General features: G+C 45.6%; 1 protein-coding gene across 2 annotated transcripts; it reads left to right on the top strand.

Annotated features, from left to right (window-relative positions):
• The first annotated feature begins 73,862 nt into the window (after nucleotides 1–73,862).
• LOC144818148 (uncharacterized) lies at nucleotides 73,863–212,523 on the top strand. 2 transcript variants are annotated; one of them, XM_078675261.1, is made up of 5 exons: nucleotides 73,863–73,981; nucleotides 131,493–131,605; nucleotides 170,062–170,187; nucleotides 207,291–207,348; nucleotides 210,012–212,523. In XM_078675261.1, the coding sequence occupies exons 1-5, from the start codon at nucleotides 73,919–73,921 to the stop codon at nucleotides 210,273–210,275; spliced, it is 624 nt and encodes a 207-aa protein (XP_078531387.1). In that variant the 5' UTR covers nucleotides 73,863–73,918; the 3' UTR covers nucleotides 210,276–212,523. The 2 variants fall into 2 exon arrangements, 1 of the variants encoding a protein (XP_078531387.1); XR_013607053.1 differs by lacking the exon at nucleotides 170,062–170,187 and having other exon boundaries at nucleotides 73,881–73,981.
• Nucleotides 212,524–288,358: the final 75,835 nt, after the last annotated feature.

Genomic DNA, 288,358 nt, shown 5'->3' on the forward strand with positions numbered 1-288,358 from the left:
ATTGGCTGAATGTTTTAATTGTTCTCGAACATGACCAAATCTGATTTTGTGGAACCACGCTTTGAGATAGAAGCCACCGGTAAACAACCTTTACAACGAAACTTTTACAACGCACTACCATTACAACACAGTCATTACAACGCAAACTATTACAACGCATTGCACTGGGGGGCGCTCTAGGATGAGGAATAGGTTAATTTACTATCCAATAACCTTCCCTAGTGTCCACGGGGACTGGAGTTGGAATAGTAAATTAAACTATTCACTATCCAGCACCCAAAAGCACTATACGTTGTAATGGATTGCGATGTAAAAACCGTGTTGTAAAGGCAGGCGTTGTAATAGCCTGCGTTGTAACGTCATACAGCCGAAGCCACCATGTTTCACATTCGACCACAAACTTCAACATGCATCCTGATCAAAAAAGGAAAAATAGCAGAAAAGTTTAACCCTCAAAAACATGCTACATGGATTAAGGATGCTACACATAATGTTGAGTAAATTTGTAGAGGGAAAAGCATACTTTTTTTCCAAAGCATCCCAATGTTTGCGAACAGCAATAGAAATAAAGACGAGAAAGGAGCAAATTGACAGATCCGTTACTGCTTTATGCATAATTGGGTCACAATCTCTCCCCAGCCTGTCATACATCCAGGGAAGTATCAAAAACATAAGGGTCCTAGTTGTCGCTTGTCCTGCCTAGGACTATAAATGATAAATTGATACATGGCTGTGTTATAATGCATACTTCTTTGCAGCCTTGCCAACTGAGCTGGTAGTGTTCTTTTGCCACCCCCACACACAACTCCCTACATCTTGTCCAACAAAGGGGGATAATGGACAATTTGTATGTAGGAGCAGGAATAAATATTGTGTGCATAATTTTGTATCGTTCTGTGTATGAAAAGGTGAAAAGGATCATCTAGTGTGAAATTCTGGCTTCTCCATTTGACCTTACTGATTGAGCCAGGTCTCATCACTTTCATCTTGATTCAAAAGTAAAGTTGAAATTTGGGACCAGGATTACAAAGACATTTTGCTATTACGGCCCTGGTGAGTCTCAAAATCACCGGATTTGAGATCTCAAAATTTATTTTAGGTATGTATTAAACCCATTTTCTGAGTCAGAAAAGCATTTCTAACTCGCAATATGGATTTAACGACCCTAAATGAATCGCGGTTAGGAGGGCCGTGAAAGAGGCATCCCCTTCTATGGCATATATCAATGGAGCTGCACCATTGATCAGTTACTGACATCTCAAGGGAGGTGGCAACCGGTTGGCAAAGGGGAAGGCGTCCCGTTGGGGCAACTTTCCATTATTTGTAAATGGTGTTGTGTGACCTGTTCCCTAAAGTTTTCCTATGCTAGAAACTTTTTTTTTTTAAAGTAGCACTAGTACCTTTATACAACACAGGCTAATTTTAAAAAGGTTTCCTGTTTGGAAATGCAAACACAAGGATGGTGTTCTCCTGTTCCTTGGAGACCACCATCACTGCGTCTAAAGACAACCACAGGGTGTTTTAAATCATGACCTGCCAAATTAATATTCAATATGCAGTTTATTCTCTGACCCTCTGTGACTGGACATTTGTTGACATGAGCTCTTAGTGCCTGGGTAGCATCTCAAAATTAGAGGTTGGGAAAGTTGGTTTGCAATTTCTGACCACTTTTTCAACCATTTGTTTAGTATGCCTGGCCCTTCTGTCTATGGGACTGCTCCTGTTGTTGTGTAGCAATTTAGGATCCAAGAGTAATTTACCGATTCATGCCCTTATATAGGTACAATTCACATTGCCTTTATATAGGCATAGATATCATAACCATATTTAGACATAGCCCATGCAGTCCAAATACAGGCTTGGCTGCTTCCACTCATTCCAAAAAGCCACAGCGATTTCTTGGAAAACTCGGCTTCAGCAGTCAGGGACATCCCCTTGCTTGAATATTGATTTGTCCAAGAATACATGGAGTTTTCAAAGAACTACCATTCCCTTGGGGTTCTTTGATGATGTTACTATGTCCGACTTTACGTCAAACTAGGCACCTTCAAGGTATAAATATGCCTACACTTGCCCTAGCAAACACACGGTGGTTTGGAGCAGCTCGACTATCTACTTGCCCAACGCAGCTCGCTACAGCAACTGCCGAAGGAAGCCGACCCTCCAGGTGATGAACTGATCGATATGCTGCATTTCTCCCGGCGAGAATCCAGCTCCAGTGTTTCCAAGCTCCCCTCGCGAGGTGTTGGGAAATAAAGTCCCGAGACAAAGATACCAGACCGCTTTCATTCTAAAACCAAGGTACGGAGCTGATTAGACCCTAAGAGAAATCTTGGATAGATTCTTGGCAAAGAAAACTAAACCTATGCTACACCTCACTTACTTCTTTCCTCGTACTAGACTTAGGTTAGGTACATTGGGGTAGGCGTATTTTAGAAGCACCAGTTGAGTACTTTTTAGCCTTTGTTATTTATGTATGTATTTATCTACGGTTTAAGAAACCATACAATGCTTTTACAGTATTATTTCATAATACTCTTACTTACTGTACACATTATACTTTGCAACCAGTATTACGATTGAAGCAGTTCACTTTACTTGCATGAGATAGCAGAATGTTCAATAAACCCTTTTTTTGAAAACGCCCGTCTCTCTATTTCTCTGCATCTCTGATGAAACGAAGCATGCACGATTGACTGAGTAAAATATCTATCTATTGTTTCCACGACTCTGAAGATACGTTTATTCTTGGGGAAACAAAGTTGTCATGTTTATGCGGTTGTCAGAAACTAATCCCTTCTTGTGAATTCGAGAAAGTTTCTAGTGACCTCTGAGCTAGCTGGCACTCACAATTAAGTCTAATATATTCGATAGAGACCTAGTTGACCTAAGTCCTACGTCAAATCTATAGGATATATTATTGCAATGCACAGAGCCTATTGGGAATATAGGACCTACACTACACTGTGTTTGGAGCAAATCTCTACATTTGTGTAGCATGCTTTCGGAGTTGCTGCTCTACAAGCCTTCCAGGAGCTACTCACACTTGAAACCTTTTCCACATTGTGAAATTGTAATGCATCATATTCTTTGCACTTGCTATCTTGTTTTTCCTATAGGAAAACCTTTTTCCACTTTAGAAACACTTAACAGAGTCACACCTTTCATGTGGCACTATAGCTTTTTCTACCTGAGGGTTTTGCACTGCAGCAGGGGGTGCCACAGGGCTCAGCATTGATCCCTACCTTATTCAATCTTTACGAGTGCTACAGCTTTAAATTGTGCGGTACACCAGTGATACACAGCTTATCATCACCCTGTCCCAGGCTGAAGGAGACACTTCAGCTCTGTTAAGATCCTGTCTGTCTATACTGGATGAGTGGATGGACCATAGTGTCTCAAGCTTAATCCTGGGAAAACAAAGGTTCTCATCTTGGGGAAGCAGCTATCTATCTGGGCCTCTGTTCAGTGGCCGGATTGACTAGGGCTACAAACTGACCCTAAGATGAAAGTTAAGAACCTTGACAGCTGGTATGATGCTGGACTCCTGTTTGACAGTCAGATTACCAGGCCAGCGAGGAAATGTCTTGGAAGACCCTGAAAAAGATCCTGGGAGTTTTTCCAGAGGTCACAAGAAAGTCAGTGATCCAGGCTTTGGTAAGGTTCAGACTGGATTTCTATGATTTCCTTTACCTGCAAGTCACACAATCTAGACAGGTAAGACTGCAGAGGGTACAGAATGTGGCAGCTCGTTGCTGCTTAACCTCCTGAGGGGGGGGGGGCAGCTATGGCTCCAGCTCCTGTCAAACTGCATTGGTTGCCTCTGTGTAACAGAGTGTCCTTAAAAGCGATGTGCTTCTGCCACCGCATTCTGAATAGAAAGGACTTGTTTATCTGCACCCTCTTGTCAAACCGTAACTTCCCGGCAGAAGACTAGGTCATGATCCCTACTGTAAATAAAACATGCATGGAAGGCTGCTCTTTTAGTCTGTTAGCCTGCAAGATTTGGAACATCATTCCTCTGGCACTTAGACAGGAAAAGTCTTAACTGACTTTCCGCAAGAAACTCAAAACCTGGTTATTCAGACAGCCAGAATGGCTAGGTGTCTTGGGCGTCTGCATGGGTTTGTACCTCAGAATGAATTCTTAGTGCGGGAACACTTCAGTCTGAAGGAACCAGGGGGCAGATGTATCAAAATACCTATTTGCGATTCTCAAATAGCGATTTTTTGAGAATCGCTATTTGAGAATTTCAAATGGTATGTATCTACAAAATCGCAATTTTTTAGCGATTTCCTAAAATTCCTTATTTGCGAATAGCAAATTGCGAATTCGCAAATAAGGAAAAATTTCCCATTCATTTCTATGGGCCAGGAGGCCCATAGGAATGAATGTGAAGTTATTCTCAATTTGTGATTCGCAATTTGATAATCGCAAATTGAGAATAATTTCAAGGGTGCAAGGGTTTCTTAAGGACACCCTGCTGCACCCCTGAAATTTACATGTGTGCGCATATGGCGCACATACATGCCCTTAAAGCATGTATGAGCGCCACATGGCACCTTTACAAATGCCTAAAAGTGCATTTGTAAAAGAAATCGCAAATTACCACCAACTACAAGTTGGTGGTAATTTGCAATTTCTTAGTGTAAATTCGCAAAACCTGAATACATAGCATTTAATGAATCACATGTTGCTATTCCTTAAATGCTGACGCAAAATTAAGGAATCGCAAAATTTATGATTCCTTAAGTTTGCGATGCGATTTCAATGATACATCGCATTTTCTGATTTTTGTCGCAAACGCTGCTATTTTGCGAATCGCAGCATTTGCGACAAAAAAAAGTTTGATACATCTGCCCCCAGGTGCTTTATAAATTACTTTACATACCATAACAACAAAAAACACTTCTTCTGCAACCCCACCAATATTAGGCCCCTCCTCCCCGAAAGTGGGTTTAATTTTGTCTTTAACAGGAGTTAAAGGTAGGAAACTACTTGCAAAGGTATATCTGTAAACTTGGGAGTTTGTGAATGTTCTTCAATGATAGGTGTTCCACTATAGATTGTCCAAAAACAGCTTCTGTGACCCTTACTCAAATGCAGTGGTGGTTTCTTATTTGGTAAGGAGGGGCCACACCTCTCCCTATTTCTGCCTCATTTTTATATTATGCATTGCAAGGCCATCATCGTGCATCATCGTGCCCTTTATACTGCTCACTGTGAACGAGGGTTAGGCAATAAGGACATTTTTAAAAGGCCCCTGAGGTTGTGTGCATGTGCCTCTTGTCACAGGATTGACCAGACCTGTCATATTTCAGCCCTGACCCTGCGTGGCCTTAGACCATGTTGGGCCACACCTCCCTGTGACAAAGATCTGGGCACTGATGGAGTGCAGCCTGGGTGCTTTAAGCTTAAGCCCATTGCTGCCCAAAACTAAGGGGCAGATTTACAAGCCTCTTGCGTGACTTTTGCGCCATTATTGCGTCACTTCTGTGACGCAGCTGTGGTATAAATGTTGCGGCCCATATACAACGAGATGCGTCGCGTTGTAAAGCCCTGCGTCACATTATATCTGCATCAGGTATAATGTATGCAGGGTGGGCGTTCCCACGTAGAAAGCCATGTAGAACTGACACAGTGCAAACTACACGATTTCACTGCGTCACTCTACGCCTTCACTGCGTCAAAATACCTATGCCTGCTCAGACCAGGTGTAAGGAATGACGCAGGTTTTGTATGGGGCTCAGCAATCTGTTGGGGCGCAGTGCTGGAGTTGCGTCACTTTCATGAGCAACTCCAGCAATCCATCACTTTTGGGTCAACAGATGCGTCAGAATTTCGGATGCATCTGTTAATCCTTGCACCATGGAGCATTGTATTGTAAATACAGCACATGCATAGTAGCGCAAGTACATTCGGCGCTGACGCAAGGAAACTGACACATCTACGCCTAAATGTCAGTCAGCCAGGGACCCTTTTCTTTACTTGTCACAACGTGGAATGGTATCAGCAAGTTTCACTGATCCCCACCTCACTCTGTCATGAATTCTAGAAGGGGTGGGCTTCACCTGAGGAGAGCAGCCCTGAGGTTAAACCTAAAGCGACTGATGTATCGACTCCATCATTTAGCAGCACCGATTGAATTCGCCTTAGCAAGCACAAATAACCTACTCTGCCCTACACTCCCAAACAGCTCCCGGACCTGTTTTCAGCAAGTTCCTGATCCCAAAGTGGTGCCTTTGCGGTCCTGGGCCCTTTGTGGGGCTCTTGAGATCAAGATTTTGGGCTCTTTGCAACAGCAAAAGGCCCCATTCACACTGGAACAGCACTTTCCGCCCCGAAAAGCAGGGTGACCTACCGTCTGCCCGTCTCTTTGCACAGCAGCATCAACTGCCCACAGGGGACTGCCAATGCAATTCTCCAGTCCACCTGTCCATGACGCCTAGCCTGCTCTTTGCACCATATCGACTACAGCCCGCAACTCTTCCCTTGCTCTCGGCGACTCTCTTCAACTCAAATGGGAAACTTGTGAAGGTAAAACTTAAACAAGACTAATATTGGACTGTTTCCGACCTGCACTCCATTGCGGTTGGTCTGAACTTTTGACTTTGACCTGGTCCAACGCAACCAGATAACTGCGGCTGGCGCTGTATGCTTTGAGGTTGTATATTACAGTTTATTCTTTGAAAATTCATAACTCCCGTTCTATTTATTGAACTTTTGTCGTTTTAGTCTTATTTTTTTAATTAAATTAAGCTCTGTTGTTCTAACCTGGTGTGGAATCTTCCTGTGAGGTGTTTTTACGGCATTACTGTTTGATGTATTCCACAAATACTTTACACACTATGCTAAGCCTTTCTGCTCTGTGCCAAGCTACCAGGGGTGAGCACAGGTTAATTTGAGGTTTGCCTGTGCCTTGCCCTGATTAGCACTATGGTTGCTCCTTGACCAGGGCTCACACCCCAGTCAACCAGTAACCCAGTTTCTAACAAGGTCACAACTGGGACCTTCCCGAGCTACCACAATGACCTACCCACACTATGTCTATCTGACTTGTTGCCTGAGAGTGTATAGTCCTTTGAGAACTGCAAATGAAAGGGCTGCCTGTGCCTTTGACTGAGTGCCTGCTTGTATAGAAATACATTTTAAATCAGTTTTGAATTATGCTGTTGATTAAATGTAGATGAAATATTTAGCAAATGCCACGCCTCTATTCATTATGCATTTCACATAACATTCTTGGGTGGAGGGGCATGCATCATTTAAAGTCTATATAACGCTCCTAAAATATTAGATATAATCTGCTTATTATTTTTTCGCCACTAACTTTCCCCTAATGTCTCTAATGGTTTCTGTGCAAAAGCCCCATAAAGTTATTTTCACATTCAGTCGCATTGTGCACACAGTTAATTATTAAATGCGTATTACAAAGAACCAATACAACTCCTCACACATTCTGCACACGTTAATGACACCAAGATTTAAAAAGCACACCCAGATCATTTTACCATAGCATTTCCTTAATATTATGGGGAGGGTTCCTCCCACTTCATCCCGCCCCCTATGCTGTCTTTGCTCGAGGCTCAACGCTTCCTAGCCACAGAGAGAGAGACAGAGAGAGAGAGAGAGAGACAGAGAGAGATGTCCTCTGTGAGTGGATCTCTGTCAGAGGACTCAGAGCTGGAAGTCTGCATGTAACACTAATAGAAACATGTTGAAAGCTCTGTATTCACTCTGCAGCTGTCGTGAATACTGTTGTTAAATGAAATTACTTTCTGTCAGCAAAGCTGTCCGTAGTGCATTTCAAACAAGCACATTAGCATCCAGTCGACAGGCATCAGGCACCGGAGAAAAGATCAATAGGTGCCTTTCGCCAAGTAGAAGAAAAGCTGAGCAATCGATGCTAATGAAAAAGCAATGCATTGAATCACTTTGCAATTGAATGTGGACGAAAGCTCACAATTGATAATGTATCACTACTAATTAAGGTACATGGCTGATGAGTTTTGTGCAGGGGCGTAGCAAAGGGTGAGGAGGGCAGTCCGCACCATGCGGCATGAGTTTTGGGGGCTGTGCCCCCCCCCACTAATATGCGTTTGCTGCGGGGAGGCAAACGCAGGAATCGCCAGCACCCTACTCTTACATGTGTTTGCCACAGGGCAGCAAAAGCAGTAACTGCCACGGGAAGCACAGTGGCTAGCTAGACCACTGGTTTTGGGGGCGGCAGCCTCCCCCTAGCTCTTACATGCGTTTGCTGCGGGGAGGCAAATGCAGGAATCACCAGCACCCCCCACTCTTATATGTGTTTGCCACTGGGCAGAAAAAGCAGTAACTGCCACGGGAAGCACAGTGGATAGCTACACCACTGGTTTTGGGGGTGGCAGCCTCCCCCTAGCTCTTACATGTGTTTGCTGCAGGGAGGCAAATGCAGGGACCGCCACGGGCAGCACAGTGGCAAGCTACACCACTGGTTTTGGGGGTGGCGGCCTCCCCCTAGCTCTTACATGAGTTTGCTGTTGGGAGGCAAACGCAGGAATAGCCAGCACCCCCCACTCTTACATGTGTTTGCCACAGGGCAGCAAAAGCAGTGACTGCCACGGGAAGCACAGTGGCTAGCTACACCACTGGTTTTGGGGGTGGCGGCCTCCCCCTAGCTCTTACATGCGTTTGCTGCTGGGAGGCAAACGCAGGAATCGCCAGCACCCCCCACTCTTACATGTGTTTGCCAGAGGGCAGAAAAAGCAGTGACTGCCACGGGAAGCACAGTGGATAGCTACACCACTGGTTTTGGGGGTGGCGGCCTCCCCCGACCTCTTACATGCGGCCGTCGCTGAGGAGACAAATGCAGGAACCGCCACGGGCAGCACAGTGGCTAGCTACACCACTGGTTTTGGGGGTGGCGGCCTCCCCCTAGCTCTCACATGTGTTTGCTGCAGGGAGGCAAACGCAGGAATCGCGGGCACCCCTGCACTCTTACATGTGTTTGCCACAGGGCAGCAAAAGCAGTAACCCCCACCGGCTGCACAGTGGCTAGCTACACCACTGGTTTGGGGGTGGCGGCCTCCCCCTAGCTCTTACATGCGTTTGCTGCGGGGAGGCAAATGCAGGGACCGCCACGGGCAGCACAGTGGCTAGCTACACCACTGGTTTTGGGGGTGGCAGCCTCCCCCTAGCTCTTACATGTGTTTGCTGCGGGGAGGCAAATGCAGGGACCGGCACGGGAAGCACAATGGCTAGCTACACCACTGGTTTTGGGGGTGGCGGCCTCCCCCTAGCTCTTACATGAGTTTGCTGTTGGGAGGCAAATGCAGGAATCGCCAGCACCCCCCATTCTTATATGTGTTTTCCAGAGGGCAGAAAAAAGCAGTGACTGCCACAGGAAGCACAGTGGATAGCTACACCACTGGTTTTGGGGATGGCGGCCTCCCCTTACCTCTTACATGCGGCCGTCGCTGAGGAGACAAATGCAGGGACCGCCACGGGCAGCACAGTGGCTAGCTACACCAATGGTTTTGGGGGTGGCGGCCTCCCCCTAGCTCTTACATGTGTTTGCTGCAGGGAGGCAAACGTGGGAATCGCCAGCACCCCTGCACTCTTACATGTGTTTGCCACAGGGCAGCAAAAGCAGTAACCCCCACCGGCTGCACAGTGGCTAGCTACACCACTGGTTTTGGGGGTGGCGGCCTCCCCCTAGCTCTTACATGCTTTTGCTGCGGGAGACGAACGCAGGAATCACCAGCACCCACCACTTTTACCTGTGTTTGCCACAGCGCAGCAAAAGCAGTGACCGCCACAGGCAGCACAGTAGCTAGCTACACCACTGGTTTTGGGGGTGGCGGCCCTCCCTAGCTCTTACCTGAGGCCGTCGCTGGGGAGGCAAATGCAGGGACTGCCACGGGCAGCCAAAAGGCTAGGTACGCCGCTGGTGGCTCACAAGGACAAGCTGTTTATCACAACAAATAAAGTGGCTTCAGCAAATGATATTGTGATGTAATGTCCTTTTAACAAGCACCTGTTCCTTTAAGGTTCTTGCTTTCCTTCTCGTAGAATGTGAATTCTGTATAGTTCTTAGAATAAATCTTACTGAAGAACTACACATCGTTTTCTCTTAACTTATTTGATAAGACACCACAGATATTACTTCAAAACTGGAAAGTAACAGAGGCCTGGGGCTGTATCCCATAAAGAGACCACAAGGGCGCTACTCTAAGAGAGACTTAAACAGTTGAAGAGTTGGATGAGCCATATTTTTCACCTTAGAGAGTGGTAAATGCTTTTTTGTCACATGAACTTTAAAGTTATGTGCTGCTTTTGCCAGCAAATGTGCCGCATTTCTTGACATATTTAAAGTAAACAACCAGAGATAACAAAATAACACAAGACAAGCAAAATAACAACACAAAGTAAACATAAGAAAACACAACACAAACAGTCAAAATAGAAAGTAATGCACCCACTTTACAACTCATAACACATATAATATTACAGCACGAAAATAAAGAACTCTTCTCCAGCCCAACAAAAAGCTGCACAACCAATATGCATAAATGTTATTGTTCCACATTACGAATTTCCAAAAATGTTCGTTCATAATACTGTGGCAAATGGTGTTTATACCAAGCACTAACTTAGCTAACCAACAAGAACATGAACTAGCACCAGCTAAAAAAAAAATGTGATCGGGTCTCTTGTTTGCCAAAATGATAATTCTCTAACTCTTTCACAACCCCTGACTCTGCTTTCTTTTTTCTCAACTGGTTTTTATTGGCATATGTTGTGATGAGTACATATTCAATATAGGATAGAAAACATATCACAATATTGTTTGCGTTCAAAACAATGGCATGCAAAGTAAAAAACAAAATGAAATTTCTAGGGCTACTGGATTATTGTCGCATGCAATAGATGTTTCACTACGCAACATCTGTGGTGTAGAAAGTCCAACAATATCAACATTAGGGTGAACAGTTGCCTTCTGTACAAACCATTTCCAAGATACATTAGCACAGCCGAAGATCAAGGATGTAATCAAGCAGATAGGGGGATAAAAGCTTTTAAGAAACATTGCTATAACAACCTTAGTAATAAAAGTGAAAAAAGAAGCTACGGAGTCCACTCCTTCACAGTGGAGGATGCTGCAACACACGTACCACTGAGGCAGGGGGAGTCAGTCAATAGGTATTAGTGGAACAAACATCAGGCAGTATGGAGGTCAGTGGAAGGAGAGGGTGCTACCTATACAGGTAAACAAGCAGTGTGTTGAGTACCTAGAGGTCCTGCCAGCCGCGGTCGGTAGTGGGTGTAACTGCAGGGCGGTGACGTTGGGAGGGGGAGGGGCAGGGTAGGGGATAGTAATCTATTGATTACGGATCTTCACAGGTAAGTACAGGGCTTTAAGTGGGCTGGGTCTCAAGGGGTCTGAGCACCGGCAGTTTTTTCAAGGGGGCCTCGAAACGGGTCTCTATCGGGCTCTGTTTCGAGCCCTGGCACGGGCGGTCTGTTTTTTCTGGACTGCAGTGACAGCAGTTTGCTGTCACTGCAGTCCTGAAAAAAGTGCCAGGGTGCAAAACAGCCCGATAGAGACTCGTTTCGAGACAGCAGGCACATTGATGTGTGCTGATTACACTGCTCACTTCTCACTAGTGGAGAAGTTACAGCATGACGTCATGCCAGGTGAGCGTTGTAGGAGAAGGGAAATCCTTAAAGAGTCATTTTCTTTCTGGATTTCCCTTCTTTTTCTGAAATGCAAGAGCAGCAACATTATCACGGTGTCACCAGGGCTTTAATTGGAAGCTTTTTCAATATTTTATGTAACAAGCCATAGTTGCAGCTTATTTATCTTACGTAACTAATAACCATTGACAAAGCCAATAGTCCTTACTTGTTTTAGGTATGATGTTACTTGTTGTATCACATATCTGGATGCAATGACAGAAACAGCAAAATACAAGTCTGGGGCACACTATGCTACACACAGATTTTTATCGTAAGTGTTTTAAAGCAACGCCCTTAATTACATCAGCCACGCCCCTTCAAGAGACCCCCTAGTTTTTTCATCCCACCTAAAGCCCTGGGTAAGTAAACATATAAATAAATAAAACGAATTTCGGTGCATGCACTGCATCCCCAAATGTGATGCAGTGAGCGCAACAAAATTAGTTTTATTTATTTATATGTTTAGTTACCTGTAAAGCTCCGTAATCCATAGATTACTACCCCCATCCTGCCCCTCCCACATCACCGCCCGGCAGGTACACCCATTACCAGCCGCGGCTGAAGAGAGGATAGTGCCTGTGCAGTGTTCAAGGCGTGCTGTAATATTCCTTGCCTATACTGCCAGCAAAGGGCAGGACCAGAGCATATATATTATGTCTACATCTGGAGTCAGGCAGCGAGGACAGGCAGCATCCGTGTGGTGAAAATAATGGTTGATAATAATAGGAGTTAAGTAAGCTCTGTGTAAAACGTATAATTGGTAATGTGCTCCTAATAATACATTAGTCGCATCCTTATAGGCACACTCTGAATTCCTCTGTTGAAAAATGAGGATTCCACACTTGATCAGAATATAACTTGTTTCATTTTATTTCAATTTTTCTTATGAATTTCATTTTTTCATTCAAAATCTTTAAACGTTATGCACAGTGGCATTACTGAAGCAATATCCAATGCATTTCGGGCATATGAAATACCCTTCGTCAGGGAACAGAACTGTTGAAAGAATAATAACAATAATCTGTACTGTGTACTGGTATTGATAAAGAATTCTGGCTGTTTAGTCTAAGTGTATAGTGAGTGTTTTAGTGCATAGTTTGAACACCTGAACTAGTGGTGTGTCGAGTGATGGTTGATTAGTGAAATTGTCGGGTCACCTTATAACCTTAATGCCCACAGGTTCATTGTGCAAAACATTAGATTGACGAGCTTAAAAGATCACTTACATGCCGTCTTTAAATCTCAAACCGACAGTCTGCAAGAAAAATGCGCCATAAATGGGTAGTTCCATATGATATCACGAGTAACACATCATGTATTAGCAACCCCTAGTATGCTAAATCTAGTTGATAACTAACCTCGTAATTCCCATGCTTGACCTTCCGGCTCGACGGCCTTTCCCGAACTGCTTCAAACAACCCGGCACGCGAAACGCGTTTCCTGGTTTATCGAATGTCGTGTTGCTATTGGTTAGTCTTGCGGTCATGTGACTCAAGAACATGAAAGATATACTTCCCGTCGCCTGACATTCGGCTATCTACTCTTTAGCTTCCTAAAGAAAGAACGTAGAATTCTCCGATCTTAAAAAAACTGTAAGTGGAGGTCTGCGTAACTGCAAAAAAAAGTGGTGATGAAAAATGTTAAACCCGGTTTTGAACCTACACTCAATAAGTGAATGTGATATGTGGAGTGTGCTAACAGCCAAGGTTTAGTGACCATACATGAATTCAGGTACCAAAAAACAGTATAAGAACACTTGTAATTTACACAAATCATAGGAGTCATCCTAGTGACCAAGGAACATTTTGCAAAAGTATTTACAGGTAACAAGACAGTTCAATACGGTCATTAAGACCATTAGGCTTGTGGGAGGACAATCTTTGTATCCATGAGTTTTCCCTCTGTAATAGTAAAAAACATGACAACCTACATCAGCGATACAACCGACTTTTTACTAAAACTGGAAAATGTCACAATAGAACCTGGAGAGAACTTGATTTTGTGCACAGCTGACATCCGTTCACTATACACTTCGATTCCCCATTCACAGGGAATAGAGGCCGTGGAGAAAGCTTTAATGAACATCGAGTTACAATTCTCATTTAAGACATTTCTTATGGAACTAATGTTATTTACTCTATATCAGAGCTACTTCTGTTACAAAGACGAATGGTACCAACAACTAGTGGGAAAAGCAATGGGAAATTCGGCGGCTCCGGTATACGCTAACATCTTTATGAAAGAGTACGAGGAATCAAACATATTAACGAAGACTGAATGGTGTAACAATTTGAAATTATTTGTGAGATACATCGATGATGTATTCATCATTTGGAAGAACACAAGAGAGAAATTGGAAACAGCATTAACAGAGTTGAACCACATGGATGAACGTATACAATTTACCTGGGAGATATCAAACACACATGTGACGTTTTTAGATGTAAAAGTTTCCCTCACAGACATAGGGATTGAAACAGACATATTCAGAAAGCCTACCGACAGGAATAACATGCTGCATTATACAAGTTTCCACCAAGCAAGTCTAAAACATCACTTGCCATTTTCCCAAATGACCAGAGTCAAAAGAATCATATCCAATGATGCAATATTGACAAACAGGATTAAAGAGATGGGATCAAGATTCCTTGAGAGAGGATATCCAGAACACATCATTGAGGAATCTATAAAACGCGTGGAGAAAATAAACAGAAAGGATTTATTGAAATGCAAGACATCAAAGGAAGAGACCAAGATTGTGACCGTCTCAAAGTATTCAACCATGAGTGCCAAATTCAAACAGTCTATAACAAAACATTGGCAGATACTCAATTTGGAACCTGATTTCAATATGATTGTCTCGCAACCACCTCTATTTGCATATACCAGAGGTCAAAACATAGGGGAGATGTTGAAACAAAAACCACAAGAAATCAAATCCTACAAAGGAACAAGAGCATGCCTAAACTGCGGAAGTTGTAATAACATCATCAAAGGCAATAAGATTAACCACCCAATGAAGGGCCATGACATAAAACTTAAGGTGACGGCTACATGTGACACTGCCAATGTGATATACCTACTGAAATGCCCCAGTGGTAAAGTATACGTGGGAAAAACGGAAAGGAAAATGAAAGTAAGTATGACAGAACATAAGTCGAATATTCGCACCAAGAACATTAAGTCTTCCATTGCCACACATTTCAACGAAGCACAACATAACATATCGCAATTAAAGTTTTTGATCTTAGAATGTGTGGACAAAAAGGAAGGAAGAGACAACACGAAACATCTATTACAGAGGGAAAACGCATGGATACAAAGATTGTCCTCCCACAAGCCTAATGGTCTTAATGACCGTATTGAACTGTCTTGTTACCTTTAAATACTTTTGCAAAATGTTCCTTGGTCACTAGGATGACCCCTATGATTTGTGTAAATTACAAGTGTTCTTATACTGTTTTTTGGTACCTGAATTCATCTATGGTCACTAAACCTTGGCTGTTAGCACACTCCACATATCACATTCACTTATTGAGTGTAGGTTCAAAACCGGGTTTAACATTTTTCATCACCACTTTTTTTTGCAGTTACGCAGACCTCCACTTACAGTGTTTTTAAGATCGGAGAATTCTACGTTCTTTCTTTGGTAAGCTAAAGAGTAGATAGCCGAATGTCAGGCGACGGGAAGTATATCTTTCATGTTCTTGAGTCACATGACCGCAAGACTAACCAATAGCAACACGACATTCGATAAACCAGGAAACGCGTTTCGCGTGCCGGGTTGTTTGAAGCAGTTCGGGAAAGGCCGTCGAGCCGGAAGGTCAAGCGCGGGAATTACGAGGTTAGTTATCAACTGGATTTAGCATACTAGGGGTTGCTAATACATGATGTGTTACTCGTGATATCATTTGGAACTACCCGTTTAGGGCGCATTTGTCTTGCAGATTGTCGGTTTGAGATTTAAAGACGGCATGTAAGTGATCTTTTAAGCTCGTCAATCTAATGTTTTGCACAATGAACCAGTGGGCATTAAGGTTATAAGGTGACCCGACAATTTCACTAATCAACCATCACTCGACACACCACTAGTTCAGGTGTTCAAACTATGCACTAAAACACTCACTATACACTTAGACTAAACAGCCAGAATTCTTTATCAATACCAGTACACAGTATAGATTATTGTTATTATTCTTTCAACAGTATAGTTCCCTGACGAAGGGTATTTCATATGCCCGATATGCATTGGATTTTGCTTCAGTAATGCCACTGTGAATAACGTTTAAATATTTTGAATGAAAAAATGAAATTCAAAAGAAAAATTGAAATAAAATGAAACAAGTTATATTCTGATCAAGTGTGGAATCCTCATTTTTCAACAGAGGAATTCAGAGTGTGCCTATAGGGATGCGACTAATGTATTATTAGGAGCACATTATCGAGTATATTTTCAGACGCCCATGGACGGAGGACGCCACCTATAGAGCACCTAATAAATGTGAAGACACAAATAAATGGACAAACATAGTTCATAAACCAGAGGCTGTGCACCCAACTCAATCAGATTTAAACGTATAATTGGAACATTTTGAAGTGGGCGTTGTGGGACAAGAGGGAAGGACATTGCTGCATAGTCTACCATTCCCTAACTATACAGGCGTTGCCAAAGTCTGTGGCCCAACACCCTCGAATTGTGATGAGAACAAGTGCAGTTTGCGTGTGCAGGGTGCTGGCTAACCAACGGATCTGATGCCTGTCTGTACCTCCTGTGTGTAGATATGTAAGACCAGGTGTTGAGTGGGTTCTTGCAGTACCTCCCCCAAAGTACAGCAATAAAATAGGCATATAGTAAGACTTGGCCAGGTAGGAGCTCAGCGCTAACAATTAAGTCATCCAACGGAAACTACCCAAAGTGTTCAGTCCTGCCGCATGCCATGTAATCAGCTCTAGGAGAGAAGTGGACTCACATTCCCATAGCATGCCAAGTAGTGGCAGTGCTGGAGCATATGGTATAGTTGACTGAGTGATGAAAAGGGTTCTGCGGAAACAAGAATAAGCCACTTGGACAAAGGGGATATCTGGTGGTGAAGGTCTAGCAAGGGGGTGAAACATGGCCAGAGTGGATTCCTGTATCCAAGAAGGAAGCAATGTTGCAGTGTCAATGAGGTTCTGGCCAGCAAACCAATGTGAGACTCATTGTAACTGTGATGCCAGATAATAATGCTCAAAACTGTGGACTTTGATTCCACCACCCTCTTTGAGGAGATAGAGCTTCTAAAAAGCTTGAATGTGCCAAATGAATGCCTGTATCATACGGTCTAACGAGTAAAAAATGGTTGGTGTATAAAAAGCTGGAGGTTAGTGAAATAGTAGAGCAGTCATGGCAGAATTACCATTTTTGTCAGGGTCATCCAGCCAGCAACCGACAATGCCGCCAGTGTCTGCCAAAAGGATATTTGCACATGTACCACCAAAACCTCTCAATCCAAATTGAATTTTCCGAAGGTCCTCCACTGTGCAATACATATGGATTCCAAAGTAGCTAAATGGGTCAGACTACCATTTAAGTGCTATGCCATTCGCTGTGTACGCGGGATTTGGAGTATGGGTGTGGAAAGGAAATAAGCATGAATTTGACCATTTAAATCTAAGTCTAGAATTAGCTGTAACTCTGTGATCAGGCTTGCTAAAGTGGGGCGTATTGACATAATATCTTTAAGGTAAAGGAACATGTCATCGGCATATAGCAAAACAGCATGCATACGGTCTCCCAGTGGGATCTCCAAGTCTTGGCCTTGTGCCGTAGATGGTGAGCTAAGGTTTCAAGTGTCAGCAATAACAGAGGGTATAGTGGACAACCCTGGTGGGTCCCTCGCTGTATTGTGATGGTGTTAGAGATGCAACAGCTGATACATACCCTGGCCTTTCGGTTAGTATAGAATAATCAAGCAGAGGAATCGGGTCCCAAGGCCTCAGCGTCGCAGCACATCGAGTAGGAATGGTCACTCCAGGATCCAAAGGCCTTATGAAGGTCTTGAACCATGCATCCCAAGTAGGGGTGTCGAGACGAGGCATACTTAAGCTCTCAGAAGAAGCGACTGATGTTCAATGACATGTTTCTAATGGGCACAAAACCATTTTGGTCCGAGTGAACTAGCTTTAGCACCAGTGGGGCTAGGCAATCTGCCAGTATCTTCACCAGTATTTTATAATCTGTGTTCAATAATGTCAATGGGCCATAAGAGCCCAATTCAAGGGGATTTCGTCCCATCTTCGGCAGTGAGATAAGAAGGGTGTCGTTCAGTGTGAGTGGTATAGACATTGCAGTAAGGGCAGCATTTTATAGGGCTTTCAGGCAGGGTGTGAATTGCGAGACATAAACTTTATAGAATTTGTCTGGCAGGCCTTTGGGCGGCCAGTGCACGGATCGATTTCCCTATTTCGAAAAAGGTAATCTCCCCACTGAGTTCTCCTCTAGAATCTAGGGAAATCTAAGGGAGTGGGACGGTGAATAAGAAATCGCTCAAGGCGCCTGGGGACACCATGAGTGTAGAGGTATAGAACTGTGTGTAGTGCTGAGTAAAGGCAGAGCGCAGTGAATGAGTTGCATGACCTGTGTCTGAGCGGATAGCCAGGATGGAATGGCTGTCTGTTTTATGCCATTTCAGCCACGCTAATAGGGTACCCCTGTGGTGAGCGTCTGCATGTGTGTAACTAGTATGTTCTGCATAGTTTAAACAGCAGAGGCATTCCAATAGTGCAAGATGACCATGCTGAGAGAGGAGCAATTGTTCCCAAGCAGCATTGGAGTTGAGGGCTAGATCTTCAAAGCTCAATAATTGACCCTCTAGTTGCATTATTGTAGTAGTGAGGTGGCGGTGCATGTTGAGTGTGTTACCCATGCAGTGTCCCTGGATTGATACCTTGAATATGTCCCATTCCACTCAGACTGAAAAAGCAAAGCCCGCATTAAAGTCAAAATATTCTTCTATGTTGGTAGCAATGGATTCTCAAAAATGGAGGGTATTCTACTTTTGAGGCCTTTAGCCACCAGGTGTGTATGGGTGGAGGCGAATTCTCCCAACATATCTGTAACTGGACAGGATTATGATCTGAATGCATGCAACCAACATAATCTGTATCGATAATCAGTGGGATAACATCTCGAGTGAAAAAAATCTATAAAGATGAACATGGAGGTTGTGTGTATGGGAATGAGAGCAAAACTTAGTAAAATAGCATACTGTGGTTAAATATAGAAAAGCTTCAGTGCTGACCAGTGCCATCAGATTGAGTCTGTGGACTGAATACATGTGTACATGTAACTGTACAACACATAGAGGAATTAGTGCTGAACAGAAGCTGTGCTATGACTGTACAGTGAGTAAATGTGCCTGCAATGGTACGTTGTATGGAGGACCCGGCTTCCATTTTAGGAAGATCAGGCCTGCGTGATAAAAACAATGAGGAGGAGTGGAATCCCCCCAGTCAGATTTTTGTACAACGGCATTCCTGTGAGCTGGGTGAGAACACACTGGACAGAAGGCTCCCTTTACATTTCATCGTAAAGAGTAAGGTTGAGGGTTTGGGATTAACCCTTTTATGCACATATCACTGTGACAGACATCCAGGTGTAAACTCTGATCACTCACATAAACTATGTTGTGGACAATCAGTTTTGCAGTCATGCCTGCTGTGACAGTCCTCCTTCATGAAGGAAGATGAAAAGGGAGACCTGCCCACTTCAAAAAAAGCAGAACCCTAACATAAAGCTTTAATGACCCAGACCCTAAATACATTTGGTGTCTGGAAAAAGACTATAAGGGAAGGATGAGTCCCAAAAAAGTTTTAATCCGGCAAGCAGTCAGACGGGCTGTCTGAGAAGGGAAAGCCCTGCACAACTTCTGCCTGTGAACAGGACTGTCTCCTGTTAATCTCCTTTCTATTTGAGAGGACCTCAGCCAGGACTTTAAAATCACCTGCATTGCAACCTGGAGCATCTTTGTGTGCCTACTTGCCAAGAGGGGGTCACCGATGTACTGAGTTTGGCCAGGTGCGCAGGACCTGAGACTGCCAAGATCAGCACCCTGTATGTCAGGAGGGGCCACCGTAGTGAGTGCAAACAAATAAGGGGAGTCTGCGCATTACCGAGGCAACCCATATACCAGGATGGGCTGCCGGTACCACTTTGGTCTAGAGTTCGGGCCATCACTTGGACAGAAGGAAAGCTGCTGTGACCAATGAGTAGCTTGCATGCTGTGATCTGCACCTGAAGAAGTCTCTGAAGTTCAGTGAGATGCCGCTGCGCACATCATATCCTCACTGGAGCTCCAGTCGGAAGCCAGAGGATCACACCAGTTCCACTCCTCCCACCACTAGGAGGAAAAGGAGTGGGCACTCGCTGCACCGTTGAACACTGCCATACCGCTGGAGTGGGTAAGTCTTAAACCAAGCCTTTGGGGCCCCAGGGGACTTTGCTGCTAATTGTGCTGCGGCACCATAAACACTTCTCACTAAGTTCCTAAAACGTCAGAAAGGAGACCCCTTTACTACGGCTTAATGGTTTGCATTCCCTGATACCGCTCAAGTGAATGGGAAATATCTCTGAACACGTTACATGAAGGAGTGTGGGACAGGGATTCGCCTGACAACTACTATAGTCACAACCTCAAGGGAGTTTGTGTCATTATATTGGATTGTTGCATCTCATTGCATGTATAGAATTAAAAATAAAATACTACTTTTTCTTATAAACCCAAGTATATGGCTGGACATTGATTTATTGTCCATACTGTTTGCATTTTGAGTTATGAGTTAAGTTCACTGGCCTGTATCTACATCCCCCTTGAGGGTGAGGGAGCCTTCACTGCTCGATCACAGCTATCACTGAGGGTCAAGTGCAGAAGGGGTACGTGGATCAGTTGAGCAGGATCCATAGTAGTACGGGCCCCAAGACAGCAGGAGTAAAAGGCCTCAGCCACCACAGTTGTACTCAGTAGCCTGTGCATGCCCCATGGCCCTCTGAAAGGGGTTCTGACACCCCTGTAAAGTTTGAAGTATCTCCTCAGGAGGACAAAGCAACAAAGGTCAGAAAAAAATCCTTAGTAATGAAATACCAGCATTTGTAAAGCACACAGCCACCTCCAAAGAGGTGTCCCGGCGCTGGGGGCTGTCAGGAAGATTAAGCAAGCTATTGCCCAGAGTCACATGGTACTGGGCTAACCTGCTGCCAGCCCCAGGGATCGAACCGTGAATCCCATGGTCAGGAGTTAGGCACCCTGGGCGCTGCGCCACATATCTTCCACAATTAGTAACAAAGCTAGTTCTTGATTGAAGATGAATAGCATTAGAAGAGTTGGGAAGGCTGAATAATCCAATAGGAAATACAATTACAGAGTAAATTATCAAATACAAATGATATCTAATGTGGGCAAGCAACTCAATGAAAAAATGAGCAATTAAAAACATGGCAACACATCCATCTCAGCTCCAAACCCCCAATTATGTGAATAGAACAGGAAATTCACTAGTAGGAAAATAGTCGGAGACTATGTTGGACAGGAAAGTTATGGAAGCACAAACCTGGAAGACAACCGTCTTAGTTAGGAAATGACATATCACCATCCACACCAACCCATCACAGAAAAATGGTGTTGCCCTTGTATGGTAAGGGTGAGAAGGGAATAGGTTGCTGCCATCAGCAGAAACACTTCAGTGCTCCCATGGCTGTTCACATGCAAACAGATTACCTGGGCAAAGGAGGAAGGGAATACTTCCTACTCGCCAACCCTATGGCTTTCTTCTGTTTATGCAAAATAAGATGACCACGACACAGCCTACGCGGAACCAAGGCCACTCTCTGCTGAATTCTCACTGCAGTGAAAACAAATTGAAAAAACTGAAAAATCACCTCTTCAAAGAATACACAAGCACAATATGGTAACAGTCCACTTCTGGTCCCAGAACCCAGCCAGCCCAATCACTCACTGGCTGCATCTTCATCCTCGACTCTATGCAGTGCTATACAGTGCTTTTCTGCTTTTTGCCTAGGCTCACACTGCACAAACACAACATACATACACGAATTCGCATAAACGAAGCCAGAGAAGTTGAAGTTCTGTTTACAGAAGTTGAGGACGTGAGTGTAGTGATCTAGCTGCTAACATTGGATTCTACAGTCTATTCGTTAATCTTTTTGGAGTACATAAAAACATACTCCTGTGAAACATTTTAAGATATTCTTACACGTTTGTATTTGAAATGTTCAACTCTGTATTAGTAAAAGTGGAAAGAGGGCACAGTGCTTTCCTTTTCTACTAGTTGTAGATGTTTTGGGGCAAACTCACAAAGGCATGTAAGAGTGGTGAAACGTTGGCTAGTCAACAATCATCTCTATGTGAGGTGTACCTTTTTGAGATGAAAAAGCAGTTGACCGGAAACACGTTTAGGCACATATATACTTGCACGCCAGCCACCACCTAAGCTCTTGTTTCCAAGCACAGTTGAAAGGCAGGTACCCTAGGAGTCACCCAGACCCGACCAATTATCAACGAATCATTGTTTTTCAAGTGAGGAAACTAAGATGAATTACACACACACGCCTGCCTGCGATGTCAGCTCTCCAATTCACTGGATACTGACAAAGGATTTCATATAATTACAACAAAGGCCATATGTGCAAACATTGGTTCACAATAGACCCGGGTAATTAATGAAGCCACCCACAGGCTCACTATTGCACGAATACTGAATAGGGAAGTAAACACAGGCTCTCCATGAACAGTAAACAGAGCATGTGGGAGGTGGATATTCAAGCTTAGTGTGGGCTACTCTTGAATGAGTGACATAGAAAGCCTCACTTGATAAGGCTGCTTGGCATAGTTTAGGCATTACAAGTACAGTTTATTATTAGTTGAGCATTGTTAACCGTCTGTAGCTACAGCAGTTAAAGTGCATTTCTTTATGATGTAGTTTCCCTAGGACGAAGTTTCTCCAGGAGAAATTATTCCCTCCTGAATGGTGTCCCAGGTACCCTTCCCTAGCTCCTATTTACTAATTTCTTGTACATTTTATAAAGCGCTATGCTTCACCTTTCAATTACTTCAGAGCTCAATGGGTAAAAACAAGTGTACGGTTTGATGAACAAAGGAGGAAATATACTTTAAGATCTATAAGATCCTTGAATGTCAATATACGATCACAGAGTGCAAGTTGCACAGTCACAGCAGAATATGATGGCCCTCCAGACATACACATGGACCTCCAGGAAATACCAAAAATATAAGGCCAATTACTGGCATAAGAGAGCTAAGCATGCAACAAAATGTCATACCCAGGAGGGAAGCATGACACCCTTATTCTATTGAATGTGGCATTTGTAGAGCGTGTTACTGCCCTGGGGCATACCAGCACTGTTAGTGAGACATAGGCTAGAACAAGTGCTCTACAGGGGTATATTTTTAAAAAGACAGCTTTTTAGGAGTTTCGGGAAAGTCAATTCATTGTCTGTTGCCTGCACAGGGAGGGAGTTCTATAACTTGGCTACATCATAGCCAAAGGACCTTCCCTGCATTCTCACCTTTTTGATGATGGGGACCACTGTTTGTCGGGTGTTAGAGGATCGAAGGGTTCTTCTGGGAGTGTAATAAGAAATAAAAAAAGTCATAAAATAGAGGGGCCATTGTCTGACAGGGCACTGTGGGCTATGCAGAGTGCTTTGAATTTGATCCTCTTATCAACCAAGAGCCACTGCCAATGAAGGGAGGCCAGGGCCTGTCAGGCTGAGGTATGCCTGGGGATGTTCAAAAGGATATGGGCCGCAGAATTCTGTACCACTTGAAGTTTCCTGGTGACCGGTTTTGGGGCTCCTAGGTAGAGTGAATTTCCATAGTCTAGACGAGAATGTATCAACGCCTGGACTATAAGCCTTCTGGATTGCAGGGGGAGTAGATACAGGATTTTTCAGAGCATTCTAAGAATGCCATGACAGCTGGCTGAGCGCTTAGAGTCCTGGGCTTCCATAGACAGACATTTATCGAGCCATACTCCAAGATTTTCTATAGCCATCTTGGGGACGGACGGCAAGCCCAGTCATTCTGACCAGCCAGTTTCAAGTGGAGGTTGAAGCAGTTTCCTAATAACATCAGCTCAGTCTTGTCCCCATTTAGCTTGAGACAAGATTTGTTGATCCAACTGCACATTTTTTCCAAACAGGGGCCCAAAGTGAGGGATTAAGGATCCTTTTCAGGAGTGAGATTGAAAACCTGTTCAGTATCATTGGCATAAGAGAATATGGAGATCCCAAATGGCAACACAATGTCTGCCAAAGGGTGCATATATAAGTTGAAAAGCTTAGAGACGAGCCTTGTGGTACTCCACAGCACAGAGGGAGTATGTCGGAGATAAATAATCGTTCAAAAACCTGGAAAATCCTGTCTCTCAGGAAGGACTCAAGCCGTTTCGGGGCTGATCCTGAGATTCCTGCACTGGAAACTCTTTAGATAAGGATGTCATAATTTACAGTATCAAAGGCTCCACTTAGATCAAGGAGGATGATAGCTGCAGGGCCTCCCTGATCCAGCAGCCCCTTTGATTCCTCCACTACCGCTAAAGGGTGTTTTCCGTGCTGTGCCTAGGTCAAAATCCTGTTTGGGTTATGTGAAGCAAGTTGTATAGCTCTAGGAATTCTGACAGGGTCTGATTAACATGTTCTTCAAGTTTTTTTCTCAGACCAGTAAGCAGCGCGATGGGTCTGTAATTATTAGGACAGAGGGGTTGTAGCGTGGGTTTTTATGGTAAGGCATTTACCATGGCATGTTTCTATGCCCATGGTATGATTCCCTTTGTTAATAAAACATTTAGCACTTCTGTTAGGGTAGGGAAGATGTGTCCTGCTGCTTTGGCAAGCATACATGGAGGGGTAGAGGCAGGGTCTAGTAGGGAACCTGCTTTCACTTTGCCAAAAATAGCTGCAAAACATTGTAGTGTCATGTTAGGAATTACTGAGAGGCCAGTCTTCTTTTCTCCCTGCTTGCTTCTCTTAGGGGAGGGGCTTTTGTCCCTGGCAAATTCTTGTAAGGTTTGATAGCTGTCAAGATCATTACATCTAGATACTGATGGTTCAGGGGTGGGTCCGCTAGAGGAGGACTCCAATAGTGCCTCGACAACCTGAAATATTTCACTGGGGAGTTGGAAGCTTAGTTGATTTGAGCATCATAGTAGGCAATTTGAGCGGTTCTGATTTCATAATGATACTTCCTTATTGATATACAATAGTCTGATTTATTAGTTTCCCTCTAAACCTTCCTCCATTTTCTCTCTGCCTTTTCACATTCTTGTTTTAGCATCCTTAGGTGGGAGTTGTACCAGTCAGCAGATTTATCTTTGGTGCATAAAGTTGGGGTTTTTATGGGGATATTCAAGAGGAGTGGATCTCGCACAGCTAAGGTGATCTCAAAATGAGGGTTTGTAATGAGCTTTCGTGTGCCGCAGGGTGATGAACACTGTCTAGCCCAACAGTGTGTAAAGAAGAATCCAAAAGAAGGTCTCCCGCCTAGGGAGAGGAAAACCCAGCGCACTACTTTACAAAGACCAGTGGTCTAGTCCATATTCCATTTAAACAATGAATGGTAGTCTGTTATAAGTTTATCGATTATCCAGATTTATTCAAATAGATGTGACGATGCTGAAGCAGGTATAGCACATCAGTAAATAACATTCCACATATATGTAATTTCGGGTGTGTTAACCCATCACACGACCCAATGCATTTCGGGCATAGCCCGTCGTCAGGGGAATTACTCTACAAACAAAAGACAAAAGTCAGCTATAGTATCCAGATTAAATGTAAGATCAAACAGAACCAATAATAACTGGATAAGGTGCCACGTTATAACCCCATAAAAGAAAAAGCCGAGATGCAAAAGAACAACGTGAGCCAGGTGCATAGAAATGGAAACTAACATGCAAACATAGTGACAGGAACAAAAAGTCGTGAGCTAGAAGTGCCCAGTGACCACGATCGATATACCGTAATTAACTCAAATACTGTAGCGAAAATAGGAAGCATGCCAAGGGACAGCGTAGTTCGTAACCGCCACCAATGTAGAGGAATAAGCAACGAGCTCAAGACAAGCGTACTCACCGGTGTGAAGCTAACACGGACTCCGTGGAGTTCCGAGAAGGTGAACGCTCCGAAAATGTGCGCGGAAGTAAATAGTGATAAGGGTAAACATAGAGGTGGGACTGTGTGGAGCAGAAAGGATGGGCGCCATCTTAGAGTGTGTGAAAGTAGTCAAGTGCAGGACATGTAAAAGGGAGCCGTCTGTGTATGTGCACAGAAGTAAACAAAAGAAAAACATGGCAATATAGACAGGAGAAACAAGAATGATAATATAAAATGCAACCAGAAATTATAAATAACATAAGAATTCCATTCGATCGTTAAGACCCGAGGGGGCCATCGTGGTTAAGTAACGAATCCAAAAGTTCTCTCTTTTAAGGAGGTGGTTCTTGTTGTTCACTGTGATGGGAACTTGTTCAAGTACTTGGAATTTAAGTTGAACAACTGAATGTCTATTCTCCATGAAATGGATGGCCACACTAGATTTCTGATTTCCAGTCCGAATATTACTCTTGTGTTCCAAGATTCTCGTGCGGATCTTCCTCTCTGTGTGGCCCACGTAGCACTTGCCACATGGGCATTTAAGAGCATAAATTACATTCTTGCTGTTGCATGTAGCGTTCACTTTCAATTTGATGGGAAATCCTTTCATGGGATGATTTACTATATTGCCCTGTATACCATTATTGCAATTGCTGCAATTATAACAAGGTTTAAAACCATTGTATGATGTTTTTGATTTGGGACCACTGGTATCACTCAAAATCTCTTTCAGATTCTTGCCTCTGGAAAAAGCAAAAATAGGAGGTTCAGTAAATAGACCGTTGAAATCTGGTTCCTGTGTCAAAATGGACCAGTGTCTCCGAATTATTTTTTGGAACTGTGAAGAAACACTTGAGAACTTGGAGACAACCACAAGACGATCCGTGGGTGTCTTAGGTCTGAATTGTAGCAAGGAAGCTCTGCTTCGTTTCTCACTTCTCTGGACAGCCAAGTCCAGAATAGGCGTGGGATATCCCCGTGCTCGTAGACGGTCTAATACAGTTTTTATCTGTGTCTTGCTCTCCTCTGGTTTCGAGACGATCCTTTTTACTCTCAGAATCTGTGCGTATGGTAAGTTGTTTTTAAGTCCCATACGATGAAAGCTGGAATAGTGAAGGGTTGAGTTCCTGTCGGTGGGCTTTCGAAAGATGGTAGTAGACCAATCTCCCAGTTCTCTCAATATTTTTACATCCAAAAAATGTATGCAAGAGGTGTTGATTTCCCAAGTGAATTGAATTCTTTTAGTGATTTGATTCCAGGTGTCAAGGAAATTGATAAGAGTGTCTTTGTCGCCTGCCCAAAGCACAAAAATGTCATCTATATATCGCAGATATAATCTGCCGTGTTCTTGCCAGATTTTTTGTGAGAGGATGTGGTTTTCTTCAAAGATTCGCATATAGATGTTGGCATAGCAAGGAGCAGCCGAATTTCCCATGGCCGTACCATTGAGCTGTAATAACCATTTGTCAAGGACTGTGAAATAGCTATGATATAGCGTAAATATGGTGAGTTCCATGAGAAATATTTTCAAGTCGTGGTCAATATCAGATTGTGCCAAGGTTCTTTCAATGGCGTCTATACCCCCATCGTGGGGGATGGAGGTATAAAGGGAACTCACGTCCACAGTGCACATGATGAGATTGGTGTCTTTTAGAGTGTTCATTTGGAAAATTCTTGGACAAATATCTACAACCATTTGTCATCACAGCTGAATCTTATGTCAAAGATACCACGGATTTTTTATTGAAAGTGGAACCAGTCATGAACACTCTAAAAGACACCAATCTCATCATGTGCACTGTGGACGTGAGTTCCCTTTATACCTCCATCCCCCACGATGGGGGTATAGACGCCATTGAAAGAACCTTGGCACAATCTGATATTGACCACGACTTGAAAATATTTCTCATGGAACTCACCATATTTACGCTATATCATAGCTATTTCACAGTCCTTGACAAATGGTTATTACAGCTCAATGGTACGGCCATGGGAAATTCGGCTGCTCCTTGCTATGCCAACATCTATATGCGAATCTTTGAAGAAAACCACATCCTCTCACAAAAAATCTGGCAAGAACACGGCAGATTATATCTGCGATATATAGATGACATTTTTGTGCTTTGGGCAGGCGACAAAGACACTCTTATCAATTTCCTTGACACCTGGAATCAAATCACTAAAAGAATTCAATTCACTTGGGAAATCAACACCTCTTGCATACATTTTTTGGATGTAAAAATATTGAGAGAACTGGGAGATTGGTCTACTACCATCTTTCGAAAGCCCACCGACAGGAACTCAACCCTTCACTATTCCAGCTTTCATCGTATGGGACTTAAAAACAACTTACCATACGCACAGATTCTGAGAGTAAAAAGGATCGTCTCGAAACCAGAGGAGAGCAAGACACAGATAAAAACTGTATTAGACCGTCTACGAGCACGGGGATATCCCACGCCTATTCTGGACTTGGCTGTCCAGAGAAGTGAGAAACGAAGCAGAGCTTCCTTGCTACAATTCAGACCTAAGACACCCACGGATCGTCTTGTGGTTGTCTCCAAGTTCTCAAGTGTTTCTTCACAGTTCCAAAAAATAATTCGGAGACACTGGTCCATTTTGACACAGGAACCAGATTTCAACGGTCTATTTACTGAACCTCCTATTTTTGCTTTTTCCAGAGGCAAGAATCTGAAAGAGATTTTGAGTGATACCAGTGGTCCCAAATCAAAAACATCATACAATGGTTTTAAACCTTGTTATAATTGCAGCAATTGCAATAATGGTATACAGGGCAATATAGTAAATCATCCCATGAAAGGATTTCCCATCAAATTGAAAGTGAACGCTACATGCAACAGCAAGAATGTAATTTATGCTCTTAAATGCCCATGTGGCAAGTGCTACGTGGGCCACACAGAGAGGAAGATCCGCACGAGAATCTTGGAACACAAGAGTAATATTCGGACTGGAAATCAGAAATCTAGTGTGGCCATCCATTTCATGGAGAATAGACATTCAGTTGTTCAACTTAAATTCCAAGTACTTGAACAAGTTCCCATCACAGTGAACAACAAGAACCACCTCCTTAAAAGAGAGAACTTTTGGATTCGTTACTTAACCACGATGGCCCCCTCGGGTCTTAACGATCGAATGGAATTCTTATGTTATTTATAATTTCTGGTTGCATTTTATATTATCATTCTTGTTTCTCCTGTCTATATTGCCATGTTTTTCTTTTGTTTACTTCTGTGCACATACACAGACGGCTCCCTTTTACATGTCCTGCACTTGACTACTTTCACACACTCTAAGATGGCGCCCATCCTTTCTGCTCCACACAGTCCCACCTCTATGTTTACCCTTATCACTATTTACTTCCGCGCACATTTTCGGAGCGTTCACCTTCTCGGAACTCCACGGAGTCCGTGTTAGCTTCACACCGGTGAGTACGCTTGTCTTGAGCTCGTTGCTTATTCCTCTACATTGGTGGCGGTTACGAACTACGCTGTCCCTTGGCATGCTTCCTATTTTCGCTACAGTATTTGAGTTAATTACGGTATATCGATCGTGGTCACTGGGCACTTCTAGCTCACGACTTTTTGTTCCTGTCACTATGTTTGCATGTTAGTTTCCATTTCTATGCACCTGGCTCACGTTGTTCTTTTGCATCTCGGCTTTTTCTTTTATGGGGTTATAACGTGGCACCTTATCCAGTTATTATTGGTTCTGTTTGATCTTACATTTAATCTGGATACTATAGCTGACTTTTGTCTTTTGTTTGTAGAGTAATTCCCCTGACGACGGGCTATGCCCGAAATGCATTGGGTCGTGTGATGGGTTAACACACCCGAAATTACATATATGTGGAATGTTATTTACTGATGTGCTATACCTGCTTCAGCATCGTCACATCTATTTGAATAAATCTGGATAATCGATAAACTTATAACAGACTACCATTCATTGTTTAAATGGAATATGGACTAGACCACTGGTCTTTGTAAAGTAGTGCGCTGGGTTTTCCTCTCCCTAGGCGGGAGACCTTCTTTTGGTTTTTATGGGGATACAATGATCGAATGATTATGTGATCCACTGTAAGATTTTTGTGTTGGCAATTGATGGGTCAGTTATGGTTATAATGGATACTCTTTAGGACAGCTACTTACTAGGGGCCACTCAGGAGACTTTAATAGATGTACCTGCTTGACAGCTTTGTAAAGCTGGGATTCTTAAACTGTGGTCTGCAGACCCTTGGGGCAGATGGAAGTCTATTGAGATGGTCCGCAACTATCTAGAAAAAATGAAAGTATATTAGTAGATTGATAAAGTATACACATATAACAATGCAAATTGAAAAATAAAACTTTGTAAATGGTCTGTAACGTTTAGGGATTTGAAACTGGAGGCTAAACATTAAGTTGGTATCCTTTCCTTGATTCATGTGAACAGCACAAGTACAGCAAATAGGAGTTGGACAATCAGTAGCATCAGTTGGAGCACTGTGTGCTCTGACAAAAAGTTAGGATGAATTAAGAGCAAATACAGATAAGAGATATGGAGAAGCCTACATATTTCTTTACCTTTTAGAAATAAACCTACATACTGAAAAGCTCCAACCTTCGCATTAAAATTTCGAGTTGTATTTGTGAATTAAAGAAAATATTTGAGAACGTGTGGATTTGTTTAATGTAAACTTGTTTTTGAAGTTTTGGCTATTTCTTTTTGCTGTTGCATCATAGGAACTGTGTGGGCATGGGTCTCTGGCTTCCTGTTGTTTTTGATTGGGGGTCCTTGGAGGTCTAAATGTTATGGTCCGCTGTTCTTGGGGATTCAATAGAGACACTCTTGAATGACATGAAAAAAGCCCGTCAGGACAATTCCAGGCAGATGGTCAAGTTCTAAGACACAGAACTAGTTGTTCACAGAACCATGTGTTGGTGGCGAGATGGAGATGAAACCCCCTTGATTGAAGTAGCAAGATGATCTCATCTCCCTTCCTATGCAAAGCAGTGCATTGTTGGAAGCAAGGAGAAACTGGCAGAGTGGTGCAAATGAAGGATTCACTCCAGGGTTGTATGTCAAAATATCAAGATCAATAATTTCGACCTGAACATGTGTGTACCCCAGAATGTCGACTTGCAACGAGTTTTAAAGGTCAGCAATCATAGGACAGTATACATTAAATATTATTAACACCACATCTACTTACCTTGAAAATAGATCAGTAGTCGATATTGTGGAGTCCATGTAAGTTCAGGTCCATATAAATTTGTCATTTTCGCAGAACACCACTGCCCATGTTGGTGAAGGAGCAGAGGCTATCACTCTCTTCATCATGGCTTTCTCTGCGTGAGACAGCACTGTGCCAGAAGTACTACTGGTAATCAGACAGTTTCACCCCAACATCTGTCTTGCAGTCATCATTTATCGTAGCCAAACGTTAGGTCACTCCTCCCACCCGCTTGGCACTCCCAGGCTTTACCCTCTCCCCTGTTTGTGTCTAGTTCACTTCTCCTACACTTCTCCTCTCCCACTCAGGCAACTGTTCACCCTGTTTACTGTTCATCTCTCTTTCCTGCCGTCCAGTACACTTGAGGGCAGATTTACAAGCCCCTTGCATCATCTATATAAAACTGTTGCGTCACTACTGTGAGGGGACGGCGTCGTAAACCATGCACCACTATGGAACAGATTTACAACGTGACACATCTGGGGCTAGATGTAGGTAATTCTATTTTACCGACTCACATGTCAGAACCCCTAACCAAAAGACAACGGAAACGGGCAAGGAAGGCGAGAAAAAAAGCTATCAAAAGTAAGCAGGTAAAACAATTCTTCGCCATTTTCGAACAAAAGACAAAAGAGGCCCCAACTAATCAGATTATAGACATCCCTACCAGAGAGGATGGAAATAAAGAAAAAAACACAGATGAGGCAGAAGAACTAACAAGATCTCTAGATCAGATCAAAATACCATCAATTATAGAAGGGAAATCAACAGATGAGGAAAAGTCAATTTTAAACAAAAACATCGACACAAATGAAAATCTAAAGCCAATTCATAGAGAGGCCACAGATCAACAAAAAACACAGGAAAACATGTAAGAAAGGGTTTGTGAAACTCTGGTGCAAAAAAGATTAAGTTGGCACACTGGGGGAAACCCATCATTCAATCAGAAAAAAATGGAATACGAGAACAGACAAAAAATACAGGCAGACCAAGTGAATGAACCGAACATTCGTCTAACTATCACGGCAGGAAATAAAGGAAGAACTTGCAGAGACTTTCTCAAAAATGAGTCAAATGATAAAATAGGGCAAAACGTAAACAATATACTAATAGGTCGAGAAGAAAAACGCCTTACAAAAGACGCATATATGGTAGATTACATTCAATCGGATCCAACAACCACGGTCTGCCAGAATGATAACATATCTCATATTCGATTTGATCCTAGTGAGGGAAATAGGAGAGTCTATCAAACCCGACATCCCGAATCGGATAGTATGGAAACAGAATGTATATTACTGTTCAAGCCGGAATATCAAACAAAAGGAAATACAGATACACTGAACAGAGGAAATATCCTGCGATTATTTGAAGTGATACCAAAATTAAGGGGAATAACAACAAGCGACCTAAAAGCCCTAGAATTCATCCAAGGAAACAAAGACACAAAAATGGAAATAAGTAGTACCACCTGGGTATCAAAAGAAATAGCAGATCTTATTTTCTCAGCCAAAAATCATTTTTCAGATTGGGGAATAACTCTAGAGAGTCACACCCCAATAAAATATCCATTTCCACTACTAAGTAATACATTTCCCCAACCTAACAACGTAAAGGAAAAAACCCAATCAATCTTGAAGGGAGCAAGAAACACATCAATTTCTGAACAAGATCGGAGCAGTTCCAAAACAAAGCAGCAATTCCAGGGTCAGAAGGAATACAAAGACTGGTCTTGGGTGGCACAGGCATTAAACTCTCACCGATCCTGATGTAGGTAAACCAATACAAAAAAAACAAAGACAAAACATCAATCTACTCTCAAAACCAGAAACAAAAATAAGGATTTGCTCATGGAACGTACACGGTTTTAAAGAAATGTCCCAAGATCAAGAGACAATAGACTACCTGAGCAAATTCGAAATAATACTACTTCAGGAAACATGGAATTTAACCCCGAAGCAAATTATGGGATACGAGGAACATCACATACTGGCAGAAAAATTGGCAAAGTATGGACACCCAAGGGGAGGCCTGTCCATCTTTATTACGAACAATCTAGACTGGAAAACTGAACTGCTCGACGCAGGGGAAAACTGGTTACAAGTGATCAAAATAGAGTCGAAAGCAGGTAAAAAAAAGTCCAGGATGGAATTTAATAATTATAAACATATATATACACCCAGACAGGACTACAAAAAAGAGTAAAGCTCTTATTTTAACAAATTTGATAAAATCCTTATGCAGAACTTATCAATCACACGAGATATTCATCTCCGGCGATTTTAACTGTAACCTAATAAAAGCTAAATGGACCAAGGATAAAACACATAATTTTTGGGGTGACCTGGAACCTCTAGGTTTAATTATCCTAAACGGAAATATGGAGGGAGATATACCTGCCAAAATCACTTTTTCCAGCGGCAAAAGGAATTCCACAATTGATTTCACCTTAGTAAGCAACGAACTAAAAAAAGAGTTTTGATTATTTTGGAATACAAATTCGTCCAGAGAGCGACCATTACCCACAAGAGACAATAATGAGGAAAATCATTGAAGAGAAAACGCAATTAGATTTTCTAACCGCGATTCCGGAGACATACAAATTGAAGAAAATCAAAAGCAAGGGCCCAATAAAAAAGGAAATAATGGACTCAGTATTGGAACAAGTAAATCTCATGAATGTCATAAAAAACCAATCACCCATAACTAAGTGGAAGAACTTACATAAATTCGTATTAGGAAAATTTGCGGTAAAAACACCGGTAATTCATGGACACAAAGCATGTAAAGATCTGTGGTATAACTTCAATCTAAGAGACAAGAAAAGAGAAATTGCGAAAAAATTAAGAACAATGGCCGCAGAAAAAAGGTTAGGAAAAGAAGTAGATAATATCGCTGTACAAAAAATGAGGAAAGAATACAAAGAAGATTGCAGAAAAGCAAAAAAATCTTACACAGAGGAAATCTGGGAAGAACTGTTAAGAACAAGCAAACTACCAAACAGCGGAGAATTTTGGAAAATAATAAACAAACTATCGAAAGGAGCAGGTGATCAACCTAACATAGGAATAAGTGAAAAAACATGGGCCGCATATATCAACAACTTGTATAACATCCACAGCTACCCAATTAATACAGTAACATCCAATAACCCAAAAAAAGACAAAGAACAAAAAGAAAAAGTTTTCGGACAGTGGAAAAACAACCAGCCTGAAGGCACGGTACAAGAGGAACAAATGCCCTTGACAACCACCAAACAACTAACCAGCCTAATATGGAAACTAAAAGCGGAGGGAGCGGCCGGCCCAAATGGAATGCCAAATGCCCTATTCAGACAAGACATCGACTTCTGGGCAAATTACTTGACACCATTGTTTAACTACATTTACAAAGAAAAAAAGATCCCACTGTCTTGGCAAGGAAACATCTTCCACCCTCTCCATAAACGTGGATGTAGAATGGAACCCGGCAACTATAGACTAATAGCTCTAATCGATGTGGAGGCAAAGCTTTTTTCATCTTGTATACTGTCTCTACTACGACAATGGATTAAGGACTACAAAATAATACCCAATTTCCAAACCGGTTTAAGGGAAGGCATGGGCTGCTTAACCAACTTGTCAGCCCTGTCACTACTAATCGAAGGAGCAAGGAAAAGGAAGATCGGATTAATAGCCTGCTACATAGATCTGAAATCCGCCTTCGACCGAGTTCCCAGAAAACGCCTTTGGGAAAAACTGAACCACTGGGGTCTCCCGCCTGCACTGACGGAAACAATAATGGCATTATACAGTGGAACATGGGCAAAAGTAAAACTGGGTGATGGAAGAAGAATTTCTGCAGAACAAGAAATACCTAATGGCCTTAAACAGGGCTGCGTGCTCTCCCCAAGCCTTTTCAATATATATCTGGCCGATTTGAAAGATCAACTCAAGAATGTTAACGGACATCCGCCTAAATTGGCTAATGAAAACATCCAGTTCCTCCAATATGCGGACGATATTGTAGTTTTAAGCCAAACACCAACAGGCTTACAAAGAGCAATATCGGAGCTAACAGACTATTTCGAGAGAGAAGGTCTGGAATTAAATATCAAAAAAACAAAGGTGGTGAGATTGACAGGCACCAGTGGAAAATCTTTCAAATGGCATACTAAAGGCAAACTCATTGAGGAAACAACTGCTTATAAATATCTGGGGGTTACAATAAGTAAAAACATGTCCCTCTCAGATCATAAAAAAATTATCGCCACAAAAGCACAATCACTGAGTTTTGCTTATAGAGTCTTCAAAAGAATTTGCAATGTCCATCATACGACCACCTGTTAAAAGTAATGGCAGCCCAAGCCCTACCATCCCTCTCATGCGGCCTGGAAATATGGCATGGGAAAGAAGCAGCTATTCTAAACGTACTTCAGACAAAAATATACAAAGCTGTTTTCCACTTATACAAAGGAGCAGCCCCTGCCCAAATAAGGCTGGAATTTGGTTTGCAAAATCAAATATACCAAAGGAAAGCAGCCCTAGTGAAATGGTGCTGGAAATTGAGATTATCGGAAATAGGATCTTTAAACAACTTATGTTGGCAAGAAACTAAAAAACAATACGACCAACAGGAACCCAACTCATGGGGCAACGATCTGCGTGCATCATTAGACACCCTCAAATTAGTGGAGATCTGGAACAATCCACCGGAAACAACATCCTTTAAAAAGATTTGCAAGCTAAGTGCAAAAGCCTTATCTTTGGTAGAAGATAAAAAGACCTTGGCCAAACGTCGTCATGCATGGACTATCCTAAACTCGTACAAACGATTAAAACCTCAGCCCTATCTTACTGCGCACTTCCGGTTATCATTAAAAATAAAATGTATGGCCTTTAGAATGGGCAACCATTTCTCAAAAGACTTGATCCCGTCATGGAAGGTCACACATCAGGAACAAAGATGCAGATTATGTGATTATCACAGTGAGACCTTGTGCCACCTCCTGTGCACGTGTGAGTCTTCTAAAGAAAAGAGGAACATTTTACTGAAACCGATTTTTAACATACTACAGATCCGTACCTGCAGGCAAGCTGTGACCAGATGGATGGGAGCAGGTTCAAATATTTTAATATGCCGCGGGGTAAAGTTCATGAACTTTGTAGAGACCCAGCTTCATAAAGTAGAAACAGACCACCGACAATGTCTGGGTTAATTTGTAAATTAAAGAACGAGAAAATGCATTTTTAACTAAAGGAACTTTTAAGTGTTTGCTATTTTAAATTGTTTTTGTACACATATGCTTTATGGTTGTGAAATACCAAATAAAGTAAATTTTTGACTGACTGACTATTTTACCGACTCATAAATACCGAATTTTACCGATTCGGTATTTATGAATCGGTAAAATAGAAGGAGGGAGATGTAGGTAAAATCTTAATTTGATTTACCGAATCTGTAAAAATCGGTATTTACCGAATCGGTAAATACCGATTCGGTAATGCCCATTGATTCCCATGCGGTACAAAAGGGGGTAGTGATGGACGGAGCATCTGAACCAATCAAACACTCACACCCAGTCAAAAGATCTGGGTTTGCTCCATCACCGTTCTTTAGCCCACTATGCCACCCCAGTTCAGACATGGCTATATGCAAATCAGTCTGACCCTGTGCCTCATGGGAACAGTCCTGCCCGAACTGCCAAGTCATGCCTTCCCTGGACCGGAAACAAGCTTCCGAGGACCGGTTTCTGGCATTCCAGCCGTCTTCAGCCCGGCTTGCTTGAATCCAGTGGCAAAGTGAGCAAGGGACTCACTGAACTGGGGTGGCAGAGTGGGCAAAAGAACGGTGATGGATTAAACCAAGATCTTTTGACTGGGTGTGAGTGTTTGATTGATTCAGATGCTCCGTCCATCACCACCCCCTTTTGTACCGCTTTTGGCCGTCATAAGTGTGGCAGGGTATGCTCAGACGTGAGTCCCTTGCTCACTTTGCCACTGGATTCAAGCAAGCCGGGCTGAAGACGGCTGGAATGCGAGAAACCAGTCCCCAGAAGCTTGTTTCCGGTCCAGGGAAGACATGGCTTGGCAGTTCGGGCTGGACTGTTCCCATGAGGCACAGGGTCAGACTGATTTGCATATGGCCATGTCTGAACTGGGGTGGCAGAGTGGGCTAAAGAACGGTGATGGATTAAACCCAGGTCTTTTGACTGGGTGTGAGTGTTTGATTGATTCAGATGCTCCGTCCATCACCACCCCTTTTGTACCGCTTTTGGCCGCCATAAGTGTGGCAGGGTATGCTCAGACAAGAGTCCCTTGCTCACTTTGCCACTGGATTCAAGCAAGCCGGGCTGAAGACGGCTGGAATGCCAGAAACCGGTCCTCGGAAGCTAGTTTCCGGTCCAGGGAAGACATGGCTTGGCAGTTAGGGCTGGACTGTTCCCATGAGGCACAGGGTCAGACTGATTTACATATGGCCATGTCTGAACTGGGGTGGCCGAGTGGGCTAAAGAACGGTGATGGATTAAACCCAGATCTTTTGACTGGGTGTGAGTGTTTGATTGATTCAGATGCTCCGTCCATCACCACCTCCTTTTGTACCGCTTTTGGCCGCCATAAGTGTGGCAGGGTATGCTCAGACGTGAGTCCCTTGCTCACTTTGCCACTGGATTCAAGCAAGCCGGGCTGAAGACAGCTGGAATGCCAGAAACCGGTCCTCGGAAGCTTGTTTCCGGTGCAGGGAAGACATGGCTTGGCAGTTCGGGCTGGACTGTTCCCATGAGGCACAGGGTCAGACTGATTTGCATATGGCCATGTCTGAACTGGGGTGGCAGAGTGTGCTAAAGAACGGTGATGGATTAAACCCAGATCTTTTGACTGGGTGTGAGTGTTTGATTGATTCAGATGCTCTGTTCAATACCACCCCCTTTTGTACCGCTTTTTGCCGCCATAAGTGTGGCAGGGTATGCTCAGATGTGAGTCCCTTTCTCACTTTGCCACTGGATTCAAGCAAGCCGGGCTGAAGACGGCTGGAATGCCAGAAACCGGTCCTCGGAAGCTTGTTTCCGGTCCAGGGAAGACATGGCTTGGCAGTTCGGGCTGGACTGTTCCCATGAGGCACAAGGTCAGACTGATTTGCATATGGCCATGTCTGAACTGGGGTGGCAGAGTGGGCTAAAGAACGGTGATGGATTAAACCCAGATCTTTTGACTGGGTGTGAGTGTTTGATTGATTCAGATGCTCCGTCCATCACCACCCCCTTTTGTACCGCCATTGATTCCTATGGGCATTGAAGCCCATAGGAATCAATGGGCATTACCGAATCGGTATTTACCGATTCGGTAAATTCCGATTCCAGCAAGGGTGCAGGGGGTGTCACTTTGACACCCTCTAGCACCCCAAATACAGGCATGTGTGCCATGTGGCACACAGACATGCCCTATGGGCATGTCTGTCTGTCACATGCCTAGGTGTGCATGCACACATGTGCATGCACACCTTGATTCGGTATTTTACCACCCAATTGGATTGGGTGGTAAAATACCGAATCTGAAAGGCCTTTGGGACTCAGAAGAGTCCCACCTACATCTAGAAGTTACCGAATTGGTAAAATTACCGATTCGGTATTTTACAGAATCGGTAAATTTACCGAATCTGTAAATTTACCGATTCTGTAAAACCAAGGCCCCTTCATGCCAATTCCTAAATACCGGTCGGTAATGGGCGAAATCGGCCGTTACCGACCGGTATTTTGTCTCCTACATCTTGCCCCTAGTGAGCTGTGTCACGTTGTAAAGCCCTGCCCTACAATATACTTGCGTCAGGTATAATGTATGCAGGGTGGGTGCTCTGTCGCAAGGAAGCCCCGTAAAAGTGACGCCGTGACGTCGTGCACACGCTCCTGCCCCACCACCCTAAAATATGCTGGCCACCACTGAAGGACACCACTGTACTTTGTGCTGCCTGAAGCACTGCGTCTCCTCAGGACTGTGCATTGAAGAGCAATCTACTAGAAAGGTCAAGCAGACAATGAGCACAAGGCAAGGTGCTCATCAGGGTTCTTTGTGTGTGGGTGTATCTGTGTCAGTCCTTAATTTGAGCCAGTACCACCTAATTGTCAACACCAGCATTTGTGACAGTTTGCTACAAGGTAGTCTGTCTGGCTAATTTAGAGATGACCACACAACAGGTAATTAATAATTCAATATACATTTGAAATGACTATTACCTGTCGCCCAAGCCATTCTTAAAGCTTTGGGGGCCTGAAATAGTCCGAATTGCCACACTTGTAGGAGTGTGATGGTTAATAATTGTGTTGGTACCGTCAATGGAAGCACTGGCAGGGACAATGGATCATGCAAGCTGCAGTGGCTTCCTTATGAGAGCCCTGGCACTTATTCTTTTTACAACTTTTAAACACTGGTTTGATAAGCCTTCGCTGGGTCTGTTTGTGCCATGCATGAGTGTACCTACTCTGCGTGTGTATTTCTGTCTAAACTAGCTTGCCGTTGCCCCTGTTGTGTGCTTGGTTTGTCTATAAAGGATGTTTGCATGGCTGTTGCCCTCGATACCCTTCTCCTTATGTATAACGAAACCTGCTCTGCTGTTGCCAAGGCTGTATCTGTTCTCGGCATGAGGAAAGCTTGTGGTGCTGATGATGATTTTATGTTTGTTTTATAGGTGTTTGACAAGTGCTTATAATTGTGTCCACTGTACAGTAACTGTTCTTTCCTTCTGTCTGTCTCTCCCTCTCTCTCTTTCTTTCTATTTCTCTCACTCTTTTGCTCTGACACTCTTTTCTCAGTCTCTGTCTCTTACTCTTTCTCTCTCAATCTCATTCCCTCTCTTTCTCTTTGTGTGCAAGTGTGCGAGGGAATCAGTTGCAGTTTGCGCTGTAACTATTCTGTATGTGTAAGTAATCTTTACAGAAGGTATAGTACCAGAATCCTGAAACTAAAATATCGCCTGACAAAAATATTGTGTCTTAAATAAAGATTACAAAAATATTGTTCCATTGAAGTAATTTTTAGAAAGCTTACACCCAATACAACAATATCTTTGAAAGTGATATCTGAAGCATTACATTTCTGATAGACAATATTTTTACTACCAATAAGCTGACATACAGCCTTATGTTTAAGACCACTGGAATTATTTGATTTTGAGAATGCAGCATTTTCTGCATAATTATGAATTTGCCGCATTTGTCACATAACCCATCACATGCTGCATATTCTTTGTTTCTACCTCAAAAGGATCAAAGCTTACCAAAAATGCAGCAACGCGTGGTACTGAGCAGTGGAAGGCCCTTTGAAGAAGTTGCCTCATCCCTTTTCTGTTGCATATTGTGAGCTTGGTTCTTCAACTGGTATTAATGAAGTGAAACCTTTGCCCAGACAGTATTAACCTGTCTAAAAATGAAAAATAAGGAAGGTATACTATCACAAAATGTGCTTCCCTATGCTACGTGATTTACCTTTTGATGCCGCATAATTTAGTCAACACTGCCGTGTAATTTGGTCCTTCCCTCTTGCATAATTCCAATGGCCCTGCTTGTTTTGCTTCTGTATGGCCTGCATCTATTCTGTGAGCCTGTTGCAATAACTAGTGTGTGTGTGTGTGCGTGTGTGTGGATGTGTGTGTGTGTGGGAGGGGGGGGTTGGGGTGAGGTGGTACCTTGTCCTGCTGCTGTGTGTTTGTGGTGGTATTTCACTATCACTGGTAATCATGGACTTCATTTAGGGTATTGACTGGGATCGCAGTTGCGACCCCAGACTTTCCCCTTGCGACCCCTGGCACAGGCTTTACAGCCCCAAAGAAGTTGTTAAAGGAAAACCAGGACTAAAATTTAATCAGAGCTCTTGTTATACTTTCTAATCCTGCAGCAGAAAATGGATACATGTCTGTTGCATAAATAAACACAGCATAGCAGTGAAACTCACTCCAATGTTGCAAAATGTTACCACCACCTATGAATGGGGACCCTATCATGAGCTACCTGTGCAGCCTGTTGTGAATGAAGTGTGCTCAGACCAAAAGTAACAATCACACAATAATTAAATTATGGTCGTTAGTTGAGAGTTCCTCGTAAAAAACAGAAGTCTTAGGTCCAGATGTACAACCGTTTTGCGACTCGCAAAAGTAATAGCGCATGCAAAATGGGTGTTAACGCGGGATTTTCTGGTCTATTGTTATAGATCTAGATCCCAACTCAGGTCGACTGAACCGTTGGTACCTGTCATAGAGTAAAAGGCAATCCACTACTAGGTCAATCAATTAATGACTTACACCACTCTAAAGAACCACTAACTCTTAATAAGTTTAAAAGTTTATTACAAACTTAACTGAAGATACAAACATCTCAATATAAGGTTCAAAAGATATACGGGTATCAATACAAACATAAATTTTCTAAATGCTCTTAGTCGGCAGAAGAATATTACCAAAACCAATTCAAAAATCATCAAAGTTACAAGAATAGACACAAGCTGTAGCTTATGAATCATTTACAGAAAGGAAGAAAATCAGATTAGACTGTCCCTACACTAGACTAAGTGACATCCCTATTTAGCAAGATCTTAACCTAAAAAGGTGTCAGCAGTGGTGACTTCCAAAAAAGATCACACACTTCTCTAAGTCTTTGTTGCAAAAACGATGTCTCACAGTTCCCTAACTGCCTACCCATCCGCTCTCTTAGGTTCCTCAGACCATCTGCCTTAACTCCACCCAGGGGTGCTGTCCCTAATACAAAATCACATTTACAATAGAAACGCCCTTTAGAGACGCCCCTCACGTGGTGTTGGTTCTGGCATTTTCCATGCTGATACTCCTCTGGGCCCATCGTTAGCGTTGACCTTGCTTCTCAGGCTCTTCTCCGGCAGGACGGTACCCCCCAGGAAATTCCTGAAGCCTCCTCCAGGCCTGTGCCTGGCGCCCTGAACAAAACCCTGTTCATCACTCTCTTGATTGGAACCTCCTCGCACCTGCAAACAGACACTTGTACTGTGGGCCCCAAATTCCGGCCTCCACCGTATCTTCTAAGTCGTAAACCATCGAACAAGCTCCACAAATTGTGCCTAGCACGACCTTTCTCTAACGAGCACATACAGATCAAAAGAAACGACTTTGTCTATTCAGGCCTATTAGAATTACATGAACGGGCCTGTGCACTCTGCAAACCTTTAATTTCTTAGTTTAAACAGTATTCTAACTTATTACACACAATGATTATATGAAACATTTATAAAACATATATATCAGTTCTATGATCAAAAATACCTTGAATTATAACACATCAAAATCCATCATCGTATAAGAGTGTAACAGCATCTTGTACTCTATGTGAACTGCCATGTGACCCTACACATTTCTACATTAGCAGAATTACATTTTCCCCTACCACCGCCACATAACATGGGATTTCAACATCATTCTAACATCTCTACAAACATCTACATTAGTTCTTCACACTTGATATAAGTATTCTATTTTAATTAAACATTCTTATGTATTTTCACTCTATAAATTCGACACTCTTATATAATGTTTACTAAACTAATACAACGTGCTTGTAAATATGGTGCACTTCTATATTTTCTTGATTTGTGCTCTCTCAATCCCCCCTTTGATGACTTTTAGTAGTCATCACCATTACAACACCATCCCTGAGGTATGGACTGAGTTTAAACTGAAGTCGTTGCAGTACCCCCTCGTTTCATCATCTCTAGAGCCTTCAGACTCCTGTACTGATTATCCTGCATCGCAGTCAATCTCCTCTCCTGCTCTCTCATGGTTCTTTGCAACCTGTTTGATCTATACCATTGGTACAGCCGCACCAATCCCCACAAGGTGATTACATAAATCACTATTATGATGATAGGTTTCAGTATGTACCAAATGAAACTCTTTCCTAGGTTGGCAAACCAACCTCCAACTTTACCCATTCCTTGACCTACTTTCTCCCACACTGTTACCTTTTTCAAATCCTCAATCTCATGATGTAATTCAGTAATGTTCCGAATATACTTTTCTAAAGGTTTTGAATTGTCTGGAATGTAAGTGCAACATTCAAAGCCTTACAGACTCCTCCCTCTTTGGCTAACAGAACGTCTAGAGCAAGTCGGTTCTGAAGAACCATTGCCCTTATCGATTGCATCTCTCCCTCCACCAGCATTAATGATCTAGCAGTACTGGCGGACAACCTATCTACAACTGTTGCCAATCTTCTAATCTTGACATCATTTAGTGCTATCCCTAAAATAGGAAACATAGCACCAAATACGTCTCCAACTACCTCCTCAGCGCTTACATCCCTTCTTCCTCTAGCTTGAGTTCCTCCCTCTATGAGTTCCAAATCCTTAGCATGGTATATTTTGGGGAAGACAATTGCCAAATAACATGATCCATACCAATTATCTGGTAGTTTCACGTATGCATTTCATCCACAGACAAAATATACATTTGGGATCACCTGCATTTCCTTCAAGAAGTCTTTCGAATAATATTCTAATTGGAAAGCATGTTCACAACTTACTTTTCCCACAAACACATTCTCGTAATAGGTTTCACCCCTATGTATACACAGTTTCCCCTTTTTCTCTCGGTCTAAAGCTATTGGACCATTGCTACCCTTTCTTTGGTGTGCCCTTTCTTCCTCAGTCCAATCTGTTTTCCATTGACCTGAAGCTTTTAAGATCTTCTGTCTCCGGTATCGATCATCCACTTGTCCTACAAACTTTTTCTCAATTTCTGACACTTTGCAAGTCAAATTATTTCTTCGGGCGTGTGAGGTATCTAATGTTTTCCAAGGAAGGAAAAATTTCTGTAATCTGTCTTCACTCTTATAATAATCCCACTTATTTAAATGCTTGTAGTTCGGCACTTCTGGTAAAACAGCATCGAAGTTTGAAAAATAGTATTCAAACCCATCACGTTCATAGAATATACTAAGCAACAAACTACATGTGATTCCATAAGTCAATGGAAGATGATGATATCTGATACCTTCGTCTACAGAGGCTGGCAATTTCATGCAAACATAACAATTCTTGGCCTCCATAGCATCAATGTATTCATAAAGCAATTTAGCATATGCATTTGATTTAAAATTTCCCTGTGATTCATCTACATGTAACCTACGAGCCTCAACTGCTAGTAAAGCTTTGTCTTTCTCTGTATTGTTCCCCTTTTGTCCAGCAGTAGTAGGTTTCTGTATCGATGAAATCTTCGCTTCCTTTGATGTTTTCCCTTCATTTTCATGTCCCACTACATAAGATATAGTAACTACTAAAACTATAAGAAAAATCACTCCCACTAAAAGTGTGCCTACTATACATTTGGCCCTGCGGTTCGGGTTGTCAGCCTCCATGATCTCAAGTCAGTATAGCTCTGGTTTTCTTTCACAGCACACTGTCTCTTTCCTTTGTTATTGTTATTGTTATTGTTAAGTGGTATTTGTTAAGCGCACTGTCACCATGAGTTTCCTGGCGCTGCAAAGGATCCTGAAGTTAAACAGAGAGGATTTAGTGGCAATGGGAAAAGAGCAAAGAGGATTTCCTAAAAGCAAGGAGGGAACAAGAGGTCTTAAGAGGGAGTGGGAGGGAGTTCCACAGCTTAGGGGCCAGGTGAGAAAAACTGCGACCGCCAGATCTGGTGAGTTTAACGCGGGGAACAACTAAGAGATTAAGATGGGTAGACCTTAGGGCTCGAGAAGGACAATATGGAGTAATCAGGGACTTAAGGAAGGCAGGAGATGAACCAGTAAGAGCTTTGAAGACCAGGCAATGGATTTTAAAAGCTATTCTTTCACTGACTGGAAGCCACTGAAGTTGATACAATAGAGGTCGGGCCGACTTCCATCTGGAAAGTTTGAGTGCGAGTCTGGCAGCCTGGTTCTGGATGATTTGTAGCCTGGACAAGAGGGATTTGGGAAGACCGTGATAGATCGAGTTTGAGAAGTCCAGCCGGGACATCACTAAGGCTATGATAACTTGTAGCAGGGCATCGGGAGTCAGGAAGTGGGCAACCTTCCGTATCCTATATAGCTGGAACATACAGGAAGATGTTACTGCACTCACCTGGGCCTTAAGAATGAGGCCGGAGTCGATAATGACCCCGAGGCTCTTTACACAGTCAGCAGGGGAAGGAGGTGTGCCAAGCTCAATAGGCCAGAACTGAGGGCCCCAATAGGAGGAACTTCTACCAGGAAGGAGGAGCTCAGTCTTGCCCGGATTGAGCTTTAGTTGGTTTTGGTACATCCAGTGCTGAATGTGTATCATGGCCGACTGGAAGTTGGAAACAGCATCAGGGGAAGTGAGGGGGAAATGTCTCTTTTCGAACCACACCTGGAAGCTGATAATCTTTTCCGCAAGATCAGTCTTTGTGTTCTATAGCAACAGACAACCCTAGCCCTTCTCCGTCCACTAAATGGAAGTCCCTAGTTTCTTCTTCTTCCACTTGGCGCTAGGTTATCTCTCAATTTGTTTATTTACAAAGTCTTTTAGCAATCCGAAATATACGTGTTCCAGCGACTCTAATCACGGCTTCTAATATTTCCAAACGAAGAAGGACCTCCTCAAGTATTGACCTTCTTGAACAACAAATCGGAAATTCTATTCTGTTTAAAACCAGGTCTCTTATTCCGCTCAGATAAGGAGGATAGGGGATATTGAGTGTCAGCAACCCTTCGACCTCCACTCCCGGTATCAGAAACACTATTTCCACTGTTATGATGGAGTCAGTACTGGTCAGGGTCACTTCCCTCACCCTCCCGGATCTCTGTACACTGGACATCTGCAGCGAGGTAGGTCCACTCAGGAGTAGCGTATCTTCTGCAAGGCACTCGCACCCTCCTCGATCTTCTCGGACCTTCCTGTTCCTGTCCTTGTGCACTTTCGTCCAAATCCGAGTCTTCAGATATAGGGGCAAAAGTTTTCTCTGGAGCTGGCTTCAAGCTCGGCCTCTTTCTCCTTTCACTTGGCCAACTAGCTTCTCCACGCCTCTCTCTCCTATATCTTGTCCTCACACTCGGTTCTTGATCACTCTGGACTTGATCTCTGTCTGAGCCGCATTCACAGCAACTTTCTCCTTCTGTGGCAACTTCAGTTTCACTGCCGTCCTGTCCTTCTTCTTCTTGTTCTGTAGCGCTCCCAACTTCTTCCGACACCCCCACAGCTTGACTTATCCCCTCTAGTGGTTCACCGTCTACAGCTGGATTTTCATCTGCGAGGGGAGCTGTTTCTTCCAGGGGTGCTGGAACTCTTCGAGTATGGGAAGCGTGAATCCAGTTTGGCAGCCCTCCACACTTCACAGCGGTATTCGTTGTCAGGATAACTTGATAGGGGCCCTTCCAACGCACATCTAGGCAGTTCTTCCGGACTTGCTTCTTCAGCAGAATCCAGTCACCTGGGCACAAGTCGTGACATAGATCTCTTGAAGATGGAACTTCAGCAGCCTGCACCTGAAGAGACACAGAATGAATGGCGTCAGACAGACCCTTGCAGTAATCCAGGATCAGGTCATCTGTAATATTCAACAAAGCTGTAGTTGGTACAGACGGAAGTCTCATTGCCCTCCCCATTAAAACTTCATGTGGAGAGAGACCTGTCCTCCTGTCTGGTGTACTACGCATACTCATGAGTACCAAAGGCAGAGCATCAGGCCAGCTTAAGGACGTCGATGAACATACTTTGGCTATTCGGGACTTGAGTGTGCCATTTATTTGCTCCACAATACCTGAAGCCTCTGGTCGATAGCTACAGTGCAACTTCTGATCAATGTTCAATGCAGAGCAAAGCATCTTCACAACTTCACTGTTGAAATGAGTTCCTCGATCTGATTCCAGGGAGGTCGGCACCCCGAAGCGCGGGATCAACTCTCTAAGCAACAACTTTGCTACTGTGAGTGTATCGCACCTGCGTGTAGGGTAGGCTTCGACCCATCTGGAAAATATGCATACAACCACCAGAACATACCTGAGGCGGTTGCTTTTTGGCATCTCAATAAAATCTAATTGCATTCTGTTGAAAGGCCCCCCAGACCTCCCAATGTGACTCATTGTAACTGGTGTTCTTTTCCCTACATTCAATTGCTGACATGTAACACATCTCTTACACACTGCTTCTACTGCAATCCTGAATTTAGGACAATACCAGGTCTGCCTGAATACCCTCAGCATAGCATCTCTTCCTAAATGTACTGGACCATGTATCTGTCGTGCCATTGGACTCACCAATTCCTCAGGTAACACTGCCCTTCCATCTGCTGAAACCCAAAAATCCATTTCACTTTTCACGCAACCTGCTGTTTCCCATGCCTTTTTCTCAGAATCATGTGCGTTCTCTTGCATGTTTTTTAAATCCTCCCAAGTATCGACTGTTTCTAGCATCATGTTTAACTCGGTCCTTTCCTGAGCCCCACCCACTTCCACCTCCGTGAAAGAGTATCCTTGCTCCGCACAGTAACGGGCAACTTCGTCTGCATATCTATTACCTTGTGACACAAAATCTGTATTTTTGGTGTGGGCTACGCATTTGACAATTGCAATTACTGCTGGACCTTGTAATGCTTCTAACAACAGTCGCACAAATTCCCCATTTCGAATAGGCGAACCAGAGGAGGTCATGTAACCTCTCTAAGACCACAACTGCCCAAAATCATGAACTACACCGAAACCATATTGGCTATCGGTATAAATGGTGACTCTAATTTTGTTTCCTGCTAAACAAGCACATGTCAATGCAATGATCTCTGCCACCTGAGCGGAGTGTACTCCTTCCAGGCAAGCGGCTTCTACAACTCCAGTAATGGTGCAAACAGCATAAGCTGCTCTCAACCGACCAGTATCGTCTCTTAAACATGAGCCATCAACAAAGAAAATTTCATCAGGGTCGATCAACGGCTCATCCACAATACCTGGTCTTGGCTTCGTGCATAGTTCAGTCACATCAAGGCAGTCGTGATCTTCACATTCCTCGCCTTCTATATCATTAGGAAGTGGCATCAATGTAGCAGGATTCAAAACAGAGCACCTCTTAAGGGTCACGTTCTCCGCAGCAAGAATAACTTGCTCGTAGCGCGTGAGCCTACTACTGGTCAAGTGCTGTGTCTTGGTCCTGGTCATTAACAATTCTACAGAATGAGGTACATACACCACTAACTGGTGTCCCATGACAATATTTTCACACTGTTCAATGCTGACACCTGTTGCAGCAACGGATTTGAGACATCCGGGCAACGCTGCGGCTACCGGATCTAAAGTAGCCGAAAAGTATGCAACTGGTCTACGGGCATTCCCATGAATCTGTACCAAAACTGACAAAGCACAACCCTCTCTCTCGCAGCAGAAAAGTGAAAATGGTTTTTCATAGTCAGGCATCCCCAAAGCCAGAGCACGACACAAGTCCTCTCTCAGCTGTAAAAATGCCATCAAACAATCCTTGTCCCATGGTACCGGATCACTCACCTCCTTGTGCGTCAGTTTTTGTAAAGGTTTTGCTTTCAGTGAAAAGTTAGCTATCCACTGTCGGCAATAACCAACCATTCCTAGGAACATCCTGACTTCTCTCTGTGTCGTAGGCGCGTTCATCTTCATTATCGCCTCTATCCTATCTGGTGACACTTTGCGCTTTCCTTTTTCTATCCGGTGACCCAAGTACTGTACTTCTGTCAAACAGTACTGCAATTTGTTCGGAGATACCTTGTGTCCATTTTCAGCTAAATGGTTCAGCAAGGCAATGGTATCTATCTTACAAGCCTCTTCCATTTCTGACGCAACAAGTAGGTCGTCTATGTACTGGACCAGAACCGAGTTCTGCGGCAGTACCAGACTTTCAAGATTTTTCTTCAACAGCTGGTTGAAAATTTATGGGCTTTCTGTATACCCCTGTGGGATATGACACCATGTTAAAACGCGATTTTCCAGCTTAAAAGCAAAAAGGTACTGGCTCTCCTCATCTAATGGGATTGAAAAGAACGCCTGACAAAGGTCTATCACTGTGAACCACTCAGCTTGGAATGGTATCTGAAACAATATCACTGATGGATTCGGTACCACTGGACAACATGAAACAACTATGTTATTAATCTTTCGAAGATCTTGTACTATTCTGAATTTCCCACTAGGTTTCTGCAAACCCATAATCGGGGAGTTGCATTGACTTCCCACAATTTCCTTCAGTATTCCCTGTTTTATCATCGAGTCGATTACAGGTTTTATTCCTGCAATCGTCTCCGGGGACTGTTCCCATGAGGCACAGGGTCAGACTGATTGCATATGGCCATGTCTGAACTGGGGTGGCAGAGTGTGCTAAAGAACGGTGATGGATTAAACCCAGATCTTTTGACTGGGTGTGAGTGTATGATTGATTCAGATGCTCTGTCCATTACCACCCCCTTTTGTACCGCTTTTTGCCACCATAAGTGTGGCAGGGTATGCTCAGATGTGAGTCCCTTGCTCACTTTGCCACTGGATTCAAGCAAGCCGGGCTGAAGACGGCTGGAATGCCAGAAACCGGTCCTTGGAAGCTTGTTTCCGGTCCAGGGAAGACATGGCTTGGCAGTTCGGGCTGGACTGTTCCCATGAGGCACAAGGTCAGACTGATTTGCATATGGCCATGTCTGAACTGGGGTGGCAGAGTGGGCTAAAGAACGGTGATGGATTAAACCCAGATCTTTTGACTGGGTGTGAGTGTTTGATTGATTCAGATGCTCCGTCCATCACCACCCCCTTTTGTACCGCCATTGATTCCTATGGGCATTGAAGCCCATAGGAATCAATGGGCATTACCGAATCGGTATTTACCGATTCGGTAAATTCCGATTCCAGCAAGGGTGCAGGGGGTGTCACTTTGACACCCTCTAGCACCCCAAATACAGGCATGTGTGCCATGTGGCACACAGACATGCCCTATGGGCATGTCTGTCTGTCACATGCCTAGGTGTGCATGCACACATGTGCATGCACACCTGGATTCGGTATTTTACCACCCAATTGGATTGGGTGGTAAAATACCGAATCTGAAAGGCCTTTGGGACTCAGAAGAGTCCCACCTACATCTAGAAGTTACCGAATTGGTAAAATTACCGATTCGGTATTTTACAGAATCGGTAAATTTACCGAATCTGTAAATTTACCGATTCTGTAAAATCAAGGCCCCTTCATGCCAATTCCTAAATACCGGTCGGTAATGGGCGAAATCGGCCGTTACCGACCGGTATTTTGTCTCCTACATCTTGCCCCTAGTGAGCTGTGTCACGTTGTAAAGCCCTGCACTACAATATGCTTGCGTCAGGTATAATGTATGCAGGGTGGGTGCTCTGTCGCAAGGAAGCCCCGTAAAAGTGAAGCCGTCACTTTTACGTCCATGCTGCGTCAAAACCTTACACCTGCTTGTGGCAGATGTAAGGAGTGACGCAGCATTGCAAGTATAGGATGGCCCTGAGCAGTACTGGAGTTGCGTCATGCTTGCGACACATACTCCAGCACTGCGTCACCTATACGCTGACAGATGCGGCACGCATCTGTCTCTCCTTGCGCAACGGTGCGCTGCATTGTAAATGCAGCACATCCATGGTAGCACAAGGGGTTCCTAACGCCACGCAAAATAACTGGCACATCCGTGCTGAGCTGCAGGGATGCGCCAGTTATTGTAAATCTGCCCCTAGGTCCTTTCCTGCTGTCTATTCAAGTCAATGTGAATGGAAACTGGGAGGTGCCCCATACCAAGGGTTAAATGGTACAGAAAGTCCAGAGGCTTCTGTACATGCAAGAGACCCTGGATAACGCACTGAAGGTTTGTGACTCAAACCTCGTATGGTTTCCAGATTAGAATTGTGTACATTTGGAGTTCATGCATTGTTTGCTTCACTACTAGGAAGTGCCCCGTTGTTACCATATTAACACGCAAATAATGCAATCAGTATCTGTAATCAGCCCCTGCCCTTTTATCACACACTTGGTTTAATGCAAAGTTCCCATGCCAGCATCTGACTTTGCAGACATGCGAAGTAAGGAAACCTGCTAGATCCATAACAAGCATCGACTGTTGACTATTCTTTTTTCCTTATTAAAACTATGGGGTCTCCAGATTGGTGTTACTTTAGAGACCATGCGATGTTTGTGTCGTGAGCGGGTGGGTCAAATGTATTGTGTTTCCTGTAGCCTCCTTGGTTCTCAGTACACCATGACCACTGGTGCAGCACCAGGGGCGGCTCCTCCGCTATGGCGGAGGAGCATTGCCCTACTGCTTTTGAGAAGTGAAGTAAAGGAAATATAAAATGAAAATAAAAAAGTTATTAGCATTTTATGTTTCCTTTGTGGGCAGGGCTGCTCTGCTCTTAGAGCAGGGCAAGGGAGGAGTAGTTTGCCCACTCCTATGTGCGCATTGACTGTTTGGTCGGCCCTCTCGGGCCGCCCAAACCAGTCATGCGCAATTTTTCCCGTTCTCCATGCTGGCTGCATTACAGCCTGCATGGAGAACAAACCCAGGCCACCATTCCCTGGTTGAGCGTCAAATATGGACTCTCAAAACCAATCACAACGCTGCATTGCAGCATTGTGATTGGTCAGGGGAGCCTGAACGCTTACCAATCACAACACTGCATTGCAGCATTGTGATTGGTCAGAGAAGCCTTAACTGTGCTTCCTGTGCCTCGGTCTGACGAGGACAGCAGAAGCAGAGATGCTGGACCGGCGCATAATGTGAGTTTTCCATTTCTTTTTACCATTTCCCTCCACCCCCTTGCCCCTTCCCTTGCGCCCCGTGCACACGCTCCTGCCCCACCACCCTAAAATATGCTGGCCACCACTGAAGGACACCACTGTACTTTGTGCTGCCTGAAGCACTGCGTCTCCTCAGGACTGTGCATTGAAGAGCAATCTACTAGAAAGGTCAAGCAGACAATGAGCACAAGGCAAGGTGCTCATCAGGGTTCTTTGTGTGTGGGTGTATCTGTGTCAGTCCTTAATTTGAGCCAGTACCACCTAATTGTCAACACCAGCATTTGTGACAGTTTGCTACAAGGTAGTCTGTCTGGCTAATTTAGAGATGACCACACAACAGGTAATTAATAATTCAATATACATTTGAAATGACTATTACCTGTCGCCCAAGCCATTCTTAAAGCTTTGGGGGCCTGAAATAGTCCGAATTGCCACACTTGTAGGAGTGTGATGGTTAATAATTGTGTTGGTACCGTCAATGGAAGCACTGGCAGGGACAATGGATCATGCAAGCTGCAATGGCTTCCTTATGAGAGCCCTGGCACTTATTTTTTTTACAACTTTTAAACACTGGTTTGATAAGCCTTCGCTGAGTCTGTTTGTGCCATGCATGAGTGTACCTACTCTGCGTGTGTATTTCTGTCTAAACTAGCTTGCCGTTGCCCCTGTCGTGTGCTTGGTTTGTCTATAAAGGATGTTTGCATGGCTGTTGCCCTTGATACCCTTCTCCTTATGTACAACGAAACCTGCTCTGCTGTTGCCAAGGCTGTATCTGTTCTCGGCATGAGGAAAGCTTGTGGTGCTGATGATGATTTTATGTTTGTTTTATAGGTGTTTGACAAGTGCTTATAATTGTGTCCACTGTACAGTAACTGTTCTTTCTTTCTGTCTGTCTCTCCCTCTCTCTCTTTCTTTCTATTTCTCTCACTCTTTTGCTCTGACACTCTTTTCTCAGTCTCTGTCTCTTACTCTTTCTCTCTCAATCTCATTCCCTCTCTTTCTCTTTGTGTGCAAGTGTGCGAGGGAATCAGTTGCAGTTTGCGCTGTAACTATTCTGTATGTGTAAGTAATCTTTACAGAAGGTATAGTACCAGAATTCTGAAACTAAAATATCGCCTGACAAAAATATTGTGTCTTAAATAAAGATTACAAAAATATTGTTCCATTGAAGTAATTTTTAGAAAGCTTACACCCAATACAACAATATCTTTGAAAGTGATATCTGAAGAATTACATTTCTGATAGACAATATTTTTACTACCAATAGGCTGACATACAGCCTTATGTTTAAGACCACTGGAATTATTTGATTTTGAGAATGCAGCATTTTCTGCATAATTATGAATTTGCCGCATTTGTCACATAATCCATCACATGCTGCATATTCTTTGTTTCTACCTCAAACGGATCAAAGCTTACCAAAAATGCAGCAACGCGTGGTACTGAGCAGTGGAAGGCCCTTTGAAGAAGTTGACTCATCCCTTTTCTGTTGCATATTGTGAGCTTGGTTCTTCAACTGGTATTAATGAAGTGAAACCTTTGCCCAGACAGTATTAACCTGTCTAAAAATGAATAATAAGGAAGGTATACTATCACAAAATGTGCTTCCCTATGCTACGTGATTTACCTTTTGATGCCGCATAATTTAGTCAACACTGCCTTGTAATTTGGTCCTTCCCTCTTGCATAATTCCAATGGCCCTGCTTGTTTTGCTTCTGTATGGCCTGCATCTATTCTGTGAGCCTGTTGCAATAACTAGTGTGTGTGTGTGTGCGTGTGTGTGGATGTGTGTGTGTGTGGGGGGGGTTGGGGTGAGGTGGTACCTTGTCCTGCTGCTGTGTGTTTGTGGTGGTATTTCACTATCACTGGTAATCATGGACTTCATTTAGGGTATTGACTGGGATCGCAGTTGCGACCCCAGACTTTCCCCTTGCGACCCCTGGCACAGGCTTTACAGCCCCAAAGAAGTTGTTAAAGGAAAACCAGGACTAAAATTTAATCAGAGCTCTTGTTATACTTTCTAATCCTGCAGCAGAAAATGGATACATGTGAGTTGCATAAATAAACAATGGAATGGACAGATAACCTCAAAATGATTATCAGATATATTGATGATCTTTTCATCATTTGGACCAACACTGAAGAAAAATTGCGAACTGAATTGACAAAATTCAATGATATTGACCAACGGATACAATTGACATGGGACATATCTGACACCACGGTCAACTTTCTGGATGTTAAAGTCTCTATAACCCCTAATGGATTTACAACTGATCTATATGTCAAACCCACTGACAGGAACAATATGCTACTGTATTCCAGTTTTCACGAACCTAACCTAATTAGGAACTTACCGTTCTCACAAATGGCCAGAGTGAAAAGAATAATTTCTGATGAAACCATTTTAGAGACACGACTTGAAGAAATGACCAACAAATTCACCGCTAGAGGGTACCCATTAGCAATAGTGGAGGAATCTAAAGAGAGGATAGATAAAATCAACAGACCCAATCTCTTAATCCCTAAATCGAAAACTGTCCAATCACGTACAGTGGTGGTATCCAAATATTCCACAGCCAGCAAGAAATACAAGCAAATCATTCGAAAACATTGGTCAATCCTCAACATTGAACCAGATTTCAAACAGTCATTCAGCCAACCACCGATATTTGCGTTCACCAGAGCGAAGAACCTGGGAGAAATCCTTCAGCACAAACCCACAGAAAACACAACCTTCTCAGGAACTAAACCTTGTTTAAATTGCGGGAACTGCAACAGCATAATTCGAGGAAACCACATAAGCCATCCTTCAAAAGGCTATCCCATCAAACTAAAAGTAAATGCCACCTGTGAATCCAGCAATTTAATCTATGGGATAAGATGCCCATGCGGGAAGATGTACGTGGGCAAAACAGAACGCCGTATCAAAGTGAGATTAACTGAACACAAGTCTAATATCAGATTGAAGAACACCAAATCAGCCCTATCATCACACTTTGTGGAAGAACATCACAATGTTTCCCAAATCAAGTTCATAATTTTAGAAACTGTCCAAAAAACAGAAGGGAGAGACAATTCCAAACATCTACTCAGAAGGGAGAATCATTGGATTCAAAAACTTTCTACCCAAAAACCGATGGGTTTGAATAAAAGAATTGAACTCTCATGTTACCTGTGACCAATTGCTCTAAAGACCGCATATTGTGTTTATTGTGTTTGTATACACTATACCCGACACTTTTGTCTTGTCAACTGTCTCTTTATTTTTCACTCTAGTACCTCTTGAATTTTTTACCATCCATGCACACCGCACAATGGCATAACCTCTTTAAACACACGACTTTCAGACCATTAGTACACAGCTTCGAACCCTGACGTTTTCCTTCCCTCTCGTCCGCAATTTTTTTAACTTCGGCATCACCGACAGTTTTTTCAGAACTTCGGCATCACCGACAGTTTTTTCACCCCGTACACACCATTAACTAAGGACACTTGGTTCTTTTAGCTATTATTTCCCCGAATGTGATATACACCGGGTGATCCTTTCCGGCACATAGCCGTACTCCCTAGATGAATGTCAGTCTTTTTTCCGTATCCATGATCATGTGACACCTCACATGATCGGAACTTTTTCAAAACATTTTAGCGGGACCGAAATACTTTCATACCGCCACCATTGAAGACGATTAACGGACTTGAGCTAGCCTCACTCCTCAATTTCAGGTCAGTCGGCTCCCGACGATAGATTGCTATATCTTACTGACAGCTCGTCTTAATACTTATCGGGCATACGATAACTGACCCTTTTCCGCATCTCTTTTTCTCTAGATTGGTATCACCCTATTACGAAAGGCATGTAAGTGATATCATATTCTTTTTACTCTACTTTCCTTGTGAACACCCTCTTAAAACATCAGTCTTCCCACATACTGTTTCATATTTCTCGAGTCAACGCTATGTTTCTCATGTTGTTTACGTTTTTCCAGCTAACTGACAATGCGAATATGAGATTATTATTTTTGTTATGTACGTTTGTGCACTAGATAGTAATGTTTATTTATCATATTCTTTACAGTGTCGTCTCCCTGATGAAGGGCATGATTTGTAATGCCCGAAATGCATTGGTAATACCATTATGACATTGCCTGAAGATAATAATATGTTTGAGAAGCACTTAAGAGGTCAACAAAAACTTGTTTGAACGTTTGATACTTAAAACGCCATGAAATAAAGACTAACATTGAGAAATTAACAAGAGTGGAAGTCTTTCTCATATGGAAGACAATGAACTGTGTGCCCGCTAAGGGATGATTCTAGGTTTTACCTAGTCTCACTTCTTATCGCATAAATAAACACAGCATAGCAGTGAAACTCACTCCAATGTTGCAAAATGTTACCACCACCTATGAATGGGGGCCCTATCATGAGCTACCTGTGCAGCCTGTTGTGAATGAAGTGTGCTCAGACCAAAAGTAACAATCACACAATAATTAAATTATGGTCGTTAGTTGAGAGTTCCTCGTAAAAAAAGAAGTCTTAGGTCCAGATGTAAAACCGTTTTGCGACTCGCAAAAGTAATAGCGCATGCAAAATGGGTGTTAACGCGGGATTTCTGGTCTATTGTTATAGATCTAGATCCCAACTCAGGTCGACTGAACCGTTGGTACCTGTCATAGAGTAAAAGGCAATCCACTACTAGGTCAATCAATTAATGACTTACACCACTCTAAAGAACCACTAACTCTTAATAAGTTTAAAAGTTTATTACAAAGCCAAACTTAACTGAAGATACAAACATCTCAATATAAGGTTCAAAAGATATACGGGTATCAATACAAACATAAATTTTCTAAATGCTCTTAGTCGGCAGAAGAATATTACCAAAACCAATTCAAAAATCATCAAAGTTACAAGAATAGACACAAGCTGTAGCTTATGAATCATTTACAGAAAGGAAGAAAATCAGATTAGACTGTCCCTACACTAGACTAAGTGACATCCCTATTTAGCAAGATCTTAACCTAAAAAGGTGTCAGCAGTGGTGACTTCCAAAAAAGATCACACACTTCTCTAAGTCTTTGTTGCAAAAACGATGTCTCACAGTTCCCTAACTGCCTACCCATCCGCTCTCTTAGGTTCCTCAGACCATCTGCCTTAACTCCACCCAGGGGTGCTGTCCCTAATACAAAATCACATTTACAATAGAAACGCCCTTTAGAGACGCCCCTCACGTGGTGTTGGTTCTGGCATTTTCCATGCTGATACTCCTCTGGGCCCATCGTTAGCGTTGACCTTGCTTCTCAGGCTCTTCTCCGGCAGGACGGTACCCCCCAGGAAATTCCTGAAGCCTCCTCCAGGCCTGTGCCTGGCGCCCTGAACAAAACCCTATTCATCACTCTCTTGATTGGAACCTCCTCGCACCTGCAAACAGACACTTGTACTGTGGGCCCCAAATTCCGGCCTCCACCGTATCTTCTAAGTCATAAACCATCGAACAAGCTCCACAAATTGTGCCTAGCACGACCTTTCTCTAACGAGCACATACAGATCAAAAGAAACGACTTTGTCTATTCAGGCCTATTAGAATTACATGAACGGGCCTGTGCACTCTGCAAACCTTTAATTTCTTAGTTTAAACAGTATTCTAACTTATTACACACAATGATTATATGAAACATTTATAAAACATATATATCAGTTCTATGATCAAAAATACCTTGAATTATAACAACATCAAAATCCATCATCGTATAAGAGTGTAACAGCATCTTGTACTCTATGTGAACTGCCATGTGGCCTACACATTTCTACATTAACAGAATTACATTTTCCCCTACCACCGCCACATAACATGGGATTTCAACATCATTCTAACATCTCTACAAACATCTACATTAGTTCTTCACACTTGATATAAGTATTCTATTTTAATTAAACATTCTTATGTATTTTCACTCTATAAATTCGACACTCTTATATAATGTTTACTAAACTAATACAACGTGCTTGTAAATATGGTACACTTCTATATTTTCTTGATTTGTGCTCTCTCAATCCCCCCTTTGATGACTTTTAGTAGTCATCACCATTACAACACCATCCCTGAGGTATGGACTGAGTTTAAACTGAAGTCGTTGCAGTACCCCCTCGTTTCATCATCTCTAGAGCCTTCAGACTCCTGTACTGATTATCCTGCATCGCAGTTAATCTCCTCTCCTGCTCTCCCATGGTTCTTTGCAACCTGTTTGATCTATACCATTGGTACAGCCGCACCAATCCCCACAAGGTGATTATATAAATCACTATTATGATGATAGGTTTCAGTATGTACCAAATGAAACTCTTTCCTAGGTTGGCAAACCAACTTCCAACTTTACCCATTCCTTGACCTACTTTCTCCCCCAGTGTTACCTTTGTCAAATCCTCAATCTCATGATGTAATTCAGTAATGTTCCGAATAAACTTTTCTAAAGGTTTTGAATTGTCTGGAATGTAAGTGCAACATTCCTGGACCTTCAAAGCCTTACAGACTCCTCCCTCTTTGGCTAACAGAACGTCTAGAGCAAGTCGGTTCTGAAGAACCATTGCCCTTATCGATTGCATCTCTCCCTCCACCAGCATTAATGATCTAGCAGTACTGGCGGACAACCTATCTACAACTGTTGCCAATCTTCTAATCTTGACATCATTTAGTGCTATCCCTAAAATAGGAAACATAGCACCAAATACGTCTCCAACTACCTCCTCAGCGCTTACATCCCTTCTTCCTCTAGCTTGAGTTCCTCCCTCTATGAGTTCCAAATCCTTAGCATGGTATATTTTGGGGAAGACAATTGCCAAATAACATGATCCATACCAATTATCTGGTAGTTTCACGTATGCATTTCTTCCACAGACAAAATATACATTTGGGATCACCTGCATTTCCTTCAAGAAGTCTTTCGAATAATATTCTAATTGGAAAGCATGTTCACAACTTACTTTTCCCACAAACACATTCTCGTAATAGGTTTCACCCTTATGTATACACAGTTTCCCCTTTTTCTCTCGGTCTAAAGCTATTGGACCATTGCTACCCTTTCTTTGGTGTGCCCTTTCTTCCTCAGTCCAATCTGTTTTCCATTGACCTGAAGCTTTTAAGATCTTCTGTCTCCGGTATCGATCATCCACTTGTCCTTCAAACTTTTTCTCAATTTCTGACACTTTACAAGTCAAATTATTTCTTCGGGCGTGTGAGGTATCTAATGTTTTCCAAGGAAGGAAAAATTTCTGTAATCTGTCTTCACTCTTATAATAATCCCACTTATTTAAATGCTTGTAGTTCGGCACTTCTGGTAAAACAGCATCGAAGTTTGAAAAATAGTATTCAAACCCATCACGTTCATAGAATATACTAAGCAACAAACTACATGTGATTCCATAAGTCAATGGAAGATGATGATATCTGATACCTTCGTCTACAGAGGCTGGCAATTTCATGCAAACATAACAATTCTTGGCCTCCATAGCATCAATGTATTCATAAAGCAATTTAGCATATGCATTTGATTTAAAATTTCCCTGTGATTCATCTACATGTAACCTATGAGCCTCAACAGCTAGTAAAGCTTTGTCTTTCTCTGTATTGTTCCCCTTTTGTCCAGCAGTAGTAGGTTTCTGTATCGAAGAAATCTTCGCTTCCTTTGATGTTTTCCCTTCATTTTCATGTCCCACTACATAAGATATAGTAACTACTAAAACTATAAGAAAAATCACTCCCACTAAAAGTGTGCCTACTATACATTTGGCCCTGCGGTTCGGGTTGCCAGCCTCCATGATCTCAAGTCAGTATAGCTCTGGTTTTCTTTCACAGCACACTGTCTCTTTCCTTTGTACAATGTCTCTTTTCGAACCACACCTGGAAGCTGATAATCTTTTCCGCAAGATCAGTCTTTGTGTTCTATAGCAACAGACAACCCTAGCCCTTCTCCGTCCACTAAATGGAAGTCCCTAGTTTCTTCTTCTTCCACTTGGCGCTAGGTTATCTCTCAATTTGTTTATTTACAAAGTCTTTTAGCAATCCGAAATTATACGTGTTCCAGCGACTCTAATCATGGCTTCTAATATTTCCAAACGAAGAAGGACCTCCTCAAGTATTGACCTTCTTGAACAACAAATCGGAAATTCTATTCTGTTTAAAACCAGGTCTCTTATTCCGCTCAGATAAGGAGGATAGGGGATATTGAGTGTCAGCAACCCTTCGACCTCCACTCCCGGTATAAGAAACACTATTTCCACTGTTATGATGGAGTCAGTACTGTTCAGGGTCACTTCCCTCACCCTCCCGGATCTCTGTACACTGGACATCTGCAGCGAGGTAGGTCCACTCAGGAGTAGCGTATCTTCTGCAAGGCACTCGTACCCTCCTCGATCTTCTCGGACCTTCCTGTTCCTGTCCTTGTGCACTTTCGTCCAAATCCGAGTCTTCAGATATAGGGGCAAAAGTTTTCTCTGGAGCTGGCTTCAAGCTCGGCCTCTTTCTCCTTTCACTTGGCCAACTAGCTTCTCCACGCCTCTCTCTCCTATATCTTGTCCTCACACTCGGTTCTTGATCACTCTGGACTTGATCTGTGTCTGAGCCGCATTCACAGCAACTTTCTCCTTCTGTGGCAACTTCAGTTTCACTGCCGTCCTGTCCTTCTTCTTCTTGTTCTGTAGCGCTCCCAACTTCTTCCGACACCCCCACAGCTTGACTGATCCCCTCTAGTGGTTCACCGTCTACAGCTGGATTTTCATCTGCGAGGGGAGCTGTTTCTTCCAGGGGTGCTGGAACTCTTCGAATATGGGAAGCGTGAATCCAGTTTGGCAGCCCTCCACACTTCACAGCGGTATTCGTTGTCAGGATAACTTGATAGGGGCCCTTCCAACGCACATCTAGGCAGTTCTTCCGGACGTGCTTCTTCAGCAGAATCCAGTCACCTGGGCACAAGTCGTGACATAGATCTCTTGAAGATGGAACTTCAGCAGCCTGCACCTGAAGAGACACAGAATGAATGGCGTCAGACAGACCCTTGCAGTAATCCAGGATCAGGTCATCTGTAGTATTCAACAAAGCTGTAGTTGGTACAGACGGAAGTCTCATTGCCCTCCCCATTAAAACTTCATGTGGAGAGAGACCTGTCCTCCTGTCTGGTGTACTATGCATACTCATGAGTACCAAAGGCAGAGCATCAGGCCAGCTTAAGGACGTCGATGAACATACTTTGGCTATTCTGGACTTGAGTGTGCCATTTATTTGCTCCACAATACCTGAAGCCTCTGGTCGATAGCTACAGTGCAACTTCTGATCAATGTTCAATGCAGAGCAAAGCATCTTCACAGCTTCACTGTTGAAATGAGTTCCTCGATCTGATTCCAGGGAGGTCGGCACCCCGAAGCGCGGGATCAACTCTCTAAGCAACAACTTTGCTACTGTGAGTGTATCGCACCTGCGTGTAGGGTAGGCTTCGACCCATCTGGAAAATATGCATACAACCACCAGAACATACCTGAGGCGGTTGCTTTTTGGCATCTCAATAAAATCTAATTGCATTCTGTTGAAAGGCCCCCCAGACCTCCCAATGTGACTCATTGTAACTGGTGTTCTTTTCCCTACATTCAATTGCTGACATGTAACACATCTCTTACACACTGCTTCTACTGCAATCCTGAATTTAGGACAATACCAGGTCTGCCTGAATACCCTCAGCATAGCATCTCTTCCTACATGTACTGGACCATGTATCTGTCGTGCCATTGGACTCACCAATTCCTCAGGTAACACTGCCCTTCCATCTGCTGAAACCCAAAAATCCATTTAACTTTTCACGCAACCTGCTGTTTCCCATGCCTTTTTCTCAGAATCAGGTGCGTTCTCTTGCATGTTTTTTAAATCCTCCCAAGTATCGACTGTTTCTAGCATCATGTTTAACTCGGTCCTTTCCTGAGCCCCACCCACTTCCACCTCCGTGAAAGAGTATCCTTGCTCCGCACAGTAACGGGCAACTTCGTCTGCATATCTATTACCTTGTGACACAAAATCTGTATTTTTGGTGTGGGCTACGCATTTGACAATTGCAATTGCTGCTGGACCTTGTAATGCTTCTAACAACAGTCACACAAATTCCCCATTTCGAATAGGCGAACCAGAGGAGGTCATGTAACCTCTCTGAGACCACAACTGCCCAAAATCATGAACTACACCGAAACCATATTGGCTATCGGTATAAATGGTGACTCTAATTTTGTTTTCTGCTAAACAAGCACGTGTCAATGCAATGATCTCTGCTACCTGAGCGGAGTGTACTCCTTCCAGGCAAGCAGCTTCTACAACTCCAGTAATGGTGCAAACAGCATAAGCTGCTCTCAACCGACCAGTATCGTCTCTTAAACATGAGCCATCAACAAAGAAAATTTCATCAGGGTCGATCAACGGCTCATCCACAATATCTGGTCTTGGCTTCGTGCATAGTTCAGTCACATCAAGGCAGTTGTGATCTTCACATTCCTCGCCTTCTATATCATTAGGAAGTGGCATCAATGTAGCAGGATTCAAAACAGAGCACCTCTTAAGGGTCACGTTCTCCGCAGCAAGAATAACTTGCTCGTAGCGCGTGAGCCTACTACTGGTCAAGTGCTGTGTCTTGGTCCTGGTCATTAACAATTCTACAGAATGAGGTACATACACCACTAACTGGTGTCCCATGACAATATTTTCACACTGTTCAATGCTGACACCTGTTGCAGCAACGGATTTGAGACATCCGGGCAACGCTGCGGCTACCGGATCTAAAGTAGCCGAAAAATATACAACTGGTCTACGGGCATTTCCATGAATCTGTACCAAAACTGACAAAGCACAACCCTCTCTCTCGCAGCAGAAAAGTGAAAATGGTTTTTCATAGTCAGGCATCCCCAAAGCCGGAGCACGACACAAGTCCTCTCTCAGCTGTAAAAATGCCATCAAACAATCCTTGTCCCATGGTACCGGATCACTCACCTCCTTGTGCGTCAGTTTTTGTAAAGGTTTTGCTTTCAGTGAAAAGTTAGCTATCCACTGTCGGCAATAACCAACCATTCCTAGGAACATCCTGACTTCTCTCTGTGTCGTAGGCGCGTTCATCTTCATTATCGCCTCTATCCTATCTGATGACACTTTGCGCTTTCCTTTTTCTATCCGGTGACCCAAGTACTGTACTTCTGTCAAACAGTACTGCAATTTGTTCGGAGATACCTTGTGTCCATTTTCAGCTAAATGGTTCAGCAAGGCAATGGTATCTATCTTACAAGCCTCTTCCGTTTCTGACGCAACAAGTAGGTCGTCTATGTACTGGACCAGAACCGAGTTCTGCGGCAGTACCAGACTTTCAAGATTTTTCTTCAACAGCTGGTTGAAAATTGATGGGCTTTCTGTATACCCCTGTGGGATACGACACCATGTTAAAACCCGATTTTCCAGCTTAAAAGCAAAAAGGTACTGGCTCTCCTCATCTAATGGGATTGAAAAGAACGCCTGACAAAGGTCTATCACTGTGAACCACTCAGCTTGGAATGGTATCTGAAACAATATCACTGATGGATTCGGTACCACTGGACAACATGAAACAACTATGTTATTAATCTTTCAAAGATCTTGTACTATTCTGAATTTCCCACTAGGTTTCTGCAAACCCATAATCGGGGAGTTGCATGGACTTCCCACAATTTCCTTCAGTATTCCCTGTTTTATCATCGAGTCGATTACAGGTTTTATTCCTGCAATCGTCTCCGGGGTCAGTTTGTATTGGGGCGTTCTTGGATATTCAGCATTTGGTTTAACCATAATCTTCACTGGTTCTACTCCTTTGATCAGTCCTATCTCTTCTCCAGTAAAATCCCATACCTCTGATGACACTGCATCTCGTAAATCCCATGGGAGCTCCTCCACTGTCAGGGTAGGATACAGTTCTATGCATGTTCTCGAATTTGCAACTTTGAAGGTAGCATCATCGTCTGTAGTCTGTACCTCCACTCCCTGAGGTGTGCAGTATATTGTGCAGTTCAGTTTGCACAATAAGTCCCTTCCTAGTAGACACACAGGACTAGAATCACATACCACAAACTGATGTTCATCGGTGTAGTTTCCTATTTTCACTGATACTGGTTCCGTCAAAGGGCTATTCATCCTTCTATTTGCAACCCCTACCACCTGAATCGTTTCCCCCGACATTGGTAGATCTGGAACCACCGCCGATCTCAAAGTTGATCGAGTAGCTCCAGTATCCACCAAGAATGTTGTAGGACACCCTGCCACTTCAGCCTCAACAAACGGTCCTCATTGATCCACCTCTAGAACTGCCCCGAGGGTACAGTCCTCCTCTCTACTTACACGTCGACCCGTCAATGGATCAACGTAGTAACACTCTTCTTTACCTGTGAAAAAAGGCATTTGTCTATAGACCTTTCCCCCTGTCGTGATCTTTGGTGGCTGCGGGAACTGAGCTCGTGGAGCCGAAGTCCCCCCTTTGGCCACCTTACCCTTTGTCACTGTCACCCTTTGAACTGGAACTTCCTGAACTTCCTCCTCTAGAACTTCCAGTTCTCCGTTTTCAGGGTTATAGGGACACTCGCGTCTCCAATGTCCCACCTGGTGACACTGGTGACACTTTGTCGTTTTTTTCAATGTAGCAAAGTCTATTCTAGGTCTCGGATTTTCCTCGTTGTCCTTATTCTGACTGTTTGATTTGCGTCCCATTGTCCCTGTTCCCTGTTGCTGCTGTCCTCCCTTTCCAGCTGACTGCATTTGCACCATCATCAGTTTCTCCTTTAGTTTCTTTGCTTTGGACTCTATTTCATCACTGCAATACCTTGCATATCTCAAAATCTCATCCAAGGGTTTGTTTTGCCAACAAATTAAATGTTGCTGAATCATCAAACAAATATCAGGTCTCAACCCCAAAACAAACTTTGATACAAACTGTCCTATATCCTTGGGATCCATTACATCTAATCCACTGTATTGTTTGAACGTTTTCAGCAATCGTTCATAATACTCATGAACTGTCTCCTTGGGTTCCTTTCTTGTTCTGTCTATTTTTACCCAATCTATGTCTTGTGGTGGCACCTTCTCCTTCAGCCATGTCATCACCCTTTCATATTTTACCATTACACTTTCTGACGGTCCATTAGTACGAGTATCCCTTTCTGGTTCTGCAGTTGGCCACTCGACACTAACCTTGCATGCTATCCACAAGTCTCCTGGGACCACAATATCAAACAAGGTGTTCAAATCAATCCACAATACTTTTGAAATCTTGACAAACCTCTCTACCTGCTTATACCACTCTACAGGATTCTCCCTTAACTTCGGAAATGAGTTTGTAAATGCAGCCAAATCTCCCCTACTCCAGGGCACGTGTACATAACTTCCATTCGCTATTTCTCGCAAAGGGAATGCCTCCATCTGCATTAGCCTTCCCTCCGGAGACATCACATTCGCACTCCGTCTAACAGTTCCCTTTTTGGACCACCTCTCTTCCCATTTGTCCAGATCTCTCCATGCTCTTATTCCTGTGATCAGCTCCCTTATGTGTGTTTTTAATCCAGTTGTCCTCCTCTCATCTAAGTCCTGATCTGAATAATGCAACCTGTGGTTACCCTGTAATGCCTTGGGTCTGGACAAATCTACCATATACTTGTCTGCCAGTTCAGACAGTTTCTCATGAGTTGCTCTTGCCTTCCGAGTAATATCCTTTGCTATAAACAGTAGCTCATCTTGTTCGTACATGTCGATCCTTTCTAAAGACAATGTACTATCTATTATATCGTCCAAATCAGATCTTAAGCTGGTCACATCGAGTCTTTTGGCTTTTATTACAGCTTTCAGTATGCCATCTCTAGAGAGTCTATTTACATCTCTCCCATCACAGCTCTGAGTCCTACGTCTAGGCTCAGGCGAGTTATGGGGAGTCCTCCCATGCTCCCATCTCTCCAGGTCCCATGCAGTTCCATCCTCTCTGGGTGTATGGTGAAACACTCCTCTATTTCCCATAATCCCACATTTCTCATTCTGCATGGTTTCTCTAGGTGCATGGTAAGACATTCCATTATTCCCCATGTCTTCACAATTCGCCTGTGACCTCTGATCACTCGACGCATGGCAAGATCCTTCACTGTTCCCCGTGTTCCCATGATTCCAGTGCTGTACGTTATCATTAGGTGCATGGTGAGTGCACCTAAACCTATCTCTGTATTCTTGGGTCCTTTGGTCTCCCTCACTTTGAATGAGACGAGATGTCTCTCCACACTCCGTACTTCTGCCTTTTTGCCCCTGCCCATTTCCTCTGTCAGTATGACGTGTAACTCCTCTACTCTCCTGACTTTTAACTTCCCACTCCTGACTGCTTTCGCTAGCCCCGCAGTGAGATAATATTCCATTGCCTCGACTTCCCCATTCTGCTTCTGCTCTTGACCTGTTGCTCGGTACTCCTGTGGACCCATCCCATTCCCTCAAGTCAGCCCTCAACTCTTTATAGGATTTCGGCCGTGGTCCCCTCAGGTCCATCGGTCCTCTCTGACCCCCCTGCTCTGTTACGGGATCCACTGCTGAATCCAATGGGGTGCTCCACGTTATCGGTCCTGGCAATTTCCTCCAGGCATTTGTCGTGTTATTCCTCCTTTCCATCTCAACTCTTTCTCTGTCTAGCCGTACCTGTTCTTCCTCTCTCCCTTTCTCTGGGTGATAAACCGACACTACAGGACCTATGGTAACGGGTACTTGAAGAGCATTTGGCAATCCATAAGACTCAACCCTCTCTGTTGCTGGCATCTTCTGCACCACAACCCTTCCGACTACTCTCTGTACAGGACTATGTTGAGGTGTCTCCTCACCTTTGGTAGGTACCCAATCCGTTATAGGGAGTGGCCTGTTCTCTTCTAGGTCAACCCTACCTTCCCTTGAGAGCTCCGTACCTTCTGTCTCCCTATAGTCCGGAGGCGGTTTATATATCAACAACCTATTTATTAGGTTATCCTCCGACTCGCTCTCATCATCTTCTTCTATTGGTCTCTTTTCTCCTGTAACCTCTCTCACTGGGTACAACTTATCCACTTCAATCTTCTGTACCCTCCATCTCTTAGCCTCCGCATCCCATTTGGCATCTTGCACTGCCCTTACTGATCGCCGTACCCTTTCTTGGCGTCTGTTCTGACTCCTGTCGTGCGCCGCCCTAATCCATGCATTAAGGGCCTCAAACTGTGTTGGTCTAGGCAAAGGTCTCAATGAGGACATAACTGTTTTCAGTTGATGCAACACTTCTAGTCTAAACGTTCCGTATTTCGGAAAAGTCAGTTCCTCATTCCCCTCTGTAATCTTACTCCAAGCATCCAGCCACAGTATAGTATGTAACCCAACATTCGTTGCCATATAGTGAGCTGGTGTACCCTCCGGCGGTGCCTCTTCCCCGTAATAAGATTCTCTTCTTTTTCTCTTAAAAATCCCTCTCAAACATTTAAAACACTTCATGTTCAAATTTTACGAATTTCTATTTTCTCCGCGTTCGTTTATTTCCTGATGACAATCCACCAATCTCAGCGCGGTTTTCGCTAACTGGCCTATCACAGCGCGGCTCTTCGCTGACGTCACACCAACCGCCCTATCACAGCGTGGCTTCACACCAACCGGCCTATCTCAGCGCGGCTCCCGCTGACGTCACTCGTCTCAGCGCGGCTTCACACCGACCGGCCTATCACAGCGCGGCTCTCGCTGACGTCACTCGTCTCCCCTTCGCAGCAGTTCCCCTCCTTTCTCCGCTCGTCTCCCGATCATGCATGCGTCCCATTCATACTCTGAAAAATGATTACTTCCGTCCAAGCGATCACTTTCCTTGACTGTACGCCCACAGTCTAACTGTAATTGTCACCTTAACTGACGAAATGTCTTTCCGTTGGTCTAGACAATCTCCTTCTCTGATAGGTTACTTGCACACGGTAACTTTCGACCTGCGTCCGTTACCCACACACTCACTCTTGCATTCCCCCTATCTCGGTCCTGCGGGCGATCAATGGTACCTCATGACCCCCTTTTCTCTGGTCGACAACTACTCTGGATGTTCGATACACCCGAACCACTTAAGCTCTTCCCTGAACTTAAGATTTTCACCAGTTCACCGGTTCCCCCGTTTCCCAGGTTACCAGTTTACCAGTCTGCCAGGTTGCGCGTGCTCACAACCCTCTCTCATTCACACTACAGGCATTCAACTCCGCATGACATTACAATACAGATACAACAAAAAACACCGCAATCTGTCCACGCATGACCCTTGTTATACTCACTCTCGTCCGATTCTGCTGTTTTTCTCTCGCGCCGTCAGCACCCTCTTCGGCAGGCCACCTCTCGATCTCTAGGGACCTTGGGGTAAACTTAACCTAGTCTAGATCACCTTCCTCAAGAAGGTAACCATCCTCACTCTGCTACCAACTGTTAACGCGGGATTTCTGGTCTATTGTTATAGATCTAGATCCCAACTCAGGTCGGCTGAACCGTTGGTACCTGTCATAGAGTAAAAGGCAATCCACTACTAGGTCAATCAATTAATGACTTACACCACTCTAAAGAACCACTAACTCTTAATAAGTTTAAAAGTTTATTACAAAGCCAAACTTAACTGAAGATACAAACATCTCAATATAAGGTTCAAAAGATATACGGGTATCAATACAAACATAAATTTTCTAAATGCTCTTAGTCGGCAGAAGAATATTACCAAAACCAATTCAAAAATCATCAAAGTTCCAAGAATAGACACAAGCTGTAGCTTATGAATCATTTACAGAAAGGAAGAAAATCAGATTAGACTGTCCCTACACTAGACTAAGTGACATCCCTATTTAGCAAGATCTTAACCTAAAAAGGTGTCAGCAGTGGTGACTTCCAAAAAAGATCACACACTTCTCTAAGTCTTTGTTGCAAAAACGATGTCTCACAGTTCCCTAACTGCCTACCCATCCGCTCTCTTAGGTTCCTCAGACCATCTGCCTTAACTCCACCCAGGGGTGCTGTCCCTAATACAAAATCACACTTACAATAGAAACGCCCTTTAGACACGCCCCTCACGTGGTGTTGGTTCTGGCATTTTCCATGCTGATACTCCTCTGGGCCCATCGTTAGCGTTGACCTTGCTTCTCAGGCTCTTCTCCGGCAGGACGGTACCCCCCAGGAAATTCCTGAAGCCTCCTCCAGGCCTGTGCCTGGCGCCCTGAAAAAACCCTATTCATCACTCTCTTGATTGGAACCTCCTCGCACCTGCAAACAGACACTTGTACTGTGGGCCCCAAATTCCGGCCTCCACCATATCTTCTAAGTCGTAAACCATCGAACAAGCTCCACAAATTGTGCCTAGCACGACCTTTCTCTAACGAGCACATACAGATCAAAAGAAACGACTTTGTCTATTCAGGCCTATTAGAATTACATGAACGGGCCTGTGCACTCTGCAAACCTTTAATTTCTTAGTTTAAACAGTATTCTAACTTATTACACACAATGATTATATGAAACATTTACAAAACATATATATCAGTTCTATGATCAAAAATACCTTGAATTATAACAACATCAAAATCCATCATCGTATAAGAGTGTAACAGCATCTTGTACTCTATGTGAACTGCCATGTGGCCTACACATTTCTACATTAGCAGAATTACATTTTCCCCTACCACCGCCACATAACATGGGATTTCAACATCATTCTAACATCTCTACAAACATCTACATTAGTTCTTCACACTTGATATAAGTATTCTATTTTAATTAAACATTCTTATGTATTTTCACTCTATACATTCGACACTCTTATATAATGTTTACTAAACTAATACAACGTGCTTGTAAATATGGTGCACTTCTATATTTTCTTGATTTGTGCTCTCTCATGGGCCGTATGCGATGTACGACAGGCAGTTGCAAATCCCATATTGCTATATGACAGATTACCGAGCCGCAAAATTACATGTGATTAATTTGCGTGTCTCGAATAGCAACTCGCTATTTGTGAGTTGCAAATCTTCATGTACAGACTAGTCACAATTTGCGAGTAAACGCACATTGACCCGTTTGCAGATGCAGTTTACCATAAATCAAAACCAGGTGGTAACAGGGCAGATCCTATACAAACAGGCACAGAATGTATCACAAAGCTTGCTACAATGGCTGCCCAGAACATTATAGCAAGGAGGATCCCGTTTTTGGCTGCTTAACAGAGGAGGCAGAGAGAGGTCAGGATTTTCAGAGTCAGGCTAACCATGTTCAACAAGACAGAGGAAGAGATATATGACCAGTACAGGTTGAGTAGCAATGTGATTCTAGAGCTAATAGATATCTTGAAGCCACAACTAGAAAGCAGAGCCTAGGGCAGTAATGCAATCCCCACACATGTCTCGGTATTGTGCTCCCTCCACGTATTGGCCACTAAACGTTACCAAGATGTCATTGCAGTGGCTGGAGTGGTGTCGCAGGTTGCTCTTTCGCGTTTTTTCTGCAAATTCCTTTACGGCATGATCCACAACAAACACACACACATCTACCTGCCCAAGGATGCTACAGAAATTCAGAATACAATAACACAACATAACAGGATAGCAAGATTTCCACAGGAAATTGGCTGCATAGATGGGACCCATGTGCCCATATGTTTTTTATCTAACCTGGAATGCAAATTCCTGTACTGCAAGAGCCCACATTCACTAAACATTCAGGTAGTCTGGAATGTACAATACATCATCACAGACATTGCAGCAAATTTTCCAGGGAACACCCATGACTCTTACATCTTTCGCCATAGTGGCATTCACCAGCGACTAGAAAGGAGTGAATTTGACGAAGGATACCTACTAGGTAATGTAATGTGATATACAAAGTGAAATGTATTAGTTCAAACATTACTGTATCTAAGTTGTCTCAACCTCATATTTGTCTCACCAGGTGACAGTGCGTAAGCCCTGTGGCCAGAGATCCTCAAGCCCTACTTGATTCCCAACAGCCCACACGAGAGATGGCACAACAGTGCACACAAACGCACCAGGGGTATGATTCAGCATATTCCTTAAATTGCGCTTCCGGTGCCTACATAAAAGTGGTGAGGCCTTGCAGTATGAGCCTATAATGGCTCACAAAATAGTTGCAACATGTGCAATTCTTCACCACTTCACCACATTGACTGCAGGAGGGGCTTACCCATGGCGGTTTCTGGTTCTGACTCAGAGGACGATGACCCCGGCCCACCTGCAGGGCCAGTGAGCGTCTTGAGTGGAAGGTGGTTGCCTGGGCGAGGCTACTAATCACCTGGGTCAATGCCCCCATCCTGCTTGCCCTGCTCCTCTCATTGTGCCTCTGCTGCCTCCTAACTTGCACTAGTTCAGTGCAGAGTTGTCCCATCACCCCAGTGAGGGCATCTAACTTGGCATCAAGCCGGGCCTGGTTTTCTGCCATTTGAAGGGATGTGTTTGTGAAACCCCAGGCCAGATTGCTGTTGATAACCCTTAACTTTTTTTGTTGCAGCTTCTAAATTGGCAGCATTGCCTGCTCAACACCGGTGGCCTCAGCCTGGTCACCAGTGCCTGTCTGGAAGTGGGCATAAGGCCTTGCCCACTACCACCTCTGCAAGCGGCGCATTGTACGCAGCTCACGGACCCTGGTGACAAGAGTTGTTGCTAGTGCTGTTGCCTGCTGGTATGTGTTGTCCTGGTCGTCTGATGTACCTGGCTGTGACTCTGCCTGGACATCCAGCTCTGCCCCTATCAGGGGAAGGTCCTGATCTTTCCCTGCTCCACTTGTGCGTCCTGGACTGGCACAGGTGCATCTATGTGGTATACACATGTGAGACACTAGCTCTGTGTCGGGCAATGTTCTTCAGCTCATGTCAGAGAGTTACTCCACTGTTTGTGTACCTCACTACATATCCCATGATGCAACAGGATTCAAGCTAGACTGGCTGATGAGGGTTGTTACCCCAAAACCGGTCACAGGATGCTTGTTTCCGGTCCAGGGAGGACCTGACTTGGCAGTTCAGTCTGGATTGTTAGCATGAGGCACAGGCTCAAGACTGATTTTCAAATGGCTGGGTCTGAATTGGGGTGGCGAAGTGAGCTAAAGAACGATGATGGATTCAACCTAGATCTGTGTCTCGGGGAAAGTGTATGTAGAGTTTCAGCGCTCCGTCCTTCATCTCCTTGTGTTTGCTTTGTTTACTCTAAGTTGTCAGGGTATGCCCAGACGTGGGTCCCATGCTCACTTTGCCACTAGATTCAAGCTAGCTTGGCTGATGAGGGGTGTTACCCCAAAACTGGTCCCTGGATGCTTGTTTCTGGTCCAGCGAAGACCTGGCTTGGCTGTTCGATCTAGACTGCTCCCATGAGGCACAGGGCCAAGACTGATTTGCATATGGCTGCATATGGCAGCTCGGTCTGGACTGTTCCCATGAGGCACAGGGTCAAGACTGATTTGCATATGGCTGACCCTTACCTGGGGTGAGCTAAAGAACGATGATGGATTGAACCCAGATCTGTGACTGGGGAAGAGTGACTGAAACGTTTCTGCACTCCATTCATCATCTCCTTTCGTTTCCATGGAAAAAATGCTGGCACTGGCCTGAATTAGGTGAGGACAACCCTGAAATTCTGGGTGGAGGGCAGAAAGACAAAATTCTGACCCTAACGTTCAAGAGGTTGTTTTTGACGTAGAGTCACCCATGATACATGGACAGGACTAATGACAAAATTGTGTCACTGGCATATGGTATGTTGCTTTTGGTCTAAGGGGCACTAATGACATATGTGACATATGTGGGGAGGGGCATCCATCCCAATATGCTGCCCCTGGGTAATGAAGGTCACTGTTGACATATGAGGCATCCATGGTACATCCTGAAAAAAATTGAGTCAACTTATGGGGGGAAGGGGGGATTTTCATTGGCCTTGCACAACATGAAAGGACTTTGATATTTAATGAGTGCCCTTTCAAGGCATATGCTTTTTTAGGAAATGTATCATAATCCTGCTTTAAAATGCACTGTTTGACCCTATCCTCTTTTTTTTTATTTGCTGATAGTCCCTTATAAGATGTTAGGCTCACTTGCTTCACTCCCTCACTACAATTCAGTTTTATGCCCAACCTCTTTCAAAGATCACCTGACACCCCTGCAAGAACAGACGGTAAACAGAGTCTTGATGTCTACTGCACAGTGCATAATTTGAGCCCGTGGTTTCTGGTGCTCAGGTCTAGCACTTAATTGTCAACACCAGCACTTATGTCAGATATCTGTCGCATTTAGAGATAAGCACAACAGCTGTTTATTCATTCAATTCACAATAAAGAATGACTAATACTGACCACCCAGGCTTGTGATTGTCAAACGTTTAAGAGTGAGATGATTAGTAGTGTGTTGGTGCTGTCATTGGCAGCTCTGACAGGGCACCAGGTGGTGCAAGCTGCAGTGGCCTCCTGACAAGGGCCCAGACACTCAGGTTTTTTATTCAAATTAATCACTGCTACTCTCCACATTCTGCAGCTCTCACTGGGACCAGGGCACTAGATTTAGGTTGTGTAAAATAAATAACGTCAGTAGTGCAATAAACACTTTTCACATATAATAAAAACAAATATTAAAAAGAGAACAGTTTTTTTTAACAAGCTGGTAGTTGTTTTCACTACTGTAATGTATGAAAATGTGTCTGAGTGCTTTGCACAAGTGACAGTATCGTGCAAATGATCACGAATCAACATGTGTTGACGATAAGGAACAATGTAAGCTGATAACATAGTTCATATTCATTATTAACAGACGAGCACATAATCTTTCATGTCCTATAAATAGAAAGGAGTAAGATTCCACTGGTATATATCAGTACCAGAAGGTTCATGTGGCATTACTTCCTGGAAAGACCAGGGTCAACGTTTATGATGTCACTTCCTGTGATGCTAAGGGCAAAGTGCATGTGATATCACTTCTGCTACTCCTGATATTTATTGGTGAATCAACGTCCATGCTATCAATGCTGTATCTATTCTGTGTTTCCGACAACCACGTACTGCTACTTGCTCATGCCAAGGACTCCTCTACGTGTGACAGAAGCAACTGTATATATTGCACCTGGTGTTTGTGTGGTAAGTCTACAGACTCGTATTACTGTAACTCTTATGTGTGAGTGAACCTTCCACCGCAGCCGTTGGTGCCATACCTGACAAATGTGTCCAGAAAGCAGGGCACGAGTCGGGGTACCACGCGGGTGGACGGCATCCCCCCACTTATTTCCGAGGGTTTTTCAGGGTGGACGCCGTCCACCCTGCTAAATCAAAACCGCGTCCACCATTAAAAAAACGGGAGCGCGGCGCGCACAAAGTAAATAAAGCATTTCCGTAATTTGAACCGGGCACAGCTTGCCCCCACCTCCCTTCTTGACTCCGAGGCTGTATGAAAGCTCCGACCCCCAGCAGCAGCAGCACTGTAGAGGCACAGCGGGATGGCAGCCCTCACACCTCCAGCCCTTGATGAGCTGTTAAGAGGTGCGTGAAGGTGACAGAGGGAGGTGCTGCAGGTTCAGGAGCAGGGCATCCATTCGCATGCAAACAGCCCTGAATGCGTCTTGTATCTGCTATTTAGAGGGGGGCTCACACATTCCATTTCTACCCAGGGCCCCAAACATCCTAGACTCGGCCAGATTACACCCCTGATTACACCGAGGCAGCACCTGCTTCTCTTCACCGAGCTTAATTACTGTCCCTAATTTGTAAGCAAACCTCGGTTCTTCAAACATGCATAATGTAATACAATAAAGAAATGGCACAATCGCACCCACACTGATGAACAAAGTATGGAGGACAATCAGTTCAATCAGTTCTCTTAGAGTATCTTCTGTAAGTACTGTATATCACAGTGGGGGGTGGCATTTTGGACATAGAGCCTGTCTTCTCGTTGTCTTGTGCAGGAGGGAGCGAGAAGCCCAAGATGATACTAGAATACTGCATGCCCACCCTGGTGGATCACCTTCCCTCTCCTGTGATGACTCCTGCTCCTGTCCCCCCATGTTGTGGCTCCAGTCCACCCCCGCCTGTGATGGCTCCTGTCCCCCATGTGGTGGCTCCAGTCCACCCCCGCCTGTGATGGCTCCTGTCCCGCATGTTGTGGCTCCAGTCCACCCCCGCCTGTGATGGCTCTTGTCCCCCCCTGTGGTGGATCCTGTCTCCGCCCTGGGTGGCTTCTGTCCCAGTCCTGGAACGGCCCCTGCAGCGAGGGTGAAGTTCTTGATGGGCCTCTTCTCAAAAGGGCTCAGCTCAAAATTAATATGGAAAGGTGGGCGAGTGAGTAAGTGAAGGGATGTGTGAATGGCTGGATGAATTAGTGAAAGGGTGAATGGATGAATGAAAGATTGAATAAATGGATAATGAGAGAGGATAGATGGATTGATGAGTGAGGGGAAGGATGGAGAGAAAATGTAAATAGCTGGATGTATGGGTGGAAGGGTAGCTGGATGATTGATGAGGGGAAAGATGGATGAGGGGAAGGATGAGGGATGGAGGGGAAGGATGGATGAGAGGAAGGATAAATGGATGAGGGGAAGGATAAATGGATGAGGGGAAGGATGGATGGATGGAGGGGAAGGATGGATGGATGGAGGGCAGGATAGATGGATGGGATGGGTGGATGGGTGAGGGGAAGGATGGATGAAAGGAAGGATGGATGAAGGGAAGGATGAAGGATGGATGGATGAGGGGCAGGATAAATGGATGGGATGGATGGGTGAGGGGAAGGATGATGGATGAGGAGATGGATGGATGGATGGAGGGGAAGGATGGATGGATGAGGGGCAGGATAAATGGATGGGATGGATGGATGGGTAAGGGGAAGGATGGATGGATGAAGGGCAGGATAAATGGATGGGATGGAAGGATGGGTGAGGGGAAAGGATGGATGGATGACAGGAAGGATGGATGAGGGGATGGATGGATGGATGACGGGAAAGGATGGATGATGAGGGGAAGGATGGATGGATGGGTGAGGGGAAGGATGGATGAAAGGAAGGATGGATGAGGGGAAGGATGGATGGATGAGGGGAAGGATGGATGGATGACGGGAAAGGATGGATGATGAGGGGAAGGATGGATGGATGGATGGATGGATGATGAGGGGAAGGATGGATATATGGATGGATGATGGGAAGGATGGATGGATGATGGGGTGGGTGAAAGGATGGATGATGAGGGGAAGGGTGGATGGATGGATGATGAGGGGATGGATGGATTGATGATGAGGGAATGGATGGATGATGAGGGGGTGGGTGAAAGGATGGATGGATGGATGATGAGGGGAAGGATGGATGGATGATGAGGGGAAGGATGGATGGATGATGAGGGGAAGGATGGATGGATGGATGGATGATGAGGGGAAAGGATGGATGGGTGATGAGGGAAAAGGATGGATGGATGATGAGGGGAAGGATGGATGGATGATGAGGGGGAAGGACAGATGGATGGATGGATAGATGATGAGGGAAAAGGATGGATGGATGGTGAGGGGAAGGATGGATGATGAGGGAAAAGGATGGATGGGTGATGAGGGAAAAGGATGGATGGATGATGAGGGGAAGGATGGATGGATGATGAGGGGGAAGGACAGATGGATGGATGGATAGATGATGAGGGAAAAGGATGGATGGATGGTGAGGGGAAGGATGGATGATGAGGGAAAAGGATGGATGGATGATGAGGGAAAAGGATGGATGGATGATGAGGGAAAAGGATGGACGGATGATGAGGGGAAGGATGGATGGATGATGAGGGGATGGATGGATGGATGATGAGGGGAAGGACGGATGGATGGATGGATGATGGGTGTGTGAAAGGATGGATGGAGAGTGGGTGAAGGGATGGATGGATGGGTGGGTGAAAGGATGGATGGATGGAGAGTGGGTGAAGGGATGGATGGATGGATACGTGGGTGGGTGAAAGGATGGATGGATGATGAGTGGGTGGGTGAAAGGATGGATGGATGGATGATGAGTGGGTGGGTGAAAGGATGGATGGATGAGTGGGTGGGTGGATGGTGGATGGGTGAAAGGATGGATCAGTGGATTGGATGGTGGGTGGGTGAAAGGATGGATGAGTGGGTGTGTGGATGGTGGGTGGGTGATGGGGGGTAGGTGGATGTGTGAAATGATGGATGGATGGATTGATAAGTGCAAGGGTGAATGAATGGACATATGAGTGAAAGGGTGGGTGTAAGTATGGATGAGTGAGTGAAAGGGAGAGTAGATGGACAAAAGGATGAATAGATGTGTGAAGGAGTGAAATGATAGATGGATGAGTGATAGGGGCAATGGATGGATTCATGAGTGGATGAGTAGATGGATGGATGGATGGGTGGATGGATGGATGGAAGGAAGGAAGGCTAAGTGAAAGGGTCGATGGAGAGAGAAAGGGAGGATGGATGGATGACTAAAAGAGTGGATGGGTGGAAGGATTAGTAAGTGAAAGGATGGCTGGATTGGTGAGAGGGTAAATGGCTGAATGGATGAGTGAATGGATGGATGGGATGAAGAGTGGATGGATAAGTGTACAGATGGATAGGGTGAAAGGGTGGATGGATAATGGAGGATGAGTGAAAGGATGGATGAGGGGATGGATGAAGGGATGGATGAGTGAAATGATAGATGGAAGGATACATGATGGATAGGTTTGCAAATGGTTGAATACTTTTGGAAATGGCTGGGCTTACTTATATACCATTGCACAACCTCTGATGTGTCTGTAAAACGTACCTATTGTCCTAAAGTTTTGTCCTGAATTTTGACCTCCTGTCCTGAATTTGTGTCCTGAATTTTGACCCTTTGTCCTGAATTTTTACACTCACCGTCCTGAATTTGCACCAATGCCAGTTGGTCACCCTAATTCTTTGTGCGGTAGAACCAAGGCTCTTTAACACAGCAGCATGAGAGTGACGAGAGAGAAACCTGGCAGAGTGCTGCCAAAGAGCTCTCCCACTCAGAATATTTCATTATTCAAGTGATCGTGAACAATTAAGGGTAAACTGAGATGTGAAAAACTAAACACAATGCGATGCGGCTGCACGAGACTTGAGGAGTTAATTAAGTATTAGTACTAGCAAGTGTGCTGTAAGTTAAATGAAAACATTTTACATGCACTGTGCGCCTTGTGCGTGTAGAATCAGAGTCCCACTAGACCCGGCCCTGCCAATTAAGTGCCGGCGCTAAGCACTGGCACAAATTACGCCCTGCATTGAACAATTGACACCAGGCTACAAAATGTAAGTAGTATGATGGTGTACCCTTGTGTGTTCTTCCGTGTGTCGCTGTTTCCACATGGAATGTTTAATGATGACAGCAACGCCCCCTTCTAGTTTGTGTTGTTGGTCTGAATTGTATAATTTTGTGGAATGGGGAGGTGTAGGATGGTGCTGGATTGTTCATTTAAACATGACTCCATGATGACGTCTGACTTGGCATTACGTATGTCAGTATATTTTTAATTTAGGCTCAATCCTGTCAGTGTTTGGATAATTGCACTACTGGATAGGGGGGCACAAAGTTTTGCAAAGGTTCTGCCCGCTTTCTTCAAGGGGTCCCCACAAAATGACATCATGAGCTAGGCCCACCCCGATTTTATAGTAAGTAGTCTCTGTAAAGGGGGAAACAAACATTACAATGCATGAGTCAGTCAGTCAGTCAGAGTTCTTTATTGCGATAACTTAATATCATACAAAGACAATGGCACAAAAAACAACAGATAACATAAGTAAAAAGAAGCAGATTAAAAACAATTAAAAAACTATTAAAACTTTAAAAAAGAGCATTTCAGATAAAAAGCAGTGTACCATGTACATTTCATTAGGACTTTGCAATTGCGTAGTGTAAAAGTACATTAATAGTAAAGTACATGATAAAGTGCAGTATCCCAAGGAATAATCCCCGTATGATTGATCTACTAAGATACACAATTTAATCTAAAATTCATTAACCTGAAGTTGCCATCAGCCCGACTAATTAATAGGCAAGTCTGCACTCTTGAGTCTGGTATTCCTGCTTCTTATTGCTCTTACCAGGAAATTTGCCACAAAAAACATAATCCTGGGAGTTTGCAACATCTGTAGATAAATAAGGGCAGGTCGGACCAGAATGAATCCCGCTTCCTTAAGTATAGGAACGAGAAACTGTCTCCGGACATCGTTATAATGGCTACAAAACATTATAAAGTGCATTGTGCTCTGATCTGAAAAAAGATCACATGAACATGGCGGGGCCTTTTCCGGGGTACTCCACTCAGAATAAAAACCCAAGTTAAAATGAATTAGGTTAAATCTAAAACGAGTTAAAATGAACCTGTGATAAGAGTTAGTCACCACATTAAGGTAGTTGTCAGGACCACTAGGTATAGCCAGCAAAAGGCTGGCCCTAACACAGGGTTTCCGTAGCTCGGTTTCCTCCCTCTCCAAGGAAAGAAGATCTTTCATGGCAGCCTTGGTGAATACAACATCATTAGGTGTTATAGAGTCAATGGCTGTATATAGTTCAGGCCTCCCCAACCTGCAAAAACTGTCCTTAATGTACTTTAACCATCCAATCTTATGTACCTTATCCAGGGTCAAGCAGTCCCTTATTATGGAATGGTTTAGGGAAATTTCAGGATTAAGCCACAGCTTGAGCCATGCGATTAATGGGGCTGTTCTAACCATATCGCTAATGAAGCCTTCTCCTATTTCCTGGTGGACAGTATAGGATGGGGTTGACTGCGGGACGCCCAAAACTAATCTGAAAAATCTATTTTCCGCGGTCTGTATGGGGTCAACTCTTTTATGCCCCCAAAGGGAGCTCCCATATGAAGCTACAGAAATACATTTGGCTTTGTATATTTTACTAATAGCTTCAAAAGGCCTTCCCCCTAGTCTTTTTGAGAAACCATGAAGAGCAGAGGAAGTTCTAGCCAATATTGCTACTCTACTTTTTACATGAGGGCCCCAACTACCTTTGTCGTCAAAAGTGATCCCTAGATAGGGGAAAGTAGTAACCCGAACAAGTTTTTCCCTTCCGCAAAGAAAGGTTTTATGGGCGGATTTCCTTGAGGCCAAACCCATAAGCATAATCTGGGATTTTTTTGCGTTGATTTTCAGGTCTAAGGAACCCATAAAGGATTCAAAAGCATCCAGCAACCGTTGTAGCCCCACTCCTGTTCGTGCCAGAAGCACCGCGTCATCCGCGTACAGGAGAACTGGGATACCCTGTCCCCCCGCACGTGGAATATCGCAGGTGACCCCTCTTAGGGCGGGCTCTAAAGCATTCACATACAGCGTGAACAATAAAGGTGCCAAGATGCATCCCTGACGGACACCTCTTTCCGAAGCAAACACTTCAGTACATCTTCCATCAGTAGAGACTCTAACTTTAGCAGACAGGCCAGAATGCAGGTCGGACAGTAAGCTAACTATAGATCTGTCCAGACCCATCTCGACCAGTTTACCCCAGAGCTTAGATCTATTGACCATATCAAATGCAGAGGAAAGGTCCATGAACCCTAGGTACATGGACCCATCCTTAGCTCTGGTGTATTTCTCAATCAGTAAGTGGAGATTGAGGCACTGGTCCAGGGTGCTTCTCTTGGGTCTAAACCCGTATTGCACATTGCTCAAGATATTATTCTCGGTGGCCCATGTATTCAGTTTTGCTAATAGAACTCTCCCCAAGATTTTAACTGAGGAGTCTATCAGTGAAATGGGCCTATAGCACACAGGGTCCTGCCTATTGCCTTTTTTAAAAACCGGAATAATAGTTGAAGTTTTCCAGGACTTCGGGATGTTGTCGCGGTTTAAGGCATTAAAAACCCTGCAAAGCAATCTTGACCAGAAGTTGGGGAAACATTTAAAAGCATCGGCCGGAACACCATCCGGTCCCGGTGCCTTTTTTGTCAAAGTTCGACTAATGGCATCTAAAATCTCCTCAACTTCAAAGTGCAGGTGGTTACCCAGTGTGATAGTAAACTCTTCATAAGCACTATTCTTAGCTAAAGACTTGCCTGAGTATATCTCTCTGAAGTGTTGGATCCAGTCCTGATCTGGAATGTTTGCTTCCAGAGGGGAGTTATCCTCACCTGTGAGAAGGGGTTGATTAACAATTCTCCAGAACTCCCCACTATTTTTTAATATGGCTGAATCTGTAAGTTGCGCCCAAGCTTCATCTTTAAGCTCTTTCTTTCTGGCTGCAATAGCTTTTTTATATAAAGCCCTGCTAGTCCTAATAAGGTCACGATCCTTTGGATCGGATTTGAGGGCGTTAAGGAGCACAGAGTGTGCTAGGGAACAACTGTGATCAAACCATCTTTTAGGAGGTTTCGTCTTAATCTTGCTGATCACAGAGAGCCTACCACTTATCTTACAACATATACTGGTAAATGCTAGAATGACATCCCCATCATTAGCATCATTCGATAAGCAGACCCCAACCTCTTCCTCAGAGTCTAACAAAAGTTCCTGAATGAATGGTTCTGGGGTAATACTGTCCCATTTGAGTCTGCGTCTTTGGTCCTTAACTTTAATTGGTCCATCCATAAAGGTTGAACCATGGATGCGTCCTAATAATCCACCCTCTCCTATATCCAGAGAAACTGGGTTGTGGTCGCTAAAAACAGATATCACAGTTCTATACATAAAAACTTTAGATAAAAAACATGCAGAAATAAAAATATAATCAATGATAGAGCCATTGTCTGAGCCCTTAAAGGTAGGGGCCCTATCCTCCTCCCCACAACTAGATTCATAGAGGTTCCATCTAGCAAGAAAGGTTTCTAGACATTCCCCCTGCTTGTTATGCGCCAGATGAACCATTGCGCTGTTCGGGGGGGATTCAACGTCATCACAAACACATGATAATAAGCACGGATGAATATTAAAATCCCCTAAAAAAATAATTTCAAATACGTTAACATCCACACTATAGACTGACAGGAAATCATCCAATCTACCGAGACTATATGACGTACAATCGGCAGCATTGGGGTTATAAAAATTAATAAACAGAATGTTAGGAGACTCATTATGAGACAATTCAACGATAAGGCAATGTTCTGAACCTGAGGCTAATACCTTAAAACATCCCTTGATATCAAGTTTAAACAGGCTAATCAAGCCCCCCTTAGCCCTTCCCGCTGAACTAGCCACGGCAGGGATACTAAAGTAGCTGAAGCCATCAAGAGAAAAGGTGTTACTAGTGTCCCAGGTTTCCTGCAAGGCGATAACGTCATACGTGGATATGAAATCTAACCAGGTTGCATTATCTGCCTTTGTCTTAATGCCAGCAATGTTCCAGGTAAGGATACTAAAAACAGGCACGTTAAGCCTAGGCTTTACGAGTTGTTCTGGCTGAAGTCAATCATTATGGTCTAAAAATGAAAGGGGTGCAAAGCGATTGGATAGTGGGAGGGGTTGAGCAAAAGGATTCTGAAACCCTTGGGGTACAGGATGATTCACTGTATTACGAGTTTGTTCAAAACCCCATCTCTGATGTGTATCGAGGTTGGAATCCCAGGCAAAAGCTGGTGTTTTAGGGTATGTGACATTCTGTTGTTCCCCATAAAAAAATTTAAGTGTCAATGGTACAACAGAACCCTGCCTGCGTTGTGGTGGGAGTAAGTTAATTAGGATGTTGGGTAACACCCCTGTGTGAGTAAAACTTACTGCTACGCAATCCCCCTTAAATTTTTTGGGGCGATTGCCCAGCCATGAGACCCTTTTGGCTGTTTTAATTTCCTGGGCCAGCTGCCGCCCTCCCCCTGGAGCTAATCTCATGTTTGTTGTTAGCCACTGTAGGGCTTTATTAGACAGGGACGATGGAAGTTCCTCAGTACCAGCTTCTAGTGGTGGAACATTCGCCAGAACTAGGACGACCGGGGAGGCTTCAACTATAAATTGAAGTGGATCAGTTGGCTGGTCTTGAGCAGGGGGTATCTCAACCGTTAAGGAGCCCTCTCCTCTACTAGTACCTAAACTACCTAAAGGTTGGTCAGAAAGCTGGGATGGTGAATTACTAAGGGCCTCAACAGGAATCACCCTCTCTTGATCATCATCCTGACTTCTACTCTTGCCCATATTTACCACAGCTATCTTAACACAGTCAACCCCCTCAGTTAATTTGTTCATCTGCCCTCCCAATTTTTTAATCTCGGATTGAAGTTTATCAATTTTTGAAAGCAAAGGCTTGACGATGGTTTTAATTTTCACATCAATTAACTCAATGAGTCTATCGAATAAGTCCTCATCAATGATATTGGTAGACTTTGCACGCCCCCCACGAGTCTCCTTAGGGGGGACTTTAGGGGTATTGACCCTCTTCCTCCTAGTCCCAGATCTCAGACCACCTCGCCTAGGTGGATTTTTATTTTTTCCGGAATCCGAACAGGAGGGAAGTTCAGTGATAGAGGTGTCATCATCAGTAGGGGATGCAGGAATTTCCTGGTCCTCATCGCTGACCACTTGATTCCCAAGGTCCACTAAGAGAACCTCAGAGCCAGGTCCAGATAGTACGTTACAGGTCATAGGACCGGATTCCAATGGTTTCGGACACATATAACTTGCATCAGGGAGGGTCTGTAATGAGACTATATCATCCGGTAATGAGATTAGGGAGGGGGATAGACAACGTAAGTCAGGTGACTGACTAAGACCCAATGATTCTCTCCTATGGGAGTTGATTTTTTCCACAGTCTGAACCAAATAGTTCTTGATATTATTAGCTTGTAGGCCTTGGTTCTTTTTCGACATTGTGGTTAATGTTGTGCAGAGCCTAGGCAACTAAAATAAAAATATAAAAATACGTGGGACTATAAAAAACAATACAGTCTTACTTGGACCGTTGATTGCCTCTTGTACCTCTGACAGGGATTCTGGCCCTGCCCCTGCCTCCTCCTGCCGATGAGGGCCGTAGAGGGCCCGCCCTTTGCCCGGGCTTAGCCCCGGGCGTCCCGCTCGCGTCCCGCGACGCGGGGGTACTCCTCCTTTTCAAAGCCTCTGTTGGCGCTCTCTGAGCGCTGCCGCGTCACTCGGACGCGCCGCCGCGGTGCCTGCCGGGAGTTGGAGTCTCCCGGAGCGGCGGCGCGGAGTCGATGGTCCCCTGACTCTTGGCGGTGGCGGCGGCGTGGACAATGGCTTCTGCCCACCTCGGTGAAGTCAGGTAAGTGATTGTGACTCTCGGCAGTGGCGGCGAATTCCTAGCGTTCTCCCCCGCTCTGCCGGGGTACTCCTCCTTTTCAAAGCCTCTGTTGGCGCTCTCTGAGCGCTGCCGCGTCACTCGGACGCGCCGCCGCGGTGCCTGCCGGGAGTTGGAGTCTCCCGGAGCGGCGGCGCGGAGTCGATGGTCCCCTGACTCTTGGCGGTGGCGGCGGCGTGGACAATGGCTTCTGCCCACCTCGGTGAAGTCAGGTAAGTGATTGTGACTCTCGGCAGTGGCGGCGAATTCCTAGCGTTCTCCCCCGCTCTGCCGGGGTACTCCTCCTTTTCAAAGCCTCTGTTGGCGCTCTCTGAGCGCTGCCGCGTCACTCGGACGCGCCGCCGCGGTGCCTGCCGGGAGTTGGAGTCTCCCGGAGCGGCGGCGCGGAGTCGATGGTCCCCTGACTCTTGGCGGTGGCGGCGGCGTGGACAATGGCTTCTGCCCACCTCGGTGAAGTCAGGTAAGTGATTGTGACTCTCGGCAGTGGCGGCGAATTCCTAGCGTTCTCCCCCGCTCTGCCGGGGTACTCCTCCTTTTCAAAGCCTCTGTTGGCGCTCTCTGAGCGCTGCCGCGTCACTCGGACGCGCCGCCGCGGTGCCTGCCGGGAGTTGGAGTCTCCCGGAGCGGCGGCGCGGAGTCGATGGTCCCCTGACTCTTGGCGGTGGCGGCGGCGTGGACAATGGCTTCTGCCCACCTCGGTGAAGTCAGGTAAGTGATTGTGACTCTCGGCAGTGGCGGCGAATTCCTAGCGTTCTCCCCGCATGAGTCATAATCGGCCCTTTTTTTAGGAACTATCACAAAAATAAACAGTATTAATACAAAGTAAAGCAATGTTTATATTTTGTTGCACTGAAGTAAATTAAGGCAAATAAGTCAAACTAAAATATACCAAAACTAAATACATTTCCTAAAATAAATAGAAATAAATAAATCTGCTAAAATAAATATAATGGCCAGTTAATATATCTAAAATTTAGGCATTGACCCAAGCTAATGCCCCGGCAGCTCCATTGTCTTCAGCCAAGATTCCCAATGTTAGACTAATGTTCTGATTTGTTACCTTTGCTGCAAATTGTAAAGCGTTCTGATATCCTTCGGGATCAAGTTCGCGCTATATAAAACTTTTTAAATAAAATAAATAAATATAGCCACAGCTAGAGAGAGGCAGCTGGGACAAAACTATTTAATACAGAGTCGCTAGTTTACAATAGGTGGGGAGATAACATATAACACTCATCAATAGAATAACGTGAATATGGAGCCCTACTGTGTGTAATAGTCATTGTCGAGTGTGGGAAGCAGCCTCTCTGGGAACCTGTAATGTATACTAAATCTTGCAGTCAAACTTTCCTGTAGCGTTTTGAAAATGTGTTCATGTCACCTTCGCCAAACTTCATCCACATTTGGGCTGCTAATTCCTCCATGCAGGGACCTTAAGTCACAGGCTTAAGTACCAAGCAGCTTCAATTGTTAAATCTTGCATTATATGCAAATGATAGATCTGCCTTACATGTGATGTCACTTCCTGCTGTGATGCCACTTCCTGTTGTGATGTCACTTCCTGTCGTGATGTCACTTCCTGTCGTGATGTCACTTCCTGTGACCACGCCTACCTTGGAGAGTCCCCCCACTTCTTTTTTTAGGACTTGTGCCCTGCCAGAAAGCATGCACCTGTTCTGTGCACGTGAAGGAAGCTTGCTGCTAGACACATTGTAACAGTTTTCTGGGTGTTAGTGAAGCGTGATACACGCTTGTGATGCATCTGTAGCTGCTTGCGTGAGTGGAAGGAAGCAGGCATTGCTGCCTCCCGCGATCGACGGTTGTTTTTGGGAGTCAACCCGGACATTGCAATACTGTACATGGCCGCGTTTAAGGGAAGCTTGCACTGCAGCCGGCCATACTGCCTATGTGTTAGTGAAGCTTCGGATAGTGTTTTCACTATACAAAACCCCAAACTACTTGTATTTGTAATGACGTTATATGTAGTTAAGTTGTGTTCAAATGTAATCTAAATGTGACATAATTCAGGTTCAATAGGCACGTCTGTGTGTACTTCTCGTTGTCATACACGGTGGACCGATTCTGATCAGCGCTCCCGTCTGAGGCACGGACGTTCATGAAGCTGTTAAATAGAGGAGGAGTGATTTCAGGGATCCGGCGTCTCCTTTTCATTCACATCAGCGCGTGAGCTTTGCACATTAGGTGTCAGACTGATAAGTGCAGAAGCACGCCTAGAAGTTTGCAAAGTCACACTACAAATAGCGCATCAACGCACTGTCCGTGGAAGGCTGTTGAATTTGAAGGCAACCTGCAGAGGACAGAGAGGACTTTAAGGAATCAAAGTTAATTAGGAAGGAGGTGCCAACGGAAAAACTGAGCACAAGCTAAGGACAGTTGTACTTTGTAAATAAAAAGTAGCAATTATAAATACTATGGCTTGTGCCTGTGTAATGTAAACAAAAAGCTTCTGCAAAATGTTCAAGAAATATTAGGAATCTGAGAGCTTAATTTCTTTAGTGTGTTTATTAAATGTATTATAAAATATTTCAGACATCGAAAATAAGACATGCAGAAGGGGCTAAGCGTATTGCGTATTAAATAGGGATATTATAGAGAATATAAGCGTCTACCGACTACAAACTCCGACCTTTTAAATGCGTGACAATTTATAGCAACAATGCAGACGTTTGATACTGGCCACTGAAAACAAAAGGATTATAAGGTCCATGGGTGAATCGGATGTATGTGGAGGTGTGGGGGCAGAGACCAGGATGTGAAAGAGAGCACGGTGCATGGGGAGATGGCAGTGTAGGCAGGGCTTTAAGTGGAAAAAAAACTAGTGGTGCTCTAAAGGGGTGTGGCCTAACCGAGTAGGGGCGTGTTCTAAATCAAGACACCTAGCATTGTGTGATTAAGAAAATCATGAAGTCGCATCCAGCAAAGGATAATAAAATAGGCAAAAAGGTATATGTATTAAGTTTAAGCCATAAAATACCAAACACTTTAAAAATATGTAAAAATTATTTACATTACTGAGAAATCTATTGCAGGATTTCCCAAAACCCTTGAAGATATTCACTGTGTCTATTTTGCTGGGGTTTCTCACAACAATGTTCTTCAGCAGACCTTCTACCATTTGTCAGCCAGCTCACAGCACACCAGAGTGGTGGGAGGAGTAGCACCTGGGTCTCAATAGGGCTATGCCTGCCTGCCACAATGATGGGTCCACCCTCTGCGGTGCGTCTGATGGCCCTGGCCCACACTCACAAAGGAAGAAGAGGTGCAATGGCAGAGTGCACCCATCTGTATGTAGAGTACATGCATATGAGTCTATTCAGCCTTGTGCTAACTCAACCAGCCTCCTGGAGCCGCCCCAGCCCCTGTCACTCACAAACCAGACAGTCAATACACAACCATGCAGAGGAACACAGAAAGGTTGAACAGGAAAATAGTCACTTTCTAAAAGTGCTTTTTCCAAACTTAGAATTTAAAAACCATCTTCACTAAAGGATGTGTTATTAAATTCTGAGTTCAGGGATACCAGATTCCATATGTCTATCTTGCCGTTATGGGAAGATATGCAGGTAAACATGTTACACAGCATTCCCCATGTTATCCTACGGGCAAGATAGTCCTTCAATAGTGAAAAACGAAATTGGCAGTATTTCACTATCAAAACATGTTACCCACACTAGTAACACCAAACAAAAACCGGGACGTCTGGTCATCCCAGCTTTGAGGCCCGAAAATAGAGGCCCCTTTTGAGCCCCCCCCCCAAAAAAAAAACTGGGGGGGGCTCAGACCCCCACAGACCTCCCCCACACTTAAAGCCCTGAGTGTAGGGAAGAAGAGCAGGCAAGTGATCGTATCGCGAATGGCAGCATGGCAGTCTCAGGGAGAAAGAGCACAGGGTGCAAGGGGAAAAGGGCGAACGGTGGCATGCAAGTTGTAGGGAGAGAGAGCACTGGCTGCAAGGGGAGTAGGGCGAAGGGCAGCATGCAAGTCGTAGGGAGAGAGAGCAAAGGGTGCAAGTGATCGTAGGGCGAATGGCGGCATACAAATCGTAGAGAGAGAGAGCACAGGGTGCAAAGGGAGTAGGGCGAAGGGCGGCATGCAAGTCGCAGGGAGAGAGAGAGCGCAGGGTGCAAGGGGAGTAGGGCAAACAGTGGCATGCAAGTCGTAGGGAGAGAGAGCACAGGCTGCAAGGGCAGTAGGGCAAAGGGTGGCATGCAAGTCGTAGGGAGAGAGAGCAAAGGGTGCAAGTGATCGTCAATCAATCAATCAATCAGGTCATTTATATAGCGCACTACTCACCCGTAGGGTCTCAAGGCGCTGGGAGGGGGGGGGTGCCGTTACTGCTCGAACAGCCAGGTCTTGAGCTTCTTCCTGAAGGAGAGGTGGTCTTGGGTCAGGCGCAGGTCGGACGGGAGTGAGTTCCAGGTCTTGGCAGCCAGGTGGGAGAAGGACCTTCCTCCTGTTGTCGCTCTTCGGATGCGGGGGACGGCGGCGAGGGCGTGGCTGGTTGATCTGAGGAGGCGCGTGGGAGTGTAGAAGTTGATCCTGTTGTTGAGGTAGCTCGGGCCTTGGTCGTGTAGGGCTTTGTGCGCGTGGGTGAGGAGGCGGAAGGTGATTCTCTTGTTGACCGGGAGCCAGTGCAGGTCTCTCAGGTGTCCGGAGATGTGGCTGTTTCGTGGGATGTCGAGGATGAGTCTGGCTGAGGCGTAGGGCGAATGGCGGCATACAAGTCGTAGGGAGAGAGAGCACAGGCTGCAAGGTGAGTAGTGCGAAGGGTGGCATGCAGGTCGTAGGGAGAGAGAGCACAGGGTGCAAGGGGAGTAGGGTGAACAGTGGCATGCAAGTCATAGGGAAAGAGAGCACAGGCTGCAAGGGGAGTAGGGTGAAGGGCGGCATGCAAGTCGTAGGGAGAGAGAGCAAAGGGTGCAAGTGATCGTAGGGTGAATGGCAGCATACGAGTCGTAGGGAGAGAGCACAGGGTGCGAAGGGAGTAGGGCGAAGGGCGGCATGCATGTCATAGGGAGAGAGAGCACAGGGTGCAAGAGGAGTAGGGTGAACGGTGGCATGCATGTCGTAGGGAGAGAGAGCACAGGCTGCAAGGGGAGTAGGGCGAACGGCGGCATGCAAGTTGTATGGAGAGAGAACACAGCGTGCAAGTGATCGTAGAACAAATGGCCGCATACAAGTTGTAGGGAGAGAGATCACACAGGGTGCAAGGGGAGTAGGACGAACGGTGGCATGCAAGTCATAGGGAGAGAGAGCACAGGGTGCAAGGGGAGTAGGGTGAACAGTGGCATGCAAGTTGGAGGGAGAGAGAGCACAGGGTGCAAGGGGAGTAGAGCGAACAAGGGCATGCAAGTTATAGGGAGAGAGAGAGCACAGGGTGCAAGTGATCGTAGGGCGAACGGCGGCATACAAGTTGTAGGGAGAGAGATCACACAGGGTGCAAGGGGAGTAGGGTGAAAGGCGGCATAGTAGTCGCAGGGAGAGAGAGCACAGGGTGCAAGGAGAGTAGGGCGAATAACGGCATGCAAGTCATAGGTAGGGAGAGCACAGGGTGCAAGAGGAGTAGGGTGAACATTGGCATGCAAGTCGTAGAGAGAGAGAGCAGAGGGTGCAAGTGATCGTAGGGCGAACAGCAGCATACAAGTCGCAGGGAGAGAGAGCACAGAGTGAAAGGGGAGTAGGGCGAACGGTGGCATACAAGTCATAGGGAGAGAGAGCACAGGGTGCAAGTGATCGTAGGGCGAACAGCAGCATACAAGTTGCATGGAGAGAGAGCATAGGGTGCAAGAAGAGTTGGGCGAACGGCGGAATGCAAATTGCAGGCAGACAGAGCACAGGGTGCAAGAGGAGGTGGGCGAACGGCGTCAAGGCAGTCGCAGGGAGAGAGAGCACAGGGTACAAGGGGAGTAGGGCGAACAATGGCATGCAAGTCGCAGATAGAGAGAGCACTGGGTGCGAGGGTACACAGGCTTCCAAACACTTCAGCACCCAGAAGGCAAGGGAGAGCACACACGGTAAAAGAGAAAAGCACTAGGTGCATAGAGGGGAATATTGGGTGCAAGAGTGTAGAGTCCAGAGGGGAGGTTAGGATGAAGAGGTAGAGTAGAGTGAAATGCAAGTCATAGGGAGAGAGAGCACAGGGTGCAAGTGATAGTAGGGCGAACAGCAGCATACAAGTTATAGGGAGAGAGATCACACATAGTGCCCGGGGAGTAGGGTGAACGGTGGCATGGCAGTCACAGGGAGAGAGAGCCCAGGGTGCAAGTGGAGTAGCGCGAACAGCTGCGTGCAAGTCGTAGGGAGAGAGAGCACAGGGTGCAAGGGAAGTAGTGGGAACTGCGGCATGCAAGTCGTAGGGAGAGAGAGCACAGGGTGCAAGGGGAGTAAGGGCGAACGGTGGCATGTAAGTCATAGGTAGAGAGAGCACAGGGTGCAAGTGATCGTAGGGCGAACTGTGGCATACAAGTTACAGTGAGAAAGATCACACAGGGTTCAAGGGGAATAGGGCGAATGGCGGCATGGTAGTCGCAGGGAGAGAGACCACAGGGTGCAAGGGGAGTAGGGCGAACGGCAGCACAGCAGTCACATGGAGAGAGAGCATAGGGTGCAAGGGGAGTAGAGCGAACGGCGGCACAGCAGTCACAGGGAGAGAGAGCATAGGGTGCAAGGTGAGTAGGGCGAACGGTGGCATGCAAGTCACTGGTAGGGAGAGCACAGGGTGCAAGAGGAGTAGGAGAACGTAGGTATCAAAGTTACAGGGAGAGAGGGAGAGAAAGAGCACAGAGTGCAAGGGGAGTAGGGTGAACAGTGGCATGGAAGTCGCAGGGAGAGAGAGCACAGGATGCAAGTGATCGTAGGGCGAATGGCGGCATACAAGTCATAGGTAGAGGGATCACACAGGGTGCAAGAAGAGTAGGGCAAATGGTAGCATGGCAGTCACAGGGAGAGACAGCACAGGGTGCAAGGGGAGTAGGGTGAACGGCGAAATGGCAGTCACACGGAGAGAGAGCACAGGGTGCAAGGGGAGTATGGTGAATGGCGGCACAGCAGTCGCAGTGAGAGAGTATAGGGTTTAAGAGGAATAGGGCGAGCTGCGGCACTCAAGTTGTAGGGAGAGAGAGCATAGGGTGCAAGAGAAGTAGGGCGAACAGCAGCATGCAAGTCGCAGGGAGAGAGAGCACAGGGTGCAAGGGGAGCAGGCCGAACGGCGGCATGGCAGTCGCAGAGAGAGAGAGAGAGAGCACAGGTTACAAGAGGAGTAGGGCGAACAGCAGCATGCAAGTCTCAGGGAGAGAGAGGACAGGTTGCGAGACTGACAAGTTTGATATCAAACTTCTCAGCACATTAAACCCGCACTGATGCCAGTGTGGGATTTAATGTAAAATGCACCAGAGGGCATCTTAGAGATGCCCCCTGTAAACCTAACCTACAATCCACGGCTGGTCTGAGAGGCTGCCTAGGCTGTCACACAGCAGACCTGTTCCTGGACCCCTGGGTGGGGAGCCCCCCACTCTCCTGGGCCTGCAACAATGCACATCCTGGGTGAGGTGCTAGGTCTCCTCCCCCAGGAAGGGCAGGGGGAAGCTTCAAAGGTCTACCAACTTTGTGAGCTTCTCCAGACCACTTGCTGTACTCAGCAACTGGCCCCCACCAGTTCTGACCCCGACACTGGTGGGAAGACTGGCAGGAAATCCTACGTCAGGAAGGGGGGGGGGTGCCAGCCGGTGCCAACCCCACCCCTCAGGTGGGAGGGGCGAGGTGAAGCACGACCCCGGGCTCCAGCCATCTTGAAGATGGGGAGCCCTGCCCACTCACAGCTAGGCCCTTGCCCCCCTCCCACAGGAGAGGAGCAGATTAAGGGGTGTACCCACCCCAGGACAGGGACCTATTGGTCCCTGCCCTTGCCCTACCTGTAATACCTCTAAATTCAGTATTTAGGGGCACCCTGAACCTTCCTTCCTCAGATCCCAATAAGAAAACAAGAAAGAAGATCAAGAAGAAGAAGATCCGCCGTGCAGCTGCTAACAACAGGACAACACCAACTGACTTGGTCCCAGCCCTACAGGCCTGTCGACCCTGGAACCTGCCTCTGCTAATTCCCGGTGACTCCTGCAGACAGCAACCTTGGACAACCCGGAGGACCTGCCTGTCTTGACCCTCTCAAAGTCTGGGACTCCCCTGAGCAGAGGCTCTGCTCCAACAACCATACCCCTGGTGCCAGCCAGGAACCGCAAATCCAGCCCACTCTGCAACTGCCGAGCCCGGCATGTGCCCGAGTGACCCAAGACCACGGGGATGTCCCCCCAGTGACTGGGACCTGAAGTCCAGTGCCCACAGACCCTCCTCGACAACCCAGACGCCGCCTGCAGCCTCAGAACCAGGGACCCCTCTAACCGCAACCAGCCGAGGGTAAGATTTCCCGACACCCCTGCACCTGGTGCCCCACGGCCCCCTGTGCCCTTCTTTGGGGTACTCACCTCTTCTCCAAGAACCCAATTTACCTCTCGAAGTGGTGGTCGCACCTGAAGAATCTCCGTCCCCGAGCCTGCAGCCTTTGTTCACATAACATTGAGCGCCCGACGTCTCAAAAGCACCCTGCACTCAGCTGCCCGAGTCCAGCTGGAAGTGCAACTACTATCCTACTCTACTTCCCCACTTGCCCTGAGTAAGTGACCAGGAGCTCAGCTCCAACAGCCGCGTGGCCTGCCTGCTTGCAGCCACAAACCAAGGGCCCCCTACCCTCTATTGGATTGCGTTGGGCCTACTCTCTCTGCAGCCGACTGCCCCTGTGCCGCTGAGGGTGTTACAACTGTACCTTTCTGACCCTGGGAGACCCCTAAGTCTATGCCCAGAACCTTAACCTCACCAGTCGAGTACTCACCTGAAAGCCGATAACTCACTTTCCTTCCATAGGCTAACATTGACTGGTTTTCACTGAAATTTCTTCTAAGTGTCGGTTTTTGAAACTTTAAAATATTCTTCTAAAATCAGCCGTATAACGATTTCCGAAATACTCACCTGGGATCAGGAGAGAAGCCAGTGCTGTACTTTCTAGTTCAGTATTGAACCGCAAAAGTAACCTTAACTGTACTTACCAGTTACCTGCATTTTCTTCCATAGGAAACCATTGACTGATTTTCTCTGAAATTTCTTCTGTCGATTTTTGCAAATTACAAATATTCCTTAAACATCGTACCAACTACCGAAATGTAAATACTTACCTGTCTTAGGCAGAGGTCCCAGTGCTGGACCTAGGAGCCCAGTACTGGATTACAAAAGTAAAGAGAACCTACTTTACCTGTGACTTGAATTTCCTTCCATAGGATAACATTGCTAGTTTTTCTCTGAAAAGTTTCTAAGTGTCAACTTTGAAAATACATTTATATCCTTTAAGAATTACAACTGTAACCAAAACGCTTTTACTTAACTGTTTACAGCTTAGGTCCCGGGACTGAATCCAGGATCCAGTCCTGTGTTTAGCACAGTAGTCCTGAAACTAATCTATTGCATTTTTTATAGAAAAATCCACTGAGCTCTATGTTAAATTGTGTTTAGAATTGTGTTGCCTATTGCAACCCCAGTAACTATTGTCCTTGCAAAGTCTATTGCCTCTCTGCAAAGTAATTACCAAAGTCACTCATATCGAGAAAAGTATATGTTGATACCTGTTGGTTCTAAAATAAAACAACTATCAGCTAGATTCATGAAGCCAAATTGCAATCGCAATAGCTGTGAATTCGCAATTGCGATCGCAATTTGACGGAAAGGAATTCAAGAAACAGAAAATTTCAAAAAAGCGAATTCGCTAAAAATAAATTGCGACTTCGCAAATAAATTCGCAGAATCCTGGAGGATGAGCATTTGCAAATCGGAAATTGCGAAAACCCATGGATTCAGCGAATTATATAGCGAAGTTGAAAAACTGTCGCAATCGCCATTCATGAAAACTCGCTAATTGCGATTTTTGAGAAAATCGCAAATAGCGACGTGCAAATTAAGAAGAACTCAAATCAGGTGGTAAACTAACTCCCAACTGGTGCAGGGCTGGCCAAACACATTTAAGGACATGCAGCTGGAGCCTGGGGATTCCCACAATGCCTGGACTCTACATGCTGGTGAGGCGGCGAAGGCTGCAGCGAGCTGCACGGAACAGACGGAGGATACAGGAGCGGATATTCAGCCAGCGGGTCACCCTTCTGGGCCAAACCAGGGAGAAAATCTATGCTAAGTACCGCCTGAGTGGGGCTATGATAATCAAGCTCATCCAGGACCTAGACCCCCTGATGCAGCACCCAACAAGGAGGACCAATGCCGTGCCCACACATGTGCAGGTATTGTGCTGCCTGCACCTCCTGGCCTCCGGAATCTTCCAGGGGATGGCCGCTGTTGCAGGGGGGATATCTCAGCCCACCATGTGTCGCTGCCTAAGGAGTTTCCTGGAGGCTATTCTGACCCGGCTACACCACTATATATCATTCCCCACCAGCCAACAGGACCTCAATGAGACCAAGCTGCAATTTTACAATGTAGCTCAATTCCCACACGTCATAGGATGTATTGACTGTACGCACATCCACATTTGCCCGCCTGCAGAAACGGAGTACATGTACCGCAACCGGAAAAGCTACCACTCCCTCAACATCCAGATGGTGTGCAATGCAAAAACATTCATCACGGACATTGTGGCACAGTATCCGGGGAGCACACATGACTCCTTCATCTTCAGGCACAGCGTCATCCACACACGACTGGCCAGGGGAGACTTTGGGGAAGGTCACCTACTAGGTAAGTACACATGCCCCAAAATTGTACACTGTGATCATGTAGCTGCGCAGGACAGGCACTCACCCTCTGCTCCTTTCATTCAGGTGACAGCGGCTACGCTCTCCGTGAGTACCTCCTCACCCCATACCTCAACCCTGCAACACCACAGCAACGGCGATTTAATGCATCACACATTCGCACAAGGAATTGTATTGAGAGGACATTTGGCCTGTTGAAAAGCAGGTTCCGCATACTGCACAAGACAGGTGGGGCCATGAAATACAATCCTGAGGTCTGCTGCCGCATCGTGGCCGTGTGTGCAATCCTTCACAACATTGCTACCAAGCGCAGGATCCCTGTTGACATCTCTGGCAGTGAGTCTGAAGGGGACCAACGCCCACCTGCACATGCGCGTCATGCACGCGGGGAAAATCCTGCTGAAGGACACAGACGGCGCAACCAAATCACTATGAACTGTTTCTAGTGCACCCACTCCCCTCACCCAACACTTCACTCATGCATGACACTGGAAATAATGACATGAGTCTGATGCATTATCATAGAATAAATATTATTGTTGGTTGCACAATAATATGGCATTATTTAAAACTGTAACATTAGAGGAGTATTGCTTCATACTACTCGACATTTTGTAGTGGGCATGCTTCTGTCAGCAGCATGTGTAGAAAAGTCAGCCCATAACGCCCCGAATGCCCAGGTTGCTGGCGCAGGGCGACTCTTCGTTTCCATCTTGAATAGTTACCAAATAAAGAGACGGGCACTGGAAGTAGGAAAACAAGAACAGAGTTTATTACTCATGAGGAGAGCCTGTCCTTTGGGACACTCGCATAGTGTCTTTGGGAGGTGCTCTAACAAGTTCTCTGAGGTTTCGCCTTTTATACACAGGTTCGTGACACACAGGCATCCTATATTACAATCAATACATTGTATAGTATGAAGGTATTTCAACACGTGGCTACAGTACGGGCCCTTATCCTCCATGCAAGAGGAGGGGCTGTCACGCAGCTGAGTGTTCTGCTGATTCCATTGGAATGTGTGTGTCTGATCGAGTCTCAGGGGGTGGGGGGGCCATGATCAATAGAAGCCTCTTTCAGGAGGGACGAGTGCATACAGTAGTGGGCAATAAACTGTATCCTCAGGCTAAGGGATGACCAGTGGTCCGTGCAAACATTCAGGCTCAGAGGAAGAGGTCATCAAAGGAGAGATATTCATGAAAGGGAGGGTCAGTGTGGACAATCGAGTGCTGTGGAAGGGTTGATCACAAGAGGGGTATTCAAGGGCGGGAAGGAGGTGTTGGTCAGGCGCGGGGTGCGATTCTTTAGGGACAGAGTCATGCGGGAGGGGAGGGCTCATGACTTGGGCATGAGAGAGCGGGGGCAGTCAGGGTGCACGGGGGATGCTTGCAGGGTCAGGGAAGTGCGCTTGATGAGTGATTGTGTACCTAAAATGGCTGTCGTGTACGTGTGTGCATGGGTCTATGCTAGTGAGACAACACAGTCAGAGTTTTAGCGATATTCGTTCTGTTTACACCAAGGGGCACTGAGAACACAAATGAACGCCGCTTATGTACATACATATTGCTAATTTTAACACATGTCCCTGCCCTATGAACATCAATGTCATTGGCGCCTCCGGCGCGCGGCTCCCAGTCGCCTCTCGGGCTCTTCCTCCGGCTGAGCACGTGATGCCGCAGTGGGCCTGCTGCTGCGGCGTGGAACACTACCCTGTGACGAAGCCAGGCTGCTCTAAGTAGATGTCCCTTCACTTGTGTCATCCCCTCCTGCATGGCCATGGCCATTTGGCTGCAGAGCCTGAACAGCAGTGGTTACCTGCTCCAGTGCCCGTGCCACGTCCTGATTGCATTGGACCATCTGCAATTGCATGGTCAGAGACCTACGGGCCAGCTAGGAAGTGGCGTTGCCAATTACATAATTGGAGCGCGTGTACGCCGTGAGGCGTGTGAGGAGCTGGCGGTGGCGTCGGCGGCAGAGGTTTCGCTGCCTAACCATGGCCGCAGTGTTTTCCTCCATAGCTGTGGTCATCCGGTCCATCCGGTCGGACAGATTGGCAATATTCCTGCCTGCATTGTGCAGCTGCAGGTGTATAGCTGTGAGGTGTCGTGCCTGTAATTGGTGCACGGCAGCATGCGGTACTCTATTGAGAGCCCTGGCACACGCACAGTCATCCCCCTCCTGGCGGTGCCTGATATATTTTGGCGCCGCTCCCTGACCTGCCTGCTGGGCTGGGTGGGCACAGTAGGTGTGCGTTGTGTCGCTGGTCTTGCAGCTCCTGGGATTGCCGATGCCACTGGCATGGGTCTCACTGCTGACGATGGTGGTGCGCCTGTTGTAGCTGGCCTTGCAGGTGGTGGTACGCCTGCTGGCACTGGTGCTTGGGCAGATGGAGCTGGTTGTGTGGATGTATCTTCCTCACCCTCTGGATCCTCTTGTGTGTCATCAATTTGGAGCCCCTCACTTTCGCTGCTGGTGTTATCAGCGCCACCTGTGATGGAAAGTGGACGTTGATTAATTACATGTATCTTTGAAATGTGAGGTTGCTACATGCATGCTGGCTACAATTCCCTGACTGGCTGTTGCATTGAGTACATTAGGACATGTCTGGCTGCATGGGAATTTAGAACATTGTGGTCAGACTACATGTCCCACAATGCTATAGAGATATTCTGGTGTGCATGGGCTGCATGACTAGGGTTTATTATGAGTAGCTATAGGGTCATCGCCATTTTTAGGGGACAGGGTCGCAGTCGCATGGCACTTACCTTGGCTGTCTTGGGTGGGTCGGGATGAGTCCAGGCGGGTTACCCCCACGCATGCCTCAGGTTGCAATGTGTCCTCAACACGATCCTCCAATGGGGTGTTGGGAGGGACTGTAGGCTCTCCCCCTCCTGTAGCAAGGCGCTCACCCAGCCTCTCAGCCACCCTCTCCTTGGCACGACCTTGGAGGTCGTACCACCTCTTTTTGAGTTTGTCTATTGATCTCTGTGTTACTCCAACAGAGTTCACTTTCGCGCGTATGCGCAATCACAGTCGGCGTTTCTCAGCCTCTGGCACCCTCCTGGAGTCCGTGCCAAAAAGTTTAGCATGGTCTTTACAGACTCCATCGATGAGATATTCCAGCTCCTGTTCTGAGAATTTCATTTTGCGCTTTCTCCCTGTGTCACTGGGCCCTGGTGCTTCCTGTGACATAGCTGCAGCCTGCAGGATCCAAATGCAAAAACTGGAGGTGGTTGGAGTGGAGCTCTGAGCTGTGCTGCTTCCAATTCTGCCTCAGTATTCTGAATGAGGGAGGACATTTGCCAATTCTGAGGGGGGAGGAGAGGAGGCCCCCCACTGCAGCCGCCACCGCCAGGAGTCACGCTTTTGTTGTTTACAGCGCCGCCGCCCCGTGACTACATCTCCCGGCAGCCTTAGCGGCGGCGCTGCCTTCTGACACCGGGATAGCGCCAGGAGGCGCCTTTAAAGCAGCGCTCCGCTCGGCGGAGCGCGGGGACATTTGCCAATTCGGAGGGGGGAGGAGAGGAGGCCCCCCACTGCAGCCGCCACCGCCAGGAGTCACGCTTTTGTTGTTTACAGCGCCGCCGCCCCGGGACTATATCTCCCGGCAGCCTCAGCGGCGGCGCTGCCTTCTGACACCGGGATAGCGCCAGGAGGTGCCTTTAAAGCAGCGCTCCGCTCGGCGGAGCGCGGGGACATTTGCCAATTCGGAGGGGGGAGGAGAGGAGGCCCCCCACTGCAGCCGCCACCGCCAGGAGTCACGCTTTTGTTGTTTACAGCGCCGCCGCCCCGGGACTACATCTCCCGGCAGCCTCAGCGGCGGCGCTGCCTTCTGACACCGGGATAGCGCCAGGAGGCGCCTTTAAAGCAGCGCTCCGCTCGGCGGAGCGCGGGGACATTTGCCAATTCGGAGGGGGGAGGAGAGGAGGCCCCCCACTGCAGCCGCCACCGCCAGGAGTCACGCTTTTGTTGTTTACAGCGCCGCCGCCCCGGGACTACATCTCCCGGCAGCCTCAGCGGCGGCGCTGACTTCTGACACCGGGATAGCGCCAGGAGGCGCCTTTAAAGCAGCGCTCCGCTCTGCTCCGCGGGACGCCGGGCGGGACGCCGGGCGAAGCCCGGGCAAAGGGCGTGCCCTCTGTGGCCCTCAGAGGACCCGAGGAGGACGGGACGGGCCACCCCACTTGATTCTACCACGGGAGGAGGTATTGTGATGCTTTATTGCTTATATTGACTATACTGGCGTTTTAATCATTAACATAGACACTATGTCCATCTGGGAGGAGCTCAACGCCCTGTGTGGCACAAAGTACGCACCAGATGTTATAACCTCCCCTACAGTGGGCACTAACTGTGTTATCTCTCAACATCACCTGTATTAAAAGACCAAAAACAAGTAAATGCCTCACCCCTGGATCACATCATTAGAGGGAAGAACGACAGCGACATTGTCACTGCGAACAATGCAAATATACAAAATCTGTGCAACGGCCCTACATTATCTCCCTTCAACTTAATAACATCAACGCAGGACACAGCCGCGGCCAAACAAGATGACCCTGTCTTGCCTCCCCAAATGACTTTACTGACTCAAATTGAGCAACTTTTGTTAACTGTCATTTCACCTTTGGTCCAAAAAATCAACGAGTTGGGGGATAGGCTGATTAGCATCGAGGAAGCAATCAAAAAGTATCCTCTTCCAAATAACAAAATGGATGTATCCGCCTGCCCAAACCCTCCCACCGTCCCTGAAATGTACAAGTCTAATATCTGTAAAAATGGCGAATCTCAATTACAGCCCCCCTGTATACCAACTCCGATAGGCCATAAAGTAACTTCAAAACCCCCGTCACTAACTCATACAGTGGTTCGTCCAGCCCTGGCAAGAATGCCACATATCCACTTGCCTCCACAGGCCGCCCCATACGTGTCTGTCCTCTCTGGGGTTCCTGCCATCAGCAAGGGAACACACGAGTCACGGCAGGACCTGCTAGATAAGGCCATCGTCTGGTTGCGGAAAAATAGACCTCTGCCGCCCGAGCTGGATGGTGGCATTTTGGGTGTCAGGAGGGTGGGGTGGTTGGGCTCGCTGCCCAAGGACATCGCTGGGGACTTGGTGCTAGTCGAATTTAAGAACAGAAATATCGTCCCTTATTTACGATTTCGCCCCCCTAAGGAGAGACATGGCACCATTCAAATTTGGGATTTGTACGATTTTTACCCGAGCCCCCGATATATTTAGTTACACCAATAGCCATTTAATCTTTTAGTCCTTAACGGTTTCCAACTTTTGTTTAAAAATTGTATTCTTAAAACCCCATCACTAAGAGGAAATTACAGACAGGGTAGGACGTAACTGCGGAAAACGAAATTTATGCATATTGATTAGCTGATTCGATATACTTATTTAATTTTGTTTTATTAATTTTGTAATGAAATGTTATGATGTTTTATGTAACTTTATGTTGTTTATTTATGTATTGCTGACGCTTTTATGGTTTTAAACAAAAATCGAATAAAGCTAACTGAACTGAGGGAGGGAACAGCCTACTTCCTGGTTGTGATGTCATCACAGTGCTCGAAATGCGACTTCCCGTTTTTGCGATCTCGCTATTAGTGAGATCGCAATTTGCTATCTCGCTAATAGCGAGATCGCAATTTCTACACGGAATTTGACAGTTTTTGCGAATTTTCAGCGATTTCCGGATAATCGCTATCGGCTTTTGCGGCCGAATGCGAATCGCTATATTTTTTCGCAAATTTACATGAATCCCATTATGCGAATTCTAAATTGCTATTCGGTATTAATCGCAATTTGGAATTCGCAGAATAGGGTTTTCATGAATCTGGCAGTATATCTTTTGATATAAAAACAATTGGCCTAGAGTTCAGTTCTTGAGTGTGTGAAACATTTTGCTGACTGAGTCTATACAACAAATGCTTTACACTGTCCTCTGATACTGCCTTACTGCTCAACCGAGCTACCACTGTAGAGAGTATGGTCAGAGCTCACGTTAACCTCTGTTATATCTCTGGAGATTGGGGAATCTATACACACTGTACCTTACTTTGGTCCAGTATATGTAGAGCCACTTTCTTACATTGGTGGATCAGCGGTGGGATACAAACTTGCATTTGTTGGAATACTTGGTTACCATCTGATCACACGACAGAACTCATAAATTATCTTTAGAATTCTGAAATTGTTTTTTCCAAAATACTAAAAGTCTGGTAGGGCCTTGCTTAAGTCCCATTAGAATTTTAGACTAATAAAACTCACTATAGTTAGGATAGAGGGTTAGAACTGTCAGGTTAGAATGTCTCAACAGAACCCAGCTATTAGTGAAGATGACACCACGGACCTGGTTGTTGAGGAGCTCGACCTCACACCTCACTTACACTTGTCCTTCAAGGAATTGAGGTCCTTATGCTAAATTAAAAAGATAGTCATGGGCCTGCAGCCAACCAAACAAGGGCTCCAGGAGCTCCTGGCTGAGTATGCAAAAGACCACCCCTCTGAACAGGGTGACACCCAGTCAGAGGAAGAAGAAGAGGAGGAGGAGGGGGATGATAGTAATCCTCCCCCCATCTCTAGGGAAGTGAGGGGCCCCATACCCTTAACTCCAAGAGTCAGCTTCTGGGAGCCTAGTAACCACACAGGTTTGCTAGGCCCCAGAGAACCCATTGGGGAGAGCCCCAATGAAGAGGACAACTTCTTAGCAAAGTTGGCCAAGAGATTAGATCTAGAGTCCAGACTCCTGGCTCTGGAAAAAGATAGGAAAGAGATGGGCTTAGCCCCTATCTCTGGTGGCAGCAATACCAATAATAAGAACAGAGAGCAATCTTATGATCCTAAAATCCCCAAAGGGATTGTCCCTAATTTGAGGATGGTGATGATATCACCAAGTGGCTCACAGCCTTTGAGAGGGCCTGTGATATGAGAAGATTAAAGAAACCTCTCTGAGGGACACTCCTGTGGGAACTGCTCTCTGGTAACTGCAGAGACAGGCTTCTGAACCTCTCTGGGCCAGATGCAGGGTCCTAAGACCTCATGAAGAAAACTATGATTGAGGGATTTAGGCTCACTACTGAGGAGTACAGAATTAGATTCAGGGGGCTCACAAAACTCTGCCCCAATCCTAGATAGAATTTATAGACTACTCAGTAAAGACACTGGATGGTTGGTTAACTGGACACAGTGTGCATGATTTTTCTGGACTTAACAATTTGTTTATGAAGGAACATATTTTGAGTAATTTCACAAATGAAAGGTTGCATCAGCATTTGGTAGAATTAGGTCTAATTTCTTCCCAAGAATTGGGAAAGAAGGCAGACCATTGGGTCAAGACTAGGGCGACAAGGACAACCACTGGGGGTGACCAAAAGAAGGTGGTTACATCCCACCCCCCACCCCACAGGGGAAAGGTGGTAAGAATCCCCAAGATAAAAAGTCTGAGTCTTCTAAAGGGCCCCAAAAACCTGTACAGGTGGGTGGGTCCCAAACTACTCCCTATGTTCCTCAGCCCTATAGGGGGGAGAACCTTGATACTAACAAGGCCTATTCTAACAACTGTAAGAAGTTGGGACATTGAACTGTAGACAAAAACTGACCCTACAACAAAGCCCCTAAGCCACCCAGTACAGCTACTCCAGGGACAGCAAGTCTACAGATGGGATCAAAGGAGTGCCCAGAGCAAATCTGGGAATACACTCAAGCTATTCTAGTCTCCTTGGGGGAAGTGGAGTTTGCCAATGTAGCTGGGTTACCACCCAACTTGAAAAAGTACTTGCAATGCCCCTCTATTAATGGAACTAGAGTAGATGCCCTGAGGGATACAGGTGCCAGTGTCACTATGGTGAAAGATATACTGGTTTCCCCAGAGCAATACTTAGTTGAGAAAACGTACCCAGTCACCAATGCTGACAGTGTTACCACTAATCGTCCAATGGCTATGGCGACACTAGGTTGGGGGAGGTCACTGACCTGAAACTAGTGGTGGTCTCTCCACAGTTACCAGCTGACTATCTGCTTGGAAATTACCTGGAAACTTCAGCCTGGGCTGAGGTTGAGCAAGTAACCCATGCAGCCATGCTGGGTTTCCCTAGACTGGAGTGTGTGCATAACAGAGCACAGAGCAAAAAGAAGGTTGCACAAGTAGGTTTGGAGCCTGAAAGTATGGCCAACCAACCAAGAGGAAGAACCAGAAGACTGGGGGACCAGCTTCTACAAATCAAAACCCCCAGGGCCCCACTCCTCAGGGAGAGGACTTGGAAACCCTAGAGGTAACGGAACCCATGAGCTTGAGCCTTACCAGGTTGAACTCTTGGGCCCAGGGGGACTCACTAGGGAAGAGCTGTGCCAGGGTCAGCAAGATTGTCCCACTCTTGAAAGCCTGAGGCAGCAAGCTGTTTCAGAAGCACATGGAGATGTCAGTGGTACCCACAGAGCTTATTGGGACGAGGGATTACTATATGCTGAGGCAAGAAACCCCACTCCTGGAGCCACCAGGAGAGTGGTAGTGCCACAGAAGTACAGAAAGTTCCTCCTAACTTTGGCTCATGACATACACCTAGCTGGACATCTGGGGCAAAACAAAACTTGGGAAAGGCTAGTCAGTCCCTTCTACTGGCCCCAAATGTATCAACAGGTGAAGGAGTTTGTGAGCTCCTGTGTTACCTGTCAGGCCAGTGGCAAGACAGGTGGCCACCCAAAGGCCACCCTGATATCACTGCCAGTGGCGGGGGTCCCCTTTGAAAGGGTAGGGGTGGACATTGTGGGTCCACTTGAACCTCCCACAGCCTCAGGGAACACATTCATTCTAGTAGTAGTGGATCATGCTACTAGGTACTCGGAAGCAATTCCCCTTACGGTTACTACAGCTCTTGCAGTAGCCAAGGCCCTCCTGGGTGTCTTCACCAGGGTAGGGTTTCCTAAGGAGATGGTTTCAGACAGAGGTTCCAACTTCCTGTCTGCTTACCTGAAACACATGTGGAAGGAGTGTGGTGTGCAGTACAGGTTTACTACACCATACCCCTCACAAACCAATGGCCTTGTTGAGATATTCAACAAGACATTGAAAGGTATGATCATGGGACTCCCTGAAAAACTCAAAAGGAGATGGGATGTCCTGTTGCCATGCCTGCCTTTCGCTTATAAGGAAGTGCCACAGAAGGGAGTAGGGTCCCCCCTTTGAACTTCTGTTTGGCCATCCTGTAAGGGACCACTCTGTCTTGTGAAAGAGGGTTGGGAGAGACCTCTCCAAGAACCCAAGCAAGACATTGTGGACTATGTGCTTGGCCTAAGGTCCAGAATGGCTGAGTATGTGGAAAAGGAATCCAAGAATCTTGAGGCCAGCCTGGAGCTTCAGAAGCACTGGTATGACCAAAAAGCTGCACTGGTTGAATTTCAACCTGAGCAACAGATGTGGGTTTTGGAGCCAGTGGCACCAAGGGCTCTCCAGGACAGATGGAGTGGCCCTTACCCTATCCTGGAGAAAAAGAGTGAGGTCAGTTACCTAGTGGACCTGGGCACAAGCAGGGCACCCAAAAGGGTTATCCAGGGCTGACATGACCATGCTGATGGTGACTGATGAGGAACAGGAAGCAGAGAGTGAACCCTGATCTCCTCTCTTGCAGCCCAAAAGATGGGTCAGTGCATGGAGTAGTCTTTTCAGACACCCTCTCTGCCCAACAGCAGACTGACTGCAAGCAAGTTTTGCAACAGTATGCTAGTCTCTTTTCCCTGACCCCTGGCCTGCCCAACTGGTGTACCTATGATGTGGACACTGGTGACAGTAACCCAGTCAAAAACAAAATCTATCGACAATCAGACCAAGTCAAGGAAAGCATCAGAGCTAAAGTCAGCAAGAGGCTGGAGTTAGGGGTTATTGAACCCTCTGAGAGCCCCTGGGCTAGCCCAGTGGTTCTGGTCCCCAAACCTCATCCACAGGGTGGAAAGAGAGAGATGAGGTTCTGTGTGGACTATAGAGAGCTCAACTCTGTCACTAAGACAGATGCTCACCCCATTCTAAGAGCAGATGAGTTGATAGACAAATTGGGGGCAGCCACATTTCTCGGTACCTTTGACTTAACTGCCGGGTACCGGCAGATTGGCATGACCCCAGGACCAAAAGAGAAAACAGCATTATCCACCCCTGATGGGCACTAGCAGTTTACTGTGATGTCTTTTGGGTTAAAGAATGCCCCTGCCACCTTCCAGAGGTTGGTGAATCAAGTCCTGACTGGGTTGGAGTCCTTTAGTGCAGCTTATCTTGATGATATTGCTTTCTTTAGCTCCACCTGGCAGGATCACCTGATCCACCTTGGGAAGGTCTTACACGCCCTGCAATCTGCAGGGCTAACTATCAAGGCATCCAAATGCCAGATAGGGCAGGGCACTGTGGTGTACTTGGGCCACCTGGTTGGTGGAGGCCAGATACAACCCTTAAGATCCAGAGTATCATGGACTGGGCAGCTCCAACAACCCAGACCCAAGTCAGGGCATTCCTTGGCTTGACTGGGTACTACAGGAGGTTTGTGAAGGGATAACTCACCTCCAAGAAAATGCCCGAGAAAGTAAACGGGACTGTTAGCTGCCAAAAGGCTTTTAACACCCTGTAAGAAGCAATGTGCTCAGCACCAAGAGCCACTTTCTTACAGTAGTTCATTGTGAACTGCCTTCTTCATTGCACATATCCCAGAAGCTCGCAAAGTCTTGGACATGGTCAAATTTATCCTACGTACTCTGTTGTCTCCACATGTAGGTGGTGAATATTCGCCATGTTGTATCGAAATGTGCAACTTTGTCTTTGGCGTGATTTTTTACATCGAGTAGATTGACTATACTTTTCCTCACCAAATGTTAATTGAGGGTGTCTATGGCTACTTCCACATTTGGCCACGCTCAAGCGCGCAACTAACAGGAGATGAGAAAATAGTTTCCTGTGGGGAGTCGTTGTGGAGTAGAGTCTATCCGCCCCTGAGTCGATCAGGAGGGCCAAGAGTGGATCATGAGGCAATGTGATACTAGTAATGGAGTGTACATGTGGAGGACCTAGTCCCAGAATGTTTGAATCAGCGGGCATGGCCACCATGTGTGCAATAAGGTGCCAGACTCCATGCCCTCCTTCAGCACAGCTCTGAACACTAAAACATCTTGTTAAGTCCTGTAGGGAAATCTGAATTGTTAGCCAGGAGAATGAGTGGGACGGGGCAAGTGGGGAAAGCCCATCTTACCCACACAACTCGGCAATGAGATAGGTGTATAGTCGTCCCACCCAAGCGCTGCCAGCAACTGCAAAAGCCCATCTAGAGGGACTGGTAAGAATGTTTGTTCTACTCGTACCCAAGGTTTGCCGTCAGGGTCGTGATTCCAGTCTAGTGAGGGCCAGAGTTGTGTCGCCAGAAGGGACTTCTTAAGAATTTTGGGGCCCTGGGCCAAATGGATTTTGTGGCCCCTTGTTCGGATAAGCTTTACATTTATGATCCAGTTTCAACTCTTTCATGCCCTCTTTGGTCAGGTCACTGACAATGAACAGGCACACTGGTTCAAATTCTATTATATTCAGGGATGGTGACGCGTTTGCTAATATTACTGCAAACAATCTCTGTGACACCCTCCCATTTCTCATATGTGAGATCCTGTTTGCATAGAATTTGAATTTGAATTTAAAAACTTTTCTATAGCGCACTTTTACCATGCGGTTTCATGGCGCTGTTGGATTGAGAGAAGCGGGCAGGAGCAGAGGGGGATTAAGCATTGTAGGCTCGAGAGAAAAGAAAAGTTTTGAGACCCTTCCGGAATTCCATGTAGGAAGATGACATGCGGAGTTCCGAAGGAAGGGAGTTCCAAAACGAAGGAGCAAGTACTGCAAATTTCGTACCACCAGTCTTTTTCTTACTGAAGCGGGGGATAGTTAGCAGAGCCTGATGAGTGGACCTAAGCTCTCGTCCAGGAATGTAGGGGGTGATGGCAGAACAAATGAATTCCGGGGCGGTGCCTGTTTTAGCCTGGAAGGTGGTGCAACCAAGTTTAAACAAGGCACGCTCTTTCACCGGCAGCCAGTGCAATGCCTGCAGTAAGGGAGTGGCTCGGTGGTATTTAGGCAGGCCATGAATCAGGCGGGCAGCCTGGTTCTGCACTAGCTGCAGACGGCGAATGGCGTAAGCTGGAGCGCCGTTGTAAATGATGTTCCCGTAATCGAGGCGCGAGAGCACCATGGCCATCACTATAATCTTTAGGGCGGGTAAAGAAAAAAAACGAGAAATCTTTCTGATGATTCGAAGGGAAAAGAAACAAGAGGAAACAACTGAGCTGACCTGGGAGTGGACGGAAAGTGAGGGATCCAGGAGGATGCCGAGGGTCTTGACCTTGGGGACTGGGGGTGGGGGAACACCAAGTGAAGGGGGCCAGTGGAAAGGGGACCAGGGGCTGCAACCACCTCTAGTCAAGACTAACTCCGTCTTGTCTGGGTTGAGTTTGAGGTGGTTGCAGTTCATCCAATCCTGGATGAATAACATGACGGATTGGACATTTGAAGCAGAGGAGGAGGGGTGGGAAAGGTTGAAAATTAGCTGGAGGTCATCGGCGTAGTTGAACACCGTGACCTCGAGCTGCTGTAACATAAAAATGAGGGGGTAGATGTATAAATTAAACAAAAGAGGGGAAAGGGAAGAGCCTTGGGGAACTCCACATGCGACCTTACGAGAGGCAGCGGTGAAACCAGCAAGATGGACTGCCTGAGCCCTGTCACTCAGGAAGGACTTGAGCCAGGCGAGGGCCAGGCCCTCTATACCCGCCGCCTTGACACGGGTGAGAAGGATGGAGTGGTCCACCGTGTCAAATGCGGCGGATAGGTCTAAAAGAATGAGGGCCTGGGGGACGTTGGTATCAATGCCCTCGCGTAGGCTGTCCATCACTGAGATCACTACCTTCTCCGTCGAGTGGAGGGGGCGAAAGCCCGCCTGCCGGGGGGAGAGGCAGTGGTTGGCTTCCACGTAGGTGCTCAGGGTGCTGGTTACGTGGGTCTCCAAGACCTTGGCCAAGTAGGGTAAAAGGGAAATGGGACGGTAATTTAAAGGAGATGAAGGGTCGGCACCAGGTTTTTTTAGAATGGGGATAACTGCCGCAAATTTATGGGCAGTGGGGACAACTCCGGATTTAAGTGAGTCATTTAAGAGTGTGAGGGGAGGGGTAGGACAGTGTAGGAAAACCTCTCGCAAGATACGAGCGGGGGCAAAGTCTAGGGGTGAGCCGGACTTTACCTTTTGAAGCAGAGGAAAGAGTGTAGCTGTGGTCAGAGGGGGAAAGGACGTGAGTTTGGAAGTGATAACCGGGGGGGAGGGGTTGATGAAGGCCAAGGAGGGAGGAGAGATTTTAGCCTTGATCGTTGCGACCTTGTCAATGAAAAAATCATTGAGGGAGTCGCAGAGTGGTTGGGAGGGGGGGATCAGGGCCGTGGCTCTGTTGGATGAGGCAAGCTCATGTACTGTGGCGAAAATCTCTTTGGACTGAGATTCGGCTGCCAATATCCTGTTTGAGTAAAACAGGGTCTTGGCATCAAGTATGCTTTGTTTGTAAACTTTGAGCACAGAAAGATAGGTGGTTTTTTTGGCGGGGCAGTATTCTCTTCTCCATACGCGCTCTGCTCTGCGTGCGGCCAGCTTCTTCTCCTTGAGGTCGGGGGTGAACCAACGATTGGCCGCGTGGGCGCGCTTCACCGTAATCCGTCTCAAGGGGGCGAAGTCGTCGCCTGCCCGAGCCAGCCAGCCATCGATGGTAGTCAGCTGGTCTGGGGCGGTGAGGCCCGAGAGGTCAGGGCAGGAGTTGGCCAGGGCTAGGCAGAAAGATGGCATATCTGCCTTACCCCACTTTCTAGCCCAGGTGTTCTTAGGGAGAGGGGGTTTGGATGCTGGGGCTAGCGCGAGGGAGAAGGAAATTGAAAAATGGTCCGACCAAGAGCATGGGGAAATGACAGGAGGAGTAGTGGGGATATTTAAAGTCCAGACCTGATCAAGCGAGTGGCCGTGGACATGTGTGGGGCTGTGGACGAGGGGACAGAAATTCAGGCTGGTCATGAGGCTAGTAAAATCTTTAGAAAGAGGGGTTTCGGCGGGGTCGTTGGGCCAAATAGAAAATAAACTTTTTTTATGGATGTTGCATGAAACATCAACTGTCAAATGTCTGTAACAGACTCTCACATACTACTGAGATTAAAAATAAATAAAAGGAACATGCTATTTGTAATAATCTGTTTAAGAATTATTCAAGGTCATCAAGACAAGACTCTGCAAACACAGCTGGATCTATAAAGGGTACCCTTGAAAGGCTGGGGTCAGGGTCAGAGCCCATGTTGCCAATGCCTTAAAACGTCTCTGGCCGCTAGTGTGTTTGTTGCTACTTCAGGAAATTCAAGGCCCCTTTCGGCCTCGACGAGGGATTCGCTCGACGCCCTCAGAGATTTCCCCTCCACACAAAACGGAGCATCTTGTTGTGAATTAGTGTCACAGTCTCTTTAGAAATGTTATGGGGGAGGATTTAGAGGTTGTAGAGAAGCCGGAGCGAAAAGTTCTATCTAAGGCAGTTAAGCCAACCAAACCAAGAAATTTCTAGATTGTCCCACTGATAAAGATCCTTGAAAAGGGTTGAAAGCAAGGACGGGATATTGCTGTCATAGTGGGAGTTCATGAGAATCAGAAGTCAAACCACTAGGTATGTTATTGTGGATGTGAGCCACTGAAAACAGTCCCTCTAAATGGGTTCACTTATACTGCCCTGTTTGTAAGAAATCCTCAGACCCTATGATTTGGAGTAATTAATTTTGAAGCCCGATGCATGCGCAAAATGGTCCAACGCCCTCAGAAACTACACTATGCTTGCATCTGTGTCGGTGACAAATCATAGTATGTCGTCGGCAAACAGGGCCAGTTTTACTCCTTGCCATTTACCATCATTGCACGGATTACAGGATTTTTTTTTATCTTAACCACTAAAGGTTCCATGGTCAGAGCAAAGACCATCACACCTGTTTCGTACCCCTGGTGAACATACTCGAAGGTGGCATTGATTTTGAGATTGGGCGAAGTTTTTTTGAAGCTTGCCTGGATGAAAGTTTTCATGTTAGGACCCAGGCGGGCTTTATCCAATAGATTTGACAGGTATGCCCAGTCTACTCTGTCAAATGCCTTCTCGGCCCCAAGATCTAACTTGAGGCCGAGAAGGCATTTGGCAGAGTAGACTTTAGAACCATCACTGATGTCAATGTTCCGCCACTTCCCACAGCCTCTGGAATGGTCGCTGTGGATCAGTGTGTCCCACTGCTAACCACACCGGGCATGGTCAGATAAAACCCGGGGGTCCATTTTTGTGTAGATGAGCTGAGAGAGTAGGGACCGAGAAACCTGGAAGCAGTCAAGGTGCAAATTCATCTTGTGGACGCTGGAGTAGAAAATGCTATCCCGCTCTTAAGGATGTTGGTAACACCAAGCATCAACCCAGGACAAATCCAACATTCCTCGTGTCAGGGCAGCGGGTGTAAGGGGCTCACCTTGTTGCAGGTGGGAGTGACCAGTCATGTTTCAAGGGGAATGTTAAGATAGACACCCTTCACAATGTCCCCTTTTGCGAAGTGGGAAATCCTCTGGAAGAAGTCTGAGTAAAACTCCTCTCTATTCCAGTTGGGCCCACAGATGGAGACAATGGTCATTAGAGTAGTGACTAACATGCCTTGTATCCCCACTTGCCCCCTTCCCAATCCCTGTATATGCTTTCTAATTTGAATGAGAGGTCTCGTTTGAAAAGAATTGCCACCTCTAGATTTACGGATATAAGATAAGTGGACCTGTGTGGATTACCAATATGAGCAAAAGCGTTTACCATCAATTTTGAGGAGGTGGGTCTCCTGAGCAATGCCACATCCACTTCCTACTGATGCAGCCAATTTCTCAGGACTCTGCATTTGATTGGGGTGTTTATTCCCTGCACACTAAGGGAGATAATGTGTATAGTCATCATAGCAGATCATATGAGGATCCCCGCCTATCAGGATGGTGTAGTAAACAAGATGTTCCTCTGTCCTGCCATCCCGGGCCTCACTGCGTGTGTGTCAACAAGGTAAATAATAAACTAAACAACAACAAAAAAATAACATAAATGGATAATCCATCACCTGATTGATCAGCCTGGCCCTTCGCCATTCTCAGGTCCAAAAGTTCATCCTCCAAGATATGGAAAGTGGGAGAGAAAAAGGAAGCATGAGATACAATCTAGAAGGATAGGGTCAGGCTTATAAAAGGCCATGAGGTCCTCTTCCCCCATTACTCACAGTCAGAATCTACATAGGTGAATCCATGTTCGGTAGGAGATAATGATGTATATAACCTGTTGCCCTTGGGTGGAATGCATTATAGGCTTCTGAGGTAGCTTGATAAGTTCAGGGCGCTGTATCCTAGTCTGACGAAGTGGCCTGTTTCCCTTTTCGGTCTGGTTCTGCTACTTTCAGTGCTTCTCTTTCATTTGGTGTGTGGGCTGAAAACACCAGCCCCATCCCCTTATCCACAGGCACCTCTTTCCCGATTCATGGTGGATTTACAAGTCTGCCCAGTGCCTCACAGGCCTCCAGCGGTGTACGCTTCATGACCCACTTATCATTAAAGCTGAAATGTAGGCGGAGTGGAAAACCCCAGTGATACAGAATCTTGCTATATTGCAGGTGCTGGGTCATATGCCTGAACTCTCTCTGGCGTGCCAATGTTTGAGCAGAAATATCTTGGTGTAGGCAGAGGTTATCTCCTAGAAACACGAACCGCTCTTGTTGTCTGGCTGCTTGTAGTAGCCACTCCTTCATGTGAAAATAGTGAACTGTAGTGAGAGTGTCCAGGGAGAGGTTCCATTGTTGTTGTAAAGCCGAGCACACCCTACGTGTGTGGTCCAGGAGTACCGGCTGGTCCTCACATAGTTGCTGGAGGAATCTCAAGAAGGGCTTGGACATGGACCCAGAGGTCTGCTTGAGAAACCATAGACACTATGCCTATGATCCGTATGTTATTTCATCTAGGACGGTTTTCAAGATTGTCAGTCTTGTCTTGGAGCACTGCCTGATTCCGTTGCAATTTCTCTATATGTGCTATGTGATCCACATTGTTGAGAGCATTACCCGCTTGTGTCACCGCCACTCTGAGGGTCATTCTAAGCCAAAGGCTTTTGTCCGAGTGGGCCCACTGCTACACTGGGACCCGCCTTCATCGCTACTCTGCCAGGTGCTCCTACCAGTTCTGAGGCCCACCATGGCAGGTCTGCCATTTCAGCAGTGCCCAGTTGAATATGCACCCCCTCAGTGCCCTCCTTCTGGCCTGCCACATTGTCTTTTCACTTACTGTGGTAGGCGCGTCTCCGTCCCTGCTCCCATCACTCACCAGGGGTAGCCGCTTATGGGGTCGCCGTGCTTCTCATTTGCTGTGTGCTCCACCGCCTCATGACTCCCACCATTTTCAGGGGCACTCGCACTAGTGTGGAGGTTGCATGCAGCTCAGCTGCAAAATAGCTGCCTCGCAGTCAGTGGTGGCCTGTCTCCGCTCTCCTACTAGATGCTTATCTGTCTGATTATCTGTTTATTTGTCTACATCTTTTCTGTCTTTCTTTGCGAACTAGGGAAAAGGAACTCAAAGAGCAAGGAACAAGAGGCCTTGGACACAGAGAATCTGAGGGAAACTGTTGGAGAAAAACAACCTCAGAGGCGGCTATAATAGACAAGGAAAATAAGGGGATAGTGGGAATGGGTACACAGAACTCAAAGAAAGTAGGACTAATCATCATAGGGACAGGAAATACACACAACAACATAGGTAGGTTGTGCCCCATTACAACGGAAACAGTCACTGAAATAGATTGACCAGTTTTCAGCTACAAAGTTGCAGGGAAGCAAGAACCCAGGTTTTTATGTTTCCTTTAGAAACTAGGTCGGGAACACTACATTCTAGACTTGAAACAGGAAAATTCCCTAACATTGCACTAGAAACACTCTGACTTGCCACCAACTAGGTTGTTTCGAAGTGCACAAGACCATTCACTTCTATGTAAAAAAGACTGCCACAGCTGATACTAGTTATGCAGAGAGGTTCAATATCTAAACCCCAACTGCGAACAACCACATAGAAATAAACAACTACATTTACATGTGTTAGACTGGAAGATTATAAGGCCAACCGTTTTCCCCTTTACAGACACAGGATAACTAACATGCTTCTGAACTGCACTGATGTGTGAACCAAATCCCATATTAGAGAACATTTGATGGATGAACCACAACCATAGACCGATGTCTGCACAATATGCCTAGAGTCCTTGTAATTATCCAGCTCTTCACAGTATAAATATGCACTGCAATAAGACGGCAAAAGCGTTTACAGGTGGAGGAGAGAGTGCAACAGGATGGAGAAGATGCAAGGTGAGGTGCGGGGGTAATTATAGGGTGAGGGCAGAGCTCCTCGTGCAAGAGTGAAAGTGCAAGGCCCACTTTGATGGGGTGTAGATGGCGCTCATGGTACAAGAGGATACCACCGGCTGCAAAGTAGCGCTGCGTGTAGGGGTGATCGCCGCATGAGCACTGAGCAGAGTGCAGGACAGGGGCTACCTCAGTGATGCCCTCTATGGGCAAACGTCTTTGAAGATTCCGAGATGTGGAAAGCCACACGGTGACAAGTAAAGACCGTGTGTGTGCAGCTGCTTGACATTTGGGCTTGCATTATTTCACGGAGCGGGGTGATGACTTCAGTGCTCTGTCATTCGTTGTGGGTGGGTGGCACTGCCCCTTTCTCTGGTTCTCTAATTAAAAAAACATCCTTCATCTTCTCCCTGAAGAGTTCCCCTCCTCGTAAAGCCCCACTCCTGCTCCTCACGTCAGTATCCACTGTTCTTGCCTCCAAAACCCCTTCAAACATCTGTAGCTGCCGAAGACTCAGTGCAGGGTGATTCCCTGAGAGCCGCAGGAAAATAGTCACCCGCAAAGAGCTAGCATCTTTGTCTGAAGCTCCAGAATAAATGGTACATTGGTAGCCATCTGTCCGATTCACAGTTATGCTAGATGGGTGTTGTGTTTCTCCAGATTTCTTCTTCAGTGTTATACAAATAGTGAAGCAGATGCGTTATCATGTCTAAGTAATGGAGAGTATATGACTGTTGAGTCCTTAACCATAACTGAAGTCGTGTGAAGTATGTATAGAAAGTGAACCAGCTGTACAAAGAGTACATTTAGTGATGATGCTGTTACCTCCTCCTAAGGAAATTTTGCTATCGGTGTTACAGAAGAATAATATTAGTGACAATCGATTTACCATCCACCATGATGATCCCAAAAAGTATTCAGTGACTTTGGTTCTTAATTGACTTCAACATTTCGAAAGTGAATGAGTGAAATATTAGAAAGAATATTCATTATTCTTCACTCACACATCCTCAGTGAAATGACTAAACAAACTGAATCAATAAGACATTGGAACAATATCTAAATGTTTTATCATTGTATATCAGGATGATTTAAAAAAAAAAAGTATAGTCATGCCTGGGTATGCTTATAATGATCATATAACATACAGGATAGTAGGGTCTCAGGGAAGTTTAAAGACCCAGCCAGGCTACATCCCCTAACAACTAACATGAATAACCAAAGAAAACCTGGGGGTCTGACGTTCAAGAGGAGCCTTTGGAGGCGCTACCTCCAATAATGCATCACGGTGATTATTGATTGCTCTTTTTAATGAGCGCTTGATCAACCGTTTCGGGTAATGTCTGGCTTGCAGTTGGTTAGATAAGCCCTCAGCATGTTTATTGAAGGTTTCTAATGTAGAACAATTCCTCCGAACCCGAAGGAATTGCCCATAGGGCAAATTATCCTTCAGGGCTTAGGGATGCTGACTTTCATACAAAAGCAAAGAGTTCCTGGCCATGGATTTCCTGAATAGTTCAGTCTGTAGACCCACAGGGGTCACATAAATAGATAAATCCAGGAAAGAGATTCTTTCTCTACTACTCTCCACAGTAAATTTAAGGAACTCATTGCGAGAATTTAACCACTGGTGGAAAGCCAGAATAGACTCCCAGTCACCTCGCCATATCACAAGGATATCATCTATATATCGCTTCCACCAACGGATGTGTGGAAAGAATGGGTTGGTGGAAGTCAGGACATGCTCCTGTTCGAAAGAATGGACATAAAGGTTCGCCAGACTGGGTGCAAAAATGCTTCCCATGCTGGTACCTGATGTCTGTAAATAGATGGTGTTTTCAAACATGAAGAAGTTTTCTTTCATGGCAGTTTTTGCTAAAGCCATGATGAAAGAGACTGGCGTGATAGATTCCAATTTGGTACCCTCTAAGATGGATGTGATAGTATCAAGGGTTTCATCCTGGGGGAAAGAGGTATAGAGAGATTCGACGTCGAATGAGACAAGATGATCTGTTGCTTCATCAAAGTCGATCTCTGGGATTACACGTAGCACATCCTTAGTATCCTTAAGGTATGTGGGCATTGTCTGAACCAAAGGTCTCAGGAAGAAATCCACAAAGGCTGACAAAGGCTCCAAAAGGAAACCTTGCCCCGATATAATGGGTCTGCCAGGTGGTGGTCTCTGGGCTTTGTGGACCTTTGGTAGAGTGTAAAAGTAAGGCACAGTAGGATTCTGTGCTTGTAAGAACAAAGCATCATGGTTGGTAATCCAACCTTCACTCAAGGCTTCATCAACCATGTATTTGATTTCAGTTGTCAATCTTTCTGTCGGGTCATTACTTAAAGGAATGTAAGAGTTAGTATTACTCAATTGTCGCAAGCATTCATTCCGATACACCTCAGTGTCTTGGATGACAATAGAGCCCCCTTTGTCAGCGGGTTTGACAGTAATCAAAGGATCTTTCGCTAGTTGTTGTAAAGCCTCTTCTTCAAGTCTTGAAAGATTTTTGAAAGTATTGTTTCTCGTGTTCCAAAGTTTTTCCACATCATCCTTCACGGCCTTTTCAAAGGTCGCCACTTGTGGTGGTACAGAATGTACTGGAGGGAAAAAGGAAGATTTTGTCCTCAGTCCTGTGTTTGTATTAGTCATGCAATCATCATCGCTCACCTTGTCTCTAAAAAAGTAATGTAGACGTAGTTTGCGAAAAAACTGGGCAAGTTCCACCTGCAGTTTAAAAGGGTCGCCATAATCAGTGATGACAAATCCTAAACCTCAGCAGTTGTAGGTATAACTTTATTTTTCTACAGGCCTTTCACTGATGGGCTCCTACCTCAAAAACTCAACTTTTTCTACCTGGTTCAAAAACTAAAATGAAACTTGGCAACATATTTACCACAATATAGAAGACCGTGTAGGTGAAAAAAAGTGACAAAGTATGATTCTGATAATGGAAACCAGTTCCATATTACCAAGGTGAATCAAAGGTGCTGCTAACTATAACATTTTGTGAATTATTGGGTATTGGGTATTAGGAAATTGCAGCCTTATAATATTGGTTCTTTTCATATGTAGGCATTGTTTATTCATTAGTTGTGATTTTGGATATTCTTGACTTTGGGTGATTTAACTTGCATTTCATGTGTCAGTGGTGAAACTAGAACTAGATGCTTTTCTCCCTGTGGCCTCAGATGGTTGTCCTGAGCTGGAAAATGGAATATAGAGCATTGTGGAGCCAGGATAAGGAGGGCACGTTTATTAATGAGTTTAGAGGTGTAGAGCACAGTATGAACTTAGTTTTTCATTCATTTATTCGAATAAAGGTAATAAAAACAAGTACAACCATCGCTGTTTTGAAACACAGCAAAAGATTGTGGCATCCTCTTAGTTTATGAGCAGATTAAAAAAAATGCACAAATTTAGACCACTTGTTAAGTTAGCATGAACATATGATGTACACAGTGCCCTCCTCAATTATCCCCTAACATTATTGGCTCTAGTGGCGTAGCTAGACTATGGTCCGCCTGTGGCTTCCGGCATTTGCTGCCCGTAGTAAGAGCGAGGCGATTCCCACTCCAGCCATAGTTAAGAGCGGGGCGGGAGGCCGCCACCACCAAAATTCATGCTATCTGGGGCGATCGCTAAACACCCCTCCACCCCCCGCGCACCCCTTATGCTATGCCCCTGATTGGCCTGTTTCAGTGAGATTCTTGAGGGACAAGGGGCTATCCAATGTCAATGCAAATCTCGTTTAGGACCCTCTATAACCAACTTGAGGCCTGTTTCTTAGTTGATCTAAATGTGCTACTAAGAGAAGACACAGCTCTAAACAATTTACTTGAGTTCAATACCAAAAGGAACATGGAGAGTAACTTTTTTTTAGTTATCATTTTCCTCTGAAATACTGAGATTTTCTATTTTTAGTAAGGACTAGTGGTTTTGCTGTCACAAGGTAGCCGGCCAAACTGACATGCGCAATTCATACTTTTCATTGCTGCCAATCAGCAGCAATGATGCACTGGCCCACCTCCTTTGCTTATATGGAGGAACTGCCACTGGTAAGGATGGTGAACAATGAACAGAGGGAAAAACGTGTTCTGTCGTCTCCAAAGATCGGGTATTACAGAAACGTAAGATACTTTAATCGTATCATCTCTGTTTCCATGCAAGTTACTCCAGTAGCAGCCCAGAAGAAGCTATTGAAGACCCTTTTGGAAGCAAAAAGAGGGTGATGCTCACCCAAAGGGCATCTTCTTGTTACAGAATGCATGCTCAGGAGTCACAAAAGATGTTCAGTGACCGGTTTCCTGATGGAGTTCCACCTGATGATAAACAGATGACATGTCCAATGTGGTGGACACAGAAACCACCTTGAGCATTGCCTATAATTTCGTGATGTTGGACAGGTTCTGAGGGTCTACCCGAATGTTGTGGTGCAGATCATACAACTGCATGCACCTCATTAACTCTCAATTGGGCATGTGTGCCAACTCAATGAGAGCCAACTGCTGGGAGCTCTCAATTTGTTCTATAATGTTTAACTCTGCCAGCCTATTCAGCTTTCTTTTTCAAATCATCCCTCAAAACAACTATCCCCCTCTTCACGTATGTGCACATGGTGTAAGATGTGCAGCATACGCTCACCCATTCATGCTGGGTGGGCACGGAGATGTGTTTCTCTGAACTCCATTGTGGCTCGAGTCTTCCACTGCAGAGAAGTTCAACGAGTATAGATTCCTCTTGGTGTGAGGCTTTGCAGCTGCAATGCTTGCACTTCCCAAAACATGCAGACGGAGTCAAGATATATATTTGATTGCTGCTGGAACTTTGTTGCCAAGAGATTGTAACTCATTGCACTTGCATCAGAAGTTATCAAAGTCTAACAGGTGTAGGGCTTCTATGCGTGAGATCAGTAGGTGGATGAGGGAGAACTGGCTTAAAATGAATGTATAGAAAGCCGAAATAGTGGTGTTCGCAGTGTACAGTTCACTCTGGACTGAACACTGGTGGTCAGATACTTTTCGTACTTTACCTAACTAAAATAGCGTCAGCCAAAAACCTGGGTGTGATGTTTGATAACACCTTGACCTGTGACAAACAGGTCAATAGAACTGTATGTTCTTGGTTTTGGATGATCAACATCTTAAAGAAAGTACTGCGTCTTCTTCCAAAAGAGCTCAGGGTACGAGTGGTCATTGAACTCATCATCTTCCATTTGGACTACTGCAAGCCCTATAGTTAAATATCAACCAACATTTGTTAAACAAGCTCCAAATCATTGAGAATCCGGCTGCATGCCTGGTCCTGGGAGTATCCAAATACTCGTTGGTCAGGGAAGGTTGGAGATACCTTCACCGGCTGCATATAAAGAAACGGGTGTCCTTTAAAACGCTTTGTTTTGGCAGATCAAGCTCTCCACTCTCAGGGATCGAGCTATCTTAAGACAACCCTGAATTGGTACGTTCCCATGAGATCTTTGAGATCAGCGGGACACCATAAGATAGCTGTTCTACGATGTAAGAAAGCCAGGTGGGGGCAACGGGCTTTCTCAGTGGCAACTGCCAGGCTGTGGAAACCCCTTCCTGAACATATCAGGAGCCTGAGCTCACACCCACTGTGACAAGCCGACAAGCTTTTGGTGATCCTCAGAATAAAGAGAGCGCACTGGGGAGGGAGAAGTTTCATTGCAGGAACAGAAAAACTCGGGGACATACTCCCCTCAAACCTAAAAAACAGTTCCAACGTAATCACCTTTAGAACATCAACATAAAAACTTGACTCTTTCACAACTAGTGGTATTTCACTCTTATCTGGTATCATCTTTTCCATAAAGCAGCGCCAAGATGCCTCGGGGCATTCAAGTGCTTCAGAAATCTAAAAATCAAATCACTGTTCTGTAACAACTTATAATGTGGCTTTTTGTGGATTAGGCTTCTATTGGGGATTGCATTGCATTGGGTCTGTTTGTTTCGGGTTCTCACTGTTCGCTCTGTTTCTTTACCATTCGTAGCACTTTGATGCCTTCTGGTCTAATGCGCTCTAGAAATACCATAAATAGAAATACATTAGTATTGGCATATACCTTCAAGGATTAAAAACTCTACAGCATTGATTACTTGTTATTTCATGAGAGAAACACAGCTCATGAATTGATCAGAGCACAGTCTTAATTTACAGTTCACTGAAAGTTGTTATCAATTTTGAAGCACATATTATAGTTCCGGTAGTTTCGTACCTCTACCATCTATGATTCATTTATATTTCATCTCCAGAAAATCAGAGGCTTACTAACCCTAGACAGCCAGTTATACAGAGATAGTCACATGGTATATTGTAGGAAAGTGCCATTTTTGTGTGGTCACCCTTACACTTTTTTTGCCAATGCTGATGGTATTCCCTCTGAAAGTGCACTGGAGTCTGCTAATCAGAACCCAGTGCCCTCTCCCTAAAATATGATGCATATAAATTGGTAACCCCCACTGGCAAGGACTTTAACCTCCTATAAAAGTCCCAGGTAAGTGGTACCTGTGGTACCCAGGGCATGGGAGTTAAAGGGGTCACCAGGGCCTGCAGCACTGGTTGTGCCACCCTGAGTGACTCAAGTAAAGAGATGACAGCAGGCCTGCCATTGCAGATGGCCGGAACAGAGCAAACTGGTCAAACTTGACTTTGACCTCACCATGGGTGGCAAGGTCACATCACTAATTCTAATATATTTCAGTCACCCCTAAGGTGGACCTCCTGTACCCTCACACACCCCAAAGTATGTCATGCTTCATCATTGGGCGGTTGCTCCTGGTCAGGGCGGCGCTGCAATGCCCTACGGGTCCCATAGGGCATGACATCCTTTGGGGGGTGTGAGGGCATAGAGAGACAAGACTTGCGTTTTGCCTCTAGCCTGTGGAGTGTAGATCTATGCCTTTACTTTTTGATTTTCCTTCCTTCCCTTTGCTGTGGATGACTACTGCGCCCACCCCTGGAACAGTTGAATTATCCTGGTACTGCACAACTGTGACACATCCTGGACCAGAAACCAGCTCCAAAGGAAAGAGGAATCCCTCTGCCAGCCAAAGGCATCTCCAGAGCTTTCTTGGATTAGAGGTACTCATCCCCTGCAGCCCGCAGGTAAAGCACGCTCCCAGAACCAAAGACTCATTGGCCATTGGGCCTGTTGACGGACCACTCGAAAGTAAATGGTACAGTGCATAGTAGGAAATATAGTCCTGACCTCCAGCAAGTTTCAGGCAACTACTGTGTTCCCCCGGTCTCCAGGGCGTCAAAATACACAAAGGTTAGTTTTGCTCTTACTAAGGCCTGTTGGTGGCTAGTCAGGCTACCACTACCTTTATTCAATGCTGTGCCTCGGGGGTACCCCACAGCATCCTCAACCTGATGCCCTAGTGGTCCTGTTGTTGGAATTTTGCATCCCTTTCCTTATCCACACTGTCCAAGCAGCAAAACTAGCACCTGTGGCTCCTGCATTCAGCACCAGACAGCCAGGACAACTTCCCAACCAGGCCCTATGAGCCAGGTAAAATTCAACTGACTGTCTGGCCCTGGCCCTGGCCCTGGCCCTGGGACCCAAATTACCCTAACACTCAGTGGTTTCCGCTGACCTTGACCTGCAAGTGAGCGAGTGTCATTAATATAATTTCCCATTAACCACTATTTTAAGGATTTGCAGTTGTGAAATGCCCTGATTTTTTTTTGCTTCAAAAATCCATAACTCCGATGGTCTTTTTTTATGTTTAAGTTTATATAAAATCTGCTTTATTTTTATAAATTGGTGTCAGATCTCTTCTGAGTTGTGACAATTACTTATCGCCCATGTTGGTACCCATAAAGGTTTAACACACGTTCCTCTAGTAAAGCCTGACAGCTCCGTGTCACACTACCAGGACTGAGTGAGGGATTAATTAGTGTGAATCCAAAGGACCTTTCTGCGGTTAGGTGAAGGTATTCTATAGTGAAGCCTAACCAGACTCACTACATAATAAACCACTTTCCTACATATATCATAAGTCAGTTTAAAAATACTAAACTGTAATGTAATTATAATATAAATTACAAAATACAAATTATTTCTTGTTGTAGACACCAACACCTTTGCAGTACAGATTGAGCCCAGGAGTCAGACAGGAAGAATGAAGATATTCAGTGTTGCTGTCTTTTTCTATCTAGTGCAATTCCCCTTTCCCATGCCTACCGCTGGCCACCAAAAATATCCTTTGTATGGTCATCAGCGAGTTTCAGGAAGTGGGAATATGAGCACTGCACCTGGTGATCCAGATTGCCAGGTTGGTACAACTCCAACATATGGCAGCACTACTTCCCTCAACCTGGTTTTTTGGGTGCAGTCTTTTAGCTTTCCCGGTATTTCCAAAAGAAACCCATGCCAATTTCCACTCCTACTTTTTTGATATGTATCTGATTTCGTAGGAACTAATTTACTTGGGGCCATATTAAGAGTTTGGTGGACGGGATGCCATCCACAAAAAAAGCGGATGTCCCATGGCATGTGTAATACAGTGGACAGCGCATCTATCAATCACATTATGACAGAGTATTTGGATCACCATTCTGTAAAGGAGGCCCTTGATCTGGATGGTTGTGATCAAGAAATATGTGTAATTCCTTCTGTTCTCCCTACCCAATTAAACATTATCCATTTCAACAAGATAATTTGCAGTGTTGTCCCTGCGATTGTCCTGAAAATGTAACCTCCCACAGAATTCACTATCCACTTCAACTAACTTCTTTTTGTTTGCAAACATATGCATCTTGGGTTTCACTACCATGAGTACCTCACATTTCATAAAATGTTCTACTTCAGTCAGGGTGTATGGCATCATAATCAGCCGTGATGCAAACTTTCACCTGACCTACATCCACATTCCAGTAAGGGAATTACTCTTTCTCTCCTCAATAGCCAGTTCATAGGCCTCATACCCACCAAACTCCAACAACTCCTGTACCATCCTCTCATTTACCCACAATTTCTAACACTTTCACCATCTTCTTTCCTCTTACTTTAGCTTTACATACCGAACAAAAGGCCCCTTTCTGTTTCATTTGAAATTTTTTATTGTACAACTGAGACAATCCTTCCAATTATCAAGATGCCTTCTACGCCCCAAACAGAAACAGACTATATTTCTTTCTTCTTTGTCAACTCACCCACGCACACAAGGCTCTCCACAAGACTAGCCCAGCCTACCTCAACAGACGGCTCTCCTTCTACATCCCCAACTGCCAGCTACGCTACGCCGACCTCTCACTCGCTACCGTCCCGCACATCCGAAGAACAACCACCGGTGGGAGATCCTTCTACCACCTCGCCACCAGGACATGGAACACCCTCCCACTGAGCCTACGACAGACCCAAGACCTGCTGACCTTCAGGAGGATACTCAAGACCTGGCTGTTCGATCAGTAGCCCCCCTCCCCCCAGCACCTTGAGACCCTCGCGGGTATGTAGAGCGCTTTACAAATGAATGATTGATTGATTGAACTCAGATTGACTTTATTTGATTTTTTTAACAACTCTATTTGTTATACACTTTATAATATAGCAGTTGGGTGATGCATTATTGCTGTATCGTTTACATGTGAGCCACCATCTTATTTTCAATTTCATAAAGTAATAATAAAACACATGGGGAAAAATCAAGAAAGAGAGACACCAATGATAAATGGAAAAAAACACAAGAAAAGAGATCAATTTTTCCAACAATGTGAACATATCACATCCTCCATTTTCTGATAAGGTATCATGATATGGTAAATGATTCTCATATTTAAAACATGAGTCTGGTCCGAACATGCAGTAAGTTATATATTAATTTTAACAATAGCAAGCCACACAGTATTATTATGGTGTTATCCATCATCCAATTCAGAAACATTTTAAGGCATGAGGAAAGTGGTCATCTTTCCAAGGCCCCCACCTTCCAAGGCACCCCCCTGCCTCGAGGAAGTTGACCTTTGCCTATCCTATTTTCAATCTAAACCTATCTCCTTGGCCTACCTGTTAAGTCCTGTCTTGAATGAAGGGCGGAGACAGGATAGATGAAGGATAAAGGTTCTTTAATGCAGTTTCCTCCACAGCATACATGTAGCACGTCAGCTAGAAATAGCAGTCAGGCAGTAACTGACTCAAGAGAGAACACACAACATAGAACACCAATGGGCATTCTAAACAATAGAGACAGGTGAATAATTATAGAGGATCTAAAACTCTAAACCATAGATACCACACATCTCCCTTCCCTAAAACAAAACAAAAACTAAAACAAATACATTAAAGATAAAAATCCTTGAGATAAGCAGGAGCACAAGTGTTGGGACTGCTCCGTCTGAGAACAGGTGGAAGAGCGACTGGAGCAGTAATAACACTTGGATCAGCAGTGGAACAATCAGATACAACATTTGAAGCACAATTATTATTAACAACATGAGGAGGCGAAGATAGGTCCGATATCACAGATGACGGGCTTGGGCACTCCAAGTCAAAAGTTCCAGAGCTAAAGGAAAGGTGCCTTTGAGGAGAAGAAGTGGAGAGTTGAAAATCCGGAGAAGAACAGACTGAGAAATTGCTGTCCTTCTGGTCTTTGCAGTCTTTGAAAACAGGGGGTTTGACAACCACAACATTTCTCTTGCTCCACCATTTCCCATTTGAAAGTAAAACAGCATTTTTTGAGACTCTGATGATTTTTGAAGCAGGATAGAATTTTGAAGTATGACTACTGTTTTTCAGAGGTCTTTTGACTTTGACGGAGTCACCCACCTTAAAAGAAACAATTTTAGTTTTGAACTTGTCATCATAAGCAATTTTCATCTTGTTTTGCATTGAAACAACTCTGTCACGAACCTGACCAACATCAGGTAATTTCCCATCAACTTTTGTCTTGTCAAGGACCCAGGGGGGGCTAAGCTTGGAAGAACCAAAACGTTTCTTCAATAAGACAAAAGGGGTAACACCAGTTGTGGAATGGGGTGTATTATGATAACTCCACAGTCTTTCTTTAATCGCTTTAGAAACATCCAAATTTTTCACACAGGCTAACTGGATTGTGTCTTTTATCATCTTATTAACTCTTTCAACCATGCCATTTCCTTGTGGGCTGTATAGAGCAACGGTCAAGTGTTTGATGTCAAGATTAGATAAAAAATTTTGAGTGACATGAGATTTGAACTGGACACCATTGTCCGAAACTAGGTACTTTGGAATCCCTTCTCTATGAAAAAGGTCATCCAAAAAATCAATAACCCCAACCGTGGAAGGATCAGACATGAATCTGCACTCAACCCACTTGGAAAAATAATCCACAAGGACTAAGGCATATCTTAAATGAGGCTTCAGATTATACATGGGACCGATAAAGTCAATGCCCAGTTTCTCCCAGGGACCTTGAGGATAGGGCACAGGATTAAGGGGGGTATTACGTAGCTTGAGAGACTTGTCAGCTTCAGAACAACAGGAACACCTGCCAACAAAATTTTCTACATCAACATCTAGATTAGGCCACCAGTAGTAGAGTCTTAACCTTTTCTTGGTACCAGTGATTCCTAAATGACCAAGATGAGCTAAATTCAACAATTTTACCTTGAGTTTGTTAGGAGGAATTAATAAGGAGCCCCTCATCAAAAATTCATCCTCAACGGTAAGTTCCTCTTTTACTTTAGAAAACAAACGTAAGCCAGGATCAAGATTCCTGTCATCGGGCCAGCCCTTGATGACATGACCTTTGACTACGTCTTGGACTTTATCCAACTTAACACAATCCAACCACTCATCCTTACTGATGATACTCTCAGAGAACAATAAACCATCAACCATACCCACAACACACTCAGAGTCCTCACAAAGGAAAGAAGACTCTTCAGAAACCTTAAGGGGACATCTAGAAAGGAAGTCAGCACGGGTATTTTTACCTCCGGGGATATGTGTAATAGAAAAATTAAATTCGTACATCCTTGAGAGTAATCTAACTAAACGAGGACTGAGACTATTGTGGTCTTTGTTCGATAAAAGAAACACTAAAGGTTTATGGTCGGTAACCAAAATAAATCTTCTACCCCAAAGGTAAGTTTCGAAATGCTTGGTGGCCCAAAGACAAGCCAGGGCTTCCCTCTCAATGGTGCTGTATCTGCGTTCTGCAGGAGAAAGGGATCTGGAAGAAAAACCAACAGTTTGTTCCACTCCATCCACTAACTGAGACAAAACAGCCCCTAGCCCGATGCCACTTGCATCCACCGTGACAATTGATTGAATGTCATCTCTAAAGGAATGAAGAGAGGGAGCCTGTACAATGAGCTTCTTTAAATGCACAAAGGTCTTGTTAAGAGAATCATCCCATCCTCGTCGCCAATTGTTAAGTCCTGTCTTGAATGAAGGGCGGAGACAGGATAGATGAAGGATAAAGGTTCTTTAATGCAGTTTCCTCCACAGCATACATGTAGCACGTCAGCTAGAAATAGCAGTCAGGCAGTAACTGACTCAAGAGAGAACACCCAACATAGAACACCAATGGGCATTCTAAACAATAGAGACAGGTGAATAATTATAGAGGATCTAAAACTCTAAACCATAGATACCACACAACCTCTCCCTCCATCTCTGTCTGTCTCTTTCCTCTGTATCATTTTAAGGATTTTGGGGTCCTGACTAAGACGTATGTCAACTAATTTTTGTGATATAGTTTAAAATATAATTTAGCATTGTCTGGCATCATGTGGGTTTTAATTAGCAGGAAATAGGTAATAGCATTCACATTTGTTCCGTACATGGGTATGCCCGTGGCCCTCAAAATCTTTAAAATGACACTGACCCGATCATCTTTTCTGCAAAGCTCTATGCTAATCTAGATGTCTGTCAGGAGATGGAAATACACCAACTATTTGGATCAGGGATTGAGGAGGCTGTGGGTGTAACAGTGACGCATGTCTCATAAAATATGTTTGGAAAGGGACTCCATATGCTCTCAAATTGTGATAGTTAATCATTCATTGTAGCTGTTCCTTTGTGTATAAATTCCGAACTTTATTCCACCAGAGAGTAACAGTAGGCCGATCTGGACTTTCCATTTCTTGGTCACTGTTAGCCCAGCCAATAATAGGTGGACAATGAGACTGAGAAAAGTAGATGCAACCCCTCCTTGTCTTCATATCCTCTCAACACAACAAGGGTATCTTGTTGACTCTTTCCCAACAGGTTGAGGCAATGCTTTGATCGCACTAACGTTTCCTATAAACCCTGACACCATGGAATTTGATGCATTTGAAACACACGCTGCTTCTTCCAAAGATTCTTCTTCTTTAGATAAGAGACAACCCTGTACTTTCTTGCTATTCGCTTTTTCTATCCACTACACACTAATCATTTCTCCCATACATTTTCTATAATTTCGAGTCGCTGCCAAGGATCAGAAGGTCACTACGTAGTCGCTCCCAGACAACTGCACTCTTTGAAAAGTCTGCGTCTTTCCAAAACCACAATTTTTCTTTGGATCTAGATTTTTATCACCATAGAGCAAAGATTCCCAAACTGTGGGTCGTGACCCAAGTCGTGAGCTAATTTTTGGTGGGTCGCAAAAGGCCTTAGAAGTTGAACCAGCAATAAACTAAGAGGCCTTTAAATGTTGTATGTATCTTGTCACATTTGCTGCGCTTCAAAGACAGAAGGTAAATGTCAGACTGTCTTTGACAAACTGCTGCTTTTTCTTTTAACGCAGGTTTTTAAGCAAACTATGCGACAATTTTGTTCAGGTGTAGTGTGAGTGAAAGTAAAGGATGTAGGATGTCACTTTTATAACACACAACTCATTTTAAATACAAGTAATGAACTGTACACTTATTTCAGTATCTATCAGCAGTAGGGAAAGCAAATACAAAAGCACAATTTGTTTTGACATTCTAAGGTGTGATGAAGGCAAAGATTGTAATAGGATCAAAACAAATCAAGACACTTTACTCAGTGGAGCTCAAATGAAAAATATTCACTGAGTGAAAGAGCCAACTAGCCCCCTTTCACCATAATGATATCACAAAAATTCACATGGTTGTAGTTCCATAATAAGTCAATCATTAACATAACAGCACAAGACAGATACATGTCTATTTTAGATTTCACTTGCATTAGGGTACTGTCATGCTATGCCAGTGGAAGGTTCCTCATTTATGTTTGCATTTCATGAAATAATATGTGTTAACCTAAAGTGGGTACAGTTCTACAAAACGCTGAACAGCACTGGGAACTTAAATTATTCATAACAAAACTGTCTTGATTTCACAGTTCTCCTAATGTGGACCTCAAGGATAAATTGTTAGAACTTACGTTTTGCCATTCCTCTTCCCTAGTTGTCTCTTCCCTACTGCTCAGCCCGAATGAGTGCTGGTGTGCTTGATGATGTTTGGAATGTTGGATGTGTGTGATGTCACGGAATGCTTGGGGTCTGGAGATGTGTGGAGTGGCAGTTGGTTGATGCAGGATGAGCAGCAGGGAGGCTGCTCCTGGTGGGGCTTTGTTATCTTTTACTTATCTACTTGAAACTTAACTTGGAACTAAGCTTCATTAAATCCAGCGTGTTTTATATACCTGGCTCAAGGACTTTAAATTACTACATAAATGCATTGCTAAATCATAATAAAAGAAAAAAAGAGATTTAAAAGAAACAATAATAGTACATTCATATGTATTAATTGATATACACCATACATTGGATAGGAACTAAGCTCTTGGCCTAATGTATTACTTATTTTAATACATGTTGATTTATAGTGATTTGCAAGGCACTTTCTCTTGTGCAAAGCAAAGAGGCGGAGTCTTTATTCAACAAATTTTTTCATGGATATGCAATAATGAAATATTGAAACAACTTGTTTAAAAATATGTTTATTTATTAGTTCCTTGTTTTATTTGATTAAAAGAGTGCAGATTATGCTGCTGAATTTATGGATTTCACAAAACTTAAAGCGTAATGTTTGGGCCCTGTTGGAAACTTTAGAGAGTAACCAGGGTTCAACAAGACTATGCTTGGGAGAAATGTAAGTTATGCGGAGTAACTTGCATAATGTTGGAAATTTTGCATTACGCTTGTTAGCTGAAATTCCCTAAATTACACCAGTCATATGTGCCGTTCGCTGTAAATTTTACTGTAAATGCTCAGGGATTATGAGAAGAACCAGAACTGCTGTTGCTGATGCCACTTGTATTTATTTGCAATATTTCTTTTTACGGGTGGAATAAGGAACAGAGGTCCCTCGATAAAGGAATGTGCAGAAATTATGTGCAGTCAAATGACATTCTTAATTAAGTAAACCATGAAAGTCCCAAAAACTGCACAGTGAGTGCTAGTGTAGAAAAACGTCCTTGGTAATCCTTCATAAGTGACACACGGATGGGATAAACATGATCATCTAGTGTGTCGAATTAACAAGAACAGCACAGCCCATCATAACACATCATGAGGCATATTACCAAGGGCCTTATCGCTGCTTTAGCTGCACTTTTTGCCGCTAAAGCTGCAATATTTTTATCGCCCTATCAGCAAGCTGTCTCTAACAGCAGTTAGCAATAGCTTTCTGTCGAAAGCGACTGGTTTGGGTGCCGCTTTACATGTCAGCGATATTTATCGCTAATGACATGCAAAGTAGGCGTTCCCGACCAACAGACCTGAGAAACAGCCGCTAGCAGGCCTATCGCATATTAGCAAGGAGGCCCTGGTCCCAGTTAGCGACGTAAAAAGTTGCGCTAACCGGGGTCATCGCCGGTTTTTTAACACCTGCTAACATCAGGAGTTAGCTATACCTAACATGGGGGGGGGGTGGATTATGCTGATACGACTACAGGGTCGTATCAGCAAGGTTTTCCACCTTCCCCATGCAACATCGCTGGTTTTCTCGCGATGTTGGCCCTTCCCTCCCGCTATCGCTGGAATATATATCACCATGGCGCTAATTGTTGCTAATACAGCGTTAGCGTGGTGCTATAGTCCAGCGATAGCTGGCGATGGAAATATTTGCGCTAAGCGCGCTCTGCAATATTTTTTGCAGCTTCTTGCTAATATGCCCCTAAATATTCAACAGTGGTTCTACGGTACATTCAGTCGCCGGTGTTTCGACCCTCAACTCATTCTAGGATTATCATCATGACTCTAACATCTATGATGAGCCCGAGACCATAATAGCAGCCATGAGAAGCCTAATAATGACTCCCCAGCAGACATTGGGAGCTGCTCGCGTGGGACTGTTTGTGAGTGCCTGTCAGCAATGAAGTTCTGTTAGCCAAAGAAGAAAGATTATTTTTCGCACATAGTCTTGCTTTAGCAAAGGGATTTCATTGCTCCTGCTCCAGTAGCCTGTTTCAGTCTGCCCTGGAGTCTGCCTGCCTCATAGTCATTCCACACACAGGCACTCACAGTCTCATGTGACCAGCCCCTGGCTTCTGCTGCCCATTTTGAAATGTAAGGTTAACCTGATAAACTCTTTCACAACTGATGTCTGCTGGGGAGTTATTGTGCTTTCTGCATATTCTTTTAAATAACGACCTTTCTGGCACATGCATCAACGTAGGCTTTTGCGATTCCTAAATAGCGATTTTTAAGGAATCGCTATTTAGGAATCACAAAAGCCTATGCATGTAGAAATCGCTATAAAAATAGCGATTCCTAAACATTCCTTAATTGCTACTCGCAAATTGCTAGTCGCAATTCAGGAATGCTGTCCCATTCATTCCTATGGGCCTACAGGCCCATAGGAATGAAGAGGAGATTGCATGAGCAATTTGCGAGTATCAGTAGGTACTCGCAAATTGCGAGTACTAGTAGGTACTCGCAAATTGCTCATGCAATTTCAAGGGTGTCAACATGACACCCTGTTGCACCCCTGAAATTGATCTCTGCACATATGTTGCACACACACATGCCCTATGGGCATGTGTGTGCGCAACATGAAACTTTGAAAAATGCACGAAAGTGCATTTTTCAAAGTTTTAGCAAATTACCATGAAGTTCAACTTCATGGTAATTTGCTACTCCTATTAGCGAAATCGCAAATTTTTTAACTTTCATGCATTGCATTTAAGGAATCTCAACTTGGGATTCCTTAAATGCAATCGCAATTTAAGGAATCGCAATTTAGAGATTCCTTAAATTGCGATTTTTGCATTTGGGATGATGCATCCCAAATGCAAAAATACCGGAGGCAAAGGGGCGGATTCTGAGAATCTGCCCGTTTGCGACCGGTATTTAGTTTGATGCATGGGGCCCTTTGTTCCTTGTTCTGTCAATTACCCCAGGTCCCGGTGATTACTGGTTTCCCATAAGTTAAAAAACTACCATTTTCTTTTACAGTAAAGAAATGCACTTGAGCTAAAATTGGACACAAGAATACATTTCACACTGAAATATAGTGTTAAATGAAGAGTGTGCATTTTGCATAATTTCATGTAATTTTGTATAATTTTCTCCAAAATTCGCAGAATTATATGAAAGCAAATTACACGAATTTCGCACAACTCCAATGCAGACATTGTATCGTTTTTATTCTTTCAATGACTGCTGTTGATCTTTGAAAGTAATGGGGCTTAATATTTGCAAGAAGCAAGTAATCTGATCTGTCTGGGGAAGGATAACTCCCGAGAACAGTTTGAAACAAAATGGGTCAAAAAGAGGATTTTAAAACAATTTTCAAATGTTTGCTCAAACACCATAGACTCTAAACCCCAGCATAAAACAGAGACGTGATAAAACATTTTCTATTTTGTTCAAATGCAAACAGGCCTCTTCCCTCAACGCGTTTACCAGACTGATGGGTTAATAGGAAGAGCACAAATGATATGGGCATGCTGGCGAGCTCACTAAAGGGTTGCCACTTGCCAACTTTTCTAGTGAAAAATACATGTCATTATGGTCACGTTTTAAGTGCCTGCAAAGACTGGCCATGGTACTTAAACTTTAAATAAAATCTTCCGTTTCCATTTTTAACATTACTTCTGTGCCTGTTTACTGTACTTATCAGTCCAAGGTCGTTAAGGCAGTTCTAGAGCACATTTTCAAATGCTTTCTTATTCTGATTACTGTTTTAAGTATGTACTGATGTGGGGGAGAGGGGTGAGAATACCAGCTTTAGACGACATTCCTAATTTTTTTACAGCCTTGGACATTAAAATACGGGTCATGCCAGAGAAAAAAAGCCTGGAGGCAGTCCTATAAATGGGTGGAATTTCTATTGCATGCACCGCTTTGCTGTCTCGTTCCTCGATGTAGGTGAGTAATTTGTCACATCTCATTGGGCGAGTAAATATAGTAGATTGCTAAATCAGTAGCTGGGCATTGCTTTCACAAGTCAAAGAAATCCCATTTTAGGCCTCTGGAGCTTATCCGGCTCTAGGTGGTGCGCACTGAGTCACGAGATGGTTCATTGATCACAGCCAAGATCAGCACTGCTGGACTCTCCTTAAGAATGACCCATTTCGGATTCAGTACTGTAATTGTGGCCTTCATGCTAGGACCCAGCTTCATCTGACGTGCCTGTCAGGTGTTTTGAGCGGTGAGCCATCAGCCCATAGACACCGATAATTAGAGGGCACGCCGCATTAGCCGCCACAAAAATGCTGGGCACGTTTCTAAAGCTGCACCCACAAGCAAATGCACAATGTGTTTAAAAGCACAACAACCTGTCTGGAGCTATTTATATCAAAACATGTTGTAACGGTGGTTTTTGGTATAATTAGCCAACGTGGATAAGATATTTACCAATTCAGAACAACAGCCAAAAGGTATTCTAGTCTCAATAGTGTTTCAACTCCAATCTATGCATTGCTTCTGCTGTATGTGTAGTAGTAGTAATATTAGCAGTGGTAATAGCAGCAAAACTCATATTACAGTGGTAACAGCTAAAGTAAAATGATTATTATCTGCAGTAATAGTAATAAGTACAGAAGCTTGTAGTGATTGAGTCAGGTACGCATGATGAGTTTCAGGTAGCTTTATTCAAGATGGTACAATAGACCCCACCAGGAGCAGCCAGCATGCTGCTCAGCCCAGTCAACTATGAACATTTGACTCATAACATTCTATAACATGTCATCACAGTAAGATTCTACAGGCAGGGCCTGAATAGCATTGAACTCAGGATATAGCACAACATCATCAGGTTACGTATTAGTTGTAATAGTTATGAAAGTATTAGAAGTAGCAGTAAAAGAAACACCTTCGCAACAATAGCAGTATTAGTGGAAGCAGTGGCAAGAGTATTCGTTGCAGCAGCAATGATAGTAGTAGTAATAATATCAGCAGTAGTAGCAGCAGTGGTAGTCATAGCCGCAACAGCAGTATCTGTATTAGTAGTAGTAGCAGCCAAAGCAGCAGCAGTGATAGATGTAACAATAGTAGTAGGAATAACAGAAGCTCAGTTGGCAGAGGCAGAAAAAATAGCAGTAGCAGAGATAGTAGTGATTGGAATGAAAGTAATAATTCAGTTCGGATATACCCCTAATCTAGAGCACAGCCATACTAATATTTTGTCTTATAGTATCTTACCGCCATTTCATTGACCGCGCATAGCTGTGTCGCCCAGCTGGGCTCGCTCCTTTTTTGAGCCTTTGCAGGTGCTCAAAAGTTTGATTTTGCAATCAGAAATCCCAAATTAATTCTGATGCAAGGAACCAGAATTATCAGATTTCTCAGGCCGAAAATTGTATTTACGAGTCCAGTCAGGGGAAATCCGTTGATAGTGCAGAATGACTTCAGTTACAACTTTAGAGTTAGGAGTGGTAGCATGTTTCTTCCCCGGGGGCTCAGCCTTGAGGGGTGCCTTTGGGAAGATACTGAATACACACAAAGTTGCAGGTTTTTTTTAACCACAAATCTTCCAAATTGTTTTTCTCACCCAGGTCCCACACCTACTCTATGAAGCATTGGAAATGCAATAGGTTTCACATTTGCTTGTGTTAGAGCTATTGGCGTTGTAAATGACAATGTCTTTTACCAATGTGTTATGTATGTGGTGTGTAGTGTAATTATGTGGGTTGGATTGGAATTCTTAGTTGAGGAATTGTGTGGAGTAGTATTGTGTGGATTTGTGTAGTGGAATTATGTGGCACTGTGTGCAGTGGAATTATATGGATAGTATATATGTGGCATTGATTGTACTTGAATTATGTGGTGTGAAATTGTGTGTTATGGAGTGGAATTGTGTGAAATACTATTTTGTGGAGTGGCATGAAGTAGAGTTTAATTATGTGGTGTGCTGTTGAATGTTGTGGAATTGTGTGGTGAGGATTGGATGCATGGGGTGTTGTGTAATGGTGTTGTTGAAATATGTGTTTTGGTGTTGAATTATGTGGTGTGTATTGGAATGTGTTGAGTTATAGGCCACTGATCAAAACATATTCAACAGTGACATTCATAATGAAAAGCTCACACCACCACAATGGCAAATAGAGCACTGGTATGTATGCAATCCAACGATTATAACCCTCGTATCTGAAGGCAAAGGTGTATAGCACATATAGACAACTGGTAGTGCAGTAATCAGAGTCACTAAGTGCAGTAGAGACATTGGTACTCAAAGGTATAGTTTATGTAGAGAAACGAAGAAGCCATACGATATAGGCTAGCTTGTTTGGGATCTCAAGAGACCATGGTACAAACTCACCAGAAAAGATATGGTATAATTGCAGATTTGTGCAAATTCTAAAAAATGGCCAGGCTTCAACTGCACAACAAGCACACCAACCAACTTGCTACCCATATCAGCACATCCTCTCCGGCTAGTGATATCACATCATATAAGCAACATAACCCACCACAGGTCAACAGAAAATATTGTCCAAAGACATGGCTACATTTAAGGTACTGAGTCCAAACTAAAGAATGGAGAGGTTTTGTATACTACTCAAGAGCTCCACGAGCAATGATCCATAACATAATGTCTCAGAAACAAAGAGAGAACATGACGCAATGGATCTAGAGATGGTGATTGTGACAATTTGAGGTTGTGACATAAACCCAACCAGATTTGGCTATGGTTGAGTAAAGAAAACATAAGTGAGAGAATTTTGTCCAGATGGCGGCTTGAAGCTGAGTGTGTGTAGAGGTTTGGCTCCTCCGAGTGTTTACTTGATCCTTTCCGTTGCTATCAGACTTCAGCCCCACCTGAATTTTGTCCTGCTCACCTTTCTTAAAGCACTGTTGCTAGAGAAAAAGGATGGTCAAATGCTGAGGGAAAACAGAGAAGGATATGCCATTTCGCAACGTGCTTTAAGTGTGTGAGGTGCAGTAACGTGAGTCATTTGGGATTTCCACACAAGGTCCAAGCTACCATCTCCCTTGTTCTGTCCAAACTCGATTACGCCAATAGCCTCTACCACGGATCACCTTTAACGACCATGAAAAGACTACAACAGATTCAGAACTTGGCTGCCAGAATACTCTTGCATATCAAACCGTGAGACCACCTCTCCCCTGCCTTGAAAGCCCTGTATTGTTTACCGGTTGCCAGAAGATCCACGTTCAAGCTGCTTTGTATCACCCACAAAGCAATACATGGAATGGGACTGCTCTTCATCGGGAATAAAATCACCAAACACATTCAACAAAGGAATCTCCACACTAAAGTAGCATCTCACCTCAAAATCCCACCATACAAGAAAAAAACCATGGGTGGCATATCCTTCTCTGTTCAAGCAGCCAAACTAAAAAACTCTTTACCCCCCAACATAAGGTCCACCGACAACCACCTTATCTTCAGAAAACTACTCAAGATTTGGCTCTTCCCCACATAAGCACCATACGCAAACAGAAATTTACAGCATATCCTTCTGTATACAAGCATTTTTTTCACTATAGATATGTACCTATCTTTGTGTATTACTTTGTATAAACATGTAAAATAATTATGTTGTTGAGAGAAAAAATAATAATTATAAGTAAATAAAAATCATCTTTGGTCTACATGTATCTATGTACCTTCCTTGTACTTGGATCTGTGTGTCTGTTACTTTTTTCCTGAAAAAACATATCCAATGCACTACCCTATTTCTCATCCTGTGCCCCTATCAATATTTTTAATCTTTATGTATCTATATACTTTCAATGTAATTATGGATCTATATATTATCACTTTCTTCCAATTTAGTATTTCCAATGCACTACCCTATTTCTCAGCCTATACTTCGCTCAATATATCTTCTAGCCCAACCTTTCTGACTCATCTCAAACTTCTTCTACTACTCCTTTGAATGCATTACCTTATATCTCATCCTATACACATATCAATATATCCTCTACACCCACTCTCTCATTTATCCCAAACCCCATACCACTAGTATGATTGCCAAAATAACCCTTTCTAGACTCTCTCCTACTCTAACCCTCCTTGCATCATCTGACACCTCTTTTACTATACCGATCCCCTTTAACAAACCTTTCCAAACTCTTTCCTCTGAGTCCTCCCCTCCAAAACTCTTTTTTACTCATCCAAAAGCCTCCTCCTATTGCTAAGACCTAAAAAAAAAATTATTTCACTCTTTTATCCCTCCAAAATCTTTCACTCTTTTATCCCTCCACTATCCTTTTCAATCGAAATTAACAGACTAACATGTTCACTTCTCAAATTCCATATTAAATCATTCTAAAATACTACCCAAATAACTGAATAACATACCCACTACTCAAATTACTTCATATTATTTTACTATACTAATTTTCAACAGGAATCCTTTATGGGTTCCGGAGTGGCGTGCTACTCGCCAGAAAAGCGATTCAACACCCACCCGGGGTAACAAGTGCTATATGAATGCAAATCTTTCTTCCCCTTTTATCCCTCCGCTATACTTCTCACTCCAAGTAACTGACTAATATCCACCGCTGAAATTACTTCATATTTCACCATATTAATTCACCACTAATCGTTTGTAGGCTTCCTGAATAGCGTGCTTCATCAAGCGCTATATAAATACAAACCTTTGTACTCCTCTATCCTTCTTCTATCATTCCAAATCCAAATAACTGACTAACCTATCCCCCACTTAAAATGTACTTGCATGTTTCACTATACTAATTCAACACTAATCCTCTATGGGTCCCGGAGTAGCGTGCTACTCACCGAAAAAGCGATTTGACGCCTCGTCAGGGGTAGTAAGCGCTATATAAATGCAATTATAATACAATACAATACATGTTTGCCGACCCCCCCGACGGGGCGACACCATGCAGGTGTACAAAAAACAAAAACATCTCACACTTTACTTATGTAGATGGGGGGGACGAAGAAGACAGCGACAACAAGCAACTGCACGAAACAACTAGACCATGTATTGCCATTCAAATACTAGTATGCATGCGCATGGTTAAGTTACTACTGAGACAGTTCCCAAAATGTAGGCTCACGGAATGAGACATTAAATAGCTCCCTTGCATTAGCCTTCTTGTCCCCAGTAATCGTCCTTCACTGCAAAACATTTGTTCTCCTCCCTCATCTATTTCTATGTATATCGCAGCAATGTACAAAAGGAAACACACATTCCAAATGCAGATGCGAAAATGCATGTTTCTATGGTTTATCAAATCAATATATGGCTAAGTGGAAAACTACTGGGAGGGTGTATGGATATGGAAGAGGGAGAACAAACGGAAAATGATTAAGGATCTGGAAGAGGGAGGACAAACATTAAAAAATGGTTCCTCCAAACAACAGAAAATTTTACTGGGTCGGTGCTCCTCAGCCTTGAACGGAAGTGACGTTTGGGCTGCCGGAACCAGTTACGAGGCAAGAAAGAAGAGCGACAGTGGACTAAACCTATGGTAAGCAACAGGTGGGAGTAAAGTCATATTATTGATTACAGCTGGTCTTGCAGGCACCACATGCGCGCTGCCTAGGCCTGACTCAAAAATACAGTCCAGTAAGTGTGCATTATGGGGTTGAAATACCCTCTTATTTACAGGGCGAGTATTGGAAGGCATCGCCCCACATGGAAAATACTTCTGGAGTGGGAGAAAAACACAGGGTTTATATGGGACACCGACAGCAGGTCAGAGTGAAACATAATGCTTTTTGTGTGGTAGCAAAAGTAAGAACTATATTTGTGAATGACTGCAAATGAGAAACAAAATAATCAGAGACAACAATTCCCTTAACTGTGATGTAATGTTACATAGTGGTTTAATTAAGCTGTATGTATATTTTTTAAATAGTCCCTAAAACAGTGAGATTGTAGAAGCAAAACTGCACAATTCGTGAAGATATGCACATTATACAATCAATTTTGAGAGATCTCATGTGATGTCTGAACACGAGGGCATACTCAGTTTTCGAAGTGTATGTGAGACTGGCTCAAGGTGAAAAAGTCTCTTCAGAGGCATTTCCGGTTAACCAGTCTACTGCAAGACATGTTCTGATCAAGCAGAAAATAAACTGTACACAATAGGTTGAAATTTCACTCCTGAGACTTTTGCGGGATTTAGAGTAGGTCCTGTTAATCTAATGTGTATATTTTTACAATTTTAGTAGGCATACTTAAAATTTCACCCATCTGTAATTGGAAGTAGCACAAATCAAACTTCATTGTATTGTTTTGTTACGGGATTTGTAGGGCAAGCTAATCACCCGAGGGGTAATAAGGCCTGGAGGAGGTGAGTAGGCTGATTGGGCTTGTAGTCAAATGGCAGGTCTTCAGTTTCTTGCGAAATTCAAGAAGGGATGGGGAGTCCTGATGTGGTATGAAAGGTCGTTCCAGGATTCGGTGGCAATGTAGGAAAAGAAGCACCTCCTGACTTGCTCCTGGGGATGAGGAGAGCGTGCGTGAGCAGGAGCGGGGGATGTTGAGAGATTAGTCCGGCGCCGGCGTTTTGGGTGGTCTGGAGTCTTTGTAAGATTTGATTTGTGCTACTGGCCTAGAGTGCATTGCCATAGTCCAGTCTGCTGATGTGATGATGAGGAAGACCTGGATGACTGTGCATCTAGTGTCGGTGAAGAGCCAGTGAAATATTTTGTGGAGCATGCGTAGGATGAAGAAGCAGGAGGAGATGATGGTGTTCACTTGTTTGGCCATTGTGAGTTTGTCGTCCACGATAATATTGCCGTTTTTGGTGTGGTGTGTGGTGGTGGTTGGTGGTGGTGGGCGTTGGCATGGGTCCCAGGTCTGATGATCACCATATGGAGTCCCATAAGGAACTCCTGTTGCTGAAGATCAGTACTACGGTTTTATTTGTGTTGATCTTTAAGCATTTCAGTTTCATCCGGTTAGCTATGTGGGACATGCAGTTGTTGAAGGTGGTCCTAGTGGTGTGTTTGTTGTCTGTGAGAGAGAGGATAAGCTGGGTGTTGTCGGCATAGTATACAATGTTAATTCCATGGGATTTTGTAGCATGGGTGAGTGGTGGTTTGTAGACGCTGAAGAGGTTAGGGGTCAGAACTGATCGTCGAGGGACTCTACATATGAGGTTCTGTGGTTCCGAGGTGTAGGGCTGGAGGGTCATTTGTTGGGTCCTGTCATAGAGGTAAGAGGCTAGCCATCTCAGGGTGTGTCCATGTATTCTGGATTAGGGTGATGTGGGGGACAGTGTTGAAAGCTGCGGAAAGGTTAAGGACTATGAGTGCTAAGTTTCTCCTTTGTCCCATAATGGTACGGATTTTGTCTGTTGCTACAATGAGAGTGGTTTAAATGCTGTGGTTATTGTGGAATCCAGAGTACGAAATACCCAGTAGGTGGTGTTATTCGAGGTGGTTGCAGAGTTGTTTGTTGATAGCTTTCTCCACGACTTTGGTTGGAAAGGGCAGGTGTAAGATCGGTCTATAAATGCTGTGCTCCTTTTGGTCTGTCATGGGTTTCTTCAGGAAAGCTGTGATTTCTGTGTGTTTCCAGCCGTCCAGGAAAGTTCCACTTTGGATGGAGGTGTTAATGATGGTGGTGTGGTGAGAGTTGATCAAGGTTTCTCCAAGGTTGAAGATATTGTGGAGGCAGGGGTTGGTGGGGGTCCCGGGGTGGATTGTTCCCATTATTTCAGCCGTAACTTCTGGGGTGAGGGGTTTTCAGTTCATGTTCTTATGGTCCGAATGGGTGGTGGGCAGCTGTTTGTTGAGTTCTTGTGTCATGAGTTGAGGGTTGTAGTTAGTGTAGATGTTGAAGATTTTGTAGTGGAAAAAATTGGAGGGGTTGTCGCAGAGGTCTTGCAAAGGGGTGATGGAATCAGTGGCGACTGAGGGGTTTGGGAAATATATGACGATGTTGAAGAGCTCTATGCAGGTGTTGGAGCTGTTTTCCAGTGTGAGAGCTAGGGTTGATTATTTTGCCTTTTAGAGTGCTGATTTGTAAGAGTTTCTTATGGTGGTGCCTTGAATGGTTCTCCATCTGTTTGCAGAGTCATTTGGAGTTTCTGTGGTGTTCGGTGTAACAGTTGGCTCGTGTGTTGGTTCTTTTTTTTTGTAAAATTTTTATTTTGCAAGTTATATCATAGAAGAAGAAAAGAGAGGAAAAACAGTGGAAGAGTGAGCAAGAGAAATAGGAAGGAACAGGCGACATTCCGCCATGTATCCCCACACAGGGGGTGCTTTAGAACATGTTCTCAAGAACCTCGAGCGACAGCTTAGCAACGCCAAAGTCTTATGTTGGAGCCTCCAGCGGTGGCGAGGCACGCTCACTGTGCCGTAGTAAGTCCCAAATCTCAAAGAGGAGGAGCGACTCAGTCTCGGTCACAGACCAAAGATAGGCCAAATCGTATGCCCATGTAAGCAAAACCTGTCGCAATAAAGAGATAAACATTCCCAACATAACAACCCACCCCCCCCCCCCCCACCCCCCACCCTCAACCCTGGTGGTGGCGACCAACATTCATTCAAATCATCACAACATACGCAGGTGGCTAAAATTGGAAGAGGTGGAGCGCACGAAGCGCCGAGGGACACACTGCTGAGGGCAATCCACGGGACAGAAAACGGACCAGAGGCCCCCAGGTGAACATGAAGTTTTTAAAGTTCCCTCGAAAGATATCCGAAAGCCTCTCCATGCTCAAGAGTCGCCACAGTCGGGCATGCCACAAGGAGATAGCCGGAGTTGCCGGACTCTTCCAGGCAGCCGCCAGGGTCAGTTTAGCCGCTCCAAGGCACAGCCATAGAATGCGTTTATCCGCCCTTGTCTGATATTGGACCAATGGATCCCTCAGCCCCAGTAGGACAAAGTCCAATGAGTCCGGGATCGGATAGCCCATTACCTCCCTGATGTGCGAGAGAATCTCAGACCAGAACGGTCGGATAGATGGGCAATCCCACCAAATGTGGCGAAAGTCCCCCAGTTCCCCACATCCCCTCCAACATCTATCAGAGGAGGCTGGGAAAATCCTATGTAGTTTAGATGGATATAAATACCAATCGAAGATGAGCTTCATGTGCGCCTCCCTAAGATCAGTGGAATGGTTATGTGTCGTCACATCCCTCCATAGGGTCCTCCACTCAACGTCAGTTATGTCCCGTCCTAGCGTAGTCTCCCAATGTTCCATATACCGAGGCCGGGGGGACACCGTGGTATCAAGGAGCATCTTGTACAAAAAAGAGATCGTCCCCTTCATGGTGGAGGTATGGAGGATAAAGCTTTCAAACTTCGTCAGCGGTCTCGTGGCTGCACCCACCACCCCAGGCGAAGTCGCCCAGTGGAGAAGTTGAAGATGACGAAAGCGTTCAGTAGGTAAGACACCGTAATCCCTCATGCAGTTATGGAACGTAAGAGGCGTCACACCATGGAATAGGTGGGTGAGGGACCTGCATCCACCCTCTCTCCAAGGCCCAAAGGGTCCATCCGTCAGAGCTGGTGGGAAGGCTGGATTGAAGTGGATAGGAGTGAATGGGGACGGGAACGTTGTCCACCGGTCATCGCCACTAAGAGCGTCCCAGACTTTCAGCACCGTGCTAGTGGGGGTGCAGATGTATGCATTCCTGGGCCGGTCCGCCCTGGGCTTCCAGGCCAGGTCCCAAATGGACCGTCCCACTACACTCCGCTCCATGTGGAGCCAATGCTTTTCGGACAGCTGCTGGGACCACTCCACCAGAACTCTCAATTGGGCTGCCTTATAATATAAGTGCATATCTGGAAATCCCACCCCTCCCTCCGCCCGTGTACGCCGAAGTACCGCATAGGAAAGCCGTGCCCGACCACCTTGCCAGACAAATTTCAGCATGAGGGTCTTGAGTCGCCGGAAGTAATCCACCCCTATCGGGATGGGCAGTGCCTGAAAGAGATATAGGAGTTTGGGGAGAAGGACCATCTTAAGGGCATGAACCCTACCCAGCCATGAGATAAATTTGGGTTTCCACCTCTCCAGCTCCGCCCGGATCACAGCCAGCATTGGCGGGAAGTTCGCCTGGAACAGCGCGCCCAAGGTAGAGGTCAGTCGCACCCCCAGATACAACAGGGAGGAGGTCGCCCACGGGAGTGGGGTAAGCAAGCTAACCCGTTGAACCTCTGGGGGCGGAAGGGTCAGGTTCAGAATGGACGATTTGTTGAGATTCACTCTGAAACCAGCCACGGCTTCGAAGTCCGAGAGTTCCGTGTGGACGTGTGAGAGCGACAGCGCCGGGTCTCGGATAGAGAGCAACACGTCGTCTGCGAAGAGCGAAATCTTGTGCTGTTCCCCCGTGAAGGGGAGTCCCAGGATCCGTTCATTCTCCCGAATCGCCAAGGCCAGCGGCTCAATGCTGAGGGCGAAAAGAAGCGGCGACAGCGGGCAACCCTGGCGTGTGCCGCGGGAGTGTGAGAACGGCCCAGATCTACAGCCATTGACCAGCACCCGTGAGGTAGGGCTATGGTAATTGGCTTCAAGCATTCTAATAAAGAGAGGAGTAAATCCAAAGGCCTCCAACGTACGGTGTAGAAAGCCCCAGTCCACGCGGTCAAACGCTTTTTCGGCGTCGAGTCCTATCAGCACAGCGGGGATGCGGAAACGCTCCGCCTTTTCAATCAGATGAAGCACACGGCGTAGATTGTCATGGGTCTGGCGTCCCTTGATGAACCCAGACTGGTCCGGGTGGATCAGGGCCGGCATCAAATCCTTCAGCCGTCCAGCAAGGATAGCCGAATACAGCTTAGCATCCAGATTAAGGAGCGCTATCGGCCGATAGGAGGCACATTCGGAGAGATCCTTCCCCGATTTAGGGAGAATGGTAATCAGAGCCTCTGCCATAGACTCCGAGGTTCGCCCTTCGGATGCCATCGCGTTGAAGAGGGAGACCAAGAAATCGCATATGTCCGAGGCAAAAGTTTTATAGAACTGGGCTGTGTAACCGTCGGGGCCGGGCGCCTTGTGGAGCTTCAGGCCCTTGATGGCGTCTAATACTTCCTCCCTGGAGATGGGGGAGGTGAGCAAGTCGTTCCACTCCTTGGAGACCTGTGGAATAGGAAGACCCCCCAGGTATGCTTCTTGGGTTGCGGGGTCCAAGGCCTCCGCCGAATAGAGGTGCGCGTAGAAGCGGCCAAAAACGGCCGCCTTGTCCGCGTCCCTATGCCGAATAGCTCCCGTGTGGTCACGTATGCCCCCGATGTAATCCTTCTCACGCTTATCCCGGAGTTGCCGGGCCAGGTGACGCCCCACCTTGTTCCCCTGGGAGTAAGAAATCCGTCTGAGACGCAAGAGGGTATATTCAGCCCGGTTGTTATAGTGCGCCCTCAGTTTCCCCCGCACCGCCGTGAGGGGTCGGAGGGTCAATCTAGAGGGGTTCGACTTATGCGCCTGTTCCAATGTAGCCAACTCCGCCTCCAGGGCCTCCCTTTCAGCGCGCCTGAGCTTATTAAGATTCGCGTTAAGAGCGAGACACGTACCTCGTATAGAGGCCTTGCACGCGTCCCATGTGGTGTATACCGACGTGTCGGAGGGTGGGTTGAGAGTAAAGAAGTCTGCGAGTGCCCGTCGTAACGCGGTGCAAGAGACCTCATCCCGCACCAACGCCGCAGGGAAGTACCACTTCCGCCAGCCGTCCCCCCCCATCGCCCAGTGTAGCCCAAGCACCACTAAACTATGGTCAGATAACGACAGTGGGAAAATACCAGCTAGAGTGATGTCCCCCCTGAGAGCCTGACTGACGAAGATGTAATCTATGCGGGAATATGTATGATGTACATGAGAGAAGAACGTGTAGTCCCGCGTGTGAGGGTGCATGAAACGCCAGCCATCCACTAAACCCAGGTCGCTTACTTGCTGTTGCGTAACCCCTGAGAAGACCCCAGTGTCTGCCCTGTGTGCACCCGAGCCATCCAAATCCTTGTCCCATAACATGTTGAAATCCCCCAATAGTATCAAGTGCCCTTCCACAAAGTCTCCCATTTTGTCCAACAGTCCTTGTAAAAACCCATTCTGACCAGAATTCGGAGCATACACAGCCACAAACGTACACAGGCGATCATACAACAAGCCTTTCACCATGAGCCAGCGGCCCTCCCTATCACTGCTCACTCCCAGTGGCTGGAACTGGAGAGAAGCCCTAAACATAAGGGCCACCCCCCTATGTTTAGTGGACGCCGAAGCCCTGTAGAGAAGAGGAAACTGTCTGTGTCGAAGTCGCAGCTCATCTTTCCTGGCCAGATGAGTCTCCTGTAGAGCAACTATATCTAGATGGTGGTCCAGCAAGTACTTCCAGAGTTTCTGGCGTTTCTGCGGGGAGTTAAGGCCCTTCACGTTCCAGCTACCTATACTAACAGGCATAAGGACAGTAGAGGAATCTGCTCAGCACCTGCAGGAGGGACAATCAGGGCGTGGAGCCGGAACTTCCCCCCACACTCACCCACCACCCCCCTCAGCAATTCAACAGCCAGACAGCCCCTTTCACCCCCTAGGCCATTCCGCCGGGCCAGCCAGACCCCGCCTCCAGACAGCCAAGCGTCCCGTGGGCAAGAAGACACAGGAAGAGCAGCAATCCCAGGACATTGAGACAATGGACTCGGGCTCAGTATCCCGGGCATCCCCCTCCGGCATGGGATCCCACTCCCCTCCCCCCGAGGGATCAACCAGCATGACCTGACAAGGTAAACAGAGAATGGACAAGACCCAACCCAGCGCCTGATATAGGTAGCGGCATAGAACATTACAAGCATCAACCACACCCAGCAGTGATTCACCAGGGTCGCCACCACACACCCCCCACACCCCAACCCTAGCACCAACCATCCCCCCCCAACCCAAACCCCCATAACTCCCCAGAACCAGAGCCCCCCCCCGCTCCCCCCCCCTGCAAAAAAAGACAACAGCAAAAGATTGAAGACATAGGACCTGAGTCGAACAGCCATCAGGTCCAGTAGATCACGATCCGAGGAACTCCTTCCGGATCGATCAGGGGAAGAGGGCACCAGATCAGTAGCCCCCTGGACCACGGCCCGGTGTGTCTTCTCCAAAGTACAATAGTACTCCCGGGCCTCGGGGTCAGAGCCCCTCCGACGCCATCAGCGGGAGAGGGGGTCATGCAGCTCCAGAGCCCGTCTGAGAATCAGCCAAAGTGGCGGAGGCCACCGACGCAACCGCAGCATCCCTTTCCTGCACGCTGGCCGTGCGATCCGGCCGTCTCCGCTCCGGAGAGGGACCGACTCTATGCCAGGAAGAAGAGCGCCGTCGTCTCCTGGACGGCGAAGAGCGGCTCCCCTGAGAAGGCGCCACGTCCTCCAGGCCCAGCAAATCAATCGCCACCTGCAACGTGTTTATCTGCACCAGCCGGTTCTGCCAGCGGAAGATGATCCGGAAGGGATGCCCCCACGAGTAAGAGATGTTCTGCTCCCTCAGGAAGGTGGTCACCGGACGGAACTCCCTCCGCTTCCGAAGGGTCGAGGCAGCCAGGTCCTGGTACAGCTGTGGATGGTGGTCTCGAAACTGCAGAGAGGAGATGGTCCTAGCTTGGCGCAGGATACGTTCCTTCAGTTGAAAATCGTGCACACAGACGAGGATATCGGGAGGAGGGCCCCCTCCCCGTCTGGGCAGCCCCACTCTGTGCACCCTGTCCATCCGTATGTCCTGCACGCTCTCATCGCCCAAGATTTGCAAGAATAGGGCCTGAACATATTCACGGAGGTCCCCGGCTTCTCCTTGCCACGGCACAGCCTTGATGCGAATGTTATTCCGCCTGGAGCGGTTCTCCAAATCCTCCGTGTGGGTTTGCAAATCTAAATTTTGTTCCGTGAGACGGATAATGTCCTGCTGCAGCTGATGTACATCATTCGCCAAGCTGAGGTCGTGATCCTCCAGCGTCGCCACACGCTCGCCGATCCCATCCACATCTCTCCTCACCTCCCGCAGGTCAGATGCCAACTGCGATCTGAGTTCCGAGATGTCCTCCCTGATGGAGGAAAAAAGCTCTGTCATGAAGGCTTTAGTGGCAGGCGCCTCATCGTCAGATTGCCTCGAGGAGCCACTAGCTCCCGGTGATGCCGGCTGCTGAGAGTTCTTGGGGGCACCATCCTTCCCCTGCCTCCCCTTGCGCAGTGAGGTGGCCATCCTGAGGGTCCGCCCCGGCTCTCAGCGTGGTGGGTCTCCCGCTCCCGGAAGGCCCCGCAGCGGTGGGAGGCTGGGCCCGCAAGCGGTGAAGAGCACTCCCACAAGCAATCCGTGCAAGGGCACGGCCCCCTTCCCGCCAGTAACTGGTACCACCCCGGTAATGCAACAGTCAGTAAGCGCGGTCCACAGGGCAAGGTGGGCTGCCGCACCGGGGAATGATGCTATGGGCACCAGGCAAAGGCAGTGTCACCACACGAGGCCCCCAGCACTATGATACCCCAGCGCCCTCCACGGAATCCTCAGAATGGCGCCGCTGTTTTCCACCGCCGAAACGGCCCCTCCGTGGTCAGGTGGCAAGTGTCCCGAACTCCTGGGCTGTTCTACGCGCTCCCGCGCTGAAGTTCCAGCGCCACTCACGAGGAACCAATCCCGGTCGTAGAATGCGAAAAGGCCGAGAGAGCTCCCCGGCGACGCCGGCCAGGCCTCTGCTCAACCAGGCCAAGATGCCGCTCCCCCACAATGTCAGTGGCCAGCTCGCAGGATGTGCTCAAGGGCCTCAGGCCAGGGCCACCCCCAGCAGCTTACTCCAGGGATAATGAGGGACGGACCGCAGCGCTCCACGAAGAAGTCTCCCCCAAAATGGCGCCACAGATGAAGCTGGCGGTCACGCCTCTCTCTCCAGCAGCTGCCGCGTCCACCCCAGGTGTCCAAGCCTCCGAGTCTCCCTTGCGCCAATCCGCCTCCACACAGATGCCAATGTCCGGGCCCAGAGAGGCAGGGCACCCCACAAAGTCCCCCGGAAGGCGCAGGCCAGCCCTGCAGCAAACTCTAGGGCAGGTCCGCCCCACAGGACAGGCCAGCACAGGCAGCGGTCCACAGTACCGCCACTGCAGGGTTCACTCTCTCCCCCACCGTTCTGGCACACTCTGTGTTCGGCAGCTCGGGAGTTGTGGAGCTGTGCCCCCACGGGCTCCCAGTCACTGTGGCCCTGCTGGGTCCGGGCCTCTGGGCCACCCCGCCGTCTCCTCCTCACAGGCCAGCCGCTCCAGACGTCACCCCTCGATGGCCGATCGCCCCGTAGTCCGGACCCGGCTTCAAACAGTCAGGGTTCCCGCCATCTAGGCCCTGTCCAGCTCTGCTCCGGTCGACTCTGGGGTCCCCAATGCCCCCTGACCTGCGTTGCCGATGTCTCCTCCCGAGCGCTCCGATGAGGCCCGCCCCCAGCCTTCGCGGGGCGCAGTGCATGGACCCAGGCACTATCGATCTCCACCGGGACCGGAGGCCGCCCCGTCTCGGACGGGCTCCGCAGGTACGCAACTCCGCGGCTGCACAGGCCGCAACACGGCTTCACTGTACCGGCCTCCCCAGACGTCGGAGCACTCCGCTAATGGCACCGGAGCAGTCCGCCTGACATCTGCGGTTTCCGCCGTCGGTGAAACTCCGGGCAGCACCCCCGGGACCCCCGCTATCCGCAGCTTTGTTGGTCAGGCGTCGGAGAGGCTCGAAGAAGCGTCCTACTCCGACGCCATCTTGGCCACGCCCCCCGTGTGTTGGTTCTTGTGTGTCTGGCTTTCTTTAGCGGTGCTAGGGTATCTGCGCTAGTAGTGATCCAGTTGTTTGAAAGTTTTGATATTGGCATGCAGGTTGCAGATGAGGTTTGACTGTTGGACAGTAAGGATGTTGGTCCAGTCTGTGTCCTTTTTCTTGTTTCAGCTACATCTGAGGTTGTAGGTAATCTTGGTTGAGGGGGTTTGGGGAGTGCGTCGATGAAGCAGTGGATGTTGGAGTGGTCAGACCAGGTAAGCAGAATGAGGTGGCTGAACTAGACCTTGTTACTGGCTGTAAAAATGGGGTCAAGGGTGTGTCCCACATTGATGATGGGGCCCTGGATGATCTGGGTGAATCCTAAGATCTCGAGGCTCTTGAGTAGGTCTGTGGAGTGGGGATCTTTTTGATCATCGAGATGGAAGTTGAGGTCACCATGTTAGATGAAATCGTTTGAGCTGATGGCGACTGGGTGATGAAGTCGGTGAGGAGATTGCTGAAGGAGGCGCATGGTCCAGGTAGTCGGTAGGCTAGGGTGCCTTGGATGGAGGTGTTGTTGCCGGTCTGAAGTCGGGAGTGCATGTGTTCTGAGAAGCTTGCCTTCATCAGTGGAGGTGGTGCAGGTGACTGAGTCTTTGTAGATAATGGCAATTCCTCTTTCTGGTCTGTTCGGTCTGTCCTGTCATGAAATTTTGTAGCATGGTGGGATGGCTGTGGCGATGGTGGTTGCTGATATGGGTGACAGGGTTTAGCCAGGTCTCTGTCAGGAGGAGGATGTACAGGGAGCGTATCTCAATAGTGTTCCAAATCTCAGTAGCGTGTTTCTTAAGAGATCTGGTGTGCGGTGGAACATGCATGCCAGACCGGGAGAGGCACTGTAGCACATGGGAAGTGCATGCTGGTAGATGTGAAATTGCAGTAAAGGTATGAGAAAGGTCCTACCGAGGAGCGAAGCAAGGCATGGAAGAAGCTGATATGGCAACTTTCAGTGTTGAGTGTATGCAGGCTGGTTGCTGTATAGTGATGGCATTCGGTTGGAACAGGGTTCGTGGAATTGGGCATGCACCTTGTGCTGACAGGTGCAGATGGGCTTGCCTTTGGTGCGCCTTCGGTGCACAGCAGCAACCATTAAGTAAGTCCTGGGAGGGAGTGGGAAGCATGGGTGGAGGGTGGGGCTATGGAACAGCAGGAGAGCAACAGATCGTAGAAGGCACATGAAGGAGATGCAAGTAAGCAGTGGGGTGATGGGAGGCAGGAAAGCACAGGAGGGGGTAGGTAGGTGGCAGGAAAATGCAGGAAAGCCCAGGGCACAAAGAGACACAGAGAAGGAAAAACAGCACAAAGAATGGCAAACAGGGCACAAATAGGCACAAAGAAAAAGAGTGAAAAGTGAAAAACAGGCACAAAGGAGGCCCAACAGAGAGAGTGGAAAGGCAAAAGTGGGCACAAGGAGTCCCAGGAGAGAGGGTGGAAAGTGGGCCTAAAAAGAGAAACTTTAAAACAGGCAAAAAGAGACCCAAAGTAAAAAGCGGAAAATGGGCAAAAAGATTCCCAGGAGAGAAAACATGTACCAAGAGGCCCAGGAGAGAGAGTGGAAAGTGGAAAGCAGGAACAAAGAGGCTCAAGAGAGAGAGTGAAAAGTAGAAAACTGGTACAAAGAGAGAGAGAAACGGATGGGGAGAAGGGTGAGAAGAAGTATCATGGAGCGAGAACTAAGAAGGAGAACTATTTCTCATAGAGTCATATCTGTGTTTACCTGTGTATGTTCAGCAGCCTCTAGTGGTTGAGGCCTGTTTCCAGGTTGGCTCCTAGCTCGTCCCAGCTCGTCCCAGTGCACCATGGCACCACCGACTGCTGAAACTAATAAGCCTTGTTTAAATTGTTATGTGTTCTATTTGTCCAATGCCCTCTGTCTTACAGCTCCTTGGATCTACTCCTCATCGTAACATCTAGGCATAGAGGTGCCATCCCTAGAAACAGACGAAAGCTCAGAGTTGACTCCAAGCCTGGTATTTTCTCTCTCACTTCCTTCCCTGTTTCTCACCTGGTTTCTGTTTATGGTTCAATTCACCAGCACAGATATCAAGGGGTGGCAAGGTCTTTCTGCGAGTCTCACTTATGACACCTGACAAGAGGTGAGTGAGCAATTCTAGATCATTTACAAGCTGGGAGAAAGGGCGGTCCCATTGTGGCTGGTATTGCATTTTGATTCAGTAATGATCATATGAACTTCAGAAGGCGATGCGTATAGTTTGGCAATTACAGGAGAAAGAATAACTCATCTGGAGTAGTTAGGGATGTTTACATGGACCTGAAAGGGTTGGCGAATTGGGACTTGTGATAAGGACGAACTTACCATCTTGATTATGGGTGTGGGTTCCTCTCTGAAGAGGGATTTCATGATAGTTAAACGGAGGATGCTGTCGTTGTGCTTTGTGGGTTTGGTAGAGGAAAATATGGCTGCAAGATCTGTATCAGTGAGCCTTTCAAAGTGAACTACTTATGCATGTTGTCGTAGGGTGCAGGAGGGTAGTTGGTCACTTTTTTGGTGCTGCAGATGTGGTGTCTGCTTGTATCTATTTTAGATTGATAAGTTAGTTAATACCATTGCACTTGAAGGATGAATGTGGTTCGGAGGGAGATCTGACTAGTCTCATGTCGTGATTTACAGTTGAATAGTGTGTGCACATTAGTTTGCAGTTGGTGGCTCTAGCTCCTGTGTTGAAATTTTCGATTAAGAAGCTAAGAGAATTTTGACGTGGGCGAGATATGGTCTATTGTCATTTCTTTTTTTGTCACAGAAGGTTTATTTTTTTATCGTTCCTGAGTTTTGTAATGTGGCAGGAGGTGGAAGACTTTGGTTTGATTGAGAGGACCTTTAATGAGACAAACAAGTTGACATAGAAATTCTCCATGTTAGACACAGGTGTACATTTTTTCTGAGATAGCAACTGGAACAACACCGGCTTTCTTGATTCTCTGTTGCAAAGCAGTGGAAATAGTGCAAATGGATTTGCACTTTTCTTTTGCATCAATGTAAAGATGCTGTGATTTGGCACTTGATTGTTTGGTAAGTGTTTTTCAATTGTGTTTGAGTGTCTAAAATGCATTATTGCTCAAAATCCTCACAGAGCTTGAATATTTTGTATTGCATTCCTTATAAGTGCTATTATTTTCCGGGCTGTACTTTTGTGAAAGCATTAGAACACCTCTAATATGTCATGTATATAAATTGAGGTAGCTGACAAATGTGCTGAATGGAAAGGCCAAAAAGTACACTGGGGCAAATTTACAACTTCTGGCACATCTCTGCTAATCAGCAGGGATGCGCCAGAACAGTTTGGACACACCAAAACACCTGTGCGCCACCACTGATGCGCCGTATTTACAATGCGGTGCACCGTGGCGCACGGATGGGCAGGTGCGTGGCGCATTCCCCAGCAGAAAGGCGACGCATTGCTGGAGTTGCATCGCAAGCGCGACGCAGCTCCAGCAAGGCTCGGGGTGCCCCTATGCCTAACATGTAGATTTCATTCAGCCACTTTTCCGAGGCGGTCCTGTGCCGGAACGCCCATCCCCCCACCCCCCCATGCCGGAACGCCCACATGTGGCGCAGGTCTTTACAACGTGACGCATCTCCCAGACGGGTCACGTTGTAAATACCCCGCAGCATGGCGCTGGCTTTGCGCCGCTGCTGCGTCACAAAAGTGACGCAGCGGCAGCGCAAATGTGGCGTACGGAGCTTGTAAATCTGCCCCACTGTGTGTAAAAAATCATGGGAAATTTCATCAGCACAGATTTGAACACAAATATGCTACCATCACAAGTACTAAATAGTGATTCGTTAATATTTGTGAAATATCCCAGCTGCACATAGCAAACTGCAAACTACTGCATGGCATTCTCATATGGCATCTAAAAACGCATAAAAGAGAATCTAAGACCAACCACAGTAAAGGGATATATGCTGAACAGTGTGAGGAACCTTTCGAGCCTGCATTCCGTGGCCCTCTCACATTTAGCTGCAGAACGCTGCTGGAACAGGGACAACTCTCCAGTGTGTACATCCCGGATCAAGCTCTCTGCATTAGCTGTGGTGGTCTGATTAACTTCAACTTTTATACGAGTTCCTCCAATTCACCAAAAGAGAGTGCTCCAGAGGGAGAAAGAGACGAAGAAGGTTCACAGATGAGCATCGTCCGAAAGTGCTGAAAGAGGAAAGGAGGAGAGAAAGGGCTGTGTCTTCTTCAGTGCGCACTGAATATTCCAGAATTCTGGGTCACGTGTGTGGCCGAGAATTCTGGAATGGTTGGCGGAGCTGGCAGTTGGGGAACTGAAGGCCTTTGGACAAGTCGGGTGTCTTTACCTAGAAAAATGGAGGAAGCAGGTAAGTGATAGATCAAAGCACTCCGGCCACAGACATACAATGTACATTATATCATCAGGTATGACTCTGTTTATTCTGCTGTCCCTACACAGGTGTTAATCTTGAGGTATGCCGGGCGCAAACAGGGAAAGTGTGCCCTATTTCATAGAAAGCTCTGCCCCAAGAGCAGTGCATTCAGTGAAATATGAAGCGGCTTTGAAGCAGCTGCTCCATGTTTCACGGTGCAGGCGGCAACCCGCCCTCACTTTTAAAGAAGATTAGAAATCCACTTGTAGGCAGGTGCAGTGACTGACTACACCAGCTTGTAAGAGGTTGTTTGGGAGGTCCATAGGACCCCCTTTCTCTCATCCAGAGGGCTGCCATTAGGGGGCGCACCAACAGTGCGCCCCTGACAGCTTCTTTGCCTTTGCACCCATCTATAATACAGCACAGAGGCAAAGGGATTCCCTAATTTACATGGGGCCATGCCCCATCCGTTTATATTACGACGCGGGTGCAGAGGTAAAGGGATTCCCTCATGTGCTTGAGTCCACCCCCCCAGGCAAATGAGGGAACGCCCTTTGGAGAAAGCACTGGCGCTATATGTGCACCAGCGCTTTCAGTATTACAGAAGGGGCAGCACTAGCGTCTGCAGCCCCTTTTGTAATACCAAAGTGTCAATTGCCAAAACGCCCGTTGCACCGCCTGGGCACATAGTGTAATACAGCTCCTGGTGTCAGTTCTCTGCTATTCTAGTCCAACACCAACAGCGTAAAGGCCAAGACTGTAAAAATCAGTGTGAGTAAAAATCAGTGTAACATGTTTTACACTTTCAGTCTGAAATGGCAAAGGCCTCTGCGATTAAGAGGAAAAATATGGCTAAGGTGAATAAGCCCTTTCAGCTCATTTACCTAAGAGAGAGGCAGCATTTTATAAGCAGGCCATTGTTATAATGGGAGTATTAGGGGTGGCATGAGAGTTGGGGTTCAAACATTCCACCTTTCACATCATACCTCAACTCAGAGGGCCATATTATCAAGTAATTGCGATAATGATTGCAGAGCGCGCTTAGCGCTTTTTTGTCTATCGCCGTCTATCGATGAATTACATCGCTGTTTTAGCGGCGTATTAGCAACGCTTTGCTAACAGGCGATGTTCAAACCAGCGATAGACGGTGATCATGATCATTAGCGTGTGAAATCAAGGAATTATTTCACAGCACTAATGAAAAGCTTGTAAATATGGGAGTGTGGACTTAATCTGTCAATCCACCTCCCATTAAAAGATAGCTAAGTCAGGATTTTACGTGATGTTAGATTCCTGCGTTAACCGCAGTTAGTGCGGCTATTTTTATAGCATCGCGTGTCCAGGTCTGGCTTAATAGCGCGATTTTGTATTTGCGACTATCTTGCTGTTGTTTTGTGCAGGAACGCCTACTTTGCATCTAATTAGCGATGCGAGGCGAGGCGTTAATAAAACTGCTGCTAACATGCGCTAATGCATGTTAGCGGCGCATTGATGATATGGAGATAAATATATCGCCTCTTTTCATCCGAAAACGGCCACTAAAGCAGCAATATTGGGCTTGATAATATGCCCCAGAGAGTTCTGCAGTATTGCATTGGCAGATTGTGCACATTACAGAGAGATGCATGACAACTATGGAAGACAGATACATGGCCTATTAGAAAGGTAGGTTAGCAATTTAGTGTTCAGGTATCCCACTCCAATTTATCACTTTCTAGTTAGACATTTTCACTTATAGGATAAAGCAGGCAGCGACCATTGAGACTCGGATACCAGCCCCTTGCATGACAACTCTTGCATTTTGCTAGCGTTTGCTTTCTTTTGCTTACCAGTTAACACCCAACTTTATGATCCTCACCTTTGTTGTTTTGTTCACTTACATAGTGGAATTCTACTTTCCATTTACTAATCTTTTCCAGTCATCTCCTCCTGGTTACATGGAGTTTGGACCAGGATTTTTGTCCAGGTTAGCTCTAGATGATTGGTCCAGGTCAGCTCTAGGGAATTTTCTTTTTTTTTTGTTTAAAATATTTTATTGAACAAAAGCAGAGGTAGTGGTAAGCTGACAGTCATGAATTACAAACTTGACATAGAATGCATACATTACAGCAGTGTATCACAAGTACGATTACGAGGGGGACCAGTCCTAGCCATTGCCATGTTAATTGAAGGGGAAGTACAAAGTTCACCTCTATAAACATTCCAGTGTCCCCATTTCTTATCCCAAGTTCCAGGACACCCCCTGACCTTGTAGACCATTTTTTCGGACATCATCCATTGCAGCAACCCACTTGATCAAGAGCGGTTTAGATGGTGAACCCCATTGCATTGCTATTTCACGTTTCAGTAAGAGGAAGCCCAGAGCCGCCCATTGTCGTTCCATTGCAGTTAAATCTGTGGGGTCCGACACATTGAGGAGTTCGCTTTTGGGAGTCAGAGGGACGGGTTTTCCTAGAGCATCAGTCATTTTGCGAGCAGCACGCTCCCACAGGTCCTGAATCACCGGGCATTCCCAGATAGTGTGGTAGAAGGTACCAATCTGTCCGCAGTTACGGAGACAGAGGTCAGATGTGCATCTACCAATTTTGGCCAGGAGGGGAGCGGACATGTATGTTCTGTGCAATATCTTTAATTGTATAAGCTCCCGCCCTTTTTACGATCACTGTCCCAAGAAGTCCCTTTCAGGAAGGCACTAAAAACCTGGGTCTTTTCCCTGTCCGATGCGGCATGTAGGGCGCTGGTGTAATATGTGGTGTAGTGTGCAAGTCATCCTTTTTCCCTCCAACCCTTCCATCTGGGTGGGGTTAGCGCCAAGATACTCCATGGAGTGAAAGAAGCGCTATAGAAGTGTCTTTTTACATTACATTACATAGAAGTCTAATTCTGTGGTTGATAGCTGATTCGCGCGGGGACATCAATGCCGCCTGCCATTCGGCATCATCCATGACTCCGATGTCGTTCTGCCATTTGTCTAGTAGAATTTGGAAGGTGTTGGGCATGTTATTACATAATTTACGGTAGGTATAGGATATCGCTTTGGTCTGGAGGGGTTCTGACAAGAGTCTGTCCTCGAGGGGCGAGGATTGTGGAAGAGAAGAGAGGTCAGGGACATTGGCGAGTATGGCATGTTTGATTTAGAGATAGCGGAAGGCTTCAGATTGGGCTAAGTCGTCCGTCTTCTGGAGCTCTTCGAATGTCAGTAATTTGCCCTTGTGAAGTATGTCTACTAAGGTAGAGATGCCAATTGTGTCCCACTTGTCAAAGCCCTGATAGTGACAGAGGGAGCCTAACTTATGTGAGGTCCAGAGTGGAGTGGATAATGTAAGAGTGTCAGCCCAACCGAGTCGCTTGTTCGCACAGTGCCAGATTGTTATTGTGTGGGACATCGGGCCCGTATAACGGGTGCGAGAGTGTTTACCATACAAAGCCTCAAGATAGCCCCCGCGGCCCAACTGGTATCTCTCGAGGTGAAAAGCAGGGTTCGTGGGTGAACCATATATCGACGAGTTAATGGCAGTTAATTGAGTAGCCCAATAGTAGAGTCGAATATTTGGCAAGGCAATACCAGCATCATACCACCCCTGTGTAAGCGAGGCAAGAGCAATGCGGGGAGAGCCGCCGTCCCATAAGAGGAGGCGGAGGTCTCCTTCAAGCGTGTTGAAATAAGAGTCGGCTATGGGAAATGGGCAATTCTGCAGGGCGTACAGAAAACGAGGGAGTGCAAGCATTTTAAAGAGGGCTGCTCTGCCTGGGAGACAGAGAGGGAGTGATCTCCAGTGAGAGATGTCGTTATGGAGTCTTTGAAGTAGGCCTTTTAGGTTACGGTCAAAGAATATTTTTGGGTCTGGGGTGATAAAGATGCCTAGGTATTTGAATCCATCCAGGGCCACGTCGATTGAGTAGCCTCGTGGGAGAGGAGGGGGTGGGCCGTGTAGTACGTATAGTATTGATTTGGACCAATTATTGGAAAAGCCAGAGTATTTGCCAAAATTAGTGATGACGTGTAGTAGACTGTTAAGAGAGGATTTGGGGGAGGAGACGTAGACGAGGATGTCGTCCGCGTAGAGTGAGATATTGTCAATCGTGTTGTCATTTCATCGGAGGCCATGGATGGAATTGTCGGTCCTGAAGCTCTAGGGAATTATCAAGCACAATTTGGTGGATGTATGCTTACCACACAGACACACAATTTCTTTCTAGTGCTGCGGAGACCACAAGGGAGCATTTGGCATTGACATCGGTTTTTATCTTTTCTTTGGATCCTGACATTTTGCCAGGACCTACGGATTGAACCCTGATGTTAATCTGCTACAATTTATAGTGAAAGATCCAAGAGACTCTCAAGGCTGCATGCCAAGAAAGTGCATGCCTGTTATACAAGATCAACCAAATCAAATTCCAGGCCCTATTGGGGCTTCTCAAATCAGTCCTTCAGTAGTAGTCAGCTCCCCTGCTCCTTCTGGGACCCAGCAAGTACCCCTAACATTTACAACAGTGATAGATCTCGGTAATAATGCCTCTAGCAGTACCTGGCAAGTTGATGCTAATAAAAGAATCGGAGAAGAAAGTGGTCTCTTTGCAGATTCTCAGTTTCTGCTGTCAAACCTGTTTCAGTTGAAGGAAGCAAGAAAGATGCAATGCAAATATGCAATCTATTAACTCGTCTAACAACTGCTGAAAAAGAAAAGCAAATGAAACATGGTTTATGCCTCTATTGTAGACAATTGAGCATTATATAAAGGATTGCCCTACTTTGTCAGGAAACAGGTTAATTCAGTCTTGAATGACAGACCCTGACCAAATGTCCCTCCAGAGAACAGATCTGACATCCCAAAGATCCACTTCTATCTTCCACGTCTGTCATGTAAAGAAGAAGGTCTGTTACATGTTTATGCAGGGCTTTTATGGAACGGGTCTCACCGGGTCTGAGCACCGGCTGGTTTTTTAAAGGGGGCCTCGAACCTGGTCTCTATCGGGCTCTGTTTTGAGCCGTTGCAGTTGCATAGGAGGTCCGTTGTTTTCGGACTGCAGTGACAGCAGGCACATCGATGTGCGTGTGCTCACACTGCTCACTTCTCACTAGTGGAGAAGTTACGGCATGATGTCATGCCAGGTGATCGGTGTAGGGGAAGGGAAATCCTTTAAAGAGAGTCATTTTCTCTCTATATTTCCCTCCACTTTTTGAAACTCAGGAGCAGCAACATTGTCGTGGTGTCACCAGGGCTTTAAGTGGAAGCTTTTTCAATATTAAATACAACAAGCCAGACAGAGTTGCTGCTTATTTATCTTGTGCAACTAACAACCATTGACAAAGCAATAGACCTGACTTGTTGTAGGTATGATGTTACTTGCTGTATCATATAGCTGGATGCAGTGACAGAAAGAGCAAAATACAAGTTGGGCGGCTCACTATGCTAAGCACAGATTTTTAGCTTACCTGTGTTAGAGCCACGCCCTTAATTACATTGGCCACGCCCCTTTAAGAGACCCCCCACCCCAGTTTTTTCATCCCACTTAAAGCCCTATGTATATGCTCTCTTAAATTCTAGATCTTCAGGCTGCTTCATGGATAGTAACTTTCAAAGAAACCATCCTACACAAATACAAAAAAAGCAAGAGTATCCAAGGCATAGATGACGCTGCCCTCAGTTCTGGTGACATAGTATGAGAGACTGAACTTCTCATATGGCATTTGGCAAAGTTGCAAATTGAGATCATTGACACCATACATTTGCATTAATATTAGGCAAGTTTTCTTATTGTCTGGCTCACCGATGTTAAGTGAGTGAGTGAGAAAAATCATACGCTGGACCACCTCCCTTTGAGATTTCTCAACGCGGGCGATTACGGCAGGTCGCTACCGCTCGCACTGAGAAACCTGCTGCTCGCGTTGAGGAAGCTGCCGCTTGACTAGAACATCTACTCAGGCAGTAGAAAGAAGTAGCAGCCTCTTGCACTGTGTGTGGTGCAGTTCCCGCTGATTTTACAGCGCAAGAAAAACTCCTGGCACTAAAAATCAGCTGGAGCAGTGTGACTTACAGCAATCTGCTGCTCGCGGAACTCTGTAGATTGTGGTGGAGGTCCGCATAGCAGAACTCTTCCCAGGCCTAATCATGACAACATGATACCTTAATCTGATAGTATCAACAAACTGCTAAGTTCAGTTCTGTTGTGAATACTGCAGATGTAGCTGTGCAGCAGCTGCTACCCAGGTCCTTAGATTTTATATTGACAACCTTAAAGTGTTTGAATCCCATTATGGGCATCCAGATTAGGAGCCACTGACTTTTTTAGAAGCTTGCAGATGCTGTGCTGATGTCATTAGCATCACAGGGGCTGACGTCTACTGTCACGTCAAGAATACGAATAAAATATGGATTTGATGCCCTACCCACCGTTCCCCAGTTGAGCAGTATGAAGTATTCAAATGATACCTTTAGGACAGTTTGGGCAAAGAGTTCAATCATCATACCTCTTCTCTAGCTCAGACACCAATATTTATCATTGCAACACCAAATGGTGAATGTAGACTGTATATCGACAAAAGTGGGCTCAATGCATTAATGTTCAAAATAGATATGTATGGCATCTCATCTCTGTATTATTAGATCATATTAAAACTGCTGGATATTTTCTAAAGTAGACCGGTGGGAGGCCTACATATTGGTTTGAACAAGTGAGGGTGGATGCGTTTAAAAACTTAATTTGATACTCAATATGGACATTTTGAATATGTTTTAACACCTGGTAAATTGTATTTTTAGCGATCTGGTGTATTCTTTCTTACTCGTTTATCTAATGATATATCGGTGTTTACAGACACCTTGGAAGAACTTTGCATCCATCTTCAAGATGTTCTGTCCTGACTACAGAAGATCAAACTGTATATAAAACTGAAAAATTGTTGTTTGGAAACAGCCAGTGTTGCATTCCTAAGTTTTGTTATCTGTGGTTGGGGAATCATTCTGGATCCTGATAAACTGGCAGGAGTATGAGAATGGCTTCAGCAGTGTTCCATAAAAGACATTCAGAGGTTTATATGTTTTGTATCTTTTATAGACTCTTCTTTCCTTAATTTTTAAACTTGGTAAAACCCATCATGGAATTAACAAAGAAAGGTGTTCCATTCACCTGGAGTCCACAACAAGAAGAAACATTCAAAAAATGTAAGTTGGCATTTACCCATACCATTACTACATCATCCTGATGTACAGCTCCGCTTCATAGTGGAAGCAGATACTTTCTCACATACAATTGTGATTTCAAAAGTATTTTATTGAGGATTATATAGATATATATACAGTACAGTATAGTAGTAGTGGTTCATGAGGGTGAGTACAGACGCCTTTGGGGTTACATTAGGTATAGTGGCTCGTAACGCTTTGCTTAAATCAACAAGTCTCGAATTTCTGGCTGGCGTAAATTGTTCTTGGTTACATTGTTGTACCCTCACAAAGAAGAAAGAGAGTGAGGAAAGGAGTAGTAGAGCTAGGTAGGTGTGGGGGGGGGGAGACGGAGCATTGAGGTGTTGGTTCTTTTGGCTTCGGTGGGAGTAGTGTGGCAGCTTCTATGGGGGTTTGTTTGGGGGTTTGTTTGTTTGCAAGTGTCTGTCCAGCAAGGCCCACATATCGCCTCTAGCCGTGTGGTTGGGTGAATGCTGTGCCGTTATGTTGTCCGCCCCTCTGAGGAAGGTGATCCAGTTGACCCAACCTTTGAAGGTCGCCTTCCCCGTATCCTTCCAGTTCGCTAGAATTGTTTTGACTGCTGTGGTGAGGAGAAGGTCTATTAGGTCGCTGTCCTCCTTGGAGTCTAAATCTGTCGCCATGAATGCAGTGGCTAGTACCACAAAGCCTGGCTGTATGTTCCACCCTGTTGGCAGTTCCAGCAGGTGTCCTTTTCCCTGACTCCTTCCTCCGCTGGACGGGCCGGTGTCCAGTAGGCCCTGTGTAGTAGCCAGTATTTGGTTTGTGCCACCTGGGAGGAGACTTTTTTTTGGGAGGCCTAGATCCACAGGCGGCATTTTTCCCCGCTCGCTCAGTTTCCTTTCAAGCAGCTTTTCCCAGAACCCTACCGCCTTGGTGTTGAGGTTCGATGTCGTGGGGCTTAGAAGTTTGTATATGTGGGAAGTCTGGTGGCCTATCTTGTTCAGGTTGTGCACATATTGTATGATGGAGGGGACTTTCTTGTCTAGGTTTGCCTTTGTGATGGCCGCTCTAATTTTTAGGAATTCATACAACTCGACCGATGGTAGGTAATGGGCTTGTTTTAGGGCTTCGAACGTTAGTGGTGTCTTGTTCTTTTCGAGTTGTGTTGGGGTGGAGATTCCTTTCCTATACCAGGTGTCGTTGTCTAGAGTCTTCCCTTTGTATTGGACCCTAGAGTTAAACCAGATGGATTCCCAACTGCTATTCCTGATCGTCTGTTCCATTTTTTTGTCTACTCTTAGGAGGGCGGCCTTTGTGTTCTTGAGTATTGTGTTCCTGATCTCTGGGTGTTTGTTTGCTGTGAGCATAGCTATGGGGTCAAGTCCGCCTAGGGTCGCCCTCTCCAGTGTCAGCCAGACCGGTGTGTACTCCTGGTTAGGGACTAGCCAGTGGGCACCTTGTTTGGCTAAGCATGCTGTTTGGAATATTTTGAAATTTGTAATGTTTAGCCCTCCTAAGCCTTTGCAAAGCCTTAGCTTCTGCAGGCTTATCCTGGGTCTTTTTTTCTTCCATAAGAATTTGTTGATCTTATTGTCCAGCTGCTTGTGGAAGTCGTCTGTCCGTGTTAGAGGTAGCATACCTATCAAGTAGTTAATGAGGGGTGTCACCATCATCTTGATAGTCTCTACCCTCCCCCACCAGGTGATGTATTTGGGTGACCAAGAGTTAAGTTTCTCTTTAACCTTTTTTAGGGTGGCTTCCTCATTATGATCAAGCGTCGCTCTGAGGTCCCTGCCGAAGTTGAGACCCAGGTATTTGAGGTGCTTGTTTTGCCATGCTAGTCCTGATTCACCCAGGACTGCGCTTGTAGTGTGGATGTTCATGGGTTTGCATTCCGATTTATCCCTGTTTAGTTTGTAACCTGAGACTTCCGCATACTCCCCAATGGTGTTCATTAGTGCTGCTATTGACCCGGTAGGGTTCTTGGTTATGATCAGAATATCATCGGCGTATGCTGCCAGCTTCACCGTGTTCCCCCCTATGCAGATGCCAGCGATCTCAGTGTTATTCCTGATCATGCTTAGGAGTGGCTCTAGTGCTAGTAGGAACAGGGTTGGGGAGAGCGGACATCCCTGTCTTGTACCTCTCTCTAGTGTTAGTTGTTCGGATCCTCTTCCGTTAACCACGACTCGTGCTTTGGGCTCCTTGTAGAGGGCCATCACCATCTTTATGTAATTCTCCCCCAGCCCGAACCTCTGCATACAAAGGTCTAAGTATGGCCAGGAGACTCTGTCAAAGGCCTTTTCTGCATCAAGTGCAATCATGACTGCGGGGTCGGCACTGTTGGATGTGTGGTTAATGAGATGGCAAAGAAGTCTAGTGTTGTCCTCGGCCAGTCTGTTCTTAATGTACCCTACCTGCGAGTTGTCAATTAGGTGGGGGAGGTGGTTATTGAGTCTGGTTGCTAGTATTTTGGCGTAGATTTTGCAATCCATGTTGATTAGTGAGATCGGCCTGTAGTTTTTGGGGTACTGCGGATCTTTCCCTTCTTTGGGTATTACTATGATGTTGGCTTCTGCCATTGTGTCTGTCAAGCGGCCTTTTTGCGTGCAGTGCGTGAACACTCCCACCATGGTGGGTTTTAATATCTGTAGGAAGAGCTTGTAGAAGGCTGCCGTGTACCCATCCGGGCCTGGCGCTTTGTTTGCTTTGAGTGTCTCTACTGCCTTCTCTACTTCTGCCCCCGTTATGACCTGGTCTAGGGCTGATCTCTGGTTCTCTGTCAGCGTGGGTAGACTTAGTTTGCTCAGTAGGCTTGCCCCCCCCATCCGCCAGTAGGTCCTTGTCCGCCTTGTATAGGTTACCATACAAGTCTTTGAATACTTCCAATATTTCCTTGTTTGCAGTGTGAGTCTTTTTGTTTGTGTCTGTTATTGCTGCTATCGAGTGCTGTCTCTTCTTCGCCTTTAGATATGCCGCTAGTGCCCGCCCTGCTTTGTTGGCCGCACATAGATTGATGGCCTTATATTTGTTTATCCATGTCCCAGCTCTTTCGCTCAGGATTTTGTTGAGTTCATACTTCCTCTTCGTGAGGACGGTCAGCGTATTGCCGTCCGCCAGGTTAGCACTGTGGCCTCTCTCTAGATCCCTGATCTCATTCTCTAGTTCTGTGATCCTCTTGTTCCTTTCCCTATTCATCCTGCCTTTGATGTTTAGGAGTTTGCCCCTTATCGTAGCTTTGAGCGCGTCCCACAGGATGGCCTTGTCTACCTCAGCGTTGTCATTAAAGGAGAGGTACTCCTTGATTGCCTCCTCAATTTCAGCTCTGTTTGTGTGGTGTCTTAGAATGGTACAACAGACAAGGAACCAGGGGTCTGACAGAAGAGAGCTAGGTACAGCAGATCCTACTCTCAATGACAGTCACTGTTAGTGTGGAAATGAGTGCCAAGTCACTATACAGTCTGTAAGTATCGAGGGTACATACTTGTGCAGCTATATCAAGACCACAGGTGAATGTAGGTGAGACTCGTCGATTGTGTGGTGGAAGCGCTATATAGACGATGTCTTAGTGGTATGGAGAGGAAACCATGAGTCTATCTTAATGTTTCACCAGTGGCTCAACAATCAAAATCGATATTTAAGGTTCACGGTGGAGATAAGCAAAGAACGACTCTCCTTTCTAGATCTATCAATTTATGTCACTTCAACTGGACTTGAGAGTGAACTCTTTCGAAAGCCAATGGCAAGGAACTCTCTGTTACTGTATGGCAGTCAGCACCCTAAGTCTCTACGAGATAATCTGCCCTACGGACAGTTCCTCCGTGTACAGAGGAACTGTTCCATGAAAGAGACTTTTCAGAAACATTCAGAGAGCCTATCCCGACAGTTAGAAGCCCGTAATTACCCTAAACATCTGATTAAAAAAGCTTTTAAGCGGGCAGCTAACAACCACAGAGAATCCTTGCTAGAACCACCTCAAGTGAAGCCAATATTGAACCGGCTCACCTTTGTGAGCACTTTCTGTACAAAGTCCAACCAGGTACAAAAGATTGTGAACCGTCATTGGCGCATTTTAAATGCTAGCGCTGATAAAATTGAACCGCCTCTGTTTTCTTTCAAAAGATCGAGCAACTTACGGGATATGTTAGTCCATACACGTCCTAAGGAGTCCTCTAAACGCCCCGTAGGTACTCTTTGGGACTTACCAGCAGTTACAGGACATCACCCATGTGGATGCTGCTCTATATGCCCACAGACAAAAAACCCCACTGAAATTGACATCGGTACTGGTCGACCCTGGGAGCAGCGACTTTTCACAAATTGCAACAGCTCACACGTAATCTATCTCGTGAGCTGTCCATGCGCAAGGAAGTACGTTGGTATGACAAAGCGCAAAGTTCGCTTTAGGATGATTGAACATAAGAGTTCTTTCAGATGCAAAAAGACTCTTACTAAATTGACTAGACATTTTGTGGAACGGAAACACACAGAAGAGGATTTCACGTGGACTGTTCTGGAAAAGCCGTTCATACCATCTCACGTTGGGGATGTTTCAAAGCTCTTATTTTTGAAGGAACAACGTTGGATATTTAAACTTTCCTGTGACTCTTCGGGTTTGAATGACGACATCCCATGGGCTACCCTCTGAAGAGAGGCTCTGAGGAGTATTCTGGTTGATACCTGGACTTATTAGAATTCATGCCACTTGGCTCTTTGACAATGGTTCCCCTGCATCATGTACCATTGATAATAGGGAGACACGGGCTTGTTTGAGACCTACACTGTGACGCCATGCGTGGCTCTCCATGCCCTTGGTAGATCCAATCTCGAGTTTGTCTGAGATGAAAAAAAAATTTGAAAAAAAAATTTTTGAAAATGTTTTGAATCATGTAGTAGTTTTTGAATACACTGTTGAGATGTTTTAATTCTATAGGATTGTTCTGTCCTTTAGTTTGATTGAGATCTATTTCTGGATCATTTAGCATCTTTTGAATACACTGACGAGACGAAATAAACTAGGAACTTTTCGGACTACATTTCGTCATGCTCTGACGTCATTTTGTAGTTCTTCTCTCTATCGTGATTTCTGGGCCTGATTGCGACTCACTCTGTGACGCTATGCAAGGCTATCTACGCCCTTGTTTGGATCCGGTCACGAATTTGACTGACATCTAAATTTGAATATACTGTTGATGCGTTCCAAATCTACATGTATACAAGGAGGAGTATATGTATTTGAAACCCGGTGTTTTCGGACTACTTTTCGTCATTTTATGACGTCAGTTTGTAGTTCCTGCTATCGCGAGTTTTCATCTGCCCCCACCGCAATTCCAATCTTGACTCTCTCTTTCACACTCTGGAGCCATCATTGGACATTATTAAATTCCAGACGGGATTGTTGAGAGTTTGAACCAGCAATGGGCAGGACCAAGAGATCGGAGCATCGGCTGGTGCTAAGATCACTTCCGGGTTATGTGAGTCCGCCCCCCATTAGGATTGCATTTATATCCTGTCTATTACCATAGGTGGTCGCCTCCCCCCCGACTCAGCGCCTACTACGAGGCAACGACGGACAGGTTAGTGGAAGAGGGATAGAGTGACTACGAGCTCTACCTCTACGAACTACAATAATTCTATACATTGAAGGTGCTTTTTGTTAGCTGTTGCCCGTTAACCCCAAGTAATTTAGAACAGAGCAGGCTGCAAGAGCGGTTTCTGGTGGGGATTTCCAGGATAGAGGCTCTCTCGACGTGGAGGTCAGCTCAGTTCTCTGTAGAATTGAGGAGAATAGTTGAAGTGCGAGTAGCTTATCTCTTTAACCAACACATATTGAGGCATACGTTTAATAGAGCCCGTCCAGCTCCCTACAAAAGAACTACAATTTTCATTATGAGGCCGCTATTGTAGAATACAGGCCACCTGTGCAATGAGCGCTTAGGCACAGAAATTCTTCTTGCACACATGTATTGACTTGTGCGGGCTGGTTGAAGTGCGGGCGTTGAGATGTTAACGAACTTACATTCACGAGAGAAGGGTAATTACTGGGTGTAGATTGAGCATTAACATGAGTCGCTCTAGGAGCATAGTAGTTTTACTCAATACACCTTACACTTATCTCCCATAGAGCGGGGCCTCTGCCTTCCTGAGCAGGGTCCAGTGGAGGTGAGGTACATTCCTCGGTCCTTCTGGGTGAGTGATGAATTAATCTAATTTTTTTGAGTACAAAATGGAGGGTTTGACATAGAGTGCATCTAGTTTTGAGACCCTTGTGTTTGTTCTTCTTTCTATAGATGTGAGACCACTCCAGTTGTTGACACGGAGTAAGCTGTCTATGGACTAAGATGTCCAACTATATCCTTTTTTGATTCACATTTATTTATTCACATTTTTAGCAGTAGCAAATCTTTTGAGAACAGAGGCCCTGAAGAAAGCCTGTGGAACCCCTTGTCCTGGTGGCTGAAACATGTTGGCCTTTTTGGTAGCAGTCAATATTTGTTAAGCCTGCCCAGTTGTTTGCACTGTTCTTGTTTTTAATTAGAGGGTGGAATAACGACTTTAATAAAACATACAGTTTTCCTTTTCACCACTCTATTTTATTTCACCACGTATTATAATTTATTTTGCACTGCACACATTCCCATATGTTTGGCGTCTATCTCTTGGTCATTACTGTGTCTGTGGGCTTGTCTCACTGAGACTTTTTCAACAATTGGGTGTGGATATGGTCCCAATGATCTAGGGACAGACTACCCCAGTAGTCTTGGATGACCAGATGAGAATATAGATCATCGCAAGATTTTTTGATGGGAATCCACAATCTTGTTTTCTTTGAGTCTCACCTACATTCACCTGTGGTCTTGATATAGCTGCACAAGTATGTACCCTCGATACTTACAGACTGTATAGTGACTTGGCACTCATTTCCACACTAACAGTGACTGTCATTGAGAGTAGGATCTGCTGTACCTAGCTCTCTTCTGTCAGACCCCTGGTTCCTTGTCTGTTGTTCTGTTTGACTTTGGGGGATGTGAACCATGACAGGTCTCTAAATATCCCTCTGACCCTTTCTTCTCTGTGGTGTTATTGTGGTGTCTTAGAATGTCATCGTTAAGCCTCCATCTTCGGCTAGGTTGTTCGTTGTGTCTACCACTGAGGGAGAGGCTGATGTGTGCGTGGTCTGATATTGTTATTGCTGCTATCTCCGTCTGGTCTATGAGGTGCGTATGGGACACTGACATGAGTATATAGTCTATTCTACTGTATGAGTTGTGTGGATGTGAGTAGAACGTGTACTATCTCGCGTCTGGGTGTTGTAGTCTCCAGGGGTCTCTAAGGTGGAGTTTGGAGCATAGGTTCTCCAGGGTGCTCTGCTCTTGGGGTCTATGGCTTTGCCTAAAGGGGTGTCTGTCTGTGGCCTGGTCTAGCACTTGGTTCATATCCCCTGCCAGCAGAAGTAGGTCGTCCTGGGGGAGGTTTCCTATTTTGGCTTTCACCCCTTCCCAGAAGTCCTTGTCGTCTGAGTTGGGTCCGTATATGTTGGTTATGTGTATGATTTCATCCCCTCTCTTGAGGCTTGTTATGAGTACTCTCCCATCATCATCAGTGTGTTTCTCGTGTATGGTGAGGTTGCTTTTCTTGTGTATTAGTGTGATGACCCCTCTTTTTTTTGTGTATTGCTGGTGAGTAGGAGGAATCGCTAATCCAGCTAGCTGTGAGGCGCTGTGCATCCTCTTCCGAGAGCCTCGTCTCCTGTAGGACGTAGACGTCGCCTTTGAGCTTCGCTAAGTAGTCTAGCGTCTTTTTCGGTTTTACCGGATGGTTGAGGCCTTTGACATTCAGGGATACTACTTTTATGTCTGAGCTTAGCTGGCTATATGTTTGTGCTGACATTGTTTGCGTGTTTGCCATGTGGCAGTGTGGTGATCTCCCTCAAAACTTCTCGTCTATGGTCATTCACCTGTATTCTCATGGGTTCCCGAACTTTGGTAACCAGCCCTGGAGGGTCTCCATCGTTTGTGGCTAGGGTAGCTCTATCTCTAGGATACGTAGGGAGTGATGAAAAGGAAAGGGGAAAGGAAAGTAGGAAAACATAGATAGCAATAAACACATACCACTGTACTCGAGGGCCCCCCTCCCCTGCCCCCCCTCCTCCCTCCCCTCCCCCTCCCCCCTGTGCATTGTGCAGTGGACGTGCGACAGCAAGGACCCCCCCCCCCCCGAGTTCAGTCTTGGGCTTAGTCCCACCCTGTAGCATCTGCATGTAGTGCAGATTTGAATCAAAAGGATATGAGTTCCGCCTCTGTCGGTTTTCCGTTCTGGCCTTGTTTGCGCATCATGGAAGACTGTCTCTTATTGTTCTGTTTGGGGAGGGTTCAAGTCTCAAGTCTGATGTCTACGTTAGGGTGTTCTGGATGCGATGCAAGGTGATAGGGTGGTTCGGTGTACTGAGGTAGGATCACACAAAGCAATGAGGTAGCTCGGTTCAGTGAGGTAGATTATGTTCACGCGTTGAGGTAGTTTTGGTTCCTGTTCACATTCCAGTTTCACTCTCTGCACTGTCTGGCGGGGCTCTTCTCTTTCCTGTGCCCGGGTTTTGGGCTTCCATGTCCTCTGGGATTGGTCCTTGTAGGTATCGTCTAAGCTCGTTGGGATCTTCGAAGACCAATGTGCCTCTTTTGTCCGTGATCCTCATTCTGGCCGGTCCGGCGAAGCTGAAGGTGATGTTGTTGTTTCTTAGTCTGTCTCTTAGGGCTAGGAAGCCTTTCCGGACCTCCACCGTTTGTCTTGAGGAGTCCTGTGTGATTACTATTTTGTTTCCTTTCCATCTCATGTTCTGGCTTTTCCTTGCTACCGCGACATACAATTGGAACACTTCTTTCTCCAAGACATCCTGAAACTGAAGCTTTGCACATATAGTCATTATTTTTCTCAAAATCTTACTTTGACTGAGAGAAACTACAAATATGTGATATGATAGGAATTTGCACACTGGACCCTACCAAGATGGTGTAATTCATCCTGGTCTTGTATGAACAGATCACAAAAATATCACATTTCTCAAATCAGAGAAATGTGCCAATCTTCACTATTCTAGGTGGACTCTCTTCTTCTCTACATTTCAGTACACTATAGACTACCGACAGGCATACAGATGTGGAAAAGCAGACACTCTGTCAAGACAAGGCGAAGAACAATAAGAACTATTCATCCCAACCATACTTGCAGTGTTCATGTAAAAAAAAGCTTTCATTCAACAAGTACAAAAAGAGTTACAGACCATTGACCCTGAACTGTGGATCAAAGAGGGACCAGAAAAAGGAACTTTACAGGAACAACTCTAATACTGAGAAGGCAAGCTGTATCTGTCCAATTCTGCTCTCTAAAAGAAAGCATTAGAGTGGTGTCATAATACTCCCATTACCTGGGCATCCGGGAGTAAGCAAGAACACTTTTGGTGACCTTCTCTTCCTAAAACAGTCAGAGCATTTGTTAAAAAACACTATTGTATGTGCGCAAGCCAGATCTTCACACCAGAGACCTCAGAGACTTCTTCGGCCCTTCTCTACTCCATGAAAAGCATGGTCACTCAAATCTATGGACTTAATTGTCGAATTGCCCGATTCACAAGGGTTCAGTACAATCCTGGTTGTAGTGAACTACTTCATAAACACAGCTCCTTCTGTACCTCATAAAGCCCTCCCTCTAACACCTGCTGTAGCAACTATATTTCTAAAGAATTATGTCACCTGTGCAGGGTATCAGATGGTATACTAACTGAACAAGGGCTACAATACATTTTCAAGTTCTGGACAACTCTTTTGAAGTAATTGTTCTACAGGTTATTATCCTCAAATGGATGGTAAAACAGAAAGGTACCAATCATTGAATCATTTAACATCATTTTGTTGTCATAACAACAGGACTGTGGTTAGCTATTGCTAAGTTTGTCTATAACAATTGTTTACATAGTGATTTCTGTAACTCATCTTTTCCTGTCTGTATTGGGTACATTGGGCAATGTTGCCTGCGGCATTGATTTCTACTTTGGTAGCTTCGGTTACAACTGTGTCTCGTTGGTTGTCAGCTGTTAGTGAAGTGGCGGTACATTCATTGCCTCTGTCATAACTTGTGCAGTGTGTTCCCGTGCAATGTACTCCCATACACCTGCTGCTTCAGTGGCAGCTTTACTGGCAACCCACACCACTACTTCTGCATCTCATTCTTTGCCCTCATTATTGACCCCCCAGTTATCTCTGTCTCAAATCCTTCCCCCATCCAAGGCAACTTTAAAGTGTTTACACCCAAGAGGGAGGAGATCTGTCCACGGAAACTTATCACCTCCCCAAAGTCATAAAATGAACAAGATAGATAAGGTAACCCTAGCATAAGAAGAGGTAAACTAAGACCACTTGACCCATATGGGCGATACCCTTGTGACTGCAACATGTAGATCAGATCAATGATGCACAGGTCTTCAAATTGGCTGTGATCATCATTACATTTACCTACTATGGTTACACCCTAGATAGTTTTAATATTAACCCATCCTTACAGTATCAAGAGCTCCCAGATCACTGGCTGATCCCACCCAATGATGAAGCAGGCCACAATACATACACGGGCAAGCACCTCTTTATAGCCCTAATGGGTTGTCTGAAGACGGTTTTCTAGAAATTGATGTATACCATCTCGTTCACCTCTTCTTATATTTGGACTACCTTATCTTTCTTGTTAATGTTATAAACTTTTAAAAGTTAACTCTGGGGCAAAGGCTTATAAGAAAGTCCTACTAAGTCAACGCTGTTTGATGTAAATAGCGGTTAAATGAACATTTATCAAAAATAATTGTGATACAGAATGGTGAGTGAGTGTAAATTGTTAATTGATGTAAGGTTTGATGTAAACAGAAGTACTGTCTACAAAAAAAGGAGTGACTTAGTGAATGCTTAATCAAACCTTGTCTCTACTCCTAAATTAGGTAGAACCAATGAGAACAGACCTTTGGTTCTCTTCAAGTTAATACAAGAGGTGAACTGGAGGACTAGGCTTTTTGAGGAAGAAGCTTTCAATGTTCTGCACTACATTTGTGTTCTTCTCTTTCCCCAATATACCCATCTCCTGGAGAGCAGTTGCCAACACTTGAACCGAAAGGTGAATTTTCAATTATTCTCTAGGGTGTTCAGTGGATTTACGTCGCTGATGCCGAAATCCTGGGTTTCAGATGAGTGGACTGTAACAGCTACAGGAAAAAGCTGGTTACAAGTATTTGAAGATATGGCAGACCGGTTCCTAACTACCAAGTATGTGACTTATTTTGGCTACCTTCAAAGGTTTTTACCAATCCCAAGTTTTCACCTCGATTTTTGGACTGTCCTGAGTCCAGCTGGTAGTGCGGAGTGCTGCGCTAAGTTTACACATGCCACCTTGTTTGTGACCCCTGTGTTCAGAGTAAAAAGTAGGGGTGGGTGTAACTCGCATAATTTGCTGTAGCGTAATTATGGGAAATTAGAGCAAAATTACATGAGATTACTTGGAATTATGAGAGGAGCGAAACCCAACATTCGGTGCTATTTTCAAAGTGCAATATTTTATCACCAAGAAAATGCTGATAAATGCAACAGAACAATTACTCGGATTACTCTTGTGTAATTAACATTTCGTCCAAGCCTGGTAAAAAGAGCAAATGACAGTTTTGTCCGACACCCTGTATCAGTCCCGGTTGATAGGTGAAACCAAGTTATAATTGACTCCCGCAGGTGTAGAAAGCAATTCAGATCGATCTGCCTGCGGTTTTTATTTCATGCCCCTAAACTGGCATCCCCGTATCATTGTTTGCATCCTGAAAATCCAGTTCTGGGGATCCCTCTAGAAAGGAATTGTATTCTGGTGGGGGCTAGGGAGTTCTATCAGGATTAAGTTTGTTTGTAAAGTTGGCCATTCCACATTTTTTAAAGGCAGGGCATGCATTTTACAGACACATGAACGGTGACTATGGAAAACAGAAACATGATGGATTAGATGGGCAGATTAGTAAAGTAATTTTAGGCTGCCTTTTCTGATGTAATACTTCCTGATTAGACAGTTTCACTTCCGTGGTAAACTAGGCAGCAGTAATACTTAATTCATAGTCGTATACAATTTACTTACCTGGCAATATTTGTTTTACTAAGGTTCTCCCTCTGGTTCTCCCACTTTAGCATACCACTTCGCACTGGACTATGTTATTCTCACCATTGTTTTTTTGTCTACACAGTTTTGGGGTATTATTTGCGGCATGTTGCTATTTTCGATTGGCTAACCTCTTCCTTTTCATCAATGTGTGTGTTTGTTCTGCTTCTGGTCAAGTGACTGAACTACTCCCAGGTTGAAGTTGAAGTTAAAAGACTTATAAAGTGCTCGGTCACCGTGCGGTTTCATGGCGCTGGGGACGTGGACCCAGGAAAAGAAGGAGGAGGACAGCTAGGGAGAGAAAGCTTGAGAAAATTTGAAAGTCTTTAAGGATTTGTGGAAGTCAAGATAGATAGAGGAGGCCCTGATGGACAGGGGAAGAGAATTCCAGAAGAGCGGAGCCAAGATTAAAAAATTCAGGCCACCAGATCTCTTTTTTTTAAGCAAGGGACACAGAGCAGAGACTGAGTGGACGAGCACAGCTCTCGGTTGGGAATGTAGGCCTTGATTTGAGAATTAATGAAGGCGGGGGCGGTGCCAGCTAGGGCCTAAAAGGTCATGCAACCCATTTTGAAGAGAGAGCGTTGTCGGATGGGAAGCCAGTGTAGAGTTTTTAGAAGGGGAGTGACATGGCAAGATTTGGGTAGTTTATAGAGTAATCGGGCTGCGTGGTTTTGGATAAGCTGCAAGCGATGGAGGTCATAGGCTGGGATGCTAGAGTAAAGAACGATGCCATAGTCAAGTCGGGACATGACCATGGCCAACAGGATAAGCTTGAGGGCTGAGAAAGAAAAGAAACAGGAAATTTTACGGATAGTGCGAAGGGTTAGGAAGCAAGAAGAGACCACAGTGCTGACTTGGGAATGCAGAGTAAGGTTACTGTTGAGTTTGATGCCTAGTGTTTTGACAGAGGAAGACGGTGAGGGGGGGTACCAAGAGTTGAGGGCCAAAACAAAGGTGACCAGGGGCTGGATCTGCCAACTGTAAGTACCAGCTCGGTCTTATCGGGCTTTAACTTAAGGTGATTGCAGTCCATCCAGTCCCTGATAACAATCATAACCGTCTGGAAGTTGTGAATAGAGTCAGAGGAATAAGAGAGCTTAAAGATCAGTTGGAGGTCATCGGCATAATTAAATACCGTGACCTCCATTTGCTGTAAGGCGAAAATGAGAGGAAAGATGTAAAGATTGAAGAGGATGGGGGAAAGGTAGGAGCCTTGAGGCACCCCGCAGCTGACATCCCGCAGGGGTGCGGAGAAACCCTCCAGCTGAACGGCCTGGGTGCGGTTCTGCAAAAAGGAAGTAAGTCAGGCCAGAGCCAGTCCCCCAATGCCGGCGCCCCCGACACGGTCGAGTAGGATGGAATGGTCAACCATGTCGAAGGCAGCAGATAGGTCCAAAAGGACCAGGGCTTGGAGTGTACTCGCGTCTGCTCCCCCTCTGAGTTCGTCTAAGATGGAGAGGACCACAGACTCCGTAGAGTGGGAGGGGCGAAAACCAGCCTGGCAAGGAGCTAAAAAGCGGTTTTCTTCAATAAATGAGCTGAGGGCTTTGGTGACATGACACTCAAGGATCTTGCCTAGGAAGGGGAGGAGGGAGATGGGACGGTAGTTGGGAAGGGAGGATGGGTCAGCACCGGGTTTCTTAAGGATGGGGATTATTCTAGCAGATTTGTGCGAATCAGGGACAATGCCCTGCCTGAGGGAGTCATTCAGGAAGGTTAAGGGAGGCAGAGGACAGGCAGAAAAGATTCACAGCAGTTGATTCCAGGTCAGCTCCAGGGATCCTTACATCACGTGTGGGTGAACGCCTGGCTATCACATGGCCATACAGTTCATGTCTTCTATAACCTGGCTCACTTGTGAATTAACCCTTTTGTTCACAAGTGAATTTTTACTTTGTTTTACTTGACTTCAGAAACTAAGCAGGGGTCCATGTTGTGTTTCGATTTAGATTTCGTATGCATTTCCTGATGCATGCCCTTATATAGGTATATTTCACATTGCACTTATACAGGCATGGAAATCCAGCCCTTATTTAGGTATAGCCCATGCTACCCAAATACAGGCATGGCTACTTACATCCGTTCATCTACATCACTACGACTTCTTCGAAAAGCAGACTCTTAGGGGCAGATTTATGATGACTGGCGCATCCCCAGGGATGCGCCAGCCATCCTGCGCCGCTGCTCCGCCACCCATGGTGCGCCGCATTTACAATGTAGCGCACCATGGGGCAAAAACGGCACAGATGCGTGACGCATCTGTGACGTAAAGGTGGCGCATTGCTGGAGCTGCATTGCAAGCGCGACGCAGCTCCAGCAAGGCCCGGGGGTGCCCCATCTCCACAATGCTGCGTCAAGACCTACGCCTGCTTCAAGCAGGCGCAGGGTTTTGACGCAGCATTGTCCTGAAAGTGACTGAGTGAAATCTCATAGATTTCACTCAGCCACTTTTAGGAGGCGTTCCTGCGCAGGAACGCCTCCTTATGGCGCAGGGCTTTACAACGTGACGCATCTCCTAGATGCGTCACGTTGTAAATAGGGCGCATTATTTGCGCCGCCGTTGCGTCAAATAAAGTGACGCACCGGCGGCGCAAGGCCTTCATAAATCTGCCCCCACAGCTTTAGGGACTTCCCCTTGCCTGGATATTGATTTCTCCAAGAACTCATTCATTATGCATGAACATCTATTCCTTAGGGGTTCCTTCATGAAGTTCATATGCCCGACTTTTACGTCAATACTGGCATTCCTATGTGCTCCCCCATATCGGAATGTGATATTGACTTGTCTTCCTCCCAACCTGATGTTTCCTCCGCAGGATTATAGATGTTTTGTATACTTCTGGTCTCCTTTCCCCCCTCTCCCCCCGATTTACTGGTTGCAACGATATCTGATTTACGTTTGTACCCCCCCCCACGAGCCGAATGGTGACACAATTCTATTGTACTACCTTGCCATGTTTCGTTTTTCTGTTTTCTTGTTTTTACTTTCAATAAAAAGTTTCAACAAAAAAAAAATACTGGCATTCCTAAAAGTACATATGCCCGACTTTTACGTCAATACTGGCATTCCTAAACACCTTCAAGGTATAAATATACCTTCACTTGCTATGGCAAAGCATGGTGTGGTATGGTGCAGTTCGACTACCTTCCTGCACGACGCAGCTCGCTACAGCAAGTGCCGAAGGAAGCCAACTCCCCAGCTGACGCACTGACCAGAAGCTGTCATCCTCCTGCTGAAAATCCAGCTCCAGTGTTTCTGACTCCCCTTGCGGGGTGTTGGGAAATCGAGTCCCAGGAAAGAGATACCAACCTCTCCCATTCTAAGGTATGGAGCTGATTAGAACCTAGAGAAACCTTTGGCAATTCTTGACAAAACTAAACTATAGCTAAGACAGCACCTACTTCTTCCCTCGTACTAGACATAGGTTAGGTACACTGGGGTAGGCGTATTTTAGAAGCACCAGTTCAGTATTTTAGCCTGTGTTATTTATGTATGTATTTTTATATGTGTCATAGCAGCAGACAATGCTATTACAGTATTATTTTATATTACTGTTTACGCTGTACGCATTATACTTCGCATTCTGTCTAACGATTGTAGCAGTTCACCTCTCTTGCATGAGAAAGAAGACTGTTCAATAAACCCCTTTTATTGAAATGCCAGTCTCTCTATTTTCTGTGCAAACTCTGTAGAAACTAAGCATGCACGATTGACTGAGTGAAATAGTTAGCTATTGTTTCCACGACACTGAAGATATTGTTCCGACTGTAAGGGAAAAAAGTTGTCATGTTTATGCGGTTGTCAGAGACTAATTCCTTCTTGTTTATTCGAGAAAGTTTCTAGTGACCCCTGAGTAAGTTGGCACACACAATTAAGTTTAATGTACTTGAGAGAGTCATACTGACCTCAGTCCTATGTCAAATCTATAGTGTATATTATTCCAATGCACAGGGCCTATTAGGGATATAGGAACTACACTACATCCATACTGAGATCCCTCCAGCCTGACAGTGTCGCAGGGATTCTGCTTCTACACAGAACTGTGCATAGAGACTTGGGTTTACCAAAACTCACCTTAGTATCCAAAATCCCCTACCAGACTAGCAATCAGTGTCTCATTGGTTCTTCCATACCCCCAATGATTAGACAACCCAGAACATGGACTTAGAACACCTCAGGTAACGTGGAACACATGAACACTCTTTCGTTATACTATCATACCAGTCCAAAATGAGGAGTAAATGAAGACACATGCAAGTTTGAAATATTTATTTCTAGTGCCGTGTTCTCAAGCGCAGTATCTTAGCTAATACAAGCAAACATATTATAAGCAACAAGGTTATCAGCATAGTTACTATTCCATAAAATACAAAGGTAGAAAGCATCTTAAAATGATAAAGGGAAGAAGGCTAAATTGCACCTCAGTCTTACCCTCCCTTGCTAGTATATTTTATTATATGTACAGAAGGTCTCTTTGGGTTTACAAGGGCGGCCCCATACCTCTGTTCCTAGTAGAAAGGGATCACATCATTTTCTACACCAGCTCTCTGCGTGCGAATGTTCTTCATCTGTGTGTGCAAGCTCTGCGCAGTGCATTATTAAACGTGCTAAAATCAGAGGTGGCCACAGCTGCATATGTGTTATGTCTAGGACGCGCGCTCATCAGACCGAACAACAACCACTGTGTTGAAATAACCTTGAAGGCCTCGGCACTCACTGTTCAGACATAGCTTACCAAGCAAGGCTGATACTATAGGAAAACATATTATTCTCATGTGAAGCAAAATATTCTGCTAGACTCTTAACATTTATAATAATGTGTGCCGTGTGCAAAAGCAGCAGAGAGGAAACATGGTGTTTAAACTTCTAATAAGCTCATGCGAACTTAACACAGTGTAAAGGCAAAGCCCATTCCCATGACCAGAGTAATGGTTCACCCATGCTTTTCTGTCTCTCTCAACCCTCCCTTTTTCTCCCCTGTGGTGTCTAGTTGGAACTCTGTTTCTTCCACTGTGTCTAAGACCAAAGATAAGATTTGGAGTTAACATTAGCTTCCATTTTACCTTCCGTTCCTGAAAGGCATCTCCACAATGGATGACACAAGTCTCAAAATTCACCAGCCATTTCTAAGTCCACCACAGTGAATTGCATTCATGTCCAAATGATCCATACTGTGGTACTTGGTGTTCACAACTCACCTATATTAAAACTGTCATACTGTTTTCACAATTTTAGTTTTCCTAATCTGGAATATATGCAAAATGTATTTTGTTAAGCAATCCGAGATGGCCATGAGGTGTATCATACCAGTGTGAAGATTTACATGCACACATGAGTGCACTGTTGTAGGATGTCACTCTGCTGCCACAATATGCTTTACATCACCAACATGCTATAAAGGGTTGTGGTACTGTTTGTAGCGAATAAGGTATGTGTCTCTCATGTGCACCATATATCTGCTATTCTATTCTGTTCTTTAAGACAACCGGTTCTGTTCTAACTTTAGATGAAGGTACATATTTTCCAGAAGTGTGCCTTCTCAAAGACGATGCTGATCTAGTGCAACTTATCATCAACAGAAAAACACTGGTAAGGCCAAAGGAAGAGAAACTGCGCCACAGCCTAACACAAGGCCCTCATTGTTACAAAGCAAAAATGCTAAAGGCAGCTATAACCAGGTAAGATGCAAAAAGCTGAAAGCAGTGACCAACAAGTACGAAAAAAACAAAACCATCACTTACTGTCAAAAAAGAAGATGGTGCCCTATGATTTCCGATCAGGCATGACGACTCAATTACAAGCACACGGCCAGTGACTGCAGGAGGTACTGGCCCAGAAGGACAGCTGCCATCACCTGAACAGCATATACTCTTAACGGTAGTAGAAAAGAGTGCAAAGTATGATGCCACTGTATTTCTGATATCACCACCACCATTCGACATGGCGAAGAAGCAGAATATTGGCGCCAGATGGACTGCATTGTTCAAGACGTTCTATGATCTCATAGATGCCGTGGAAGACATATATGATGAGAAAAACATTAAGTACTTAAGAATCTTGCTGGTGATGGAGTAAAAGAAGCGATAAATAAAATCTCACAGAGACAATCTCGTACCGTCAAATCAAAGAAGCATTAGGAGAAGTTAAATCCGATGCCAAATGTCGATTATAAAAGGTACATTTTCAATCAAGAGAGATAACATATTGGTGAAATGATCGATGAGTTTGTTGAGAGACTTGATGAGCTTCTCAAACATTGGAAATCTAGTGAATTTAATGAGGAAGAAGTCATGTGCCTCATAGTCATTGATGGTTGTCTTTCGGACTCATTCAGAAGACGCATGCTGTGAGAGATGCTCAGTTTAGAAAAACTGCTGCAAGAGCTGAGAAAAGATCAGATCAGCAAGCTGCCAACATGGAAGCTGGAACGGCAGTAATCATGAAGAGCAAACACAAGCACAAAGTAGATACTCTTATGTCAACATCTTCAAAGAAAGGAAAGCTGTGTTTCAGATGTAGATGCCACATGAGGGCAAATGTCCAGCCATCAGACAGATGTGCAAAGGTTGCCTGAAGGAAAACCACTTCATAACGGTTTCCAAGCCAATAGAGGGATCACGTGCATCACATCGAGATGAGAAAATGGATGCCAGAAAGTTTGAGAAGCATCTTGCCACGCGTACAAAGACGATAAACAAATTCAACTGCGACAGGTAGAAACTCAATGAAGTTGATCGTCATCAAGTTCATCCAACAAACGTTTTTCAACGTCACAATTGAGCGACAGTAAAGAGGGTGAATCTGCGATGGTCATATCTGCCAAAAATCAAGATGCACACGTGAGGCTTGCTGCATGCAAACAAGACAAACAAGTGCCAAAAACAAGTGACCCAACTAAACAAAAGAATTCACATGGGCACTGCCCCAAGATCACACTAATGGTCAACGGTTGCCCCATAACCTTTGTAATTGACAGCGGTACATCAATCAACATCATGCCAGTTGAACAGTTTAACAGTTTGTCACCAGTACAGTGACTCAAAGCGTCAAACACAAAGGTGTACACATGGGCTGCTTCAAAACCGTTGTAGAGACAAGGATCGTTTATGGCGACCTTCCAACATAAAAATACGTCTGTGCAAGCCATAATTCACATTCTATGAAGTACTGCGGCCAGTGCATGTCTACTCAGTTTTGCACCTGCTGTTGATATGGGGCTAATATCTATCAATTGTAACCTACATACACAATCTGAAATTGAAAGTCAGTTCCCATGGTTATTTCATGGTCTAGGAAAGATGAAGACAATGAAGGTGCAACTTTATGTGCAGGAAGGGACACCTTCCGGCACAGAAACAATGATCCCCTCAATGCAGGCACCCTTGGACTATGGTGCAATGGTGCCTGTGTTGGTGCTAGGCACCTGACTTTAGCGCCGGTGCAGAGAGAAATTCAGGAGTGTACAGTATTATTGTAAATATGGTGCATCCCTGTGTTTCTAAAGTGACGGAGCGTGGCGTTAGCAATTTTGGAGCTAACCCACGCTCCGCCACTTTCTTATACATATACCCTATAGTGTCTTAGGACTATGAGCGCCAGGACCCCGTGGTTCTGGGTGGACTCAAGAAGAGAATTACATAACCATTTGGAGAGGTGTTAAGGTGTGGTCCATTAATGGTTAGGGGATACTGAGAAGTTCAGTTGAACCCTTCCCAGCTAGGGTAATCGAGAAGACCGTCAAAGCCAACTCTCCGAGTTCATCGAAGTGACCCACATCCCGAACACCTCCCAAACTTGCTTCCAAAGCAACCACAGCATGGAGACCGTAATCCTCGCCGCCACTGATGACATCCACTCCCTCCTCGACCGGGACGAGACCGAAACCCTCATCCTACTAGATCTCCCGGCCACCTTCAACGCGGTCTCCCACCGCACCCTAATCATGAGACTCTACGACGCCGACATCCACGACAAGGCACTGGACTGGATCCCCTCCCTCCTCACCGGACAGACTCAGCGAGTTAGACTACCACAGTTCCTCTCAGAACCCACAGAGATCAGCTGTGGATTACCCCATGGTGCCTCCGTGAGCCTCACCCTCTTCAACCTCCACATTGCCCCCCTCACAGCAATCATCCGAAGCCATGGACTCAACAGATGATTTTCCCCCTCACCAATGAACCCACAACCAACTTCCACAATGGAATGAAGGCCGTTGCTACCTGGATGAAAGACAGCTGCCTCATGCTCAACTCGGACAAGACCGAAGCACTCATCCTGAGACCAACCCCTTCAGCCTGGGATGACTTCTGGTGGCCATCCGCTCTGGGATATCCCCCACCCCTGATGGACAACACACACAACCTCAGCATCATACTGGACTCATCACTCACAATCAACAGCAAAATAAACACAGTTTCCTCAGCCTGCTTCCACACACTCCACCTGCTTCGATAGACATTCAGATGGATAGAATAGAATAGAATAGCATAGAATAGAATAGAATAGAATAGAATAGAATAGAAGGATTTTTGTATAGCGCATGGCTACCCGGGAGTATCCCAGCGCTGTAGTGGCCACCGGAGTAGGACCTGCCTTCTAAGGAAAGAGCCAGGTTTTTAGTGGTTTTCGGAATGCTAGATGGTTGGATTGTCTATGCAGATGCAGCGGCAGGTCGTTCCACAGTTTTGAGGTATTGTATGAAAAACGCCGGCCACCATTTCTGGCCTTCTTAATCCTCTGCACCACTGCTAGGTACACCTCATCTGAGCGAAGGCTTCTGTTGGCCTTGTAAGGGCAAATCAAGGATTTGATAATAGGAGGCCCATTTCCTCCTAGGGACTTATGGGCAACACACAGGGCCTTAAAATTAATTCTCTCCTGCACCGGTAACCAATGGAGCATGCGTAGTGCCGGCTTTGCTGAACAGCGGTTCTGGGCTCCCGTGAGCAGTGTTGCAGCTGAATTTTGTACAATCTGCAGTTTTGTGATGAATGCATCAGAGGCGCCCAGGTAAAGGGCGTTGCCATAATCTATCCTGGAAAGGATGAGTGCCTGGACCAGCAATTTTTTAGCTTGGTCCGGTAGGAGTGGCAGCACTTTGCGTATCATTCTTAACATGCCATAACATAGAGCAGCGGTCTTCCTGGTTTGGACTTTAAATGAGAGATCTAGGTCCAGCCAGACGGGTAGGCTTTTTATCTCAGTTTTTGGGATGGGTACCGGTCCCATACAAGCTGGCCACATAGTATTAGATTTAAAGTTTAACTGGTTGCCAAGCAACATAAGCTCTGTTTTATCACCGTTAAGCTTTAGGTGGGACAGGCTCATCCATTAAGTAACTTCCTCAAGACAAGCGTGGAGCTCAGAGGGCGTATGGTCGGCCTGAGTCAGTGCCACCACCAACTGAGTGTCATCGGCATATGTGACTATATGAATTCCAAAGGGGAACCAACATCCGCCAGTGGATGCACATAGACATTGAAAAGGGTCGGACTCAAAGATGAGCCCTATGGGACTCCACACCTAAGGGGGACTGGATTAGAAAAGATGACACCTTCAAACACCTGAAAACACCTGTCCTCCAAAAAGGATTGGAGCTACAATAACACCTTGATGGACACTCCTATATTCCTGAGATGGTGAGCCAAGGTACGGTGATTCACCGTATCGAAGGCAGTACTAAGGTCGATGAGTGTAATGGCCGCCGTACCTCTTTAATCAAGAATGTTTCTCGTTTCCTCCACCACCACAAATAAGGCAGTCTCGGTGCCTTGATGAGGGTGGAACTCCATTTGTTAGGGGTGGAGCAGGTTAATGGACTCAAGGAATGTGAAGAGTGTATGGTTAACATATTTCTCTGCATTTTTGCCAATTACCGGGAGGAGCTAGATAGGGCGATAGTTTCCCAGATCTGTAGTGTCCAGGTTAGGTTTTTTAGCGGAGATTTTACCATTGCGCTCTTCCATTCGGGGGAAACTATCCCTAATGAAAGGGAAGAATTGATCAGGTTGGTCATAATGGGGGCCACTATAGGTGCAACTAATTTTAAAATGTTAGGTAGTGCAGGGTCCAGTGCTGATCCCGATTTGACAGAAGTTAAGGTAGCTAAGATTGACTCCTGCATCAGCGGAAGAAAAATCTCCAGATGGTGTTTATTTTCATGCTGGCCCGGGGCAGTCGGCTCAAGTGTATCATTGTCTCTTTGTGGGAGATGCTTGAGAATGTTTTGAACTTTGGTGCCAAAGTATTCCGCAAGTTTGTTACAGCGGTGTACCGAAGAATCGGGTGCCGCAGGGGGATCTGGGACTTTGAGAAGTTTTTTTTGCAATCAGAAAGGTCTCTCTGGAGGAGTTGGCTGCTATTGAGATCTTTTCCTCATAATAAGTGGGATGGGCTTGTTTTATTTCTGCCTTATATTTTCCAATAGCTATCAACCCTTCCACCAGACGTTTGGGCCAGGGACGGATTCGTTTTCGAGTTGGCTCTGTGTGCAAAATGTGGGACGGTGGGGCCCAAATTGAAGGGAAAAAAAATGATTCGACCCTTGTATGAGGATGGGGACTTTTACTTTTTGTTCTACCAGTTTAGGATCTCCACAGAATCCAGAAAGACAGTCACCCGCCCACTCATCACCAGCAGATTCGACTGTGGCAAAGCACACTACATCGGGGTCACCCAGAAACAGCTCAAGAAACTACAGAACAATCAAAAAGCTGCAGCCAGACTGGTCCTCAAAATCCCCCACTGCAGCCACATAACACAACACCTTCGATTACTCCACTGGCTCCCAGTCAACAAGAGAAACACCTTCAAGCTCTTCACTCAGGCCTACAAAGCTCTACGTGACTAAGGACCTGCCTAGATGAACCACTGCATCGCATTCCACGTACCCGCCAGACAACTCTGCTACGCCCAACTCACCGTAGCCTCCATCCCCAGGATCCACAAAACAAGAACCTGAGGAAGTTCATTATCCTACCTTGCCTCCAAGACCTGGAACACCCTGCCCCTCCACCTCAGGCAATCCGCGTCACTGACCCAATTCAAGAAAAACCTCAAGACCTGGCTCTTCTAATGATCCTCCACCCAGTGCAACCAGCAGCCCCCCACCCTCAGTGCCTTGAGACCCTCAGAGATGAGTAGCCACGCTATACAAGCCCCTGATTGATTGGTTTAATGGAATGTTGGACGCTGGCAAATAAAGACGTCAGCTATGAGCTCCATGTGTGGCATGTGCATTTAGCATGCTCCCGGGCTAAGGAGGACGCTTCAATATTAAAACAGTGTACATGTTTTTTTAAACTTTTTTAGGTAGGCGCAACTGTTACTGTAATAATTAATATCTACTGTATGTATTTATTTCAATGGCTTAATTCATTTTACTTTACATAACATCTGGCAAATATCACGATGTGTGTGCTATGTGAAGAAAGCATAAGTTAAAAAAGCGTTGAACACTAAAATTCGCTGTTATTACAGTGAATGATTTAATTTTTCAAATTGAACATTGAGACCCAGTGCAAATATTTACATTCTTCATAAACTGCAATGCACAGCAATTCCGTGCCTGTCACGTTCTGCCAAATGTACATGAACTGTATCCCTATATATCATGACAAATGGTCAGTTTAAGCAAATGCTCACGAGAGACATTTTGAATTAATATCATGTCGTTAATTGTGCCTTTCTGTGCAAGCCAAACCTGATTACAGAGTGACCCCGCAGTTGCACAAAGGATGTCACCCCATTAATGCACAAATCCAACACCAACCACACTGAAGGTAGTGACGAACATCTGTCTGCTCAGTGACTTCAACCTCTCACTCATACCCTGGTTAACAAGAGGATCTGAGGTACATTCTACATGATGAGAAAATTACACTGTATAATCCCTTGCAGAGGCCTGTTTCATAGGATGCAGGTATCGATAGTTCTAGTGTCCTCACATCTTGATTATGCCAATGACCCCTGCATAAAACTTCCTAGACATCAAATCAGCAAGCTGAAACGAATCCAGAACACAGTAGCCAGACAAAGCTTAAACCTCAGTGCTGTGTCCATATTACTCTTTCCCTTAAGGTTTTACACTTGCTATCAGTTGTAAGAAGAATCTTCTTCAAAGCTCTTCAAAGCCCTCTGTATTACTCATTGGACCATCATTGGATAGCACCAATCTTTTTTTAAACTAAACTCCTGCTGTTTAGTCAATGGAGAAGCATCAGATCCAGAAAGACTCCACTCATGATCATTTCCCTTTAATAAAGGAAAAATGTATTGACAGGAACTTCTTCTCTGTTCTGACATAGAGACTCCAGGCATTGTGATAGAAAAGAAGGACCACCGATAGTCTAATCTAGAATTTAAAAAAGCAAGAAAGACCTGGCTGCTCCCACATTCATGACTCACCTGTCTCTCAGACTACACGTCATGCAGGTTTGAACATATAGTATGTAAAGCTATCCCTTGCACCACCTTTGCCCGACACGAGATGCATAAGACACTGCTAAATGCCACTGCATCATGTCTAGAGCACACCTCTAAAACTCATGCACAACACCAAAACACATCCCCTTTGATCGATCCAGCTAATGCAGGACCTATTGGCCTGGAGCTGTTTGGGTTTCAAATGTGTTGTTGAACTGGCTCTGCTTAACACTAATCAATAGTTTAAAATAGTAACACTAAGTCATGGGGTGGCCTGACAATATTAGCCCTTCAATGTAGCACTCATATTGGAACACAATAATCCTTTTAGGTCAGGAGGAAATGAAAACTCCCCAGGCCGGTGTAATTGTATCTTTCTTTGACTAAAACATGATTCAGAATGAGAAAAGGGAGTGGTGCCAAAGTGGGGGGTGAAGTCACTCTAACCACATTTTCAGTTGTTGTCCTGTTTGAATTGCAATTTACCATTGGTCTGCGTGTTCGTTTTCTTTTTCTTTTTTTATGTTAAAAAATAAGTTTATTTGTTGCTGAAGTGTGTGCATATGGCTCCTGTTCCAGAGGTTGGTTGGTGGAGGGGCTTGGAGAGGTTTATAATTGTTCAGGTTCAGTGAAGTGCGTTTGACAGCCAATTGTGCACGAACTGTAGGGCATATTACCAACAAACGGAGAAAAATATCGCTAAGCGCGCTTAGCGCTATTTCAGTTATCGCCAGCAATCGCTGGAATGTATCGCCTGGATAGCGCGTTAACAACGCGTTTCCCCAAGGCGATATAAATTCCAGCAATATCGGCGAAATGCAGGAACATCGCTGGAAATCCAGTGATATTCCTGCAGCGATAGGGAAAACCTTGTAAATATCCCCTGGTGGTCGTAGCACGACAATCCACCCCCCTTAATAAAGATAGCTAAGTCTGAAAATGATCAGACGTTAGCTTACGGCGATAACTGCGGTTAGCGTGGATTTTATTATCGCTATGTGTCAGGACATGCTTGTAAGTATCGCGATGTGAAGTAATATTTTTTATGTTGTTATGTGTGGAAACGCCCACTTTGCATCTCATTAGAGATGAAAAGCGAGGTGTCGCTAAAAAGGCTAGAAACATGTGCTAATGCATGTAAATGCCTGGTAAATAGGGCGAAAACATTATCTCCTCTTTTTGGGCTTTTGATGCCAAAAAAAGCAGAGATAAGACCCTTGATAATATGCCCCCAAGCGAGTGATGTGGCACAAATACCAATATGCATGGGTGTCTGCTCTGACCGAGGTTTTTCAGTTGTTTGTGATGTTTGTGTTTTATCTCCTTAGACTCTTGATCAATCACCAAAAGCTGGGAAAATCTAAACCCCTACTCCAAACTAAAGCTACATAAGTGAGAAGGCATATCGTTAATGTTATACCGGGATGCGACCAGGAACGCACCACGCCTACGTTTCTCAGTTAGGGTGATTTCAGTGATCAGGTCCTCCAGTACTATAGAAAGGCTAAGGGGTAGATTCAAATATAGATTAGTAAACCCCACACTGCCTGATTCCATGTGCGCTGGTGTTTCTAGACCCTAAGTTAGTTGCTCTCCAAAAAAAACACCTAGGGGCATATTATCAAGGGGGTTTATCTCCGCTTTTTTGGCTTTAAAAGCCAAGAAAGCGGAGATAAAATGATCTCCCTATTACCTAGCTGTCGCTAACACCAGTTAGCGACAGCTAGTAGGAGATAGCGACCATCTTGGGCCCCGCTTTGCATGTCAGAGAAATTTATCACTAATGACATGCAAAGTGGGCGTGCCAAGATGTTAGCGACTGGAAACAGTCGCTAACATCGCTATCTCCTATTACCAACTTTTGGAGATATTCGCGCTAAGCGCGCATATCTCCAAAAGCTAACACCTGCCCCTGAGCAGTTCTTAGCCATGTTATCCAATGGTATGTGGATAACATGCCTAAGAGCATTAGCTCGTTAATGCATGAATATCGCGGACTTTTCAGCGATATTCATGCTTTTCGGCCGATTTTTATCGCTTAGGAGATAAACCTTGATAATAGCAAGGTTCCTAAGCGATAAAAATCGCCGCAGCTCGGCGATAAAAATATTGCCGCTAAGCCAACATAGCGATAATTATTGCTAGTTGTTGGTAATATGCCCCCTGGTTATTTCAGTTCCAGATTCACACTGTGGAAAATCCGGTGGTGCAGATAGGAGCGGCAGAGGCTGCCACAACCCCTGCAACACTGAGTAGATCTGATAATGATCTGCCTACACTGATGCTGCTATGCCCTATCCCTGTCCTAGCATCCCCATCCTCCCTCCCCTTTTCCCATCAGAGAAGAGAATTCTCCCACTGTTCCTGCCGTGCAGCAGCGTCGCCAACCCCCGCTTTGTCAGCTGGAGTAGGGGTGACGTAGGTGGAACCTATTAGTAAAAAGAGATACGTTTGCAGGGGGTCAGACTCAACAGTTTAATTTACATGTGACTCTGATCTGTTTTATCTCATAACTGTATGCACAGAGACACAGTTGTTTATTGGGGGCTGTAGTCTACAGGCTTATTAGGTCTCGGACTGCGTAGGCTGCGCTTGTGCAGTCTCGCTCCGAGACTTTATGTTTTCTAGAGTGGGGCTTGAACCCGCCCCTCTTCTCCATTGGCTGGCTTACTAAACGGAGGCCAGCCATTGGAGGAGAGGGGCATCACTCCGTTTAAGCCCTGACGTTTTTCGTATTCGGGGGTGTGTTTTTTCGCTTTTTTCTCTTTTCTTTCTCTCCTCTTCCCATTGGCTGGAATTTTACATTCCAGCCAATGGGAAGAGGAGAGAAAGAAAAACATGCCCCCAAATCCGAAAATGACAGTGCTTTCTCCGAGGCATTTCTGCTTCGCCTCGGAGAAAGATGGTGGTGTGCATGGCGTTGTCTGACCGGCCGCGCAACAGACAGAGACTCCCCCCCCTAGCTGGTAAGTTTTCTTGCCTCTGTCCCCTGCCTGCGCTCGTCTTTTCTTGCCTCTGTTCGCTGCCTGCGCTTGTCTTTCTTGCCCCTATTTAGCAATATCGCCATACAAAGAAAATATAGGCACGAAATCTGCGCCCAACTTGGAGAAAAAAAAATCCAGTTTTCAAGGCACTCGGTTTGCGTTTAATTGGAAAGCTGACAATGCGGATCGCAAGGCTGCAAATCCCAGGCGCAGGTCCCGGGTCCCCAGTAGGGCCGCGGTGGACCTTCTAATAATGCGTTTTGCAGACCACATACCTGGCTCAGTGTGTTTCACCTCCCCCGTTTTAATATGCGAGAGCGGCGGCAGCAAGGGTAATCTCGCGCTGGCTTTTATGAATAATAATTTATGGTAATATCGCTATTAGGTATAAAGCAACCCCTTGGAAGACAAGGTAGCTGGCGGCAGCGGCGCTAAGCATCCCTGGACGCGCTGTATTTTTTCACGTACCCGGTCTGTCTCGTGCGCATTTTGTCGCAGGGCGCGGTTTGGTAAAGAGGATTTAATGACGGGCCGTAATGAGTTTTTGACCTTTCCAAAATTTCCTGAGCTCTGCGGATCTTCCTCGCGAGAGGCTCGAATCGAGTCCCCTTTAATAGCGCCGATGACATTTGGCTTGGCCCGGGTGGGTAGCGCTGCATGATTGCATCTCTGATGTGGGCGCGCGCTGCGTCCAGCCCGGGGGCGCGTGCCTGTAGCCTTTCCTCAAGTGATCCGTCTCCTCTATCTTAGGTTTTGTTCCCTACCGTGTCCCACTTGCTACCAAATTCCTGGCCGGCTACTCACTTTTTGCCTCCGGAAAACCAATCCATGCATCCCTGTGACGTCATCTGTATTTCTGGGTCCATTCCCTAATTGTTTTCACTCCTAACACGCTTTTCATCTCTGCAGTTGTGTCACTCCCAAGAGGAGCCCAGCCAGGGGTGCTCTGAATAAAAGGGCGATACTTTTTATTCTAAAGTTGTCATAGTTGTCCTTCTTGTAAGTGAACTATTATTGCTCAGAGATTCTGTGTCGTGGAGACACGCAGGCCTGGGCTGCAGTAGTGAGGAAGCACTTTCCTCATTTGGACCTTAATTCCGTTCAATTTTAGAAATACAGATCTTCCGACGGTCTGTGGTGTATTTTCTTAACATATAGTTAGGTTTCAAACCTTTTAACTTTGAGGATGTGGCGAGGTGGCCAGAGCTGTTGACTAGGGACCTGAGGACCTGGAGGAGAGCTCTCTTCAGAGTACGAGGGCGTGTCCAGTTCCGGAGACCTCACTTTGAATATTTTCGAGGGTGCTGCGCTGGAGAGCCTGCGAGAGGCGTGCGAGGGAGCCGGCGCCGGAACTGCGGTTTACACACGCGCCTGGTGCGTGCGCTTAATCCTCCGAGCTATCCCAAGAAAGGCAGGAAAGGTTGCTGAACTCAGACAGACTGATTCACACTTATAACAAGGAGGCAGAGAACAAGGCGGAGCACAAGCCGGACACACCCCGGGGCGTACCGTACCCAAAGTTCACACTCATTGTTTCACCAATGAACCCAGTATCCCTGTCACAACAAGGCCTCAGGCACGAGGGCCGCTTCCCACCGCACCAAAGGACCCAGCTACTTTACACTGCCAGGCTACTGTAAGGAAGATGGCCGCCAGCAATGGATGGATGAATGAATACATTTATGGATGTCAATTAGAGTAGCAAGTGGTGTCCCTGGCACTGCCTTTGCTGCCCCGGGGTTCAAGGGCCTTGTGAACAGCTCATGAGATCTGGTCTATCTTCTGTAATGTCTACTACACCATCCCCAAGCCCTTCAACAGGAAATAGGAAGTTGGGTGTCCATCTCACCTCTAGTCATCCCAGACACCATTTTCAGTCCCAATATTTCATGAAAAACAGTTGCATTCTGGGTGTTGTAGTCTTGATTAAAGGGTTAAAGACCCGATAAGACTGCAGCCTAAAAGCACAAGGCCTGGATGGAGCGATTGTAATTGCATGAAGTGAGGTTGTGGCCAAGTAGTCACAACGGTGGCATTTTCGTGGTCAACGTCTTCGTAAAGGCCCCTCCTACCCCAGGGCTTTTAGTGAACCGTCGTGCATAAAAGCACTCATAGCAAGGGAAAATGGGTCTAGGCCCTGTTTGGATTTGTTACTGATTTAGAAGCACAACTTTAGAACACCCAATGGCGATGTTCCTTGGGCACCCAACGGCAGTACCCCGAGGGTACCCACCAGCAGTGTCCAGTAACAACCAATGGCAGTGCCCAGGAATATGCAGTGTAGCGGAACGGCGCCTGGTGTGTGGAGCTTATACCGGTTGCCGTGATCCTGTACCACACCGAAGGTGCTTTATTTTGCTCAGGAGCATCCATGGCTGTTGTAAGCGCCCAAGTAGCTACTCCCTCCATCAACCATGCACCAACACAGGTGAAGAGGGCATGCAAGTCAGGACGGGACAAGCCTCCAGTCTCAAGCAGGGCCCTGTACAGATTCTGTGGCCACCGTTTTGACAACCAATGTTCTGACTTCCTCAGTCAGGATTGGTGAGAAGGCAGACTGGTACCTTTATTGCAAGCCTGGCCTCCGACCCCCTGCCAGCATACCCCTGGGGGGGGCTTCACTTCCGGCCACCATGGGAGAGTTCCTGGGTGGGATTGGAACTCAGGGTCGGTGTGTCATGGGGGCCGCCGGCCTCTGTCACTGCTCTTCCGTGTCAGGTGATTTTGAGGTGGTGGTAGTGATGGGTGGGGGAGGGGTCGTGTGTTATAGTGTCTGTTCTTTTCCCAGTGGGATTGGAGTGCGTGAAGTTGCCATTTTTGTTTGCCATTCCCCGACTTGTGTGTGTGTGTAACTCTACAGGCCGGGTGGAAACTCTGGCGGGGTCTGTGCAGTTGCAAATATGTCTTTTGGGGTGTTTTGTGTGGCGAGCGTTGGCAGGGTGTCCTTTCCCAGCGTGTGATTACTTGTGTACACAAGTCAGGGATGTTTCACGAGTTAAGAGAGTTGTGTACAGTATCCGTGGCTTGTTGCTCTTCTGCAGTGGGGAGTGTGTGACCGGGTTGTGTTTGCAGGGTTCTGTGTGCGTGTGGTTGTAATGTTTGTAGGCTGTGGTGTGTACGTGTGGCTGTAATGCTTGGGGGCTGTGGTGTGTGCATGTGGATGCTTGGAGGCTGTGGTGTGTGCATGTGGATGCTTGGAGGCTGTGGTGTGTGCATGTGGCTGTAATGCTTGGAGGCTGTGGTGTGTGCGTGTGGCTGTACACCTACAGATATCCCTGCGGGTGACGCCACCATTAGGCAACGTTTGTGCACCCACCTCATGAGCCAAGGCCTCTGAGCGGCTGGCACCCCTGCCCCCCACACACAGTGCAGTGTACGTCATTGTCATGGATGTATGTGCGTGACTTGTCCACTCGGACCAGTGGTGCGAAGGAGACGAGTCCATGCATGAAGTGCTGCCGTCTCTCCTGCGCTGGCACTTGAGGTATGTGCTCCCTGCCTGACCTTGTGTGACCCGCCTCTGACCCACCCATGACCTCTAGGTTGGGATTCTCTATCCTTCTGAGCAATGTCACTCAAGGTCAAGGCAGGCTGGGTGACGTCACTGACCGGACACCCCTGACTGACCCTTCTGTCTGCTTGTGACATCTGTGTTGTGGGCGTGACTTTGGAAATGTATCTTCATATCCACGTCTTTTATTGTCAGTGTGTGTGCCAGCCATCTGTTGTGTGTCTTTTAATGTGTGTTGCTTGTTGTGTGTGTGCCGCTTGGGACATCTGTGCAAGGGATTAGCTAGAAATGTAAAATGCCTCTTTCTTTGAAAAAGAGCTCTCATAGCACCAAGTCATCGCGACCCTCCCCAGCAAAGCTTGCTAGCCTCTTCCATCCAGGCATCTATCAATTCATTCTTTCCTATTGATATACACTATTTCACCTTTACATTCTCTCATCATTCAAACTTTCATCTGTCATTGTCACCATTCAGTCTGCCCATCCATAAATCCATCAACCATTCTTTCACTTCTCCCTCCATTCGCTGTTTCACACATCCATTCTCAATCTTTCACTCATCCACCCTTTTACTCAGCCATTCTTACTTTCAGTCATCCATCCACCCTTTGAGCCATCATCCATTTATCCTTTCCCTCTTCCATCCACCCTTTCACTCATCCAACCTTTCAGCTTTCTATCCACCCTCCCTTTCACTCATCCATTCTTTCCTTGACACATTCATCCTAACATCCTGTGTGTGTGTGTGGCTCCCTGTATGTGTGGCTCCCTGTGTCTGTGTGTGGCTCTGTGTGTGTGTGTGTGTGTGTGTGTGTGTGGCTCTGTGTGTGTGCGTGTGTGGCTCTGTGTGTGTGTGTGGCAACGACATCACCCCGTCGCAAGACCTCTGCAACTCCCTCGCCTCCTACTTCCACAACAAGATCGCTGACATACACAACAGCTTCAGCCCACAAACAACGCTCCCCACGACCGCACCAACGCCCCCCACCACCACCCTCAGCGCCTGGACCCAGATCAACACAGAAGACACCATCTGCACGATGAACTCTATCCACTCCGGATCTCCGACAGACCCCTGCCCTCACCACGTCTTCAACAAGGCCGACGCTGTCATCGCACCCCACCTGCGGGACATCATCAACACCTCCTTCGACACCGCCACCTTCCCTGAGAGCTGGAAGCACGCCGAAATCAGCGCTCTACTAAAGAAACCAACAGCGGACCCCACCGAACTCAGGAATTACCGCCCCATCTCGCTCCTCCCGTTTCCAGCCAAAGTCATTGAGAAGACCGTCAACAAGCAGCTGGCCGCCTTCCTCGAGACAAATGGATCCCTCGACCCCTCACAGTCTGGCTTCCGAGCCAACCACAGCACCGAGACCGCCCTCATCGCTGCCACCGATGACATCCGAGCCCTGCTGGACAACGGCGAAACAGCAGCCCTCATCCTCCTAGACCTCTCCGCGGCGTTCGACACTGTTTGCTACCGCACCCTAGTGCAGCGCCTCAGCAACATCGGAATCCAGGAAAAGGCTCTGGAGTGGATCATCTCCTTCCTCGCTGGAAGGACACGGAGAGTACGCCTGCCACCGTTCAGATCTGCAGCCACGGAAGTCATCTGCGGCGTTCCTCAGGGCTCCTCGCTCAGCCCCACCCTCTTCAACGTCTACATGAGCCCCCTTGCGGCCATCGCACGCCAACACAACCTCAACATCATCTCCTACGCCGACGACACCCAGCTGATCCTCTCCCTGACCAACGACCCGCCGCCGCCAGAACCAACCTCCACAAAGGGATGAAAGACGTAGCCGAGTGGATGACGACCAGCCGCCTGAAACTGAACTCAGACAAGACGGAAGTCCTCATCCTAGGCTCCTCGCCCTCCGCCTGGGACGACTCCTGGTGCCCCCCCGCCCTGGGCACCGCACCCAAACCGACAGACCACGCACGCAACCTGGGCTTCATCCTGGACTCCTCCCTCTCCATGACCAGACAAGTCAACGCCGTCTCCGCGTCCTGTTTCAACATCCTGCGCATGCTACGGAAGATCTTCCGGTGGATCCCCACCGAGACCAGGAAGACGGTCACCCAGGCCCTCGTCACCAGCCGACTGGACTACGGCAACGCCCTCTACGCCGGAACCACCGCCAAGCTCCAGAAGAGACTCCAGCGGATCCAGAACGCCTCAGCCAGACTCATCCTCGACATCCCCCGACGCAGCCACATCTCCGGACATCTGAGAGACCTGCACTGGCTCCCCGTCAACAAGAGAATCACCTTCCGTCTCCTCACCCACACACACAAAGCCCTACACGACCATGGCCCGAGCTACCTCAACAACCGCCTCAACTTCTACGCTCCCAAACGCCACCTCCGATCGACCAACCACGCCCTCGCCCCTGTCCCCCGCATCCGAAGAGCGACAACAGGAGGAAGGTCCTTCTCCTACCTGGCCGCCAAGACCTGGAACACCCTCCCTCCCGACCTTCGCCTGACCCAAGACCACCTCTCCTTCAGGAAGAAGCTCAAGACCTGGCTGTTCGAGCAGTAGCGGCACCCCCCCCCCCCCCCAAGCGCCTTGAGACCCTCCGGGTGAGTAGTGCGCTCTATAAATGCCTTGATTGCTTGATTGATTGATTGTGTGTGTGTGTGTGGCTCTGTGCGTGTGTGTATGTGGCTCTCTGTGTGTGTGTGGCTCTTTGTGTGTGTGTGTGTGTGTGGCTGTGTGTGTGTGTGTGTGTGTGGCTCTCTGTGTGTGTGTGTGGCTCTGTGTGTGTGTGGCTCTGTGTGTGGGTGCTTGTGGCTCTGTGTGTGGGTGCAAATGCAATAGGTCTGCTTGTGATCGTTTTTAGTGCCTCTGTTCCCTGCTTGTGATCGTTTTTAGTGTCTATGTTCCCTGCTTGTTTTTAGTGCCTCTGTTCCCTGCTTGTGATCGTTTTTAGTGCCTCTGTTCCCTGCTTGTGTGTGTGGCTCTCTGTGTGTGTGGCTGTGTGTGTGTTTGTGGCTCTCTGTGTGGGTGCGTGTGGCTCTGTGTGTGGCTGTGTGTGTGTGTGTGTGTGGGTGCAAATGCAATAGGTCTCGTATTTGCGATAGAATAAGCTATTGGCATTGTAAATGACAATGCCATTTATTTATATGTTTTAAAAACAAAAATAATATCATGAGCAATGCCAATAGCTCTAACTTTAACAAGGACGAGACCATTGCATTGTAAATGCTTGTTTTTTGCTATTTGTGAGTGGCATGTGTAGGACTGCAACCCCCATGGCTCCTTTCCTGAGCAGGTGACACTGGGTACCATGATGTATTGCAGATTTCAATTGGCTGCAGCCAGATAGATCAGTTAAAGCTTCAATGTAAGCAGCTCCCTGATGCTTTGAAGGAAACCAGATTAGTAATTTATTGCTGTTCGCACTTGGCACCTGGGTTAAATGTCACTCAATATTGTCTATCTGGCCTCTAGAGCAGCAGTTCTTAGCTGTACACTTTATGTCAGCTATTAAAGGGGCTTCCCTGGAATCTTGTATAAAACTAATGCATAACACCACAGTAAATCTGGTAGAATTGTAGAAGGAACTTTACACAATGAAAACAGGGTGATATCTTTTCTTCATTTTTCACATCAGTGCTATCTGTATATTTTATACCTCTAAGGTTCTCGTTTAGAGTAGTGTGGGTAATGCAGGCAATATGAAACTACGTAATTAAGTTACTCTGTTGGGCTCAGTGGTATTACACCTGATTCAGCCTTTTTATGAGCATGTGCTGTAAGCCTGCTTACTGCAAGTTTTCACATTCATCTTCATGTTTAGATTACATACCATCAGAGTCATAGTGCCCCTTCCCCACTCCCACCCAACTTTAGCAGCTACAGCGGAGGTGTAGTTTTTGATGGGCCTCTTCTGCGTGCAACCCCGCAGACAGAGGCTCATAAATAAACTGAAAGGGTGGATGGTTGGTTGGTTGGTAGAGTGGGTGTGTGAGTGAAAGGGCGGGCGGATAGGTATATGAGGGAAGGGGTGGATGGATGAGTGGAAGGGTGGATGGATGGATGAGTGAAAGGATGGATGAGGAAAAGAATGGATAAATGAGTGAAAGGGTGGATGGATGGATGAAAGAGTGAATGGATAAGTGAAAGATTGGATGAATAAAAGCGAGGATGGATGATGAGTGAAAGGGTGAATGGATGATGAGAAAGGGTGGGGTCAAGTGAAAGGGTAGCTAAATGGCCATAATGGAAGGGGGATGGATGGATGAAAAGGTGGATGGATAATAAAAGGTAGGATCGATGGATGAAAGGGTGAATGGATGGAAAAGTGAAAGGGTGGATAGAGAGATGGGTCAGTGACAGGTTGGATGGATAGATTTGGGGATGGATGGTGAAAGACAGAATGATACATGAAAGAATGAATGGTTGACAACATTTAAAGGTGAAATCGTGGTTAGCAGGTGGAGGGAAGGATCAATGGATAGATTCTTGGATGAAAGAGACAAGAGAGCTCTTCTCCGGAGGGTAGTGGTGACTTGCTTTGTTTGCTTGGTGCCGTAAAAACTTTGGTTTGAAGTGGGGGTATTTTCATTTTCTGGCTTCTCCCTTGCTGGTTTGTCTTACCTGTGCCCTAGCCTTCCACTCTCCTCATCCTCCCTCTACCAGCCCCACCAGAGAAGAGATATCTGGTAGAATCATGACTCAATATCTTAGTCAGAGGATAACATAATCCTTTTGTCTGCAGTATAGAGAAAAATTCCTCTGTGATATCATTCTCCATTGAAGCTGAATGTAGTGTTTGAAGGGTTGGACTCCATTTGAATGGGTGGGGACCTAACAGGCCCCCAGTGTCAAATGTGATGGACTTGTAAATCAAATGAAATATTATGGAAATAGTTCTGTTCGATAAAATACATCAAAAGTGCCCAACTTTCCCATGTCCCGTTATTGCTTTTGCTTTTGCACATAGGTGATGGCAACATAAATTGGTGACTTCCACCATAGGAAAACTACAACTTATGATGGCATAGGTGTACCTGCGGACTAGCATGACCACTGCTCAAAAGTGGAAAGCTCCTGTCTCAACAAATATGCTTCAAAAGTGCAGAACCGCCATCAAGATTTCTAGCAACAGCAAACATTTGTAATGCTACATTTCAATACAATAGAATGCCTTTCTACCACTTGTTTCAGTACTGTTGCTGAATATTAACAATTCTTGCATCCTTTTCCATCATTTTCCACACTCTTAATTGGCACGATTAACCCTGTCCATGCTATTACAAATCTTCAAATACTCGTGCAGGGTGGTCAACTTATTTCCATGTCTATCGTGATCTCAGGAAAAGTGAAGGAAAAAAAGTAATAATACAGAAATAGAGCTCAGGATTCCAAGGATAAAGGAAAGGAGAACAAAAGTAAAAATTCAAAGTAGAGAAAGAGTAGACAGACCAATCTAACTCCCAGGATAACAAGGAAAGTGCTATGTATTCAAGTGAAATACGGAGCAGCTACTTAAACACTGCTGCGGGTTTTACTGTGCAGATGACACCCAGCTTTCACTTTTAAGGGGGATTAGAAATTCCCCCCACAGGCGGGTCCAGAGAGTGACTGCAACTGCCTGCATGGGGGATGTCTGGGGGGGTCTATTGGACTACCTTTCTCCCCCCAGAGGGCTGCCTTTAGGAGGCACACTTTCAGTGCACCACCTTTTTGTGGCCTACTGAAAAAGGCATATTTGCCTCTGCACACGCGTCAGTAAAACGGCACAGGCAGAGGCAGAGAGATGTCTTCGTTTGCATGGGGGTCACGCGTCCATGCAAATGAGGGAACACCCTCTCATGATAGTGTTGGTGCAATATGTGTATTACAGAAGGGGATGCGCAAGGGTCTGTGGCCCCTTCTGTAATACCATTGTGCCCTGGTGGCGCTCAAAGCGGGCACAATGTATACCAGGGGCCCAGGACTGCAGTGAAAAGGGGAGTATGATTGGTAGGGTGGTAAGTAGTGTTCTCTTGTAAACTTGCTTACGGGAGGACGTCCCAAGGCCCTCAAGAGTGCCACTTGGTTTCATGACAGGGAGGTAGAATTCTAACAATAACTGTATGGGAGCCCATAACTTGTTCACCACTTCGTTCATCTTCCACAATCACACAATGATCAATAACATTTTGATCTTCAAATTCTGGACACTTTTTACCCTTGTCTGAGGTGGTCATTGTGCCATAAACCACAGATGAGCAAAGCAGTATTACTGTGGACCCTCTGCAGCATGTCTAAACGTTTCGTACACTGGACGAGATGGCACCCTATCCAGAACGAAGGCAATCTTTTGAGAGAACAGGGGTGTAGGGAAGACAGCCAAGATCGCACTTCAGCCATAATATCATACCATAGCTCCACCAGGCCATCAATTGTACTTTTGTGTGGCAAAGTATCATATGGTTTGTGCATCATAGAATGTCAGGTTTTTATATTTACTTGAAGAGAGGCACAGTAATCTTTGGTATCGTTATCACTAGCAGTATTGCTCCAAGGGCAAACACAAACCACAGTGCAGGCCTTGCTACCTTCAAAATCCATGGAGTTTCATTATTTGCCACCTGCTCTCCTAAGGAAATGGAGGTGTGTAAGTGGTGCAAGTGTATAGAAGGTAATAAATGACACATAGACAAACACTCTTCAGAGAATAAAAGACCAAATGAAGGCAACCACATAATATGTGTATGTGTATACATTAAGACCAGGCAAAAAGTTAGGATTTGGCAGTGTGTGTGATTTTATATGTGTGTTTTGACAACATTTTACAACAAGAAAAAACACATGGCTATTCCCTTAAATTAAAAACAGTGGCGAAAGTCTCCTTAATACTTGCGGGCATATGTACAAGAACTTAATGCCGCAGTAGCATCAATTTTTTGACATTACGGCAGCTTTTTTAGGGCTTGGCCTCCGCCCACTGAAAGTGGGAGGAGTTTCGAGATCCTAATGTTAAAGGAAAAAAAAAAGTATCTCCTAGGGCTTTGGCGAGACACATTCCACACATTCCTTAGTCTGGTATCTCATCTGGCCAGTGATTCGTCTTCGTTGTGGTGTCGTTTTAATAGGCTTGAAGTGATAGGGTAAATGTAGTTATCCTCCGCCATGTTGGGCATTTTTCGTTCGTGTGCGCGCAAAGAAGTACATTAATTATAATTAGGAGCTGTCAGGGTGCCTCCGTAAGTGAATCCAGATGGCCGGGCGCGTTCACCATTCAGCAGCGCTCAGCGCGCAGCTGCTCCATGCCAGGCCGGGAAAGGGCTTCATTAGTTCAAGAACAAGAGTCTGACGTTCTGTCATGGGCTGTTCTTTTAATCTCAGTTTCATTTTTTTTCTGGAATGGTCCGTGGCCGGTGTGAATGGAATTGTTCTCTCGAGTTTATTATGTGTTTCTTTGCAGCAGCTTTTGTTTTCGGAGCTGAGGTAATGAATAGCAAGCTGGCAGGCAGCGCCTTTTAGAACTCTTTGCTTTCTGTTTGAGACTCCTGACAATGTTTTACAAAATCTTTTTTCTAAAAGCAAGCATCTATCGGAAGTGGGAGATGCCAAAGCAGCACTATGCAGAGCAATGACATACTACAAGTGGCATACTATAATATTTTTTTAATAAGGGGCAAGACGTTGAAAGCCTAATAGCATTCTCAAAGTTTATGTGTAGTGTTCATAAAAGCAGCAAATCTGGGATAAGCTGGGGGGAACTGTCTTTCGCTCTAAAGGCTGTCTGTCAACAGGTTTCCGCTTTCAGAAGTCTAACTGGAATTCTTCAGGACTGTTTATATGGAGTAGTTGCACTATTCTAGCAGACAGTAAAGCATCTGATTACAGTGGTCTTGGGGGCAGAAAACATGACCGCCTTGCTCCTGTCACACTCACATACGTGTATATGACAATTGTGAGAGTGCAGTTTGAGAGTTGAGAGTGCAGATTGAGAGTTGAGAGTGCAGATTGAGAGTGCAGATTGAGAGTGCAGTTTGAGAGTGCAGTTTGAGAGTGTAGTTTGAGAGTGCAGTTTGAGAGTGCAGTTTGAGAGTGCAGTTTGAGAGTGCAGTTTGAGAGTGCAGTATGAGAGTGCAGTAGGAGAGTGCAGTATGAGAGTGCAGATTGAGAGTGGTGTTTGAGAGTGCAGAGTGGAGATTGAGAGTTGAGAGTGCAGTTTGAGAGTGCAGTTTGAGAGTGCAGAGTGGCGGTGCAGAGTGCAGAGTGGCGGTGCAGAGTGGCGGTGCAGAGTGCGGAGTGGCAGTGCAGAGTGCAGCGTGGCGGTGCAGAGTGGCGGTGCAGAGTGCAGAGTGGCGGTGCAGAGTGGCGGTGCAGAGTGGCGGTGCAGAGTGCAGAGTGGCGGTGCAGAGTGGCGGTGCAGAGTGCAGAGTGGCGGTGCAGAGTGGCGGTGCAGAGTGGTGGTGCAGAGTGGCGGTGCAGAGTGGCGGTGCAGAGTGGCGGTGCAGAGTGGCGGCGCAGAGTGGCGGTGCAGAGTGGCGGTGCAGAGTGGTGGTGCAGAGTGGCGGTGCGGCGGTGCAGAGTGGCGGTGCAGAGTGGCGGTGCAGAGTGCAGAGTGGCGGTGCAGAGTGGCGGTGCAGAGTGGCGGTGCAGAGTGGCGGTGCAGAGTGGCGGTGCAGCGGTGCAGAGTGGCGGTGCAGAGTGGCGGTGCAGAGTGGCGGTGCAGAGTGGCGGTGCAGAGTGGCGTTGCGGCGGTGCAGAGTGGCGGTGCAGAGTGGCGGTGCAGCGGTGCAGAATGGCGGTGCAGAGTGGCGGTGCGGCGGTGCAGAGTGGCGGTGCAGAGTGGCGGTGCAGAGTGCAGAGTGGCGGTGCAGCGGTGCAGAGTGGCGGTGCAGAGTGGCGGTGCAGAGTGGCGGTGCAGAGTGGCGGTGCAGAGTGGCGTTGCGGCGGTGCAGAGTGGCGGTGCAGAGTGGCGGTGCAGAGTGGCGGTGCAGAGTGGCGGTGCAGAGTGGCGTTGTGGCGGTGCAGAGTGGCGGTGCAGAGTGGCGGTGCAGAGTGCAGAGTGGCGGTGCAGAGTGGCGGTGCAGAGTGGCGGTGCAGAGTGCAGAGTGGCGGTGCAGAGTGGCGGTGCAGAGTGGCGGTGCAGAGTGCAGAGTGGCGGTGCAGAGTGGCGGTGCAGAGTGCAGAGTGGCGGTGCAAAGTGGCGGTGCAGAGTGGCGGTGCAGAGTGGCGGTGCAGAGTGGCGGTGCAGAGTGGCGGTGCAGAGTGGCGGTGCAGAGTGGCGGTGCGGCGGTGCAGAGTGGCGGTGCAGAGTGGCGGTGCAGAGTGCAGAGTGGCGGTGCAGAGTGGCGGTGCAGAGTGGCGGTGCAGAGTGGCGGTGCAGAGTGCAGAGTGGTGGTGCAGAGTGCAGAGTGGCGGTGCAGAGTGGCGGTGCAGAGTGCAGAGTGGGGGTGCAGAGTGGGGGTGCAGAGTGGCGGTGCAGAGTGCAGAGTGGCGGTGCAGAGTGGCGGTGCAGAATGCAGAGTGGCGGTGCAAAGTGGCGGTGCAGAGTGGCGGTGCAGAGTGGCGGTGCAGAGTGGCGGTGCAGAGTGGCGGTGCAGAATGGCGGTGCAGAGTGGCGGTGCAGAGTGGCGGTGCAGAGTGGCGGTGCAGAGTGGCGGTGCGGCGGTGCAGAGTGGTGGTGCAGAGTGGCGGTGCAGAGTGCAGAGTGGCGGTGCAGAGTGGCGGTGCAGAGTGGCGGTGCAGAGTGGCGGTGCAGAGTGGCAGTGCAGAGTGCAGAGTGGCGGTGCAGAGTGCAGAGTGGCGGTGCAGAGTGGCGGTGCAGAGTGCAGAGTGGGGGTGCAGAGTGGGGGTGCAGAGTGGCGGTGCAGAGTGCAGAGTGGCGGTGCAGAGTGGCGGTGCAGAGTGGTGGTGCAGAGTGGCGGTGCAGAGTGGCGGTGCAGAGTGGCGGTGCAGAGTGGTGGTGCGGCGGTGCAGAGTGGCGGTGCAGAGTGGCGGTGCAGAGTGCAGAGTGGCGTTGCAGAGTGGCGGTGCAGAGTGGCGGTGCAGAGTGGCGGTGCGGCGGTGCAGAGTGGCGGTGCAGAGTGGCGGTGCAGAGTGGCGGTGCAGAGTGGCGGTGCGGCGGTGCAGAGTGGCGGTGCAGAGTGGCGGTGCAGAGTGCAGAGTGGTGGTGCAGAGTGGCGGTGCAGAGTGCAGAGTGGCGGTGCAGAGTGGCGGTGCAGAGTGCAGAGTGGCGATGCAGAGTGGTGGTGCAGAGTGGTGGTGCAGAGTGGCGGTGCAGAGTGGCGGCGCAGAGTGGCGGTGCAGAGTGGCGGTGCAGAGTGGCGGTGCAGAGTGGCGGTGCAGAGTGGCGGTGCGGCGGTGCAGAGTGGCGGTGCAGAGTGGCGGTGCAGAGTGCAGAGTGGCGGTGCAGAGTGGCGGTGCAGAGTGGCGGTGCAGAGTGGCGGTGCAGAGTGGCGGTGCAGAGTGGCGGTGCAGCGGTGCAGAATGGCGGTGCAGAGTGGCGGTGCAGAGTGCAGAGTGGCGGTGCAGAGTGGCGGTGCAGAGTGGCGGTGCACAGTGGCGGTGCAGAGTGCAGAGTGGCGGTGCAGAGTGGCGGTGCAGAGTGCAGAGTGGCGGTGCAGAGTGGCGGTGCAAAGTGGCGGTGCAGAGTGGCGGTGCAGAGTGCAGAGTGGCGGTGCAGAGTGGCGGTGCAGAGTGGCGGTGCAGAGTGGCGGTGCAGAGTGGCGGTGTGGCGGTGCAGAGTGGCGGTGCAGAGTGGCGGTGCAGAGTGCAGAGTGGCGGTGCAGAGTGGCGGTGCAGAGTGGCGGTGCAGAGTGGCGGTGCAGAGTGGCGGTGCAGAGTGCAGAGTGGCGGTGCAGAGTGCAGAGTGGCGGTGCAGAGTGGCGGTGCAGAGTGCAGAGTGGGGATGCAGAGTGGGGGTGCAGAGTGGCAGTGCAGAGTGGCGGTGCAGAGTGCAGAGTGGCGGTGCAGAGTGCAGAGTGGCGGTGCAGAGTGGCGGTGCAAAGTGGCGGTGCAGAGTGGCGGTGCAGAGTGCAGAGTGGCGGTGCAGAGTGGCGGTGCAGAGTGCAGAGTGGCGGTGCAGAGTGGCGGTGCAAAGTGGCAGTGCAGAGTGGCGGTGCAGAGTGCAGAGTGGCGGTGCAGAGTGGCGGTGCAGAGTGCAGAGTGGCGGTGCAGAGTGCAGAGTGGCGGTGCAGAGTGGCGGTGCAGAGTGGCGGTGCAGAGTGCAGAGTGGCGGTGCAGAGTGCAGAGTGGCGGTGCAGAGTGGCGGTGCAGAGTGGCGGTGCAGAGTGGCGGTGCAGAGTGGCGGTGCAGAGTGGCGGTGCAGAGTGGCGGTGCAGAGTGGCGGTGCAGAGTGGCGGTGAGTGCAGAGTGACAGTGAGTGCAGAGTGACAGTGAGTGCAGAGTGACAGTGAGTTCAGAGTGACAGTGAGTGCAGAGTGACAGTGAGTGCAGAGTGACAGTGAGTGCAGAGTGACAGCAGAGTGACAGTGAGTGCAGAGTGACAGCAGAGTGACAGTGAGTGCAGAGTGACAGCAGAGTGACAGTGAGTGCAGAGTGACAGCAGAGTGACAGTGAGTGCAGAGTGACAGTGAGTGCAGAGTCACTGTAGAGTGCAGAGTGACTGTAGAGTGCAGAGTGACTGTAGAGTGCAGAGTGACTGTAGAGTGCAGAGTGACAGCAGAGTGCAGAGTGACAGCAGAGTGCAGAGTGACAGTGAGTGCAGAGTGACAGTGAGTGCAGAGTGACAGTGAGTGCAGAGTGACAGTGAGTGCAGAGTGACAGTGAGTGCAGAGTGACAGTGAGTGCAGAGTGACAGTGAGTGCAGAGTGACTGCAGAGACAGTGTGTCAGGGTGCACATTGTGTGAGTGTGCAGAATGAGTGTGCAGGGTAAACAGTGTGTGACTATGCAGGGTGACAGTAGGAGTGTGCGGGTGAGCAGTGTGTGAATGTTACGGGGCAGTGTGTGAGTGTGCAGGAAACACCACACACACATACACCACACACACATAACGCACACACAAACCACACACCTCAGTCTCTCAACACCACACACTTGTCACCACTCAACACAACACACTCACCACCACACTCACTCCCCAGGCTCACCCCCACAGACTCACCACCACACACTCACCAGCACACAGAAAACAACACACACAACAACACCCCCCCAGCCGTCAATGAATGCTTTCACCATGCACAAACACCAACAACCATCATCCATCTGTGCACGCTTTTACCAAGCACACACCCACCAGCCGTCAGTGCACCCTTCCACCAGGCACACACACCTCCAGCCGGCAGTGCACTTTTCCACCAAGCAATCGCAGTATGGTACACTTTACTTTTAAACATATTCATATAAAGCACAGCATGCCACCATTGGTAAAATTACAATTCAACAAACATACTTCCACTACACACCACATGCACACACTCCATAACACATGGCAAAAAGACATTGGCATTTACAATGCCATTAGCTCAAACTCAAATAAATCCGAGCCCGATTGCATTTCTAATGCTTGTTTTATATTGCCATATTTACAAGTTGCTGCTAACTGCAGTAAGCAGCACTTTTCCAGCGTAAACGTTAATTTTAAAGATCACCACTTCTGTTATTGTCACACAATGTTGTATCTCTCAAGCAGTGTACAAATACTCCTCATGAAACGGTGTTGGGAAAGCTGGCCAGCCATCATGTATGGTTCATGTAGCAGTCCAGTGAGGACAACAAGCCACTCCACTCCACTCCAGTCAGGAGTATGCCCGACAGAAATATCTGTCCCAATAGCATCCATGGGAATCCGATGTACACTCAAGAGCTCTATAGTATGTGGGGATAAAAGGCTGTACCACATGTTTGCCTCATGAATGGCCCATATTGTGCATGGAAAACTGTTTGGTACAAACAGTCTGTTTACGGCCAATGTGCAGATACAACCCCTGGGCCTCCTCTGCTTCACAGCCAACCATCTCCCAAACTTGAATACTACACTAGGCCTCAAATCAGAACATCCTCTCGGAGTCACTGACTCAGCCAGCGTAATACTTGGTCAGTCCAGATCATACAAACCTGGGTACAGCATGGTACTCTAAGAATGCATTTGAAACTAAGTAAATTCTTTATTGTTTGATTATTTAAAATCTTACAATATTTCCAATACGCAATAATTTTCAGTTTATATAGTATAATACAATAAAAAATAATAGACAGTTTTGTCCTTAAAATTGAGATGCTTGGGTCTTAAAAACAGTAATAAAATTAAAAAATTATTTATTTATTTTTTTCCTTAAAAGCTTTTTTTCTCATCTATTTTTCTAGTTCAGTAGTTATTATCTTTAAAAATTTTACAAAGGCAACATTCATGACTATATCATTTGGATGAAGACAAATTTTCAGTGCCTGCCTGCATGTTCTTATACCCCGGAGATTAAAGTGAGGTTTGAGTAATGCACATCTTTCCCTACGAAGTCCAGGACAGATACATAGGAGGTGGACAATATTTTCTCCTCCACCTTTGCAAAGTCTGCACAATAGACTGGAGTTAGTTTTTTTCCATGGCAGAGCGTGACTAAGGCCTGGAAGAATTCCAAATCTTGCGTTCATAAAGCATTGTTTACTTCTTTCGGCCCATGGTATCTCCAGGTATTCTTGCACTTTCTTTCTTCCATATCCATTTATTACTGTCCACGAATGTTTTCTTTTTGCCAGCACGTTTTTGTCATGTAGAAGTGATAGGTAGTTGGTTGTTCGATTCACTATTTTTTTAAATGATCCATTGTTTATCGTATTGTTCCATATAGGCATCAGCGAAATCTCTTCGAATGCCTAGTGAAGATATCTCCAAGCAAGTGATTTTTTATTATTTTTTACTTCTTGCCAGAGTATTTGTGAAATTTGATTGTCATGGTCATTCTTAAACCTATACCACATTTTAATAAACTGACCTTTTCTTGCTAACTCTTGATTGTTCAAACCGAATTCCAGTCTCATTTGTGCTGGCGAAGCATTGTTTGGGAGGTGGAAAAGAGATCTATATACTTTAGAAAGTACCTTATTAATTAGTTCCGCATCCGTACCCATTAGTGCCTCACTTCCATATGTAATGGTTGGGAGCAATTTAGCTCCTATAATTTTCAATAGTGGCCCATAGGTTAAGTTCCCAAGGGATTTTTGTGCTATCTTGAATGCTGCTGTTAATGAGTTAGCTTTCCTTTGGATGTCCTGTTTCCGAAGGAGATAAGTTCCCTTCTGGTCAAACAGTACTCCCAGGTACTTGTACACCTCTATTTGTTCAAGTTGATTGTTTCCCATGTACCATTTACTTTTTTGTCTCACATTTTTGTTCCTGGACACCACCATTTGAAACTACAGAATACAGATACAGGAGATGCAAGTGGACCCTCTTAGATGCCTACTCACAGGTCCCCTGCATCACAAGTCTTGCAGAGTAGATGGGCCTCAACCTCAACATTGACGGACAGCACAACCTACTTGTGCATAATGATGTTGAGAGGCTCTTCAAAGATATAGGATGTCTCACCTGTCAGATTAGTATCCTCTTGGTGTGTGTCATGCAATGCACACCACCCTTTGTACCTGATCAGTAGCACATTGAATGATCAACACAAGTTGCACCATGCGTACTTCTCATAGAAGCAATGTGTAAACCTATAACATGCCAGTCATTGTCACCAGGTAATGGTCATTGCTGACACACCGATGGCAACAGCCCGGGCCCACTGTCTCACGCACAATGCAAGCATTTCTGTCAACCAGAGGCGCAACTAGAACCAAATTTCGGGGAGGGCTGAAACTTTAAGCAAAAGGCAGAGTGAAGCTGCAGGGGCTCTTGGAAGGGGTGACACAACATCAAAGCCCATTAACATGCACATGGTCTTTTAAAGACCTGTGAAGTGCTCGGGTGCGGCTGTGTGTGTGCCCGGGAGGCGTCTGAGCCCGGGCTGCCACACACGACAGGGGAGGTGGGGGGGGGCTGAAGCCCTATGATTCCAATGGGTGTTGCGCACCTGCTGTCAACGTCAGTCTGCTGTAACTCTGCAGTATCTGTGTCTAGCCACCTGGGTCTCATACAAAAGCTCAGCATGGTCTCTAGGCCATGCACACTGTTGGGCTTCCAGGCATTGGTTGCTTTTCTGTTGCAAGGATTGGGACATACAAAGTGCTGATTTGCTGTTCCAAAGTAACAATGTTATTTTCACCAGGTTCTACAACATGTGTGTACATGGCTAAGTGGGGCATGTTGACCTATGCGTAATTTGGATTTGGCTGCTCCATTATGCTATCTGTAACACACATTTAAGCATGCATTATCTGAGGTGTCCCTGTAAGCTCTTGTAGGCTTAGGTGATACAAAATATGGAATGGAACACTAACATCAATAAATTGTCCGATTATCTGTCCAGCCGTAACATCAGTGACTATACCAGATACTATTTGCTCACTGCTGTCATGCTAGATGGCTCTTAACATGTTGCTTACACAAGAAGGTCCTTAAACCATGTAACATCTGGTTTAGCATATTTTGTAATGGTGACAATGAATATGGTCATTAGACACCGGTCAAAGATCATGTTATGCATAGCACGGCATGAAATGCATCGACCTATCTCTTGAAAATATGCCCATGAGGGCATTTGCTCAAACCGTCATCAATGTGTGCCTCCAGCTAATCAAATACACAAATGTGAATGTGCAGTCATTGCTGTGCATTGTATGCAGCATCACTAATCTCATATACAAGTAGTGACTGCCTGTTGGTCAAGTACATGTGTGTAGCAAGCCCATCTAACTGGCACAGACATCACTGCAATGTGTGATGTAAGATTCTCACATGTAGTGACACATACCACCAATGCTAACACTAATGAGTGACACGGAGACATGCTTTTTCTTACACACATGACCAGTCGTAGAGAGACATCGATGTTAGTAACTACTGCCTCTTGACAGCTCAGGATCACTCATATCAGGACAGTCCAGATAGACTACACTCCAGTACAGCACACAGATCACATTACATATACATATTGTTGTCGTTAGGCCTATTAAATCAGGTAAAATGGTACATATAGTGATCAAGTAGCAAATTGCTGATAACATTTTAACGCAAATCCATGTTGGCGATAATATTTTTCATGTCTGCCATGGAAAATACTCACAAAATACATGTATGTGCATGAAATATTCCCTTTTACCACTTTGCGGGTAAGATGTCGTCACAAGGTCTGAAAACGGGCCTCAAACGCCCAGGAAGCAATGTCAGTCTGCATCCTGTTTCTGTGCCCAGTATACTGTCCCTACTGTCTCTATTGAATCCAGTGTCTTTGTCCTTACGTGTTTTTTGTGTCTTAGTTATTGTCTTGATGGGTGTTTGTCCTAGCGGTACATTTGTATTTTCAAATGTTATTTGGGGGGTTTTGTGTTTGTTTTTCTTATTGCTGTGTTCAATGACGTTTTGGGAGATGTTGGGTTAGGGTATGCAGGGCAGGATGTCCGAGGGGGCCTTGGGGGCTTCTTACAGTTCATAAAGTTTTATTTACCATGAATGTTTGAGGCTGGGGGAAGTATCCTCCAGGGATACAATGTAAAAATCCAGAAGGTCAGGTAGGAGCACATCAGAAAAAAGATGATGAGAATGTTTGGTGTGGACAGGACTGTCCAGCAGTGGAAGCACCATTAGCAGGATTGCGTAGGGCGTAAGGGAGACCTCATGGATCACCTGGAATTCATCATTGGCAGGGAATGTGGTAAGTACATGAACAACTTTGTTTCAGATCAAAGGATGAATCCACTGACCACTAATTAGGTTCTGGACAACATCTATGCCCCCCTCATGGAATATGCTACGTGGTTAAATGAAATGCTTGCAATGATGTACTGTCCATTAATACGCGCATTGATATTGGAACACTTAACATGGTTAACTGGGTGTCAAGCTCTGTGAGAAACATAATGTAGGATATCAACATGTCAAGGGTTGTGATACACCTGTGGGGTGGCAAATAGACCCATTTGACCACACAACGTCACATCTATCGGCGTTGTTGAGGTACAAAGTTAGTCATGAAGCTGTAGATCAAGTTATAGTCTGTTTTATCCCAATGATCATGGCAGGAATATCCAGTAGGCCACAAGGCAGAAATTGACATGGGTTGGGTGTCAGACAGGCAAAGCACATCGCAACATGTATTTAACACGGACACACACCAAACTGTTACAGTGAATGAAATTGTATCAAGAAGATCTCAATGATGTACGTGAGACGTGTGAAATGTGATGTTAATGACATATATCTTTCTTTCCATCCATTTTTCACAGCTGGAAGACCCTTGATCACACAGGGAGATGTGGATGCCTTTGTGGACACACGCCACTGGTGAGTGCATTGCCCCTACCTTGGAATTGTATGTGTTGACATATATGTGTCATGCCACTGGCCCTGTATGTTGCTGTGCACAATCTGGATGTGAATCACATGGACCTTCACCTCTAATGTGATGATGCAGCATTAAGTCAAGAGTTATGCACATCATCATCATGCGCTGATGGAGAACAGCATTGGCCTTCTTGACTTGATATTGCAACTGCTCATATTATTAACTATATCCCTGTCACGTACAAGCAAATAGTCATTGATTCTGATGTATTCATTGCAATGTCATTAAGCCAATCATGCAGCATCATATGATTGTGCAAGGGGGCCAGATGTGGTGCTGGCCATTGCAAGTGTACACTGTTATAAATGATGATAAGTTGTAAATGATGATAAGCTTCTAACCCTGAGCATATCACATATGTTGGTGAGTATCATTTGCTACGTGTTGTAGCATATTGCCATGAACTTGGGACAAACATGCAAACACAGCCTCTTTTCCAAACGTTGGCCATGCACAACCATTCCCATATGATGTTTCCCCCAAGGCATCAACTGTGGGGAAACATCCTTTATGACAGAACTTTTACCACGCAGTACCTTTACAATGCAGGATTTACAACGCAAGTCATTACAACGACTTGCGCTGGAGGGCGCTGTAGGATAGGTAATAGTTTAATTTACTATCCAAAACCTTGAAAAAGTTGGAATAGTAAATTAAACCTGCGTTGTAAAGGCATGCGTGGTAAAAGCATGCGTTGTAACGACATACATCCCAACTGTGTCACCACAATTTAATGATTTTATGTAAGCTATGTCTGTGGGTACATATGCAACGTTGAATGGAATATGTTAGTTGAAACCAATGGCAAAACACGTTTGTGATGTATTGTGCATATTTTCATCAAAATCTACAAATGATCATGGCTCCTTGACATGGTATAATGTGTACAGGTCAGGTTGGGAACAGGTTGCATGTCCACTACTACATCAAGTTAAATATGTTTATTGAGCATGGAATGATTTGTCACATGAATATTGTATTGATACAGATACAGTATTTCTGAACCCATTGATGCAAAAAGTGCATATCACTCCAGCCAATGCAGGTACATTTCAGAATGTACATACTTAAGAGGATACATTTGAGTAATGTTGTTGATGGGTATGACCAGACCTGGAATCCATTGACACTCATCACTGATGTGCCTGGAAGCAATTGTCATGTATTTTGTATTTTGAGTTACAGTTGTCATTGACAGTTAGTTGTCCAAAGAGCAGGTCTCATTACCACAATTAAAGTTTGAGTACGTCTTCAAAATGGCTGACTGGCATGAGCAAACTTTACCAACTTTTGAAAGTGAAACTTGTCTAATGTAACACAGATCGAGGTAACCTAAATATGGTCCAAAGATTCCTTACCATTTTGATATTGAATTTTGTGATTCATTTCCATATCGATGTAAATCACAAGGCACTTGTAGCCAATGCACAGTTGGGTGGCACAACATTGTCTTGGCAAGTCTGCCTCAGCCTCAGTTCCAAACCAGTGATAAACAAGTCAATGTAGGACAATGTCAACTCCTGCATTAGACACCCTTTCACACAACATTTATGGGATAAGAGGTGGGCATTATTACCCTGCTAAGCCCATACATCATTACGTAGAACCATTTCCAAGGGGGCACCTTGAATATTGTGGAGTGCGTAATAGTTTAGACCTTCAATAAAAGTTCTTTTAAAACATGCTCTGTACTGTGAAATGCTCAACAGATCATCAATGTATATGTTACAAAGTGTTCATCAGAGTGTGGCAGAAATGAAAAACACTATAGTTCAATGATTGAGCAAATGTCTGACGGTAATACTTCCATCACATTGACTATCTTCTGCTCAAGTCAGACACCATAGGACTATTGTGCAAGGGTGCATTCATTTGCACTAGCTTGAAGGGCTTCGCACTGCTACTAGTTGAAAAGCACTGCAGCTAAGTATGCTGTGGAAATGCAGCAGATTTGCTGTCTCATTTGTCATAGCACAGCAAGGTGCAGATCAGGCTAATACCAGCACACAACACTTCATGGAATATAGGCCCTCTTTACTTCCATTAATCAACATTTATGAGCATGTTTTCAAAGATTTGCAAGTACATTTATACGTCATCTATTATGGATGTGTAGCTGTGTTGACACCTCCAAATTGTTCATAATACAAGTAAAGTACATATCCTCCAATGTCCAACATGACTTCCACTGTTGTGATTAGTCATCTGCCATGATTCCAGACAGTGCAGCCCACTGTCTTTGTGTAGTTGTAATGATCATGGTATGCAATGTGCCTGTTAAACTTCATCCTTATGGCACTTGCCCTGTTGGACTCAATCAGTATTTGTGGCCGCAGCCTAATTGCAAACAGCTATTCTACAACTGTTGTCACTGCACTCTACCCTTGCTTTGTGCCATCCCAGGAGTCAACATTTTGTTATCAACATCAGATTTGGATTACTGTTATTATTTACTTAGAAGTTGTCAGGTCATGTGTGATGTACACTTCTTTTTATGATGGTGTTAAGAGAACATATTGTGAGATTTTTGTTTGTGGCAAATATGCAGAATGCTGTCATTTTTTCTGAGTCAGCAAACGTGACATGTTTTCTTTTTTTTCAGACAACATGTCACTTGAGGAAAAGAGGCAGTTCCTTGTGCATAAGGAACAGTATTTACACATTCGGCAAGTGGCAAAGGGCTACAATGACATGGCACAAGTGGAAGTCAATTACTGTCAGCACCAAAAAGGTGGCAAGAAACATGTTATCCTGCCTGCCTCATCAATCCCTGACTCTTCAGGTGTCCAACAGAGTGGCACACATCCACAACCATCAGCAGTTCCAGGTCCATCCACCCAGGCTCAATGTGCTGCATCACCTCTAGTCAACCCCAGTAGCCCAATCACAGAGTGCTCAGCCAGGCACATCACCATTGAGACCTTCAGAACACCAACAGATGTCAGTTCTGACAAAGAGGGAGTGGAGGTTGCTTTACAACTAACCCCGGGCGGGTAGCTATGTTCCGCCAGCGGAGTTTACAGAGTTTTGCATATCCCACGTTCTGTGACGAACGTGGAGTTTAGGCAAAACTCTGACTCCGTGGGGGAGTGGAGTTAGCCGGCTCCTCCACCCTCACAAAGTAATTGTAATGTAAAAAAAAGGCACTTATCTGCCATGGCTGGCTCCTCCTCACCATGGCCGCTCTCCTTCCTCGTCCTCGCCATCCTTCTTCTTTGATAACCCTTAAGTTGTACGTCTTGTGAGTGTGCATGCCAATTTGCTACTTCTATGTGTGATGCACAACCCAGTGCACATGGAAACTGCACAAATGATGAGAAATGAAGCATTTCTAACTGTCTGCCTGTTTAAGATCAGCTTTTGGCAGGTCTTAATTTTTAATCAGCTTCCTATTTACACCACCCTTGTAAATATAGGGCAGCAAGTTTTTCAGTGGGTGTTGCGGGAGACAAACAACACAACACCCATGACCCTCCCCTTTCATACCAAGTGAAGTGTGTAAGGGGCCCTTGATTACAAGGCAACACTTTACACTGCCTTGTAAGTGAGGCGGAGCACCTGTTACCATCCCAACACCACTTAAAGTGAGATTGGCATGGCAATGGGGGTTAGTAAATATGCCCCTCAGATGGTCACGTAGATGATACAGGCTTTTCTGCTCAGGGTAATTGTTTGCCTTTGTTTGTGTAAGGATGTTTACAGACATCACTGACTATTCATTTGTTCACTGTCACTGTTGACTTTGCCTAAGGGCCGGTTTCCATGCATGTCAATGTGTCTTGGACATCCCAGATCCGGACCATGATGACAATACAATAATGTTAACTGTACGACACATTAGACACTTTGCCTGCATTGGTGATGACCTGCTACTTTTTCCCCAGAGCAGGGTTGCATTGGTGATGACCTGCTACTTTTTCCCCAGAGCAGGGTGGTTCACGAGGCTGCATCATATTGTTGTCAATGAGATGCAGTCCTGTGTTCCCTATCTGGATGAGTGTGGTGTTGAGCCAAGGATGCTAATGCAGCACTCTGCCACAACTCTAATCAATATGCCCTTTTGCTTGTTCATATAGCCCATAGTTTGGAGACTCATGAATGTTAATTTTTCTATATCTTCCCATTTTTAAATGTGCTGAATTACAAGTCACTGACACCACCATGATGTGTCTTCCTATGTATTCAACAGCTAAAGTGACATGTGTACATACCCCAGGTACATATGTATCTGCAATGTGATCTGCACACAGTGCAGGTGTGCAACAAGGAATATTTAGTTGAACAGTCCACACCCCCCAATACCCCCAGTCCCTGGCAGTTACTTAATCTGTTGCTGATGTAGCTGTTCAGCACTATTCTATCCCTGGACTCCAACCACCGACTCCTTGCAGATGACTGTGGACACCTGCTCCTCCAAAGCATCCAGCTCCTTCTGTGGTGCTGGATTCCCACCTCCGGTCTGCGGTGCTGCCTGCTGATTGTTGGACAGTTTCTGCTTGGTCTTGCACTTGGCATCATGCTAGTGCTTCTTGCAGTCGGTCACTGTCCTCTTGACCTCTGCTACTGCATTCACCTTGGCTACGATGAACTGCCATATGGAATTTATGGTCCCCAATGACACCGTAGAGCTGACAAAGAGCTGGTTTTGTTTCTTTGTCACCTCCGCACTCAGGATCTCATTTTCCTCCTGTCTGAACCTGGTTTTCCTCTTCCTCTTTCCCTGGCTCTCTAGCTGGTCCTCCTGGCTGTTAGGGGCTAGGGGTTTATTATCTCCTGCAGAACTGGGTCAAGCATGCTTCATTTTGCTTCAAGGGATAAGAAAAAATAATTTTTTTGGGTGCTTCGCTGGATTTTTATAGTTTAATTTTCCTGCAAAGCGTGAAAAAAGTGCTGTCATGCTGATTAACATGCGTTTTCTGGCCTTTTTTCAAGTTTGTGCAAGATTTTCATCGCCATGATGTTGGTCTTAACGTCGACATTTCCCACCATGATACAATACTATCGCCATGTAGCGACATATTGGGAATTCATCGGTACCATAGTGATTATTTTCGGCAGTACGTGGCAGTAAGAAAATTGACGCTAACTAACGTTAGGGTTAACTTCAATTCTTGTACATATACCCCTTATAGCCTTATCAGGAGTTTGGCAAACAGGAAACTTCATTGCTAAAACCTCCATCACTAACATAGCGGATGTCCCATTATAACTATGGGGATAGCTGTTGAAAGGGCGAGATTTTGATCGATACCTTATATCTATTGATCCAAACCTCGATCTGGTCGACTGAACCTTTATTGCCTGTCTTGGAAGGAAACAGTACACCTATCTGCAAGTTAGTTCACCCAATAAAGGACTCTACTCTTAAAGATCACGGACAACTTCTAGGTTTCAAAAGTTTATTGTAAAGATATAATGAGCTGCAAATACAAGCATCTCAGAATGAGATTCACGAGATACACAGGTCCAATTACATACATGTGCTCTCGAAAAGCCCTCAGACGAGCAACAGAAATCACTAACACAAGTTCTAAAAATAGCAAAGCTATCAGCATAGACGCATATCTCTCCTTCATTTAGGTTGGAGGAAAACAAACACAGGTTAGGCGTCCCTACCCTGTTCTAGATGGTATCCCTACTTAACCAAGTCCCAACCTAACAAAGGTGTCAGCAATGAATGACCCCCAAGGGAAGTCACCCACTCTAAGTCTCTTGGTGAAAACCTAAAGTTCTCCAGTCATGACCCCTCACTGCCTACCCATCCGCTCTCTAAAGGGTCCTCAGGTCTCTGCTCTAACTCCACCCAGGGGTGCTGTCCCTAATACAAAATAGTCAACAACATTTGAGACGCCCCTTGCGAAACGCCTCTCACGTGGTGCAACTTCAGGCTTTTTCCATGATGCTTTGTATTGGGCCTCAGACGTTAGAGTTGACCTTGCTTCTCAGTCTCTTCTCCGGCCCGCTGATACCCCTTAAACATTCCAGAACCCTCCTCCATGTCTGGGCCGTCTACTGAACAGGCCTCTATTCATTCACTTATAATTGGATCCCCCCTTTCCCGTTGCAGACAGATATCTGCCGCCAAGAACCCAACTCTCATAGACTTCTAAAAAGGCTTGCAACATTTCTCAGCCCAGACATGTACGTGTAAATCAATGCTAAAACATTTCAGGCCTACAATATTTCACATTATGATTATAGCATTCTATTTCTTCATTTAATTAAAGCATGCTAAAACTCTTATTCTATTATTTAGAAAACATTACTCTAAATCATGGCCCATTAATGCAATGACCAAAAACGTTAAACAATCTGTGTCGTGAAAAGAAACACCTTCCCTTTTAGCTCCAGCTCTGGCCCTGAGGCCTACCACGTTCTGCGTTTTACCACAGACCATCTTATATGTTAACAGCTACACGACATAGATTCAAAATAATCACGTCTAATAAAATCATATAATGTCACACATTTCTGTATTAATTCCACTTCTACTTAAATCTCTATATTAGCTATACATTTAGAATATAATTTCAAATACTATTAGCACTCATGGCATTTCTCTTCATGAATTATGCTCTCTATAGGTAAGTGTGATGTACTCATATTTTTATATCAGTTTGCGCTCTCTCAGTTCCCCCCTTTGATGACCTCTCGGGGTCATCACTAACATTTAAACTGCAGTTATTGCTGGCATTCTCTGCGCTTCCAGAGCTCTCAGGCTCCTGTACTGATTATCTTGTATGGCAGCCAATCTCTGCAACTGTTCTCTTTGGGCCCTTTCTGACCTTCTTGCTCTGTACCATTTGAATACCCTCACCAATCCCCACAATATTATCCCACAGATCAATATTATGATGATAGGCTTTAGGATATACCAAATAAAGCTTTTGCCTAAGGTGGAAAACCACCCTCCAACTGTACTCATTCCGTGGCCCACCTTTTCCCAGACATTTTCTCTACTCAAGTCTTCGATCTCTTTGTGTATATTAGTTATGTTCTTAATAACTTTCTCAAGGGGTTTTGAAAGGTCTGGAATGTAAGTGCAACATTCCTGAACCTTCAAAGCCTTACAGACTCCGCCCTCTTTTGCTAATAAGACATCTAATGCAAGCCGATTTTGAAGAACCATAGCCCTTATCGATTGCATCTCTCCTTCTACCAGCATTAAGGACTGAGCAGTGCTGGCAGACAACCTGTCGACAACTGTTGCCAGTCGTCTAATTTTAACATCATTAAGGATTATTCCCAAAAGAGGGAACATAGCTCCAAAGACATCTCCAACCATTTCTGCATCGCCTAAATCTCTCCTTCCCCTCGATGATGTCTGGCCCTCAATGATCAATAAGTCTTGTGCATGATATATTTTGGGGAAGACAATTGCCAAGTAACATGATCCATACCAGTTGTCAGGTAGTCTCACGTAAGCATTTCTTCCACATACAAAATACACATTTGGAATCACTTGCATTCCCTTCAGGAAATCCTTAGTGTAGTACTCTAAATTAAAAGCATGTTCACAGTCAACTTCACCCACGTATACATTTTCATAATACGTTTTGGCTCGGTGAAGACATAACTTTCCTTTCTGCGCTTTATCTAAAGCTATTGGACCACTACTACCCTTTCTCTTGTGTGACTTCTCTTCCTCGGTCCAATCTAATTTCCCTTGTCCTGATTTTTTCAAAATCTTTTGTCTCCTGTAACGATCATCCACCTGCCCTATGAACTTTTTCTCGACTTCTGACACCTTGCATGTCAGGTTATTTCTACGGGCATGTGAAGTATCTAAGGTAATCCAAGGAATGAAGAACTTGGCCAATCTGTCTTCACTCTTCCAGTAATCCCATTTATTCATCTGCTTATAATTCGGGACTTCTGGCAACACAGAATCATAATTGGAGAAATAGTATTCAAAACTATCTCTCTCATAAAATATACTAAGCAATAAGCTACATGTAATGCCATATGTCAGAGGGAGGTGATGATATCGAATTCCTTCATCTACAGACGCAGGCAACTGCATGCAGACGTAGCAATCCTTAACCTCCATGGCATCCACGTATTCATACAAAAGTTTAGCATAAGCATTTGACCTAAAGTCTCCTTGGGACTCGTCTACATGTAACCTGCGGGCTTCTGCAGCCAATAACGCTTTCTCTTGAGTGTTTTCCCTTTTCTCACCTGCAACAGTGGGTGTAAGTGTTACTACAGAATTCGCATCAGTTACCTTTACCTCTTCCTCATGTCCCTTTACATAAGAAATTGTTACCACTAAAGCTATTAATATTATCACTCCTACTATTAGTGTACCTATTATACATTTAGCTCTGCGGTTCGGGGTGCCGGCCTCCATTTCGTCAGACAATCTAGCTTTTCCCTTTCTCTTTGCAAAAAAAGTTCTTTTCCTCTCGTTCCTTTACAGTCTCTTTCAATCCTTTTTTGTCTTTAGAATCCACACAGCTGGAGGCTGACAGCCTTTTTCGCAAAAAGTCCTTTCACAGTTCAAAAGACAACCCTAGCCCTTCTCCATCCACTCAAGGGGTTCCCTAAAATTCTCTGCTTCCTGGGCGCTAGGTAATCTTCTTTTCTTCTGCTTGCTTTATTTACAAAGTCCTTTAACAATCGACTATTAGATTTGTGGTTGCAGCTTCAATAGCATAGTTCAATATTTCCATGCGAAGAGTATGCTCTTCATGTGCTGTTATCGTGGTACCAAAGTCGGGGAATTTCAATTCTGTAAGAAACATGTGTTTTAACTTGCTGAGGCGGGGAGGTCGGGGGAGCACGAATGTTAGTGACCCTTCTTGTTCGACACCGGGTACCAACAGTTGTATTTCCACGGTGATAATGGGCTCAGAACTGGACACCACCACCGCTCGGATCCTCCCTGTCTCCGGTTTCACAGACATTTGTCGCCAGATATGTCCACTCAGGTGTGGAGTATCTTCTGTTAGGCACACGCACTCTTCTTGACCTTCTTCGGTCTGGTGCTTCAGCGCCCTGAGCACCTTCTTCTGGGTCTGAGTCTTCTGATATCGGAGGAAGGGTTGCTTCTGGAGTTGACCTCAGGCTAGAACTTCTTCTTTGCGGCCAATTTGCTTCTCCACGTGCCCTTCTACTCCTTCTCCTTCTGGTCTGTTCTCGCTCTCTTTCAGACCTGTCAGGGTCAGACTCGTACTCCCAGCTGTCTTCTCCTTCTGTAGCGTCTTCTGTTTCGCTGTTGTACTGACCGTCCTCAGCTTGGTCAGACTCGTTCCCTGCTTCCACTGGCACCTCTACAGCTTGGCTAGCCCCCTCTATGGCTTCTTGGTCCTCAGCTGGACGTCCATCCGAGAGAGGAGCTGTTTCCAGAGGTGCTGGAACCCTTTTCGTATGCGACGCGTGTATCCAGTTGGGCAGGCCTCCCACCTTTACAGCTGTACTTGTGATCAGGATGACCTGGTAGGGCCCACGCCAACGAATATCCAAGCAGCTTCTTCTCACATGTTTCTTCACCAGGACCCAGTCCCCAGGATACAGGTCATGGCAAGGGCCCTGGCACGCTGGAACCTCTGCAGCCTGCACCTGAAGGGACACAGAACGCATGGCGTCAGACAGCCCCTTACAATAGTCCAGGATCATATCATCTGTGATATTTAACAGTGCAGTAGCTGGAATAGATGGCAGTCTCATTGCTCTCCCCATTAACACCTCATGTGGTGACAACCCTGTTCTTCTGTCTGGGGTACTACGAAGGCTCATGAGTACCAATGGCAGGGCATCAGGCCAACTCAGGGTCGTTGAGGAGCAAACTTTCGCTATTCTGGACTTGATCGTGCCATTAATTTGTTCCACAATTCCTGAGGCTTCTGGTCGGTAACTGCAATGGAGCTTTTGGTCTATATTCAGTGCAACACAAATCATCTTCACAAGCTCGCTGTTAAAATGTGTTCCCCTATCTGATTCCAAAAAGGCCGGCACCCCGAACCGAGGGATAAGTTCTCTAAGCAGTAACTTAGCCACTGTGAGGGTGTCGCACCTACGTGTAGGGTATGCCTCAACCCATCTGGAGAACACACAAACAACCACCAGGACATAGCGGAGGCGGTTGCATCTTGGCATTTCAATGAAATCTATCTGCATTCTGTTGAATGGACCTCCAGACCTTCCTATGTGACTTAGTGCAACTGGTGTTCTTTTCCCTACATTCAGCTGCTGGCAGGTCACACAACGCTGGCACACTGCTTCTGCTGCTATTCTAAACTTAGGATTGTACCAAGTCTGTCTAAACACTCTCAGCATAGCATCTCTCCCTAAGTGTACTGGACCATGTATGAGTCTAGCCATTGGACTCACCATCTCATTGGGCAACACTGCTCTGCCGTCTGCTGAGACCCAAAAATGAGTCTCACCCATTACACATCCTGCCTTTTCCCATGTTTCTTTCTCTGAATCAGGAGCATTTTCTTGCATGGTTGACAATTCATCCCAAGTATCAACAGTTTCCAGTATCATGGCTAATTCAGTTCTTACATTTATTCCACCCACATCCACCTCTGTGAAAGAGTAACCTTGTTCTGCGCAATACCGCGCAACTTCATCAGCATATCTATTGCCTTTTGAAACAAAGTCCTCATTTTTGGTATGTGCGATGCACTTTACAACTGCGATACTTGCTGGACATTGCAATGCTTCTAACAACAAGCGCACAAACTCTCCATTGCGAATGGGAGAGCCTGAAGAAGTCATGAACCCTCTTTGAGACCATAACTGCCCGTAATCATGAACTACCCCAAACCCGTATTGGCTGTCGGTGTAGATGGTGACTCGAATTTGATTGCCTGCTAAGCAAGCACGTGTTAGGGCAATAATCTCGGCTACCTGAGCGGAGTGTACTCCTTCCAGGCACCCAGCTTCCACAACTCCTTCAATTGTACAAACAGCATAAGCTGCTCTCAACTGCCCAACTTCGTCTCTTACACATGAGCCATCGACAAAGAAAACTTCGTCTGGGTCGGTCAGTGGCTCATCTACGATGTCGGGTCTGGGTTTGGTGCATAGTTCAGTCACATCGAGACAGTCATGGTCTGTATATTCATCATCATCATCAATATCATTTGGAAGTGGCATTAAGGTAGCAGGGTTCAAAACAGAGCATCTCTTGAGGGTCACGTTCTCTGCAGCAAGAATAACTTGCTCATAGCGCGTGAGCCTGCTATTGGTCAGATGCTGTGTTTTGGTCCTGGTCATCAACAGTTCAACAGAATGTGGCACGCACACCTCTAACGGGTGCCCCATAACAATATTTTCACATCTCTCAATGCTGACACCCGTTGCAGCAACGGATTTGAGACATCCGGGCAACGCTGCGGCTACTGGGTCTAAAGTAGCCGAGAAATAAGCAACTGGTCTACGGGCATTCCCATGGATTTGGACCAACACAGACAACGCACAACCTTCTCTCTCACAACAGTAAAGAAAGAATTGTTTATTGTAATCAGGCATTCCCAATGCCGGAGCACGACACAGGTCCTCTCTCAGCTGTAAGAATGCCATCAAACAGTCTTTGTCCCATGGTACCGGATCACTCACCTCTTTGTGCGTCAGTTTTTGCAAGGGCTTTGCTTTCAGTGAAAAGTTCACGATCCACTGTCGGCAATAACCCACCATCCCTAGGAACATCCTGACCTCTCTCTGTGTCTGAGGCGCGTTCATTTTCATGATCGCCTCTATCCTGTCTGGTGACACCTTTCGTTTGCCTTTCTCAATTCTGTGTCCCAAGTACTGTACTTCTGTCAGGCAGTACTGCAATTTTCCCGGGGACACCTTGTGCCCATTGGCAGCTAGGTGATTTAACAAAGCAATGGAGTCTTCCCTGCAAGCTTCTTCTGTTTCTGACGCCACAAGGAGGTCGTCTATGTACTGGACCAGAACTGACTTCTGGGGCAGCACTAGACTTTCAAGATTTTTCTTCAGAAGCTGGTTAAAGATCGATGGACTCTCTGTATACCCCTGAGGGATACGACACCATGTTAGGACGCGATTTTCCAGCTTAAATGCGAAAAGAAAATGGCTATCTTCGTCCAAAGGGATCGAAAAGAAAGCCTGACAAAGATCTATCACAGTGAACCACTCAGCTTGGAATGGAATCTGAAACAGTATCACTGATGGATTCGGTACCACTGGACAACATGAAACGACTATGTTATTAATCTTTCGAAGGTCCTGCACTATCCGGAATTTCCCATTTGGTTTCTGCAGACCCATAATCGGGGAGTTACATGGACTACCCACGATTTCTTTCAGTATTCCCTGTTTAATCATGGACTCGATCACGGGTTTTATGCCTGCAATCGTTTCTGGAGTCAGTTTATACTGGGGTGTTCTTGGGAACTCAGCATGCGGTTTCACTACAATTTTCACTGGGTCCACCCCTTTGACCAATCCAATCTCTTCCCCAGTGAAATCCCATACCTCTGATGCCACTGTCTCTCTCAAATCCCAGGGAAGCTCGTCTACTGTCAAAGTAGGGTACAGCTCCACACATATTCTTGAGTTTGCAACTTTGAAATCTGCATCATCATCATTAGTCAATACCTCCACTCCCTGGGGTGTACAATATATAGTACAATTCAATTTGCACAACAGGTCTCTTCCTAGCAGACACACAGGGCTTGAATCGCAAACCACAAATTGGTGCTCATCGCTGTACTTCCCTATTTTCACCTGTACCGGTTCTGTCAATTGGCTGGTTATTCTCCTGTTTGCGACCCCTACCACCTGTATGGTCTCTCCAGACATGGGCAGGTCTGGAACTGCAGCTGATCTGATCGTGGATCTAGTGGCTCCTGTGTCCACCAGAAATGTCGTAGGGCACCCTGCTACTTCTGCTTCCACATAGGGTCCCCTCTGATCTACCTCTAAGGCTGCCCCGAGGGTGCAGTCTTCTCTTTCCACTCTCTGTCCGGTTAATGGGTCCACATAATAGCATTCTTCACCTTCCACAAACAGGGGCATTTGTCTATAGGTCTTACCCATACTCCCTACTCGAGGAGGTTGCGGGAACTGGGCTCGGGGAGGAGCCCCCCCCCCTTTGAGCACCTTTCCTTGGTATTGCGTCGCCCCTCTCATAGGTGCGCTCTGGACCTCTTCCTCCTCTATCTCTTGCTCTCCGATCTCTACATTGTAAGGGCACTCGCGTTTCCAATGCCCCAACTCGTTGCACTGGTGGCACCTAGTCGTTTTCTTCAAGGTAGCTATGTCTACTCTGGGTCTAAAGGTAGTACTCTCCTCATTACCCTTGTTCTGACTGTACTGCTTCTTACCTCCTGTACCTGTCCCTTGCTGCTGTTGTTGCGGTCCCCCCTTTCCTGCTGCCTGCAATTGTACCACCATCAGCTTCTCTTTTAGTTTCTTAGCCTTGGAGTCTACCTCATCACAGCAGTACCTAGCATATCTCAGTATTTCATCTAGGGGTCTACTTTGCCAACAAATCGAGTGTTGCTGAATCATTAAACTAATATCCGGTCTCAGTCCCAGGACGAACTTGGACACAAATTGCCCTATGTCCTTTGGATCCATTACATCCAAGCCGCTATACTGTTTAAACGCCTTCAGCAATCTCTCGTAATATTCATGGACTGTCTCTTTGGGTTCCTGTCTCGTTCTGTCTATTCTGACCCAATCTATGTCTTGCATTGGCACTTTTTCTTTCAGCCAAGTCATCACTCTCTCGAATTTTGCCATCACGATCTCGGACGGCCCATTAGTCCTAGCATCTCTCTCTGGCTCCGTTGTGGGCCACTCAGCGCTAACCTTGCATGCTGTCCACAGATCTCCTGGTACTACAATGTCAAACAGCGTGTTCAGATCTATCCATAGGACTTTTGAGATCTTTACAAACCTCTCGACTTGCTTGTACCACTCCACGGGGCTCTCTCGTAACTTGGGGAAAGATGTGGTAAAAGCAGCTAAATCTCCCCTACTCCAAGGGACATGTACATAGCTCCCATTGGCAACTTCACGCAAAGGGTAAGCTTCTATTCCCTGCTGTCCTGGTGTTATACCAATCATGCTTCTTCTGCCGGTCCCTTTCTTGGACCACCTCTCTTCCCATTTATCTAGTGCCCTCCATGTCCTTATTCCAGTAATCAGTTCCCTTATGTGTGTTTTCAGCCCAATCGTTCTCCTCTCATCTAGATCTCGATCTGAGTAATGTAGCCTGTGGTTACCCTGTAGTGCTTTGGTTCTTGACAAGTCCACCATATATTTGCCTGCTAGTTCGACTAACTTCTCATGGACTGCTCTCGCTTTTCGAGTAATGTCTTTTGCCATATACAGTATTTCATCCTGTTCATACATTTCCATTCTTTCTAAAGGCAGGGTACCATCTACCATGTCATCCAGATCTGACCTTAAGCTGGAGACATCAAGTCTCTTAGCTTTTATCTCAGCTCGCAATATGTCTTTTGAAGGAGGCTCACTGGTCTCCCTCCCATCCCAACTTCGAGCTCTGCGTTTGGGCTCAGGAGAATTAATGGGTGGCCTCCCTTGCTCCCATCTCTCCAGGTCCCATGCTCGGCCATCCAATCTTGGAAGGTGATGGAACACGGGCCTTTTATCCCTACTCTCTCTCTGCCTACTCTCGTCTTCTTCTCTCCTCTCACCGCACATCTCTCTGTTATTTTCCCTCTGTTCGCTACTCTCCCTTTGCCTCGTATCGCTCAGTATCCGATACGATCCTTCCTGGTTCCCCATATTCCCTGGGCTGCGCTCATTTCTGTCATCACAGGGACTATGGTGCGACCTCTCACAACTCCCATTCTGTTCTCTGGTGCCAGGCACACAGTGTGGACACTTAAAGCTGTTCCTGTACTCTTGCGCTCTCCTCTCCTCTTCACTGAGTATCGGGCACGCCACCCCTCCACTCCCGGGGCCCCCGTTCTCCAGGTCTGTTCTACCTCCACTCCGGGCCCAATGGGTGACTCCCCTACTCCCTCTACAGTCCCACTCCGGGCTACTCTCCCCAGCCCCGCAGTGAGTTCGTGCTCTGCTGTCCTGACTTTCCCTTTCTGCTTCTGCAGCATCGATGCACTTTTGAGCCTTCACTGCCTCATCCCACTGCTTCATGTACTCATTTAGCTCTTGAAAGGATCTTCGTCCAGATCCCCTCAGATCCATTGGCCATCTAGGGCCCCCAGGATCTCCTCCTGGGTCCCCTGCTGTGTGCATCGGGGTGCTCCACTCTCTGGGTATCGGCATCTGACTTGGGGAATTAGTGGTATCGTTCCTCCTTGCCTGCTCTGCTCTTTCTCTGTCTTTCCGTTTCCGTTCTTCCCCTTTTGCTCTCTCTTGGTCATATATCGATATTATAGGACCTATGGTAACAGGTCCCTGTAGTGCATCTGGTAATGGGTAGGATGTGGCGCTTTCCGTTTCCGGCGCTCTTTGTACCACAAACCTACCGACTACCTGTTGCACCTGACTAGGCTGGAGCAACTCTTTCTTTGGCTCAGGATCCCACTGTGAACTGGGAAGCGGTCTATGCTCTCCTGCAATGCCCCCCTTTTCTCCTTCAGTATTCTCGACCTCTCCCCCTGCTCTATTATACGGGGGTGGCCTGTCTGTCAGTAATCTGTTTATCAGGCTGTCCTCTGTTTCGCTCTCATCATCTTCTTCTAGGGGGCTTTTATTTACTGGCGCCTCTAACACTGGGTACAGTTTATTTATTTCCAAATTATGCACTCTCCATCTTTTAGCATCCGCATCCCACCTGGCATCCTGTACTGCCCTTACCGAGCGTTTCACCCTTTCTTGTCGTCTGTTCATATTCCTTTCATGCGCTGCCCTAAGCCATGCTTCAAGGGCTTCAAACTGGGTTGGTCTAGGCAAGGGTCTCTTTGAGGTCATGACTGATTTCAATCGATGTAACACCTCTAATCTGAACGTCCCGTACTTCGGGAACGTCAGTTCCTCGTTTCCTTCAGTAATCTTACTCCACTCTGATATCCAAAGGATCGTATGCAACCCAACATTTACTGCCATGTAACGAGCTGGCGTACCCTCCGGCGGGGCTTCTTCCCCTTCATACGATCCTCTCCTCTCTTTCTTAAACAGCGCTTTCAACCATTTAAAACACTTCATAATTATGCGCACAAAATCCAGCCTCGCTACTCTGTTTACTTCCTGATGACAATCCACCAATCCTGTCGCGGCTTTGCTAGCTTGGCCTATCACAGCGCGGTCTTTCTCCTGTCAGCCAATCACGTCGCGACCCTGTATGACGTGTTCGCTAGCTGGCCTATCACAGCGCGGTCTTTCTCCGGTCAGCCAATCACTGCGCGACACCACCTGACGTCTCTTTTCTCCGCTTCGCAGCAGCACCCCTCCTTTCTCAACTCGTCTCCCGGTTATGCATGCGTCCCATTCATACACTGAAAAATGACTACTTCCGACCAAGCGGTCACTTCTCTCGACTGTACGTCCACAGTCTATCTGTAATTGTCAACACAACTGACGAGATGTCTATCGTCTCTCTGATAGGTTACTTACACACACAGTAACTTCCGACCAGCGTCCGTTACTCACGCACTCACTCTTACGTTCCCCCTATCTCGGTCTCTCGGGTGATCAATGGTACCTCATGACCCCCTTCACACTAGTTGACAATTACTCTGGGTGTCCGATACACCCGAACCACTTAAGCTCTCCTTGAACTTAAGATTTCCACCGGTTGCGCGCGCTCACAACCTGTTCCACAGTCACTCTACAAACATTCAACTCCGCCAGACATTACAACATAGATACAATACAGAAACACCGCAATCTAACACGCATAACCCTTTATACTCACTCTCGACCGATACTGCTGCTTTTTCTGTCTCACGTCATCCGGATCTTCATCTGCGGGCTGTTCTTCCGATCATCGATTTCTAGGGGCCTTGGGGTAAGCTAACCTGGCCTAGGTCACCGTCCTCAAGAAGGCAACCATCCTCTGCTACCAACTGAAAGGGCGAGATTTTGATCGATACCTTATATCTATTGATCCAAACCTCGATCTGGTCGACTGAACCTTTATTGCCTGTCTTGGAAGGAAACAGTACACCTATCTGCAAGTTAGTTCACCCAATAAAGGACTCTACTCTTAAAGATCACGGACAACTTCTAGGTTTCAAAAGTTTATTGTAAAGATATAATGAGCTGCAAATACAAGCATCTCAGAATGAGATTCACGAGATACACAGGTCCAATTACATACATGTGCTCTCGAAAAGCCCTCAGACGAGCAACAGAAATCACTAACACAAGTTCTAAAAATAGCAAAGCTATCAGCATAGACGCATATCTCTCCTTCATTTAGGTTGGAGGAAAACAAACACAGGTTAGGCGTCCCTACCCTGTTCTAGATGGTATCCCTACTTAACCAAGTCCCAACCTAACAAAGGTGTCAGCAATGAATGACCCCCAAGGGAAGTCACCCACTCTAAGTCTCTTGGTGAAAACCTAAAGTTCTCCAGTCATGACCCCTCACTGCCTACCCATCCGCTCTCTAAAGGGTCCTCAGGTCTCTGCTCTAACTCCACCCAGGGGTGCTGTCCCTAATACAAAATAGTCAACAACATTTGAGACGCCCCTTGCGAAACGCCTCTCACGTGGTGCAACTTCAGGCTTTTTCCATGATGCTTTGTATTGGGCCTCAGACGTTAGAGTTGACCTTGCTTCTCAGTCTCTTCTCCGGCCCGCTGATACCCCTTAAACATTCCAGAACCCTCCTCCATGTCTGGGCCGTCTACTGAACAGGCCTCTATTCATTCACTTATAATTGGATCCCCCCTTTCCCGTTGCAGACAGATATCTGCCGCCAAGAACCCAACTCTCATAGACTTCTAAAAAGGCTTGCAACATTTCTCAGCCCAGACATGTACGTGTAAATCAATGCTAAAACATTTCAGGCCTACAATATTTCACATTATGATTATAGCATTCTATTTCTTCATTTAATTAAAGCATGCTAAAACTCTTATTCTATTATTTAGAAAACATTACTCTAAATCATGGCCCATTAATGCAATGACCAAAAACGTTAAACAATCTGTGTCGTGAAAAGAAACACCTTCCCTTTTAGCTCCAGCTCTGGCCCTGAGGCCTACCACGTTCTGCGTTTTACCACAGACCATCTTATATGTTAACAGCTACACGACATAGATTCAAAATAATCACGTCTAATAAAATCATATAATGTCACACATTTCTGTATTAATTCCACTTCTACTTAAATCTCTATATTAGCTATACATTTAGAATATAATTTCAAATACTATTAGCACTCATGGCATTTCTCTTCATGAATTATGCTCTCTATAGGTAAGTGTGATGTACTCATATTTTTATATCAGTTTGCGCTCTCTCACTGTCACATTTTGACGGTTTATCCCATAAGATAAACTCTAAAAAAAATAAGAAAAGACCTTAATTTATCAATACGCCAGAGCTTCTATTTTTTCCACTAAACATCAGAAATGTTTACTAGCACTTACAATTGATGTAAATAAAGGGGGGCAATGGATACAGAAAATCGGCCACGATGCCTGTGAGTGGAATTGCTGCCGCCATTTTGTGGTACGTCGACGGTAATTCCACCAGCAGGCATCACTCTGACGGAGGGTTTACTGCATCTGACATGAATCGACAGATTACACATTACCTAAATCAGGTCTTTTAATCCCTTCGTTCACACTTAATTGACTTTCGATGTTTACCAATCAATATTCAATTCGGGATCAGGTTGCCTTTGTGTACGATTAATTTATTCAGTAAATGTATGCTCTGTTTTAAAATTAACAGGAATCTCTCCTGGCAAGCTACTGTAATTGAATTGAACTAGTTAGGCCCTTCAAAGATGACTGATCCTGATTAACAGTTCCATAGAAAACCTACTAGCTGTTAGAAAACTGACAAGTTTCACATTAACAGCCAATAACTGGTAGTCACTTAAGGCGTGCAGCTCCTATGTATCGATCCAAAAGAGGCACGATTTCTACTGAGCTATTTATCAAGGTTATCACAAAGCACAGCACGGAGAACTGAGTAATTAAATAAAGAAAAAGAAAAGTGAACTTAAAAGCCTTCGAACGTTTCTACAGCAAGCTGAGCTGATTCTCCAAAGTGGACCACTTAGCTGCTGTAAAAGGTAACAAATTGCTAGCAATTCAAACTGTTTTCCGATGAAGAAACGTTTAACTTTATTTGCGGTTTGATTTTTTTATCCTTTCTTTCCACACATATATACTACATTCCGGATTTGTATTTAGAGAGATCCTGCAATGCAGAAAAGTAATGTTTTGTCCTTTTTTTTGTTCTTTATATCCAGACAGATGCACAACATTCCCTATTTGCATTTGAGGTAGAGCCTGCAAATAACAGATGTATTATTTGATCTCATTATGTTTATATTTCTATCGAGATAGATTCAGTACATTGATTGATTATCAGTATGGCGAAAGATCCTGCATTGCACCGATGTATATTTTGTCCCATCAAATGAGTGGTGTTTTTTTTTTAAGTGTCTTGATTGAGAGTGCGGTGCTAACTGTTCACCTTCTTTCATGAGCGCAGTTTTCCTTACATGATGGCCACCTATGTATATCAGTTACCCTTATGAACTTCAAAAGTTCTTTGAGCCTGCTGATTTTCCCTTTGTTTCTACCATTAAGTGCAACCTTCTAAGGTATTGTATGTGATATATTTCTTTATAGAAACTTGGAGCCAAGGCAATGAGCCATCTCCGTCTTGTCGATGCCAAGGTCGAGTTAGCCCCATTTGAGCCCATAATGCCGTATTGTATCGCTGTGGACTGAACCAGAGAGACGCCGCTGGTCCCATTCAAACCCAGTAGACTCTTGTATTACGCTTACCGGCGGAAGGTAGGGTTTAGATTTCCTCAAGTGACCTGTTAATAAAACTTCTTTTCACTTTGAGCTTTTCAGTGCTACAATACATGCTTGTCAGTAGATATCATGTTATTTTATTTATTGCTATTGAATACCACTCACACTGGTTGAGACACACTTTAGAGTACTTTTATCAGTCGGCGAGAATGAGAAGGTTAAAGACAAAGATCAACAGATGGGGAAACAGAGTTCAGTCTCTAGCTATTTGGAATAGCTAAAGGTTCAGACATTTCCAGTATTTCTCAAAGTCTGCGTAGGCCATAGGATCAGTGTCAGCTTCAGGTTGACAGGTAACTCAGCCTGGATAATAGTGGGCCAGTCAGCTTTCAGGTTTATATATTCTTAAGTGTTAATATCTCTACTGGTAAGCTTGTCTCTAAGGCAGCATCTGCAGGGCACCTTCTGTGGTCCAGCTCTTCCCTCCGAGCCACCTTGTAAATAAACACTGGCCAGGGCTGGACTAGGAACCAAAAGCAGCCTGGCAAAAATTTTCATATGAGCCCCCCTCCCGTCCTCTCTCATCTCTGTCTGTTGCCATCCTCTCATGCCTCTCTCTCGCAACTGCTGTAATTACTTGGGGAGAGAAATTCCCCAAAAATCATGGAAAAATATTGCGAAACAAGAATATCATGTCAAACGAAATTTTGTCAACTCAAAAATATCATGGGACAGAATATAGAAGGCAAGAATATTGTTTTTGAAGCATATAATATAGATTTTTTAACGTGTAGTTGTTTACAATATTGTTTACTTCAACATAGTTGTATTATATTTTTTATGTTATTAATTTAATATATGTTAGTTATTTTTTATGTTTAGGTATTCATGTTCTGATAATAATTGTTTTTATATGGCAGTAGTTTGTAATGTGTTATTGAACTTTTTTAGATCAAATTAGTCATTTTTAATTAAGTAGCATGTTGTTGGGCTTGTAGGAGATTAGGGTAAGAAGTGATTTAAAATATACATTATTTTCTATTTTAAAATAATGGATAATATAATAAATATTTAATTGGCAATTAATTATGTAAATTATTTAATTGACTAATTGGTATTTTACTTATTTAATTATGTTTGTAATTTGTATGTTTAATCTAGAGCATTTAATATTTAAGTAGTAATGTTTAATTTATTTGTGGGTTGTTGGGTTTGTAGGAGATTAGGGTGGTTAGCTATTTATAATAATAATTATTGTTTTTATTTTTAAATCATTTTTTAAACTTAAATTATTAATTGATTCATTGTTATTTTAATTAGGTTAGCATAGTTTTCAAATGAATGTTCAACTGTATTTTTATTTTTAATATAAATCATATATCATCACCTACAACCACTTAGTTGGTAAGGATCACATGGAGCAAAGAAAACCTTTGCAGTTTGCATTTTTTAATGTATAATTTTAATTTTAATCTTTAAAATAAAATTAGTAATTTTTAATTTAGTAATGGGCTTCTTGGTTTGTAGGGGTTTACGGTCTGACATCCCTGAAATCATAAATTATTTTTTTTAGTATAATTTTAAGATAACTAAAATATGAATGGGTAATTAATGGTGCATACTATTTAATTGATATGTTAATTATATTTATTTGGTATTTTTAAATATTGCAATTCGTTGATCATTGTATTTAATAATAACATTATAAAGAACAATTGCATATCTATTGTTTGTTTGAATTTCAGTTGTTTTATTTAAAAATTATTTTTATGTTAGCAATGTTTTAGTTATAACTTTTTTGATTTTCTTTTTGAGTGTTGGTGGTTCTGTGTGGCAGGAGGGAGGTAGGTGTATTTATTTTAAAGCTTTTTAATTTTTTTTACATTTTGTACATGTAGATTGTAATATGAAACTTGTTATTGTTCCATTGCATTTAATTTTATTTATCTATATTGTATATATCTTTTTATTTTGAATATGTTTAAATATTTTATTTCTTTATCTATTTATATATTTTAAAAAACGTTTAGGAGTGGGAATGGTATACATTACGCTTCCAAAGTACAACATTTTCCCTACTTTTGCTAAAATTGTAGCGTAAATACTTGGGGGCACATTAGGATGTCGGGTGGATTGCCTCCGCCAGGGTGGCGGTGGCGGAGGCAATCCGCCCGACAACCACTCTGGTTTTCCCTCCACCAGATTAGGATGGTGGAGGGGACAGCGGCGGACGGAAAGACCGTCCGCCGCGGTTGCCAAAATGTAGGGGCCTTTCCGCGGCGGCAATGCCGCCACGGAAAGGCAGGCGGAGATTGCTGCGGGGGCCCCCTGCAGGGCCCCCAGGTTGCCGGCACTGTCGGGGGCACATGGGGGTATCTATGGTACCCCCCACATTTCCATATGCAAAGCGGCAGGCACCACGTGGTGCCTGCCGCTTTGCATATGTAAATGCGTCAACTTCTGTTTTGCATTGTGGCGGGCGGTGCAGAGAGTACCGCCAGCCACTATGTAAAACATATAGGATGTGCCCGCCACTGTGGCGGGCACATCCTAATACCCCCAATGGGACCCCCGCCCTTATGGCGGGCGGTCCCGATCTCTGTTAGGGTGGTGGGCTGACAAAGTCCACCCGCCATCCTAATGTGGCCCTTAGTCTAACCCCTCCAAAGTCCAACACCTCCCCTGCTTTTGCTTAGTTTGGACTTGGAATAGTAAATCTGGCCCTGCCAAAGTCTGACATTTCCCTGCTGTTGCTTAGATTGGACTGTGAATATTAAATTTAACTCCTCCTAAGTTCAGCACTTTCTTATGTTTGAGCGAGTACAGTAAATGAAAACTCGTCAGAGTCCAACACTTTTCCTACTGTTGTTTAGGTTGGTGTGGGAATGATACATTTTACTCCTCCAAAGACCAACAATGTCCCTACTGTTGCTCAGATCCGAGTGGGAATAGAAAATGCAACCCCTCCAAAACCCAACATTTTCCCTACTGTTGCGCAGATTGCAGTGGAAATAGTAAATCTAACATATCCAAAATCCAACACTTTCCATGCTTTTGCTCAAGTGGTAGTAGGAATAGTAAACCTAAGTCCAGCACTTTCTCAAATTTTTCTTAGATGTGAGTTAGAATAAGAAATCTGACTCCTTCATGGTTCAACACATTTTCTAATGTGGTTTATTTTGGATTGACTTTACATTTTTAAATAATGTTTAATTGTTTATAAAAAAAAATAATTTTAATTGAATATTATTTACATTGGTGTTTTTTTTCCAGTCTGGCTGCTCAAGGCCTCTTACCACAGAGCTCGAGACATCAAAGTCTGCTCTTGATGAAGTTCCACAATGCTGAATTTATAAGTACAGGTATCCTCTCAAAACCATTTCTATCCACCCTTTGTTTCGTCAGGAGGGTGTGTAGTGACATAATTCCAGGCAGTCCATTGCCTAGTCTCAGAATGAAGCTAATTGGTCATAACTTCCACGGCCACTGGCCTGGACTGTTCCCATGGGGCACAGGGTCAAGACTGATTTGCATATGGCTGGGTCAAAACTGGGGAGGCGTTGTGGGCAAAAGAACGATGGATTCAACCCAGATCTTTTGACTGGGGGAGAATGTTTGCATTGTCAGCATTCCGTCCATCATTTGTTTGCAGTAACACTTTTCGCCCTAAGTGGGATGGGTATGCCCAGATGTGGGTCACCTGCTCACTCTGCCACTAGATTCAAGCTAGCCTGGCAGAAGAAGGGTGACATACTCTGAAAATGGTCCCAGGATGCTTGTTTCCAGTCCAGTGAGGACCTGGCCTGGCAGTTCGGTCTGGACTGTTCCCATGGTGCACAGGGTCAAGACTGATTTACATATGGCTGGGTCCAAACTGGGGTGGCGTAGTGGGCAAAAGAACAATGGATTTAACACAGATCTTTTGACTAGGGGCGAATGTTTGCATTGTCAGCATTCCGTCTATCATTTGTTTGCTGTAACACAATAAATGCTGCAGCATTACTAGAGGTGATCAATCTGTAATGAGAAAGTATCAGCTATGTTTTATTATGCTCATAACAACATAACAGACAATATCTACCTCCCTGCATCAATGTTCTATTTAATATATTTCATGTTTTGTTTTCGTATGTCCCTCACACGGCCTGATAAATGCTTCAAGCACTCATAGAAATTTAGGTTTACTGGATATAGCGGGGGAAGGGGAATTTCCTCAATTTATAGAGCTGCTGTAAGACAACCGGTCAGAGTTGTACAAAAAAAATTAACTGAGGTTATATGGGTATTTCTTGAGCGCACGTTAACCAACGGTCTCTTGGCGCTATGAATTGAGCAGAGAGGGTTCGAAATCGGAGCAGTCTAGTTATGAGCTAAGGTAAAGAGCCAGGCTTTGAGACATTTTCTAAACCGTACATAATCTTCTTCAAGTCTCAGAGTGATTGGCAGTGAGTTCCACAGTTTCAGGCCCAGCGTGGAGAACCGCAACCCTCCAGTGCATTTACGTCTGAATCTCGGTACGACCAGTTGGGTCAAATGCATAGATCTTAAGGTACGCTGGGGGCATACTTGCTGATTCTAGATGAGATATAGCTGGAACCAGTTCCCTGAATGGCTCTAAAAAGGATACACCCTGTTTTAAACATAGTTCGCTGCTCCACCGGAAGCCAGTGGAGTTCTTTCAGCAGTGGGCTATTGTGGCACCGTCTATCTTTTTGATAGATGATTCTAGCGGCTTGGTTCTGAATCATCTGAAGACGGTGCTTCTGATGATCAATTTTAGAAAGAACCAGGGCAATAATGATTTGGATGCTATCCTCTCTGCTATCCTCTCTGCTGAAGAATCTTCTTTTCTTGCGCAGCTTACGAAGCTGAACAAGAAGGCTGAGGTTACCGATCCAATCTGGAAGTTTTGGGAGTTCATGGTGAGATCCGAGTCAATTTTAGTCACCGGCTTATGGAGCTAAAGGTTTTCTTTGCATCCCATGCTGTGGCTGCCAAATGTCGGGGTTGATGGAGAGTAAGGTGACTTATCCTTGATTTCATCTCTAGCATATTTATTCCTGCACCCTTCCGTCCCACTCTGGCAGGTTGCTTTCTCCTTTCCTTTTTCTTTTTCTAGCACTATCTTCCTTCATAATCCCTTCTCTGCTATTCTCTCTCTTGATGAAGCTCAAACACTGATAATGAAAAAGAAGTTCTGCTCTCCAAAAGAGAGCGCTGGTGCCAACCTCTTGCATCTTCCAGCCTTTGTAGAATTTCACAAGGTCTGCAAAGTGACAAAACTGTGGACAAGAGAGTTCTGCTAATATGAACTATGTATATGTGTGGTAAAATACACAAATCCCAACATGTGTGCAGGTTTTAACAAAACTGCAACTCCCTGGTTGGTTTTGGGTTGTTTAATACATTTTGTGTATATTCAATAGGCAAGCCTTCCTAATATATTCTTTGATTCAAGGAACCCCTACTTAAGGATACAATGCTTATAATTTATGGCGAGTCACGTGAGCCTTGGAAAGCCACATCAAGGGATAGAACCAACAGTGCTTCTATCATTAGACATGGAGAAGGCCTTTGATTCGATTCAATGGGGATTTATGCTGTTGGTTCTCCGAAGCATGAGCTTTGGCACAAAATTTCTATGGTGGTCCAAATACTATAGACATGCATAAGGGCATGTGTAATGGGGAGAGGAACATAGTCAAAGGGGTACACTTTATACTGTGGCACCAGACAGGGCTGTTCGTTGTCACCCTTAATATTTGCACTAAACATTGAGACATTGGCTTGTAGGATTAGGGTGGCTGCACAAACCAGAGGACTGAATTGGAACGGGGTCAAGGATTCGAGGACATAATTGTGGGTTGATGATACATGACGGAACCTGATGATACAATTACGAGAGCAATGGCTATCTTCCAAATAAACGGCACGTTTTTCGGCTACAGGATAAACTGGGCCGAAACGATTTTATTCTCACTAATAGACTAATAGAGTGAACTCTCATGCCTATCTACAGAGGTCTGCTGCATATAAATAAAGAGAGCTTTGAATGCCTGGTTATATACTTCAGCAGAGATAGAATCAAGTGCTACCATATCAATCTGCAAAGAATAATAGATTTATGACAATTGTGGCACACTGGCGGGGCCTCTCTCTATCTCTACTAGGGAGCGTAGCAATGCATAAAATGATGAAGCTATCAAGATTCTAGAACATCCAATGTGGGGCATCCAGAGAATATTTTCACAAAGTAAATGGACAAATACAAAAACACTCTGTCTCTTGCTGGCAAAACTACATAAAGAGGTTTATAGTAGGAGTATTGGGCTCCCAGGCATACAACAGTACTATTGGGCAACCCAAGTAGTAGTACTAAACATATGTACATTCACACCTGTGAATGATCCAGTGCAGTGCTTAATTTGCAAAAAAAGGAAGTGCCAGGGTCCTTCTCGGGAGGCCACTTAAACCTGCACCAGACATTGACCCTGACAGGTCTGCCAAGGGCAGTACTAACCATCGCTCTCCTACATGTTTGGTAACTCAGACTATTCCAAGCCACCCAAAACTATATTAACGCTGCTAGGTATTATTCAGGAAATAGCCCTCCTAGAAAACAAAGTGCTGAAGGAAACCCTAAAGAAAAAAATAATCGCACAAAAGTTGCAAAACTCACATGATTATTTCACCTGAGGACCTAAGAATAGGTAGGTCTAGACAGGAAAGAGACCGGAGCCCACTAAAGAATGAGAAGAGGCAAGTTGGGCAATGAGGGAGGTGGGGACTAAGGCACAACGATTCTGATTATTACAAATAAATATACTACACTGAACAAATACTAGGATACAACTACATGTACCCATGTACAATACATTTAAATTCACACACCGATCAGTGTCTAAAGGGGTGTGGACAAAAAGTAACCTTTATTCATCCATGATGGGAGTGCCATAAGGTAGCTTAATACTGGCAGAAAATAGGGGCACGACTGAAGGGAGCCTTGGGTGCACAAGTAAAATGGGGCCCTAAGATTATCCTGATGGAGATTTGGGCGTGACAAGCTCCGTGGAAATACAAAGCATTATTCTGCGATACGGGCCTGATGGTAGATAAGTGAAACATTGCAAGACCTTGGGGAATTGCCAAGATCTAGTGGGGTGAGAATCGCTCCACCATATGAACTTGTGTATGCAAGCTGGAAAAAATCTATAAGAAAAGGGGATACCTGCAAAGATTTGGGGGAAGTTGTGCAAAATACATGACCTGGACTGTGGCAGAAAAGTGTATTGATAAGAAGAAGACCATGAAGGGAAGAGGAAGGGGTGCATGGGACACACATTGAAAGGATATCTAAGAGAGTAAAATAATGGGAGACATCTGTGAGGTCAAACCAAATGGAATACTCAGAGAAAACGTGTATTTTATACTGGCGTCTAAGCACTGTACAGTATAACTATAGCCAATACAAGGAGCAAATACAAAGAGTCACAGGAAAATAACACAAGCAGTAAAAATAGTGAATGATAATAAGCAAAAGTATGTGAGTGCAGGGAAACAATGTAATCAAACTGGTACGGATAATCACATCAGCTATGAAGGAGATTATTCAGTGATCTCATTTTTATTTTAAAGATTAAATGATGGGTTGTTTCTGGTCTCCAGAGGGAGAGAGTCCACATTTTTGGAGCAATTCCAGAGAAAGTTATTTTGTTATTTTTCTTTTTGTATACTTTTTGAAGTTTCAGTTCTGATGAGACAATCTGTTCCCTCCTGACTGACTTTTGAGCGGGGTTGCGAGGAGTGTTGTGGTGGATGGCTTTGTATGTCATGCAGGCTATTTTGAGGTGGATCCTTGATTCATAAGGTAGCCAATTCTGGCAATGGAAGGCAGGGGTGATGGGATCCTTTCTTTTTGTGCCTGTGTTGAGCCGTGCAGACGCATTGAGGATAGCCCTCAAAGGTGCTAGTTTTATTTTCAGTAGGCCCACGAAGGTAGCATTCCCAAAGTCAAGTTTGGAGATCATGAGCGCTTGAGCTGCTTGAGCTGCTATTTTGAAATCTGAATTGGGCAAGAAGGGCTTTGGCTTCCTTAAAACATGGAGTTGGTAATTGGATCCTCTGATTGTGGCACTGATGTAATGCCGCATGGAGAAGTTATTGTCCAGTGTTATTCCTAAGGATTTTGCTGAATCAACAATATATGGACTACAGTTTAAGGCGGTGGGAAGTGGAGCCAACCTATGATGATAGAGGTGGCGGAATTAGTAGGAATTCGGTTTTGAGGGCACTGAGTTTGAGGTGATTAAGACTCAGCCTGTGTTGAATTTTGATCAGGATGCCATAGAGTGTGTTGATGTCATCCAGAGAGGCAATCTTCATGTAAAGTTGTGTATCATCAGCGTACAAGAGGTAGGAGATGTTATAGAGATTGAGAATTTTGGTTGGGGGTTTTATGTAAGGACTGAATTGGGTGGGGAAAAGTAAAGAACATTGGGGTACACTGATTGCGACAGGTGTCTGATCAGATAAGGTGTGATTGAGAAGGACTCTTTGAGATCTGTTTTGTAATACCAAAGAGCCCCACCTTGGGTTCTAAGAAGTTCAGGAGAGTCTTGTGTTCACAATTGACTAGCCCAGTTATTTGGCTCTATATTTGTAAAGGAGAGGACAATTTGTGGCATTTGTGGCTTTCTGGACGTGGACATTAAGAACTATATTGAAAATGGATACTAATTGGGGCTTGGCGTTTGAGAATGCAGAAGTTCAAAGCATTCTAGATGAGAATCCGAGCCTCTTAGAGAGTATTCGTGTGGCAGTTAGTGCCAATGACGAAGGGTGGGAAAAAATTTAGTCCTAAAAAAGTCCCACTCGAGAACAATAGTCCATGGGATTGCCATGGCGGAATATCTCCGCGGCAATTGTGCACCTTCAGGCCTCATTGTAAATAATGCACCTAGACTTTTCCTTGATGACAAAGGTTTTCTCAAGGATTGGTCCATGATTGCCTGGAGGTGCACCAGGGACTGGTTAGTCCTTATTATCAAGACTGCGAAGAGAGTGGCAGATAAGATACTTATTGAGATCCAGGTATTAGAGGGCCAGATCAAGACCACACTAAAGAGCTCATTATTTAAGAAAAGCCAGGATGAGAGCGACTAAAATAATAAGGATTATAAAGAAACTATCCTATTTGCCAAATTAGAAAAATTCAAAAAAGATTTAGCAAAATTTTCCTCAGAAAAGGTTTACCCTTACACGAGTGAATCTTACACTGCACCCACTTTTAATCGTAATGGCCGGAAAGGTGGTTCAATGTATGCTACGTCAAGCTCGGATAGAGCTTCTAGTGATTCAGACACATCACAGGGTGGATCTACCAACATCACCCAAAGGGGTCGTGGAAATCGCAGAAATTGGAGGGGCGGGTACCAGACCCAGAATCACTACCAACCCTGGTGGCAAGGAGACCCGTGGATGTATGGACCGTCATATCCCCCACCGATGGGTCCCTTTTGTCCCCCCCAGATGCAACAAGGCCCAGGAATGTTTCCTTTTTTAGGGTTTGGCACGAGACGAGGCAGGGGCAGGAGGAGACAAGGAACAACACAACAGGTTCACTGGAGCAATACACCACAACCTACGATGGACCTCCGCAGCAGGAAGAAAGTCCCCCAAGAAACAGCAGGGATGAGCAGTGCGATGGTCTCGTGATGAACTTGAGTTTGCATGTACTGTCCGAAGATGAGGAAAGTCTGCTAAACAAAGGCTTAGGATTTGTAGCTACTCAGAAAGGGGATCCTTTTGTAGCACAGATAGAACTAGTTAAGTTCTTTAGAAAGATCAGGCTACACTACTTCTTCTCAAAACAATCGAATACTGAAATTAGAAATGAAGACAAGAACACCGGATTGAAGAAACCCTCAACATTCAATCCACCAAGTATTGGTTTACCTGCCAAGGTATTGACGTTTGAAGAGGCAGTAGAGAATGATATACATCTTCTCTACCAAACAGAGAAAAAGCCTTTCATTAATCTTTCTAAGAAAGAACAATTGGCTTTGAGCTCATTAACATCAAATGAGAAAATAATAATAAAGCCAGCCGATAAGGGTGGGGCAACTGTTATACTGGACATGGACACCTACCGAAATGAATGTTTGAGGCAACTAAGTGATCGGAAATCATATCTCCCACTTGCAGAAGATCCTACAGAACGACTCAGAACCAAGATTGGGTACATGGTGGAAGAAGCAACATCTGAAGGGTGGATCACACCACAAGAGGGCCAGTACCTTCTAACTACTCACCCTACCATTCCATACTTCTATTGCCTTCCAAAAGTCCACAAACCCCAAAGACCACCGGTGGGGCGGCCTATTATTTCCGGAATTGGTTCCATTTTGGAACCACTGTCCACTTTTGTGGACTACTTTTTGTACCCAATGGTTAAAGCCATGCCGACGTTCCTTCAAGATACCAAGGACGTTTTGAGACTTCTTCCTGAAATACAATATGATGTTAGTACTGATATCCTGGTATCCTTTGACGTAGAGTCACTGTATACTTCGATCCCTCAGACAGAGACTCTTGAAGTTGTGGGCCATCTTTTGGAACAGAGTGACCATCAGTCCATCACGCCAGTATCATTCATAATGGATCTGGCTGAAATAGCGATGAAAGACAACTATTTCCGGTTCGAAGACACTACCTACCTACAAACATCTGGGACCAGCATGGGTAGTGTCTTCGCACCGAGTCTCGCTAATTTATACGTCCACAACTTCGAACAACAGGAGGTGCTAACACCCACAAATCCATATCTATTATCGCTTCACGTATGGAAGCGATATATAGATGATATATTAGTCATATGGCGTGGGACGGAAGAAGATCTGTTGGCATTCCATCAATGGTTGAATACCCGGAATACATACCTGAAGTTTACTGTGGAACATAGCAAAACTGGATTGGCATTTCTGGATTTAAAGATCCTAGCTACTGCGAATGGTCTTGAATCTGAGCTTTATCGCAAGCCTATGGCGAAGAATGCTCTACTCAACTATAAAAACTGTCATCCGCGGGCCCTGAGAAACAACTTGCCGTTCGGCCAGCTTCTCAGAGTCCAGAGAAATTGTTCCAACAGAGAAGCATTCAACACCCATTCAAAAAATCTGGAGAAACAACTCCGTGAGAAGAAGTATCCAAAGAAGATAATCCGACAATCTAAGAAGAGGGCATCAAATAACAACAGGGAGTCCCTTCTGGAAATACAGCCACCAAAAGAGAAAACCGATCGTATTACTTTTGTGAATACCTTCAACACCAGATCCAACCAAGTACAGAAGATCGTCAAAAAACATTGGTCTATATTGAATACAGAGGCTGATGAGATTTCATTACCTCTATTTGCGTTTAAGAGAGGTCAAAGTTTAAAGGACCAATTGGTCCATACACGCCGAAAAAACAAAGAGGTCAGACAGGTGGGCACCCTGTGGGATTTACCACCAGTACAGGGTCATCACCCGTGTGGGGCGTGTTCTGTATGCCCTCAAACTTGCAAATCTACAACTGTCGACATAGGTACAAATAGACCTTGGGTACAACGCAGGTTTACGAACTGCAATAGCGTAAATCTTATCTATTTGATACTCTGTTCATGCCAGAAGAAGTATGTTGGCATGACGACGAGAAAGATACGGACCAGCATACAGGAACACAAAAGCACGGTACGCTGTCGTAAACAGGCTACTCGTCTAACTACACATTTTCTGGAAGTGGGTCACGGCCCAAATGAGTTCTCCTGGACCGTGCTTGAACAGCCTCGAATCCCGGACTCTTGCCCTGATGTGGGCCGCTTTCTGTTCAAAATTGATCAAAAGTGGGTCTATAAGCTTAACAGCGATAAGGATGGGTTAAATGAGCCGATACCGTGGATGTCTCTCTGAAGCATATGTCTCTCTGAAGCATACTAAGACCATCATGAATAATCTGAATACTCCCTTATGACCATCTGGTCTGTATTTATTGTCCCATGGTGAACATTCCAATATTGTCCTAAAGAGGTTCACGCAATTGACACATAATCAATTTATTCATAAATGAACCCACACGTAATACATCTGTCGATCCTGTAAAGTTAATAATCAGCACACTCACCTTTAGGACAGGAAGGACTGATACAAAAAACAGAGAAAGTCGCATTTCTCTTCACTATGTTGACACAATACTGATTATAGTTACATCTCTTTCAGTATCTACAGATCATTCACAATGAAAAACTACAGTTAGTTGAAAGAACTACAATCATGGCACCCATATATTGAGTTAGCCTGGGGAATACTACAATAGCGAGCTTCGAGGGAGATATAGAGACTTATAGTCTGTAGATGTGATCACGGCTCGCTATTTTGCCGTTTATCTCTATCTATTGTGATCATTGCAGAAAACCCAGAATATACCCACTTGCAATGAGGCCATCTGTTATGACTACAAACACGGGAGTAAAAGAACTACCTTTCCCGTCAAACCCGTGAGTCGCGTGACCGACGTCACAAGTGCGGGACACATCCGGGTTAAATATGGCGCTCTGATGCCATTCGGTGCCCCCCCAGACAGTTCGGAAGACTGCCGGGAGACACCGACGGATAGGTGAGGGGGGTTACGAAGCAAATCCTTCATCTTATTGCAGCACAAAGTGAGTTCTATTACTATTGTAAACGGAGACGCACATGTAGCGTACAAAGCTCATACGATCTGGTGATTTGGCATTTATATCGGCGAACCTTCGGAAAAAGCAGGGGAAGGTCCGTTGTTAGACTATATACCAATATGCCAATATAGCGTACCGAGTATGAGGGCTCATATGAGCGTTTGATGACTAACCACTTTGGGGTTCTAGCATATATATCGCCACAGTTAAAAAGCCAGTCTATGTGGGAGAATTTAAAGGACAACGTTCCCGGATAATGTGGATTTAGAGAATCATCACCAATCTACATCTTTTATAGCATTAATTTTATCTTCGAAGTTGTGTATGGAAACGAGATATAGTCATACAGCTTCCTGGTAGATACCTGTTGCCATAGTTAAGAGGCCACGAATGTCATTTTTGTTTTATTCCTTTACTTTTTAATTCAGAGCGGTGCTCCTCTAGACCTGAGCTGCAGCCAGGTGGGGTGAAGCGCAACAACCACAACTAATGGGTGAGTGGTTTTGAATAAATGCAAATCCAAAAGTATGTGATCTGGACACATTGGGAATCATAGAGATGTATTACATTAATTTGGAACATCTTGGTGTAACTGACATAATGTTTTGTCATGTGTTTTTTATATATCCGCTCCTGTGGATGTCGTGTCTCCAACGTGGTGCGACAACAGTATGTGGTTGAACTCACAACCTGGACATTTCAGGTGATATAATTTTTATTTCTCACAAAAAGCAGTAGTTATATTACAACGGGTCCTGAAGAAGGCATGAACAATTTTCATTGATATGCTGAAACATGTTGACCACTACTGACCACAGATATTATGTTAAATCTGTGTTTACACTTGGTTTTTAGAATTGGGAGCCTGGGGGATAACAATAAATTATTAACATCTACCCAGCCTATCCAATTTTAAGCTTTGCACCATTCACTCTCCCACTTATTTCTACACTGCTTTTCATTAGCCACACAAATACTGTACATTTCTACACCACCTCTCTTTATAAGTACACTTTATGCACATTTGAAAACGGTCAAGGTAACATCTAGCCGGCCGTTTTTGTTCTGTTATGTCTCCTGGGCAAAGAGTACCCAAATGATGCAAGGGCGGTACAGTGTGGTTTCTGATGGGAATTTTTCCCTATGCCCTTGAATCTTAACTCAATTATCACACTTAGTTCACACTGTTTGTTCCCACTGTGTTTTCTGTATGGTGTTGGGGCTCTATTTACAGTTGAGTGGTAACTTCGACCTTTAGGTACTCTTTTGTGTATTGAGTCTTGTGTTTTACCTTGTCATTCATTTTGATTGAGTAAATGTAGAATGTCGACGACTATGTGAAACATGGCAGTTTCAGTACAGTGACCTGGTCTGAAACCAGATTGGCGGTGGTCGAGGAGTTGTTGATGAGCAATGTGATTGCAGTGTTGCTGATGAACACATTTTTTCAGGAGTGTGGCTAAGGTTGTAATGCTGGAAATGCAGCTGTAGTTGTTGCGATCCAAGAGGTCAGCGTAAGGCTTTTTTAAGATAGAGTCGACTTGGCCACTTTTGAAACAGTACGGTATAGCTCCTTGTGTAAGGGAGGCATTGATCATTCTGGTCCCTAATGATATAAGGAGATGTAAAGTCTCATTGAGGAGTCTGGAGGGGAGAGGGTCATTGAAGTGGTTAGAGTACTTTGTGGAAGCCAGTAGCTTTAAGATGTCAGAGTTATCAAATGCCTTAAATATGGACCAAGAGGCATTGTTTTTAGGTTTGCGGAGCTATTTCACCGACATACTTCCTGTGCAATGGTGGTGTGCAGCGGGGCTTCAGTCACTAAGATATTCACAACATTTCGGAGATCATTGTCATTTAATTTGGTTTTCTCAAAAAAGAAGGAGAAAAAGTTTGACAATTAGGTAGTGCTGTAGAGAATGACATGGCAGAATTACCTTTCCTAATAATTTGTTGTTTAACCAATTGTAAGAGATTTTTTGGACTGTTGAATACTGTGTCTAGTTGCTGATGGAAATGTGAGGATTTGGCCCATTCTGATGCACCTATAGTAGGTACTTCATTTTATCCACAGAAGTTTACGTTAGTCAGAAAGGGAGTCAGTCTCCAAGCTCTTTCCACAAGCCTATGGGCACAGCATTCCTCCTTGGAGCTACAGTTGAGCCACTGGTTGAATCTTATTATTGGGACTCTCTTTATTTGTTTGGGGGCGATGGAGTGCAGAATGTTGCCAAATAATCAAAATAGTGCATAGTGAGGTCTTGAGCGTCAACCATGTCGGCGGGTGATTGTGGCTAGTGGTGGTTAGCAAGCCTGGATTGAGATTGAGGGTGTTTCTAACCCAATGCTTTGTTTTCATGGACTGACCTTTTAAGATGATTATCTTTCCAGCTATTGAGAAGGTGATGCAGTGGTGGTCGGTCCAGTCACAAGGTGAGATAGGGTCAAAAAGGATGGTGTTTTTCTTGGCTTTGATTAAGTCTAAGATGGCCCTCTTTAATATGAATAGGTCTGCAGCAGGCTAAGCGCAGGTTGAATTCACAGAGAAACGCCTTGAAGCAGTTCACTGGTGGATCATTTGAGTCATTCCAGTGAATGCTGAATTTACCTAGGAAAATCTGGTTATTGTGTGGTGCATTGTTGATAGAGGTGATCTACATGATTTGTTCAATGAAAGTGAGATTATCATCTGGTGGGTGGTAGCTCGTGTGTAGGTAGCATTGTCTTTGGTTGAGATGCTGATCTTCATATATCTGCAAGCTGATGTTGGTGAAGAATATCACTGTTTAACAGATAGGTTAGACCAATAAATGCAAGACAACCCCCAAGACGGTTAGCACGGTCTCAATGGATGATCATAGCTGGGTGGGACTAAGATGTCAAGAATAGCAGAAGAGGAGCCATTTAACCAAGTTTCGGTGAGGATTAGGAGATCAAAGTCCAAGTCGAATAAAAGGGTAGCTATGTTGGCAGAGTGTTTCACTGCTGCCTGGCAGTTAAATAGTGAGCATTTTAGGTAGGTTTCGGAAGCGTTACTAGAAAGAGCAAATTTGAGATTAGCTTTAGTAATGGGTCTAGGATTTGGATGAGCTTTCCTAAGCGGTTTGGTGATAATGGTTTGAATCCTTTCAGAGGGCATGATGTGGTTGATTGGAGTGCGGTTATAGAAAGCGAGAAGGAAGTGTCAATAGGGGGTCTGACCAGTCTGGTATGTCGGGCGGAATGGTCTAGATTTGGTTTGCATCTCCATCTAGGCAGGGGTCTGAGATGGCAGAACTATCCACATGTGGGAAACTGGGGGAGGGAATATGACGGTCCTGGTGGTGGATCGAATGACTGGAGCGATTAAGTTCCAGGTTAGAGTTGATATGTAGAAGACTAAGGATATCAGCCCACAACAACTGTATATCTAATTTAGAGCATCCAGCATAGAATAGAGTAGGGGGAACTAATGTGATTGGCATTACTGTTGAATAGATTTGGCGGGGTGAGCTATGTATTAGCTTTTGTGTGAGGGAATGGTTTGAGGGTTTAGGTAATAGATTTAGGAGTATGAAGAACAGATCCTGTGCACACATAAGTGTAGTTTGTAGTCCTGGAGTCAGGACCTGCGGAAATGCTGAGAGAAAGGGTTTTCATAACAGTTTAAGGGATGCCAAGTACAAAGGTTCAAGTGGTTGAAAATGTTTATAAATCAAATGTTGGTCAGTACAGAAATATATCTGTACTGACCAACATTTGATTTATAAACATTTTCAACCACTTGAACCTTTGTACTTGGCATCTCTTAAACCGTTACGAAAACCCTTTCTCTCTGCATTTCCGCAGGTCTTGACTCCAGGACTACAAACTACACTTACGTGTGCACAGGATCTGTTCATCAAACTTTTGGTGTAGGCCTCCCTACACTTTCGCAGGGGTTGTTTTTTCCTTTGGGTTTGTGTTCCCCTGTCCTGTTCTGCACCGTGTGCCCTTTGCACTAACATTTAAGAAACAAGATCAAACTGCAGAGAGCGCCATTACTTCCTGCTCCCTAAACTCTAAACCCATTCTTTTCCAAAAATAGATTTAGGAGTATCCTGCACTAAGGAGATGGGATTAAGGTCAGACATTGTACTGTGAGGTGAAATGTGGGGGAAAGAGGGAGAGAGGTCATTAGACTGAAGGTGGAGAGATTATTGGAAGGCTCCTGACGAGAGGCAGTTACGTCAGAGAGGGAGCCGTTATATCTGAGGGCTTGTGTGCTATGTGTTTAGTGAAAGGTGTTGTGGCAATGGTTCGCTGAATGGGGGTGAGCTGTGAGGGAGCAGTGTTGTTGATAAGCTAATTAATAGGTTGGATAAGAGAATTGGCTAAGTTATTTTTGGGCTTAAGGTCGGTGCTAATCTAAGAGGAGATAGTGGTCTGTAATGTAGAGACATTGAGTGTGAGAGAGTGGACTTCACTCAAGATAGAGTGGTGGGGTGCTATTGGGAATTGGGTTTGGTGGGCAGTGAATGTAATTAGGAGGGAATCAGAAGGTAGCTGTGATAATGGGGTGGGGTATAGTTCAAGTAGAGTTTGTCCTTAACGTGAATGAAGGTATTGTCAAAGAGTTCCAAGTTGTGATTGGAGGACTAAATGAGCATAATGCCACTATTGTAGTTGTAGATAGTGGGTTTAGAATTGTACACAGGAGAAGGCGAGATGATGAGATTACGTCAGTGAGGTATTTTCTTAGTGGAGTTAGGTTTGAGTACTCTGGATGGTGCATTTCTCCACTGAGCATGACGATTGGTGAAGAAGTTAAGGTCATTAATTAACATATACTTATTAATGTAAAGTAGTGATCTAGAATAAGTGTTTCTGGGTGTGATTTGAGAGTTTTATGCTTTAAAGTTTTAGTTACATTCTTGAATAGATTGGGGGGATAATGGATATTAAGCTAATTGTGACCAGAGAGGGATAGTGAGGGATTCAACCTGTTGATATGGGGTGGTCCCATGATGCAAGACAGGCATAAAGAGGAGCAGGAGAGAGAGTGGGCAAGTATGGTAGCAAAGCCACCTGGAGCCCCTACCAGAGGGCTGCAAAGAATCAAGGGAAGTGGTTTACCTGCTAGAAGGGCTGAAGGATTACTATTTCAGTTGTAGTGCTGGTGTGGTGGATAATAGTCTTATTTTGCTGTCTAATATAGTAGGACGTGAGGGTAAATTGAGTGAGATGGCGGCCATCATGTAAATCCTGAGAGAGACTAGGTAAGGGTGAAGGGAAGAGGCAGAGATGTGGGGAACCAGCTAAACAAAAGAGCAACATAATGAAATATAGGTGAATGCTGGATAAGACAATGTCCCAACATATGAACAGCTTGATGATCCGAAATTCAAAGAGTCAGAGACACACATCAAAAGGCGGAAAAGGGCAAACTGAGCTCAGAGTCCTGGGGTGGAGGAGGTGGCAGCCACCGTGAGTCAAAAGTCAAAATTTCCCAAAAACCATCAATCAGAGGGGAAGCAAGCACGCTTAACTAAGTGAGGGACACTGGCAGTGCAAAAATTGAGAAAGCGGGTTCCGGTCACAGCAGGGAGACAGAAGATTGCGTCGGAAAAATATGAATACTGAGAATTATGTGCAGGATCGAGGTATAGTTTATATCAATAGCCACGAAAACAGAGTATAGCACATCGTATAGTAAATCCAATTGATCACTGCGAAAATGTAACTAGTTATTCAGGAATTCCCAGTCTGGTGGTATTTTGCCTGTCTATGTGGTCTGGTATATTAGGCGCTGCTTGTTTTAGCTATTTTGTTTCTCATGAAAAAGTTCAGCACTGTTTGTCTCCTTTAACTTGCGGTATATAAAAAACATAAGCTGCATAAAGAGCTTTTGTTTTTAGTTGAGCCCAAGTACATATCTCTTCCTAATAGCAGACACTAGAGGGAATTAAATGACTTTTCACTGGGCATTCCTCACGCAGCCAAAATGGCAATTGAAAGCAAAATTCACAGTGTACTGAATTTAGTGAGCCCCATGAAGTCAAATATTATTAGGTTTTCATGTGTGTTAGATCCAACTTTTACTAATTACAATCTGTGTGGATCAGAAACGTATGATATGACAACTGTTATTATTTCACCACTATTTTGACTGGAAAAATTAAGAGCCTGAGAAATTTCGCCAACAAAATCTGATGAAATTAATGATTTTGCACTTCATGATATAGTGAAATAGTGAATTGCTTTTTTCAATTACATTTCGGGTCGAATTCTTCTACTGAAAAATATATGGTCCTGCCTCAATTCAAATTGGTTGCGCCAAAGTCTCTACTGCTTTCAGACTATTGTAACTGACTCTACCTGGGACTGTTTCCATTTCTGATTCACCGTCCATGGCCGGATCATCCAAATTGCTACTGCCCATCTGATTTTTGGGTTCAGTACGAGATCTATATTTTCTACCCATCTGAGTTCCCTTTATTGAATAGCCTCGAGACAACATAGGAGCATATTCTGAAACCGCTATCGCCACGGAAACGTCACTTTTTTTGACGTTCCTGTGGCGATGGGGCCGGTGCCCTATTCTCAAGGCAGCGTTAACCCACTTAACGTGGCTTAATGCCATGTTAAGTGGCTTAACGCTGCCTTGAGAATAGGGCTCCTTTCATGCTAAACTTAGCGTGAATGGGGGCGTGCAGTGGGTGTTGCGATTGAATTCGACTCTGCCACCTATTATCAAGGGCAGCGATAATAGGTGGCAGTGCCGAATTTAAGACCAGAAAAATCCTGGTCTTAAAGTGGCGAAACGAGGAGAAATGCTTAATTTCTCCCCGTGCTATTTCTATGTGTGCTGCCTTGTGCAGCACACATGGAAATAGCAAAATGCCATGGTCTGTTTCTGTACATGAAGGTGTCCATTCCTGTACATAAAGAAACCTTTTAAAAAATGCGGTTTTGTAACTTACATGTGTGCTGCATGTAGCAGCACACATGTAAGTTACTAAACATCATTTTCGGTTTGCTTATGCGCAGGAAGGGACACCTTCCTGTACATAAACAAACCTCCCTGCTGGCAGACACCCTTGCACTCTGGTGCAAGGGTGTCTGCGTTGGCGATAATTCGTGAGACTTACCACCGTCGCAGGGGAAAATGCCAGGCTGCACCAAATTCTTGAGAATAAGGCCTCGAGCCTGGCTTTTCCGAAGTGGCGGTGAGAGGCGTTAAGCCAAGGATGCTAACGCCTCTCACCACCACTTCCTCATGAATATGCCTCATTGTCTTTCCAAGGCACTCCTCAGGTTTTGAGCTATGCACTCTATGGCCCCATGCAGGGCCAGACTGGCTGTAGCGGGCATCAGGCATTTTCACGGGAGGCTGGAAGAATTGGGGCCGTTTTTTTAGCAGTAGGGGAGGGTTTTTGTTACTTGGGGGCCAGTTTTGTGGTAGTGCTGCAATATCGGCTCTCAGTAATAAAAGCAGCATGGCTTCACACTTGTGACCCACCCTCCTCCCGGCCTCGTGGCTGGTCCTACAAAATTGCCAGGGCTGCTTTGGGTTCCCACTCCGACCCTGCCCCACCTATCTTCAATTCTGTTTTCAGAGGTCCTGCACTTCAAGGCGTCAATGCTCCTCTTCTACTCTCCAAGCACGTTCCTATAACCTGTAAAGTAGGGCGGATGGCAGAGCATTTGCCCACCTGACAGCGACAAATTGGAATTCCTTGTCTCTTCACATTCGCTTGGCTAACTCGTTATTACTTTTCGTAAACTTGTGAAAAAAAACACGTATTTGCTGTATATCTTCTTCTACACATCCCTCAATGCCAGGGCTCCGAGTTCCATGTCAACAGTATATTTTGAAAGTCAATCACTCAACATCAAATGATTTTTTCAGCAAAAAGTGTGAGGGGTTTTCACTATTTAGTTAAAAAAGAAACCAACAAACGTCAATGTGCAGGTTAATTTCAAATACGAAACGTGCTTTTGCAATATTTATTTTGCAGTTGTATTTTTTTTTAAAGAAAATGGAAAATTTCTATACCATGACATTTATAAAACCTTCCCCAGAATTTCAGTGTCCTAAAATAAATTACCACAATTTTACACACTCCTAGGAGAAATGAATGCGTGACTGCAGTCCTGAACACACTGAAACTACGTTTTCTCAATTTGCAAACAACAAAATATCCATTAGTGAATTGTCAGACTTCGTTCCTCCTTAATGGTTGGCAAAAATCCAAGAAAAAAGTGTTCAGGTTTGTTTTGCATTTCATTTTTGAAAAGGGAACATTCATTATCACTTACATAAGACCTTTCCCTTGAGGAATATGGTACAACATTTATACTTTTTATTTCATGGTTTTATTTTTTGGGCTTTATTTAGTGCATGAACACAACATACAAAATCATCTAGACAAAATATGGCCAAACAACAAATCACTAGTTAGCAGAGAGTCGTAGGACATCTGCCTTTTAGTAATGATAAAGCTGTGACTTAAGTTTATTCCTAAATCTGAATAGCGGAGAAAGCTCGACCGCTCAGGCACGTCTGCCTGCAGAATGATATATGAAGAAAGGAAAGGGGTGCTAATCTGAGATTAATTGATGGATAGTACCAGGGAAATCTGGAAAGGAGTGGTGAGGGAGAGGGAGCATACCTTGTCTTGTTTACTAGGTAGAGGGCCTGAACCTGACGCATTTTGAAACTGACAGCAAAGATGACAGAGCAGGAGAAATAAAGTCATGGCATGTTATTTACAGCTGTAGCCTGGCAGCTGCAGACTGTACTAGCTGCAGTCTATATATAATTTTACGTGATAGACCTAAATACATTGTATTGCCTTAGTAGATCCTTGACGAATGTAAAGCAGTTTGGACCATAAGTTTATGCATGGAAAATGGATAGATGCAGAATCCACATTAGATTCTGGGGCTAAAAAGAGCATCAGCTAGCAGAATCTTTTACGAAGTGAGCTTGGAGGGACTAAAGGGTATATTGCAAGGAGATGGAATTATTGAAGGATAAAGAATTTCAGTTTTATCCCAGTCGTTTAAGGAAATTGTAGGCCACCCATTTTGTATAGCCTTCGTACAATTTTGGAAGGTAAAAGAAGCTAATGTAATGCCTTTCTCAAATTGCAGAACAATTTGGGGATCATTCACATATAAACGGATACTCATATGATTCTGTCAGGTGAAATAGAGAGAGAACATACAGGCTGAATAACAATGGGAATAAAATATACCACTGTGGAAATGCACAGTTTAGTGGCTAGAGCAATGATTGTGAGTTGCCCGTACTGCTCAGAAAGTCTTTGTTCCAGGAGAAGGCATATCACAATCACTCTAGTTTGGAATGTTTAATGGATGCATCAGGTTTCCTTCGATTTTGAGTCATTTTAGTATTGTGTTGCTTGCTATCGAAACTTGTCTAGAATTTTAGTGTGCTCGTTCTTAACCTTTGAACTGTTTTTTTGTGTTAAGTTCTAAACCACATGCACTTTCACCAAGGGTTGTATGTTTGTGCTCAGCTACCAAGGTTAAGATCAGAATTTCTTTCACGATTTTACATTGTTTTTCTTTAAGGGATCTAAAATGTAGCTTTAATCAAGACTAAGGCCTTTCTTTCCCTAGTCATTAATCCACCTAACTAAAAGCACCCCAAGTCCGCCATTACTGTAGAGAATCTTCAGCGTGTAAAAGTACATGCTGGAGTATCTGCCGGTGCATAGAATGACTGAGGTTCCAAGTCTCCGAACTATTTAATGGGATCGGGATACTTAAGGAACAGAGCATGTCGACTAGCCCTTAAAAAGCCTCATCTTATTCTTATTCAGTGCATAAGCACTGAAAAAAATATGAATGGCACTGTAAAAGTAAATTAATGCGGCATTAACTCTCTTTACTCCGCCGGCCGAAATAAATACGGTTTGCTCCAGTTTATAGATTGTCTGGTTGTGATTCCTCATCTATTTCCTCTAAATCATTAGGTAATTTAGTACCAAAATCCCTCACTAACAGCAAGATGCTTAAAACGTCAATGGAGATTATCTGGCTGTGTCTGCTCGTGGGATGCCAGAATCAGTGACTGTGGTCCGCAATTTTTCGGACAGTAGCTGAACAGAAGAAAGCCAACAGGATGGTCATGAGGGAATACCTGCCACGTTTCTCTCTCTGACATACTTCCCCTTAAAGGTATTCTCTGTGTTTTCTTGTACGGCGGAGTCTTTTTCTAGAAGCATGATGCAATGGCTCATCTCTGGAGTAAATCTGCATTGCCTCCGCGTTTGAAGTATTAACACTCCATCAATAAACTCATGCTTTTTCATGGTCCTGTTAGTGTCATCCACATCTCTAGTCCAGTATCTCAATTAGTTTGATTAAATGTATAGCTGTGTTTAACGGCAGGATGAGGCCATTTAAGCAGACGTGTGCTAGAGTACCCACCAGACATTGAAACTGTGCTCAGTATCTTTTAGCAAGAGATGACAAGAGATGTATGGATCCCTCATTATCTATCTTTGCAATGCTAACTCCTTGCTCCTTCTATCAGTGTCCTGGCCTGTTCATCACCATCCTTATTTTTGCAAACTCATAATTTACCTCTCTAAAGTTTATGTTTCTTTGTCAGATTCTTTATTTTACAGTAATTCAGCTTGAGTTCGCACCCACCCCAGCTGCAGCAATTGACTTGGGCCCTACACTTTCTTGCACATCACTCCATCTGCCAAAGTTGGAGCCTCTTAAATCCTAGTGTCACTGTTATTCCTTCTATCCCCATGTAGGTTTATAGGGCCTTTAATACTGTGGACAGGTGCATTTTCTCAGTTGCATTTTGGAGTTTACTACTTGATGGGTCACCAGCGGTGATGTGTAATTGGAGGTATTTTTTTTAAATTTAAGCAGGGTCTCCATCATCAAATAATTTTCTATCTGTCTGGTAATTTTGTGTGCAGTGAATTAAAAATATACTTTCTTATTTCCTTTATAGTTAGGTACTACTAGATGGTACATGCCCTTATAAATCCAGTAGAACAGAAATACAAATACAAATATTTCTTAAGGTGATAAAAGAATATAACATCTGTCATAATCGCTTGACCCGATCTTCACTGCCAGCGACCCATGTTGCAGAACTCACCTGGACCAATCACGCCATTTTCCACTTCATTATCACAGAATCCCTAGGCACCACCACCAGGGCTCCCAGATCATTCAACCGCAGCTGAAACAAAGTGACAGAGACACAATGGATAGACGCCCTCAACACCACCCAGCCCACCACCGCAACCAACCTGGACCAGGCTATACAGAACTTCACTGCCTGGATCACCAACTGCGCCAACAGATTTGCCCCCACCTAAGACAGCCAAGACCCGCAGAGCTGCCAAACAAGCCAGCTGGTACACACCAGAACTCAGAACAATGAAATGCAACTGCAAACAACTGGAGGGGAGATGGCACACCAGCATACATCCCACTGCCTGAGCCACCTTCAAGTCAGTACTCAACAAATACCATCAACGCTTTAAACACACGAAAAGAGATGCCCTGGGAAACTGCATTGAACCAAGTGTCAACCCCACCAAGGAACTCTTCAGCTTCATCAGATAGTTCTCCTACCTGGCAACCACCAAGAACACAATCTCCCCTTTCCAGGACCTCTGTGACAAACTGGCAAACTAATTCCGGAACAAAATATCCACCATCTACAGTAAGTTTGAACCCCAACCCACTGACCTCTACAACCCTAATGGATGCCACCCTCAACCAACCGCTCATGGCATGGGAACAGCTCACCACGCAGAGCACCACAGTCATCAGGCACTCCATCCACTTAGGACCACCCATGGACCCCTGCCCCAGTCACCTCTTCAGCCTTGAAGCAAGGAAATCAGCTGCCAACTCACCCCTATTTTCAATAAACCCATCACTACAGCTACCTTACACGACATATGAAAAGAAGCAGAGGTCAGACCCCTCCTCAAGAAACGCACTGCCTACCCCAGCGAGCTCAAGAACTACTGCCCCATCTTACAGCTCCCTTTCCCCTACCAAAGTAATTGAGAAGGCCATCAACCACCAGCTTACTGAACACCTGGAGAGAAACAACCTGCTCAACACCTCCTAATCTAGTTTCCACTCCAACCACAGAGCCGTGACTGCCCTGATCGCTGCCATGAACAACATCAGAACCCTCCTCAATGGGGGTGAGACGACAGCCTTGATCCTCCATGATATCTCCTCAGCATTCAATTCCGTATCCCACCACACACTCATCAAGAAGACTTCACCACATTGCGATCCAGGGAGACGCCCTCAAATCATTCACATCCTTCCTCACAAGACGTACCCAGAGAGTCCGCCTCACACCTTTCACCTCTGTCCCAAAGAGCATCTTCTGCTGCATCCCTCAAGGTTCATCCATCAGCCCATCCCCTACAACATGTACATGACGACCATAGGCAACATAATCGAATCCCATAACCTCAACATCATATCCTATGCTGATGACACCCAGTTCATCCTCCTGCTCTCAGTAGAGCTCTCCATGACCAGAACCAACTTTGAAACTGCATGGCAAGTGTCGCCGACTGGATAAAAAACAACTGCCTGAAGCTCAACACGGCCAAGATGGAAGTGTTGGTTTTCAGGAATATCTCATCCCAGTGGAGCGACACCTGGTGGGCCGCCAAAATCAGACCCACACTCACACTGACTGACCACACCCGCTACCTTGGCATCCTCCTGGACAGCATTCTCACCTTGAAAGTCCATATCAACACAGTCACTTCTGTTAGCTTCCACACTCTCTGCATGCTTAGAAAGATCTTCAGATGGCTCACTGTCAGCTCCAGTGAAACCGTCACTCAAGCGCTAATTACCAGCTGGCTGGATTACAGCAACGCGCTATATGCAGGAAGAACCACACACCTCATGAAGGGACTCCAGACAATGCAGAACTCAGAGGCCGGACTCGTCCTCAACCTTCCCAGATGGATCCACGTCATCCCCCCGACCTCAGGAAACTCCACTGGCTCCCCATCCAGAAAAGATGCCAGTTCAAGATGCTGACACCCACCTACAAATCCCTCCATGACCCAGGACCAGCATACATCAACCACTGCCTGAACATCCACCATCCCTCCACACACCATTGCTCTGCCCTTCTTGCCCTCGCGCAACCTCCACGCATCCAACGGAACCACAGTGACATTACGGCGTTCCTTCTCCTACCTCGCCACCAAATCCTGTAATGGCCTTCATCTTCAACTCCGAAGAGTGGCCTCTCTTGCGGAGATCAGGCCGGGACTCAAGACCTTACTTCTTTGACTGAGGCCAGCAAACCTTGCACCAAATTCCATTTTATTACAAATAAGCTGTTTATAAGCTGTTTTTGTTATTACAAATCCGAGTTCAAAGCATTGTCATCGATCTGCAACAAACGAAGAAACAATGATAATGTTCTGTTATGTCACTTAAGGCCTGAAATGCATTGAGACAAATTGGAAAAAATGAATTGCTGCATTTAAGATGGAAGTTGGAAGTCAAATAATATACTGAGGATGCTGATTTTTTTTTTTTAAACTAAGATTCATAACAAATTTCTAAGGAAGAAAATAAACAATAAAAAAAATGTATGTCACCTGATCCAGTGTTTTTGGGTAATAACTAATGTTTATGCCAGTGGTGCTATTTCTACACACTGTACTGTGGCCTTCATATGAAAGATAGACAACCCAATTGATGTGAGCCAATTTCTCCCCATATCTAGGGCTCAGTGGACAATCACAGGGATATGTTGGGCAATTTTGCCCCAAATTGTCGCAGTGCACAGAGTCCATATACCAGTGGATCCAGTCACAACCAAATTGGGTGTGCTGTGGGAGGGCACATACAATGATGTTCTTTCCACATTGACTTAAAACCATCAAAGCTCATTTTAATTTATCTGAAATTGAAAGACAATGCCTTCTTCAGATATGTCTTATTTTCTGTTCATTTAGATACCTGACTATCTGCTATTATATTAGCAAGCCACCGCCCATCAATTTCTTGGTACAATTCTTACCAAACACAATTAGCTTGTACATTTGGCTGAAACTGTTACTGAAACTCCTCTATTGAAAGCTATGTGTGGCAAGTTATGCCCTTAGATGTGTTTATATCAAAATCTTTGGAGACTTCCCTCTTCAGTTGTTAATGGCTAAAGTGTCATTAAGGGGCCTATTAGGATGGCGGACGTACCTGCGTCCGTCCACCACCCCCGAGGTGGAGGGACCGTCCGCAGGGGCAGCGGCGGTCCTTCCTGTGCAATTAGGATGTGAGCGCCACCCTGGCGGTCACATCCCGTATCTTTAACCTTGCGACGGGTGCTGCTTGAAGCAGCACCCGCCGCAAGGTTAAAAATGCATGTTTAACATTTACATGCACAAAGCTGCAGGCACCGCGCGGTGCCTGCCGCTTTGTGCATGTAAATGCTGGGGCGTGCCATAGGTACCCCACATGTGCACCCCCCACCCCCAACACCCTGGGGGCCCGCAACGGGCCCCCAAACAACAAAGACCACATGCTTTTCCACGGCGGAAAAGCCGCCGCGGAAAAGCATGTTTTGTGCCCCATCCCAATATGGCTGGCGGTGTCTGATAGACACCACCACCATATTAGAGCTTTTCCACCACGGTCGGAAGGCGACCGCGGTGGAAAAGCGGCGGACGGTCTTCCCGTCCGCCGATGACCCCCCAGCCATCCTAATCTGGCGGGGGGTCTTTGTAGGCACCGCAGCGGTGAATCCGCATCCTCCGGGCCGGCGGTGGCTTCCGCCGGCCCGGAGGATGCGGATTCACCGCAATCCTAATCGGCCCCTAAGTTTGATCTTCAGTACACTGAATGTCTTTTAGAAATCCTACAAGACCCTTTGTTTTGAAAGGTAGTCAGAAAAAAAGAAATAAGGATGCAAACAAACAGTTACATTTCCAGTGGTGGCTGCCACCATGTAGCATGGGTGGGGAGAGGTGAGGGGATTGAAAAAAAAATTAAAACATGACTTACCTTGCTGCCGGACCGCTGCCTCACCTCGCATTGTCCTCTGAAGCAGGAAGCATAGGCTCCCCTAAACCAATCACAATGCTGCAATACATGGTTTTAATTGGTCTGAGTGCCGTGGTTCGGCGCACAGAAGGGGACAGGGAGTATGTGCATGTCCCTCACCAGGCTGTGTAATGGAGCCTGGTGGAGAACAATTGCACAGGACTGTATGGTTGGCCCAAGAGGGCCGGCCAAACTGTCATGGTAAGTGCTCACCATTCCTCCCCTTGCTCGCTGTGATAACAGCCAAGCCTGGCCTGCTCCGTAAAGCTGCATGACAAAGGGAAATTAAAATGATAATGTAGTGTTATTATAATTTAATTATTCCTTTTTTCCACTGCAAAAAATGCAGTAGGGCGGCACTCTTCCACCTTAGCGGAGGAGCCGCCACTGGCATTTCTGTATATGAAGCACACCTCTTAAAAGGTGTGCTTCTTACACCGGTCTAGGAGATAGCACCATTGTATTTCCCAAGTTTTAAAAGTTGATGTTGTTTTGCATGTTCAAAACAAACCCAGTGTAGAGACTGGCTCAACTCTACCATAATGCTGTACATCTTAATTATTCGATTTTGCTTTGACAATAAAAATAAACAATAAAATCTATATGAAATGTAAAGTTTCGTTTTCACATTTTATAAATTGATGATAACATATCTGTTCTCTTTGATCAAGGTTACCTGGACTTCATTACAAGAAACGGTCTCCCATACCGAATTAATGAATATTCAGTGACAATCAATCTATTGATATCAAGAAATATGGACATGGCAATTAATTAATTGTTGGTTCTGTGCGTATTGCGATTGCTATGCCAAATAATGTATACCTTGGAGAATAATCTGTTTAGCAGACAGCTATCCAAATCCATTGCCTGTGTTAGATATGGAAAGTCCCAGGTGTGAAATGGTTACCTAGGAAACTGGAGTGAACTTTCTTCCCTCTCTGATGTCTCTTCCCAGCATGGCTTGGCAGTACCGCTGCTTCTGGCCTGTGGGTGATAAACGACTTTAGTCCCTCTCCAATGTAAACACACTTTAGAAGCGCACCATCTCCCCGGGGACGCACATTATATTGTGAAATACAATATGCAATTGCCATGGATACAAAACGTGACGTTTAATGCGACAAAAACTGAAAGAACCCAGCCTGGAAATATAGCTTTAAGACATTTTTCAGCTTGCCATATGCTGAAAATTAAACATTTATTTCGCAATCACCATTAACATTTATGTGAAAAGGTAGCCATACCTTTGATAAAACAATTCTCAGAACTAATTATAAAACTTTAAAAAGCAAACAGTTACAAAGTGAAAGGACCTCCTGCAGTCTTTGTCACAATTCTTCATGAGCAGAAATGAACCCCACATTCAAAGAGCTGTTATGGCAACCATGAGTATGACTCCTGAGGATGTCCTACAGCAAAATGAATTCAACTCACATGGCTCACATCAGTTCACCAAATGAAAGCGAAATTGATGTGAAAAGGAGAAGATGAGGGGCTAAAATCCTTTGTTGTCCAAACATTGATTTCTACTCAGTGTGAACCATGCAACCCACGCTGTTATACGAACATCTCACAGAACCGTGTCCGTGTGAAAACGAGACATACACGTGGAAATACAGAAATACATTTTTGAGACTGACCCGAAAATGAATTTTTTTTAATATTCTCCAGTGGCAATAGTACAACATTCAGATCCTTTTATTGAACTGGTTTGCAATTCTCTGGCAATTCCAGTAGTACTCTTAGAATGTTCTGGGTGCCACAGTGTTGGAAATGGGATTCCCCACTGGCTGAGGGTTGCCCCAAAGCCAAGTAGGAACCCCACTCCCACGTAAAAGAGGGGAGGTACCCTCCCCGAAATAACGTCTGCTCCCCCTGGTAGTACTGTAGCCAGGGCAGACAGACTTACTTCCTAGATAGCGTGCCAGGCGTATTATGACCCTGTGTTGTGATAAACGAGACCCACCACAGATAGACGCCACACAGAATGTATGTGAAAATATCTGATTCTTTATATAAATTTGACACCGGACCAATAACGATAACCATCCACAGTATTACTTTTAGAACGTGGCTTATGTGTCGTCTCCATAATTGTGGCAAATGGTGATCTCACACTACTGTAATCAATTGTATTTTCCCAGTTATGTGTGTGTTGCCTAGTATAAAGAAAATATAAATAAGGAGAAAAAAGTGAATACAAGAATAAAACTTGTTTTTGATACAGACAGCTATTTGGATTGGTTGACTGTCTCCTGCTCAATGGAAAATGTTGATCACGAATGTGACATTATTTTGAATAATTACATTTGAACGAAATGATTCCTGGAGGGACATTTGTTTTTTGTTATTGGTTCCTTCCTGGGCACTGGCTAGTGACCCAGACTCCGTCCCCTCTGCTTTCAGGTTCTCCACATCATTGATCCACCCTTGGATCCACCCGGACACTTTTCCTCTGGTCGCCTGAAGCACTTCTTTGCAGCTCTCCATAGAAAACGACGACGAAACCCGACACCAAAAGGCACCTATGCACCCGGCTTCCCTGGGTGAGGTAACACGAGTACTCTGGTGCTCCCGTAGGTCTTGACTCTCAAAGTGTCCCAGTTTAAAGGGGTTTAATCGTAGTCCATCCGGAAGTATCCGTAAACAGTAACTTTGCAACTTCTTTGTTTCCCATTATAAGTCAATGGTAACTCGCAACTGTGTTTAGACACTGCACACGTCTCCCGTAGGCCTCCTACTTCCTAACCTCTGGTTGTTTAGTGTAGTCCCAGCGATTCTACAGTCCCTAGGCCTGCTGTCTAACTTTCACGTGGTTCTTATACCACTTCTTTAGTATATGGTTTGTGAGGCCCCTAGGGCATAACTGTATTTGTGCAATTTATCGTATGCTAATTGAGTAACTTGTGATGTACTTTTACCTCTGAACTCATAAAGAGTGCACAGGAGTAGTGTTTAGAATAAATACATATATATTTGATATATACCTTGTGTGGTGTCCTTTCATTTGGTATTCAAGGGATTATACTTGGTAAAATAGATTGCTTCACATGCTCTCTGAAGTCTTAGCCTAAGACTGCTGGTCCATGCTACCACTAAGATAGCTTGTCTATAAGGTTGACTTTACAACCACCATCAATAAGGGTCGATTAGACTGGTGCAAGGTGCCCACTAAAATAGTGGACATCATATGCCAGGCTAACTTCTCACAGTCCTAGGCAAATAAGGAAACTCTTTGCCTCTGCAACTGCACCTATTATGGATGTAGGCGCAGAGACAAAGAGGTCTTCAGGGGGTGCACAGATTCTGCCCACAGCCAGTGCACCCCCCTCTGAAAGGGGGAAATGGATTTCCTGGAACGCCCCCCCCCCCCCATGTCATTCCCCTGTAGGTGGGTGTAGTTCCATAACATTAATTGTAATACATTACACTGTTCCTCTTTGCGCCTGGCACTCCTCAGACCTGGGTATCCGTAACTCTGAGGGAAAGGTAGAAACATTGGAAAAATCTGCCTGACTGGCAACCCCTTCCTGAACTTTTATTCTAATGAATGATTACGTCAATAATTTTCGCCTCAGGGTTGAATCAATGGCAAAATATCGGAAACAAAAATATCAGGTGGACAGAATATCATGTCAAAAATATTGAGGACTAAAATATCGAGAAGGGAAGTGCAAATAGGTAAGCATATATTTTACTATTCTTCACTCCACATCTATGTACCTTGATGATATGTATATCGTCCAGGTACGTAGATGTGGAGACATATGTAGCAAAACTTTGCTTACCTATAGAAATCTACCTTCACAATATTTTTGTCCTCGATATTCTTAACACGATATTTTGTCTACACAATATATTGTCCCCCGGTATTTTGTTTAAACCGCTTCAGGTTTTGTTGCTGATTAGGTTTGAAACAACGTTTCCATCACAAAAATTCTCTGTTGTTCCCCGTGGTGGGGCTGACATATTTCTGAGAACCTTCATAACTTAAAATGGCGCAGGTGACCTGGCTTTGTGCCTATTGTGTTTTCCTGGATACCAGCCGTACTCAGAAAAGGCATCAAATGAGCACTTTAGCGCCCTCAGCAAATTAAAATGCAGGAACATTTTACAAGAAAATGAATGCTATTCTGTTATCCATTGCAGTCTATCTCATCTGAAAAAACAAAGAAGAAACGCTGCAATGAACTGCCTATTTGCGGTTAATTATGCTACGCTGATTGTTTCCACTCCTATCTCATTAATATAAAGTAGATCTGCAGCAGCTTGTGAGCACACTTTCCGACACTGGAAGAGCGAGCTGTAACTAGTAACACAAATCGATGTGTTTCATCCATTATTCATGAAAGGTAACAAAACAAACTAACGTCTTCCCTCCAAGCAACCACAGACCGAGGTGCCTTCTCACTCCCTCAGAGGTGCTAATGAAAAAGCACTTCCCAGACTGTCTTCAAACATCCATATAATTACTGAACAGAACCAGCGCACAAGCTTTAAAAGGCTATTTCTCGTTGTATTAGGTGTTCCCTATACAAATGCATTCATCTAGAATGTGGGTGTTGCTCAATCAATAGGAGTTCTGAAGAGGTGGTAGGTCATTTATATGTTGCTTACATACTCAACATATGATTTTTGCCCTTTTTAAAAACGAGTAAATTATTTATTTCTTCAGATCTATTTGTGGAACTGTTAATAGCAGGCCTGTGCTGAAGTGAGCAGTGAGTTAGTGAGTGAATGTTTGACTGGATTAATGAGCAAGAAGTAAGTAAGCTTTCCATGAGTGAAGGAGTGAATGAGAAACTGAGTGACCAAGTGAGTCTCCCTTCCACTTTTCGCTGTTGCCTCATCTGTTTTGTTGGTCTAGATGCTTTGGGAACTTTGCCACTGCTGTTCAGTGCCAAAGTGCAAGTGCTCCCTATTTTAAATTGTTGTATGGATTAGTGATTCCATGGTTGGTTATTTGATGTACTTGTCTGTCCCTAGTGCAGTGCACCAGGGCCTGTAAATCAAATGCTGCTGGTGGGCTTGCAGCACTGATTGTGCCACCCCCAGAAGCAGCTTGTAAAATGTGGCTCAGGCCTGCCATTGCAGAGCCTGTGTGCAGTCTGAGACTGACATGCCGACTTGGCAAGTGCACACACTTGCCAGTCCATAACCATCCCTTTTCTGCATGTTAGTCACCCCTAAGGTAGGCCCAAGGTACCCCTGTGGGCAGGGTGCATTGTATGTGAAAAGTAGTCCATGCCCTGATGTGTGTGGCATGTCCTGATATTGAAATACTGCCAATTTCGTTTTTCACTATTGCAAGGCTATCTGTTCCCATAGGCCAGAATGGGCAGTTTGATTATAACATCTTCTAAACATAACTGACACAGGGAACAAGATAGGAAAATAAAGTTTATTAGCTCTGCCCACTGAGGATCAGATGTCCTATGGCCCCATGAAGGAAGCCTTAGTAGCCAGGTATGGGTTGACTCTAGAGTTTTATAGGCAGAAATGTAGAAATTGCAATCTAATACCCGGGTGGAGTATGTGTCTTTTTTTTGCAGAGCCTTGGATGGTTGGCTGAAGGGTAGCAAAGTAAATGATTTTCAGGCTCTCTATGATTTGGTTGCATGGGAGCACATGTACAGTAATTGTTTTCCAAAGCTACGCCAACACTTGATTGACAGTAAGCTGACTGCGCCAAGGAAGCTTGCTGAGGAGGCAGACCGCTGCATCAGTACCAGGGTTCACAAGGGTCACGTGGGAGACTTCACCAAAGGTGGGCAGGGTCCCAAGCAGAAGAGTGGGCGGGACAAGGGTAAACAAAAGAAGTTCCAGAAAGGGCCCCAAAGTAATCTCCAAGGGAACTAAGGGAAAGGTTCCCAGTCTCCCACTGAGAAGAAACCCGGGTCCCTGACAGGTAAGTATGTTCAGAGCGGTCCCAAGACCTGTTTTGTTTGTGACGAGGTAGTCCACTTCTTCTGGGATCCTAAGTGTCTCAAAACGGTTAATGCAGCACCCACTGGTGCACCACCCCGGCAGATGTGTAGTGTAGCCCTGGGGGAGGAGTTGGGTGCCAAGGTGGGTGGGGTCCCACAGAGATGTGCCTAGTCTCTTTAGGAGACAGTGAGATGGTCCTTAGGACTCATCTGCTTGATAACACTAAGAAGTACAGGCAGTGGGTGACCATCAATGGCCATAGGGCGGAGGCTCTGAGAGACACCAGAGTCAGTGTGACAGCTGTCTATTGTCGGCTGGTGTCTGAAGAGCAGGTGCGCCCCAATGCATTCTACCCTGTAATTGCCGCTGACAATTCAAAGAGCAACTGCATGGTTCCCTTTGAGTGGGTGGGTCTCAGGTACCTTTCAAGTAGCTGTGAGGCCAGCCATGCCTGTTGACTGTCTGCTAGGCAATGATTTGGAGAACTCCCCTTGGGTTAAGATAGAGAGTATGTCTCATTTGGAGATGTTCGGTCTGCCAGACTGGGCGTGTGTGACCACTCGGTCAATGGCAACCGGTAAGGGTGTTCAAGAGGACCTGGAGCCTGAAAGAGTGGCCCAGGTTCCTGCCATCAAGACAAGAGGCAGGGGGTGCGGGAAACCGGCCCCCAAAGTTCCCATGGTCCAAGAGGAGGCAGACCTTGAGGGGGATGCCCTGGAACCTACAGGGGAACAAGAGCTGAACTGAACCTTAGAAATTCACTGAAAAAACAAAGGTTACAGGAACATTATAGTTAGCATAGAGAATGAAAAAAAACCTTTGAAATTCACTGAAAAAAACTAAGGTTACAGGGACATTATAGTTTTGTTTTTTAAACTTTATTCATCCTTTTGTACCTTTATAAACAGTACAGTAGCCCTATTTGCCTTGTTATATCACAAGGTGGGAGGAGAGTGCATAGTGTAGCAGGGACATACATTCAAAACAATGTTAATGAGGCGGTATAGTCTTGTGACAGTGGGGTACAACCAGCAATCATAAGGCACTTTACATATTAGCGGTAAAAGATTTTACATGGATCACATAGCATCTGCACAGACTCCTTGTATGCCATACCTATGTGTGTTCCTACGTTTACGTGTATTCTAGCTGGGAGGGAGTGTGAGTATACCATCCCCTAGTTCTAATCTACCCCCATTTCTGCCTGCTCACCCTTTCCTTCTTCGGCGGATGTCTTGCGCATGAGGTATGATTAGTAAGGTCCCCATATGTTCCGTGGCCTGCTGCTTGTTGGTATGAGGACATTATAATTGTTTGAGTTCATATTACAATAAGACAGGACAGTGCACTATTCCAATGGAGTGGGCAGTGGTCCCTTAATCCATCGCATAGCTATTCTCCTTCTTGCGAGCAGCAAGCCCAATGTCACTAGTTTTTGGGATGCTCTTGGCAAGTCTATGTCATATCCCAGAAGAGCAACTAGTGGCGTCTCAGGCAAGGGTGTCTCTGACATGCCTTGCCTTGTAGTGCTTCAAATATTGCTGCCCCAAATAAGCGAAAGCTGAGGCAGTCCCAGGCAATGTTTATGAAGTTGGCTCCCTGAGCCCCACATCTCATGCAGCTATCATACTCCTGCAGCCCATATTTGTGTAACCGTGCTGGGGTGTAGTATATTCTGTTAAGGTATTTGAAGTGCCTGCAGCCCGAACTGCTGGACAGAATTAGACTGAATTTGGCAGGACAGTAGATTTTGGTTCACAGATCACGCTTTCCGTAATCCGGTGTAAATCAGTTCAGTAGTTGTTGAGAAATTTAAGGGAAAAAAATAAGGATATCTGGGGTCACGGTTAATTTGTGATTATTTTACAAATGCATGCACCAACAGGAATGCTGTGATTGGCTGACCACTATTTTACCTCATCTCTGCAGTCCCCGGGACTGAAAGCAAGTGGAAGAGAGTGGCATAAGGGGTCAGGTTGCATGTGCCATAACCCCATGAGAGGAGTATAGGGATGTTTGTGAATGAATGAATGAAAGGAATTTGGTATAGCACAAAACACCTACTCCAGCTAGAGTGTCCAGGTGCTAAGATGGAAAAAAACATGCTAGTGTGGACATAGTGGCAGGGTATACAGCTGGGACTAATTCTTGGAAAGCCAGGTTTTTAGATGCTTTCTGAACGTTGCTAGGTCAGCTGAGGCTTATGAGAATAAGATGTTAAAAGAAAGGTTATTTTTTGCCACTCACAGTATTTGTGAATTTGCCATGACTGTTAGCATATACCCTTGTGCGAATATCACTGAAAAAAATAAAAAATATATGTTTATATGCCCACCCTCAGTTTCACATAGGCACTCACATACACCCACCCACCACCCACTTTGAGATTGATGCTGACACTGAGAGATGCACTCAGATATTCATGGACTAACTCATGGACCCACTGATACACTCACACACTCACTCCCAGACCCATTCGGAGACTCATGCACCCACTCACAGCCCCACTCAGAAACTCACACACCCAATCACAGACCCACTCCGAAACATATGCATCCAGTCAAAGACTCACTCAGAGACTCATACACCCACCCACAGACCCACTCTGATTTTAATGCACCCACACAGGGGCCCAGTTCGACACTCATGCACCCACTCACAGACCCTCTCAGAGATTCACACATTCAGTCACAGATCCACTCAGACACACATGCATTCACTGAGAGACCCATTCAGATTCTCATGCAGTCACTCAGAGACCCATGCAGACACCCACACACTTACTCACAGTGCAAAGCATTTAGAAGTACCAAAACAGCTGATTAAGGAACAAAACAACACAAATTCTGTTACAGTGAAGTCACTCACAGAATGCCTCAGACACTCATACACCCAGTCAGAGATCTACTTAGAGTCATGAGTGCCCTCAGAGACACTGTCATGGACTCAGACACGCACTTGCTTACCCATTCAGACACTGATGCACCCACTCACAGGCCCACTCAGAGTCTCACACTCCCAGTCACACACCCACTCAGAGATGGATGTGCCCTCTGAAATACCCACTCAGATACTGACACACCTACTCACAGATGCAATCATATACTTACACACTCACACACCCACTCACAGACCTACTTAGAAATGTCTGCACACATGCAGATTCACTCAGACTCACACATCCACCAATACTCATACACCTACTAACAGACCCAATCATTGATCCACTCACAGACTGACTCAAAACTCATATACCCACTCAGAGAGCCACTGAGATACTCATGCACTCACTCACAGACAAACTCAGAAATTCACCCACCCACTCACATACCCACTCAGAGGCTGATGCACCCAGTAGCAGACACACTCAGACACTCATGCACCCACTCACAGACTCACTTGGACACTTACCCACACACTCACAGATCCATTCAGACACTCATACACCCACTAAAAGACCCACTCAGGCTCACACACCCAATCACATACACACTCAGAGACTGATGCACTCAATGGCAGACCCAGAGAAAAACTCATGCACTTACTTACACATCCACTCAGAGAGTCATACACCCACTCACAAACCTACTCAGGCACTCACTCAAACACTCATGCACCCACTTAGACACCTGCACAAACACTCATAATCCCACTCAGACAGTCATGCACCCACTCACACACCCAATGAGTGGTTGTGTGAGTGTGTGAGTGGGTTTACGAGAGGTTGTATGGGGTGTGAGTGGTTCTGTGGATGATGTCATGAGTGATGTCATCTAAGATGTCATCAGTGCTGTCACTGACCATTTCATGAGTGATGTAATAAGTGAGGTCATAAGCAGTGCATTGTGGGGGTCTAAGTTATAGTTAGATTAGCTAACTATAATTGCTGAATTTCTCTAGTTTTCTACGAGTTAAATCTGACCCTAACGATAATGTCCCTGTAACCCTAGTTTTTTCTTTGAATATATATATTTATACATATATATTTTGGTGGAGTAGTACTGTTCTAAATTTAAATTGGAACACAGGAATCATTGAGTGCAGCGTATTTTGTACTTTGAAAAATTGCCTTTGGCTTTAGGGTTAAGCCCTTTGCGAGCACCCGCAGAGAGCGCGCCTGGAATTAACCCACATTGTATGGAAAAATATTACCAGTAGGTAGCTATATTTGGATCTATTTTCCATAGGAAAAGCGTTTTTTGTTTTGCCAATATCTTTGGCCCCATTTGTGAATCTTCATGAAATTTTCAAAGCTAATATGTTCCGCCGCAGTGTTGAAAGTTTTGGGGTGATCCATCAAATGGGGATCAAGAACAAGTGGGGTCCAAAATTACGTTTATTTCCATAGGGATTTAAAATACAAATACAGTCTGAACTGCTAGATGGAATTACACCAAATTTGTCAGAAAGCTAGCTCTTAGTCTAAAAAGCCTGCTTTTTGTGATTTGGTGTAAATCCGTTGTGGAGTTTTAGAGATATTAAACAAAAAACAAATTTGTATATCTAGGGGCGTGGATCCTGCTCGGATCCTCTGCAGATTCGCGTATCCATGCGCCAACAGCAATGCTGTGACTGGTTGTCCGCAACCTGACAGAAACGTTGCAGCCGCCATATAGTTCATCAGGACTCAGTTCCCAGAGGGGAAAATAGAATGAAAAAGTGAAAATAAGTGGTCAGTGTAGAGGTACCCTGACCCCCATGGCACTATTAGGGGGTCTATGAGGGACAGCTCATGGGCAAGAAATTGTCCCAAAACCTTTTTTTTCCATGCGAGCATCCACAGACATACACACACACACACACACAAATATTTATACTTTCCTTTATTAGACTTCCTATTCATGGTAAAGGTATGTGTGGTAAAGAAATATGCAACCTAAATGCACTGCTTGGTAATTTCCGCATAGTAAGGGAAGTTTCCCATCGACTCAGCAAGACAAGCTTCTTCTGCCCTGTAGCTGTAACAGGAAGTCAACCAACTGATTTTTGGAGTCACTTCTTTTGCTGGTGTTCAGGGTGACTTTTCCTTGAACAAGACATCACAGGCACAGTCCTCTGTTTGCAACCCCATAGATCAGCAGATGCAGTCCAATCTTTGGTGCAGCCTCTCTTTGCCAGCTGCAGGGAACAGCAGGGCAGTCCCTCTGCCCTCTCTCCAGTGTAGAAATTATCTGATGTCTGAGTGACAGGGGTATCATTTGTATGGCCACAACCAGCCCTCATGGAATGTGGTTGCTCCTAGCCAATGTGCTACTAGGTCCCCTCCTATCTGATTACAACTTCCTGTTAAGTGTGGCATCTAGCTAGCCCAGAATGTAATATTATGCTTACGTCCAAGATGACAGAACCCTCTCTTGGTCTATGGAGCTTGGTAGCCCACCCTGGAGGTGTGGCTACATGAGGACTATATGCCCACAGGAAAACAGGATCGGCAATTGTTTCCCCCTCTCGGTCCCAAAGCCAACCTGTCTACATGAGCAAGAGAGTAGCCTCTTTAGAGTATGCCCACTATGTGTTCTTCAAAGGTGGCTTCCTCTTTGAAGCATGCCTTTTGGGCTCACACCCTGGTTGGCTTTTCTGCCAGGGAGAAGAAACACCTCTTACAACAGTCGGCCCATTGTGTTCCTTCCTGAAAGTCATTCATATCTCCCCTTAGGAGGGCAAAAGGCTTTCATGTGGCCAGAAACAATAAATGGTCCCTCAGTAAGAGACCATTCTCAGATCCCCTGACGCATGCCGTCATGTCCTCCTAGTACTGGGTCAAGATTGGGAATTTCCAATTCATGTGTAAGAAGTCCCCGTGTTGTTTGGAGCAGCGGAGGCAAAGTGGAGAGGTGACTGCTCCCATTCACCACAGTTTTGTACGGGTAAGGTAAGTCCGATGGAGATACTCAAATTATATAAGTCTGTATTGGGCTACAATCGCTGATTCTTTGGGTAAACTTAGGGCTTCTAGCGAGTCGCCAGAGTTTCCATACCTCCCACAGTTAGTGGAATGTGACTAATGATTTGTAGAAGAAGGACAGTTTATGTCAGATACATGGGGTTAACAGAACCTGGACCTCCAGTGGGTGGGATTCTGGTGGATCCAATAAAGCTGAGATGTAAGGCATGAGTGCGTGTCTAATCTGAAGGAAGCAAAAGAATAGGGTTTTGTGAAGCACTTATTCCCTTTGCAGATCAGCAAAAGATTTAATGGTGGTCCCATTCATCACATCCCCTAGTGAAGAAATGCCAATGAGGTCCCATTTAGCAAAGCCCTCTAGTTGGTTCACCTGTGGGAGCATGCCCCAAGCCCTTGTGGGAAGCAATTATTCAAACCCAGTGCACAAAGAGTGTACCGCCACACCTGGAACACCTTGTCGGAGAAGGAAGTCCTAGAAGAAGAGGGCACCAGTACAGGCCCTGCATCACTGGGGTATCCTGCAGCACCCAAATCACTGAGGCATATGTGGGAGAGTGAGCACCACCGAACCATCAGTCACTGAGTTCTACCAACTGTGCAGCTCTACAGTAGAAGAATATATCGGTTGTAGCAAGACCATCATCATAAGTGTATTTGAAGCACTTAACAAGTGCAATCCTGGGTAGCTGCCTGTTCCAAAGAAAACTTTGCAACGCCATGTTGAGACTTGCAAAGAATGTCTTGGGAATGGGGCAGCAGAAGTTTAACAGTTGGACAGTAAGCAATGGAGGCCAACCATCTTGAAGACAGCCGATCTACGCATCAAAGAGAGGAGAAGTGTCAACCAAAAGTCGAGGTCTCTGTGCAGCTTAGCAAGATGCATCTGTAAATTTTCCACTCAGGCTCTTTGCCTATCTTGTGTAATGTAAACTCCAAGATATCAAAACCTGTCAACACACATCCTTATGTCTCTTGCCCAAGGCTCCATGTATGTTTGAGTCCCCAATGGGAATAGTGAAGTTATTGCTGTGTTGACGCACAGGCCCAAATGATCCCCAAATATCCACAAGTTCTGTAGAGCCTGCAGGCCTGACCAACCTGGGTCTGCTGGGAAAATAAGGACATTATCATCCGCATATAAGGCTAGTTTACCCAAGATTCCAGGGCTCCACTCAAATCCCTTGACTAGTGCATCCACTCTGAACCACACCACCAGGGGTTCAATGGTGAGTGCAAAGAGCAAAGGTGACGGGGGCGATAACTAGACATAATATCGAATTCAAAATATAGAATAGCCATAATATCGAAGTAAAAATATAGAATGGACAAAATATTGAATGGACACAATATAGTGGTGAAAAATATCGAATTGAAGGTAAGTAATATGATATCGATTTTCAAAATATAGAAAGTCAAAATATCGAAGTATATAATATAGTTATTAAAATAGATCGAATTTTTTATAATCTCGAATTTATTTAAGTGTTTTGTATGCTAGTATATGTGTAAAAAGTGTATATTAATTTTGTAATTTATTTTAAGTAATTAATTTTATGTTATTTAATTTTTGCGTAATTTAATTCTGTAGCCGTTTGTGGGTTTATAGGGGAATAGGGAGGGAAGTTACTTAATTATATTAAATTAAATATTAATTTTTAGAAATTACTAATTATTTTTTATTTAATTTTGCATTTTAGTTCTGTAGCGGGCTGTGGGTTTATAGGGGAATAGGGTGGGAAGTAACTTAATTGTAATTAATTAAATATTTGCATTTATTTATTGGTTTTCATTTTTAATTTATTGTTAATTAATTTTTAATTGGTAATTTATTTTTATTAATTGGTATTTTATTTGTATTAATTGCTTAATTGATCATTACGATAATTTTATTCATTTATTTTCTGTAGCGGATTGTGGGTTTATAGGGGAATAGGGTGGGAAGTAATTTAATTGTAATTAATTACATGTTAAAAATACTTTTTGTGTATTCATAATTAATTTATGGTTCATTAATTATTAATTGATATAAATTTGTATTATTAATTAGTTTTTGTTATTGAAAATTAATTATTTTGTAATTAATTATTAATAGGTAATTAATCTTTAATAACTAGTATTTATTTTTATGTCTAATTAATTATTAATTATTACATAATATTAAATTGGTAATTAATTTTAATTAATGTTTTGTTGGTACAAAAACACACTACGAACACGCCTCCACAACGCTGGGATCTAAGAGAAGGCCCTGGACTGGACCACCTCCTTCCTCTCCGGCAGAACACAGAGCGTCCGCCTTCCCCCTTCCGCTCCGAAGCCACCGAGATCATTTGCGGCGTACCCCAGGGCTCATCCCTCAGCCCAACTCTGTTTAACATCTACATGGCACCGCTCGCCCACGTCGTCCATGACCCCAACATCCTCTCCTATGCCGATGACACCCAGCTGATACTCTCCCTCACCAAGGACCCCAACACCGCCAAAACCAACCTTCACGAAGGAATGAAGGCCGTTGCTGAATGGATGAAGAACAGCCGACTGAAGCTGAACTCGTACAAGACGGAGGTCCTCATCCTCGGATCCAACCCTTCGGCCTGGGACGACTCCTGGTGGCCGACCGCACTAGGAACCTCTCCAACACCCACCGACCACGCACGCAACCTAGGGGTCATCCTCGACTCCTCCCTCTCCATGACTAAACAGGTCAACGCCGTCTCCTCCTCCTGCTTCAATACCCTCCTCCTGCTCCGTAGGATCTACAAGTGGATCACCACTGAAACGAGAACAGTCACCCAGGCCCTTGTCAGCAGCAGGTTGGACTATGGAAACGCCCTCTACGCAGGAGCCTCGGCCAAACTCCTGAGACGGCTCCAACGCATCCAGAACGCCTCTGCACGCCTGATCCTCACCGCAGCCACATCACACCCCACCTGAGAGACCTGCACTGGCTCCCGGTCAACAAGAGGATATCCTTCAAGCTCCTCACCCACGCACACAAGGCACTCCACAATACCGAACCAATGTACCTCAACAGACGACTCAGCTTCTACACCCCCACCCGCCAGCTCCCCTCCGCCGACCTCACCCTCGCTTCAGTCCCCCGCTTCTGAAGAGCGACCTCAGGAGGCATATCGTTCTCCCACCTCGCTGCCAAGACCTGGAACACTCTCCCCATCCACCTACGGCAGACCCAAGACCTGCTGACCTTCAGAAAACTCCTCAAGACCTGGCTTTTCGAGCAGTAGGAGCATTCCCCACCCCAGCGCCTTGAGACCCTCACGGGTAAGTAGTGCGCTTTACAAATGATATGATTGATATGATTGATTGATTGGTATTGATATTTAATTTATTTTTATTAATATATTAAATCATTACTTTCCCTACTGTTAAACTCACTGGAGTGGGAATAGTAATTTTTACCCCTACGCTATCCAATGCTTTCCCTACTGTTGCACTCTCTGGAGTGGGAGTAGTAATTTTTACCCTCCCGCTATCCAACGCTTTCCCTACTGTTGCACTCACTGGAGTTGGAATAGTAATCTGTACCCCTACGCTATCCAACGCTTTTCCTACTGTTGCAATCTCTGGAGTGGGAATAGTAATTTTTACCCCTGCGCAATCCAACGTTTTCCCTATTGTTGCACTCTCTGGAGTGGGAATAGTAATTTTTAACCCTACGCTATCCAACGCTTTCCCTACTTTTGCACTCTCTGGAGTAGGAATAGTAATTTTTACCCCTACGCTATCCAACACTTTCCCTACTGTTGCACTCTCTGGAGTGGGAAAAGTAATGTTTACCCTCCCGCTATCCAACGCTTTCCCTACTGTTGCACTCTCTGGAGTGGGAATAGTAATTTTTACCCTCCCGCTATCCAACGCTTTCCCTACTGTTGCACTCTCTGGAGTGGGAATAGTATTTTTTACCCATATGCTATCCAACACTTTCCCTATTTTTGCACTCTCTGGAGTAGGAATAGTAATTTTTACCCTCCCGCTATCCAATGCTTTCCCTACTGTTGCACTCACTGAAGTGGGAATAGTAATTTGTACCTCTACGCTATCCAACGCTTTCCCTACTGTTGCACTCTCTGGAGTGGGAAAAGTAATTTTTACCCCTACGCTATCCAACACTTTCCCTACTGTTGCACTCTCTGGAGTGGGAATAGTCATTTTTAACCCTACGCTATCCAACACTTTCACCACTGTTGCACTCTCTGGAGTGGGAATAGTAATTTGTACCCCTACGCTATCCAAAGCTTTCTTCACTGTTGCACTCTCTGGAGTGGGAATAGTAATTTGTACCCTCCCGCTATCCAACGCTTTCCCTACTGTTGCACTCACTGGAGTGGGAATAGTAATTTTTACCCCTACGCTATCCAGCGCTTTCCCTACTGTTGCACTCACTGGAGTGGTAATAGTAAATTTTACCCTCCCTCTATCTTACAGTAAAAATATTGTATTTTTTAAATTAATATTACGTTAATATATATATATATGTGTATTAAAAAATGGTATGTTTATTTTTAACTTAAAATAAATATTTACTAATTTTAAGGTTATTTAAGTATTTTTAAGTATGTTTTAGTTATTCTATTTATTATTTCATTAATTTTAAATTACCTTTAAGACATTTAAAAAAATTGATATTTTGACTAACTATATTTTTTTAACTATATTTTTGATTAGATATTTTTGTACTTACCTGTTTGTAGATAGGAATTCGATATTTTTGCATTCTATATGTTGTCACCGATATTTTGATAAGTCTATATTTTGGTAATCAATATTATGTAAGCGATCCACAGGGGACATCCCTTTTGCATGCCTTTTGTATTGAAAACCAATGAGACATTGAGTTGCCTATTCTGACCCAAGTATCAATGTTGTCATAGAATAATTTGACAAAGCTGATTGGCCAAAAGCACAAACAAGTAAGACCAGTCCACCAAAGTCAACCAGGAGTAATGCCTTCTCTTCCGGTAAGCTGGTTGCCAATGCCAGGGCTTTCTGTACTGCCCAATGTTGTGCTGAGTTGCTCAGCAGGCATAAAGCTGGATTGTTCTGGGTGGATTAGCGATTCAATCATCCTAAATTGACGTTTAGCCAAGGCTTTGGCCCATATTTTCATTTCCACATTAAGGAGTGAAATGGGACGGTAGGAGGCGCAGTGCATTGTGGGTTGGTCCGTTTTGGGATGACCATCATATCTGCCAATCGGATCCTGGGGGAGCCAAGCACCCCTGAGGGGGGCCCCAAAAGTATCCATCATGAGATGGCCCAAATGAGACTAATAAACTTTGTACAATTGCACTGGTTACCCATTCGGGTCGGGGGTTTTCCCTGTCCGAAGCTGAGTCAGTGCTTCCCTTTTTCATCTAAGTTCAGGCCACCTTCCAAGGAGATCCTCTCCTCTTCCCTGAGGCAACAAGAGGGCAGATCAGCTATAAAGGCCGTCAGATCTGTGTATCTGTTGGCCCTTCTATCTGGGAGTAGAGTTGAGCATAGTAGATTGTGAATGCTGAGGCTATCCAAAAGTCAGAGGTAACGTCATCCCTTTTGTCATCAACCAAATGACACACGGTGGGCGAGCAGCAACGGTGGAGCATGCACTATTTTACTGCTCCTGTCTCCCCAATGGTAGATGCAGCTTTGCGTATTGAGCCAGGCGAATCGTGCTTCATCCAAGAGGGCTTGTTTAAATAAGGTCAGCATGTATCGGATATTGCATAGAAAGGTTGGATCGGGTCTGGGTGAGTTGCAAAACTCTGTTCCATTTCTTGCAAGTGATTGTCACACTCTGTAACCTCTTGCAATTTCTTTAATTTCTTACCTGCACCATAACTAATAATAACCCCTCTTAATGTGGCTTTTAGGGTAATCCCGACTAGCAATTTCCCTATTGTATAGGAGGGGAGGTAGAGTGTGTCTTTCTCTCCCTCTCTGTATCCTGGTCCCCACGTTCCCAGCGATGTGTGACAAAGCCTTGTGAGCTGCATCCCCAGAGGCACCCCTTCACTTTTGAAATCTTTTGGCCTTCCGGGCCAAATCAGTATGGCTTCCCTTTTCCCTGGTGGTAGGCAATATAGGGTGTACAAAGTCCCAGACCATGCCCTCCTGACTGGATATGGCCCCTCAGGAGTCTAGGGAACCCCTCAGGCTACTCACACCCTGGCCACTTCCCGGGAACACTAGAGGGCTGTAGCTCATGCGGCAACCTCCATCTGTCTCTCCACCCTATACTGAGCCTCCGCCTCTAGCCGACGAAGGAAGACCAGAGAATCCTTCAGGCTCCGTGCATCGCCGGCCAGGCCTCCATCAGCGCCTCCGGAGCACCAGAGGACCTCTGCTCATCTGGAAACCATCTCCCCACTGTTCACTGTGCCTCCATCACAGGCTGAGGAGGATGTACCGTCTCTGAATGATATTTCCCCGAAGGACTGATCCTACCCACCTGGGGGAATGTGGAGGCCAGGCAGCCACGGCCGGAAGTGGGATTACCTGCAGGGCGGTGACGTGGGGAGGGGCAGGGTGGGGGGTAGTAATGTATGGATTACGGAGTTTTACAGGTAAGTAAACATTTAAATAAATAAAACGACTTTCGTTGAGTGCACTGCATCCCCAAATGCGATGCAGTGCACGCAACGACATGCCTCGTGATTCCGGGTGGGTTCTCCTTGCTTCTGCTGCGGTGTTGGGTGCTCCGCCCTGCGGGGGATGCGGTGGGGGGCCCCGTTTGATGCGGGTTGGACCCCGTGCCACGGAGCATTACTGTACCGTATGGTGTTCCGATGCTCAGGGTGTCGGGGGGCCAGACAGTACACTCTTTTGCCGGTGGGTGAGGCCTACGGGCTGAGGCCTATGGGCTGCCCCCCCCCCCACCTCCGCCTACTGACTCCATTCGGAGGTCGAGCGGGGCTAGGCGGCACGCATGGCGAAAAGGCCGCTGTGGAAGTGGGGGTAACTGGCCATTTGGCCGAACGTACCGGCCGCGTGTGCTGTCGTGGGGACAGGCCTGTGGGTCTGTTGTCCCTGGTGCCGCGCTCACCGTTGTAGGGGGGCCGCATGAGGCACATCTCGACTGCTTGGGCCACGTACATGGTGCGTGCCCCGGGTGTCCCCAGCCGTATGGTGGTGTTGGCGCCGGCTTGGGCCACGTACATGGTGCGTGCCCCGGGTGTCCTCAGCCGTTTGGTGGTGTGGGGCGCCGGCGCTCCTCCGAAACCTCCCCCCACCCCCCTCCCTGGGTTGCGCATCTCTTGTAATTCTGCGAGTGCATATGATGGAGGGTGCGGGCTTGGGGCTGTTCTGTCGGGCCGCGGGTTCTGTCCTCCAGGATACGCGCCAGGGTGGTGTTCTGGCCTCGGTCTGGTGAGCAGTTGCCTGATCGGAATATTTTATGCCCATAGGTCGGCTGTTTGGCCCTACAACCCCACCACCCCCCCCCTCCTGTCGGGCAGTGCCTTGGGGTGAACGCGGGGCCGGGCGAGTGGGCTTCACTGTGTACCCTCCCCCCGGCCGTTCAATGCCTTCCGTGAGCCTTGCGGCCGTTGCCGTGTCTCGCCTGTGTGGCCCCTGGGCGGCACCTGGGGGTGGAACACGGGGCCGGGCGAGCAGGCTTGAGCGGTTTTTCTGTAGTTGCCCCGGCTGCGAGCGGTTTCGTGGGGGGGCCTCTGTCGAGGTCCCTCAATGCCCTGTGGCGTTCCCCTCTTCTCCCTGCCTCCAGCGCTGCCCCGGCATCTGGCGTTCAGGTGGCCCAGCTGGGGTACGTCTGGGGTTTCCTTGGCGCGGCTCCAGGGTCCGCTCACGGGTAGAAGTGGCAGCTCGCATTAAAGATAGGCTCTACCTGCCAGCCAGATTCGCTTGGCGACTTCATTATCGTAGGCACGCCACCTAGGATATTTTAGTTAAACGATGTTGGTGTGTTGCACAATATAGTGGTATGTAAGAAGTGGCGCTCTCAGTGCAGGATCAGCGCGGCAAAGGTACAACCTATCCTGTCAACAGAGATTATTTTGGGACTTTATTATCATAGTCAGCCGAAATTACATTCGGACGTTATTATCATAGGCACGCCACCTTGAAGAGTTAAGTTGTAAACTATGTCTGTGTGTTTCCCAATATAGTTTTATTTCATGATGTGCCGCCCTCAGTGCATGTATAATGCGTGTTCCTTATTACAGGCGGGGGTAGGCGAGCCTCTTCAGGACAGCGAGAGCACGGTGCCAAGGCACAATAAGAAGGGAAGAAAGGCTGAGGGGGACGTCACACTGCTTTATTGGGGGGACACAGGCAGTCGATCCTGGGGGATCGGTGTTCATGGTCCGGTCTCCCTGGGTCCTCCTTAGGTTCCCTGACGCAGGGTGGGGCAAACGTTAAATTATGTTTTTATTACAATCGATACAAGGAGCGAGATGCCCAGTCGGATTAGCGGTCGCATCGCAGTTGAAGGCTAGTCGACGCCCCTTTAGACCCCGTCAGCACGTGAGTGCATGAAGTAAGTACACAAAGGGCAGGGGAGCACCAACAGCAAGAAGGGAGGGGGGGTCGACGGACCCACAACAGGATAATAGCTTGGATGGTCACCGTTACTTTTTCTTGCAGGGGTGTAAAGGCCACGCAGGATGTCCGAACACAGAACAGCATCAGGATCAGGGTCGGCTTCGGACGGGCAAGCGGCTATCTTCTTGCAACTCGTTAGGACTAATGGCATGGCGTGGGCCACAGATCTGCTCAATGCCAGCACCACGGAACCCTGTGGGCACAATGACATTATAGCTTTGGATGAGGATGACACAGGCGGGGCAGGACACTCTAGGGCGTCAAAAAGGTTACGGGTTGCCACGAACAAAGAATTCCCACCCCGCCAAAAAAGAAGGGCGGAGCAAAAACGGCAGTCGCATTGGTGCATGAGGTGCCTGGCCCATCGGGCATGCATGATCTCGCGTGACCCTCGGCGGAATACGCCACAAAGAGCGATCTTGGTAAGATCATGTCCACCCTACAATTGTTTATGACGGAAATGAAGGAAAGTGTAGCAAATATTGGTGGGAGGGGCAAGCCCCACGAATGTATGGGGCACTGGGGGCTCAGCCCCTAGCCCACCTGCACCGGCCAGTCCAGCCCAAGGGACCCGCACGGCGGGGGCCCCGCTGGCGCCGGTGGGGCCACTACCAGAACAAGTTGTCACCCCGGAGCAAGAGGGAACTGCCCCAGCCCCACCATCCTCCCCTCCACCAGCGCCTCTGGCAACAGTGGCACCGTTACCCGTAGCATCACCCATATCCCTGGAGTTACCAGCACACCCAACACCAGCGATGCCAAACACACCGAGCACGGTGCCCCCCCTCCTGGCAGCACCGATTCCTCCCGTAACGCCAGCACCAGCATCCTCATCTGCGTTGCCACCTAGAGAGGAGGAGGTGGTGCTGGACGCCCCCTTGTTGTCAGGGCGTTCTTCCTTGTCCTGGGAGGTCCCATTGGCGGCAAAAGAACTAATATGGAAGAGAGAGTTCATCGATATTTTCTCACTACTCATGTTAGGGCAGCAGGGCAGGGCTAAAAGAAGACGAGAAAAAAGTGAGGTTTCAGCCTTGGCCAGAAAAATCGATTGACACCTGGTTGGAAGCGTTTGCTATATTGTCTGTTGTTATTATGGAAAAAAAAATCAGATCAAGGACCAGCCCTGGTCCAGTGCGGCAGATTAATTTATAACGAGGCAAAGAAATGGGGGGGCATAGGTTGGCTGAATTACGACAGGGAGTTCAGAAAGAAGATGTCCAGATCTCCTAACATGCGCTGGGATCATAATGAAGTGCAACTTTGGATGGACCACATGGGGTCCAGGGCATTGCAAGGGGTTGCGACAAACAGCAAAGGGCAGGACACGCAAATAGCAACAACTGAAAAGAGTAACACAACGCAACACACCGACCATAGCACCCCGCCCTTTCGGGGTGGCCAACGGGGGAGAGGTCAGAGAAGGGGAGGTGGGAAGTCCCAGGCAGGGTCATGCAGATTGTTCAACAGCGGGCATTGCCACTGGGGGAAATCCTGTAAGTTCACGCACACATGCAGCAACTGCGGAGCATGTAGGACATCCAAAGGGCATAAGCAAGGTGGACATTACGGAGGGAGAGGGGGAGCTTGGCAAAGTAAGTAGCACAGATGCGATTGATGCCCCCCCCACCCCCGCCTATAAAGCCCTTCCCAGCTCTGAGCTGCCCCAGTAGGGCCTTTGGCCCTACTGTCCCTCCCAGCCAGCCAGCCACACAGATCAGAGCAGTGAAAGGGCCCTCACCAATAAGACTGGATCGATTGATCACCCTGTTGAATAAATACCTGAACAGAATGGACGGGAGACTGCTCCTGGGAGGTTTTGCTTAAGGTTTTGTCATACCTTACATAGGGGCACCGTTGGCACGAGATGCTGAAAACTTGAAATCAGCTAAGGACAACCCTGAGGTGGTTAGAGCAAAGGTTTCCAAACAACTGGAGTTGGGGAGAGTAGCGGGTCCTTTCTTGCAGCCACCGCTCGCCAATTTCATAGTCTCCCCCCTGGGTATAGTTCCCAAAAAAGAGCCTGGGGCCTTCAGACTGATACATCACCTGTGCTACCCTGAACGCGAGTCGGTCAACCACAACTTGGAGGAAGGGGTGTGCTCAGTTTCTTACTGCTCATTTGATGTGGCTATGGACCTAGTAAGAAGGGCTGGCAAAGGGGCCTGGCTAGCTAAAGCTGACATAGAGTCGGCTTACCGGCTCTTGCCGGTACATCCCAGCAGCTAGCACCTACTGGGTTTCAGGTTAGGTGACGAATACTATTATGACAGGTGTATGCCCATGGGCTGCTCCATCTCATGCATATTTTTTGAGGCTTTTAGCACCTTCCTCCAGTGGGTACTGCAAGCAACAGAGGGGGTTGAAAGCTTGACCCATTACCTAGATGACTTCCTGTTTGTAGGTAGAGCAGAGACGCCAGATTGCGCAGAGGCACTAGCAAAATTCCAGAAAGTGGCTGAACACGTGGGGGTGCCATTGGCCCCGGGGAAGACAGTAGGGCCAGCGCAAGTACTAGTCTTCCTAGGTTTAGAGATCGACAATAAGGCAGGGGAAGCCAGGCTTCCAGCAGATAAAGTCAACGATCTGGCAGCTCAGATCCGGACAGTATTGGGTCAAGAAAAGGTATCACTGGATGACATACAAAGCTTGCATGGCAGATTAAACTTTGCTACCAAAGTGATCCCCGCGGGTAGAGATTTTGCGCACAGGTTAGCCAGGACAGCTGCCAAGATAAAGCGCAGACACCATGAGGTGAGGCTGAGCATGGGGGTTAAGGAGGACCTGAAGATGTGGGGGGAATTCCTGGAGCAGTTCAATGGCTCTGTAATATGGAGGGACCCCTGGACTAGCAGCCAGGAGCTGACGCTGTTTACTGACGCGTCGGGCAGGGAGGGATTTGGCACGATCCTGGACAGTGAGTGGTGCGCAGAGAAATGGCCCAACGCATGGAGGAAGAAAAGGATAACAGCTAACATAACTGTCTTAGAACTGTTCCCGATTGTAGTGGCTTTCCACCTCTGGCCAGCCTTGTTAACTGCAAAGAGGGTTGTCCTGTGGTCCGACAAGATGGCTGTGGTTCAAGCTATCAACACACAGTCTGCCAGCTGCGCGCTTGTACTATGCTTGCTCAGGGAATTAGTGAAGGTATGACTGTACAACAACGTGGAATGTAGAGCTAGACACATCCCAGGGGTGCAAAACACAACCGCTGATGCTCTTTCACGTTTTCATTGGCAGCGGTTCCGAGAGGCATGGCCAAGAGCGAGGGAGGAGATGACACCTTTCCCGGCTCGGCTCTGGCACCTGCTGCGGTGGCGCAGCACATTAGAGAGCTAGGAGAGCTGTCCCTGGCACCCCGGACCATGAGAAGATATCAGGCATGCGTGGGAAAATTCTGTGAAATCATGGGCCCATGGGAGCAGGCGGCTTCCACAAAGGATGACAGGGTGCAAGCATTCATGATTTGGGCCAAAGATGGGGGGAAGAGCCACTCGTGGATGGCCGGACACCTGTCGGCCATCGGGCACCATGCCAGGCTGCTGGGTCAGAAGGACCCCACCGCATTATTTATGACCAGGGCGGCGCTCAAGGGTTGGGCAAGAGTGGTGCCTAAGTCATTAGACCAAAGGGCCCCCATTGACTATGAGACATTAAAAAAGATGCTGGACGCCCTCCCCGCGGTCACCCACTCCGCTTACGAAGCAACACTCTTCGCAGCGACATTCAGCTTAGCGTTTTTTGGAGCCTTTAGAATAGGAGAGCTGGTGGCTCGCTCCAAGAAGGAGAAGAACTCTAGGGCCCTGCAGATGAAGGATGTGCGCCTTACAGCTAAATCAGTTGAAATATTCCTACAATTCTCAAAAACGGATCAGTCAGGCAGGGGTAGGGGCATCTCTCTGCACCGCCTGGGTAATGACAGTTACTGCCCGGTGGCCCTGCCGGCCGCCTTCTTGTCCTGCCGCCCACGCACAGATGGGCTACTACTGATACACAATGGACGGCTCCCTGGTCACGAAATACCACGTGGAGCATGTGATGCAGGGGTGCCTGTTCCTGGCGGGTTACACGAAAGGGGGGGCCAAATACAGCTCCCACTCTTTCCGGATAGGGGCTGCCACAACCGCTTTCAAGGAAGGCCTGTCAGCTGAGGCAATAAAGAGGGTAGGGCGGTGGGACTCCAATTGCTACAAAACTTATGTGAGGCCTGTCAGTGCAATACGTCCTTCTATCAGAAATGAAGCAGGGAACAATTAGGCAATGAGAGAAGAATATGTTTACATATGCCACGGTTTTAGTGGCCTTGTTTGGCTTTTTGTCTGTACAGTGTTTGAAGTGTAGAATTACATGTGCCACGTTTTTGGTGGCTGTTTGATTTTTCAGTGGTTTGAAGTGTTCAATAAACTAAAAATTTCCAAACCATTGTGTTTTATTGCAGGAACAGAGGTGTGGGTGATGGGGCACTCTTATGTCGCAAGACTGGCAAGATGGGTGAATGCAGTCACTTGGAAGCATGGCTTCAACAACACTATTATATCATGGTTTGGCATCCCCGGAATGCATTGGTCTGAACTCTTAGGAACGCTGCGTAGGACATTGAAGGAGAGTAGATGGAGGCCAAACATCATAGTGGTGCACCTGGGGGGGGGTGACTTGTTAGCAGTAGGCAAGAGGCGTCTGCTGGATACAATGAGGAAGGACCTAAGCATCCTGAGCAGTGAGCTGGGATCATGCAGCTTATGGTGGTCAGAAATAACTCCCAGACCCATATGGCATGGGGCGTATTCGCAGGAGGCGCTGGAAGTTACCCGCAGGCACGTAAATGCAGCCATGCGTAAATTTACGGAAATGCGGGGGGTGGGTTTCATCAGGCACGGCTTGCTGCATGCGAAATCTATTGGCTGCTGGGAATCTGACGGGATGCATTGGTCCAAGGTAGGCATGGCGATATTCCTACTAGATTTAGGGGAAGCTCTGGAAACAGCAGGGTGCAAATAGAGGAGACCTAGGGAGCTAGGTGGTGGGGGCTCTGGGCGCAGCGGTTGCCACGCCCAGGGCTGTGGAGGATTTACAGGGCGATCCCCATACAAGACAGGCGCAGGAACAGGACCTGAAGCCCCAGTGCAAAGCGCACCGTGCAGAGTCATACATACTTCAAGGGGCCCTTCTTGGGGACTTGGGGTTCGACGGCACCCCGTTAGTCCTTAGGGCGGTTGTAAGCCTGAGCAACTGGGGGCTTGCCTATAGCGCCCCGCTCGGCTGGGGAAGGTGTGAGTTAACTCTCCCTTGTCCAGAGGGCGGAGTGGGTGGACGATAGGTCCACCGGTGGGAGGAGTTATCCTCCCAGGTACCACACCGGGCTATGGCCGCTGGTGTTTCTTGGCTCATCTTCAGGCTCCCTGCAACAAGGGGTTGCGGGGCGGAGGGGGTCGCCTGTAAGTTAACCCATCCTTTTATTTGTACAACAAATAAACCTGCAACTTCTTCATCCCAATATACTTGTCTGTGTGTTATTTTGGTTCTGGGGAAGCTGTGGGCAGCGGCGTACCGATGAAAATACTATGCCTCAGTTACGGGGGCAGTGTAGCAGGCTGTGGGACCCGATCCGGGACTCACTGTGGTTAAAAGGTATGCGGCGCAGCCTGGGTCATACTGTTGTTTGTCACCCTGGCCTCACCGTTGATCCCCTCGATGGACAAGGTTCCAAGGCAACATGAGCTTTACCAGTATAACTTTCACTTCATGAAATGTCATTTCTTGTTATAGCTCTCGCACATCATTTTCAAGGAAGGACAAACCATCGTGTTACTATCCATGTGCCTAACATTTGTACTTAAAACAGACACAATTAAACTTTTGTGCTTTTCCTACTTTAATAATTTCTTGATGTTTCTCATCCACAACTTGCAGAAACAGTCTTCAGAAATTCTCTTTTGGAAAATATTCTACACACACTAGGAAATATTCCATCCTTTTCGCAATAATAAATATCTCATAATGACTAGTGTAATCTTTGAGCCAAAGCTCTCCTGTCACCTTATCATTGTTACATTTCAACATAAATTGGTCCCTATTCTTTTCATCAGTGCGTTCACCAAATATGCCCAAAGCTTCCTTAAAGCAGTAACACATTCCTTCACATTTTTTCCCTCCACATGCCAAAATGATGCCTCACCGAATCTGTGATGATCTTTAGTGAGTAACACTTGTCTAATTTCTTTATACAAATATCTTATTAACATACAGTCTCATACTCATCATCACTTAAATCTGGTCACAATATTGAAGTGTGGCATTCTGCAGTTAGGGTAGCACTACAAGTGTTGGCTTAACGTGTAATGGCTTTCTACCATATAGGTCACTTAGTAAGGGGTGCACCTAAAGATGTTTAAAAGGAAAGGCAGTGCAGGGAAATTCTGCTTTACGTATGGCAAAGAGTAGATACAAAACAAACAATTTGAACTGGTACCTGAAATCACTTATAGAGAATGAAGCAGTAAAAGCTGCAACAGGACCCATAAGAGTTTTAGTTAAAACTATACTGAGATTAAACTCTGAATACAATTACTTGAAAAGATAACAGTCACTGGAACTCATGGATGAACAGTCCCGCCCCCTTGAGCCATGCCGGCTGCCACTGTTCGCAGATGCGTTATGGCGTGAACAGGGCACAGATTGCGTTCAGGCAAGTGCATGACGACTGAATCTGACAGGTCTTAAATAAGAAGAAAAATGTATTATGTGCAAAATGCACCCAAATGTTTATGGTTGTCCTTGGTACACACATATCAAGAGACCTTAATGCTGAACCAACCAAGGTAGGAAAATTTAGTGGCACCTTGAAAGGAATTATGGTGCTCCCATGACATTCCAGAAAGCCTTCACCGGTGTAGAACAGTAAGCCTGGGTGGAGTTTGCGGAGTTCCACGGAACTCCGTGAAGTGTAAAAAAACTCAGCAGCGCTATGCAGAGCTCCACAAGCAGCAGAGTGTGTTAGAAAAATACCACTTGCAGTAATTTTACATTCCGGGTGTTTGTCAGCACTGTGAAAATATTGCGAACAGCACCATGCACAGCACAAGCGAGTGCTTTCTTTCTGCCGCTCGAGTAGATTTTCTACTCAAGCAGCAGCTTTCTCAACGCGAACAGACGGTGTCTCAATGTAAGCGGTTGCGAGCAAATGTGACCACTCGCATTGAGAAATCCGACCACCCGCCTTGAGAAATCTCACCTGGAGGTTGATTTCCTTCGTTCACGCTTGCCAAGTTGACGTTGATGAGGAATAATCTCACTGGGAGGTGTATTTTCCTCGCTCGCGCTCACCAACTTGATGATAAACTCCGCTCTGCTATGGGTAGAGGAGTTTTTTAGAACTCCGTGAGCTCCGCGTAATGTGGAGTTAGGAAAACTCTGCAAACTCCGCAAGTGGATCAGAGTTCACCGCCAGGCTTACAGATTAGCACTCTGTATTTTACATTTTAACTGCATCACAATACCCAAGACTTGCTGTGCCAGAATTACATATAAAGAAATATTTTCTATAGTCACTAAAATTCTTTCCATGCCATGTAAAGTTTGTATCATTAACACCAGTGGGATCATTAAGTAAGATTATATTATAAGGATATTTCATTAGATACACAGGTACAGGAGTTCGAGGTACTCATTCGAAGATATTGGCCCTCTGTCTCCAAGATGTTCTGACATGATAGGTGCTGCGTGTCCTGCGTGTCATGATCTGCAGAGATATTGAGATCATGGTTCACTGTTGCTGAGGTGGTCAGAATGGCTGCTGCGGATAAACTGACTTCGAGCCAAGGCTCAATACTGGTTAAACTGCAGACATTTCAAATTGCTCCTGGCTTGAAGATTTAAAGGTCCTGGTGCACTTCTCAAGAACAGATTCTATCAAACCCAGTCTCCTTTGTTCGGAGTTTCTCTTGTCTGTACCTCTGTCTTGTTCCAGACCTACAGTTTCTCAGCACTAGGTTTCAAGAAGCAGGTTACTCAGGCTATGAATGTTTCAAAAAGAGGAAGACCACATGTTCCTGTAGATAAGATTAATAAACTGGCTCACGCAGTTCTGAATTCAAGTCCTTAAAACAGACATAGAGAGAAGTAATCTCTTGTAATGTTACATTGGTAGGCAGAAGAAAGTCGTCTTGCAACAATGATCCCTTCTTCTTCTGGATCCACACTGGTGCTGAAATGCCAGTGAGCCAGCCAAGCACTGGGTATGCACTATGGATGGCACTGGCAGACATGCAGCAGGATGAGAGAGATGATGCAAATATTGGACGCCCATTGTTGATACTCCAAATTCGTATAGGACTAGCACAACCTGCCTTTGTCTGCAAAAACCTCCTCTCCCCCACTCTCACATACCAAGATAATTCATATGGCAGATCACATCTACAAGGGCTTATTAGATAGGGTGGAGTCAACATTAACTTTTCTATCAACACAAACCAGGCTGCCAGCTTGGCTACGACACGTGGAGGGCCTGATGAAGAATAATGGAAGTGTAACGCTGGAGCAGGTAAGCAGGGGATGGATTGATATTCCAATCACTATGACCACCCTCACATTGGGCACCCATCCCACTGCAGGTCGAGGAGCAGCAAATATTCACTGGCAAAAACGTTTCTAGTCGTAGGAAAGGCATTTGAGAATCACAGAAAATCATATAATTTCAGAAATATACCTGTGGATTTAGCACAGAAGACCGCCAGGATTTCTTGCTTACACAGCAAGGATTTGCACCACTGAGAGATAGCAAATCCAGTGATTACACATTGTAATGAAATCAACGCACACTGGCTCCCACCATTCTCAGCTCACTCCTATACTACAGAACGGTACTACAATCTGTACTTTGTTGAGGTGATTTTAATTGCTGAACATGAACGTGTAAACATCTTTGGATATTGCCCATGAGTCACTGTCAAGTATTTTGTTTCATTTCACAAGGAAATCAAGATAATTCTGGTCCCAAAATGGAGAAAGGAAATCTAATGACTAAATGAGTGTTTAGCAGGTTAATAAAGTCGCTATGCATAAAAAAGCAAATTGTAAAATTGAAAATCTTAAAAAGCTCTGTAAATATGAAAGAATTTAAAATTGAAACATAATAATTAAGCTGGCATCCTTTTCTTAATTAATGGGAGCAGCAGAAATACAGCAGAAAGAATTTAGTATGGACGATCGGTGGCCTCAAAGGACTGCTATGCACTGACAAAAGGGGGTTTGTATTAGGAGCAAAAAAGACAAAGGAACTGATCTAGAGTTTGGCAGGGAGGGTACTCCGTCGCAACAGCAAGGAGTACCGTTTCTGCCAAACTGACAGCCACGGCTGGTAGTAGGTGTAACTGTAGGGCGGTGACGTGGGGAGGGAGGGGCAGGGTGGGGGGTAGTAATGTATGGATTACGGACTTTAACAGGTAAGTAAAATTATAAATAAATAAAACGAACTTCGTTGTGTGCACTGCATCACCAAACGCGACGCAGTGCGTGCAACGAAATTCATTTTATTTATTTATATGTTGACTTACTTAAAGTCCGTAATGCATACATTACAGCCCCCCACCCTGCCCCTCCACCTCCCTACATCACCGCCCTGCAGTTACACCTACTACGGCCGTGGCTGCAAACTGAAGGTCTGCCTACCTTATCTACAGACCAGCGGACCTTATGCATGTCAGCAACAGAAACTGCACTGTCTCCATTGCTGGCATACTGCTATACTCCATTGGGCCATCTGAGGTTTAACCATTTGACCCAGTGGTCGAAGTGGGCGGGATCGGCAGGGCACGGCGTGCCCCTACTTCTTTAATTCTAAGGATTCCGTTACCCTACTTTTTTATTTTGAAAATGCGTCCCAGGACGCAAGAAACCGTCATCGCCTATAAATAAAGCTCGGCGTTCCTGGCGTTCGTGATGGCGGGCGGCAGAGAAGTAACAGGACTCTGTCTTTTATTCTTGCCCAGAGAGGACTAAGACAGTGTCTACTTCCGTTCTGCCGCTTCAGCTGCCCCCCCAACTCTTTCCTTCTACCCTTCTTCCCTCTCTTTCTGTCTAGCAGTTCTTCTCTCACTAAAAAATGTGACTTCAAGACGGGGTTCTCACTCTCTTTTCTCTCCTTTCTTGTATTCGCTTCCCTGTGAAATGGATCCAAAAAAAAAAATCACTTTTGCAGGAAATGTGGTATTTTTCTGACATTTTAATTCCAAAGTGCAGCATCAGTGACAAAATGTTAAAAATATGAAAAATAACTAAATAAAGTAAGACAGAGTGGTGGCAAACTGGCCAGGATGATTTTATTCACACCCAAACACATTAGTGCCACTTTAACAGGGTTTGGCAGTGAAGTTCTAATTTTGTTTTCCCTGGGCTTGTAACTAGTGCACAATCCTGGAGGTACTGCAATGTGTGGAATGGAAAGCAAAATGTGTACTGCGACTCTGCGTCCAGGGATGAGATCTTTTTACCATACTGCTTACGTTTGGTAAGGATATAAGCAATGGACATTGAAATGGGTCCAGTCAAGGCCCTGTAGTCATATCCTTAACTTTTCAGGCAAAAGCACTCCCTGATTTCTGAATAGTGAGTATAAAAGCGTTCAGGGGCAGTGACAGCCGGTTGGTAGGCTGTCAGGGTGCGGGGGACGTGGGAGAGACACTCTTCCCAGTGGGCCTGGGGCCACCCTCGCACGCGCATGCGCATGAAGGCGCAAGTATGTCGAATTTGGCAGCCCCCGTTTATGGAGTGTAAGGCACAGGGCGTCGGGGGGGGGCCCGGGGGAGAATATCCATCCGATAAGCTGTACCCCCTGCGCAAGCCTACTCCGGCGGAGTAATTTGTAGTTTACTGGGATCTAGAGGCTGCCAGTCATTGACCTTGCCGTAGGCTCTAGAGGGGACACGCAGAAAGTTAATATATGCATTGTTAAATTTACGGTAAGAGTGTCATGTGTATTAGAGTTTAAGGTTAGCCACTGTATCCGGACTTTCTGCGTAATTGTACATAATATGAATAAACAATGTTTAATTTTGTAATAAAATACGGCCGGGGAGTAACTCCCCCTATTCCAAAGAGTAAAAAATTGGTGTGGTCTGATTGATTGCCTTGAAGGAGGGAGGGTGACCCCATCCGTACAAGGGCTGAAGTTACAAAAGACAAATAGGGGACTCGGCAAGTACCAGACCATATGGGCAAGGCAAGAGATAGAATAGCGGGCGCCGCCATTATGGCGGTCGCGCCGATACCCGGGGACGAGGTGGTGGGGGTGGGACTACTCCCACCTCTCGTGAGGGGCGCATAGGCGGGCTACAGGGGGAGGCGAACGGGAAGCACTTTAATGCTTCCGGTTCACGAGGGCGCCTAAAAAGAGGGTACGGGGAGCAGAACAGTCTCTTGTTCTTTTGCTCCCCGCAGGCGCAGCACCCGGGCCACCAGCAGCCCGTAATTTGTTTTCACCATCCCCTAACGCAAGCATTTAAAGGGTGTTCTCAGTAATCTTTTTACTTTATTTCTCTAAACTTGCGTTTCAAATGTGTTCTCAGTAATGTTTTGCTTTGTTCTCTTAACTTTTCATTGCAGGTATCTCGGGAGAGAAGATGGAATGTAAATATGATGATTTGATAAAATTGTAATAAAAGTGTCTATTTGTATTTGTGGTGGTACATGAATTTTAATGCAGAGTAGGTAGTTGAAACGTGTAACATTTATTAAAATCTCAGTACAAGAAATTTTGGGTTCAGGCAGTAATGTCGTATTTAGTTGTGTGTCTCCGGTCAGGCGGTAAGATCATGATTGGTAAGCATTGTCTCGGTCCTTAGCGGTCAGAACCATGTAACTCCAGGGGCAGTGACAGCCGGTAGGTAGGCTGTCAGGGTGCGGGGGCCGGGGGAGAGACACTCTTCCAAGTGGGCCTGTGGCCACCCTCGCACGCGCATGCGCATCAAGGTGCAAGTATGCCGAATTTGGCAGCCCCCGTTTATGGAGTGTAAGGCACAGGGCGTCTGGGGGGCCCGGGGGAGAATATCCGTCCGATAAGCTGTACCCCCTGCGCAAGCCTACTCCGGCGGAGTAATTTGTAGTGTACTGGGATCTAGAGGCTGCCAGTCATTGACCTTGCCATAGGCTCTAGAGCGGACACGCAGAAAGTGAATATATGCATTTTTAGATTTACGGTAGGAGTGTCATGTGTATTAGAGTTTAACGTTGGCCACTTTACATCATCTGTCTAACAATGTATCCGGACTTTCTGCGTAATTGTACATAATATGAATAAACAATGTTTCATTTTGTAATAAAATATGGCCGGGGGTAACTCCCCCTATTCCAAAGAGTAAAAAATCGGTGTGGTCTGATTGATTACCTTGAAGGAGGGAGGGTGACCCCATCCGTACAAGGGCTGCAGTTACAAAAGACAAATAGGGGACTCGGCAAGTACCAGACCATATAAGCAATGGACATTGAAATGGGTCCAGTCAAGGCCCTGTAGTCATGTCCTTAACTTTTCAGGCAAAAGCACTCCCTGATTTCTGAATAGTGAGTATAAAAGCGTTAAGGTAACCATGTTGTTTCTACTTACATTTCACATGGTTTGCTAAATTTTGCATTTCCTATGAGTGTTTGCTTTTTCCAGGATGTTGTTACTTTTTTTTGTAGGCCACATATTGCTCTTGTCTAGTGTGTAATTTAAATTGAGCTGCATCCAGGTGTTTATAGCCAGCAACAATTGGGTTGTAGTTAAAGGCAATGTGAGTTTTTCTCAGTGGGGCAGGTTGGTGTTCAGTGGGGGAGAGAATGTGGCACTATGGCCAGAGCTGCTTAATTTGGAACTGGGGAACCAGGTTCAGCCTTAATGACCAGTCCACCAGCCCACTCTCCTGAGAGAGCACAATCCCATG

Source organism: Lissotriton helveticus, chromosome 2_1 (genome assembly GCF_964261635.1).
Source record: "Lissotriton helveticus chromosome 2_1, aLisHel1.1, whole genome shotgun sequence".
Lineage (NCBI taxonomy): Eukaryota > Metazoa > Chordata > Amphibia > Caudata > Salamandridae > Lissotriton > Lissotriton helveticus.

Bases quoted from the DNA above. Each gene is read 5' to 3' on its own strand.
- LOC144818148 (XM_078675261.1), top strand. From the start codon at position 73,919: ATGCCAAGGACTCCTCTACGTGTGACAGAAGCAACTGTATATATTGCA. The intron at 170,188-207,290 runs GTATGTGACTTA...CATTTTTCACAG, and splicing joins GACCGGTTCCTAACTACCAA to CTGGAAGACCCTTGATCACA. The intron at 207,349-210,011 runs GTGAGTGCATTG...CTTTTTTTTCAG, and splicing joins TTTGTGGACACACGCCACTG to ACAACATGTCACTTGAGGAA.